The sequence below is a fragment of the Elephas maximus genome, chromosome 7 (assembly GCF_024166365.1).
Source record: "Elephas maximus indicus isolate mEleMax1 chromosome 7, mEleMax1 primary haplotype, whole genome shotgun sequence".
Classification (NCBI taxonomy): domain Eukaryota; kingdom Metazoa; phylum Chordata; class Mammalia; order Proboscidea; family Elephantidae; genus Elephas; species Elephas maximus.
The window spans coordinates 125,805,137-126,073,666 of NC_064825.1; the positions used below are offsets into that span (position 1 = coordinate 125,805,137).

General features: G+C 48.2%; 22 protein-coding genes, 2 long non-coding RNA genes and 11 other non-coding genes across 50 annotated transcripts; 10 read left to right on the forward strand and 25 right to left on the reverse strand.

Moving 5' to 3' along the window:
• Positions 1 to 1,544: 1,544 nt before the first annotated feature.
• Positions 1,545 to 20,678, reverse strand: GANAB (glucosidase II alpha subunit). 2 transcript variants are annotated; one of them, XM_049892243.1, is made up of 25 exons: positions 20,592 to 20,678; positions 17,333 to 17,437; positions 17,068 to 17,176; positions 16,690 to 16,817; positions 10,332 to 10,511; positions 9,813 to 9,878; positions 8,963 to 9,032; positions 8,702 to 8,789; positions 8,518 to 8,614; positions 8,070 to 8,250; positions 7,143 to 7,296; positions 6,702 to 6,937; positions 6,483 to 6,609; positions 6,301 to 6,380; positions 5,902 to 6,045; positions 5,674 to 5,770; positions 5,294 to 5,395; positions 4,874 to 5,117; positions 3,900 to 3,964; positions 3,640 to 3,716; positions 3,447 to 3,521; positions 3,157 to 3,270; positions 2,921 to 3,033; positions 2,658 to 2,758; positions 1,545 to 2,506 (listed from the first exon to the last, which is right to left on the reverse strand). In XM_049892243.1, the coding sequence occupies exons 1-25, from the start codon at positions 20,627 to 20,629 to the stop codon at positions 2,397 to 2,399; spliced, it is 2,901 nt and encodes a 966-aa protein (XP_049748200.1). In that variant the 5' UTR covers positions 20,630 to 20,678; the 3' UTR covers positions 1,545 to 2,396. The 2 variants fall into 2 exon arrangements, with proteins under 2 accessions (XP_049748200.1, XP_049748202.1); XM_049892245.1 differs by lacking the exon at positions 9,813 to 9,878 and having other exon boundaries at positions 1,546 to 2,506.
• Positions 20,679 to 20,870: 192 nt separating this feature from the next.
• On the reverse strand, positions 20,871 to 25,422 carry INTS5 (integrator complex subunit 5). Its single transcript, XM_049892246.1, has 2 exons — positions 25,303 to 25,422; positions 20,871 to 24,037 (listed from the first exon to the last, which is right to left on the reverse strand). The coding sequence occupies exons 1-2, from the start codon at positions 25,380 to 25,382 to the stop codon at positions 21,058 to 21,060; spliced, it is 3,060 nt and encodes a 1,019-aa protein (XP_049748203.1). The 5' UTR covers positions 25,383 to 25,422; the 3' UTR covers positions 20,871 to 21,057.
• Positions 25,423 to 33,142: 7,720 nt separating this feature from the next.
• C7H11orf98 (chromosome 7 C11orf98 homolog) lies at positions 33,143 to 38,883 on the reverse strand. Of its 2 annotated transcripts, XR_007518266.1 has the most exons (5): positions 38,776 to 38,883; positions 38,479 to 38,603; positions 37,455 to 37,552; positions 34,846 to 37,368; positions 33,143 to 33,426 (listed from the first exon to the last, which is right to left on the reverse strand). XR_007518266.1 is itself a non-coding variant. In XM_049892255.1 (4 exons), the coding sequence occupies exons 1-4, from the start codon at positions 38,812 to 38,814 to the stop codon at positions 37,259 to 37,261; spliced, it is 372 nt and encodes a 123-aa protein (XP_049748212.1). In that variant the 5' UTR covers positions 38,815 to 38,883; the 3' UTR covers positions 33,143 to 37,258. The 2 variants fall into 2 exon arrangements, 1 of the variants encoding a protein (XP_049748212.1); XM_049892255.1 differs by having other exon boundaries at positions 33,143 to 37,368.
• Positions 38,884 to 38,970: 87 nt separating this feature from the next.
• On the forward strand, positions 38,971 to 40,472 carry CSKMT (citrate synthase lysine methyltransferase). 2 transcript variants are annotated; one of them, XM_049892253.1, is made up of 3 exons: positions 38,971 to 38,984; positions 39,256 to 39,612; positions 39,800 to 40,472. In XM_049892253.1, exons 2-3 carry the CDS (start codon positions 39,546 to 39,548, stop codon positions 40,453 to 40,455), a joined length of 723 nt encoding a protein of 240 aa, XP_049748210.1. In that variant the 5' UTR covers positions 38,971 to 38,984; positions 39,256 to 39,545; the 3' UTR covers positions 40,456 to 40,472. The 2 variants fall into 2 exon arrangements, with proteins under 2 accessions (XP_049748210.1, XP_049748209.1); XM_049892252.1 differs by having other exon boundaries at positions 38,980 to 39,612.
• LOC126081277 (small nucleolar RNA SNORA57) lies at positions 39,039 to 39,187 on the forward strand. The gene has a single exon (XR_007518324.1). It is a non-coding gene; the product is annotated as a small nucleolar RNA SNORA57 (small nucleolar RNA).
• A 3,325-nt stretch (positions 40,473 to 43,797) lies between the features above and the next one.
• On the forward strand, positions 43,798 to 44,959 carry LOC126080949 (ubiquinol-cytochrome-c reductase complex assembly factor 3). Its single transcript, XM_049892257.1, has 2 exons — positions 43,798 to 43,977; positions 44,070 to 44,959. Exons 1-2 carry the CDS (start codon positions 43,858 to 43,860, stop codon positions 44,223 to 44,225), a joined length of 276 nt encoding a protein of 91 aa, XP_049748214.1. The 5' UTR covers positions 43,798 to 43,857; the 3' UTR covers positions 44,226 to 44,959.
• A 2,834-nt stretch (positions 44,960 to 47,793) lies between these two features.
• UBXN1 (UBX domain protein 1) lies at positions 47,794 to 50,458 on the reverse strand. Its single transcript, XM_049892251.1, has 10 exons — positions 50,359 to 50,458; positions 50,170 to 50,248; positions 49,977 to 50,030; positions 49,781 to 49,887; positions 49,624 to 49,693; positions 49,192 to 49,383; positions 49,045 to 49,096; positions 48,816 to 48,932; positions 48,116 to 48,308; positions 47,794 to 47,951 (listed from the first exon to the last, which is right to left on the reverse strand). The coding sequence occupies exons 2-10, from the start codon at positions 50,226 to 50,228 to the stop codon at positions 47,902 to 47,904; spliced, it is 894 nt and encodes a 297-aa protein (XP_049748208.1). The 5' UTR covers positions 50,229 to 50,248; positions 50,359 to 50,458; the 3' UTR covers positions 47,794 to 47,901.
• Positions 50,459 to 51,989: 1,531 nt separating this feature from the next.
• On the reverse strand, positions 51,990 to 56,053 carry LRRN4CL (LRRN4 C-terminal like). The gene is made up of 2 exons (XM_049892254.1): positions 55,318 to 56,053; positions 51,990 to 54,522 (listed from the first exon to the last, which is right to left on the reverse strand). Exon 2 carries the CDS (start codon positions 54,515 to 54,517, stop codon positions 53,807 to 53,809), a length of 711 nt encoding a protein of 236 aa, XP_049748211.1. The 5' UTR covers positions 54,518 to 54,522; positions 55,318 to 56,053; the 3' UTR covers positions 51,990 to 53,806.
• A 97-nt stretch (positions 56,054 to 56,150) lies between these two features.
• Positions 56,151 to 69,814, reverse strand: BSCL2 (BSCL2 lipid droplet biogenesis associated, seipin). 4 transcript variants are annotated; one of them, XM_049892249.1, is made up of 13 exons: positions 69,710 to 69,814; positions 69,378 to 69,456; positions 67,386 to 67,568; positions 64,529 to 64,845; positions 63,228 to 63,309; positions 60,161 to 60,304; positions 59,068 to 59,202; positions 58,782 to 58,879; positions 57,201 to 57,342; positions 56,994 to 57,054; positions 56,743 to 56,826; positions 56,567 to 56,647; positions 56,151 to 56,434 (listed from the first exon to the last, which is right to left on the reverse strand). In XM_049892249.1, exons 3-13 carry the CDS (start codon positions 67,437 to 67,439, stop codon positions 56,226 to 56,228), a joined length of 1,407 nt encoding a protein of 468 aa, XP_049748206.1. In that variant the 5' UTR covers positions 67,440 to 67,568; positions 69,378 to 69,456; positions 69,710 to 69,814; the 3' UTR covers positions 56,151 to 56,225. The 4 variants fall into 4 exon arrangements, with proteins under 4 accessions (XP_049748206.1, XP_049748204.1, XP_049748205.1 ...); XM_049892247.1 differs by having other exon boundaries at positions 56,151 to 56,440; XM_049892248.1 differs by lacking the exon at positions 69,378 to 69,456 and having other exon boundaries at positions 56,151 to 56,440; positions 69,710 to 69,787.
• On the forward strand, positions 67,928 to 69,339 carry GNG3 (G protein subunit gamma 3). Its single transcript, XM_049892258.1, has 4 exons — positions 67,928 to 68,157; positions 68,563 to 68,662; positions 68,924 to 69,104; positions 69,286 to 69,339. Exons 2-3 carry the CDS (start codon positions 68,564 to 68,566, stop codon positions 69,050 to 69,052), a joined length of 228 nt encoding a protein of 75 aa, XP_049748215.1. The 5' UTR covers positions 67,928 to 68,157; position 68,563; the 3' UTR covers positions 69,053 to 69,104; positions 69,286 to 69,339.
• A 5,226-nt stretch (positions 69,815 to 75,040) lies between the features above and the next one.
• On the reverse strand, positions 75,041 to 84,820 carry HNRNPUL2 (heterogeneous nuclear ribonucleoprotein U like 2). 3 transcript variants are annotated; one of them, XM_049892259.1, is made up of 14 exons: positions 84,238 to 84,820; positions 82,031 to 82,166; positions 81,671 to 81,747; positions 81,324 to 81,463; positions 80,956 to 81,046; positions 80,746 to 80,867; positions 80,271 to 80,534; positions 79,972 to 80,094; positions 79,098 to 79,226; positions 78,369 to 78,537; positions 76,800 to 77,000; positions 75,724 to 75,797; positions 75,355 to 75,462; positions 75,041 to 75,235 (listed from the first exon to the last, which is right to left on the reverse strand). In XM_049892259.1, the coding sequence occupies exons 1-14, from the start codon at positions 84,773 to 84,775 to the stop codon at positions 75,152 to 75,154; spliced, it is 2,256 nt and encodes a 751-aa protein (XP_049748216.1). In that variant the 5' UTR covers positions 84,776 to 84,820; the 3' UTR covers positions 75,041 to 75,151. The 3 variants fall into 3 exon arrangements, with proteins under 3 accessions (XP_049748216.1, XP_049748217.1, XP_049748218.1); XM_049892260.1 differs by having other exon boundaries at positions 80,746 to 80,858; positions 84,238 to 84,818; XM_049892261.1 differs by lacking the exons at positions 75,041 to 75,235; positions 75,724 to 75,797 and having other exon boundaries at positions 75,369 to 75,462.
• Positions 84,821 to 86,421: 1,601 nt separating this feature from the next.
• TTC9C (tetratricopeptide repeat domain 9C) lies at positions 86,422 to 99,549 on the forward strand. The gene is made up of 3 exons (XM_049892262.1): positions 86,422 to 87,038; positions 93,285 to 93,467; positions 95,982 to 99,549. The coding sequence occupies exons 1-3, from the start codon at positions 86,801 to 86,803 to the stop codon at positions 96,074 to 96,076; spliced, it is 516 nt and encodes a 171-aa protein (XP_049748219.1). The 5' UTR covers positions 86,422 to 86,800; the 3' UTR covers positions 96,077 to 99,549.
• Positions 99,550 to 100,309: 760 nt separating this feature from the next.
• Positions 100,310 to 106,236, reverse strand: ZBTB3 (zinc finger and BTB domain containing 3). Of its 5 annotated transcripts, none has more exons than XM_049892266.1 (2): positions 106,144 to 106,236; positions 100,310 to 105,439 (listed from the first exon to the last, which is right to left on the reverse strand). In XM_049892266.1, the coding sequence occupies exon 2, from the start codon at positions 105,397 to 105,399 to the stop codon at positions 103,867 to 103,869; it is 1,533 nt and encodes a 510-aa protein (XP_049748223.1). In that variant the 5' UTR covers positions 105,400 to 105,439; positions 106,144 to 106,236; the 3' UTR covers positions 100,310 to 103,866. The 5 variants fall into 5 exon arrangements, with proteins under 5 accessions (XP_049748223.1, XP_049748222.1, XP_049748220.1 ...); XM_049892265.1 differs by lacking the exon at positions 106,144 to 106,236 and adding an exon at positions 105,898 to 105,921; XM_049892263.1 differs by lacking the exon at positions 106,144 to 106,236 and adding an exon at positions 105,880 to 105,901.
• Positions 106,237 to 110,936: 4,700 nt separating this feature from the next.
• Positions 110,937 to 117,745, reverse strand: LOC126080956 (uncharacterized). The gene is made up of 4 exons (XR_007518267.1): positions 117,268 to 117,745; positions 111,791 to 111,972; positions 111,453 to 111,664; positions 110,937 to 111,136 (listed from the first exon to the last, which is right to left on the reverse strand). It is a non-coding gene; the product is annotated as an uncharacterized LOC126080956 (long non-coding RNA).
• Positions 117,734 to 121,345, forward strand: POLR2G (RNA polymerase II subunit G). The gene is made up of 8 exons (XM_049892268.1): positions 117,734 to 117,832; positions 117,967 to 118,076; positions 119,012 to 119,171; positions 119,913 to 119,963; positions 120,080 to 120,145; positions 120,259 to 120,330; positions 120,531 to 120,564; positions 120,753 to 121,345. Exons 1-8 carry the CDS (start codon positions 117,821 to 117,823, stop codon positions 120,764 to 120,766), a joined length of 519 nt encoding a protein of 172 aa, XP_049748225.1. The 5' UTR covers positions 117,734 to 117,820; the 3' UTR covers positions 120,767 to 121,345.
• Positions 121,346 to 124,580: 3,235 nt separating this feature from the next.
• Positions 124,581 to 137,954, forward strand: TAF6L (TATA-box binding protein associated factor 6 like). 2 transcript variants are annotated; one of them, XM_049892270.1, is made up of 11 exons: positions 124,581 to 124,667; positions 129,046 to 129,205; positions 129,509 to 129,595; positions 130,211 to 130,361; positions 130,515 to 130,565; positions 131,215 to 131,309; positions 133,667 to 133,741; positions 133,883 to 134,103; positions 134,476 to 134,608; positions 136,906 to 137,034; positions 137,168 to 137,954. In XM_049892270.1, exons 2-11 carry the CDS (start codon positions 129,059 to 129,061, stop codon positions 137,942 to 137,944), a joined length of 1,866 nt encoding a protein of 621 aa, XP_049748227.1. In that variant the 5' UTR covers positions 124,581 to 124,667; positions 129,046 to 129,058; the 3' UTR covers positions 137,945 to 137,954. The 2 variants fall into 2 exon arrangements, with proteins under 2 accessions (XP_049748227.1, XP_049748228.1); XM_049892271.1 differs by lacking the exon at positions 124,581 to 124,667 and having other exon boundaries at positions 129,082 to 129,205; positions 129,514 to 129,595.
• A 45-nt stretch (positions 137,955 to 137,999) lies between these two features.
• On the forward strand, positions 138,000 to 140,195 carry TMEM179B (transmembrane protein 179B). The gene is made up of 5 exons (XM_049892275.1): positions 138,000 to 138,120; positions 138,974 to 139,161; positions 139,244 to 139,378; positions 139,547 to 139,625; positions 139,851 to 140,195. The coding sequence occupies exons 1-5, from the start codon at positions 138,025 to 138,027 to the stop codon at positions 140,010 to 140,012; spliced, it is 660 nt and encodes a 219-aa protein (XP_049748232.1). The 5' UTR covers positions 138,000 to 138,024; the 3' UTR covers positions 140,013 to 140,195.
• A 93-nt stretch (positions 140,196 to 140,288) lies between these two features.
• Positions 140,289 to 141,470, reverse strand: TMEM223 (transmembrane protein 223). The gene is made up of 2 exons (XM_049892276.1): positions 141,095 to 141,470; positions 140,289 to 140,730 (listed from the first exon to the last, which is right to left on the reverse strand). The coding sequence occupies exons 1-2, from the start codon at positions 141,372 to 141,374 to the stop codon at positions 140,438 to 140,440; spliced, it is 573 nt and encodes a 190-aa protein (XP_049748233.1). The 5' UTR covers positions 141,375 to 141,470; the 3' UTR covers positions 140,289 to 140,437.
• A 35-nt stretch (positions 141,471 to 141,505) lies between these two features.
• Positions 141,506 to 152,404, reverse strand: NXF1 (nuclear RNA export factor 1). The gene is made up of 21 exons (XM_049892272.1): positions 152,225 to 152,404; positions 149,757 to 149,937; positions 149,393 to 149,546; positions 148,767 to 148,850; positions 148,566 to 148,670; positions 148,363 to 148,443; positions 148,209 to 148,278; positions 147,990 to 148,078; positions 147,763 to 147,870; positions 147,472 to 147,581; positions 145,625 to 145,661; positions 145,221 to 145,289; positions 145,087 to 145,142; positions 144,654 to 144,761; positions 144,477 to 144,535; positions 144,276 to 144,391; positions 144,109 to 144,151; positions 143,445 to 143,517; positions 142,802 to 142,984; positions 141,966 to 142,026; positions 141,506 to 141,848 (listed from the first exon to the last, which is right to left on the reverse strand). Exons 1-21 carry the CDS (start codon positions 152,250 to 152,252, stop codon positions 141,810 to 141,812), a joined length of 1,854 nt encoding a protein of 617 aa, XP_049748229.1. The 5' UTR covers positions 152,253 to 152,404; the 3' UTR covers positions 141,506 to 141,809.
• A 1,823-nt stretch (positions 152,405 to 154,227) lies between these two features.
• Positions 154,228 to 176,618, reverse strand: STX5 (syntaxin 5). Of its 2 annotated transcripts, none has more exons than XM_049892273.1 (11): positions 176,494 to 176,618; positions 175,584 to 175,827; positions 174,520 to 174,590; positions 174,296 to 174,351; positions 174,109 to 174,179; positions 170,936 to 171,052; positions 170,795 to 170,851; positions 170,532 to 170,613; positions 169,686 to 169,792; positions 169,365 to 169,486; positions 154,228 to 154,995 (listed from the first exon to the last, which is right to left on the reverse strand). In XM_049892273.1, exons 2-11 carry the CDS (start codon positions 175,806 to 175,808, stop codon positions 154,836 to 154,838), a joined length of 1,068 nt encoding a protein of 355 aa, XP_049748230.1. In that variant the 5' UTR covers positions 175,809 to 175,827; positions 176,494 to 176,618; the 3' UTR covers positions 154,228 to 154,835. The 2 variants fall into 2 exon arrangements, with proteins under 2 accessions (XP_049748230.1, XP_049748231.1); XM_049892274.1 differs by lacking the exon at positions 176,494 to 176,618 and adding an exon at positions 175,917 to 176,272.
• On the reverse strand, positions 176,498 to 177,345 carry TEX54 (testis expressed 54). Its single transcript, XM_049891850.1, is given in 3 exon segments — positions 176,498 to 176,687; positions 176,943 to 177,196; positions 177,199 to 177,345. Coding segments are annotated over 3 exon segments (591 nt in total).
• Positions 177,346 to 177,508: 163 nt separating this feature from the next.
• On the reverse strand, positions 177,509 to 186,875 carry WDR74 (WD repeat domain 74). The gene is made up of 13 exons (XM_049892278.1): positions 186,801 to 186,875; positions 185,805 to 186,005; positions 183,737 to 184,086; positions 183,548 to 183,654; positions 183,336 to 183,457; positions 181,764 to 181,839; positions 181,496 to 181,642; positions 181,247 to 181,348; positions 179,065 to 179,165; positions 178,918 to 178,973; positions 178,455 to 178,600; positions 178,261 to 178,317; positions 177,509 to 177,723 (listed from the first exon to the last, which is right to left on the reverse strand). The coding sequence occupies exons 3-13, from the start codon at positions 183,798 to 183,800 to the stop codon at positions 177,547 to 177,549; spliced, it is 1,155 nt and encodes a 384-aa protein (XP_049748235.1). The 5' UTR covers positions 183,801 to 184,086; positions 185,805 to 186,005; positions 186,801 to 186,875; the 3' UTR covers positions 177,509 to 177,546.
• Positions 186,445 to 186,635, reverse strand: LOC126081342 (U2 spliceosomal RNA). Its single transcript, XR_007518382.1, has one exon. It is a non-coding gene; the product is annotated as a U2 spliceosomal RNA (small nuclear RNA).
• Positions 186,876 to 191,106: 4,231 nt separating the features above from the next.
• Positions 191,107 to 194,414, reverse strand: LOC126080963 (uncharacterized). 2 transcript variants are annotated; one of them, XR_007518269.1, is made up of 11 exons: positions 194,364 to 194,414; positions 193,979 to 194,033; positions 193,559 to 193,719; positions 193,282 to 193,332; positions 192,911 to 192,943; positions 192,511 to 192,550; positions 192,284 to 192,318; positions 192,033 to 192,070; positions 191,575 to 191,621; positions 191,305 to 191,336; positions 191,107 to 191,214 (listed from the first exon to the last, which is right to left on the reverse strand). It is a non-coding gene; the product is annotated as an uncharacterized LOC126080963 (long non-coding RNA). The 2 variants fall into 2 exon arrangements; XR_007518268.1 differs by having other exon boundaries at positions 192,511 to 192,547; positions 194,364 to 194,413.
• On the reverse strand, positions 191,407 to 191,532 carry LOC126081346 (small nucleolar RNA SNORD22). Its single transcript, XR_007518386.1, has one exon. It is a non-coding gene; the product is annotated as a small nucleolar RNA SNORD22 (small nucleolar RNA).
• Positions 191,806 to 191,873, reverse strand: LOC126081345 (small nucleolar RNA SNORD31). Its single transcript, XR_007518385.1, has one exon. It is a non-coding gene; the product is annotated as a small nucleolar RNA SNORD31 (small nucleolar RNA).
• On the reverse strand, positions 192,146 to 192,215 carry LOC126081344 (small nucleolar RNA SNORD30). The gene has a single exon (XR_007518384.1). It is a non-coding gene; the product is annotated as a small nucleolar RNA SNORD30 (small nucleolar RNA).
• On the reverse strand, positions 192,389 to 192,455 carry LOC126081338 (small nucleolar RNA SNORD29). The gene has a single exon (XR_007518379.1). It is a non-coding gene; the product is annotated as a small nucleolar RNA SNORD29 (small nucleolar RNA).
• On the reverse strand, positions 192,662 to 192,793 carry LOC126081347 (small nucleolar RNA SNORD22). Its single transcript, XR_007518387.1, has one exon. It is a non-coding gene; the product is annotated as a small nucleolar RNA SNORD22 (small nucleolar RNA).
• LOC126081339 (small nucleolar RNA SNORD28) lies at positions 193,013 to 193,088 on the reverse strand. Its single transcript, XR_007518380.1, has one exon. It is a non-coding gene; the product is annotated as a small nucleolar RNA SNORD28 (small nucleolar RNA).
• On the reverse strand, positions 193,402 to 193,474 carry LOC126081341 (small nucleolar RNA SNORD27). Its single transcript, XR_007518381.1, has one exon. It is a non-coding gene; the product is annotated as a small nucleolar RNA SNORD27 (small nucleolar RNA).
• On the reverse strand, positions 193,850 to 193,923 carry LOC126081343 (small nucleolar RNA SNORD26). The gene has a single exon (XR_007518383.1). It is a non-coding gene; the product is annotated as a small nucleolar RNA SNORD26 (small nucleolar RNA).
• Positions 194,415 to 196,527: 2,113 nt separating the features above from the next.
• Positions 196,528 to 196,719, forward strand: LOC126081293 (U2 spliceosomal RNA). The gene has a single exon (XR_007518340.1). It is a non-coding gene; the product is annotated as a U2 spliceosomal RNA (small nuclear RNA).
• A 13,905-nt stretch (positions 196,720 to 210,624) lies between these two features.
• On the forward strand, positions 210,625 to 217,570 carry SLC3A2 (solute carrier family 3 member 2). The gene is made up of 9 exons (XM_049892279.1): positions 210,625 to 211,159; positions 211,606 to 211,779; positions 212,379 to 212,473; positions 215,154 to 215,222; positions 215,326 to 215,384; positions 215,521 to 215,701; positions 215,794 to 215,937; positions 216,883 to 216,966; positions 217,073 to 217,570. The coding sequence occupies exons 1-9, from the start codon at positions 210,736 to 210,738 to the stop codon at positions 217,433 to 217,435; spliced, it is 1,593 nt and encodes a 530-aa protein (XP_049748236.1). The 5' UTR covers positions 210,625 to 210,735; the 3' UTR covers positions 217,436 to 217,570.
• A 27,884-nt stretch (positions 217,571 to 245,454) lies between these two features.
• On the reverse strand, positions 245,455 to 257,683 carry CHRM1 (cholinergic receptor muscarinic 1). Its single transcript, XM_049889853.1, has 3 exons — positions 257,412 to 257,683; positions 256,872 to 256,955; positions 245,455 to 247,112 (listed from the first exon to the last, which is right to left on the reverse strand). Exon 3 carries the CDS (start codon positions 247,034 to 247,036, stop codon positions 245,654 to 245,656), a length of 1,383 nt encoding a protein of 460 aa, XP_049745810.1. The 5' UTR covers positions 247,037 to 247,112; positions 256,872 to 256,955; positions 257,412 to 257,683; the 3' UTR covers positions 245,455 to 245,653.
• Between the last annotated feature and the right edge of the window lie 10,847 nt (positions 257,684 to 268,530).

Here is a 268,530-nt window from a genome sequence, read left to right on the forward strand (position 1 = left end):
GCCAATCTCAGTTGCCTAGCCAATGCTTGTTACAGGAATGAATGAAATCTAGGACCTATCATGTTCCAGGCCTGTGCTCTGGGCATCTCTCATGAAATCATAATTAAGTGGTGGTGTTCCCATTTTATAGATAAGAAACTGAAGCAAAGTATATAAATTGCCTCTGGGCAGCTTTCTTCTGTGTCCTATCTAGGCGTCTGATTCCACGATCCAGTTTCCTCTGCTCATTTTTCACCAGATGACAAGGAGTGGGGATGCCAAGGCAGTAGGCTACCTCCCAGGCAATTAATTGGGAACGCTTCAGCCTGGGAATTCCCAGTTGATAATCTCCTGCCTCCTCATAGGCACAAGCCATCTTAAGAAACTTTCTGTAAAAACGAAAACTATTTCTTGGAAAATATCCGTGTAAGATTGTTGGTCAGTCTACAAAATGGAGGAAACTTTCCTGTCACTACTACAATGGGAAATATTTTTCCGTTTTTTTTTTTAATTGTGCTTTAAGTGAGAGTTTGCAATTCAAGTCAGTTTCTCATACCATATTTTGATGCGCAATTTTTAAGAAGTGCTGCCAGGTAAAGAAAAGCAGCCTTCAGTGCGAGAACATCTGGTCCTAGGATTATTTGTATCCAAGAGGGGCATGATCAGCTCTGCTCACCACTTATTAACCACAGGTACTAGGAGCCCTGGTGGCATCGTGGTTAAGCACTGAGCTACTCACTGAAAAGCTGGCAGTTCCCATCACCTGCTCCTCAGGAGAAAAGACCTAGAGATCTGCTCCCATGAAGAGTAGTTGTTGGGTGCTGTCAAGTGAATTCTGCCTCACAGCGGCCCCATGTGACACAGTACTGCCCCATAGGGTTTTCTAGGTTGCAATCTTTACAGGAACCAATCACCAGTCTTTCTCGCCTGGAGCCACTGGGTGGCTTGTAAGCCGAGTGCTTAACACTGCACCACCAGGGCCTAGGAAACCCTATGGAGCAGTTCCACCCTACCCTACAGGGTCACTAAGAGTGGGAATCAACTTGATGGCACACAACTAAAATCTGATAACCTTGCTGGGCTCCTCTATGAAAATATGAGCATCTAGCAGGCTGAGGAGGGGCCCAGGTGGCACAGTAGTTAAACCAATCAACTGCTCACGGAGAGGTTCGAAACCACCAGTGGCTTCACAGGAGAAAGATGTAGGAGTCTGCTTCCACAAAGATTTACAGCTTCGGAAACCCTGTGGGGTCACTATGAGTCAGAATCAACTGAACAGCAGTGAGTTTGGTTTTTTTTTTTGGTTTAGCAGGCTGAGGAAGGTGTGTGTGTGCTCATTTTGTGAGTCAATGAGGTTTACACTGAAGCCAGATGTCACTGAGCTTCTAGGATCCGTGGCTCAGGCCAGAACCAGAATGCAGATTCCTGACACTATATGGTTTATCTCTTTATTATTGTTTCTCCTTTTATCAAAACTTGTCACAGCTGGGGGCCAAGACGATGTAAAAAATTCCCATGAACATCCCCCCTCATCCCATTAGTCCCCCCACCCCACCCCCACCCAGGGTTTCGGGCCGACCCTGGGCACACATGATCATCTCTCCCCACCCTCAGCCTTCTCCCAGCAATAAATACAGGTGACCGTGATTCAATGAAACCACAATTGATTTCTCCATCTTGAATGCACCCCAAGGGACAAGGAGGGTGCAAAAGAAGTTCAATATCCATCCTCTCTTGAGGAATGGAAACTTCTTTCCCCCAAGGGGCAGGGAAGGGAGAACTGCCCCTGTCAGAACTACAGCAGCTCTAGAAGGAACCAGGGACAGGAAAAGGGGGGGATGAGAGGGAGGAGGATATTCTCCAGCGAACGCACTCCTCTGATCCATTCACCCTTTACCAGGTAAGGGTGGTCCCAGTGTTTCAGTGGGGCATAAAAAGGGGAGGGCTGACAAGGAAGAGGCAGGGGAAAGAAACAAAAGGAGGAAGAACACTCTGATAGGGAGGAAAGGAGAAGGAGAAAAGGGGCCTAAACTCACTGCCTTCATCGTCCAAGAAATGGCATCAACACACAGAGGCATAAGTGAATAGGGTTTGGGGAAGGACACTCAGGGGCCCCCACGGAAGGGAAAGAGGGGAAGCAAGGGACCTGTGGTCCCCAGGCCTTCACAGGTGACATGCTCCAGTTAGAGCAGGATGCTGGGGATGAAGGGAATGGCATGGTGTCAATGGAGTGGGAGAGGTCAGGAGATCCCAAAAGGAGTTAGGAGCCCAGGGACAGCCCTCTCATCCTGCCCAGATGTTGGCAGAATCTGGGTGGTGGGATAAGAAAGGTAAAGTCTAGGGAGGGTCGAACTCCAAGGTAGAAGGAAGAGTAACCATCACAGCACCTCCCTCCCCAACCCGGAACATCTCTTGGGTTATCGCAGGTGAATGATCCAGTCAGAGGCCACACTGACACCAGGCTTGCGCAAGATCAGCACAGAGGTCTCAGGGTCGTGTTGGAAGGACAGGCGGCTTTCAGGAGATCCTGGGGGAGAAAGAACAAGGGCACAGTCAGAGCAGCTGCATGCTCAGTTAGTTGCCCAGCAATCCGCCTTGTTTCCCACAGGCAAAGCCACCCCCGACCCTCTCCCTGCTTCCCCGCTTTCTCCAGCCCCGGGGTCAGCCCACTCACACACCTTTTGTCTGGAGTACCACGGCTGCTGGCTTGCCAGCCCCTATGATCACCACCCGCTCAATCCAGATTGGTGTGTCAAAGTGGCCTTTGGGGTCAGCTGAGCTGGAAGGGCAAAAGCAGATGCCCGTCAGGGGGAATGATGTCAGAGCAGAAGCAAGAGATCAAAGCAAGTTCAGGATGTGAAGAAGAGTCCAGTGAACTGTGAACGTCCTCAAGACCTGGCCCCCTCCAGAGGGTGCCAAAGAAGAACGGCTAGCCCATTACCTGGAAACGAGGGTGTTGCCAGAGAATGAGAATCGACGCAGCAAGAACTCATGGCGAGTCTGATAGCTGAACGTGTGTCCATCATCCAGGTAGAGCTCTCCTTGGGCCGTACCCTGGGGAGAAAGTGGAACAGGTGAAAGCCTGAGCCCAAGAGGGAGCCAGGGGTACAGCCCCACAGAACTGAATCCTAGGAAGGTAAGTAGATGGCTGAGGAGGCTCCCTGCCTGGGAATTCACCTGGGGACTTAGTGCAACGAAGAGAGTGATGGGGTCCTCCTTCATACACTCTGAAGAACGTCGCACTCGCATCCACCGAGGCACGATTGTCCCTCCACGCTGGAACACAGGGATCTAGGGCAAGAGCAATGCTGCGGTGAAGTCACCCCCTTTGTCCAACCTTGGGCCCTCAGTATCTTTTGCTCTCACCCACCTGTGCCCACTTAGGTACTGGACCCCAAAGCTCACATTCTCTCCCCTCTGGAAACCTACAGGCAGATGGAGCTGGCAAAGGGGCCAGGCATACTCACACTGCTTAGAGTCACAGGCAGATACAGAGTCTGGGGACCATGATGCTTCTGGTAGCTGTGGATGTCATACCACACCTGTGGGCACCAGAAGAGAGAAGATACTGGGTCATTCAGTCAGTGCACAGGGGCCCCCATCCTTTTTGCTGCTTTTGGCTTCTACCATCTTTCCCAACCCCACTCTTCCTGAACTTACCTCCCCTTGGCCAGGCAGATAGACCTGCACGCCATGGGCTCCAGCATCGGCTACAGGGTGAACCAGCAACGCATCACCTAAAACACACCAGGACAGAATCAACTCCGAATGGAGAGGATCAGTTCCCAGACCAGGGAATGTCAAGGCACCAGCCTCCCTCTCTCCTCCTTCCCTAGGTATCCACAGACTGATCTCCATAAGTGCTTACTTCTTCTCAGCCCTATCCCAACCGACCACCAGCTGTCTTCCCCATCTCTCACCAAGCAGGAACTGATCATCTATACTGAAGGTGGTCACATCCTGAGGATACTGCACCCACAGGGGTCTAGGAAGAAAGCAAGACAAGAAAGGAAGAAACTTGCTGTTTTGACAGAAGTCAAAGATGTTCCCCCAAGAACGGGCAATAAGAATAGCACAGGGGTCAGACCCAGAAGCTTGCAACCAGACAGCCCAACCGGGTTTCAAACCTCAGCTATACGGTACATCCTTGGCCTAGTCATTTAACTTTCTAACGCACCTTCCTGTCTCCTCTTTTGTCCCCTCTTCAAGCTACTCTGCATAGCTGCCTTCCACTGGCCTCCTCCCACATTGTATCACCCTTCTCTACAAGACCCTCCAAGGATCATGAATGGCGGCTAACATTTACTTTTCTCTCCAACTTCAAATTCTACCTTTCCCTCTCATTCCTTACCCCTGAGACACTCTGGTGGCTTTTTTCTATTCCTTGAACAGACTCATTTCCACGTCAAGATTTTTTGTACTTGCGATCTCCTCTGCTTGGAACATTTTTCTGCTAGGTCACAAAAGTCTACCTCACTTTCAACATTGAGGTCTCAGCTCACATGGTCTTCTTCTCGGAGACCTTTTGTGACCACCTAATGCCATTACCCAGTTTTATTTTCTTCAAAGAGCTTGCCACTGTTTGCAGTTTTCTCATGTATACATTTGTTTACGAGCTTGTCTGTCTTCCTCATTAGAATGTAAGTTCCACAAGGGTAGGATACCCTTGTCTGTCTTCTTTAGGCTCTGGGGACACAGTGATGAATAATGCCTGGCACAGGGTAAGTGCTCCATATAAGTTTACTGCTAAAATTCATCCTCTTTAGTCTCCCCTTCACTATTGACCTTGAAATCAGATTTACAAGGCCCTGGTGAATGAAGAAAGAGGCCCAGAGATGTAGCTGAGTCCCCACTGTGCCAAGCCAGCTCAGCCCATTCCACACAGATGCCTCACCTCATGGTAGGAACCCCTTCGCGATGGGCCTGATAGAAGAGGGTGTACCAGAAGGGCAGCAAGGAATACCGCTGGTTCAAGGCATCTCGGATGATGTCATGGTACTGAGATGGTAAAAGCCACGGCTCTCGCCGCCCAGTGTCCAAGTGGGCATGTGCCCGGAAGAATGGCTGGTAGGCACCCATCTGGTACCAGCGCACGAGAAGCTCTGGCTCCGGGTTTTTGAAGAAGCCGCCCACATCCGCTGGGAGAGGGGAGGAGGAAGCAGGTTGGAAAAGACGGTGAAGGGATGCTGCCTGAGGAGCTTCCCACGGCCCCACCCTGGACTCTCAGCTCTCTGTGTTCGTGCACAGGCCCTGGGCTCTCCACCTTGCCCCCGCCTCCTATCACACCAACACACCAAATGCCTCCCTCTCTCACCTCCACAGAAGGAAAGTCCCACCAGCCCCATGCTGAGACACATAGGGACAGAGATCTTCAAATGGTCCCATTCGGCAGTATTGTCCCCTGTCCACACAGCTCCTGAAGAAGACAAGCGAGAGAGCTTACAAATGGTGGCAGGGCTGACCTCTCTGACCTGTCTCATCTGCTCTGGGGCCCCCAGGACCCTACTGAGTCCCAAGAACATACGAATGGTCCTGGACCTCCCACTCCCTGGCTCTGCTCACAGTGCACAGCTGGGAGGATGCAGCGTACCGCTCTCAGTGGACGGTGGCATGGGTGGATGAACCCAAGGCCCACGGCTCCTCTGATCTGCCCTTCATACCCATCTGCCACAGCTCTAGTATTCCAAGTCTTACCAAGACGCTGGGAGCCAGCGAAGAAAGCCCTGCTTAGGACAAAGGGGCGTTCTACGCCCCCAGAGCGCAGCATCAGCCCATCAGCAGTTGCCATGTGCTGGGTGGGAGAGGGGAGAAGAGGCGTGGTGAGAACCAAAGCTAGCTGTTATCTGCAGCAAGTTCCCTGGCCCTCAGTCTCTGGGCACAGGCTTCCCCCTTTCTGTCAACCCTCCTCTCCCAGGCCCTTACCACGTAGAAGCCATAGATGTTATGCACCTCCCGGTGCTCCCAGCCTCCATAATGCTGGGCATCCTTGAGCATGGTGACCTCGGGGCCGTTGAAGACAGACGGTTCATTCATGTCATTCCAGACAAAGAGGTTGGGAGCTGAGCCCTGGGAACACGAGACAGAAAATGGGAACAGAAGAACAGAGAAGAGGGGGAAGACAAGCGGTGTTAGAGCAGAGAGCTCCCAGGGATCTAAAAAGATGCATTTCTCCACGCTCTAAATCCGGGATCATCGAGACCCCCTGAACATTAGAGACAACCAACCAAAGCATGGTCACCAAGCAGAGTGATGGACTCAGGGAGGCAGGGGGAGAAAGACAGATGCAGGTGGCGCGGAGAATGAGTCCTGGTCCTTCCCTACCTCGTAATTGTCAAAGTTGAACATGTTAGCCCACCAGGCCCTCATCGTGGGATTAGTGAAGTCAGGGTAGGCAGCTGAGCCTGGGAGAGGGTGAGGGTGACTGTTAGCCCTAGGGGCCAAACAGCCATCATCCTACCTCCCCGGTCCCCAACGGCCTCTCCCTGGATTTTGGGCCTGCCTACCTGGCCAGCACCAGCCCTCATAGTCAGAGCCATCCCGAGTTTTAACATACAGCCCCTGGTTCCGCAGCTCCTCATGTACCCGGTAGCCAGAGTCCACCTTGATGTGGGGGTCCACAATGGTCACCAGCTGAGAATAATGCACAGGGGTGGTGAGAGGGCTCCAGGGCTCTCATGCCTCAGCCTCACCCACAGAAGACTGGCCATGCTGCAGCCTCTTACCTTCCGCCTCTTAGAGGCCAATTGCTCGAGCATGGTGAGGGGGTGGGGGAAGCGGCTGGGATCCCAGGTGAAATACCGCTTGCCATCAGCATGTTCAATGTCCAGCCAGATGACATCGCAGGGCAGGTTGTGGTCGTCGAACCCCTGATCCACTTCCAGCACATCCGCCTCGTCCCGGTAGTTCCAGCGGCTCTGGTGGTAGCCGAGGGAGAAGAGCGGGGGCAATGCCTGGGTCCCTGTGGGTTCAGTGAGTGGCGGGGTCACAATGGGGGCTGGGCCCAACCTGGGGTCAGTGAGGACACCCAGAAATGGAGGGAGGCTTGTAAACTAGGAGGAGGCTGAAGGGCTAGACAACAGGTTGGGGCACAGCACTTCTGAAAATGCACAGAGAGCCACCCCTCCCAAGAGGCCTCTGGCTGGCACAGTAGGGACACCACCTACCTGTGAGACTAGCATACTGCCGGAAGACATCAGTGACAGAGGGCCCGAGCAGCAGGAACACGTCAATGATGCCACTCTCCGACATCCAGCGGACATCTGTCTGGGGAGTTTCCCCAGAGCCCTGCAGGTAGTCCAGCATCTTCCCAAACAGGGTCTGTACAGGAGACCCGTGAGAGTTCCGACAGCTGCCCTCTTGTTCCCGACCCAAGTACAAAAGCAGCAATTTCCTCCTCAGAGCCCTCACACAGCTGGTTCCTGGGAGTCATTTCAGCCTGAGGTCAAATGTCACCTCCTCAGTGAAGCTTTGTCTGACCACGCTATCTACAGCAGCCCCACCCCACCCTCACCATGAGATTGTGTCATTTCTTAGTTAGCACTTTGTTGTTGCTACATACCGAGTCAATTCTGACACCTAGTGACCCTAGGGGACAGAGCAGAATGCCTTATAGGGTCTTCTAGGCCATAATCTTTATGGGAGCAGATCGCCAGGTCTTTTCTCCCAAAGGGCAGCTGGTGGATTCGAACCACCGACCCTTTGGTTAGCAGCCGAGCGCTTAACCACTGGACCACTGGGTTCCTTAGTTAGCACTTACTGCCTCTGAAATTATTTTGCCTTTTTTGCTATCTGTCTTGCTCCTATGTCCCCAGCACCTAGAAAAGTGCCTAGCACTTAACACACACTCAATAAGAAATGTACTGAAGAACTGAGGCATCCCTTCAGTCCAGAAAGGAAAGCCTTTCCCTGAGTGTGTGTCTTCTGGGAGTGACTGGGGAACTGAAATGCTGCTCTCTAGGCCCAGGGCCCCTTCCCTCACCCAATCCCCAGGCTACACCCTCGCTTCTTCAAAGCTAATGCCCTCATAGTCACGCGGATCTCCAGGCCTGCAAGACTCCCTCCCTCATTTTTTTGATGCCTTATGCTCTCACCTTCCCTGCAGTGTTGGAGGAGATGTCAACCCAGGTCTCTGCGGCATTGAGCCAGAAGATGCCCAGGTCCCGCTGAGGGTTGTGTGCCAGGAGCACAGGCACAGACCCATAAAGGGCCATGGGGTTGAACAGTTCATACTGGAACACATCCAAATTGTAGAGGCGATATGGCTCCCCACCCCTGCAGGCAGACAGGCAGACCTGGGTTCACGACTGGCCCCAGGCTACAGCACCCACAACCCCAACCCACAGACACAGGTGTGGGCCAAGAACTGGTCCCTTTGTCCTTTCTCAAAGAAGACTTCCCTGGTCACCAAAGGTGATCTAGGCACAGGAAGTGATCCCTACTTGACTAGGGTAGCCAATCTGCACGCACATGCCCCCACAGCCTCTGACTTCTCCTCCCTCCCTCCCTGCCCCCATAGCGTGATGTCACCATGGGACTCACTCAGTGACCTTCAGCCTCAGATTGTCTGCATGCTCGGGGATCCCATATACATGCTCCATTCCTGGCAGAGAGAAGTCCAAACCCACAGACGTAGGCCCTGGAAGCAACGCAAAGGACAAGCTCAAGAGCGCGTACTTGGCAAGGCCTCCCTGCAACCCTGCTCCAGGCTGGCCCAGCCCCTCACCATATGGCTTGCTGTCTGAGTGAGTTTTGAACGTTTCCTCCCAGGCTCCTGGCTCATCTTTCTCTGCCTTTTCCTGGGCCTCCTCTGGCTGTGAAGAGGAAAGAGGACCACTGGCCAGTCATACACCAGTTCTCTCCCACCCTCCTCCCATTTTCTAAATCCCACCCCTAACGGCAAGACTAAACTCAAGTTTCTTGTGGGCCTTCCCCTCCCGCCTCCCAGCCAGCCCTATCCTCCAACCACCTATCCCCTCTGACTTGCCTTGTCACCACCTCCAGGTGTTTCCTCGGGCTGGGCCCCATCGCCCTCAGCTGGGTCTTTTGATCCTTGCCTGGAAGGTAGGAGAGCTGTCTGCTCCAATCCAGAGGGGGCAGGGACGAGGGGCTAGTGGAAGGAGGGATGGGGGAATAGAGAGCCAAGGGTCCAAAGGAACGAAGGCATTGGAGGAAGGGACTAAATGTTAAAGCATGAAGAAGGACCCCCAGTGAGCAGGTGAGTGTGCAAAGGATGGGGAGAGAAATGAGAAAGGGAAATGAGGAGTAAATGCCAATGGGAGGTGCCTTCTGCAGACAGGCCCAAGTCGCCAGCCTCTGCGAGCACCCCAGAAGAGACAAGCAGAATGGTTCAGGGGCCTGGGGATGCCAGTCCTGGCTCTGATGCCTTCACTGAGACTCTGGCTCCAACTGCTCTCTCGGGCCTCAGCTTCCTGGCCTGACATGAGGGTTTTGCAAAGGCGAGCCGGTCATACCAGGGTCTACAAATATGCATAGGGACTCACACAAGAGGTTCTGCCAAAGAATGCTTTCAAGGGCAGCTGGCAAGCAGCTCTACCCAGAGCCTCAGTTGCACCCCAGCTGAGAGCCAGGCAGCCTCTCTACCCCTTGGCAATGCAAGAGGCTCCTTCCGTTCCTTTCAACATTTCATCTTCCTTCTCCCAGGGAGGCTCCCAGCCAGGGGAGCGGGGCCCAAAGGCCCTAACAGCACATAGCTGGGGAATGACAGTGAGCGAAGGGCAGGGTAGGAAGGGATCGGGGCGACTTCCCCTGGGGGCCAGAGCGCAGGGCGGGTGAGGGCAGAGGAACAGATACAGTACCAGTGGCCATGGATTTACCTAGAGAAAAGGTTCTTGATCTTATCCCATATGCTACCGAGCGTGACACTAACTTTATCCGAGAAACTGGGGCAGGAGGAGATGGGTAGGGAAGGGGAAAAGGAGGCACAAAACCAACACAAAAACAGAAACATAAAAGTGAGTTTCAGTCCACAAACTTCCAGAGATGGGGGAGAACAGAAACCAAAAAATATAACAAAAAAAGGAAGAAAATAAATCTGGGAAATGTGATGATGTGAGAAGGGGAAGAGGGAGAGGCAGGACCAGGCAGGCCTCCCAGCGGTGATGTCCAAGATACAGCTCAGGGACAAAAGTGACTGCCTCCTGGTCTGTACAGGAAATGGAGAAAGTGACCCAGGTCTGGTTCCTACCCTCCCTGACAGACAGGTTCTTCCAGCCCCCAACCCCTACCTGGCTGTCTGGCCACCCTGCCTCCTCCCAGGAACCCACTGCCAGATCCCATGACATCCCTAGACTCTTCCATGTAAAGTTCCCTGAAGTGGAAACCGCTGTACTCACGAGACCCTGGGGGCCCTCTGGTGTTCAAAGTGCATGAGTCCTCGAGCATTGACACTGAGCAGCAGGCTGCGATCCTCCAGCAGGTCAAGGCGGAACGGTCGCGCCGTCAAGATGATTTTATAGGGCCCCTCAGCCACCGTTAGCTCCACACTGTTGTCGTCACGGCCAGAGACAGAAAGCCTAGGAAAGTGATGGAAACTTCTCGTTTGAGTCCCAGTGTATCTGTAGATTTACACTTCAAAAGACTCCGGACTACTCTTGGCTCTTTATACTTCCTACCTACACCATACACAAATATCGCCTCCAGGCAGATTATGCCTTCACATTTAGAAATAAAAGCTTGGGAGAAAATATAAATCAGTTTTTTTCTGATTTTAATGTAAGGAAGAACTATTTACACAGATCACAGAAAACACCAACTATAAAGTAACAAATGTATTTGATTATCTTGAAATTAATAATTTCTATTCATCAAAAGACACCTTTAGGGGCATCAAAAATAAGGAAAGTCAACCGATGACTGGCCTGACAGGGAGCGCAACAGAGAACCCCTGAGGGAGCAGGAGAACAGTGGGATGCAGACCCCAAATTCTCATAAAAAGACCAGACTTAATGGTCTGACTGAGACTAGAAGAATCCCAGCGGTCAGGGTCCCCAAACCTTCTGTTGGCCCAGGACAGGAACCATTCCCGAAGACAACTCATCAGACATGGAAGGGACTGGACAATGGGTTGGAGAGAGATGCTGATGAGGAGTGAGCTACTTGTATCAGGTGGACACTTGAGACTGTGTTGGCATCTCCTGGCTGGAGGGGAGATGGGAGGGTTGAGAGGGTTAGAAACTGGCAAAACGGTCACGAAAGGAGAGACTGGAAGGAGGGAGCGGGCTGACTCATTAGGGGGAGAGTAAATGGGAATATGTAGTAAGGTGCATATAAGCTTACAGGTGACAAACTGACTTGATTTGTAAACTTTCACTTAAAGCACAATAAAAATTATTTAAAAAAATAAGAGAAGTCTGAGAAAAGGTCAGAGTCTATAGGAGCCTAGGGAAACATGACAGCTAGATGTCATGTCATATCCTGGATGAGATCGCTTAACAGAAAAAAAAGCTATTAGATAAAAACTAAGAAAAGCTGAATAAAGTATGGACTTTAGTTAATAATAATGCAATAATTCATTCTTGTTGTTGTTGTTAGGTGCCATCAAGTAGGTTCCGACTCACAATAACCCTATGCATAACGGAACAAAACACTGCCTCCTCTTGCACCATCCTCACAACTGTTGCTACGCTTGAGCCCATTGTTGCAGCCACTGTGTCGATCCATCTCATTGAGGGTCTTCCTCTTTTTCACTGACCCTCTACTTTACCAAGTGTGATGTCCTTCTCCAGGGACAGGTCCCTCCTGATAACACTTACAAAGTACATGAAACAAAGTCTTGCCATCCTCCATTCTAAGGAGCATTCTGGCTGTAGTTCTTTCAAGACAGATGTTTGTTCTTCTGGAGGGCCATGGTACATTCGATATTCTTCACCAACACCATAATTCAAAGGCGTCAATTCTTATTCACCTTTTCTTATTCACTGCCCAGCTTTCGCATGCATACGAGGTGACTGAAAACACCATGGCTTGAGTCGGGTGTTCCTTAGTCCTCAAAGTAACATCTTTGCCTTTTAACACTTTAAAGAGGACTTTTGCAGCAAATTTGCCCCATGCAATATGTTGTTTAATATCCTGACAGCTGCTCCCATGGGCACTGATTGTGGATCCAAGTAAAACTAAATCCTTGACAACTGCAATATTTTCTCCATTTATCATGACATTGCTCATTGGTGAGATTTCCTGTTTTCTTTATGTTGAAGTGCAATCCATATTGAAGGCTGTAGTCTTTGATCTTCATCAGTAAGTGCTTCAAATCCTCTTTGCTTTCAGCAAGCAAGGCTGTGTCATCTGCATGTCACAGGCTGTCAGTGAGTCTTCCTTCAATCCTGATGCCACGTTCTGCTTCATACAGTACAGCTTCTTATATTATTTACTTAACCCAGCACACAGACTGAATAAGTATGGTGAAAAGGACACAACCCCAACACACACCTTTCCTGACTTTAAACCACGTAGCATCCCCTTGTCCTGTTCCAACGACTGCCTCTTGCTCTACATACAAGTTCTGCATAAGCACCATTAAGTGCTCTGGAATTCCCATTCTTTGCAATTTTATTCATAAATTATGATCCACAGTCGAATGTCTCTGCATAGTCAAATTAAACACAGAAAAACATCTTTCTGGTATCCTCTGATTTCAGCCAAGATCTATATGACATCAGCAATGATATTCCTCGTTCCACATCCTCTTCTGAATCTAGCTTTAATTTCTGGCAGTTCAATGTACCGCTATCAATGTGCTGCTGCAACTGTTTCTGAATTACCTTCAGCAAAATTTTACTTGCATGTGATATTAATGATATTGTTCAATGATTCCGTCACCCTGTTAGATCACCCTTCTTCAGAATGGGCACAAATATGGATCTCTTTAGTCAACTGGCCAAATAGCTGTCTTTCAAATTTCTTGACATGGACGATTGAGTGCTTCCAGCTTTGCATCCATTTGTTGAAACATCTCAGTTGGTATTCTGTCAACTCCTGCAGCCTTGTTTTTTTTTTTTTTCTGCCAATACCTTCAGTGCAGCTTAGACTTCTTCAACATCATCAGTTCTAAATCATATGCTACCTCCTGAAATGGTTGAGCGCTGACCAAATCTTTTTGGTTCAGTAACTCTGTATATTCCTTCTATCTTCTTTTGATGCTTCCTGTGTCATTCAATATTTTGCCCATAGAATCCTTCAATACTGCAACTCGAAGCTTGAATTTTTTTCTTCAGTTCTTTCAGCTTGAGAAATGCTCTTTTGGTGTTCTTCCCTTTTGGTTTTCTATCTCCAGGTCTTTGTACATTTCACTATAATACTTTATCTTCTCCAGCCACCCTTTGAAATCTATCCAGCTCTTTTACTTCATCGTTTCTTCCGTTTGCTTTAGCTATGCTATGTTTAAGAGCAAATTTCAGAGTCTCTTCTGACATCCATTTTGGTCTTTTCTTTCTTTCCTGTCTTTTTAATGACTTTTTAGTTTCTTCATGTATTATGTCCTTAATGTCACCCCACAACTAGTCGGGTCTTAGGTCATTAGTTTTCAATGCATCAAATCTATTCTTGAGATGCTCTTTAAATTCAAGTATGATATACTCAAGTTTGTACTTTGGGTCTTGTGGACTTTTAAAAATTTTCTTCAGCTTCAACTTGAACTTTTACCTAAGCATTTGATGGTCTGTTCCAGTCAGGCCCTAGACTTGTTCTGACTGATGATATCAAGCTTCTCCATCATCCCTACCCACATATGCAGTCAACTTGATTCCTGTATATTCCACCTGGCAAGGTCCATATGTAGAGTCACCATTTATGTTGTTGAAAAAAGTTATTTGCAGTAAATCATTGGTCTTGCAAAATTTTATCATGCGATCTCCAGCATCTTTTCTGTCACCAAGGCCATGATTTTCCAACTACTGATTCTTCTTTGTTTCCAACTTTCGTATTCCAATCACCAGGAATTATTTAATGCATCTCGATTGCACGTTTGATCAATTTCAGACTGCAGAAGCTGGTAAAAATCTTCAATTTCTTCATCTTTGGTGTATAAACTTGAGTAACAGTGGTATTAACTGGTCCTCCTTGTAGATGTATGGATATTTGGATATTATCCTATCACTGGCAGCACTGTATTTCAGGACAGATCCTGAAATGTTTGGCAAGGGCTGTGACATAGTTCTGCTTCATTCTGTCATTCCCAGCATAGTAGATCATATGATCATGAGACTCATAATGGCCAATACCAGTTCATTTCAGCTTACTAATGCCTAGGGTATCGACCTTTATGTGTCCCATTCCATTTTTGAAGACCTTCAATTTTCCTAGATTAATACTTCATACATTCCATGTTCCGATTATTAACGGATGTTTGCAGCTGTTTCTTCTCATCTTGAGTCATGCCACATCAGCTAATATAAGTTCCGAAAGCTTGACTCCATCCACATCATTAAGGTCGGCTCTACTTTGAGGAAGTAGCTCCTCCCTACTCATATTTTGAGTGCCTTCCAACCTGAGGGGCTCATCTTCCAGTACTATATCAGACAATGTTCCGCTGCTATTCATAAGGTTTTCACTGGCCAGTTTTCTTAGAAGTAGATCACCAGGTCCTTCTTCTAGTCTGTCAGTCTGGAAGCTCTGCTAAAACAGGTGACCCTGCTTGTATTTGAAATACCAGTGGCATAGCTTCTAGCATCACAGCAACACACAAGCCACCACAGAACAACAAACTGAGACAAGTGGTGAAATAATGAAAAAATAACTTATTAGATGTGAAAAATTTACCACAATAATGTTCATAATAGAGGAGACTGGGTGCAGGGTATAGAGGAACTCTGATAAAATTCTCACAACTTTTCTATAAATCAAAAAATACTCTAAAATCAAAAGTTCTTTTTTCCCCCTAAAAAACAGCTTTATAAAAGTAAAAAACAAACTACAATCTGGGAAAAGATATCTACGACATATATAAATTATAAAGAATTACTATCAAGACTATTTAACCAATTATTACAGATGATTAAGGACATCCTAAAAGAAAAACGGCTTAAGCTGTGAACTACCATCATACAAGATGGTAAACTGGAACGACAAATAAACCTACAGAGATGCTCAATCTCACCAAACTGGGAATGACGACCAAGCCAAGACCCCCATGAGCTACCACTGTATACTGATTTTACTTACAAAAATTAAGTCTCACGGTACCAACTGCTGGAGAGGATACGATCAATGAGACCGCTTAAAAATCGCTGGAGGAAGTGTAAACTAATGTGATCACTTTGGCATTAACTCAGAAAGTTGATCAATCATTCCCATATACTACAACACTACAGTTCCTCTCCTAGCTATCACCAAAGAGAAAATCCTACACAGGTACACAGGAGAGATGTACGAGAACATTCATGGCAACAGTTCAGACAGTAAAAGACTGGAACCAACCCAACTGTCTATCAACATGCAAAGGGATAAAAAAGTTGGGGTATATTCAAACAACTTAATATTATTATAAGATATATATATATATTATAGAACAGTAAAAATGAATGGTAGCCAAGTGTATAGAGATCAAAGTTTATTAGTGGTTACCGAGGTAGGCAGAAAGTAGTGGGAAAGAAAGAATGCTTAGAGGACACTGAGCTTCTGTTACCGTAAAAACCCACTGCCATCGAATCGATTCCAACTCACAGTGACCCTATAGACAGAGGAGAACTGCCCTATGGTGTTTCCAAGGCTGTAAATCTTTACAGAAGCAGACTGCCACATCTTTCTATCACGAGCAGCTGGTAGGTTTGAACCGCTGACCTTTCAATTAGCAGTTGAATGCTTTAACCACTGCTACCACCAGGATTCCTGAGCTTCTGTTAAGGGTAATAACATAATTTAGAATGGATAAGGGTGATGACTGAATATGATGAACATACGTATGTCACGAAGTGGACACGTGAAGATTGTTGAAATGTCAAATGTTTTGTTACGTATATATTTACCGCAATAAACAAACAAAAAATGAGCTAGAGATACATGTAAAGAGTTAAATAAAGTTACATAAAAAAAAGGAAATCCCTGAAGACCACATTCACTAAAATACTCTAAAAAATTCAAAAACAAACAAAACCATGTAATCTATTGCTGAGGCTTATATATACTTGCACGTATACACACGATAAGACTATCAAAAACAAGAAAGCAAGGGAATGATAAACTTCAGAATAACAATCACCTCTGGGGGAGTCAGGGGTACAGGATGGTGAGAAGTATATGGCTGGGTTGAGCGGAGGGTTTATAGGTGCTTTTTTTTTATAGTATTATTTTCTAAATTACGTACTTAATAAAGAGCTATACGTGAAACAGCGATGACACTGTGTCACGACCTAAGAGTATGAATAATTCTGTTCTGAATATCTGAGGTAAGAGGGAGGGAGGGAGGGAAAAAAATCAAGGAGATACTGTATTCCTGGAGACCAAGATCTGTGCCTTGTTTATTTCCTGTTGTACTGCCAGCACCTAGCCTGGGCTGGCACAGAAGAGGAACAAACACCTGTGTGCTGAATGAAGATATAGGATGAAAGAGAAAATGAGTCAAACAGGGAAAGAGATGAAGAAAGGATGAGGAGAGTGGCAACACCCTAGTCAGATATTACCCCAATGTGGGAAAGGAAGTCAGCCACCGAGAAAATGTTCACTGGGAAGAACAGGGGCATGGAGACGGAAATTTACCGTGCTGTGGGGGGATCCGCCACCAACACATCTGGCACACGGTATCGGGGCCGTCTGGGCTCCAGCTCATCAATCCGGAAGCGAGTCATGTTCTTCTGAAGCCCCTGGAGCTCCAGCACCAGCAACACCTGTGGGGGCCAGAGGTTTGGATCCGGAGCAAAGAGACAGGCTACGCTACAGAATGACCTCTGAACTCACCCCTTCTTGAGGGATCTCCTCCTCAGAGCCTTTCCCCAAAGGGAACTGAAATCTGAATTCCTCACAAAGTAAAATCCCAATATTAGGCTGGGGCAGGATCCTGGCTACAGGTCTCGCCTTCCCAAATTATTCCTCAACCACTTCCCCACTCCCACAAGACTTTTCTGTGTCTCCCCTGACCTTGGTGACCTCGTTGATCAGATGGACCTTGAGGGCATCAGGACCAAGCTGCAGAGAGTCTAACAAGGCTCGGTATGGAGACAGGCCTGGCCGTATGCTTCGCTGCCGCCTGCGAAGTGGAATGGTTCAAAAGTAAGGTGAGAAGGCACATCCCAGAGTCCCTGGGCCCCTCTTATCACCTGCAATGTACCCAGGTTACTCCACCTGCCACAGACACCTCCCACATTCCTCTACCTGCCATCTCACACTCCCAGAAATATCATACTTGCAGAAGGAACTCTCTTCACAGGTCTTAAAGTTGCTTCTATCCACAGCAAGGGTAATTCCCAGGCAGACCCCTAAGCAAGCCAGTACCAAACCTGGCCAATACCTAAGGAGAAAAAAGGAGAAAGATATAACAGCTAGCACAGGGTCAGGAAGGGCCCCACCTTCAGAGGGAAAGGCCTCTTCCTGCCATAGTCCTAGAAGACAGCTCCGGAAAAAGGGGAGAAAGATGGAGTCCCAACAAACAGCAAAGAATGCAGAGTAGACATGGGGCTAAGGGGCAGCCTTGAGGGGCAGGCTCACTCACACCTTCCCTTCAAAAGACAGAGGAAGTGGACAAAGGATCTTTGGCCTTCAGAGGTCCTCGTATTGATGCTGGTTACATCAGCCTCTCAGAGGAAAGCAGCAGTAACAGCCAGTCCCTGGGGAAGTGGTGGTACCATGTGTGTGGGATAGAAAAACAAAGCAAGCACGGCGTTTCATTGGCAAGGGATCCATAGAGCTATAGAGTTAGAAAGTTAAAGATGCACCCTCAGCTAGCCTGCCAGTCACATTTCCAAGGCATTCTGCTCCTCTGATCTCCACTCTTTTATCTTCAAAAAGATCACCTTAAGTTTGAGAAGAATAACAATGTTGAACCCTAATAGACCTTCAGGGGCCTGGCTACCTGGTTTATAGCCCTACTTCTCAACTCTGCTGCAGTTTCTAAAAGTATCAACTTCTGGCAAGCCCTCTCAAAAATTCTGACTTAATTGGTTGAAGTGAGGCCTGGTCATCAGCATTTTTTAAAAGCTCCCTAAACAATTTTAACGAGCGATCAGGGCTCAGAACCACTTCTTTACTATTTCATTGAATCCTCACAATTACCTCTTTTTCCTTTCTTTCGTTGTTTTCTTGGTGAGTGTAGGGTTGGGTTTTTCCTCCAGATGAGAAAATTGAGGCATAAAAGGATAAATAACTCATCCAAGGTCAAACAGCTAGTAAGAGGTGAGACCGGACTGGAACCCTGCTCTGCCTGACTCCAAGAACCATGTACTTAACTATGATCCGCAATACAGCATACCAACCACTAACAGGTTATACTGGGCTTGCCACACTGAGGACCATCGCCCCAAGAAAGTTATCACAGTCTATCATTTCCCCAACATGCTATCAAATGACAGACGAGGGACTAATAAAAAACAAAAAATAGTTGTCATTGAGTCAACTCCAACCCATGGCAACCTAATGCGTGTCAGAGTAGAACTGTGTTCCGTAGGGTTTCCAATGTCTGATTTCTTGGAAGTAGATCAGCAGGCCTTTCTGAGGAAAATCCAAGACGAGAGTTCTCAAACTTTAGTTTCTCTTAAGAATCACCTGCATGCTCATTAAATGAAGATTCCAGAGCCCCAGGAATCTGCACTATAAATACGCTCTCCCTGTGACTCTGATGTAGGCAGTCCAGAAGCACACTCTGAGAAGGTGCTCCAAACAGGAAAAACAAAAGCAAAAAACAGGTTCCTTCTAAACAACAGAACTTTGCAACCTGCTAATTGGGTAACTAAGAGTAGGATCTACTATACACATTATATCCAGCACCAGCTTCAATATCTGCTTGATAAAAAACAAACCCACTGATACTGACTCAATTTGGACTCAGAGCGACCCCGAAGGACAGAGGAGAACTGCCCCATGGGCCTTCCTAGGCTGTAAATCTTTACAGATGCAGGCTGCCAACATCTTTCTCCTGCAGGGTTGGTGGTGGGTTCGAACCCTTTTGGTTAGGAACCGAGTGCTTAACCACTGCAGCACCAGTGTTCCCTATCCACTTGATAGCGAGCTGTAAAGAAAATCACCAGAATCAGAAAACAGTAAGCCCTCCAGTTCCAGGAGAATATGTAAAGCACATACTCCAGACCATGCCAGACTGAAAAGTTAAGAAAACACTACGCCAAGCAGGAATTGGAAAAAAAAAAAAACCAAACCCACCGCTGTGGAGTCAATTCCAACTCATGGTGACCCTATAGGACAGAGTAAAACCATACAGTTTCCAAGGAGTGCCTGGTGGATTTGAACTGCCGACCTTTTGGTTAGCAGCCGTAGCTCTTAACCATTATGCCACCAGGGTTTCCCAAGCAGATGATAAGCACTAGCAAAACACGAAAAAGGAACGCTACCAAGAAACTCAACAAGCCATGTGGCTTAATCACAGATCCTGAGAAGTGACTGTAGCAAGCATGCAGGGGCACTGAGCCCATGTCCACCTGCCCAAAGCAGCAGTAATTAGAAGTACCATGAGTTAAATACACTATTCGCACAGTCTATAAAATGGGTTTGGAGAGATGCCAATGGGGACAGGACTTCTAAGAAATCCTCCAAATACGACCTGTTGGAAGGCCCTGGGAACTCAGGAATGCCCTGAACACCCCGAGAAAGAGGTGGTCACAAGTAAAAGTCAGGATTGAGCCGCAGGGCAAGTTTATTGCTTCAGATCACAGGCTCCCAGAGAACTGAGTTTATGATCCACATTTTTTTCACTGCTGCTGACACGCCTCTCCCAACCCCAGCGCATCCGTTAGATCCTAGTAAACATTTTGTGATGCTGATGATGTGATTCGAATCTTTTCTTCGGTAATACAAACTCGACAGTGCAGGACCAAACCCTTCGGGTACATGTTGTGTTTCAGCAACATCATCCAGGAAGAGTGTGAACTTACTGGATCCTGCCCCGGCCGTGCCCAACGACCATGGACACCGAACAAGCTAGGACTGGTGTCCACGTGAAGAAGACAAGAGCAGGGCAGGGTCCAGGACACGGCGGATGGGGCTGGGAGGGGTGGGCAAGAAGAGTGGTGCAGACGGAACTGCCAGACACCGGCTGAGGGCCAGCAGGGCAGCCTGCTGCGTTCCCGGAGGCCCGGCGCGTCTCGTCCCCCACCCCAGCGGCCCCGCGCACTGCAGGCAGGAGGCGGCAGCGTTGGCCGCTGTGAGTCGCCAGGAGAGGGCGGCGGCTGCGAGTGGCCATGGCCAGACTCAGCGCACAGCTACGGCCTTCTTGGGCCGCCGGGCTGAAGCGGGGAGTCCTAGAAACAAGGGCTCCCAGAGCCGCGCGGATCTACCGCGGGAAGGCTACGGGCGCCTGAGGCCGCCTTCAGAAGGACAAATGGCCCTCGCGTGGCCGGAGGTGGCAAAGTCTCAGAAGGACAGACAGGAAGGAGAGCTATGGGGCTTAGAGGGGCTGGGGGCGTCCCGGGCGCGCCACCGGATTCCGGGCTCCTCACCGCCTCCTACGCGCCGCCACAGCCGCTACCGCCGCCATCTTGTGCCGGGTTTACTCTTTGACCCCGTCCTCCCTTTCCCCTGCCCGCGTTGAGCCACGTATGTTACCGCCCGCCCCTTCCGGCCTTCTTATTGGCCCGGCCAGAGCACCGCCCCGTGGCTGTCGCATTGGCGGAGTGCGCACTCTAAATGCTGGGCGGAGGGGCGGGGGCGGAGCCTAAACCCGGGGGCGGGGCCATCCAGAGCCAGGCGCGCTGTCTGACTTTGCCCGCTCTAAGTATCAGACAGAGGCGCTGGACTGTTTTTCTCGACTAGACAAACTTTATTTAGAAAAAAAGGTAGAGGAGGAAAAATGTGACAGCGCTATTTGGACCAAGGACGAAGAAGAGACCTCCACCCTTCAGGAGCAATCTAGCCCCTTCTCTCTCTCATTGCTCAACCTCCCTCGGCTCTGGAGCATGAAAAAGGCTACGTCCCCTGCCGAAGGAGGGTGGCCGGTGAAGGCGCCTGGAAACGACCAGAGAAAAGGCCCAAGCGGTCGATGTTGCGGTGCAGGACACTATGCAGCACAGCCAGATGGGGTCCCCCGTCACCCCCACCCTCTCTAGAGAAGTCCCGAATGAAGCGGCCCCGCTCCGACTGGAAAATGAACTTCTGGGGCAAGGGCCCATGCTCCCGGAGGAAGCCCCAGACACTGAGCAGCAACAGGCGCACCTCAAATGGTGCCAGCTGGCTAAATACCTCGTGCATGTTGCCCAGGGCTGGTGGTAGGAGGCTCCCCTCAGCCATGACAGCCACCAGGGTGCAGGATGCCTCCAGCTGCCAGGGGGAGTGGGCTGTATCGGGGTGGCGAGAGGCTTCCCAATGACCCAAGAGTGCAGCCAGCAACCCCCGCAGTAGCACAGAGCAGTAGCACAGGGCTGGGGGAGCAGCTGCCACCAGCTTTAACAGCTCAAAGAGCAGAGGCTGTTCCCGGAAGCGCCGGCCAATGCGGAGATCCCGCTCCACCGTGGCTCGAGCGTGTTCTTCCGGGGGCCAAGCCAGCTCAGCACCAGCTGCATCAGGACACACACTCTCCACCAGGGTCACTGCCACTGCTTTGGCTGCCTCCGGGCTCAGGGTGGGGCCCCCCCAGAAGTCCCCACATTCGGTGCCCCCAGGGGCACTACAGCAGTGCACCAGGAGGCTGAGGAGGCTCTGGGTGTTATAGATAACTTCCTGCTGATTACGTGACTGCACAAACTTGGGAGGTTTTAGGCCACGTCCGATGACTCCAGCATGGAAAACTGACCAAATCCCTCCAGGACCTGGCACAGCTGCAGTGTGCCGTCGATTAGTGTCCAACAGAGAGGCAGAGGCCAAAGGAGCCGAGGCCACTGAGAGAGTCTCATTGTCCTCATCCACTTCCCCTCCAAACAGCTCTGTGTTGCCCCGATGTAAGGCTCCCTCAACCAGCAGCTGCAGGACAGCCTTGAGCCCGGCCGGGGAGGTCTGAGACAGGCGGGTGAGAAGTTGGGTGGCTGAGGCCACGCCTGGGGGCCCGTGCAGCCTCAGGGAGGCAAAGAAGTGATGCACCCCAGCCCTCACCAGGCCCAGGAGTTGGGAGGAGGATAGGGCTTCTGGAGGGAAGGGACAAATGGCCAACAGGGAGGCAGCAGCTTCAGCTACTTCCTCCTCAGGATGTAGCAGGAGAGGAGCCAAGTCAGACAGATGGGCTGAGGCTGACTCCCCAAACCGGGCCCCTAGAGCTGCAGGACCCTCACCACCCTGCTGTTCCCACCCCACCAACAGTGCCAAGTTGCGCAGGAACCGGGCTGTGAAGGGAGGCTGCAAAGTCCCTGCGTGCACCCGAGCCAGGCAGCTTCGGAAGGCCAGGGGCAGGAGGCCAGAGAGACTGACTACCAGCCCTGCATATAACTGGGTGGCCAAGCTCAACTCTTCAGGGCTCCGGGCCCGGCTCAGTAAATGGCCCAAGGCCTCAGGTCCACAGCTAGGCCGGGTGTAGACAGAGAGCAGGCCCAGAAGCTGATGCTGCCATAGGAAGCGCTTCCGTTCCAGTCGTAAGGTCTCTCCACACAGCTCTCCAACATGGTTTCTTAGAGCATCTAAAAATGGCACAGGGCGGGGGGGTGGGGGTGGGCCCAGCACCCCCTCCCCAGGAGACCCTCCTCGATGATGCACCAGTTTTTGCAGGTGCAGCAGCAGCAGCTGGATCAGCCGGTCACAGGCCTCACGCACAGTGTCTGGCACAGCCAGGCCCTGGGTGGTGATGACGGAGGCAGGCATGGCTGTATCCACCAGGAACTGCAGCAGGCGGTAGGCACCTGCCCCAGAAGCCTGGCTCACCAGGTGCACGGCCAGGTTCAGCATGTTGTCCAGTTCTTCCCGGGGGAATCCCTGCAGGTGCTGTTGTAGCTGGCTCAGCACAGCCGGGGGCTTAAGGCAATCTACCAGCTCTCCTGAAACTGTCCCCAGCAAAGCTGGTGACATGACTGCCAGCTGCAATAGGAAGGGAACTGTGGCCTGAAGGGAAGGATCTCCACTCCGGCCCCCAGTCCCCCCTGCCAGGCTATCATGGAACATTCGAAGGAGCTCCCGTCGGATGCTGTCTCCATGGCGGGAGGCCAGGTGCCCTAGGATGCCTACAACTGAGGCAATCTTGGGCACCCGTTTCTCCCCAGGGACGGCAGGAGATCCAGGGAAGGGGTCTGTAGAGGGGGTTTGAGAAGTGCTTCCACCACTCCCAGCAGCGCCACCTCCAGCCCCACTGTGGACACAGAAGTCCTTGAGGCCACAGGAGAGGACTCTGGAGATGATGGTGCCAGGAAAAGAGGAGCCAATGTGTGCTACAACCCAGTCGAAATGAGGGGAATGCTGGACAGAGGTATCCAGCAATGCATCCACACAGGCATCTGGACAGCTGCCAATGAGAGCTGAGAGGCACTGGACATAGATGTCCATTAATGTGCGCGTGGCCCGACAGCCCATCCACAGCTGCAGCAGTTCATTGAGAGAGCCAGTAGCATGGGGCACACGCTGGTGCTGGCCCGAGTAAGTGCTGCTCAGTTGCCCCATGAGGTCAATGGACCACGCACTAATCACAGGCGCCCAGGCCTTTGGGTTGGCCCGGATAAATTCAGACAGCACTTGCTGTACTTCCTGCACCACGTCCTCTAGACCAGGTCCCCCAGCAGGGACATGGGAGGATGGGGGTGGGCGAAGGTGAGGTGGGCCAGCCACAGGGCTTTCATCCAGGGAAGCCAGATGGGCCCGAACACTCTCATCAAAGACACTTCGCAAATGGTCGAGCACAGCAGCCCGAGCAGGTGGCAGAGAGCGGAGCAGGAGAAGACCACAGCGAGCATGTTCCCGGGCTGAGAGCTGGTGGCCCACAACGGGGTCTACGCCGGTAAGAAAAGCCTTGATTTCCTGTGACAGTTCCTGAGCACTATAAAGAAGCAAGAGAAGAATGTTGTAAGATGTTGGGCAAGCTGCGTTCCCTCTCTGAGCCTCGGTTTCTTTCTACATAAGGTAGTGATGTTCACACTAATTGCTGAATAAATCCTAGCTATTTTTCTTTTAATAACAATACCAACATTAGATAACTCAGCATGTGTCAGATACTCTTTTAAGTACTTTATGTATATTATCTCAATCCTACAACAACCCAATAAGAAAGGTACTATTATGATCCCATTTTACAGATCAAGAAACTGAGGTTAAGTAATCAACTATAAGCTCCAAGAGCAGAGGAACTATTTTTTCTGCACTTTTCAACAATGAATGTCCTTATCTTGAGGTACCTCTCACATGGGAAGTTCTCAACGAATATTTGTTGAATTGAATTTGTTGGATTCCTATAACATTGGTTTTAAAAACACCTTTCCACCTTTACCTCACCACCCCCACCCCCCATAAAACAAACACCCCAGAATTCTGCTCTTAATGGAAAGAAAATAGCTTTAACTTACACCTTACTCAGGGCTCTCTTCCTAACACCTGTTTCTTCCCATATTATGCAAGCATTCTAATCACCCTCCACTTAGACTCCACTGCATCAACAACCTTCCCAGGACCCTCAATATGCCTGGGAATCAGGGTGTCCCAGGGCACAGACAAGATAATGCCTTTCAACCCTTCCCCTCCCCAAACATATGTGTTCAGTCCTAAGAGATCCAGAAGCCAATGTTACGAGAGCAGGCAAAACCCTCTTCCTCTAATTGCCTTTTCTGCCAAAAAAGACAGCATCTTCTAGGGGCTGATAGGGCTCTGACAGTGTCATTCCTCTCAGGTTCCTCCAAAGAAACAGGCTAAGGTGAGGGGTGTGTTCCTATTCAAGTGCAATGGTAGGTTTTGGGGCCCAGGTTTTCAGGGCGTTTCCATGAAGTCAGCGCCCTGGGTGCCCTCCGTTCTAAAAGGGGCAGGGCAGCTGGGTTCCTAAGACTTCTCATATCCCCGACTCTTGGGAGAGCAAGGCCGGGATCTGGGGTACCTAGGGTTGGGTTTAGGGGGAGGCAGGACCGAGGTCTTGGGAAAATGGGCCCTGAAGCCCGAAGTTTCTGTGAGGCAGTCCCTAAGGTCTGGGAAGACGCGATCAGGAATCCCTGAGAACCCTGACGGGAGCTCTCGAGGTAGGATCCAGGTCTCTGCGAGAAGGCTGGGGATCGGCGCGGGAGCAGCGTGGCGGGGGAAGATGACAGGAGCTCTGACTACCTGAGCGGCGCGGGACCGTGGGTGGCCGGGGCGGGCCCGGGAGGCCCTGGGGCCCCGGGAGGGTCACACAACGCAGACATCCCGGAGCCCGACCCAACTCCGAGGCGGGAGCAGCGGAGCGCAGTCGGCGCATGCGCACTGACGGGAAGCCCAAAAGGAACCCGCGCCGCGGCCTCCCAGAAAAATTAATCCGGCGATGCGGGTGATCCACAAACATTGGTTCCGCGACGCGTCGGAGTCGGGGAGGAGAGCTGCGGCAATGCCAACGTGAAACCGATAAGCCCTCAGTTCAACCACTATTTTTCCAGACTAACGCTAGTTGCGGCCCATTCACGGTTGAATTTAATTATTTTTCCTAAAGCAAAAAAATACAAGTTGTTCAATCACAAGCTTTTAGAAAGCGAAGCACTAGGAAACATTTGAATTAATAAATTTTGGTAATGTAAAACACCAGTTAAAGAGAGATGGGAAGGGGGAAAGCGGAAAAGAGACTGAAAGAAAGGAGAGAAAATGTATAAAAGGAACGAGGAAGGGAGAGGGAGCCCGAAATAAATTGGGCCAGCCAGACTGACGGTGTCCTCGCAGTCAGGGATAAGTACATCCTTCTACCAGTTTCCATTGTTGAGGCTTTGCTCTCTCCCCAGCCTCCCAGCACAGGGACCTTTCTCTAACTCACATCCCCGTACCTGGCAGAGGAGGCAGCGTGGTAACTATATACTGAGCTATTACTTTCATTAGAGCTCCCACTCAAACCAGTCTACGTAGATTAAGTTCCACTTATTTTACTGACTAGCTGTGTGCTTTACTTACCTCTCTGTACCTGTTTTCTCATCTGGAAACAAGGGTACTAATAGTACAGCTACCACACAGTGTTGTTGTGAAAATTGAAATGAGATAATATGTTCCCTGTATAGCACTTGGGGCAGCCCTAGTGGTGCAGTGGTTAAGAGCTGTGGCTGCTAATCAAATGGTTGGCAGTTTGAATCCACCAGCTGCTCCTTGGAAACCCTGTGGGGCAGTTCTACCCTGTCCTATAGGGTTACTATGATTTGGAATTGACTCAGCTGCAAACGGTTTGGTTTTTGGTTATAACGCTTAGAGCAGTGTCTGCAATGGTAAGCAGTATATGGGCATTAGCCATTTTATTTGTTGAATGAAGACCAGAAAATAAGCTTTTTGACAGCAAGGACTTCTTCCATTATGTTAAAAGCTATATCCTCATCACCTACAACACTGTCTGCCTAGCATGTGGTAGGTTCTCAATAAAGAGCTGTTGAATGAATGAATGAAAGAAAAAGAAAATGGCAGAGACCAGTAAGTTCTGAGGTCTGTACTAACCAGAAGGCTTACTGCTCTCCCTGGAAGTGTGAGTTAAAGTAACACCAGATGGTAGGTATTAAAGACACTTTCATGGTTGTGCTTTGAAAGCTAAATCCACTGAGCTTCTGTTAAGGGTTGTGGAACAATCTGGAAATGGATAATGATGATGGTTGCACATGATGAATGCAATGTCACTGAATTTTGCACGTAAAAAATGTTGAAATAGCATTTTTTGGTCATATCTATCATCGATCTGACAATTAAAAAAAAAAAGCTAAGCCACTAATTATGGCTCTTTATTTGTTCATAAATTTTAGAGCTCAGTCACAAAGTATATCATCTACTACCTACCAGCGAGCACTGTTACAAATTATGTCTCCTGCCTCTAACAGGAAGTGTAAGAGACAATTTCTACTCCTAGCTCTGACTCAAACGTGGATCCAACACTTTCCTTCTTTGGGCCTCAGCTTCCAATCTGTAAAAAGGCTTTTGAACAAGATGAGTTCTTCCAGCTCTAAGACTATCCCGAAGTCCTTGTCCGTAATGTTTTCACATTTTAAGACTCTTCATTTTGGAGTTATGGATTGTTACCAATTGGATTGTGTCCCTCCCAAATATGTGTTGTAAATCTTAATCTCTATCCCTCTGGTTATAATCCCATTTGGGAATGGATTGTCTTTCTTATGTTAGTGAGACTGGATTAGTGTAGGTTGTGTCTTAAGACCCTCTCTTTTAAGATATAGAAGAGATTAAACAAGCAGGCAAGAGAAGCAGAGATGGAGGAAGATAGATGAAAAGCCACATGAAGATCACCCAGGAGCAGAAGCTCCAAAGGCACAAAGACTTTCCTCCAGACCCGACAGAGAGAGAAAGCCTTCTCCTAGAGCTGGCACCCTGAATTTGGACTTCTAGCCTCCCAACTGTGAGAACATAAATTTCTGTTGTTAAAATCACTCACTTGTATTTCTGTTATAGAAGCACTAGTTAACTAAAACAGATAGATCTGGGTTCCTGTCTGCCATTCATTAGTGCAGCACAGTAGATGGCTTTCTTATGGCCTTTCTCACCACGGTCTCATAACTCCTACCAAATGACTGGGTGGGACGATGCAAATAAGGTGCTTGTGGCCCACTAAGGGGATTGGACAGCTTGCTAATAATACAAACAAGGTGCATGGTACCCTTGTGGGGGAGGGACTGTGAAAATAAAGTGTATGAAAGCCTAACGAGGGGATTGGTCAATTTTAGCAACCTGCTAGGCTTAAAATGAGCCATCCAAGAAACAGAAAGGGGGGACCTGACTACCACTAAGAAGAAAAGAGGGGAGCAGAGCATGTCCTTTAGACCTGGATTCCCTGTTGAGAACCTCCTAGACCCAAGAGACAGAGAGAGAAAACTGTAATCTCAAAGACAGTGTTATGGATTGAATTGTGTCCTCCAAAAAATATGTGCCAACTTGGCTGGGCCATGATCCCCAGTATTGTGTGATTGTCCACTTTTGTCATCTGATGTGATTTTCCTATGTGTTGTAAATCTTATATGATGTTAATGAAGTGGGATTAGCTGAAGTTATGTTAAAGAGCCAGGACTCAATCTGCAAGACTAGGTTGTGTCTTAAGTGAATATCTTTTGAGATATAAAAGACAGAAGTGAGCAGAGAATCATGGGGACCTCATACTACCAAGGAAACAAGAGCCAGGAGAATACCACATTCTTCGGACTTAGGGTCCCTGGACTGAGAAGCTCCTTGATTGGAGAAGATAGATGACAAGGACCTTCCCCCAGAGACAACAGCGACAGAAAGCCTTCCCCTGTATCTGGCACCCTGAATTTGGACTTCTAGTATCCTAAGCTGTGAGAGAATAAATATTCTCTTTGCTAAAGCCATCCACTTGTAGTATTCCTGTTACAGCAGCACTAGATGACTAAGACAGATGGCAAGAGACAGTAAGAAGCAGTGGCAGAGAAAAGGCGGTAGCAGAACCAGCGGACCAGCACGAGACAGTACAGGGGGCTTCCCTGCTCACTGAGCAAGTCAGTTACAGTGGGTGTGCTGACCCACAGAGCAAGAGAGCTGAGCGCCTTAAAGCCAAGGCTTACTGACAGAGCGTGGTACCCTGGGCACTTATTGGCTGAACTAAAGAGCTTTGTAACACTTGTCTGAGCAGGGCAGAGGCCTGGCCAAGGGGCCGAGAGGCCCAGGACTAGAGAGAGGCCAAGAGTCAGAGAGAGGCCTGCCTGCAGGCATGGCTGAGAAGAGGCTGTTCTGATTAAAGAAATGTATCCTGAGCTTCCTGAACCTGAATTTTAACCTGTTTGTTACTTCCTCAATAAACCTCATAATCATGAGTACTGTCTGTGAGTTCTGTTGCCATTGCAACAAATTATCAAACTGACCAGAGAAGTAGAATGTGCCCCGGGGGGGGGGGGATGATGGGTGTCAAAATCGGTAAAAAGGGCTGAGGAGAGGAGGTGTGTCTAACCCCTAGTTCATAGGAATCATCTTCAAGCTCCTTCCCCCGTTCCAGTTCATGGGAATCAGCTTCAAGCTCCTCCCCCCATTGTGAAGTTAGAGGAAGTCAGATGCCTCTGCCACACCAGTTTCACAGTTGGTGTCAGAAGCAGGGATCTTTGCAATAGCTCCGCAGTCAGAAGCATGGGATTTTGTAAAAGAAAGAAGGAAGGGGTGGGGGAAGTGAAACTTTTGATTCTTAGATGGTTACTTTGGTTGTTATCTCTAATGACTAAAAGGAAAGTGAGATGTTACGTTACAGCTGAGGGGAGAAAATCCACATCAGGAGTGGCTCAGGGCAAGGGCCAGGGCTGTTAAATGGGATGATGGATAGGGGGCTGAGGTCTTCTGGTTCCACCCAGCCAGAGGCCCAACACCATATGCATATGAGTGGGAAGATAGTCAAGGGGTACAGAAAATGAAACTAGAATGTTTTAAAAAGGATTATATTTATTTGAATGTACTATACATATTGAATGTTTCTCCTAATGTTGTGAAACAGATCTAAATGTATGATAGAAATGAATTTTGGGTATTACAGATTACACAGAGCAAGTAACTCTTTCCATTTTAGCACAGCCAATACTTGATTGGATGTGCTAAAAGGGAAAGTAGAATTTGCCCTAGGGAAACACAGGTTTTTGGTTTAAATGTGATCAAAAACCTAAGCCCCACCCAGAATCCTTCGGAGTCAGGAAATTTGCATTTGAAAAGGCATGCAGAACTACCCAGAGCCGCTGAGAGAACAGAAGATGTGCATTTGAAAGAAGGACTTGCAGAGAAAAAATGATTGTTTTGTTTTCTGAATTTCAAGCAAGCAAGCAGGTTTGCCTTTGGGTGTATCGAGGCAGGAAGAGTCAGTGCCCATCGGAGCTTCCTTCTAGGACTGGAGGTTAAAAGGAGCCAGCAAGTAGACAGCCTGGTATGCTTGCCTTGGGTGGCCACCTGGGTCCACTCAATGAGTGGAAGTAGGGGAAGTGCCGCAATGAAGATATGGGCTGAGTTTGGACATATTCCATTGTCACCCATTGACCTACCCCTTGGGGGCTAAGAACGAGGGAGAGAGAAAGGGCTGGCTGGTCAGAATTGCAGGGATTTGTGTGGGCTCCTGAGTTTATGGGTGATGCCAGCTGACCTAGTCCATGTGGGCTAAGGATTAGAGAGAGAGAGAGAGAAGGGGCTGACTGGTCTGAAGGGCAGGCAGGTGTGTGTGAACTCTCAAGCCCAGCACTGGTACCCATTGTAACCCAGCTTGGATGGCCAGGGATGAGCTGACCAGAAGCTGACCAAATGAAGAGAAAGATGTTCGTCACTGAGAGCTGGTGTAGATTGCTGCAATTTGATGGCTTGCTCTGGAATGGACTTTGCTTATGGATGCAGATGCTCAAAGTTCCAACCAGAAGATTCTTCAAGACCAAGGAACATGCTTGTCTTCTCAGAGTACTGGTTTGATAGACCAAAAGCCTGTTGCCATCAAGTCGATTCTGACTCATAGCGACTTTATAGGACACAGAACTGCCTCATAGCGTTGCCAAGGAGGGGCTGGAGGATTCAAACTGCCAGCCTTTTGGTTAGGAGCCAAATGCTTAACCACTGGCACCACCAAGGCTCCACTAGCTTGATAGCTTAGATAGGGACAGGTGATTTAGAAATTGGGGGGGAGATAAAGGCATGAAGTGGCTGGCTTACACTTTTGTGAGAGTGCTTACACTAAATGAGGTGGACAAGGGAGGATCCCCACTGAATATATTCCTCTTTTCCTGTTGGGTCTGGGGAAAAGAGGGTGGGGGGAGATCCTAATAGGATTGTATGATTCAGTTGTGAGTGTTGTTAATAGGGCTAATTGTGATTGTAAAAACTAATTGTAGAAGGTTTAAGTGTGAGAGTGGAGTAAGGGGAAAGTACTGCTGGACTGGGGTACAGTGGCCGAACCTAAAGTCCCTTGAAGGTTTTGCTATGGTCATAACTTGTGAGGCTCAGAGCAAGAGAATAATCTTCTCTCAGTTAAATTTTATCAGACACCAAAAAGGGTGAAGATGAGAGGAACTTTTGGGGAAACTGACCAGATGAGATGGACACCTGCAGCAGACCCGAATGGCTGGTGCCTGAGTAACCTCACCCTGAGGACTCTGCCCTACTGAAGGACTAATTGTTAATGGCTGTTTTGGACTGGTAAAATGATTGAGACAGGGAAGTTAATCTTTCAAGTATGGAAGGACAATGGCTAGAAGAGCCAGGAGGTTGCCTGCGGTGCAATGAATTACTTAATATGGCCCTTCTAGCCATAATCTTTGTAATTCCTACCAAATGACCGTGTGGATCATAACAAATTATGTATAACATTTCGAGGAATGGAAGAATTCTAAGTAAAAACCTAACTTGTATCGTTCCATATCGCCTTGTATCACTCTCCATCTGGCAGTTCAATGCCTCCTATATTTAGTCCCTCTTTTTGATTATTGCGATCGTTTATCTATTGATTTCCTGTTATGTGTATTATTTTGTTTATTTATTTATTTTTTAGAATTAATCTTAATTTGTTTCTTTTTGTGCTTTCCCTATTTGAGTTGCGTTGATATCAGGACGTTCTGTTTTGCGACCTTGTATTGTGCTGGTACCTGATATTATTGGTCAACAGGCCAAACAATCTCCTTTAGCATTTCTTGCAGTCTTGGTTTAGTTTTTGCAAATTCTCTAAACTTGTGTTTATCTGTAAATATCTTAATTTCGCCTTCATATTTCAGAGAGAGGTTTGCTGGATATATGATCCTTGGTTGGCAGTTTTTCTCCTTCAGTGCTCTGTATACGTCGTCCCATTCCCTTCTTGCCTGCATGGTTTCTGCTGAGTAGTCTGAACTTATTCTTATTGATTCTCCCTTGAAGGAAACCTTTCTTTTCTCCCTGGCTGCTTTTAAAATTTTCTGTTTGTCTTTGGTTTTGGCAAGTTTGATGATAATATGTCTTGGTGTTTTTCTTTTTGGATCAATCTTAAATGGGGTTCGATGAGCATCTTGGATAGATATCCTTTCGTCTTTCATGATGTCAGGGAAGTTTTGTGTCAGTTCTTCAACTATTTTCTCTGTGTTTTCTGTCCCCCCTCCCGGTTCTGGGACTCCAATCACACGCAAGTTATCCTTCTTGATAGAGTCCCACGTGATTCTTAGGGTTTCTTCATTTTTTTTAATTCTTTTATCTGATTTTTTTTCAGCTATGTTGGTGTTGTTTCCCTGGTCCTCCAGAAGTCCCAGTCTACATTCTAATTGCTCGAGTCTGCTCCTCTGACTTTCTATTGCGTTGTCTAATTCTGTAATTTTATTGTTAATCTTTTGGATTTCTACATGCCGTCTCTCTATGGATTCTTGCAACTTATTAATTTTTCCACTATGTTCTTGAATAATCTTTTTGAGTTCTTCAACAGTTTTATCAGTGTGTTCCTTGGCTTTTTCTGCAGTTATCCTAATTTCATTTGTTATATCTTTAAGCATTCCGTAAATTAGTTTTTTATATTCTGTATAATTCCAGGATTGTATCTTCATTTGGGAAAGATTTTGATTCTTTTGTTTGGGGGGTTGGAGAAGCTGTCATGGTCTGTTTCTTTATGCGGTTTGATATGGACTGCTGTCTCCGAGCCATCACTGGGAAACTAGATTTTCCAGGTAATCAGCTAAAAAAAAAATGCAGTCAGATCCCTATCTGAATTCTCCCTCTGGCTCAGGGTATTCGGATGTTAATGGAGCCGCCTGGGGAGGGTGGGGGAGGGATCAGAGAGCTAGGAGTGTAGCACCACAGAATATAGAGCTGATCCCCGCGTTCACGCTCCGCCCCCGTCCGCCAAAATCCCGGCGGGACGGCTCCCCAGCTGGGACGCTACTCTCCCCGCAGAATGGAAGAATTCTAAACACATAATTGTGCTCCTGAGGAACCTGTACATAGATCGAGGCAGTCATTTGAACAGAACAAGGGTATTTTAGTCATCTAGTGCTGCTATAACAAAAATACTGCAAGTGAATGGCTTTAACAAAGAGAAAAATTTATTCTCTCAGTCTAGGCGGTTACAAATCCAAATTCAGGGTGTCAGCTCCAGCAGACAACTTTCTCTCTGTTGGCTCTGGAGGAAGATTCCTTGTCATTGATCTTCCCCGGCTGAGAAGCTTCTGAGCTGCAGGGACCCCAGGTCCAAAGGACGTGCTCTGCTCCTAGTGCTTCTTTCTTGGTGGTATGAGGTCCCCAACTCTCTGCTTGCTTCCTCTTCCTTTTATCTCTTGAGAGATAAAAGGTGGTGCAGGCCATACCCTAGGGAAACTCCCTTTACAGCGGATCTGAGTAAGGGTGGTATTACAACCCTACCCTGATCCTTTCAACATAAAATTACAATCTCAAAATGGAGGACAACCAACCACAGAATACTGGGAATCACGGCCTAACCAAGTTAATACACATATTTTTGGGGAGACATATTTCAAACCACGACAAAGGAAGTACCGCTTGGTTTAAGATCAAGAAAGGTGTGTGTCAGCATTGTATCCTTTCACCATGTTTATTCAATCTGTATGCTGAGCAAATAATCCGAGAAATGGACTATATGAAAAACACAACACCAGGACTGGAAAAAGACTCATTAACAACCTGAGATATGCAAATATATACAAATGTCATGGAGACGGAGTCTGACCTCCTCTAACTTCACTTGTGGGAAGGATAATTAACATCAACAGCCCAAGGCTGATTCCTGTGAAGCAAAGGTCAGACATGCCTTCTGTCTCCACCATCTTTACCAGTTCTGACACCAACTGTACCTCCCGTGGCACTCTTACTTCTCTGCTGGGTTCGATAATTCATTGCAATGGCCACACAGAACTCACACACAATACTCACGATTATGGGGTTGCAGTGTGATGGATTGCGCTTTTCTGTGGCCTTTCTAGCCATGGTTTTGTAATTCCCACCTAAGTGGGACTGTGCAAATAAGGCAATTGTGGCCCACTAAGGGGATTTTTTAATTTTTTTTTTAAGGGGATTGGTCAATTTTGCTTTAAAGAAGAACCACTTCCAGAATAGAGAGAGGATCGCACTACCACCACCAAGGAAGAACAGCCAGGAGTGGTGAGCACATCCTTTTACCCAGGATCCCTGTGCTGAGAAGCTCCTGGAACCAGCAGCCAGAGAGAGAGCTTTTGAAGCAGTGGCAAAGATACAATGGCAGGAGACAGCGTGGTGGGCTTCCATCCCACAGAGTGAGAAAGCTAAGCACTTCTGGGCACTTACTGGCAAAGCTAAAGAGCTCTGTAACACTCTTCCTAGTGTTACAGGGCAGGGCTTCCCAGCTTGGGACTAAGCTTTGCTTAGGTTCTTACCTTCTTCTGACCAAGAATGACCAGGAGAGGCTCAGAGATTCCACAGGAACAAAGGTTTATTAGGGACAGAGTAAAAGCCTCGCAAGGGAGAGAGGGAGAGGGGTTTCCACCTACACTAGCCTCCAGTCTCTCACTGGACAAAGGATTCCCTAGGGCTTATAAAAGCTTTTAGGCAGAGGGTTTGGAGGAGGGAAGCATTATCTTTATTCATTAGATTTGTAGAGATTTCTAGAAGGGAAGAGATTATGAAAGTCAAATACGCTTGCAGTTAAAATTCAAGATGGACTTCCTCGCAGAGGTTGCTGGAACTAAGATGGAGTCTGTCACAAAGGCTGCTGGGATGTCAAACGGGACTTACTCTGAGATGTTGTATATGCATGATGCCTCTGGATCTTGATTCGAGCCCCAGCGAGGGGTCCCTGTTCATGTTTGTCTCATGTGGAACGTCTCTCATAGTCCACGTTGATCTTTACTGCGCATGCTCTGCACCTGGTGAGGCCTTTAAAAAACAGCTCAGGAGGATTATCAGTAATTTATAGTTGGTCAAGCACATAGGGCCGTGAAAAGTAGTCCCTTGTCTAAACACCTAGTTAATCACAAGCAGTTCTTGGGTGCCAGCAGTAAAAGTTATATGGTGATCTGTACTTAGGTTTAGATTTAATTATAGCTGGTCAACCACACAGGGCCTTGAAACTTAGCCCTTATTTAATTCAGCCAGCGAATCTCTTCCCTGTCTCACTAGCAGGGTAGAGGCTGACGGCCAGGAAGAGGCATGCCTGGGAGCACAGCTGAAATGACGCTATCTTGAGGGAAGAACTGAATCCTAAGTGTTCCTGAGCCTGAATTGTAACCTGTTACTTCCCTGATAAACCCCATAGCTGTTGACTATCGTCTATGAGTTCTGTGTGGCCATTGCAATGAATTATTGAACCCAACAGAGATGTAGAGAGTGCCGTGGGAGGGACGATTGGTGTCAAAATTGGTAAAGATGGCAGAGAGAGTAGGCATGTCTGAACTCTACCTTATAGGAATCAGCCTTAGGCTGTTGATTTTGATTCTCCTTCCTCTTTGTGGAGTGAGAAGGTCAGGCTTCACCCCCACGCCATTTCTACAGGGGTTTATTAGGGAAGTAACAGGTTACAATTCAGGTTCAGGAATGCTCAGGACACAGTTCTTCCATCAGGACAGCCTCTTCTCAGCTCTGCTCACAGGCACACCTCTCTCTGGCCCTCAGCCTCTGCCCTGCTCAGGCAATGTTATAAAACTCTTTTAGCTCTGCCTGTAACTGCCCAGAGGCACCTGATTCCGCCAGTAAGCCTCAGTCCAAAGGAACGCAGTTTTCTCACTCTGTGGACTGCGAAGTCCACTGTGCTGTCTCCTGCTGCCATTTCTCTGCCACTGTTTCTTGCTGTCCTCAGTGTTACAGCTCTCTTGATTGCCTGGTTCCAGGAGCTTCTCAGCACATGGATCCCGGGTCCAAAGGTCAGGCTCCGCTCTTGGCTTTCCTTTCTTGTGGCGGTGGGATCCTCTCTCTGCACTGAAATTGGCTCCCTTTTAAGCCTAGAGAGATGGCAAAACTGACCAAACCCCTTGGTGGGCCACAATTACCTTATTTGCAAGGAGTTACAAGACCATCATGAAAAGGGTCATACAAAAGTGATCCATCACACCACAAGATGATACAACCTTATTCGCTGAAAATGAAGATGAAGAAGACTTGAACCATTTGTGATGAAGATCAATGACTATAGTCTTCAGTTTGGATTACACCTCGACATAATGAAAACAAAAATCCTCACAACTGGACCAATAAACATCACGATAAAACATTACGATAGACGGAAAAAAGACTGAAGTTGTCAAGGATTTCATTTTACTTGAATCCACAATCAACACCCATGGAAGCAGCAGTCAAGAAATCAAATGACATAGAGAGTGCCATGGGGAGGAAAGCTGGTGTCAGCATTGGTTTAAAAAAGAAAAAAGTTGCAAAGTGGAGATACGTCTAACCTCTACCTCCTGGGAATCAGCTTTGGGCTGATGGTGATTGTCATTATCCCCTCCGAAGTTAAACAAGTTCTGACGCGACTACTACTCAAACAGCTTCCCAGGGAAGGAAACTAATGCTTTTTGGACATATACTTTGTCCCAGATATCAAGAGAGATTCAGGAAAAAATTACAAACAACAGCTGTATAATGTGCACCACCTGTATCAGGAACACCTACGGAGCTCTTGTTTGAAACAGGCCCTACAATGCATTCCAGCGAAAGAAGCACAGACAAAAATGAGATAAAGTGACTTGCCCGTCCAGGTCATACTGGGGCAGTGCCAGGCCCAGAATGAGGACTCTTACCTCCTCTCTTATCCCTGTAACAATCGGTATTTTTGTCAGAGCTGGGAGATCGGAGTGTCACCCACAAGGGAGACGGAGCCATCACTGAGGCTGGTTTCTTGTTACCTCTGATCAAGCCAGCTCTGTGGATCCTGTTTCCTATTTGTCTTGTTGCTACACTCACCCCTTTTCATTGCCCATCCCCATCCCGACATTTAATCACACATATCTGAGTGACAGCTCTAGGGCTTTATTACAAATGGAACTGACTGCTAGAGAAACCCCTCCCCAATCTTTCTTCTCTACCTTCTTCCCTCCCAGCACCAGGCCATTATGGAAGAGGAACCTGCAGAGTGGAAAAGGACAATGCTTTCTCCAAAGTCCACTGAAACTGGCTCCTGGCTCGAGGAAAACTTTTGGTAGCAGGGGTGAGAAATTTAGATCTTATCTTCAAGGTCTTCCATGTCTACATCCTGAGGCGCTTTTGTCTTCTTTTCACGTTTGGGCTGTGGTTCATTAGTCCTGGATGGCTTGCGGGGGGCTTCCACTGAGCAAAAGAAAAGAGGAAAAGCATTAAAGAACCCAAATGAGTGCAGGCTCCCCTCTCAGTCCAGCTCCCTGCTACAGCCTCACCTTCCATGGCTGCCTTCTCCTTCTGGGCAAGCCGGATCTGCTGGAGGAGTTTTCTGCGCTTCTTCCCTGACAGAGTAACGTTGGCACGTGCACTGGACCTAAAGCCGAAAGCCAAACCAGTTGCCATCGAGTCAGTTCCACTCATGGTGATCCCATGTGTGCAGAGTAGTACTGTACTCCATAGGGTTTTCAAGGCTGTGACCTTTCAGAAGCAGATGGCCAGGCCTTTCTTCCGAGGTACCTCTGAGTGGGTGTGAACCGCCAACCTATCAGTTAGTAGTCAAACCCTTAACTGTGCATCACCCAGGGACTCTGAAGGGTAGGTAGCAGCAAATAAGTCCAGGTTAAACTGAACTGACATAGGCCACAGAAGCAGTTCTGGCTATTGCAAAGGTCTTCGGGTTCAAATCACAAAACTGTTTGGAAATCTGGGTTCTAAGATTGTAACTTAAAGCTTCTCTGATACTTAAGACTTTAACATATTTTATTTAATACTAATCTGAAGAAATACCTCAGGGTTTAAGTAAGTATTAAATAAAATGGATTAAAGTTTAGTGTATAGTAGAAACAATAAATATAATGAAGAAACCAATAGAAAGACATAAAAACTAACTAACGGGGTGGGAACTCTTTCCCAAGACTTAGGGGGCCTTGAAACTTGTATGCAAAATCCTGCGTGTATTTCTGTGAAATTCATCTAACATAACCCTTATGTGTGTACCTTTCCATAAGTAAAAACAAGTTTACTTATAGAAGTCTGTGTGAGCGGACAGTGTTACTTGGGGAGTGGGAGAGTCAAAAGCTTTCCTTAGACTCTCAGTGGGATCAAGGGCCTAAAATAAGGCTGTGAGCTATTATTGTGAGAAGCTAGCAGAGTCTGCGGACAAGCGGAGCCGACGAACGTCCCTTGCACACACCTGAGCGCGCAGGGAAAGCAGGGAGGAGTCAGGTGCTCCGGAGCTCGGCAGGGAGGAGAGAGAAGACTCGGCGGGGAGCATCAGGGGAAAGAGGGAATGGCACTCACGCCCGCTTCTTGAGGTGGTGCCGCGTGATCAGCCCTTCGTCTATCACAGCCCCAACCACCCGGTGCTTCAGTCGCCGCTCCCGGTTCAACACTCGCCGTCGCTTGAACAGCTTCTTCTTCAGCTCCTGCGGGGAAGGAAGGTGCGAGTCACGCGGAGGCCGCGCGCTGCCGGCCGGGATCCCCGCCCCCTTCAATCCCGTATCGGGCGAGAAGCGGCAGCCTGCGGCTTGCTGAAGGGGAGGCAGTCGGGGCCGGGGACGCTTGGGGAAAGCAAATCCGGGGCCCCCACGCAGTCACCGTCCGGGGCCGGTTGATTTTCCCGCCTGGAGCCCCCATTGCTGCACCGCGACGCTCGCTCGGCTCAGCGTTTCCGCTACCCGGCTGCGTCTGCGCAGCGGCCCCGCCCCTCTGCCCACCGACGGCCAATCGCAGCTCGGGGGCGGGTCTCGGGGTTTTATATAAAGGGGCTCGGCGCAGGCGCCGCTCTTTCCAATGGCGGCAAGTTAGTAAGTGGGGGTGTTGACGCGGGCCGGGCGGGGGCGCTGGGCGGGCCCGCGGACCCTCCTTTTCTTGGCGGGGGCCGGGCGTGCGGTCCCGGTCCCCGTTATGTACGGAGGCAGAGGGAGAGGGCTCCGGTCCCCTCGGCGTCATGTCTTCGGTGCCGGCGGCTTCCCGTCTGCTGGTTCTATCCTCAAGCGCTGGGACAAGTGACTCCGAGGCTCAGGTCAGAGCCGAGGCTCTTACCCCGCGTGGTCACGTCTTCTCCTTTGATTTTAGGATTCTGAACGTCATCCCGGAAGCAGAAGCTGTTGTGTCCCCGTACTCTCTCTTGCCGTTGCCACCAATAAAGACTGTTTGCGCCATAGTCGGTCTGTGTCCATTCTTATCCGAGGCTACACAGTTCGGGGCGGCGATAACGCACTCTTCCGCGGCCCGGAATTTGCAGATCTTCCCTTGGACCTCTGACACTTCCCAACCCCACGTCCCTCTACCCCTCCGCCTTTGGTTCTGCTCTCCTGCGGGCCTGCACTTAGCAGAAGGTGCCTGGCCGACCTTGGGATCTCGGGATGTCGGCGGCGCTGTTAAGAACCTCCCACGTGGCGACCCTGGCGGCTGGGACGCGCCGCGCCTTGGGTAGGGAGTGTGGGCAGAACTGGGAGGGCAATGTGGGTTCGTCGTGACCCGGGAGTTTAGTCTCTGGAACTGCAGGTCATAAAACCCCAAGGTATAAATACACCATTTTTGTAGCAATGAGATTAGACTTCGGGCCCCATTAGAATTTGGACGCCGGGTGACAGATAGTCTCCACCCGTGTCCACAGGCTCCCTGGCTGGAAGCTGCCTGGCTGACCGCTGCCTCTGGGATCGGCTCCATGCTCAGCCTCGCGTGGGCAGCGTTCCCACCTTCGACTGGTTCTTTGGATATGAAGAAGCCCAGGGTCTCCTTCTGCCGCTGTTTCAGGAGGCACCGGCTGCCTGTCCGCTGCGGGTGCTGGATGTGGGCTGTGGGACCTCCAGCCTGTGCACAGGTCTCTACACCAAGTGCCCCCACCCTGTGGATGTGCTGGGGGTGGACTTCTCCCCTGTGGCTGTGGCCCATATGAACAGCCTCCTAGAGGGTGGTCAAGGCCAGACCCCCCTTTGCCCTGCACACCCGGCCTCCTGCCTCCACTTCATGCAGGCTGATGCCCAGAACCTGGGGCCAGTAGCTCCCTCCAGCTCTTTTCAGCTGGTGCTGGACAAGGGCACCTGGGATGCTGTTGCTCGGGGTTGTCTGCCTGGGGCTTACCAGCTGCTGGCTGAGTGCCTGAGGGTCCTGAGCCCTGGGGGGACCCTTATTCAGTTTTCAGATGAGGATCCTGATGTGCGGCTACCCTGTTTGGAACAAGGATCCCATGGCTGTACTGTGACTGTGCAGGAGTTTGGCCCTTTCAGGGGGTTCACTTATTTTGCTTACTTGGTTCAAAGCTCTCATTAAAGACCAATTAGTCCTCATCCTAGTGTTTCTGTTGAGGGTTAGAGACGTTTGTGTTTGTGAGTTAGATGGCTGGAAAGTGAGGATTTGGTTCCTGGCTTCCACATTTACTAGGTGGGTACGTGCATTACTGAATATTTCTGTCTCAGTTTAACCAGAAAACACCCCACTGCTTTCGAGTCGATTCCGACTCATAGCGACCCTATAGGACAGAGTAGAACTGCCTCATAGAGTTTCCAAGGAGCGCCTGGCAGATTCGAACTGTCGACCTTTATGGTTAACAGCCATAGCACTTAACTGCTATGCCACCAGGGTTTCCTAAAAGCAGATAGGAACTGAATCCAAATCCCTGCACTGGTTTACTTGTATGACTCAGTGGCCTACCCTCTAATAAACCTCATTTTTTTCTCACCTGTAAAAAGGAAAGTTGTGAGGTGTTGGGTAGAAGGGCTTAATAAACCAGGTGAACTGTTCGAGGGGGAGAACAGTACTTACTCTCAAAGACACTGGGAGGCAGGAGATGGGAAAATTCTGTAAGGCAGCTTCTACAGACAGGAGAGCCTGCTGCCAGGTACCAGACAGGACAGGGGTTGGGAGCTTCCTGACACTCCATGTCCCCAGGAATCCGGGAGGTATCTTGCTCTTCCTGTTCCTGCCCCCAGCTGAGTCCTGGATTAAGGGTTCTTAGGGGAATTCTGGGGTCCAGTGGGCTCCAAGCCCACCCTGGGGGGGGGGGGGTGGGGAGGAGAAGGAAGTTAAAAAGCCCATTAACTGAAAGTGAAAGTTTACAAATCAAGTCAGTCACACAAAAACCCATATACACCTTGCTAACCCATACAAATACACACTCCCAATTACTCTCCCCCAATGAGACAGCTGCTCTCTCCTCCCACTCTCTCTTTTCGTGTCCATTTCACTAGCTTCTAACCCCCTCCACCTCCTCATCTCCCCTCCAGGCAGGAGATGCCAACATAGTCTCAAGTGTCCACCTGATCCAAGAAGCTCACTCCTCACCAGCATGCCTCTCCAACCCATTGTCCAGTCTGATCCCTGTCTGAAGAGTTGGCTTTGGGAATGGTTCCTGTCCTGGGCCAACAGAAGGTCTGGGGGCCATGACCACTGAAGTTCTTCTAGTCTCAGATCATTAAGTCTGGTCTTATGAGAATTTGGGGTCTGCATCCCACTGCTCTCCTGTTCCCTTAGGGGTTCTCTGTTGTGTTCCCTGTCAGGGCAGTCATCGGTTGCTAATACTGAGTTTTTAAAAGATAAAATGAATTTGTTAATTTTTTGTTAATTCAAGAGTCATACAGTGATTATAACATTAAGAGCCTTGGTTATCTCACAAAGGGAAAAGATTTCCCTTTTTGGATTGCTTTGAGAATCAGGAAGTAGGCAAATGCTCCAAAAAAAAAAAAAAGTAGCTTCTGTAACATGGAAACAAGTCTAGAAAGTAGTGGGATTGGGTGTAATCCCCCCCAACAACAAATGTTTTAAAATATTAAAAACATAAGGTGTCCCCAATCCTGATATCAACACTGCTATCCAATGGTCTCCAACTTGGCCAACTGCCTTGTTTTCTCTCCCGCCTCTACATCTATCTTCGCTATGTTTATTGAGCACCTACTGTGTGCCTGACACTGCTGAATGCAAGGGACACAACTGAGTTTTCTATCTCACCCTGCCCACAATACCCAGGCCACAATGACCCCATTGAACTAGCCACTTCCCTCACCTGGCTCTTCATCTTGGTTCTGGAAGAAGGCCTCTGCCTTTTCTTCACCATCAGCAAGTAGCAGTAGCTCCTCCTGGGACCATCGGAGCTCCCCACTCTCTTCACTCACCTCAGAGGCTTCCACCACAATGGAGGGCAGGCGGGGCTTTTGAGACACAACCTGAACGGTGACAGAGGAGGCTTGGGCCAAGTTGGAGGATGAACCAGCAGCAGGGCAGAGGGTGGGGAAGTACTAACCTGAACATCCTGGTGACCTTCAACCCTGGCAATCTCCACTCTGTCCTTAAGAGAGTTGGTCAGCCTGGGACTTTCTGAATTCCTGGAGGAGCCCAGGCTATCTCTAGGCCAAGGCCCATCCTCCTCGCTGCTCTCTGGCATAAGAGCCATTGTGGTGATTCTTAGTTGCAGGGTAGGTCAACTCAGAGTAGACTGCCCCTGCCCAGTGCAGCCCACAGACTGCTTCTTTAATCTTCTTTGGAGCCTGGTCCCTTAATCACTTCTAAGGAGAGGAGGATGACATGCTAGGAGATTATGGGCCTTCTAGTGGAAGGAACAATGCACAAGAAGTGGGACAGGAGATTTATTTCTACTGACTCCCTGAACCAGAAGGGACATTTGGATTAACACCCTGTGAGTGAAGGGTTTTGATAGCAAACTTGGAATATCCTGACTCCTTAGTTCATTGGGTCTCCCAAGCTGGCATATTTGTATTTTATTCAAGGAAAACTTACAATGTGTTTCTATTTTTATTATTGTGCATTAAGTGAAAGTTTACAGAGCAAATTTGTTTCCCTTTCCATAGTTCGTACATAAAGTGTCTGTTTTAAATGTCTTACAAATAAACTTATTTAAATATCCTAAAACTATAAGTACTATTGTTTGCCCCATTTTCAGATGCAGAAACCAAAGCACAGGGAGGGGACTTGCCCAAAGTAACACAGCTAAGAGGCTTTTTCTTCTCCAAACTAAATTTGGTATGTTACACGAAATCCAGAAAAAAGAAAAACCCAGAGTTTTCATGCTTTCAACAACAAAGAAAAAAACCCACAAGGATATACCATGATGGAAAAAGTAACCGTTATTTGTAAATAAAGAAAAATAAAGATAACCCTTTTCCCTATCCAGTACACTTGGCTTTGCGCTTCCGTTCAAGAGTTGAAGGGATTGGAAAAAAAAAAACAAAACTGGAAGTGGGGAGGAGTGTTGTCAATGGATTGATGTGTGTCAGTATCTGATGACTGCTATGTGCTGTAGAGAAAACCCACAAGTAACCGCAGGAAACTACAGAGCACAGCGATCTACTAACTGGGAGATTGTGGAGGGCCCAATACAGAGCAATCGTAAAACCCACAGCAACGATGGAGACACTCTTCCCTCCCAATTCCACTCCTGATTTGATGACGACGGGCCCTGCGCTCAGCCCTTGGTGCCAAGACTTTCTTTTTTTATTTTTTTTTATCGTGGTAACACTGCCTCTTCTTACGCTCAAATCCGTCCGCTAAAACCCAGACGTGTTAGATTCTAAACTTTTGGAGGCTCAGGGCCACTCTAGCCCGCCCCTTCTCTATGGTTGCCTTTATGGGCCGCTCTAGCCTGCGCAGCGGGGAGACCGTGGCTACCTCTCTAGGCTGCGGGAGGATCGAGAGGCTGCCTCGCTGGTGGCGTGGTCCAGCATGGCGGCCGTGCGGAAGGTGCTGACTGTGGGCGTACTGCTGGGCCTGGGAGTTGGCTTCGGTTCCGCGCTTTTTGTCCTCGTGACCCCGGGAGAGCAGAGGACACAGGAGATGCTCAAGGTGGGAGTAACTGGGAGTCCCGAGGTGGCGGCATGCGGGCGGCGAGCCCCGGGTTGGGGGCCGGGACTGCGAACCTCCCTCACTGTCCGCAGGAGATGCCGGGGCAGGACGCGCAGCGCAGGGCCGAGGCAGTCAAGAGCAAGGAGCTTCTGCTGGCTACGCTGCAGGAGGCAGCGGCCACTCAGGAAAACGTGAGCCGGAGGAAGAACTGGATGCACGGCAGTGGCAGCAGTGGGAGGTCGGCATGAGGCCAGACTTGCAGTACCTACCCTCGGGCGCAGGAGTCCGAGGCGGCCTTTTACCTCCGTGGACCCGGCGGGGACCCCGGACTCGGGATGCCGCGCCCAGTCCTCTTTGGGGCCCCAGGAGCTGCCGCTGGGTGAGCACGTCCTCCTCAACCCCTGCACTGCCCTTTAACTTCCGCATCGCGGTCAGGGATGGAGGCCTGGATTGGATGTGGCCAAACGAAGCAACTAGTAAATTACGTTCCCCCATCTAGAGTGCGCTTTATTGCTTGAAGCCTCCAGATACCCAAGTAGCTGTGGGGATCCTGTCTCTGTCTAGGGTGTTTAAAGCGCCGGCCTGCCCTGGCCCATGTGTGAGGCGGAAGCCCAACAGCCGTTGTTGTCCTTAAGTGCCATCCAGTTGGGACTCATAGCAACCCCATGTACTACAACAGGAGGAAACACTGCCCGGTCCTGTGCCATCCTCACAATCTGTTGCCATGTTTGAACCCATTGTTGCAACCACCATGTCAATCCATCTCCCAAGGGTCTTCCTCTCTTTCACTCTCTACCAAGCATGATGTACTTCTCCAGGGACCAGTCCCTGCTGATAACATGTCCAAAGTATGTGAGAGAAATCTTGCCAATCCTTGTTTCTAAGGAACATTCTGGCTGTCCTTTCAAGACAGATTTGTTCGTTCTTATGGTATATTCAGTATTCTTTGCCAACACCATAATTAAAAGGGATGAATTCTTTAGTCTTCCTTATTCATTGTCCAGCTTTTGCGTGCCTGTGAGGCAACTGAAAATACTATGGCTTGGGTCAGGCACACCTTAGTCTTCAAGGTGACATCTTTGCCTTTGAAGGCTTTGAAGAGGTCTTTTGCAGATTGGCTCAGTGCAATGCGTTATTTGATTTCTTGACTCCTGCTTCCATGGGCATTGATTGTGGATCCAAGTAAAACGAAATCCTTGACAATTTCAACAGGAATAACGAACCATATTTTCGAAACACTATCAGGTCATGTGGCCTAAATTTGCACAAACTTCTGGGGATAACCCACTGACATTCTTGAAATCAGAGCCATCCTGAAAAATCTTGTAGCCGGAGACATAGAGAAGATACTCTAGGCTCCTCCTGTCCTGTGAGGCTGCGGAGGGGCACCTAGCACTTACCATGTGCCATGATGGATTTAGAGAGGTTGACTAGCTATTGGGGGGTAGTGAGGGGTATATATATATGTATATATATATATATATAATTTTTTTTTTTTTTGAGTCAGACAGATCTTGGTTCAACTCCTGCAAGTTATAAAACCTCTCCAAGCCTCAGTCCTGATCTATAAAAGGTGGTAACTATGCCTTGGTGGTTGCTGTAAAAGTTAACTTAGAAATACAAAGTGTAGTGCCTGGCACAGATAGCACAAGCACTCAGTAAATGTAGGTCCCCCCCTCCTTAGGGTTTTCACTGTAAGAGTTTCCAATCTCTGTGAATCTACAGGATCTGTTGGAGATGCCACTGAGGGATGAGATAAAGTAGTGAGGTCCCAAGCCCTATACCCAAGTCAATGAAGCCACTCCTCTTTTGGTTATTTTCTATCCTAAGTAAGAATTCAGTTGGAAAAAGGCTGCTTTTATTAAATAAACTGAGAACACTAAATAAAGCTTGGTAGCTGAGCTCAGAGCCCTGGTAGCACAATGGTTAAGAGCTCAGCTGCTAACCAAAAGGTCAGCAGTTAGAATCCACCAGCTACTCCTTGGAAACCCTAGGAGGCAGTTCCACTGTGTCCTGTAGGGTTGCTATGAGCACTGGTGCTATCTCCAGCTGCCAGATGGTGGAGCTGTAAGCAAAATGTTGGAATTGAGTTGACAATAGGTTTGGGTCTGGTTTTGGTTTAGCCCTGAGGTGTAAACCCAGCTATGAGCACTGGTGCTATCTCCAGCTGCCAGATGGTGGAGGTGTAAGCAAAATATACTCGTGCGTGATCTTTCCAGTGTTACTTATGGCCAGCCTGGGAATAAGAAGCAAGACGTTGGCAGCTGTTTAAGGGAGCACTAGAGTCATGTGATGAGCAGCGGTGAGAGGGACTGCCATGGAGAAGTGTGGTTGGAGCCTGAGCCCGAAAGTCAGGGGCTTCCCAGGTGTGTGTTCAGGTTCTACTACTTGCTAGCTGTGTCAATGTGGGCAAGTCATGTGCTTTGGTATCCTAATCTCTTAAATGGGAGACTTGTACCTACACCTGGATAATAGTGCCCTCATATCTGTTATTACATATAAAGCACTCAGTACCTTCTGATGTCATGATGAGGAAAGCACGAGTGTGGTTTATGACTTACTCTTAGAGCACAAGCGATGCACTTACAAAAGTCACCCTAATGCTCCTCTTGACATTTGTAGGGACAGCCACATTTAAAAAAAAAAAATCTCATTTTAGTAGCTAATACTTATTAGGTGCAAGACACATTGCTAAAACACCTTATAGCGGTGTTATTTAATCCTCACAATTCTTAAGAAACAGGTACTATTATCCCCATTTTACTAAAGAAAAAACTAGGATTAAGTCAAGCTGCAAAGCTAGTAAGTGACTGTGGTACAATGAATTACTTAATGTGGCCCTTCTAGCCACAGTCTTTGTGACTCACACGCAGTGATTGAGTGGGACTGTGCAGATAAGGTATATGGAACCTGTGGTGGCTGGGGCTGTGTGTAAACTTGGCTAGGCCATGATTCTCAGTATTGTATGGTTGTCCTCCGTTTTGTGTGTTGTAAATCCTAACCTCTATATGTTAATGAGTCAGGGTTACTATGGGGTATACTTTGAGACACAGCCTTAAGTCCCACATTACTCAAGTCACACCCTTCTCTGGGGTGTGGCGTACATTTAAGGTACATATGTGGGTGCTCCAGTGGGGCTCTTTTTCTTCTGCATCAGGACCCTGCCTCTAGTTTATTACTGCCTAACCTCCAGTTGTTGGTACTTGAGCCAGAGGCCTGCCATCTGACCTGATTTGCCAGCTTCCACAGCATCCTGAGCCAGTACCCTGGGGTGTAACCTGCCGGTTTAGGTTTATCATTCCCTGCAGCTGTGTGGGTCAGGAGAAGCCTACACTTGACCCATGGATTTGGAACTTGCCAGCCTCTACAACTGTGAGCCATTTCCTTGATACAGTTGGTAAGTTCTGTGAGACGCTGTAGAGAATTATGGAACCTAAAGACGGGAGGAGTAGTAGCTGATGTTAAAGATGATGGAGTGGGACAGCAGTTTGGAAAAGTTTGACATTTGGGAAATCTTTAACCTCTGCCTCATAGGTACCAGCTTTGTGCTGATCCTTATATTCACTTAGTGACAAAATCTGGATTTTAAGCGTATGTATATACTGGCTCTCACTCATGGTAACAAAAGGTACCATCCACTATATACTCCCTACTCTCCAGCACCCCCAGCCTCTCCAGCAACTAGCTAATCAGACCAGGGGGAATAAAAACAAGTTTTTTTTTTGTTGGAAACTAAAGATGTGAACAAGGGGCTATTCCAATGCCTTCCCTTTAGCTCCCTCCTCTGCCTCCATTTGTCCATCCCAACCATTCAGGAAGGAGTCAAGCACGTACAGAACTCAGAAGATCTATTTATTAGGAAGAGGATGTCAGTGCTTTATCAAAGATGAAGAGGTCAGAGAGGGATGGTAGGATAAAAGCCCCTCAACTGGGACATTTCTTGGCCACGATGAGGACGGCAGAAGGCACAAGTCCTGAAGACAGAAGAAAACAGGCTTGAGCCACAACGATACCTACTCTTTGCCCCAAAGGTTCCTGGCCTCACATCATCTCCAAAGCTCCTTCTCATCAAATCCCTTCCCTTCCTAGGCATGTCCCTCTACCCCCGAGCGCTCCTTTCTGGTCCTACATGCCATACCCAGTTCCTGCAAAGGCCGTTCCATGTCAGCCTCTGAGAAGGCCCGTCGGGGGAAGCCACTAAGCAACTGCACAGGGTCCTGGCCCCCTCCTGGCTCCTCCCCACGGTGAAGCTCCACATAGAGTCTCACGGCGGCCAGCTGTTCCCTGGCCCGGAACGTCTGGGTCAGTGAGGTCCCATCTGGCAGCCTGACCTAGAAGGTAAGGAAGAGGTACCGTATTGTGGTAGTCAAGACTGAGTGAGGGGCCCCAGTACAGAAAAGCTGAAGTGGGCCCATCCTTCCTAGAGAGATTGAACCAGCGCTATTATTATTTAGAGCACCTAATGACAACCACTTATACTCTGCTTTATTAAATGCTGGAAAAAAAAACTCCCACCTCCCTTACAATTTGAGAAGACAAAGACGAGATTATATAAAAATACGTGAGTAGATATATTACCCGAGTAACTGTGCAATAAACCAAATAAAAGCCATGAACAAGAGTAATTGCTGAGTAAGAGAGCGGTATTATGGATTTAAATAAGACTGGGACAGATGAAATTCGATACCTCCTCTGAGAGGAGAGGAGGTAGGATTTCAAAAGTCATTTACAAAAAAGGGAGAGGTTTGGCAAAAGGAACATAACTGAAAAAAACCCTAAGCCGGGCACCTTACAGACCAAGGAAGGGTCCCAGGAGTGAGAAAGAAATCAGTCAGTACCTGTATGCGACACTGGTCGTACTCCCGCTTGGTGGGAGGCTCCTGGCTGGGAGAGGAGGGAACAGGACCTGGCTCTGTTGCTGATGGGGATGGCTGAGAACCCACAGTACCACCATACTAGAAGACAAAGTAAAACACTCCATTGGGCACTCACCGGCTCAGGAGAAACACATCATATATAAGCCCATCCTTTCCTTCTGAAGCTGGAAGAGGGGATCCAATCGCCCACCTTCTTGGCTCTCTCGGCTTTATCCCTTTCAATCTTTTCTCGAACCCTTTGTCTGGAAGGCAGAAAGGAAGAAAGTAGGTCAGCCACTGACAAAGCAAATTTTGATTTATTTTCTCCCCTCTAATCCAATATCCCGATCACACAGACCTGGCTGCTAACTCTTCAGCCTTTTCCCTCTTCCGCTCCTCAGCAGCCCTGCGCATCTCATCTTCCTGTAGCCGCTGTCGGGCAGCTGACAACTCCTGCCCTTGTCTCCTGCGCTGCCGTTCCCGTTCCAACGCCTCCCGCTCCTCTCTTTCTTCACGTTCCCGTTGCTTCTGGGCCACCAGCTCCATCATCCTGTGTTGCAGCAAGGATAGAGCTCAAGAGAAATGGACGTTGAGTGGGGACGTGAATTTATGACAATTAGCCTGGAAAACAAAATCAGGGAACATCTATCCCAAAATAAGTGAAAAAAACAAAATGGAAACTGCCCAAAAAAAGAGTGGGAAGAGAAAGTTCAAGCTTCTTAGACCAGACTTCTGTACTGGAGAGAGATGGAAGATGACCCCCAGATTGTGAGACTGTGCCTTACTGTACCTTTTAGTCTGTTCCTGTTTCTCCTCTTCACTCAAACTGGGTTTTCCTTCTCCTGCGGTAGACCCGGGTCCTACAAACAAGCCACCAGTATTATTGCCTTCTGTATTTTCCAGGCCCCCCACCCCACAATAACCACAGCTCGTCCTCCAGTCAGGACCTGCAGGGCCACCGTGCTCTGAAGAGGTGGGTTCCCGTCCCAGGACATGTCCAAGGGGAGTCGCTAAAGGTTCGTCCACATCGGGGTCGTCTTCGTGCTCCATCAGCCTGGCAGGGAGGGTCGGGAGACAGGTTGGCGCTGAGGCTGCCCCCTCCGAGCAACCCCCAACCGCTGGCCACCTAGTCGAAGCACTCACCAGTCCATCGCGGCCTCGATGCCCTGGTTCCCCGTGAGGGCCAGAGCCTTCTCCCTGAGAGCAAAAACACCGTGAATAGCGCCGAGGAGCCATGGTGCTGGACAAGCCGGGGCGCAGGGCTGGAGGCCGGACGGGGCTATAGGCCGGGGCGGGTCTGCGCCCTGCCGCGGCCCGGGGCTGGGGGATCCCTTACGCGCGTCCCCTGGGGAAGCCCATCTCGATGAGACTCTCCAGAGCCGTCAGCTCCGCCATGGCGCCGTCGCCGCCGGAGCCTGAGAAGACGAGGAGGAGGGCGGGGGCGGGTCACCGCGGGGCGCCCCTGGCCCGCACGCAAGGCCGCCCCGACGCCGCGGCCCGGGCCCTTGCTCGCTCGCTCGCTCACCGGGCTCTGGGTCCGCCGCGGACACCGACAAGAAGAAAGCCGAGGGGAGGCGGAAGTGCCCGAATCTGTTTGGGTCACGTGGGAGCGGCCGTGGACGGGTGCTGCGGAGAGACAGAAAGCACGTGCCTGGTTTGGCGGCCGGAGCCTAGCGCGGGCGGGGCGGGGCGGGCGGCGCTGGGAGGCGGCGGTGGGGAGGACGGACGACGCGGCCATGAAACCCGTGGGCGGGGTGGGGCCAGTTCCCGGGAGTTAACGCTGCCTCACCCTTTTTAGATATTAAGAGGAATCTGGCCCATTAGCTCAACCATCAGCAGAGTTATTTGGCAGTGTTTATCAGGAGCCGTAGAAATGTGCACACTCTTTGACCCACTCATCCTCTCCGGGGAATTGAGCCATCCTCCGCCCACCTGCCAGAGGGATCTTTGCAAAAAAACAGGATCTGATCCTGTCTTCACCTTCCTGCTTAAAATTTCTCCAGGACACCCCAGTTACCCAGAACAACACTCAAATGCTGATTTGCCTTCCTCCCCCTGTCCCCTTTTTATGTTAGGGCACCTACCTTAGGTGCCTGGCAAGACAGTGTTGTATAAATGTTGATTGTTATTACGCAATTTCACCTCCCACCACTTCAGGGTAACCTGTGTATGTTACAAAACAGAGCCTTCTCCTTCCTCCTGGCCTTTGCATCTGCTAGTCCCTCTGGGGTGCCCTGCCTCTTCTCAGGGCTTCCTTAACTCCCCGTCATTTTTCTGGACTCAACTCAAGGTTTGCTTTCTAAGGGAAGCCTGCTTTGAGCACCCCTCTCTGGTCCCAGCTCTAGTATTTACCCCATTATACATTTTTACCCCTCCTTTGTAGTCTTCGTTGATTGCTTAGCCCTCCACCACTACCCAGGCTGTTAGATCCCTAAAGGTTGTTGTTAGTTGCTCTCAAGCCTACTCTGACGCACGGCGATCTCATATACAACAGAACAAAACACTGCCTGGTCCTGTGGTATCTTCACGCTCCTTGGTATGCTCCAGTCCATTGTTGCCACCTCTGAATGTTCGGAGTGCCTTCAACCTAGGGGGCTCATTTTCAGCCCTGAAGGTGGAGATACGCTTATTGCACAGTGCCTGCTACAAAGTCAAGCTCACTTTGTTTCTTAGGAGGCAGAGCAATAATAAATTACTGATGCTGATAATATATTACCCACTGGAGACTGTTATATGATTAATTCATTTAATCATCATAGCAATCCCTATGATGTATTATTAGTCACAGGAAACAGACACTGAAAGATGAGATAATTTACCTAAGGTCACAAGCTGATAAGTAGGAGAGCCAGCATTTAAACCCAGAAGGTGTTCATTCATTAAACCACTAAACGTTGTTTCTCCGTGGTGGAGAGGAGAGCATCCGCTTTGGCGTTGGGCAGCTTAGGCCCAAATCCTAGCTCGACTCCTTGGTTGTATCTTCAAACCATTTAGAACCTTGGATTTTTCACCTGTGAAATGATTGTAGTGAAGATTGAGAATGCATGTAAAGCACGTCTTTAATAATGAGATAACAGGCTCTGTCATTATTCATAAAGGGATGAATGCTGAAGAAATACAGGAATTAAACTAGAAGGTACAAGTTATTCACTGCAGTGTGATAACAGGTGTATTTTAGAAAACAAATGCATTTTGAATTTATTCTAGAGTCTCTGTAAGAAGCGAATGGTTAAAACTTACGGTGCTGCCTTTTTGACCTACTTTCAGGTAAGTATCCTATAGAAATACTCTCACAAAACATTTGAAGATGCACAAACAAGGATGTTCATGGAAAACCCTGAAGACAACTTAAAGGTTCCGACAAAGAGCAATGGCTAAAGTCAGTTAAGGAGCATCCTCCTACGGAAATGTATGCAGCCATCAACATACCTCGTTTACTGACATGGAACTTTGTCCGTGATATATTGCCTGAAAAAGCAAAATATTTGCATTGCATAGAGAAAGACTTCTCTGCTAAGTGCAATTAGCTCTTGAGGAGAACTGCGACTTTATATTTGCCAATATTCCTTGAAATTTGTATATTTCTTTTATTATGAAAACATGTTATAAGGCCAGTAAAGTTCCCTGGGTGGCACACGACTAATAACCTCAAGGTTGGAGGTTCCAACCAACCCAGCAGCACCGAGGAAAAGAGGAAAAAAGGCCTGGCAATCTGGTTCTGTAAAGATTATAGCTCAAAAAACTATATGAAGCAGTTCTACTCTGTAACACATGGGGTTGCCATGAATTGGAGTCGATTAGATGGCATCAGGTTTGGTTTTTGTTTTTTTAATGCAGCAACGTAAAATAGACTTTTCTGTGCCCAGTTAATTTAAACATAAATTCAAAAGTTTGTGTGTATCACTCTGAAAAATAGATGTGTGGATAGGGGATTGAAAAAAACATGAAAATGGAAATATCTGTCTTTTAAGCTTCCTTTAATGTCGTTAATGATGCACAATAAACACAAGTGGGGGTGGAAAAGGGGGAAATCCCCCCCCTTTTTTTTTTAAACAAGCAGAACAGATGGTAGTTCAGGCAATCCCTCCCTTTTTGCCAATGCATCAGACTTTTATTTCTACCCTTAGACACAGGTGGACTCTGACTCGGATGTGTTCATCCTTAATAACTGAACAAAAAGGCAGAAGGAGAAGGGGGTGGTCTCTGTCCTCAGACTCCCATCCTGCAGAAGCTTATATTCTCAAAGTCCCACTGAGGCCACCCAAAGTGGCAGACCCCTTTTGAGAGTGTAAGACAGAAAGCTGTATAACTACAGCCCAGCAGGCCAAATCTGGTCTGCTGTCTGATTTGTAAAGGCTACAAGCTAAGAATGGTTTTTATATTTTTAAATGGTTACATTTCAAATGGTTATATAAGTACCTACATACTAAAAACGCAAAAAATCCTTGATTTTATCCTCTTCAATGGCAAAGCCTATGTTATTTACTATCTGACCCTTTAAAAAAAATTGCCGACCCCCGTTCTGTTGTCTGGTCCCTGGGTGGCGAAAATGTTTTGCCCTGGACTACTAACTGAAAGGTTGGCAATTCAAATCCACCCCGCTGCGTTTCAGAAGAAGGGCTTGGCTCTGTTTCAGCAAGGTTACTGCCTTGAAAACCCTAGGGGGTGCATTTCTACTCTGAAGCACATGGGGACGCCATAAGTCAACAGGTTTGTTGCTTATTTTTTTTTGGTCTATAGTCTTCCTTCAATCTCAGCCAGAAACAAAGTGACAAGTGTGGGACCTAAGGAAGCTCTCAGACCAGAGAATTGGGCACCTGGGGCCTGCAGCTCAGCGCACAACCTGGTGCTCCGCCATCCAGCTCCAGCGGGTCGCGAGCCAGGCTGCAGAGGCCATCTCCGGCTCCTCCCCTGGGTCTGGGCTGAGCTCCCCAGGTGGGGTTTGGCTTTGCCAGAGAGGCCCCAAGGCCCCTTCAGAGCCCCTCTGCGGCCCGGGCTTGGCGGCGGGGACAGCCCCAGCGCTCCCGTAGGCAGAAGTGCCAGACCAGGGCCGAGCAGCTGAGCAGGGCCAGGCCTGTGCCCACGCCCACGGCCGCATGGACCAAGGTGAGCGGCCTGGGGGGCACGGCAAGCCGGCCGCAGGGCCCGAAGGCAGGAAAGTTGGCCCCCGTGAGGCTCTCCCCGTCGGCCCGGGGCACGCTGCTTTCTCCTGCCTCGTTGGCAGCCACCACACAAACGATGTAAGCCCCCCCAGCCTTCAGTCCCTCCAGTTCTGCTCTTCGGACGGTAGAGTTCAGGGGGGGCCCCTTTTGGGGAGCCCCGCTGCCTTCCCAAAGCAGCAGCCAGTATTGGTGGACGGGGGAGAAGGGAGCACACCAGTGGACCAGCGCCCGGCCCTCCTCGGCCACCACGTGCACTTCTCCTAGGCGAGGTGGGTCTGGTGGCTGGGAGGGGCTGGAGAGTCCAGGGCACAGGCAGGCCGTGGGCCCGGCCCTCTGCAGCTCCTTGCAGGGTACCTGCAGGTGGCGGCAGCGGTCATAGTCACAGGGGACAGGCTGGGAGGGTGGCCTTGGAGTCTCATCTTCCTCCTTTTCCTCAAAGTCTTGAGGAGCCAAGGGCTGAGCTCTGGGAACCAAGGAGAAGGTCACGACCAGGAGCCACAGTAGGCAGGGTGAGCCCAGCATGGAGTCTGGAAGCAATAGGTAAAGCTGTTTAGACTCCACGTCTCCCAGGCCCCATGCCTCAACAAAACTTCCAAAGACGGGGACATAGAACTAGGGGCCATGACAGGAGCCAGAAAAAGGTGGGAATGAGACAAGACGCACTCACTTGTCAGCCAGCTTCTGCACCCAGGCTACATGCTCGGTTTTGGACAAAAAGGAACAAAATACGGTCGGGCATGTGAGAGAGACGGAGACAGAAGTGAGACCAGCAAGGAGTGATGTGCTAGAAACAGTTGATGAATAAACAAAGTGCTGGGGCAAGAAGAGGAGGGGGTGACTGACTCAGCCTAGGGAGGGAGAGGTGGAACGACTCCCAGCTGCCACAAAGAGAAAAGACCTAAGTAAAACAAACATCAGTCGGCGACATATATGAAAACCGAGAAACGAGACACGAGTGAGAAAGAAGAGGTGGAACCAAAGCCAAACCATTGTGGTCAAGTGGATTCTGACTCATAGTGACCCTATAGGACAAGAGCAGAACTGCCCCCATAGGGTTTCCAAGGCAGTAAATCCTTACGGAAGGAGACTGCCACATCTTTCTACCTCAGAGTAACTGGTGGGTTCGAACTGCTGACCTTGCGGTTAGCGGCAGAGTACTTAACCACTGTACCAGGGCTCTTCCAGATATGGAACAGGAGGAAATAAGGACCCCGGACTCCTCACCCCCCACCTGTTACGGGTACCACTCCTGTCCAAGCAGTCCTGATCCTGTCTGTTCACCACCTCCCCTCACCCCTCCCTGGCCCACAGAGGCTTCTCACCAGTAAGACTTTGGAACCAGAGATCAGCAGTCTGTGGGGATCAGGCTGAGGGGTCCACAAGATCGCAGGCTGTACGGCCGGGTTTTGTGTCTTCCGATTTCAATTCTCTCTTGGTTAGAAGCTTTTATACCCTTCAGCTGTGATATCACCACCTAGCCCCCTCCCTCTGACCCCCACCCGGTGAGTGCCTGAGTGCCAAGAGGAGGGCTGGCCCCTTCAGAGTGCCTGAGTCACGGGGCCAGGGAGGGGAAGCCACATGCAGAGGTTTCAGCTGGAGGCCAGGACGCCTGGGTTCTGAAAAGCGAGTGGAATGTGGAAAGCAGCCAGCCAGGAGCCCAAGGCTGGAGTCATGGAAAGGGGTGGGGAGGGGAGCATGAGGTTGAGGGCCACTTGGCTGGTACCAGAGAGGAAAACAGCTGTGGACAGCATGGGGCCCAGCCAGACTACAAAATGCTGTTTCTCTAAAACACCGCATCCATGGCAGTCATTTCCTGCCTTCTGCCTCCCAATGGACAGTCAAAGGGAGGGGTGCTGAGGTCAGAGTGAGTATTCCAGCCCTCCAGAGCTACCCTCCACTATTCCCCTCCCCAGAGAGCGATCAGAGTCACATGGGAAGAGCAAGAAGCGTGACAGGGGTCAGGATAGGTTCTCACTCCGTGGACTGCCTAAGCTCATAAATGCAAACAGATGTGCCTAACGTAGTCCAGGGTCTGGAGGCTTTCCCCGTCGGTAGCCCTTGACAACCTCCTTCAGTCAGGATGGCGGATAAGGGGGTATCTGGGAAACACAAGGCTTTCAAATAACTGCCCTGAATTCATTTCAGAGTCAAGGAAGCAGCTGGCACAAAAATAGTTTATTGGGGGAAAATGGGTTGGGAAAAGTGCTGGAAGGTAAGGAATCTGCCCTCTTCAGGAGCTAGAGCAGGTGGAGCGCTGGCGGAGAGCACCCACAGAGGGCTCCGAGCTGCCCAGAGTCTCCGGGGCACAGACAGAGGCAGGGGCAGGCTCAGAGGCAGGGACAGGCTCAGAGGCAGGGGCAGGCTCAGAGGCAGGGGCAGGCACAGGTGCAGAAGCAGGCAGGTTAGCCTCCATCAGCAGAGCTGCATCTTCCCAGGAGCCTGAACCTTGGACAAGGAGGGAAAAAGAAACCCCCCAACAGGAACTTAGATAACCTGAAGCCCAGTGTTGCTTCCTCTGGGGTTCGGTCTCTTTCTCACTGCACCCAGGTAGAAGTTCAGGGTGCCCCTCACCATCACTGGTCTCAGGCTCCGGCTCTTCCTCTCCACGAGGAGGCTGCTGCTCTGGCTTCTCCTCCTCGGACAGCTGACCCTCTGCAGCCGAAAGGGGATTGCAGAGGTCAGACCCGGAAAAGGCTGAAGGGGAGAGCTAAGGAGTAGGACAGAAGGAACTTGGGGCACCACCATACCTGTGCCTGAGGGGTCCTCGGCGCTCTCACCACCCTCTGGAACATCTGACTGAGTTAGCTCCTCCCGGCCTTGGAGCCCCGCACCTCCGAAGGGGGCAGAGGACAGGGTAGGGCTAGGGTGGCAGTGCCAACTTCACCTCCTCCAGCCCTTCCTTTGACCCTCAGCTCCGTATGTGAGCTTGAAGCCTCATCCTGAGTGAGCACCTGCCCCTCACCCAGCCTAGCCCATCTCCCCCCACCATCACCTTTACCTGGCTGACGGGCGGAGATCTTTCGTTCCTTTCCGGGATTGTCTCTTTTCCGGATGTTAACCTGTGGAGGAGAAACTACTGAGCAGTGAGGGCTGACTTCCCTCCCAGTGAGCAGAGTCGTCATCCCCCAACCCCCAACATGGCCCTGCCCACTTCACAAAGAAGGGTCACAACAGGGGAAGGAAAGGGGTCCCTGCCCCTTGCGACCTGCAAAGAGAGGCGGTGTCGGGGCCAGATGCCCCCCCACACCCACTGCATGTAGCTGAAGAGCACAATGACGCTGAGGAAGGTGAAGTTGCTGGCGACGCCGATGAAGGCACAGGTCATCGGGAAGTTGTACAGCAGGTACCTGAGCCAGAAGCAGAAGAGGGGAGTGGCAGTTACTGGAAAGCAGCAGCCCCCTCCTTTCCCAGAAATAATTTACAGTGCAATTCAAGTGAGTCTGACAAAAGCTAGGCTCTACCTCCCTGCCTTCCACCCAGTTCCCAGAGCCCAGATGTGGAGCTGCTGGGCTACATGAGGTCCTAATTAAACCAAGGACCCGTGGGCGGTTTCAGCATTGCAGGGCCACTGCCAAGGGCCTCAACTGCAGCAGTGCATCAAGTCACCCTAACTCCTGGTGATCCGATGGTTCAAGACAGTGGTTTTCATCTCTGGCTACACATAGCATCCCCTGGGGACAGATTCTGGTTCAGCTGGCCTTGGGTGGTGCCCAGGCATCAGTTTTTTTTTTTTTTAATTGTGATTGTGCAGAAAATTTACATAGCAAATTAGGTTCTCATTTGACAATTTCTATACACATTATTCCGTGACGTTGGTTACACTTTTCACAATTTGCTAGCATTCTCATTATTTCCATTCTGGTTGTTCTGTTTCCATTAATTTAGCTTCCTTGTAACCCTTACCTTCTCATCTTAGGTCTAGGGTAAATGTTGATGGTTAGACTTCATTTAGATGATTGTTTACAGGAGTACAGTACTCATGGGTGATATTATTTATGAGCTGCTCTGTCTTTTGGCTGATAGCTGACCCCCAGGAGTGATCTGAGTTCCAAGTTTAAAGGGTAACCCAGGGCAGTAGTCTCAGAGGTTCCGCTAGTCTCTACCAGTCCAATAAATTTGGCCTTTTTAGAATTTGAGTTTTATTCTACATTTTTTTCCCAGTCTATCCATGCATCGGTATTTTTTGTGTGTGTGTGTGAAAGTTTACACAGCACTTTAGGTTCCCATTTGTCAATTTCCACGCAAGTTGTTCAATGACACTAGTTACACTTATCACAACATGTCAGCATTCTCTCTAATTATGTTCAGTTTGTTCCCTCCCCGGTACTCCAGTTTCCTTGTCTCCTTAATTTCTCATCTTTGAGTAATTACTGATTTCTTGGTCTCGTACTGATTGGTTTTTAAGTAGGGCACCAATCTAATGTGTAATAGCCGTTATTTTGTATACCACTCTGCTATTTCACTAAAAGCTGATCTCGGGATAGGCTCGGTTCTAGGTTTAAAGAGTGTCTCAGAGTGATAGTCTTAGGGACTCCTCTGTTCTCTACTGTTCCAGTTTGTCTTTTTTTTTTTTTTTCCCAGTAAGAATGAGTTCGGTTCTATATTTTTCTCCCATTCTATCTGGGACCAGCTATCGTGACCCCAGTCAGAACGGTCAGTGGCGATAGCAGGGCCAGAGTGGAGAACCTCTGCTCTGTGTAAAACCTGACTCGGTTCAGTAAAACCTGTTACCCCGCCCTCTTCACGTGCAGGCAGCTCGATGACAGTCCACCTCAGTATTCCTCACCTGAGCCCTGTGAAATGGGCGTGGATGCGGAGGTAGGCGCCATACATCTGGACCCGTTTGCTGTGGATCTCAATAACCACTCCGGTTGTTGGCACATACTGCAGGGGGTGACGTGGGCAGCAGCATCAGGCTGAGCTCCTGCCGCTGTCACTCTTACCAGCCCAGCCTGAGGCCGGGTTCTGTGGCTGTCCCCACCCCCACCCCTCAACTGAGCCCTGAGGCTCCTCTGGCAAAATTCTTGGCTAATGGTGAAGGCTGCTTCCTTGTCACCCTTCACCCCTCTCACCGAGTTCTCTCTGTAGTCCGAGTAGAGCTCCACCTCCAGGAGCTGCTTCTGCTCAGCAAAGCCTAACAGCAGGAGGCTAGAGAAGGCCAGCGTGTCAAGCATCTGCAGCAGGTCTGAGCGGTAATGTAGCATCACCTGTCAGGGCCAGGGAGGGAACGGTTGGGGACAGGTGCCCCCAGATTCCCTACCAACACCTCAGCCACCCAAGTGGTTGACCAAGGCTCCTCCCTTACCTTAACCTTCCTACCCTCCCCCCCAATCTCGACCCAACCATTCCAAATGCTTGAGTAACCCCTCTCCCTATCTGACCACATTTCTCTCTTCTAGTACGACAAAGACCTCTCTTCCAAGAAACCTCCTAGGTTAAGCCCAATCCTGCCTCTGCTCTACTCTTCCCCCAAAACAGTTCTGCAGTCTAGTATGGAATCTAAGTCCCAGTGCACATCTGAAGTTTTACTTCACTCCGGGAATTGCTTCATGACGTGTTTCTGTGGACAATTCACGTAAGAAGAGGGTCTAACATTTATTAAAAACCACGGAGCCCAAGTGGCACAGTGGTTAAGAGCTTGGCTGCTAACCAAAAGGTCAGCAGTTCGAATCCCCCAGCTGCTCCTTGGAAATCCTATGGGGCAGTTCTCCTCTGTCCTACAGAGGTGCTATGAGTTGGAATTGACTTGATGGCAGTGGGTTAGGTTAGGTTATGTCCTAATAAGCACTTTGCCTTTCCTCACTGATTCCAAACTACTCTTGCTATGAGACAGCTACTATTATACCCATTTTGTAATACTTTATAACCAAAAGATGAAATCATCTGTCCCTCGACTATAGGGTCTGAGTTAGGACTTGAGCCCAGGGCTGTCTGGCTCTGAGGCCGGGTTTTCAGAGAGCAGCTCTACCCTTTCCCCTAAAGCTGGACGTGCTCATCAGATATCTGCAGTTGTCTGGCAAATGTTGTTGGTTTGGGACTGACTCCTCTTCCCTAACCTAAAACATTTGTGACCTCAGGACCAAGGATGTTTTCTCCTGAGGCCCGACACAGGTTTTCTGACATCTGCCATCATTCTCCACAGCCTGACAGGCGCCGAACACTTACTGAGCGTGAAGAAGTAGAGATGACGCGGCCGCCTCTGGTGTAGCATGAAACGGTGACTAAGAACATGCCCAAATCCTGATTCACAGGGGACTCCGGGAGCTCAAGTTCCAAGGTAATACGATATGGTTGCCCATACATCAGCACCTGCCCAAAGGAACCCCCGTCTCTTTTCAAAAAAAAAAAATTTTTTGATTGCACTGTCCCTGTTCCACCACCCCAATTCTCAATCACGACCCCTTGATTAGCCTAACAGGTCTCTCCATCTCGCTCAGCCCGGGAAGGTGCTGCCCCCTGGTGGTGGCTGAATCCCCCTTTCCCAGGTCTTCAGTAGTCTGTGGGCCCCTCTGCTCCGTTCTGAGAATGGCTGGGTTGCATTTCCCTTTTCCAAAAGCGAACCATCATGGTGGCCCCAACTGGGCCATCTATGACTCAGGCCTCTGCCCAGCCTGTCCTCATTTATACCGTTAATCAACCGAGTGCCAGAACTGTCTCCCTAGCCAGCTCTAGCAGTCAGCATCTCTACAGAGCATCTCTGTGTCATTGAGGCCCCTTATTTTGCTTCCGTCTATTGGCAGAGCCCTGAGGCTCTGTGAGAAGGTTTTGTTCACTAGGATCAACCTCAAGAAGGTTAAAGATTTGCCACCAAACATCTCCTAGTTTCCTCCATTCCTTTAATTCCACTGGTTCTTATATGGCAGCAGAACCCCTCAGGGTGATGTGTAAAAACCACAAGGGTGATGGTAAAGCTTTCGTTTTTTAACCAGAAAGGCAATTGAAAAATACTGCCCTAGCCCAGAGTGGGCCACTTAAAAAATCTGGACACAGCCACAGGAGTGCTTGGAACATTTATCACAAGGACAAAGAGAGAACACCCCTGATCAAGGCCTTTCTTGACAGATTCTGATTTTCAGACTGGACTCCCTCTTGAAAAAATGGATTCTATCGAATTCCTGCCAGATGATTGTGCAGGCTGGACGATTCTAAGCCAGGTGTGTCACTGAACTCTTTGAAACATTAAAATAGGTAATTCTCTGAGCAAGATGCTGGAAAATGAGGGCTGACTGGTAATGGCCACAAGCTTTCTTTTTGGGGTGATAAGATGTTCTAAAATTCATTGTGATGATGGCTGCACAACCCTATGACTGTACTAAAAATGACTGAATTGTACACTTTAAATGGGTGAGCTGCACGGCATGTAAATTTTATCTCAATAAAGATGTTACATATTAAAAAAAAAAAAGAAGATAGCTCTGTTTAAGTACCATCTCGTCTGAGGGGATCCACGGAATCTAATTTCAGAATCTGCTGAGTGAGTCCCTACCTTTGTTCATGTTTATCCCTTCCCCACCATTCCCACACAATATTCACCCTTCCTTAAAAGGTCCACTTTGTGTCTCCCCATTTCTATAAGGTCGGACCACCCCAACCAACACTGATCTCTCTAGTCCTCCACATATTCTTCTGGGATGCAGAATCTGCATATTACACTTTACTACTTTATGCAATGCATAGTTTTCTATCAATCCTGATAGCAGGAAAGACATCTTCCACTTCTAGCAAGGTGTTACAGGTAAGACATGTTTCTTCATTCATCCAAAAGCATTCCCTGTTTCAACCTTCTCTAATTTTCAGGGACGTGGGCTGGATCTCCTCTCTGCCTTCATCCTTCCCTTCCTTCCTCATCTGGCAGCCTTGTATCCCAGGCTGTTGTAGGCTCCCTTCCATGGCTCCCAGTATCATCACTATGATCTCCACAGTGGGCAGCAACACAACTGTATGCCCCATCCCAGGTGCAGACGTACTGTGGCTGTATTTCCAATCCCCTCTCCCAATATGAAGCCCTAGTGGCGCAGTGGTAAAGAGCTCAGCTGCCAGCCAAAAGGTCAACCGTTCAAAATTCACCAGCTGCTCCTTGGAAATTCTGTGGGGCAGTTCTACTCCGTCGTATACGGTCACTATGAGTCAGAACCAACTCGACAGCACCTAACAACAACTCCCAATATAGCCCATTTATTATTATCACTATTATTATTTTTCAATCACAAGAAGCACATTGGATCAATGTCTTTAGAGAACATTCTATAATAATCTCCAAGTTCCAGGACTGCAATGAGAAATCTTTGTCTTGGAATGCCCGATATTCCACTTTGCTACCCTGAAATCTGCCATTTGCGCCCCATTCATCCATCCTGGTGAGATTTTTCTTGATAGTATGTGGCTCCACGGTGGTAAAGAGAAAGATGTCACAGGATACACAGTCACTCCAATTATCAGTATTACCACATAAGGCCAGTCTGAACACCAATCCCAGGGAGCCCCACACTCTATAGTTTACTCATCCCTATACATGAGTGGCCATAATTGCTATCCTGTGTTTTTGATCCTTAAGTCAGTTTCCTCCCAAGTACTCATTTTTGAAAAATAACTTTCAAAATATTTTTACAACTTCTTAAGTTTTACCACTGATTACGTCTAATTATGTTGCTGGCAGACAACTACAAAAAAACTCCAGTCATTAGAAATTATGCTTATCCTCCAAGGTTCAGGGATGTCACCCTTTATCAGAACCTCCACCAGCTTGTCTAGTATAGAAGGGTAAGTTCCCATCCTGCATTTCTCAGGGATCCCTGAGGAATCCTTTTCGTTACAAAGGGCATCTGGTCAGTCTTCTGACACAGTACCCTTTGTAATGACAGGTCACACGTATTTGTTACTAGTTTCATAATTTGACACACAAGCTTTCAAAACTCTTGGGTGGATGCCATCCTATTTCAGTGAAATACCTGATTTATTCATTGAGTTTAAAACACGCTGCACAGTTCATCTAGTGGCTATAACCTGCCTGCAGCAATGTGAGAACTAGAACGTTCCTAACATCATCCCCGGGAAAGACCAACAGACATAACTCATTTATACTTTAATTTCTTCTTCAACCTCCCTTTCCTCAAGAACCTTCTTCCTAGTCTCTAATATTCATCCTTGCTCTCCAGATTTTTCTCAGGTCCTCCTATCTCAAGTCATCAAAGCTACAGGTTTAATGAAACCTCTCTCCAGCTCCCATACTCACCCGATCACGTCCACTCTTAGCCAGGGAGACATTGGCAACAGGGAAGGAGCAGAGTGAGGAGACGGAGGAATCACAGTCGGTCCTAAATGAGAATGGGGAATGATACTCTGCTGTTACAGTACCTGCCTTACCCTCTTACCCTTCTGGCACAGCTCCTTGGCCTCCTAGGGCTCCCTCTAGTCCCCATCCCTTCTCCAGAACAGGCACCCTTCTCTCTATTACAGGGAGATGGAGAATGAATGGAGCCAGGAGACTCAAGACACCACAATGATCCTTTTATTTTCTTCCTGTTACTTGAGTTTTTTTCCTCTCATGAGAGCAGGAATTCTTGGATGGGAATCTATGGACTCCTTGTTGAATAATTTCAAACTGTGGTGTTTCCAGAGAACCACTTACTTAGAGCGCTTGATAAAAATGTAGAGTCCTGGGACCCACCCCCAAAGATTCTAATTCACTATTTCTGGTCTTTTGAGAAAACTCCTCTCCAAGGGGATCTACAGATGTCCTTTACGTGGCTTACAAATTCCCTTAAATTGTAGGCAAAACTGCACACGGGGTTTGTGTGTGTGCATATGTGTATATACACACACATTTCTATGGCATGAAAGGTCATAGCTTTCATATGACACATGCCCCCTAAAAGATTGAGAAGTTTTGCCTTCCTTAGAAAATATAACTCATGACCACAGACTCTCAGACAGGAAAAAAAAATGACTCTGGACCATTGACAATAATCCCTTTACCAGCATTTGTTGATGGTCCTATAACCACTGTTAAGGTAAATATGGTTGGAAAGATTTTGGCAGTCTATAAAATGGGGAGAATCTGCGGGCTCAGGCAATAAGCCTAGTCACCTTGTGCTTCCATAATCTCCATTGTGCAGCAGACTATTGAGGGTGGGGAGGGATTAATGACTGAGGTAAATTGCTGATTTCCTCATACCTGCTAAAGGCCAGTTTAGTTCTGAGATGAACCAAGGGACTGAGTAGCCTCAAAATTCTACACTGAGCCTGAGAGAGGCCTGACGCAACTTAAATAGAACCGACCCTCATAACGACAGTCCGAAAGGTTTTATTCATTTGTTACCAGCATGTAGTAACTAGAGGTAGAACCAAGACCCTAGAGCCCTATGAGTCCAACTTGTCCCAGCCTTGGGCTGTGAAAGGAAAGAAGTCACATAAGCACAGGGCTCAGGTTTCCTCATCTGTACATGAGAGGGATGAATTGAGTAATCTCTAAAGGCCCCTTGCAGCAATCATCTCCCACAAGATTCCTCTACTTGGATAGAAAGCACCTCTCACCTGTAGTGGAAGTGCACAGGGCTGAGGTGGCTGACCGTCGGCATGTAGGAATAGTAGAAGGATCCATATAGGAACACAGACACCCAGAGCAGGAGGAGGATGGTGCAGAGGAGCACTCCAAACTGCAGCAGCAGCTTGCGGGCACGGCCTGCCAAGGCGTAGCCCACCTCCTGGGCCCACAGTAAGGCAGGGACTGGTGGATCATTGACCATGGCAGGGACAGCAGGGGCCCTGGCCCCAGGTTCAGCCCTTGTGTTCCTAGCTCCTCTAGCGCCTGGACGCCACCTCTGGCCATGGGGTGAGGCAGCTGGTGGTTCCTGGAAAAAGACAGAGAGGGAAAAAGAATGGCTCCTCTCCCTGGAGAGGGGGGCACAAAAAGGACAAGTTTTGCTAAACTGGCTTTGAGGAACCAGAGACAGCAAGGCAAAGCAAAGCAAAGCAAACTCATTATTTCACTTGGCCCTTCTTCAGATGGTTGTTTCTCAGCCAATTATCCCTTCGCGATGCTCCCTTCACCCCTAGGGCAGGAGCTCCTCGGCTGAACTCTTCCTCCAACCACTGATCCTGGGACAAGCCACCTTCATATGCATTCATAGCAATAAATAATATACAGAAGGTGAGCACCTTGTAATTCTTAACTTTAAAGTCTGTTTTGTTAGAAATTAATATTGCCGCTCCTGTTCTTTTTTGATTGTTTGCTTGATATATCTTTTTCTATCCTAGTTTGTCTCTAACGTGTGTCTCTTATAGGCAGCATGTAGACGGATTGTGTTTTTTTTAATCCTTTCTGCCACTGCCCTTTATTGGTGCATTTAATCCATTTACATTCAGCGTAATCATGGATAGGTATGAGTTTAGTGCTGTCATTTTGATGTCTTTGTGTGTTGTTGACAGTTTCTTTTTCCCACTTAATTTTTTGTGGTGAGTAGTTTATCTTTATACATTGTCTTTTCCTGTTATTTGTTGTTGTTTTTGTTTCTGCTGACTATTTTTTTCTTATATTTTATTTTGATGAGTAGGATTGTTAAGTCTCCTTTGTGGTTACCTTAACATTTACCCCTAATTTTCTAAGTTTAAACCTAACTTTTATTTCTTTATATCGCCTTGTTTTCCTCTCCATATGAAAGATCTATGACTACATTTCTTAGTCCCTCTTTATTGTTGCAGTGTTGTCTTCTTTTACATAATGACATCACTGTTTCCCTGTTTTGAGCATTTTTTTAAATCTTGATTTATTTTTTGCGATTTCCCTACCCGGGTTGACATCTGATTGCTCTGTCCAGTGTTCTAGTCTTGGGTTCATAGCCGATATTATTGATTTTCTTACCAGAGAACTCTCTCCTTACAATTCTTAGAAAATGCTTTTACACCCACGCCACGCCACTGAACCAAGACACTGAGGTGGATGCACAGAGAGGATGCGCGGCTTGCCTATGGTCGCACAGCCGGACTCAAAACCATCAGCTAAGGGCAGTCACCACCGCCTCCAGAGTTTCTCCTCTCCGACGCGGGGGGACTCGTCTGTCCACTTGGCCCCCGAACCTCGAGCTGCTCCCGCTCCATGGCAGGGCAAGGCTTCCTGCAGCAAGGGCCACTCCTCCGCCAGCCCCCGCTCCGACTCGGCGGCGGGCCAGGGCGAGAAGCCGGGAGCCCCCACCTAACCGCGCCACCATGGAAACAGCCCGCGGGCAGCAGCTCGGACGACTTACCGGCCTCACGCACTACCAAGGCAACCACCCGGGGGGACTTCCGCCTGCCGGGGAAGTCCTGCCCCTTTCCGCCGGCCCGCCTTTGTAGCGCTGGGGGGCGGGGCCTCACGTCAGGGGCGGGGCGGGGCCGGCGCAGGGGGAGGGGCGGGCCGGCGCCGGCGCAGGGGGAGGGGCGGGGCCGGTCTGGGCTGAGGGGCTCTTGCTTCTCGCCCTCCCCGGCACCTCCCTGCGTCGGTTACCCTCGGTTACCGTAACCAACCGGGAAACGCGGCTCCCTCCAGGCCCCGAGATTTGACGGAGGGCATGCTCTGAGCCAGCAGCGTCCCCTCAGCGCACCCCTCGAGGTCGCAATCTCGGCGCTCTGTCCACACCTTACCCACCGGCCATTTAACCCCCGAAACCGAGCCAGGCAGGAGCCAGCGGGCCGGGTTTCACCGCCCACAGCCAGCTCCTCGGACCTGTAGACGTCCAAGGCGGGGCGGATTCGCCCAGAGTGCTGCAGTCTGCGGGAACCTACGCATCATGCGCATTGCGCCAGCGAGCCTGCTGTCCCCTAGTCACCAAAGTGGTGGCATTTCAGCCCCGCATTTTCTCTCTCGGTGTGAACGATGAGTGATCTTCCTCGGAGCCCCCACAGCACATTATCTGGACTAAGCCTTGTCAGGCAGCGTTTCCTATTTCGTATATGTCTCATCGAAAGGGGCCCTGGTGGCGCAGTGGTTAAGCACTCAGCTGCTAACTGAAAAGGTCTACGGTTCGAATCCACTAGCCGCTCTGCAGAGATGTGGCACTCTGCTTGCATAAAGATCACAGCCTTCAAAACCCTATGGGGCGGTTCTACCTTGTCCCATAGGGTCGCTGTGAGTCTGAATCGAATCGTCAGCAATGGGTTTATATGTCCCATCACCCCAGATAAGATCCTTCAGAGGTGGGTGTTTTGTATATCTTTGTATTCTCCGCAGCACCAAGCACAACGCTGCAGGTGTGGGAGGTAATCTGTTCAAAAGGTCCCAAATTCCTCACTCCGATACCTGTCACTCCTCCCCAGGGAGCGCACCAATTTCCACAACCACCCACTGACCCTCGCCACGATGTCCCCCTACACCTTCTCTTTGTCCAATCCTTTGATCTGGTCTCAGCACACCTACCTCTTCTTCTCCGGCTTCTCCCTCTTCTCTCTGGTCTGCCATGTCGTTAGACATCTTCCTCACGTTCCTCCTTTGCCCTGTACCTTCCGCTCGAGTCACTTGTGGCTAGAACGTGAAGTGGTGATCTCGAAGCTAATACCTGTAGTTCGTCACATTTTCCTGGATATGGAGAATAGACGGTTCCTGGGAGAGAAATAAAGATTCAGGTGCTAAATGCTGTGTCAGAGTAGGGGGAGGAGGGGAGAGGGGCTACTGCCCAGCTGATGTCAGATTTTCAAATGAGCAGGGTCCCCTGCAGCCGGCCCACTCCACTGCAGGGCTGTCACAGGCCCAGACCACCCCATTTGAGGGGGGGAGTCGGCCTTTGCCTCCGCTCCCTCCAGCTCCTCTGCGGAAGGCTTTAGCCTGGACTTGGGAATGCCTGCAATGGGGGAGGGGTAGGTAGTGAGACAGTAACGAGTAACGGTGAGGGTGCGCGCAGGGGCTGCTGGCGGCAGCCGTCTCCCCCACTGGCCAGGCAGTTGGTATGCTCCAGGATCTGAACAGCTCCTTCTAGCATCCTTCATCCTTCAGGTACCAGCCATCAGGGCAGATCTTGAGCTGCAGAAACTGACACCAGCCCTAGACGGACCTCTGTCTGGCCTGACCATTCTCAGTGGCCTTCTGCTGCTGCCTCAGATACTTTCAGCTGCAACGCCCGGCAGGGTGGGGCACCCATCAGGCAGGAGGCTTTGACCCTACAGCCTAGGGCTGCCGCTGCCTGTCACCTCAGGTCAGTAGGGAGCAGCCTGCTTCTCTCCCACTGGGGCTCAAGGGGGTAGTTGGGGGGTATCTGACTTCCTTACTAGGGTGGGGTTCTTTCTTTTTGAGAATTTCAGAGCTGGGAACGCAGGTGACTTGAAGAGCTGAAAGGCCTTATATGATTTGTATGTTTAACATCTGTGGCCCAGGCCATGTGGGAATTTAGGGAGCATCTCATCCCACCCTCTCATTTCCTCAGCCACCCTTCAGGGATGAGAAGGATCACTGGAGGAGGGTGGGGATAAAAGGAGACAAAATAACGGGCACCTGACCCTATCCCTGGAAAGGTTGGTGAGGACTGAGCATGGAAGGGGCTTTCAGCTGAAACTGCACAGGGCCTCTTATCTTCCTCTGAGCTGCCCCTCTCTCTCCGCAGGATGAAAGGGGAGACCCCGGTGAACAGCACTATGAGCATTGGGCAAGCTCGCAAGATGGTGGAACAGCTTAAGATTGAAGCCAGTTTGTGCCGGATAAAGGTGGGTGGGACCCTCAATTCCATTAAACTGGTCAGGCCTTGCTGTAGTTTCCCAAACCTGAGGATAAGAGATGCTTTCTTTCCTTGACTCCCTGAGGCCAGGGGAGGAGTCTCAGGCTATGGGTGGAGAGTAGTCCCACACCTTTGTTGGGGGTGAGGGTGAGGAGCCCTAGAAATGGCCAAAGAGAATCCATTTGGGGAAGGAGACTGCAGACCCTTCAGACATGTTTTGGCTAAGAACCCCCTCCTGGCTGTGCCCCAGGTATCCAAGGCAGCAGCAGACTTGATGACTTACTGTGATGCCCATGCCTGTGAGGATCCTCTCATCACCCCCGTGCCCACTTCGGAGAACCCCTTCCGGGAGAAGAAGTTCTTCTGTGCCCTCCTCTGAGCTGCCCTGTCCGTCCTCCTTCACCTTTCCCCTCTCCTGGGCCTTTCCCTAGGTTAGTCACTGTCCTGAGCCCCCTGAGGCTCCCTGCACCCCATCCCTACCCCGTGCCCAACCCTGTGAAGCTATCTGAAGCACAAGGCCCTCCTTCACCTCTCCGTCGATCCCATTTCCTCGCCTCCTGTGGCCGACCCCAAGCACCCGTGACTCGGGGCACCCTTTGCTTAACCCAACAGAAGGGCCCCGTCAGACTCTGCCAGCATCCTGCCAACTTCCCTCCCGGATCCGCTCAGACAATGGCGAGAGGGATGCTTGCTCTCAGTCTCACCTGGAGCTACCGGAAGGGTAAAGTCATTTGAAGAATAAAGTCATCCAGAGTCTCAGAGGCCAGCTCCTGTGTTAGCGTTCTTGGGGGCAGAGAGGATCATCAGTCAATAGATTTGGAGGTGGGTGCGGCAGGTGGGAGGCGTGCCATCCCCAGGGAACAGGGCCAGTCAAACAGGTTAGGTGTTGTCAGAGGTCAGGGACCGGCGGCGTTGGGAGGACAGCGGGCGCGAGCAAGTAGAATTAAGTTACAACAGACACTCAGACTACGGAGAGCATTCATACACACATAACAAGAGGGGTATGAAAGCAAGTACTGTAAAAATGAAAACAGACCGTATGGGGTAGATTTAGGGAGGAACTCGCGAAGGCCATCGCAGACAGGAGGGTCTCCAAGCAATAATACGTAATGGAGAGGAGGGGCTTGGCTCGGGTTACTGCGAAAAGGGCGGGTTTTATTTCTAAGATGGCCGCGCCCACGGCAGGTCCTTTTCCAAGATGGCCGCTGCCCTGTGACTAGTGCCAATATGGCAGCCTTCGTATCCCTGCGTTCACCGTACAGGACTAGACCGCCGTCCCCATTCTTAAAATGGCGGCCCCCAGGCAGCCAGAGTTCCCAGTATGGTCCTTTCCGTGCTCTAGTTTGGTCTCAAAATGGCTGCCTCTGTCGTCGCTAAGTCCATACCCGCTCCCACCCTACTCTGGAGCCTGGACGCCGACGTCTTCCCCATCGAGCTGAAGGCAGAAAGGAAGGTCATAACGAAGGATCCTGGGGCAAGGGGATCCCCGGAAGCACAGCGGGTCAGGCGCTGGGAGGCTGGATCTTGTGAGGGAATCAAGGTTTCTACAGCTTGCCAAGTAGAGGCTCCCTGTAAAAGGGTCACTAAGTATGGGGTCACCGCCTGGTACCTGGAAGGCCCCTTCCTCTTTCAGCCCCGTTCGCCTTGGGGCGCCGTTCTTGGTCGCCTCTATATGCTGGTCTCCCCAGGAACTGGATAAGGCTGAGATTGTTCAGTTTAAGTTTCCTGGTAGAACGGGCTTGATATGCTTTCATTTTCCTCTCAGATTAGGCCGCATCTGTCACAAGCAACGTCCCCACCCCTAGTGTGCCTACCACCCCTTGCAGGGGTCCAGCATGCCCCCTGGCCGAGGGCCAAAACTAAGGCGTAATGTCTTGAGATCATCTCTCCCGGACTGTGAAACTGGGTGGAGGCTGATGAGCCCCAGGATGCCTTTTAAAAGACGTTTCCTTCCAAGGATGAATGTCGCGGAAGTGGGACCAGGCCACGGCAGAGAAGGGGAACCCCAGGCTGCCCACTCATGGATCATCGAGATGCCCTAAATTCGGCGACACATTCTTCCATGGAGCCTTGGCCAGCTCATGTTTTGTGCCTGAGTCATTTGGGGGGCTGCCCTGCAGTAGGAGAGTGACCTGTGTTAGGGACAAGCACATCATCCCCAGCTTCACCACAAACCCCACGCAAAGATGATACAGACCAGAGGAAACCAAAGGAATAAGGAGTGTGTAATTGTTGGCTTCTGCCAGGAGTTGCCTCCTATGGCTGTATTCATGGGCTTCATGGGTAACCAGTAAACTCGGGGCACCTTCGGGAATAGCAGCTTTTCAGCTGCTGTTGCAATTTCAGGGCCCCTTTTTTTTTTTTTTTTAAACTGTCCTGGAGATCATCCAATAAATTCCCTCATCCAAAATACATAAGTAACTTGGCTTCCCTCTTGTGGTGGGGACCTACCTCCATTCTGTACAGTAGCCTGCTTTATTACCTTCTCAAAAAAACCAAAAACCAAACCCATTGCCAACCAGTCGGTTCTGACTCATAGCGCCCCTAAGGCAGAGAGCAGAACAGTCCCATAGGGTTTCCAAGGAACAGATGGTGGCTTCAAACTGGCGACCTTTTGGTTAGCAGCCATAGCTCTTAACCACGCCACCAGGGTTTCCATTTCCTTCTTAGCACTTGTGAAACCTCCAAGAAGGAGGTCTGTTTTAATCTTCCAAACCTTGACAATGTCTGGTACCCAGCAGGAACTCAAAACTTTAATGAATGGGTTGTACTGTATGTACATGCTTAATTAAAAGGCCAGCATGGTACATAGCAGGGACGAAGAACCTTCCCTTTTCCTACTGCATCACAGTGTTGGGCAACATCCAGAAGAGTAAGTGAAAATTTCCACATCAGCTCAGACTTGGTAAAAAGCCAGATGTGCTCAATAAATATTACCGTGATACTAGATTTCTTTTTAAAAGCCTCTGCTCAATTTTTCTGCATACTCAAATTTTCATACTCATCAGCTCTAGTTGAGAGGGAAAGGGGGCTTGGAGGTCACTAGAGACATCACATGAACTATAACCATAAAAAAATAAAAATGGTTTAATTAGCTCCAATACTGAGTGATTTTAAATGTTATACCAAAATCGAGAATAGCCTTTAGAGTACAAAGCTATAAATCCCTAGGATCTGAATCTGTGTCAGGTACAGAACTGGGAGTTGGAGTGGTATCAAGAGCTATACCGCTGCCCCTTCAGAACAGTGGATGCCATGAACCTGTGGCATCCCAGCCTTAATAAGTACTCGGGCATTTAGGAGAAACTGCAATAAGGATCAGTTCAATGCTAGGAAAATAGTGCATTTTTAATTAGTCACCTTCTCATTCTCCAAAGTCACTACAAAATAACCCCAAACATCTTTTGTTGAATGATTGGGCTTTTCATCATAAATGTTAATTACTCATGAATAAACTCATTTGGCTCAATAAATGGAACCTTATGATTAATTTTAAGCATCTAGTGGGTTTTAGTATAGGCCCAGTATACAGAGATCATGAGATATTATCTATTTCCTTCAACTCCAATGAGTCCAACTCTTAGCATAAGCAAGCACTAAACAGACTAACAACCCATGACTGCACCTCCCCAGTGAAGGCCTGGTAGGTAGAAAAGGAAGGGACTGGCAGCCACGCATGAGGAAGGCCATCCTTGGCTGGACCCAGTGCAATTTGAGAAAAAAGCATTAAAAAAAAAAAAAAAAAAATCTATCAGTCCCCCAGTGATACACTCCACCCCAGTCAGTGCAGCCACAGGAGAGGGTGAATTCAATCCAAATGGTTATTTATTCTAAAACTGGAAGCTACTGTGCCTACATTTTCACCAAATGTTGTAATGAGAAGGGGAGAGGGGGGAGGAGTTACAGATGTAAACAATGACACAAGTTACATTTTTTTAAAATGGTAAAACCCTTTTTTACTGGCCACTTCCAAGAATGCTTGACAGGCTTTGCAAAGACATTTACAGGCTTCATGTGTTTTTCTCACAAGCTTTTCCATCTACAACAACTACAACAGACGTCTGATAAAACACTAAATAAGTCTTCTAAGGAAAACAAGGCTAGGGATCCCTCCTGTTACCATAATCCACATTTCCCCCAAAAAACATTTTTTTCCCATAATAAAAAGACAGGCAGAAACAAAACCCAGACATCTACTGTTGTTGCAAGTGATCTCTTGGTCTGAATCAACAAGGATGTGGCAGTTTCACTCTCCACCCACCTAGAAAAACAACTGAGAAAAATAACAAAAACAAAAAACTTTCTAGTGTCAAAAATGAACAGCAAGTACCTCCCACAAAACCCAAAGTGGCCTCAACTTTATCCTCCTGCCTTGGAGGATCCTAGTAGCCCCACCTTGCCATAGCCTATAAAAAGATGCTATTTGTTAGAGGACCAAACATCTGAAAAGGGGTGGCAGCCTCAGCCTCAGGAAACTCAATTTTTGATTCTAATATCATCTTGCCCTAGGGGAATTTCTTTGGGCTCCAGTTTTTACCTCTTTGCCCTGACACTATGAGCAAAGCTTTCTCATACTCCCTTAATAATAACAAAAAGCTAGTGGGTTACAGAAAAATTGATGCCATCACTTCACCCACTGCCACACACAGATTCATTGGACGGCACCACCAGGAAGCAGGAGCCAAGAGGAAGAACATCATTATCAGCAAGCAAATTCATCTCCTGCCAACCTGCCCCCATTCCAGCTGAGGGGTCAGAGGTATCGTGGGGCAGAAGGATGTGTCCTAACAGACAGGGAGACTAGAGGGCCAGGATGAGGACTTGCACGCCTAGAGAAGGGCTGCGTGGCAGTAACAGTGGGATGGGGAGAAGGAGAGAAAATCTCAGCACGAAACTTCGAACAGAGAGCTGCCTGGGTGAGGAACGAAAGGGAAGCATTCTAGTCGCACAACCCCGAGTTTTCTCTCACTAGGAAGTTTACAACATGTGGAGCTTGCTCAGTAAGCTCTTGGCTGACATGACACCAAGCAGGAAGATGAATGAAAACTGAAGCCAAGTACTGAAACTGCATTTCCATATCTCACCCATATTCCTGAACCCAGCAACCTGAAGCTGTTTGTCAAGAACTGGGAGAATGTTGGTAAAGTCACAAGGGAACTATCCTAACTGAAGTCTCACAGCAACTTGGCTAGAGGCCTCTATGGGAGACACACAGGGAAAGCACCCCAGAAGCAATCCTGTCTCAAGAAGTCAGAAGCGGTGCCCCCTTTCATGCACACATTTACACACGCTCACACTCACACCTTCCCGCATTTCAGCAGCCCCACTGAGCTGCCTCCCACCCCCCACCCTCCCCTCTTCCATCTACTCTCTACCTGCGTATCAAAAAACCAGCAGGGCACACGCCCTCCGTACTGTATAAAATAGTTGCTATTCTCAGCACCTGGGCCTGGTAGCCCACACCACAGGATTCACCTATATACATATCCTGCTGCAGTGAAAAGAATCCTGCTGCGTTTCTGTGTGAGCTGAAACCCTGAGAAACGTTCTTTCTCTTGCACTAAGAGGACAGACACTACACCAGAGATGATTTCAGAGACCTCCCACCTGTCTCAACCTTGGAAGACAAAGACTAGAGACTGGCAGGCCACAATCATCAGGCTGAGAGCTGCAATCCCATTCTCTCCCCTGATGTGAAGGATATTCGCTACCGGGTACACAGAAGGACAAGCTATTCTGCTCTGCAATCAAAACAGCCTCCGTGTCTCCTTGGCCCAGGAATCCTATATAATAGAACCACCCAACTGGCAGTCTCTATGCCTTAGCCACAGAACACAAAGGCACTGCAAGTGGAGATAGGGACACTTTGGCCTCCCAGCCCACCAGACCAGATATCCCAAAAGGGAAAGGTCGGTAAAGAAAATACAAACTGTTAGTTGGTGTGAGTGATTGATATGAGCCAATCGTTTATTTTCACTGCCCCGTCACAAGCTCTCCCTCTGTCCCCACTCCTGCCTGCTTCTGCTGTGAAAAAAACCCCCACGCTACCTCCCCGTCCTCCCCACACCACCACATTACTCTCCCTTGCTTGGTTGCCAGTCCAACTGCCTCACAATGTCAGAAGGGCGACATTTTCAGTTTCTTTCCTGTCCACCTGCGGGGTGCGGGCCAGGCAGCCTTAAGTGCTGCTTTCTGCGCAAATGTTTTTTGATTACAAATACCTAACTAGGTTTGAAATGTTTTATAGAATAAGACAATATTCTTTTCAACAAACTTTAAAAAAAATGTACAGTTTTGCTGTTGGTTTCCACCTCCCCCCGCCCCTACCCCGGCTTGCGTACCCTCCCCCACCCACCGCCCCTCCCCGGCAGCTCAGCCCCACCCCAACAGCCCCTGTTTTCCTTGGTTGTATTTTGGCGGGTGCCTGGCACCCCCAGAGATTCAGCTTCATGGCTGATAGGCGACAATGGCAGGGGCTTCACCGATACCCTTGGTAACCGTAGTAGTTCCTGTAGTATCGGTCTCTGTCCTGGGGGTGGTGGTGGTAGTAGTAATTCTGCCACTAGAAGAAAGGGGAAACCCCATCACTTGGAGCCAGAACTGACTAAAGATGGAGAGGCGACACTGATCCCCCTCTGGTCCAGCCTCCTCACCCTCTACCTATCCTAAGAGGATACTTACATCCTGATCGTATTGTCTGCAATAGTCTCTGTATCTGTTGTACTCATAATCTCGCCTGTAGAATCGATCATAGTCCCCTCTGTATCGATCGTAGAAATTACGGTAACCCTGAGAAAACAGAAAGAGAAGGAGCAAAGATTTGTGGGCTTTTTGCATCATACCCCACTGTGACCCCCTCTTAAATGAGATGTATCTTAGCTTGGCGATATAAACAGGTTTAATTTTCCCAGAATAAATTCTTTCAGAGGAACACATTACACGGGCAAAATCCTAAGCCCTAGTAAACAGCCCAAACCACTCTGCTCCCCCAAGCCAGTAGGAATGGCTATCACGGCCCAGAGGGAGGAGCAGAAGGAGAGCTGCACTCACCCCTCTGTTTCCAGACTGCCCCCAGTACTGCTGCCCGTAGGCCCGGTTGTCGTAGCCTCGGCGCTGCCCGCCCACTGGAAGAGAAATGGAGAGCGCGCTCAGACAGCTGGCATGGGGTCCTGGCTCCACGTCTGAGTGGAAATCAAAAAGTTGGAGCCAAAGGCAATTTGGGGAGAATAGAAGGCCTGCTTCCATCAGGCTCACACAATGGTAATTAAAGCACTAGCCGAGACCTTTTAAAAAGTCTGAGAGGGGAGGGCAGAGAATAGAGACATAAGAAAACCAAGCCACCTTGCTTTTGAAGCCCCCCAATTCCTGCAGAACATTTAAGATGGCAAAAGGATACGTGGCAGAGTTAGAAACATGTGTAAAAACTGCCATTCATAGAATCACAGACTTTCAGCCCTGGAAGGGATCTTAGGTATCATATAACCCATACCCATCATTTTACAGAACTGAAACAAACTCTAGATAATAAGGCCCTTGAGGGCCAGTGTTTGTAATCCCAGCACCTAGCGCAGTTGCCTTGCACACAGTAGGCACTCAAAATTTTTACTGACTTACACATGCACATTTTAAAAGGGCAGCGAATTCGCAGAGGGTTTAACTAACAAACTAGATACTTGGAGTAAAAATTCATTCCACAAGTGGCTGCTAACTTGCTTTAACTGAATAATGCATTCACTGTTTGGTCTACACAGTGGGTTTGATCTGATAGAGAAAGCAGCAAGAAAACTTAAGATGAGCATTCAACTTCACTGCACAAATCCTTCGGGCATACTGGAACAGTGAAGTAGGGAAACCACGTGTAAAAATGAAAACAAGACAGATGAGAAGGCTCAAACATTACTTTTCAAGGAAACAAACATATGAAACCACTGCCTTCAGTTGAAGCGTTATGGAGAAAGCAGGAGGATCGGGGATAAAGAGCACAGGAAGCAATATGCTCCATAAAGAAGACACTTCCTCCTTGTCAGTAACTTGACTTGGTTTCCCTGGCCTTCTCCTATGGGTCCTGCTGTACTCAGCACAAAGAAGAGACTGAGGCTGGGGGTTGGCAGGTCCCCAGGACTTACTGTAGCCTTGGCCTCGACTTCGGTTTTGCCGGTTGCGCTTGTTTCGATTGTTTCGGCGGTTTGTCCGCTTCTCAGAGGGGGGCAGCAGCTTCCTTGCCTCCTCCTTGTACTTAGTGACAATGGGCTGAGCTTCCTCCTTCTCCAGCTCTCCGTATGTCACCTCATCCATATAGTCACATTTTTCAGGCAGAGAGAAGTTGGCTATAAGAGTAAGAGAGAAGCTTGTGGGCCTGAAAAGTGCATAGATGGGTAAGATCTCATTATGAAAACTCTATTACAAGAAGAATAAGATTTTCTTAGCCTCACCTACTATTGCACTAAAATGTGCTGGGTTCACACCCACTCACGTGTAAATAAATAATCAAATTAACTCTTTCCACCATTAGTTTTCCCTAAACTGTAACAGCCCCAGGCAAAGGACTATCTGCAAGCTGCAGATTTACGAGTTCTCAAGTAATCCATGATAAATTAGAGTGACCTGGGTTAGTGTTTCTTATCAGGAGAGAAGCAGGTAGCCAGAGGCTAGAAGTAACTGAGAAAGTTGTGGTCTTGGTTAGATAAGATGTTAGGAAATACATTTTTAAAATGAGAAGTTAAGCCTGAAGGCATCTACTCATCTGCACAAGGTGAACAGAAAACAAGAGTACAACGGTCTCATTTACCAGCTGTACTTGATGGGCTGGTACAATTGCCGGTTTCTACATATCAAGTTCAGAGGCTGGGTCCCAGTGGGGTTTGGTTCAACGGGCTCTCATGATCCTTAGATGAATCAATTATTATTCAGTTTTAAGAAACTGAATTCAGAGGCCTGATCATCAGTGATGGACTAGCACAGTTCATTCTGAGTAAACTCAGAGAATTAAGCTCACAGACGCGTAAACCGGCTCCCATGCCTGGGAATTATCAGAGTTCGAAGAGCCAGCAGACAAGAGGACAGGTAGGATGCCAAGAGCTAAAGGCAGCAAGGGGAAAATCACTCTCTAAGAGATAGCTGAAAGCTAGGTTAACCAAGATGGTTAATTCTGCCCCACGTGTACCTTGCTCTAAGGCTTTGTAGTTCATAGAAATATTAGATTTCAGTCAGACACCAAAACCAAAACAAATAAAAACCAAAACAAAAAACAGGCCCAACATGTTACCAGAAAACAAGACGAATCAATGAGATCACTCATTCCCACCACATTTCAATCTGAACTACAATAATCTCCCCCCTCAAGAATATGAATTCCATGAAAGCAGAGCTCTGCTATTCCCCCATGCCTAGGACGGTGCTGAACATACATGAGCATCAACAAAATCCATCAATACTTCCTGAACGAAAAACTGACTCAGTGAGTCTCTTTCCCTTGAGTTCTAATTCTCCCAGAGATCTATCTTAACCTTTTCGATTTCTTATCCAACATGGGTGGAGGAGCTACTGCTTCTCCATTCTCTCTGGAAGTGCTCCTGCCCCTTAAGGTGCTCTCCAGATTTACACTTAAGATGTGGAGAATCACTCCAGGAGCTGAGAGGCCCAATCAGGGGCACGCTGACCAGGGAGGACCCCCGATTTGTAGAATTTTAGCCCACCTTTCATCTCTAGCATTATTGACTCAGGTACATCATCTCCCTCCACCTCCTTCCTCAACTCCAGCCTTTTCTTCCAGTCCTCCTCAGTAGGGACAACCACCACCACTTTCCGAGAGAAGGTCTTGAACAGCAATAGTTTCCGCCGTTGGCCAGAGTTATACACGTTACACTAGAAACAAAGATAAGAATGGACGTTTTAGGGATAACAATTACTAATCAAACTCAACCAAAACCCTTTTTAGGCAAGATGCCAGGTTACAGAACTATATATACACAAGCTCTAATTCTTCCAACTCTACTTGACAACTACTGTTACATTTTACACATCAGGAAAATTGGCTCTTGACATTATTCTTTTGCACATCAGGAACACAGAGGCTCAGAGAAGTGAAGGGACTTGTCCAAGGCCACAAATCTACTAAGTGCTGGAGCCAAGAATTCAACAAGCTCCAACGCTCTTTCCATTGCCCCGTTAACTGTTTCATAGTCTGAGTCTGTACACTCCAGCAAAAACATTAACGAGAGCTATCTCTTATTTAAAAAAAAAAATTACAAACATAACACACAACCAAGTTGGTTAGAATTCGGTGACCTGATTCTATTCCTTAACTCGGTCTCTCTCTACATACGCACTCTACTTTGACAACTTTGCCATATTAAATGTATGCCAAATTTTTCATCTTTGGATCATCTATAAAATCAGGTTTCTTCTGAATGTCTGAACAATACCTGATCAAGAATGAAGTTCCTCTTTGTCCGGGAAGCAATTTGGACCAACTTACTAAGGCACTGGGAGGCTTGCTGAACTAAAAGGTCTCGACTTTTGGGGTCCATCTCTGGTTCTTCAGGCCCCTTCATCTGGTGAGTTTGAGAGGAAGTGAAGAAAAACACAAGAAGTTATGCTGCAAATTAAAGCCCAAAAGTCACTGGTACGTTGTCACCACCCTAAATGCCACCAAAGCTATCACATCTATTCTTTCTTATTCCAGTCTCAATATGGATGTATTACAGATTTTCACCTGCTTTTTGAAACTGGAAAATGCAGCAGAGAGAAACAAATCTATTTTAGAGAAATATTTTAAAAAGACTCATTTTGACTAGAAGGACCCCAGAGGTTGTGGCCCCCGGTCCCCAAACCTTCTGTTAGTCCAAGACAGGAACCATTCCCAAAGCCAACTCTTCAGACAGGGACTAGAAAATGATACTGCTGAGGAGTGAGCTTCTTGGATGAAGCAGAGACATGAGACTACGCGGACAGCTTCTGTCTGGAGGGGACATGAAAAGGCAGCGGGGGACAGATGCTGGCTGAATAGACATGGGAAATACAGGGTGGAGAGAAGGAGTGTGTGTTGTCTCATTCGGGAGAGAGCAACTAGGAGTATACAGCGAGGTGTATATAAGTTTTTGTATGAGAGACTGACTTGATTTGTAAACTTGCACTTAAAGCATGATAAGAACTAAGAAAAAAAAAACAACTCATTTTTCTATCTCTGAGACCCTTGTTCTCAGACACTGCAAAGACTAACTCCACTGGGGACAGGTTGAGTCTCTTGGTACCACCAGAGCAAATACTACAGCTGACTCATCTCCCCCTGCGACTCACCCTCATTTGACTGAGCACAGTCTCAGCTCCCAGAACATTGTATCTTTTCTCAGGGTTTTCTTTTGTGTATTTCCGCGCCCACTGGGTCTTTCCAGATCCAGGGAGTCCCACCATCAAAATCACCTGCAGGTAAACAGAACCATGAATACAAGGAAAAATAAGTGAGGGTTATGTTTATCCAGCCCAGTTCAAGAACATCCTCCCTTGCCCCAGTTCGGCTCTGAGGAGACCTGGGAGAGCGTACCCACCCACCACTGCAGATCGAGAGCCCTACATTCCTGCATTATTGTTTCGCATACCTCGCACTCCTCTATGGTCTTGGGAGAGACTGCAGTGCGCACCCGCTCCTCAACAGGCACAGCGTGGATGAACACAAACTCTTCTGGTGGTGGGAAGAAGGGCTCCTCTTTCTGACCAAAGTTTAATTCTACAACACAATTTTTGCAGAGGACATGGGGTAGGAGGGCCCGGTCGGCCAGGGATTCCTTATTGATCCGGAATGCCACACCAAGGTCTTCTCCATTCTTGGAGAAAGAGAGTTCTACTTCTTCAGTCTCAAAATTCTACAACACAGGACAAGAGCACTTACGGGCTTGCAGGGTTTAAGGGTGATTAAATGTAACAACTTTTTTTGACTCAGGCTGCTGTACAACACCAATAGGCAAGCAATGCAGTAAATGCATAAAAGTCAGCAGCTGATGGGTAGCACAACTGAACCCCCAGTGCCCTCTATCCACTTGCTGATACTGACCCACAACTTTCAGGAGGACTTACCGCAAAGCAGCCAATGACATCATTCTCCCCGAAAGTCTGGCCAAACTCCTCGAACTGTCCATTCTCTGCCTTAAGTCCTCGTCCATCAAACCCATAAGAGAATTCATCCTCACCTAGAAAAACTGACAAATTAGTTTTTAAACCCAAACTCTCCACAGAGTAAGCAAAATGGTAGCAAACATTAATGAAGAAATTTAAGAAATAATTTACCAAGCTGTGGATGGGAAAAATCAACAGACCACCCAACTCGAAGGAGAGAAACCTCTGTGCAGCCTTCTTTCATTGGGAGATTCTGGGTTACCTGGCCAAGTCAGAAAGGAATTCTCAGATACTCTGCCCAACCCAGGAGCAATGTCTGAGTTAGAAAAACAATGTTTCTATAGCGGCTGAAAACTACAAATATCACCACTCAACATCAGAGTAACAACTGTCACTGAACTTATACCAAAGCGATGGGGCTTATTTCTTGGCTAATGATGCCAAGGTAATTGTAAAAAGGATGCTGTCTTCTTCTGCACTAATACAATACCGATGGATAAATTAACATATAAATGGCCTCAATAAAATGTATATACTACCTTGGCCTCAAAGCAGACTTTCCCCTTTGTCACTCCGTAAGTACTCCTTGCTCCAGACCAAAGGGTAGGAAACTTCTCTGAGAAAAGTGGCTGCCCTCCATAGCGGTCTTTGCTCACTTGAAAATGGAGATCCGAGGTATCTGTTAAGAAAGAAGCAATCAGTTTACTCCAGTGCCCAACACTTAAAAGCCACCAACAGGGCCCAAATATACCCAGTTGTCCAGAATGGATACAAAGTCTCCCACATACTCAATATCTTAGAAGTTAAGTTGCAAGCCCTGATGTTACAATCTCCAAAATCACTCTTAGTTGAAAACAACAACCCAATCTGCCTGTTTTATACATACATGTGTCCAGGTTCACAAGAGTTGGATCCTCCTCCTCCTCTTTGGCCTCTTCTTCAGGGGGCGGTGGAGACTTTGAGCTATACACATGAAAGAAAAGCAAATACAATGTAACCACAGCCCTCTTCTTTGAAGAGCATCTGTTTTAAGAGATCAGTGAATATAAAATCCCAGCACACAGCTTTTTTCAACAAATAAGAAAGGGCAACAGGAGCTTTCCAGGGTAGATTCAATCTAAAACTTATGCCTATAAAAACCTATTCCATTTTTTAATCCACCCTCCTTCCAGACTCTCCAATCAACATCAGGTACACCAAAATCAGAGCAGACACTCCCTTCAATGAAAGGGACTGTTTCCCTCACCGGCTGTGGTAAGCCTCCTCTCGGAATTCATAGTAAGCTCGGCCATGTTCATCCTTCTCATCCCGCTGTCTCTTTACCCCCCGCCGCTCACCATCTGAGCCTGCTGGTTTTGACTTTTCACTATCTTGGTCATCTCCTACAAAAACGAGGGAAAGAAAATCAGCAGTTTTTATACTGGAGTGTAGAATTAGCTCAGAACCAACAGAAATTAAAGGGGGGTCTGAGTATCTGTCTAACCAGAATAGCCAGGTTATTCCCACTACAGCCACAAAATCTTTCATTTCCAAAGATCACCTTCCTGCCATTGGCTGGGATTTTATTAAAAAAAAAAAAAAAAGACCAAAAAAAACACTGAACATTACAAGTGAATTAAACAATAGATTAAAACTGGACAATATGTGCATTCTGAATGTATTGGCTTAAATCAGGTCAAACCTGCAGATTTTCCTATCAATGACATAAAAACAAATACCCTCTAAGTCCTAAAAAAAAAAAACTTTTATAGGTTAATCTGCAGTCTGCTTCTGTGAAGATTTCCAGCTTTGGAAATCCCACGGGGGTAGCTCTACATCCTATAGGGTCGCTGTGAGTTGGAATCAACTCAACAGCCGCAGGTTTGGTTTTTTTGTTGTTACAGGTTTACATTCTTGTGAGATCTGTATTTAAGTGATTAGCACATACTTTCCATCACTTCCACAGCTTCACGATACAGAAGCCTCAATTTTTTTTTTTAGAGTTTGTCTTTCCATCTTTAAAACGCACAACCATGGCCTGACTTCTGCAGCAAATGGACTCAGGTGCATGACACAAAGCTGGATTTTCATCATGAAAATTTACTGAAAGTTCCAAGAGCAAGCCGTTAAGTCACAAGAGATCCATAAATAATACTGCACTCTTACTGCACATAATTTGGGGCAGAAAGGTGTTCTCCTATATTTAGCAACATTCTTTACAAGAGGAAAACACTCTGGAATTTTTCCTTAGACTTTTGTATTTTGCAACACTGAGATGGTTTTTTAATAATAATTTCTTTAAAGCTGTCCTTTATCCTCAACATCTTCCTTATCTGCTATTTGGAATAATACAAAAGTTATGTAATGGGATTTTTGTTCCAGGACAGAGGACAAACAATCTGCAAGTTGCATGTGATTGTCACAGAGTGGGTTCCAATTATACCATGAAAATCAGTAGCAACCTAAAAATGTATTATAAAAAGAACTAAGGCAACCCACTTTACAGTAACACTTGGAAACTGCTCCAGGTTGCCTCCCTACTCTGACAGATAGTGTTATGGATCGGCTCTAACTATCCAACCCCTTCAAAAGAAGTGAGAGAGTTCACTATCTCCCTGGGGCAACTCTGCAGTCTCTTCCACAAGGTTACCCGATGGACCCACCAGCACCTCAGTATCATTTCAATTCAGGAAGTCAGGGACTTGAAATGTAAAAGGCTGACACAGGTATACAGCCAGATCTACAAATATGCCCATCCAGCAACTCAATGGGAAAATTAATTTAAAGGTAAGAATACAGGCAAGTAAAAGCTCCAGCCAAGTAAGATTAACTGATTTATCCTAAATATATCAGATTAAGACTTTCTGTTCACTAGTTAACTATTAAACTTGACACCCTCACACTGGAGGCTGTGCCCTGCTGCTAAAACAAGAACAAGGTTAGATTTCCCGATTTACTGTGTGGCTCAACCTCTAGCAATGTGCTTTTCATGGAGCAGACTCTGACGAACTTAGTTTACTGCTCAGTATTTTTTATGACAAAAACGTCAACAGTCAGACAGCCTAAAGACCTAAGCTTCCAACTGTCGGTCTGGCTGTCCCTGTGGCCGTCAATTCCTCAGCATGTTGGAAAAGATAATGAGAACCGCGGGAGGCTGCTCCACAGGTAGCTCACGAGCAGTTCGCGTGCAAAACCACTCACGTCCATAATCACTCACGTCCATTCACTACCACCAACGAAGCAAGTTAAAGCAATCTTTCCCTTGCAGCGAGCGGGGCCACCAGAGGAGACCAAACTGCTCAGAAAGGTGGGCAGGTGCTGAAATCCACCTCCCGGCGAGTTCCACAAATGGCAATGGGAATCTTGCACTTCCAGGCAATAAGAACGACGGGTCCAACCCCACGATGCAGGGCGGGGTACTGGATCGGGGCGCATTCGGCAGTTTGGAGCTGGGCTCCGCTGCCAGCTCCTCACCCTGTTCCTCTGCAGCCTTGTCACCCGGCGCCTCAGATTCCGGAGTCTCGTCCCCGTTCTGCTCCTCGGGCTCGTCTTCCTTCCTCTTGTCAGTGCTTTGCTCTTCGCCACCATTTACCCCACCTGACCCGGCAGTGGCCTCCGCCGCTTGCTCGGAAGCATCGGGGTCGGCCGCGGCCTCTTCGGCTGTCGCCTCCGGGGGCTCCGGCGGCGGCTGCGCGGCCTGGCCCGAAGCCTTAGCAGGAGGTGACTCTTCGTCCTCGTCCTCAAGCAGTGCCTCCTCGTCTTCCTCCTCCTCCTCTTCGTCCTCCTCCTCGTCCCCGCCCGGGCCTCCGCCCGGCGCGGCTACAGGCCGAGGCTCCGCCTTGCAGGCCCCGCCGGGCCCGGACCCGACACCGCCAGCCTCGTCCTCGAGCATCTCGGCGTCCAGCGCCTCCTGCAGCCGCTGCGCCAGATCCACCTTGAGGCCGCGCGAGTCCAGACCCCGTCGCTGCAGCTCCGACCGTAGCTCGGTCACTTTCAGCCGCTTCACCTCCATCGCCGCCGCCGCCTCCTCCGCCTCCCGCCGCCTCCTCCCCTGCGAACCGTCGACCGAGCCCGACCGCGCAGGCGCCGCCGCCGCCGCCCGCCTCCGCCTCCGCCTCACGAGCCAGCCCTGAGCCCGCGCGAGCGAGCGCACGCACGAACGCACGCACGCAGCGAGGGCCGCGCACAGTCTCCACTACGTAGTGTTTGTTTCCCCTTCCTTCTCCCCTCCCACTTTCGGCCCACGCAGGTTCTAACAACGCGATGGGGAGCTGTTTCCCGTCCTGCGCCCCTCGGTTTCCCTACCACGGGCGCGCGCGGAGGATGCCGGATTTCCCCTTCCTCTTCCTCCCGCCCCCTTTCATCGCCTGGGCCAATCGCCGCCGCTGGCTTTACCGCGCAGCCGCACCGGAGGTCAAGACAGGAAAGGCTGGCTGCGGCTCAAGTGCCTCGTAGCACGGAAGCGTGTACACGCCTGGGTGTTCGTAGTTCCAGCCGAGGTTTGTGCGCAACCGCCCGGAGCACCCGTCTTATCTGCCCCTCCCACTCTCTCACCGCCCTTAGTCGCGTTCGACTTCCCGTCCGGCCCCTAGAGTTTGCTTCCTAGTCCCTATTCCCTAGTGACTGCGTGCATAGGATTGTGGAGAGTAAGAACAGCTGTCGTTCTCCACTTGTTTTAAAATATGTTATAAGGGAAGCTGTTGCAACATAAAAGCCTACTAGCAATTGTTTTTCTGCCTAGTAAGGAAAAGAACGCTCCAGAACCATGGAATACGGTATACCCCCAGGGCTCCTCTTAAGGCTTCCACTTCTGCCCAGCAACAGACGCTCCCACCCCGCCTTTCATTTCTCTCATTGGCCGGCTCTAATAGTTATCTGCAGTTATGATTGGACATCTGAGATCGTTCGTATTTTTCCAATTGGCTGAAGTGCCCGGAGTTCCCCCCCGCCAGGTTGGTCCGCCTGGGAGGCTGGAGAGGCGGGGCCGCTTCTGATTGGGCGCCGTGACGCAATACACGCGACCCTTTGGATACTGCACTGTTGGGAGACGTGACCCTTTAGTTTCTGGGCTCCCGTTTGTAAACCCTGGTTCAATACTTCCGGACTTAGGCATTTGCAGAGGGCGGCTCGGTTTGGTGGACTTGCAGCCGAGATACTTATACCACCGCTTTAGTCGCGAGCTGTGGGTTGGGATGCACGGACCTCATTCACATCGGTTCCCCAGCTCACAGCACCAAAACCGAAAAACCAAACCCGTTGCCCGTGGAGTCGATTCCGACTCATAGCGACTCTATAGGACAGAGTAGAACTGCCCCATAGGGTTTTCAAGGAGCGGCTGGTGGATTCGAACTGCTGAGGTTTTGGTTAGCAGCAAAGCTCTTAACCACTGCGCTAGGGACCAAAACAAACAAAAAATCCCGTTGCCATGGAGTCGCTTTGGACTCATCGCGACCCTATAAGGACCGAGTAGAACTGTCCCGGTTACAACTTAGCAGCCAAATTCTTACCCACTGTGCCACCAGGGCTCTACTGCACTATCAGACATCAATAAATATTTGTGGAAAGAAGTGTAAATAAAGGGCTAGAAGGGAGGCAAGCCCTCTAGATGTCTTTCAGCAGTCTCCCAGCCTACCTCCTTCCACTTCCGGGTCACGGGGTGTGTCCAAAAGAAAGAAGGAAGCAAATTCACCGGCGTTCGCACGCCTGCCACGATTCCTTAGGGCCTTTGCTTTTGCAGGGGCGTCTTCACCGCGGAACTACTCCTTTAGGATCCGATTCATCGTTAGCTTTCCTATTCCCACATCCTTTTCCTAATTAGTTCCTGCATTTTTGGAGATTGAAAGTACTGTGGAGAGGAGAGGAAGGGACTGTGGTAGAAACAAGCAAAGCTCACTTAACCTGGGCGGCATCCCGGAGAAGGATAATTTCTTGCCTTCTTAAAGTCGGCTACCAAAATCAATTATTTTGCTCCCATTCCCAGAGCTTCAGTTGCTCTTTCACATACCAATTCCAAAGGAGTACTGAGCGACAAAGAGTTATGGAGAAGCGCCTGCTGGAGGCTCAGCTGTACAAGGAGGAAGGGAACCAGCGCTACCGGGAAGGGAAATACCGAGATGCAGTGAGTAGATACCATCGAGCCCTGCTACAGCTGCGGGGTCTGGACCCAAATCTGCCCTCCCCGATACCTAATCTAGGACCTCAGGGCCCAGCTCTCACATCTGAGCAAGAAAACATGCTGCATACCACGCAGACTGACTGCTACAACAATCTAGCTGGTAAGAGCAGGGCTGAAGGTTGGGTGGAGAGTATCAAGACAAACACAGGAAAACCTGTGAACACAGGAAAATGGCACTGACGTGCTTTTCTACTGTCATCCGGTTATCCTGGCATGAATTGGAATATTATTTCCAATCCGGGGGGTTCTGATTGAGTTTGTATAGAGCAATGCTTCTCAAACTTCACCTAGAGTTTGTTAACACAACTTCTGGGGACCCACCCTCAGAGATTCGAATTTAGTGCTCCGAGGGGGCCTATAAATTTCCATTTCTAACAAGCTCCCAGGTGATGCGGATGGCCATGTAGTTTGAGTAGCCGTGCATTAGGGAGTTTTGCACACTGTAGAGAAAATACTGAACTTATGGTTAGGGTCTTGATTCTTTAAGGGAAATTTAATATGTGGGAAAGAAGCCAGTGCTTCAGCTGGTGAGGTAAGCCATCGATATTTGATGTTTTGGATTGCTTTTCCTAACTTTCTTCCTTATAAATCTGCTGGATGGTAACTTGAATAACTGGTATCTTTGATCTGCAGATGGCCTTGAGTTAAGAGAGCTAGCATCACTCAGATCATTCCACTGAAAGAAGGAGATTTCTTAGGCCAATTCTATGGCAGGTAGATTAACCATAGAGCTAATGAAATTAGCTCAAACATTCTGACAGCCCAAGTCGGGGTCATAGAAATGATTAGAAGTAGTTTGCACACTTCTTAATGGTTATTTCGACGGCAACTAACAATAACAACAGTGGTTGTTTAAAAGAGTAATTTTTTTTTTACGTTAGTACAATACCCATTAGCTATGGTCCTCTGAAAACCTAGCTTTTTTAACAGTATATGTCCGCTAGGAGTGCACTACTCTTTGATTCAAATAATAATAGACTTATAGCTGCTAATGTTTCAATTCCTTCAAGTCCCCAACTGTTTGTTAGATGTTGAGAATATAGTATAATAAAACAAAGATCCCTATGCTCATGGGATCTTGAATATATATTCAAATAAGAGAGATGGACGGGCAATAAACGAAAGAAGTAACATAAGTAATATATTAAATGGTGATTAAAAAAAAAAAAAAAACGTTGCTGTGGACCTGCCTCATAGGGTTTCCAAGGAAGAGCTGGTGATTTCGAATTGTCCACCTTTTGGTTAGCACCCAAGTTCTTAACCAGTGTGCCACCAGGGCTCCAAAGGGTGATAAGTACTGTGAGAAAGAATAAAGTAGAAAATGAGACTCCTGAGAGCCTCAGGCATGGGGGTGTTCACTTCTGTTCTATGTGCCAAGTACTAGTTTATATGTATATGTGTGTGTGTGTGTTTGTGTGTGTATATATGTATATATATATATATAATTTTACTTATTTTGTAGCTTTTGGGATATACAGGCAGAACAAACACGAATTCAGCAGTTTGTACTTGTACCATTTAGAGACGTTGATTACATTCTTCAAGTTATGTAACCATTCTCACCCTGTGTTAATGAATTTTTCCTCCCTTGTTAACATAAATTCACTGCCAGCTAAGGTTCCTGTCAATTTGATCCCATATAGATAGCATAATGCTCAAGGCAGACATTTTTTACTAGTTAGATGATGTTCACTTTTAAAGAGGGTTGTAAGGTAGGACTCATTGAGGTGACATTTATGAAATCCCATGGCAGACACTGTTTAAACACTACACATATGAGGAAATACTCACACAGCTAGTAAGTAGTGGAACTAAAATTAAACCTGGGGAGTCGTAGCCAGAGCTTAATTTCCCATTGCAGACCAATGGACGCTATTGTTGTTACTAGGTGCCGCTGACTCGGTTCCGACTCAGAGACCCTGTGTACAACAGAACAAAAGACTGCCCGGCCCTTCGCCATCCTCACAATCAGTGTTGTGCATGAGCCCCTTGTTGCAGCCACGGTGTCAGTCCATCTCCTTGAGGGTCTTCCTCTTTTTCAGTGACCCTCTACTTTATGAAACATGATGCCCTTCTCCAGGGACTGATCCTTCCTGATAACAAGTCTGAAGTATGTGAGACGTAGGCTTGCCACCCTTGCTTCTAAGAAGCACTCTGGTTGTACTTCTTCCAAGACAGATTCGTTCATTCTTCTGGCAGTCAGTATTATATTCATCATTCTTCACCACCACCATATTTCAAAGATGTCAGTTCTTCGATCTTCCTTATTTGTTGTCCAGGGATGGAAAACACCATGGCTTGAGTCAGGTGCACCTTAGTCTTCAAGGTGACATCTTTGCTCTTTAACACTTTACAGAGCTCTTTTGCAGCACGTTTGCCCCATGGAATGCATCTTTTATTTTTCGTGACTGCTGCTTCCATGGGTGTTGATTGTGGATCCAAGTAAATGAAATCCTTGACAACTTCGATCTTTTCTCCATTTATCATGATGTTGCTTATTGGTCCGGTTGTGAGGGTTTTTGTTTTCTTTATGTTGAGGTGTAATCCACACTGAAGGCTGTGGTCTTTGATCTTCATCAGTAAGTGCTTCATGTCCTCTTTACTTTCAGTAAGCAGGTTTTGTCATCTGCATAACGCAGGTTGTTAATGAGTCTTGCTTCAATCCTGGTGCTCCATTCTTCTTCACAGTCCACCTTCTCAGATGATTTGCTCAGCATACAGGTTGAATAAGTATGGTGAAAGGATACAACCTGACACACACCTTTCCAGACTTTAAGCCACGCAGTATCCCCTTGTTCTGTTCCAACGACTGCGTCTTGATCTATGTACAGGTTCCTCATGAGCACAATTAAGTGTTCTGGGATTTCCATTATTCGAAATGTTATCCATAATTTTTTATCATCTACACAGTCAAATACCTTTGCATAGTCAGTAAAACACAGGTAAACATCTTTCTGGTATCTCTGCTTTCAGCCGAAATCCATCTGACATCAACAATGATATCCCTCATTCCATGTCCTCTTCTGAACCCAGCTCGAATTTCTGGCAGTTCTCTGTCGTTGTACTGCTGCAGCCACTCTTGAATGATCTTCAGCAAAATTTTACTTGCATATTATATTGTTCAATAACTTCCACATTTGGTTGGATCACCTTTCTTTGGAATAGACATAAACATGGATCTCTTCCAGTTGGTTGGCCAGGTAGCTGTCTTCCAGATTTCACGGCATAGACTCGTGAGTACCTCTATCACTGCATCCATTTGTTGAAACATCTCAGTTGGTATTCCGTTAATTCCTGGAGCCTTGTTTTTCACCAATGCCTTCAGTGCAGCTTGGACATATTCCTTTAGTACCATCGGTTCCTGATCATATGCTACCTCCTGAAATGGTTGGACATTGACCAATTCTTTTTGGTATAATGACTCTGTGTATTCCTTCCAACTTCTTTTAATGCTTTCCTGCGCTAATATTTTCCCTGTAGAATCCTTCCATATTGCAACTTGAGGCTTGAATTTTTTTCTTCAGTTCTTCAACTTAAGAAATGCAGAGCATGTTCTTACTTTTTGGTTTTCTATCTCCACGTGTTTGCACGTGTCGTAATACTTGAGCTGCCCTTTGAAATCTTCTGTTCAGCTCTTTTCCATCATCATTTCTTCCTTTTGCTTTAGCTACTCATCGTTCAAGATCAAGTTTCAGAGTCTCTTCTGACATTCATTTTGGTCTTTTCTTTCCTTCCTGTCTTTTTAATGATCTCTTGGTTTCTTCATGTATGATATCCTTGATGTCATTCCACAACTCGTCTAGTCTTCAGTCAATAGTGTTCAACGCATCAGATCTACTTTTGAAATGGTCTTTAAATTCAGATGTGATATACTTAAGGTCATAGTTTGGGTCTTGTGGACTTGTTCCAATTTTCTTCAGTTTCAACTTGAACTTGCGTATGAGCAATTGACAGCCTGTTCTGCACTTGGCCCCTGGCCTTGTTCTGGCTGATGATACTGAACTTTTCCATCATTTCTTTCCACAGATGTAGTCGATTTCGTTCCTTTGTATTCCCATCCATCTGACAAGGTCCATGTGTATAGTCACCACTTATGTTCATGAAAAATGGTATTTGCAGTGAAGAAGTCATTGGTCTTGTAAAATTATATCATGCCATCTCAGGCATAGTTTCTATCACCAAAGCTGTATTTCCCAACTATGGATTCTTTATCTTTGTTTCTAGCTTTTGCATTCCAGTAATTCTTAGTGCATACTGATTGCATGTTCCATCAATTTCAGACTGCAGAAGTTGGTAAAGATCTTCAGTTTCTTCATCTTTGGCCTTAGTGGTTGGTGCATAAATTTGAATAATGGTAGTATTAACTGGTATTCCTTATAGGCTTATGGATACTGTCCTATCACTGACACGTTGCCCTTCAGGATAGATCTTGAAATGTTTTTTGAAGTTGTCTTCAAGTTGTCATTCCCGGCATAGTAGGCCATATGATTGTCTATTTCAAAATGGCCAGTACCCCGACACGTCTCTCAGTTTGTCATACTGTGGGGGCTTGTGTGTTGCTGTGATTCTTGAAGCTATGCCACCAGTATTCAAATACCAGCAGGGTCACCCATGGCGGACAGGTTTCAGCTGAGCTTCCAGACTAAGGCAGACTAGGAAGAAGGACCTGGCAGTCTACTTCTGAAAAAACTTAGCCAGTGAAAACCTTATGAATAGCAGCAGAACATTATCTGATGTAGTGCCAGAAGATGAGCCTGCCAGGTTGAAAGGCACTCAAAATACGACCAAGGAAGAGCTGCCTCCTCAGAGTAGAGTTGACCTTAATTACGTGGATGGAGTCAAGTTTTTGGGGCTTTCATGGACATTATTAGAGAATAGAATATCCAGTGGGGAATTGACCAGAAATCAAGGAAATGAGATGTTCTAGAGATGGTTCCTTGAAAATATCTTTACTTTCCAGGTGGACTTGATCTGTAGAGCCTCTACTTGGGGTGCTTGGTGGGAGCACTTTTCAAAATTAATTTAGTTGTTTAATGTGTATTCTTTCTTGTTTAATCAGCAAGATGCCTGTCTTATTTCTCTTATTTCCTGTTTCTAGCGCAGTGCCTGGCACATAGTCCATACTCAATAACTAGTTATCAAATGAATGAAGCTAGGATGATGAATTAGGTGACCACTGAAGAACTAAGGAGCCCTGCCTGGTGGCATAGTAGTTAAGTGCTTGGCTGTTAACCAAAAGGTCAGCAGTTTGAACCCACCAGCTGCTCTGCAGGAGAAAGGTGTGGCAGTTTGCTTCTGTAAACACTGCGGCCTTGAAACCCTATAGGGTCACTATGAGGCGAAACTGACTCAATGGCAAGGGGTATTGGTTTGGAGAACTAAGTATGAGCTATATGACCACTTGGTGGAGATGTTGTAGAGGAGATGCAAACATAGCCCAGGCACGTTAATATCCTCATCAGCCCTGCGTCTTGGATGTCTCAGCTGCTGTTGTTGATTGCCCTGAGTTGGCCCTGACTCGTGGTGATCTTATGTGTAACAGAACGAAACATTGCTTGGCCCCGTACCATTCTTAGTGATCACTGTTATTTGGGTTCATTGTTGTGGCTGTTGCATCAGTCCATCTCACTGACGACGGTTTCCCTCATTTTCACTGGGCCTCTACCAAACATGATGTCCTTTTGTAGCAACTGGTCTTTACTGATGATGTGTCCAAACTAAGCAAGCCAAGTCTCTCCATCCTTGCTTCTAAGGGACATTTTGGTTATATTTCTTGTATAACTTAATAGTAGTATGCTTAATTCCCACAGTTGTGATATAGGAAATTCATTTCCTTTCTCTTAGAAAGGCAGAACACTGACCTGAACACTTGCCTATTCCAAAGGATTGATGAAAAGATTAAACAATAGTGTTTATTAACCGCAAAGCACAGTGCTTGCTATTTACTTACACAATTAATTGAAGCTATTGTTGTTATCAAAGCTGTCCTACAGGAACTGGTGAAATGGGGGATTCAGGCCAGAGAGCCTTGGGCGGAAGAGACATGATGAAAGAGAGTTTAAAATAAATTTGAAAGTGCATTCTTATTAGTTTCACAGCTGGGCCTAACCCAACACTAGGTTTCTGGTAGGCATTCAGTAGACTGTAAGGTATGAAAACCTTTTCATTCAGTGCTGCATCCCAAGTGCTTGGAAGAGTGTCTGGCATGTGGTAGACACTTAAACATTTGTCGAATGAGTGAATGGTGATGGTATCATATGATGTTTGGTCCTGCTTTCAGCTGGTCAGTAGAATTGACTATAATAAGGCCCTCCTCCCTCTTGTCCCTTTCATTTGGCCCCATTAGCCTGCCTTCTTCAGATGGAGCCAGTGAACTATGAACGAGTAAAGGAATACAGTCAGAAAGTTCTGGAACGACAGCCTGATAATGCTAAGGCGTTGTACCGGGCTGGAGTGGCCTTTTTCCATCTGCAGGACTATGACCAGGCTCGGCACTACCTCCTGGCCGCCATCAATAGACAGCCAAAAGGTGAGAGGGAAGGGGATTGAAGTGGTGAGGACAAAAAAAATTGTCCTGCTGAGGTGTATCTGTGCGAAAAGGGTTTTATTTTATTTTGCTTTTTTCAATGTGTTGAATTTTTTGAACAGGTAATACAATCACAGGGTTCAAAAGGATAAAAAGATGTACAATGAGCAGACCTTCTCCCACCCCTGTGTTCTTGTCTCCACGAGAAAGCAATATTAATTTTGTGTCTATTCTCCAGAAATGTTTAATGTGTATATAGATATATACACACCTGGATATATATATAGGCACATCATATATGTATATACATGGAGTCCCTGGGTGGTGCAAACACTTAACGTGGGCGGCTGCTAACCGGAAGGTTGTAGGTTTGAGTCCACCCAGAGGCACCTTGAAATAAAGTCCTGACAATCTACTTCCGAAAAATCAGCCCCCAAAAATCCTACGGAGCACAGTCCTGCTGTGACACACACGAGTAGCCACGGCTCGTAATCAACTTGACAGCAGTTGGTTTGGTTTTTCGTTTATTTGTGTATATAATTTCCCTCACTTAGTGAAACGGATGTTAAAGGGCTGTTTTTCAAGGGTCAGTTCCTAGCTTTTAGGAACATGACTGGAATAGGATCTAGGTCTGTAAGAATGGCGTGGGGACATCAGACCTTGTCTAACTTCACAAAGCGGGTGGAGAATCCTCAGTGCGAACAGCCCAAAGCTGAGCCCTGTGAGATGGAGGTCAGACGTTATCTCCTCTCTCCAGCCTTGCTACCAATTCAGACACCAGCTGTCCCTCCCACAGTACTCTCTACTTCTATGCTGGGTACCATAATTCCTTGCAGTGGAACTCACAGACAATACCCATGATTATGGGGTTTATTAGGGAAGTAACAGGTTACAATTCAGGATCAGGAATGACTCAGGATACAGCTCTTCGGTCAGGATAGCTTCTGGGCTGTGCTCATAGGTAGGCCTACTCCCTGGCCCTCCGCCTCTCGGACCCACCAACCCCTGCCTTGACCCCTCGGGCCCGGCCTCTGCCTTGCTCAGGCAAATGTTAAAAGCTCTTTAGCTCCACAAATAAGTGCCCAGAGGTACCCTACTCCACCAGTGAGTCTCGGCCCAAAGGCGCTTAGCTCTCTAGCTCTGTGGGTCAGTGAGGCCAGCTCTGCCAACAAGTGCCCATAGGCACCCCACTCCGCCAGCAAGCCTCCTGCCCGAAGGCACTCAGCTTTCTCACTCCATGGGCCAGGAAGCCCACGCTACTGTCTCATGGTTCTGCTGCCTTTGCTGCCAGTGTTTCTCTGCTGCTGCTTCTCACCATTTCTGGTGATATAGCTCTGTCTCCTGGGTCTAGAAGGTTCTCAGTGCAGGGATCCTGGATCCTAAGGATGTGCTCCACCCCTAGCTCTTCTTTCTTGGTGGTAGTGAGCTTCTCCCCTCTGCTCTGGGATTGGCTTTCTTTTAAGCGTCGCAGGATGGCAAACTGACCAACCCCCTCGTTAGGATTCCATGCACTTTATTTGCATGGTCCCATCCCCACAAGGGTGCCATGTACCTTATTTGCATTATTAGAAATCTCTCTAATCCCCTTGATGGGCCACAAGCACCTTATTTGCATAGTCCCACCCAGTCATTTGGTGGGAGTTAAAAGACCGTGGTGAAAAAGTCCATATAAAAGTGATCCATTACACCACAGGGTCCCAGTGAATAAACTTGATAATCCTCATTCTGCCAGCCCTCCAGCTGGCGTCTGGCCTTTGCTTTACCATTTTATCCTTTAGCTAGAGAAAGGGCAGGCTTACTGGAAGGAATCTGAGACTTGGTACTTTGTTTCCAAGGCAAAAAGATACCTTAGAAACAGGTAACAGACAGACGGCTGTGTTGCTTGACTCAACACCGAAAATTGTCTCTCTTTTTGCATTCTAGCTTAGAGCAGCTACTAGATGCTAGAAGCAGATGCCCCCTAAACAAAAGCAATGTGGTAAAATCTCACTAATGTAAATGTATGGAGAAAGTTACTATGAATTAATAAAAATATAAAACATGAATTATTTACTCATGTTTATTACCTTCAAATACATAGATGAGTACCATCTACATGGATAATATCTTTAGAGGCCCAGCTATAATAGCTTTTTCTTCAAACATTCCTTTCATCATAAAATTAGCAACCAGCCTACCTCTTATACACACACAGATTTTAAAAATTCAGTGGTGTTAATGAGATTTACTGCTGCATAGACCTGTTGTCATCGAGTCAATTCTAGCTCATAGTGACCCTATAGAACAGAGTAGAACTGCCCTGTATGGTTTCCAAGGAGTGGCTGGTGGATTCAGACTGCCGACCTTTTGGTTAGCAGCCAGGCTCTTAAGCACTGGGCCACCAGGGCTGCATAGAATAGTTGTGACATATTCAAGTCCTAGAGGGACAGGAAAAAATTGGAGTGTGATAACAGTCCTTCCCTTCCTCAGGGTACAGCTATGATCTGTCTCTAATCGCCTTCTCCATCCTCTTTCAAGATGCCAATGTCCGGCGGTACCTCCAGATGACACAGTCAGAGCTCAGCAGCTACCAGCGAAAAGAGAAGCAGCTCTACCTGGGCATGTTTGGTTAAGAAAGAAGAAAGATGCTTCTTCACTTGAACTTGGGTGGACCATTAAAGATCCATCAAGGGGAAACCTGAGCCTCAGCAAGAGAAATTAACCCCACACCTCTGACCCACGTGGACTTCTGTTGTTTCCAGTTCTGCACAAACTCTTTATGATTTATACAGTCTGTGTCATTTTTTTGTCTCTCCATCTGTGTGTTTATATTGTTTTCAGTACGTTATTCTTGGGGGTTTTTACCTTGGGAAACGTTTTCACCAGAACGTTACCTTTGGAAGTATTTTTACCAGAAAATGCTTATCAGCTATGGGTGGAATTAGCCATACCTGTGGCCTCGATTTTAATAGTAGATGTTGTTAGTGGTACTTACAGAGGAGAAGGGTAGCAGAGGGTGGAATAGTAAGGACAAGTGGAAAGCAGTTCCTTGTTTCGTTTCCTCAGATGCCCAAAGCCAAAGTTACACAGCCACAAATTGGGAGATATATTTTTTTGTGAAACTAAAAATGTATAAATTGGACCCAAATGCATTAAAATGAAATCAGTGAATATAATTAAACCATCGTTGGTTAAATTAATTCCTTATTTTCCTTAATATCTACAGACATTGAGATTCTTTTTTCCCCTACAAAAATGTTTCCTTTTGTTTCTTTTGGTAATTTCTAGTCTTTGCTGTTGCTCATTCTCAAATCATATACTTATTTATTTTTTCCATTAAACTATTGTATCTTAAAACCTCAGAAGTCAAGCATTTAAGTATTTATTTAATAACCCTTCAGACCTGCGGTTCAGCGAATTACTTAATGTGGCCCTTCTAGCCATGGTTTTTGTGACTCACACACAATGGTTGAGGGGGACTATGCAAATAAGGTATATGGAAGCTCTGATGGTTGGGGTTATGTGTCAACTTGGCTAGGCCATAATTCCCAATATTGTATGGTTGTCCTTGTAGGCAGGCGTGACTCAAGTCCCACCCTTACTCAAGTTACACCCTTCCCTTGGGTGTGGCCTGCATCCGAGGTATATATGTGAGTGCCCTGACAGGGCTCTCAAACTCTCTGCATCTGGATCATGCCTCCATTTGTTATCATCTGACCTCCGGTTCACAGGACTTGAGCTAGAGGCCTGCTGTCTGAGCTGCCAGTTCTGGAATTGGCAGGCTTTACAGCCCATCATCTGACCTGATTTGCCAGCTTCCGCAGTCTTGTGAGCCAGTCGTTTGAGTTTGTCAGCCCCTACAGCCACATGGACTGAGAGAAGCCTACACCTCACCCACAACTGTGTGAGCCATTTCCTTGATGCTGTTAGTTCTTTGAGCTGTTGCAGCGAATTATGGACCCCAAAGATGGGAGGGAGAGTACTGAGGGGAGGAGGAGTAGTTGATGGTAGAGATGATGGAGTGGGACAGCAGTTTGGAAAACTTGGATATTTGAGAAGTCTTTATCCTCCGCGTCTTAGGAACCAGCTTTGTCCTGATCCTTATAAAATATTCAGTGACAGAATCAGGATTTGAAGCTTATGCACTGCCTCTTAGTCACACCATCCAATGTGCTGTCTACACTCCAGCACTTTAACCTCCCCAGCAACCAGCTAATCAGACCGAGAGAATAAGAACAAGTCTCTTTGTTGGAAACTAAAGATGCAGACAAGGGGCTGTTCCAAATGCCTTCCCTTTAGCTCCCTCCTCTGCCTCCGTTTGTCCGTCCAAACCGTTCAGGAAGGAGTCAAGCATGTACAGAACTCAAAAGGTCTGTTTATTAGGAAGGGGATGTCAGTGCTTTATCAAAGATGAAGAGGTCAGAGAGGGACGGTAGGATAATGGCCCCTCAAGTGGGACATTTCTTGGCCATGATGAGGATGGCAGAAGGCACAAGTCCTGAAGGTGGAAGAAAACAGGCTTAAGCCACAGGGATTAACCTGTTCTTTGCACCAAAGGGGAGGAGAAATTGTTGATAGAGTGGTACAGCCATTTGGAAAAGTTGGGCTTTTGGGACATCTTTAACTTCTACCTCATAGGAACCAGCTTTGTGCTGATCCTTATATTTAAGACTTTGTGCCAAAAAAACACCCAAGTAAACATTTAAATTTTTAGTAGGTGCATATTTATAGTATGCTCATTTCTCTAAAAAACATGGGAAAGACAGATCAAGTCTTCCAGAAATAATGCCATCATAGAGCAGGATAAAATCATAAATTTATTTTTTACTTATCAGTCTGTATTTTGTAAGACTACAGGTCCTTACAGAGGAGGGAAAGAATGAGGAAGGGCTTTCCTTCCTTAGTGCCTTTTAAGGACAAATGGAACTCTGGATGCCATGTTGGGTGAGGTTGCAGGTCTGGTACAGTCATGGCTCAGTACAAATGTCCATCAACTGGAGCTCCTTTGTCATTCTGTTTACTCTTTGTGGATTATGTCCACAATGTTGTGGGTACTACGCAGTAGGTCACCATGTGTCTGTCAGTTTTTCCTACTGTGCTGTCAAGGATTTCATTTTACCTGGATCCAAAATCAATGCCCATGGAAGCAGCAGTCAAGAAATCAAATGACACATTGCATTGGGCAAATCGGCTGCAAAAGATCTTTTTAAAGTGTTAAAAAGCAAGGTTGTCACTTTAAGGACTAAGGTTCACCTCATCCAAGCTATGATGTTTTCAATTGCCTCATATGCATGGGAAATCTGGACTATATAAATAAGGAAGACTGAAGAACAATCGATTCCGTTGAATTACAGGTGTTGGAGAAGAATATTAAATATACCATGGACTGCCAGAAAAACACAAATCTGTTGTGGGAGAGTGCAGCCAGAATGCTCCTTAGAAGCAAGGATGGCAAGACTTCATCTCATGTACTTTGGACATGTTATCAGAAGGGTTCAGTCCCTGGAGAAGGACATCATGCTTGGTAAAGTAGAAGGTCAGCTAAAGAGGGAGACCCTCAACGAGATGGATTGACACAGTGGCTGCACCAATGGGCTCAAACATGGCAACACTTGTGAGAATGTTGCAGGACTGGGCAGTGTTTGGTCCTGTTGTACATAGGGTCGTTGAGTCGGAATCAACTGAACGGCACCTAACAACAACACAGTAGATGAGACCATATAGCACCACCTCTACCTTTATGAGTGGAGGTAGTAAGTATGTGTTATTAGCTATCATATAAGCACAAAAGAGATTACAGAGGAAAAAAGAAAAACCCTTAGTTTTGGCAAACGTACCTCAATTCTCACTTTACCAGTCACATCTCCCAAAGAGCTGGACCCCTCTTTGTACCTCCCTACACCCTTAAAGAACACAACCATCAGCTTGTGACAAGAAGTTTCTCTACCAAATAAACTTATGCTATCCAAGGACAGAACTAATTATTGTATTCCTTTCCCAAGCTTCTTAAGTTTCTTTTACATCTAGGTTTGTGAACAAAATATCGTGGTTGTGTACTGTTTGCTTTGGGCAAGTTTTGCTTTATGATTTTATTTTGTTTTTATATATAGACTTGATGTTACATAAGCTATCATCTTATGTGTCAGTGAAGAAAAAATAAAATTGATGTTTAAAAACATATTTTACAAATGTATTGCACTCATCCTTTTAATTAGCACTGCTAAGAGAACAAAGTGGTCAGGCTTACATTTCAGTTTTGATTTCTAAGCCCAGCTCCTAATGCAGCTGTTAGCAAAGAGGAAGGTGGACAAAGGCAGGCAGTTTGATGAGGTCTTGAGGCGATCTGGCTACCCCACAACCTGAAGGACAGGTATGGAAATCTCTCTGTGGAAGTTTGAGGAGGGGGAGGCTGCATGCCTTACCAATCCTTAACGTTTTCCACAGAATGTGAAGGTTTTGAATGAAGAGAAAGGATTCGCAATGGATGCAAAGGACAGCCAGCCATTGGCACATTAAGGACAGTTCAGAACAGTGGTTTCCCAAACTCATACCCCCACCTTCAGTTTTGCCAAAACCAGATATTACCTATACTACTATTTAGTCAATATTTTATTGAAAAGATAAGAGTTTTTTTTTAAAGAACCTTTAGATCCAGGAGCATGTTAAATGATGCCAAGGGGATGCAATTAGTGAGATCCAGACTGGGAAACCATTAGACAACCCAGTTTTTTCAACAAATAAATTGGCAGGGGAAAAAAGGAAGGACAACCTATAGACTAAAAGAGGCTTAAGAGAAATGAACAAAATAAATGTATGACTCTAGTTCAGATTCTGATTTGAAAAAAAAAACTTTATGAGACCATCAGGGAAATATGAATAAGAATTATTGACAATTCTGTTGAGTGTAATGGTGGTAATTGGTTTTCTTTTTTTTTTTTAAGTCCTTTTAGAGATGCATACCAAAATTGCTTACTGATGAAATGGGGAGGCAGAACTTTAGAGAACTTTGTCACTTGCCAAACAAAAAATAAAAATAAATGTATTTTACAATAAAAACGTGTTAGTATATGTCCAAGTAAACCGTCTTTGAAAACACTGGCTTCAGAGAAAATTGAAATAAAAGTCCAATGTGAAGGGCCAAAGTGTCTGGGATTGAACAGGCACTAGACACCAGGTGAAGGCATACGCTTAACAAATAGTCAATTAAGAGAAGAAACAAAACACTAAACTAGAAATCTTTCTCTCAAGCTGGAGAAGAATAGGTGGTTGTCTGAAAACTAAGATTATAGCTAACAAGCAAATTCTCAGGGTCACAACTCTTAATACGCTGGGGCCTGGCCCATCTCCCCATAAAAGGGGCCAGATTTGGGCTCAGTATAAAAAACCAGTTGCCACAGAGTTGATTCTAAGTCATGGCAACCCCATTTAACAATTAGGGGTGTCCAACAATGAAACAGTTTTCCTTTCGGGGTACAGAGTTCTTTTTTAAGCAGAGATTTGATAACAACTGGTGAAAGGAGAATCCAGTGTTAGACTGGAGGTCAGATGAGCTGATGATCCCTGAATGCCTGTGGTTCCTGACTTCAGGAATCCATGGATGGGACCAGCAAGAGCAGTGGAAACTACTGATCACACCTCTATTGACTGGCATAAACTGTTCCTACCTTCCAGCAGAGAAAGAAACTGAGGTCACTGTGGACTTAATTGTGCTGATTATTTAATTACTGCTTTAATGATCATGTGAATTTCTAACTGCCATTTCCAATAAAAAAGGCAGCTCGTGCTGGGAACTGAGAGTGAATACTTGCTTTTCTGGAGAATCTCACCAAGCAACAGAGCCTCTTTAGGTAAGTATTGCATATGGCCATGACCTAACCAATAACAAAGGTTACTGTGTTCCCCAGACTATGTAGATGCCGCAGAGAAATTATATACGTTATATACACAGACATTTACTACGTCTTGCTTTTAGGAACTGATGTTCTGAGGCAACCAATTCTTTTTTTTTTTTTTTTTTCCTTTTAATTGAGTTCTAATTCACATACCATAAAATTCACACTTTTAAAAGCAACTGATGCTTACAGGCATTTTGATTTGATCTTACTCCAGGAAGAGTTTAGAAAAGGTGTTCCACTTAGAATAACTCTTCGTGTGTTTCTGTCTTGCCTTGTTTCACCAAGGGCTTAAGGCAATATATTTGCATAAATAAAACTAGAAGCATAAAAAAAAACTAGAAGCCATTTGAAAGGTAATATATTTGCATAAATAAAATGAGAAGCCATCTGAAAGATAAATTAGAAAGTTATTCTGACATAAGGAAAGTGAAAGGCATAGAATTCACTCTTTCAGCAATGAACATGTTAAGAGCTGTCTTTTGCTTTCTACAATGTCCCAGCTAAGGAGCTTTCTTTGGCCAAATCTCTGCTCAGCTGTCTCCTCCCTATAACTTAAAAATAGTAGCTTGCTATTCAGAGTTCACAGTACTGAATATAGCATACCAACCAACCAACCAACCCGTTGCCATTGAGTCAATTCCGACTCATAGCGACCCTAGAGGACAGGGTAGAACCGCCCAATAGGGTTTCCAAGGAGTGGCTGGTGGATTCGAACTGCTGACCTTTTGGCCATCAGGACTCTGATCCAAAAAGGAAAAAAAGGATGCTAAAAATTTACTTGTATTTTTACCTTTCTGTTTTCCTTTCTGCGTTATTTGCACTCAGTTCTTATGTGCCAAGAAGAGAAGGGCTTGGAGGAAGCCTTCTACTCGATCCTAGAGCACCACTCTTCACAAAAGGCTTGAGGCCAGACCCTTCTCTTACATTCCTGGAGCTCTTTTCTTTCCCATCCCACATCGGCATCCCAGGCTCCCATTTCACACCTATGTCTACTGTCGATAACCACCTGTGTGACCTTAGATGAGTAATAACCTCTCTAGGCTGTTGGCCATCACACTTAAAATGAAGGAGTTGGACTAGATGAACTATAAGATCCATCCACCTGTGATTTTGTACCTTACTCTTCCCTAACCAGTTACCGTTGACTCCCAACTCATGGTAACGCCATGTGCATCAGAGTAGAACTGGGCTCCACAGGGTTTTCAATGGCTGATTTTTCAGATCACCAGGCCTTTCTTCCAAGGTGCCCCTGGGTATACTCAAACCCCCAATCTTTTAGTTAGCGGCTGAGCACATTAACCATTTGCACCACCCAGGGACCCCTACTCTTCCCTGTTGCTGTTGCTGTGTGCCTTCAGGTCAATTCCAACTCAGAGCCACCATATACAACAGAATAGAACTGCCCCATAGGGTTTCCTAGGCTGTAAATCTCTATGGGAGCAGATCACCAGGTCTCTTCTCTTGCGAAGTAGCTGGTGGATTTGAACCACAGACATTTCTGTTACCAGCCAAGTGCTTAACCACTGCACCACCAGGGCTCCTTTACTCTTCTGTAAGCACCCATCATTTCCATACCACCATAGGCCCTCAACCTCCTCCCAGAAATATACCACTAGGGGACTTAAGAGTTCTTTGCCTTTCAGTTTCTCATCCTCAAAGACCTCATTTCACGTCTCCAATATGTAGGCAAAAATTTCCAGTTGGAACAGTGAACCAAACGTCTATATGGAAAGCAGAGGTAATAGATCAAGAGAACAAAGCCAAACCCTCCAAAATGACAAAAAAGAAAGCAACTTGCAGTTCTCTGTGAGCTAATGTCAACAAAGTTTAAAACCAGCAGAGCATGCATGGTGTTCGAGTCACAAGCCAGGGTTCAAATCCTGGCTTGCTTCTAACTGACCATAAACAAGTTAACTTTGCTCTTGGAGTCTTAAGTTTCCTTGTCTTTTAAAAAAAGAAGAGAGTGGAGTAATACCTCATACAGTTGTTGAGGATTAAATGAAATGTCTATGAAGTGCCCAACACAGCCCAGCACAAATGAGCTCAACAAACACTAACTACAGTAATAAACCAGAATTGTGTAAGATTCCCCAGTTTGTGTGTTTTTCCTAAGCCTTTACTGCCTTCTGCTTGTCTCACTTTTTTCCTCATAAGCAACCTGACTGCCATCCCCATCCCAAGTACAGATGTCAGCTTCCTGAAAGATCTGGAGAAGAGGAATGAAGGAAATCAGGAGACATGCAGGCTTGTGGAAGAAACCAGCCAACACCAGTTCAAAGAGCCACTTTCACTGTTAGCTTTATGGTCCAGAATGTGGAGTGAGAAGCGGATACACCCCAGGAGAATTCTCAGTGCCCCTGGAGGGATAAGCTCTGCCCCATAAGGTCCTGTTCTCTGGCTGGTCAAAGAGAGACGAAAAAGGTAGGGACCTCCATCCTGTCACCCCAGCAGGAGTGCCCCCAATGTTCTGTGCTGTTCCCTAACACTGGTCAGAGCAGGCCCAGCATTGGTTCATGCTTCCCCAGATGTTAGTTTTTGGGGCCAAGTACAAAATCTCTGGGTGGCCCTCCACCACCACTGCTTTGTCTGTCTGCTGTTGGGGAGCCGGGGAGGGGCTGCCCCCCAAGATGGGGGCCAGCCTCTGGATCCGGTTTGCTGCACTTGGCTAGGTCCTCATTATGGGCCTTGCGGATATGGCGGTAGAGGTCCCCTGACTGTGTGTATCTGCGAAGGCAGTAGCGGCACTCGTAGGGTCGCTCACGCGTGTGCACTGTGGCATGTCGCCGCAGCGTGTAAGAGCAGGAGAAGGTCTTACCACATGTCTTGCAGGTGGGAACATCCTCAGTAAAAACCCCAAAGCTTCCTGGGGCTGCTTCATACTTGGAAGGCAGGTAAAGTGGCTCATGCAGGGCTGGGGGGGCAGGCAAGGGCGAGATCACCAGCCCTCGATGATACTGCCCTGGACCTGGCAGCAGATGGTAGGGCAGGTGAAGGTCTGGGGGCAGGAACTGGTCACTTGGCCCCACCTCCTCCAAAGCCTCTGGCTGGGGAGGCCGCCCTCCAAACACTGCCCCTCCAGGTGGGAACAGTTCCCCAGGACCTCGAGGCCGCTCGTCTGACACATCTGGCTCCTCGTCGGAAATCACAATAGCTTCTACTTTCACCTGGACCAGCTCTGCTTCAGCTGGGGCTGGGGCCTGGGACGGATCTGGGGCTGGCGCTGAGGCTGGAGCTGAGGATGGGGGATAGAAGCCTGGCAGTGGTCCTCCAGAACCCCTTGGTTCTACCACCCTCAGACTCTCAGGACCCACATCAAGGGGAGTCAAAGGCTCCGCTGAAACTGCTGGGAGCCCAGAAGAGAAGTAGTTGGCAGGAATGATCTCTGTGGAGCTACTGGGACTGGCAAGAGTGACATCAGCCACTGGTGGAGGAGGTGCCTGGAGATGTGGTGAGTCAACTTCCATGCCAGGCTGTGTAGTATCAGCGCCACCGGATACTGGCGGCTCATCTGGCAGACGGACAGTAGGTGAAGGAGCAGCAGGGTCTTTCCAGTCCCCTTTGCCCCAGTGGCCTGATGTCTCAGCAGACGTCAACGAAGGCTGGAGGCCATGGGAGGTGCTGGACAAAAACTCCAAACTAGGGGGTTGTGAGTTGGTCTCCTCCTCCTTCTTGGTACTGTCTGCCTCTGCCAGGGCCCGGGCCTGGAGCCGCCACTTACACACCTTGACAATGTCATTCATGTGCAAGTAGCTGGCAGCTGCCAGCACATCCTCCACAGGGGTATCCCCCCACAGGGCCAGCTGGCCGGCATACATAAAGTCCAGAAGCAGCCCAAAGGCTGGTGCCGTGACAATCTCATTGTGGATACACACCAGATCCCTCTTGTCCAGTTCCCGCTCCTTGTAGAAAAGCTGGAAGAAGGGGCTGCAGGAGGCCAGTACGGCCCTGTGGGCCAAGAACTGGGTGCTACCCACCATCACGGTGCAGTCACAAAGGAAACCCTGGGAACGCTGCTCCCGGAGGCTCTGGAGCAGCTGTTGGCTGTGCTCTGGAAACTCCATAGCATCCCGCGAAGGGAAGGGGCCCTAAAAAGGTCCCCACCTGAGAAGAGAGGATAGTGGGTTAGGCCAGGTAACCTCCCCAGCAATCTTAACCTCAGCCTTGAACTACCACATGCCACCCCAAGGCCTCTGGCAACACCTTCCCATCCCCAAGACAGTCGCTTAAGTTACTACCCTTGCTCCTGGGTCACACCCAGTGGTCTCCTATTAGCTCCGCCCCCGGCCTAACCTTAGCAGCACGCCCCGCCTCCCTTCAAATAGCCCCGCCCCGGAAGTTCCTCCCCTGACCAGCCTCCGCTTCCTCGTTGCCCACCCGGTAGCTTCTAAAGGCTCCTCAAACTTGGAGTCTCTTTCGCTCCCAGGCCTGTTCCGGGGATGCGTCTACGCTCAACCCCGGGAACTCCCTCAGCTTCTCCCTCTCGCATTCCAGGGGCTAAGGAGTGCTAGGGTGGGAACTAGCGGAGAAAGCCGATCGCTCACCCACCGCCGCGCACCCACCGTGTGAACTCCGCCCCTTCCCATCTCCTCAGTTTCAATTGGCTCAAATTCGCCCTCCCCCGCCGCGGATTGGCCCACCACCCACTAACCCGCCCCTTCCCTGACCGGAGTCTCCAAGTGGGTGTTCGCGGCCATCGTTCAGGGAGCTAGGCGTCGGATTGGTTAGTGCTCCTGTCCTAAACTTTTCCTCTGTCCCGCCTTCTTTGCCTCAGAGCCCCCCTGGATTGGCTGAGTTTCTCCATCTACCTGAGACTGTAGGAGGGCGGGGACCCGGCTTCAGGGACCAGACGGGCGCCCTCGGGTCGCGGAGCTACGTCTGCAGGTTCACAGGACTTTTGTGCCCGAGCCGACAGCACGTCGCTCTGGCTGCAGGGTGACCGGAAAAAGACGACGAGTTAAGAAACTGGTGTGGGACCCAGTAGGCCAGAGTCCTAAAACCCTAACCGTGGGCAACAGGCACACCTCTCAGAACTGTAGCTGTCTCTTGCTTCCTGAAAAGTGTTCTTATTTTAATTCCTAACACAATAAATATTGTTTATGATTTGGAAGAATGGGCACAGTATATTGAAGCTGAGGCCAGAGTGGCCTGCTTGTCTTTAGTACAAAGATGGAAGGTAGGGAATGTACTGTCCCTAATTTTGGTTAGGTCTGATTGGAGGTTTGACTATACAACAAGGTGTGGTGGCTGAAGGGGTGAGAACTAGGGCACTAGGTTACCCCTCTGGGAACCCTTTTCAACCACATTACTCGAGTCAGAGTAAGAGGCAGCAAAAAAAGAAAGAGGCAGTATTACCCAAAGTGATTCAGCGCAATCGCTATCAAATTCCCAGAAGTGTTTTATGCAGAAATAGAAAAACCCATGCTAAAATTCACACTTCTTGATTTTAAAACTTATTACAAAGCTACAGTAATGAAAAAATGTGGTACTGGCATAGGGGTACACACATAGTCCAAAGGAATAGAGACCTCAGGTGAACCCTCACGTGTATTGTCAATTGATTTACAAGGGTAACGAGACCATTCAATAGATGAAGCAGAATCTTTTCAACAAATGGCGCTGGGGAAACCAGATGTCCACGTGTAAAAGAATCAGCTGGACCCTTGCTTTGCACTGCATGCGTGAATAATAGCTGACATAAGGCTAATTTCCAAAATGTGAACATAACTTATATCCTCACTTTTCCTGGTCAGCATTCTGACACCAGCCACCCACGTGGCACTTTCTTTATCTGACCCTAACCACCTAGAGCTTGGTCTCCACAAGTTGGTACTCTCTCCTTCTAGTCCCTGCCAAATAGGCAAACACCAGCCTTTTGTGTGGGTTTGATAATTTGCTAGAATGAGTCACAGAACTCACAGAGACGATTACCTATACTTAGAGTTACCCATTTATTGTAACCAGAAAGGATACAAGCCAAGAGAGGCAATAGGCAAAGTCTGGAAGAGGTCTTGGCCCTGGGGGCTCCACTGTTCCCAGGGATATGCTGTACCCTCTCCCCTGCGTAGATGCTCCCACCAATCCATGAAAAAACAAACAAACACCCAAACCCTTTGCTGTAGAGTCCATTCTGACTCATAGCAGCCCTCTAGGGCAGAGTAAAACTGCCCCATGGAGTTTCCAAGGCTGTAATCTTTACAGAAGCAGGCTGCCACATCTTTCTCGTATTGAGTGGCTTGTGGGTTCTGACTGCTGACTTTTTAGTTAGCAGCCTAGTGCTTAACCACCGTACCACCAGGGCTCCTTACCAATCCATGAGGCCTCAAAAAAGAGAGCTCCAAGGTCGAGGGCTCGCTAATCTTTGGGACCTCAATGAATATTCATGAATGGAGCCTTAATGCTTGGTTATGAACAATCCCATCAATGAATATGCCTAACTGCATCATGCCCCCCTTCCTTCCTGATTTGAATTCCCCAGCTGTGGGGCCTATGTAGCCCTTACTTGCCTGGCTGTTTCAGAAAGGCCACCTTAATAGCTCATACTATTTTCAGAAACCAGATACAAAAGGCCAAACTTAGTTCTTTGTCCCATGCTCTATATAAAAATTATCTCAAAATGTATCAAGTACCTAAATTTAAGAGCTAAAACTCTTAGAAGGAAACATAGTGGCGAAACTTCATGACAATCGTGTTTGGCAGTAGACTCATAGATAAGACACCAAAAGCACAAGCAACAAAAGACAAAATAGATAAATTGGACTTCATCAAAAATTAAAAGCTTTTGTGCATCAAAAGACACTTTCAAGAGAGTGACGACCTACAGAACGGGAGAAAATATTTGGGAACCATATATCTGAAGTTGTTGTCAGGTGCTGTCGAGTTGGCTCCGACTCATAGTGACCCTATGTACAACAGAACAAAACACTGCCCGGTTCTGCACCATTGTTACGATTGTTGTTATGCTTGAGCCCACTGTTGCAACCACTATGTTGATCCATCTCATTGAGGGTCTTCCTCTTTTTCCCTGACCCTCTACCAAGCATGATGTCCTTCTCCAGGGACTAGTCCCTCCTGATAACATGTCCAAAGTATGTGAGACTGTCAGTTTGTCATACTGTGGGGGCTTTTGTGTTGCTGTGATGCTGGAAGCTATGCCACCGGTATTCAAATACCAGCAGGGTCACCCATGGTGGACAGGTTTCAGCTAGCAGATCAGGAAAAAGGACCTGGCAGTCTACTTCTGAAAAAAGCCTGTGAAAACCTTATATATCTGATAAAAAAAAGGTCTAATATTCAGACTACATAAGGAACTCCTACTACTCAACAACCCAATTAAAAATGGGCAAAGGACTTAAGACATTTCTCCAAAGATATACAAATAGCCAACAAGCACATGAAAAGATGCGCAACATCATTAGTGTAAAAATGGCACGAGGGTGGCATGTGACCCCCTCTTTCTTCACAAAGGGGAAGGAGAATCAAGATAACAGCCCAAGGCTGATTCCTATGAGGCAGAGCTCAGACAAGTCTCTTCTCTCTGCCATCTTTACCAATTCTGACACCAACCATCCCCCCCACAGCACTCTACTTCTCTGCTGGGTTCAATAATTCATTGCAATGGCCACATGAAACTCACAGACAATGCTCACAGTTATGGGATTTATTATGGAAGTACCAGGTAACAATTCATGTTCAAGAACACTCAGGATACAGTTCTTCCATTAGGGCAGTCTCGTCTCAGCTGTGCTCACAGGCATGCCTCTCTGTGGTCCGTGGCTTCTGCCCTGCTCCAGCTAGTGTTACAAAGCTCTTTTAGCTCTGCTGATAAGTGCCCAGAGGCACCCCAATCTGCCAATAGCCTTGGCCTGAAGGCACTCAGCTGTAGCTAGTGGGTCAGCAAACCTAGCTTCACTAAGTGCCGAGAGGCACCCTACTCTTCCAGCAAGCCTTCTGCCCAAAGGCACTCAGCTTTCTCATTCTGTGGCCCAGGAAGCCCACCACATCGTCTCCTGCTACTGGTACCTGCTGCCAGTGTTTCTCTGCAATCACTTCTCACCATCTTCAGTGTTGCAGCGCTCTCTCTTTCTTTCTGTCTCTCAGTTCCAGGAGCTTCTCAGCACAGGATCCCAGGTCCAAAGGATGCACTCTACTCTTGCCCCTTCTTCCTTGGTGGTGGTGAGATCCTCTCTTTGCTCTGGAATTGTCTCTCTTTTAAGCCTACCAGGATGGCAAAACTGACCAATCCCCTTAGTGGCCCACTGTCTTAGTTATCTAGTGCTGCTATAATAGAAATACCATAAGTGGATGGTTTCAACAAACAAGTTTATACTCTCACAGTCTAGTAGAAGTCCAAATTCAGGGTATCACCTCCAAGGGAAGGCTTTCTCTCTGCTGGGTCTGGAGGAAGGTGCTTGTCATCAATCTTCCCCAGGTCTAGGAGCTTCTCAGGAGCAGAGACCCTGGGTCCAAAGGATGTGTGCTGTTCCCAGCTCTGTTTTCTTGCTGGTATGAGGTCCTCCTGTCTTTCTCCTTGCTTCTCTCTTTTATATTTCAAAAGAGATTGGCTTAAGACACAATCTAATCTTGTAGATCTCATCAACATAACTGCTGCTAATCCATCTCATTAACATCATAGTGATACGAATTATAACACATAGAGAAATCACATCAGATAGCAAAATGGTGGACAATCACATAATACTGGGAATCACGGCCTAGCCAAATTGGTACACATATTTTGGGTGACATGATTCTATCCATGACAGCCACAATTACCTAATTTGCATAGTCCCACCCAATCACTTGGGTGGGAGATTCAAGACCCTGATGAGAAAGGCCACACAAAGCGATCCGTCACACCGCAGGCCACCACTGGCTATTCTAGCCATGATTCTTTGATACTTGGAGGATAACTTCCGCCTCCCAATCATTTTACCAGTCCAAAACAGTCATTAATAATTAGTACTGTGGTAGGGCAAAGAGTCCTAAGCTACCAGCCATTTAGGTCTGCTGCAACTGGCCATCTGATTTGGTCAGGTTCTCCAGTAGTTCATCTTCTGGCCTCTGATAAAATTTAACTGAGAGAGATTACTCCCTTGTTCAGAGCCTTAGGAGTTATCAGTATAGCAAAACCTTTAAGGGTCTTTAGGTTCAGCCACTGGACTCATGCCTTCAGCAGTGCCTCCCCCTTAGTCCACTCTTTCACACTCACAGCTTCTACCTTTCAGCTTTTACAATCACAATTAACCCTGTTAACAATCAGCACTCACAACTGAATCGTATAATCCTATTAGCATCTCCCCCCACCCTTTCTTCTTCAGAGCCATCAGGAAAAGAGGAATCTATTCACTGGGGATCCTTCCTTGTCCCCCTCATTTAATGGAAGCACACTCATGAAAGGGTGTAAGCCAGCTACATCATGTCTTTATCTCCCCCTGTTTTAGATAGCGAGTATTTAAATTGCCCATCCTTTATCAAACCAGTACTCCAAGGAGACAAGCATGTTCCTTGGTCTTGAAGAATCTTCTGTTCCATTTAGAACTCTGAGCATCTGCACCCATAAGCTAAGTCCAGTCCGGAGTAAGACATCAAATTGCAGCAATCTACACCAGCTCATGGTGTCCAACATCTTTCTCTTCATTCATCCAGGTTCCTATCAACTCATCCCTAGCCATCCAAGCCAGATAACAATGGGTAGCAGCCTTAGGCTCCAGAGTTCACACGCACCTCCCAGCACTTCAGACAGCCCCTCCTCTCTCTCTTTCTCTCATCTCTAGCTCTTTTGGGCTAGGTCAATGTGTTCTGGCAAAAAAAAAAAAAAAAAGAAAAATCAAGGATGAGCAATGGTGTGGCTAGAAGAGCCATTTTTGTGATGGGACTTTGGGGGATGTAATTTACTAGTGTCAGACCTCATCCACATCCATGAGAAGGGATAAGAATCAAGACCAGCACAAAGCTGATTCCTATGAGGTGGAGGTCAGACACACCTCCACTCTCCAACTTTTTCCCCATTTTTGACATCAGCCAACCCCCTCCCACACACACGGCACACTCGACTTCTCTGCTAGGTTTAATAATTTGTTACAACAGCCACACAGAACTTACAGATCATACTCACGATTATGTGTTTATTAGAGAAGTAACAGGCTACAACTCAGGATCAGGGTCAACTTGGAAGTAACAGAATACAAGTCAGGAGACAGGATACAGTTCTTCAGTCAGGAAAGCTTCCAATCAAGACAGCTCTCAGCTTCTTCTCGGCCGTGCCTTGCAGGCAGATGGCCTTTCTCTTGGCTGTGCCAATAGGCGGGCCTTCTCTTGTCCTCTGCTCTGCTGAGGCAAGTGTTACAGCTCTTTAGCTCTGCCAACAATAGCCCAAAGACACCCCAATCTTTCAAAAAGCCTCCTGCTTGAAGGCTCTCAGCTTTGTCTCACTCCATAGGTTGGCAAACTCACTATATCCACCTTGCGCCATGTCTCCTGGTTCCTGCTGCTCATACTGATGCTGCTGGGCTCTGCTGTGTTTGTCACCATTTATCACTGGCACCAGTGTTACAGCTTTCTCTTGTGTCTAGGAGGTTCTCAGCACAGGAATCCCAGGTCCAAAGGACATGCTGTGCTCCAGGGTCGTCTTCTTTCTTTTTATTGTGGTTTAAGTGGAAGTTTACAATTCAAGTCAGTTTCTCATATAAAAACTTATATATACGTTGTTATGTGACCCTAGTTCCTCTCCCTATAATGTGACAGCACACTCCTCCCCTTCACCCTGTATTCTCATGTCCATTGAACTAGCTCCTATCCCCCTCTGCCTTCTTATCTCGCCTCCGGACAGGAGCTGCCCACATAGTCTCATGTGTCTACTTGACCTAAGAAGCACACTCATCAGTATCATTTTATGTCTTATAGATCAGACTAATCTTTGTCTGAAGAGTTGGCTTCGGGAATGGTTTTCGTTTTGGGCCAACAGAGAGTCTGGGGGCTATGTCCTCTGGGGTCCCTCCAGTCTCAGTCAGACCATTAAGTCTGGCCTTTTTACTAGAATTTGAGTTCTGCACCCCATTTTTCTCCTGTTCCAACAGGGGCTCTCTGTTGTGTTCCCTGTCAGGGCAATTATTGGTAGTAACTGGGCACCATATAGTTCTTCTGGTCTCAGGCTGATGGAGTCTCTGGTTTATGTGGCCCTTTCTATCTCTTGGGCTTATATTTTCCTTGTGTCTTTGGCCCAAGCTCTTCTTGATGGTAGTGATCTCCCCCCTGAGCCTCTGTGGGATTGGCCCTTATGTAAGGCTACTGCTTGTCTATTTCAAGGCATGGTCCTCCCACCAGGTCCAGGAACTGACTAATCGCCTCAGTAGGCCACAGTCATTTAATTTGCACAGTAATTGACCAACTCCCTTCCAAGGTCACTTAATCCTATTGGTGGGTTTATACACTCTATTTACATAGTACACGGACCAATCCCTTTCAAGATTGTGGCCCAGCCAATAATTTTTGGCAGAATTATAAACCCAATGCCAAAAAAAACACAAACCCGTTGCCCTCCAGTTGATTTTGACTCATAGAGACCCTATAGGACAGGGTAGAACTGTCCCATAGGGTTTCCAAGGAGCACCTGGTGGATTTGAACTGCTGACCTTTTGGTTAGCAGCCATGGCTCTTAACCACTACACCATCAGGGTTTCCAACCCAATACCAGAAAGGCCACATATAAGAGAAACCTACTGCACCGCAGGGGAAGGAAATTCAAGAGTTCTGTTTCTGACCATTTAAATCGAGCTTCCCCTTAGTTTACTTGGACTTGTGAGTCTGAAGATCAGCGAAAATGCCAGGGCTGGAGATATATATTGGGAGTGTCATTATCGTATAGATGGTATTTAAAGCCAAAGAACTGAAGGGGAGCCCTCATGAGGAAGGGGGTGGGTGGGGTTGCTAAGCAGTAAGGAGCACAGGCTGTTTGGGAAGCATAAGCAATCATGTTTCTACAGGTTCAGAAGTGATCAGAATGAAGAGGAGGCTGAGGTTGGGCACAAGGACTGTATGCTTGGTACTCTGGGGTGGCTATTATGCTGGACCTAGATATTTTATAAAGATTACAGTTCTCTTAACCAGGTCCTGCTCTGGCACATACTGCTACCTCTGTACAAATTAGAAAAAGACATTTCTTCTGATCCATACAGTCTATTGGCCTAAGCCAAGTGTACACTAGATTTGTGTGCCTCTCACCCCCAAGAAGGAGTCCCTGGGTGATGCAAATGGCTAAGTGCTTGTCTTAGGCTTAGGTTTTCTAGAGAAGCAAAACCAGTGAAGCGTATCTATATATCTATATCTGTATCTATATAGGAAACCCTGGTGGTGTAGTGGTTAAGTGCTATGGCTGCTAATCAACAGGTTGGCAGTTCAAATCTGCCAGGCGCTCCTTGGAAACTCTATGGGGGCAGTTCTATTCTGTCCTATAGGGTCGCTATGAGTTGGAATCGACTTGACAGCACTGGGTTTGGTTTTGGTTTGGGTATCAATATATATGGAGAGAGAGATTTATATCAAGGAAATGGCTTATGTGGCTGTAGAGGTTAGAAAGTCCTAAGTCCATGGGTTAGGCTGGAAGCTTCTCCTGACTCATGTGACTGCAGGGGCTGGCAAACTCAAGATCGGCAGGTCAGACAGCAGGCTGCTGGCTCACAGGCTGCGAAGGCTGATAAATTCCAAGACTGGCAGGTAAACTGCTAGCTCAAGTCCCAAGAACCAGATGTTAGATGAACAGGAGTCAGCTGCGTGATCCAGCATGAGCAAAAGCCAGCGAGCTTTGCCAGAAAGTCTACATATATTGGATGCAGGCCACACCCCCAAGGAAACTCCGTCTCAACTGATTGCTCATAGCAGATCTCATCAAGGAGGTAATTATGTTACATCAGCTCTCATTATGGAGGTGATTACATCATTACATAGTTACCCAACAACATCATAACTGCGAACCACTGAGAATCATGGCCCAGCCAAGTTGACACACAACCTTAACCATCACAGTGCTCAACTACTATCTGAAAGGTTGGTGATTTGAACCCCCCCAGAGGCACTTTGGAAGACAGGCCTGGTAATCTGCTTCTGAAAGGTCACAGTCTTAAAAAACCCTATGGAGTACAGTTCTACTCTGTATACATGGGGTTGCCCTGTGTCAGAATTTACTCTCTGGCAACTAACAACAGTAACACCCCCAGAGGACCTGTTAAACAGTGTACAATTTGGTGGTTTTTCTTCTCAAAACTGGGGTACACGCACCTCCACCCTGAGGGAAACAGAGCCACAGGGTACCATGACACATTTCTCTAGAGTATGATTCAGTCAAATATTTTTTGAATAAAAGCTTTTGTGGGGTGGGGGGGATGTTTAAAACTAGCATCGATAGATTATGTCACGAGAAAATTTGAAATTTAAACTTCATACTTACAGCAGCCTCCTTATAATTCCAAAACTCCTCCCAGGACAAAGTTGAAAAAGTTTTGCTTCTAAGAGTCTGTGTATTAGTAGAAGTTAGAAAAGTATCTACTACTTAGTACTTTAGTGCTAAGTAGGAGCTCTGGTGGCACAATGGTTAAGTGCTCGGCTGCTAACTGAAAGGTCAGCTTTCGAATCCACCAGCAGCTCCTAGGGAGAAAGATGTGGTAGTCTACCCCCAAAGGTTACAGCTTCGGAAACCCTATGGGGCAGTTCTACTCTGTCCTATAGGGTTGCTATGAGTCAGAATCAACTGGACAGCAACGGGTTAAGTGCTAGGCAATATGCTAAAGATTTAATCTTCTCTAATTCCATAATTGTCCTTCTTTCTTATCTCCATCAGACAGAAGAGACTGAGGCTCCACCCAGTTAAGTAACTTGCCCAGGGTCACACAGCTAATAAGAGGCAGAGCTGAGACTGAGATGTGGGTTTATCTATATTCAAAGCAACACCCCTAACCACTCTATAGATTTGTCTTCCTGGAGTCTCCCCAAGGTGGCCCTCATGGTTGTTGGAATAGGACTAGGATTTAGTTGGGTGCAGGATTATTTTAGCTGTTGGAAGATCTGGCAAAACAGAAGGAGGAGCCCAGAACCAGGAAGAAGGGCAGAGGATGTGTAACGAGGGATATCATTGCTGATGTCAGATGGATCTTGGCTGAAAGCAGAGAATACCAGAAAGTTTACTTGTGTTTTATTGACCATGTAAAAGCATTTGACTGTATGGATCATAAATTATGGATAACACTGCGAAGAATGGGAATTCCAGAATGCTTTATTGTGCTCATATGGAACCTGTACATAGACCAAGAGGTAGTCATTCGAGTAGAACAAAGGGACACTGCATGGTTTAAAATCAAGCTGTATGATAAGCAAATAAGCCAAGAAACTGGAGTATATGAAAAAGAATGTGGCATCAGGGTTGGAGAAACACTCACTAACAACCTGCAATATGCACATGACACAACCTTGCCTGGTGAAAGCCAACAGAATGTGAAGCACGTACTGATGAAGACCAAAGACTACAGCTTTCAGTATGGATTACATCTCAACATAAAGAAAACAAAAGTCCTCACAACTGAACCAATAAACAAAATCATGATAAATGGAGAAAAGATTGAAGTTGTCAAGGATTTCATTTTACTTGGATCCACAATCAATGCCCATGGAAACAGCAGTCAAGAAATCAAATGATGTATTGCACTGGGCAAATCTGCTCCAAAAGACCTTTTTCAAAAAAGTGTTAAAAAGCAAAGATGTCATTTCAAGGACTAAGGTGCACCTGGCCCATGCCATGGTATTTTCAATCTCCTCATATGCATGTGAAAACTGGACAATGAATAAGGAAGACGGAAGAAGAATTGATGCCTTTGAATTATGGTGTTGGTGAAAAATATTGACTATACCATGGACTGCCAGAGGAATGAACAAATCTGTCTTGGAAGACGTACAGCCAGAATGCTCATTTGAAACAAGGATGGCGAGGCTTCATCTCACATACTTTGGACATGTTATCAGGAGGTACCAGTCCCTGAAGAAGCACATAACAAAATGGAGGGTCAGTGAAAGAGAGGAATACCCTCAGTGAGATGGATTGACAAAGTGGCTGGAATAATGGGCTGAAACAGCAATGATTTTGAGAATGGTGCAGGACTTGGCAGTGTTTTGCTCTGTTGTACATGGGGTCACTATGAGTTGGAACCTACTCCATGGCACCTAACAACAACGACAGCCCATCACCTAGTTTCCATAATTATCAATATATTGCCAAACTTGATCCATTTATACCTCTACATTTCCTTTTTAATATAACTTATTTATTATGTGTTGCCATTGAGTAGATTCCGACTCATAGCGACCCTGTAGAACAGAGTAAAACTGCCCTATAGGGTTTCCAAGGCTGTAATCTTTAAGGTAGCTGACTGCCCCATCATTCTTCCCAGGAGCTGCTGTTGAGTTCTAGCCGCAGACCTTTCGCTTCGCAGTCAAGCGCTTTAACCCCTGCGCCACCAGACCAGACCAGACCAGACCCAGTGCCGTCGAGTCAATTCCAACTCATAGCGACCCTACAGGACAGAGTAGAACTGCCCCATAGGGTTTCCAAGGAGCGCCTGGGGGATTATTAGTAATTTAAATAATCTAATTTTTAATGATGGCTGCATTTTACTATATGGGATTGCTGTATAGATTAAATAAGAGCTACTAAATGTGAAAGCAATGTTCAAATATTTGCTGAATGAACTCTGCTAAGACGCTTTACTTGCATAGACTTTCACTAATTAACGCATTTAATAATAATAAAAAAAAAAACTTATTGAGCATCTATTACAGGCCAAACCCGCTGCCTTCGGTTGGATTCCGACTCATAGTGACCCTATAGGACAAAGTAGAACTGCCCTTTAGAGTTTCCAAGGATCGGCTGGTGGATTTGAATTGCTTACCTTTTGGTTAGCAGCGGAGCTCTTAACCACTGCGCCACCTGGGCTCCCCCAGGGCTCCCCATTATAGGCAGTAAAAAACCCCAAACCTGTTGTTGTGGGTGGAGTCAATTCCGACTCATAGCGACCCAACAGGACAGAGTAGCACTGCTCCCTAGGGTGTTAAGGAGAGACAGGTGAATCCGAACTGTCGACCTTTTGGTTAGCAGTGGACCTCTTAACTACTGTGCCACCAAGGCTCCTCATTATATGCCAAGCCAAGGCCAGGCACTGTTAATTTATGGAGGTCCGGCAGTTCGTCGTTACGAGTCAGAACCGACTCCACAGCAACGGGCTTTTCGGCTTATGGCCCCTTTTCGGTTGGTGGGCGGGGCGGGGGCGGAGCTTCAGGGATCCTCTCCCCCCCCGCCGACTGCGAAGCCCAATCGGATCCACGGAGTGACCAAGTCCCGCCCACCTCGCCCCGCAGCCCGGAAGCGAGGCTGGGGGGGCAGTGTGTGCGTTTCCGGTGACTCGGGGTGGCCGGTACCACTGCCGTTGGAGACGGAGCTATAAGATGTTCTACCACGTGAGCAGGGCGCGGGGTGGGGGCGTGGATTGGGTCGGGAGGAGGGCCAAGGCTGGGCGCGGGGGGCCCGGGCCGGCTTCTCACCCCGTATCCCCACCGCAGCTTTCTGTGTCACCATCCCACTTTCCCCCCAGATCTCCCTGGAGCACGAGATCTTGCTGCACCCGCGCTACTTCGGCCCCAACCTGCTCAACACGGTGAAGCAGAAGCTGTTCACCGAGGTAGAGGGGACCTGCACGGGGAAGTGAGTGTCCCAACCTTCGCGCCGCCTGATTGCCTCCCGCACTGTGCCCTGTGTTTGTAACCCCTGCTCATCTCCAGCAACGTCCTGCCTCCCACTCTGGAAAGCCCTCTCACCCTCCCAGGCGTCCCAGGCAGTCAGTTGCCTCCTGGTTTGGGTTCACGGCACTCCCTGCAAAGGTGGATAACAGAACTTGCAGAGTTCAGCTGAGATGGGTCATTTATTTCCCAATTTCTTCAGCTGCTGCTGGTTGCCAGGCCCAGTGACTGAGACAGACTGAGGCTGGCTCTCATGGAGCTCACAGTCCAGTCATCCTTCCTGTATCTATTCCCTCTCTGTAATTCTGCAGGTTTTCCCTCCCTCCCATGCCTAGGGACTTGTCATGGCACATGTTTGGCCTCAGTAGATGTTTGTTGAGTGAATGAGTATCCAGAAAAAGCAGAGTGAGAGTTTGGGGGAGGAAGGAGAGGGCTGGAACTTGTCCATCCTTGGGCTCTGCACAGAGGGGCCTCTTAGAAGGTGATGTGAATGAGCTGGGATGGAGCCCAGGGCAGTGGAGTACTTGGGCCTTCATCATGAGAATAATCTCGGGTGCTTCTTGAACATCCAGGTTCCTAAGGCTCAATCTGGGCCCTACAGAATCAAGACTCTCTGGGGGCAGACCTGGGAGTTTAACAAGTCCCTCTCAGGTGATGCTGAGGCATCCCAAAGTTTGAGGTCGGTTGGCTAAAGGACTACATTTTGCTTGGGCATTTATCATGAAATCCAAGAGACTTACAGATTCTGTCCAGTCTTCCCTACTAGTCCTTAATCTCTCTGGGGACAGGGGTGGTGTCTACTTCCACTTTGTGCCCCACCCTTCCCTGGGCTCCATGACCTGTTTGCAGGTGGCTTTGGATGCTCTTCCACACACAGTCCCTTTCTCATCCTCTTTGCAGGTACGGCTTTGTAATTGCTGTCACCACTATTGACAATATTGGTGCTGGTGTGATCCAGCCAGGCCGAGGCTTTGTCCTTTACCCTGTTAAGTACAAGGCCATTGTGTTCCGCCCCTTTAAAGGGGAGGTCGTGGATGCCGTGGTCACTCAGGTCAACAAGGTGAGATCGCGCATTGGGGAGGCAGTGGGCTGGTCCCTCAGAAGATCTGAGTTGGGTGCTGACTCCACTTACACACTCTGTGTCCTTGGCTAAGCCATTTCACTTCTTTTTGCTTCAGTTTTCTCATCCATCAAATGAAATGGCAATCTTACACTGCCTCATTTGGGGGCGTGTGAGTCAATATTAACACTTTATTACAATAGTGGCTTACGTTGATTGAGTAGTTACTGGGGGCTGGTAAAGTGCAAAGCCTTGTCCTGACCCTGTAAGGGAGATGTTTTTATCCACCCACCCCCCCCTTTTTATAGAAGCTGTCTTAGGGAAGCTAAGTGTTCTGGCCAAAGTCACATGACCAGCAAGTGGCAGTTTGGTACATTTCCACCCCAGATATACTGAATCAGAATCTACATTTTAACAAGATCCCCGGGTGATTGTTACATACAACTTCCTGGGAGCTTGTTTAGAAATGCATGTTACCAGCAGGGGTTCGAACCAGACCTAACTGGTTCAAAGCTCTGGTTCAAATCCAGGACTGACAAGGCCCACCCAGGCCTAAGTTCTTTATTACTACACTATATTTGTTTAATTTAAAGTGACAGATTAAAAAAAAGAAATGAAAAGAGATGCTACAATTTAGAATGATTTAAAAACATGAATATTATTAAGAATTAGATAAAGACAGGAACCTTAAGAGACTTTGGGGAACAAAATAAGAAGCAAGACCGCTCATTTCGCTTTTAGGTCGGACTCTTCACAGAAATTGGACCCATGTCCTGCTTCATCTCTCGACATGTAAGTCTAGGCTCTTGGTGGAGGGTGGAGGGGGGTTAAGGAGGAGAGACATCTGTTCATGACTATCTATTGGAGCTTTTGTTTACACTGCTGACCCAGCCTGACCTTCTTTTCAGTCCATCCCATCAGAGATGGAGTTTGATCCTAACTCAAACCCACCGTGTTACAAGACAGTGGATGAGGTGAGTGGGTAGGTAGAGGCCGGTGAAAGAAGAGAGGCAAGAAGGAGCTACCCTGAGGGAGGGTATTGGCCTGGGGGTGGTGGCCGGAGTACACTGTTCTACCCTCTCTCCAGGACATTGTGATTCAGCAGGATGATGAGATCCGTCTGAAGATTGTGGGGACCCGTGTGGACAAGAATGACATAGTGAGTCTCTTGCCTGCCTCCCCGCCTGTACTGGGCAGAGCTGGGAGCTGTTGATTTCTTACCATCCAGAATGCCTGGGGTTTCTGGGCTCTTCTGCCAGGAAGAGAGGATGATGGGTGGGCAGAAGGCCTGGGGCTGGGAGGTAGGGGTGGGCTTTTGCTCTCCTTGGCTTCATTTCCATTTTACCTCCCCTCTTGCAGTTTGCTATTGGCTCCCTGATGGATGATTACCTGGGTAAGTGCCTGAGCTTGCATGCCGGGGCTGTTGCCTGAAAAGGGGTGTGGGGCCTGGGGAGGATATGGGGCTAATGCCTGAGTCACAGACATAGCAGCTTTCATGCTGTGTGCCCCTTCGAATGGGAAGTACACAGATGGGGCCCCCCAAGCTTGGGGCCCACTGATGTGCCTTTCCTGTTTTTACAGGACTTGTGAGCTGAGCACAGGGTCTTCCTACCTTGTTTGGTACTGATTTAGGAGGCGTGACTGTCACACTTTCCGTGTTGTCCAGAGGAGCGGCTGGCTGCTGTGGGGAAAGCAAGGAAGGTTCCTTGTCACCAGAGGACATCTGGGTCTACTTCTGGCTTAGCTGCCACTCCCAGAGTTTTTACTTTGTTTTTGAACCATAAAAGGTCCTTCATTCTCATGTAAGCGTTATCCCCTTCTTTGGTAGGAGCAACCACTCTTTTCGAAAGGCCCTGGGACTAAATGCTCCTTAGCTCCTTTTCTTTGGCCTTATGCTTCAACCAGCCTCAGCTACCCAGGGATCTGACTAGACCATTTGCCAAGGTCAGAAGTTGACCTCATTGAAAGCAAGATGCTAATGTTGGGTTGGCTTTCAGTCAATGATACCATTATTAGAGTCATTCTGAGTCCTAATCTTGTTCCAGAGTGTCCCCCCACCCTTAAAAATACCAAGGGTATAACTGGGAAAGAGAGAAGAGGGGATGGCAGGTAGAGAGGTGACAAGAATAATGACACAGATTTTGGGGTTCTAACACAGCTAGGATGGGTACATAAACGATAGAATTCTTTATTTGCTGGTTGATCATTTGTGAATTCCACTATACTAAACTGAATTGAAGATGTAAAAGGGCTTATCTCTAGTTACTCAACTCTAGTTATGAGTAACAACAAAAATCCATGAAATGACTGCACGATTAGGCAAACACACCCACCCTTTCTCCCACTAGGCCTTTGCAGTGCTATTTGTCCACCTCGGAATGCCCTTGCCCAACTTGCTAGCTGCTAATCTCTCAAATCTCAGTTCAATTGTTCTTGTTGTGCAGCTTTCCCTGACTTCCTTGGGAAGCAGAGCTGTGTGGTAGAAAGCATTGGATTTGGACTGAAACAGATTAGCTGGGTTACCGTATGTTTTCTGATTGTAAAGTAGCCATAAAACCACCTTTGGGTGGTTGCTGGGAGGCTCAGATCATATATGCAAGTGGGTAGCATACAGCCTGGCACATGATAGGCACTCAGCTGTTAATTATTATTATAAAATGCATATAAAAGAGTGATTCTCAGCCAGGGTGATTTTGGCCCTCCCCACCCCGGGGAGGGGGCACATTTGGCAGTGTCTAGAAACATTTTTGGTTGTTACAACTTCGAGGAGGGTGCTAATATCTTCTAGTGGGTAGAGGCCAGAGATGCTAGAAAACATCCTACAGTGCACAGGGCAGCCCCCCCCGCCCCCACAGTAAAGACTTATCTGGCTGCAAATGTCAAATATGCAGAGGTTTAGAAACCTGGATATAAAACATCTGCAGCAGTGTCTGGTATGTGGCGATATGTACTCAAACGTAGTTATTGTCCCCTGCCCTTTACCACCCCTGGGCAGACCGAGGCTCTTCCCTAAACATCCCATTCATACCTCTATAAAAAAAAAAATTTTTTTTTTTATAGTGTGTCACAAAACATGCTGTTGTCATTGCCTTCTCTTTCATTTTTTTCTTTATAATTTTTATTGTGCTTTAAGTGAAAGTTTACAAATCAAGTCAGTCTCTCACGCAAAAACTTTTATACACCTTGCCACATACTCCCAATTACTCTCCCCCTAATGAGACAGCCCGCTCCTTCCCTCCACTCTCTCTTTCCGTGTCCATTCATTTTTTTATTATGTAAAATTTTCTATTTTAAATTTTATTGCGATAATTACGGATTCATAGGTACCCCTTTCATTTTGTATCCCTCGCTCCCAGTTCGGGTAACAGAGGAACATTTCAGTGCTGGATTTGCAATGAATTTTCCAAAGGAAACAATGTTACAGTTGTGGTTGGCACCACTCTGCTGTAGTACCAGTTGATCGTACAGGGTTTGGAGATTTTCCCTAGACCCTAATTATGTTGTGTGTCACTGAGGGTAAAATTCTTCCCAAGTTCTCAAATGGAGCCACCCATTTATAAGTTGTGTAGGGGGTGACCTGGAAGTAACAGCAGGCCTAGAAGGAAGAGACTGATGGACAGAGAGGGGGTCATGGAGCCTGAGTGTAAAGGCACCATGAGGATTTGGGGGTGTGGCACCAAGAAGGTTGGCACAGAGTGGGGAAGGGAGCAGATGGGGCTGCAGATGGTCTCTAGGACTTCTGATCTTTTTAGGTTGGTACTAGAGGAGAATCTGAAAGTTACAGCCTCTTGAAGAGATCAAAGGCTAATAGTAACAGTAGTATGTGCCTGGCATCATGCTAAGCCTTTACAGAATTACCTTATAGAATCTTCACAAAGGTTCCATGAACTAACATGCCTAATGTCACACAGCTAGTGAATAACGGAGTTAGTGATTTTTTTTTTTTTTTTTTTAACTAAAGTCAGTCTGACTCTTGCCAGGCAATGAATGGCTAGCGGGTGAATGGTGGCCATCTTTCCCCCATTTGTGGCCAAATGGGTCTCACTACTACCTTCTCTGGCCCCTGCCTTCACTCATGTTGGGGGCAAATGAGCCCCAGACGGCTTGTACACAGCTTCACAGCGTTTGTCTTCCTCCCTCCATTGCTTCATGCCTCCAAGGTTGCCAATGGCAGTCCATACCAATAACACCTCAGGGAGGAGATCTGTCAACAGCCCAGAGCCTGCTGAGCTGGTCTCAGACCCACGGCCTTAGAGGAGGGCCCTTTCCCCTTTGCCTCCTCTTTATGCACAGGTGGGCAGGCACTCTAGTGTTCAAGCACAGAATACTGAACCCTCACCAAATGTCATTGTGGATGAGACTCAGCAGGGTCACAGTCTCCTCAGTGGTGTTGCCATGGCAATCCCAGCCACATCCATCCGGCCGTCCCTGCTCCGGTCCCAGAAGTTCTTTCGTATGGGCAACAGCGTCTAGCCCTCGAGTGGAGGAAGGAGAGGATGTGGACATTCATGCTCCCCTAAAGAAAGCTCCTTTCTATAATGAATAGCCCGCTGCAAAGGACCCCATCTGGGGTGAACATAAAGGAATCCACTGTCTCCTTTGTGATGTGTGAGGAAGGGAAAGCTCAACCAGCAACTCAGCCAGGTGCTTCCAGACATTTAATCCATAACAACCCCAGCATCATTACCCCATTTTGTAGCTGTGTAAAAAGTGATTGGATAGCCTGCCCAAAGTCAGTGTCAGGGTTTGATCCCAGGTCGGTCTGACTCTAAATACCATCCTTTATTCAGTAAATTTAATACTTGTCAATTAAGAACTGCCCAATCGCTGCTGTCGTAGTCAGAGTTCGGGAAAGATAGTGATTAACGTGTGTGTAAAACAGTCAAGGAATTCTGAGAGGCAGGTGAGGGTTTATACATGGTTCATTGGACAGGAGTGGGGAGGACGAGTTAGGATGCCAAATAAGCAGAGTTCCGGAGTCTGGTGCTGGCATGGGATGTTCGCCTTCTTCCCGCAGAGAACACCTACCCAAGCCTCATCCATCTTTTCACGAATAGGAAGTGGCAAGTGATGTTAGAGAGGTGGGCAAGAAACGAAGCCAGACACCAAAGCCCAAAGCTTCGCTGCAGTCGCGAAAATGCAAGTGCTAGGAAACTCGGGAGCAGGAAATGGTGATGCTTCCGTGGAGAATAGGCTTATTAAATGTACGCCGAAGCGCATACAGCCACTTGCACAACTAGCAAGTGCCGTAGCTCAGGGGCTAGGCGTTTCACCGTCACGTGACCCCGGCGCCCTGGGTCCTTACGGCGCGCTCACAGGGGCCAATCACGTGGCGAGAAGCCGCCTGGAGGGCGGGAACTTCGCACGGTGCCCGCCGATTGGTTGTGCTCATGGAGGGCGGGGCCCGGACACGGAGAGAGGGAATTAGTGTGGAGAACCGGGTGAGTGGGAGCAGCCGCCGTGTCGTAACCCCCTTCGCAGCGCCGGAGCCCTCAGGTGAGCAGCCTCTAACCCGGCCCAGGGGCTCCCCGTTCGCCACGGGGTGCGCACTCATCAGCCTTTGAGCCCGCTCCGCCTGGGGCCCGCCCGCTTCACCCACCACGTGACCCAGGTTCGGTGGCTCCTGACCCTCTTCCTGCCCCCTTCCCCGCCACCTCTAGGTCTGGGATGAGCAAGGCCCGTTGAGGTCAGCTCCCACGCCCCCTCGCTAGTGTGGCTAGTGGCCGAACCTGCGGAGGGCAGGAGGCTTGGTCACAGCCTGCACTTTGTGGGGTCGTAGTTTAATGTGGGCAGGAAGGAGGCCTGGTGGCCCAGTGGTTAAGCATAACCTGCTAACCAAAGGGTTGGCCGCTAGGACCCCTCAGCCGCTCTGTTGGAGAAAGATGTGGCAGCCTGCTTTGTGAAGATAAACCCAAACCAAAAAACCAAACCCGTTGCTGTCAAGTCGATTCCAACTTATAGCAACCCTGTAGGACGGAATAGAACTGCCCCATATGGTTTCCAAGGAACGCCTGGTGGATTTGAACTGCCGACCGTTTGGTTAGCAGCCATAGCTCTTAACCACTACTCCACCAGGGTTTCCTCGTCAAGATTACAGCCTTGGAAACCCTATGGGGCAGTTTTACTCTGTCTTGTAGAGTCGTAATGAGTCGGAATCAACTGGAGGGCAGTGGGTTTGGTTTTAATGTGAGTACGTAACTTCCTCTGCAGCTTTAGCGGGGGCAGGACTTAATGCTCCCATTTTACAGATGGGGGAACTGAAGCTTAACAAGTATCCATTGGCGGTTTAGGGTCACCAAGTGATGGGTCTCCAGCACCAAGACGGCAGATCGGCACCCTGTTCCCCACACCGCCAGCCACTCCTGTTATGGTGTAGTGTGATGATTAGGAACAAGGGTTTGAGCCCTTGCTCTCCACTTACTCAGCGCGCACCAGATGGTCTTGGAGGAGTCATTTAATCTTTCTGAGCTTTGATTTCCTTGGTTGTGAAATGGATACTTAAAAAAAAAAAAGTCACCCATGGTGTCCATTCAAATACGATTCCGACTCATGGCAACCCTGTGTGTGTCAGAGTAGAACTGTGCGTCAGTGTTCCCAGTGGCTGATTTTTCAGTTGTAGATCACCAGACATTTTTTCCACGGTTTCTCTGGGTGGACTCAAACTACCTACTTTTCGGTTAGCAGCCGAGCACTTAACCATTGCGCTACCAGGGCTCCTATAGAAATGAACATAAAATCCTTTGCAATAAGTCCATTCCGATTCATAGCAGCCATATGGGAAAGAATAGAACTGCCCTATAGGGTTTCCGAGGCTATAATCTTCATGGACCCATGGACGCAGCAGTCAAGAAATCAAATGATGTATTGCATGGGTCAAATCTGGTCCAAAAGCCCTCTACAAAGTGTTAAGATGCAAAGATGTCACTTTGAGGAGTAAGGTGTGCCTGACCCAAGTATGGTATTTTGAGTCTCCTCATATGATACAAAAGTTGAACAATGAATAAGGAAGATCAAAGAAGAATTGATGCATTTAAATTATGGTGTTGGTGAAGAATATTGAATATACTGTGGACTGCCAGAAGAACTAACAAATCTGTCTTGGAAGAAGTACAGCCAGAATGTTCCTTAGAAGCGAGGATGGTGAGACTTTGTCTCACATACTTTGGACATGATATCAGGAGGGGCCGGGCTCTGGAGAAGAGCATAATGCTTGGTAAACTAGAAGGCCAGTGAAAAAGAGGAAGACCCTCAGTGAGATGGATTGACACAGAGGCTGCAGCAACAGGTTCCAACGTGGCAATGATTGGGAGGATGACACAGGACCAGGCAGTGTTTTGTTCTGTTGTACATAGGGTTACCCTGAGTCAGAACTGACTTGATGGCATCTAATGGCAACAAATCTTTACGGAAGCAGACTGCTACATCTTTCTCCTGTGGAGTGGCTGGTGGGTTCGAACCGCCGACCTTTTGGTTAGCAGCTGTGTGCTTAACCACTCTGCCATCAGGGCTCCTTCCGAAATGGACATAGTACCCACAGAATACCTACCTCATGGTTAGGATCGAATAGGTAATCTATATAAAGCACTTAATGTTAGTGCCTGAGGCATAGTACAGGCTCAAAAAAAAAAAAAAAAAAAAACAAACAGTTCTTTAGTCGTTCTTGTAGCAAGTGTTCATTGAGGGTGTATCACGCACCGACCCTGTGCTAGATGCTGGGGATGCAAAGGTGAGCAAAGACATTGTCCTTGCCCGCATGCAGCTCACAGTCTAGTGAGGAGGCAGTTGTTAAAAGTTACGCCAAAACGGTCACGAAAGGAGAGACTGGAAGAAGGGAGCGGGCTGACTTCTTAGGGGGAGAGTAAATGGGAGTATGTAGTGAGGTGTATATAAGCTTATATGTGACAGACTGACTTGATTTGTAAACTTTCATTTAAAGCACAATAAAAATTATTAAAAAAAAAAAAAGAGAAAAGTGAACAGAGAGACAAGGGGACCTCATACCACCGAGAAAGTAGCGCCAGGAGCAGAGCTTGTCCTTTGGACCTGAGGTTCCTGTGCTGAGATGCTCCCAGACCAACGGAAGACTGATGCATCACAGGGACCTTCCTTCAGAGTCAACAGAGAGAGCCGGCACCCTGAATTCGGACTTCTAGCCTATTGGACTATGAAAGAATAAACTTCTCTTTGTTAAAGCCAAAAAAAAAAAAAAAAAGTTTTGCCAATTTATCATTACAAACTGGGATGACTGCTCTGAAGGCAAATGGAGCGACAGCGGGGGTCTGGGATGACTTCCTGAGAAAGTGACGTTTGAACTGACATCTGAAGGAGTGGGCGGGAGCTCACTAGACAAAGGAATTGGGGTGGAGGGCACAGAGGAGAGTGTTTCAAGCAGAGGAAATAGAACGCACAATGGTTCTGTGGAAACTAAAGGAGGCTACTGGTGTGAATGCAGACACAAGAGGGAAAGTGGTGAGACATGTTGGAGGAGCAGTCGGCAGCCCCTGCAGGCCTTGGGAGCCATGGTAATGATTTCTTCTTTATTCCAAAAGGCCATGGGGACCAGTGGGAGGAATGCTGCTGAGAAGCCAAGCAGGGTGGCCATTGGATTGAGCAACCTGGAGGTCATTAGTGACCCCAGTGAGCACTGCCAGTGGAATAGTGGGCGTAGCACCCTGAATGGGTCACCTTGCTACCCATGGATCTACCTCCTAAAGTGTGGCACCCATTGTTGGAGTCAGTCATCAGCTGCTGTTTTGGGTGGGTTCTGACTCTGCCATATCCTGTGGACAGATGAGCAGGTCTGTGTTTTCAGGCCTGCAGGCAAACTGGGAAGACCAGACACATGGGCACAACGCCCAGCCACTGCAAGCCTGGGAGCCCCACGTGGCATAGGAGACAGGGAGACCTGAAAAGAGAGATGGGAGTTGTCTTGACAAAGGGGAGGAGGAGAGGACTTGGAGTAGGGTGGGAGACCAGCCTGAGGAGAGCAAGGCCAGAAGACAGCAGAGTGGTCTTACGGGGGGGAAGGGTAAGGTTGAGGAGCTGTGGGATTTGAGGTCAAATGCAGAATGCCGGGCCAGGGAGTTTGGACTTTGTTATTTTTTTTTTTTTAATAATTTTTATTGTGCTTTAAGTGAAAGTTTACAAATCAAGTCAGTCTGTCACATATAAGCTTATATACACCTTATTCCATACTCCCACTTACTCACCCCCTAATGAGTCAGCCCTTCCAGTCTCTCCTTTTGTGACAATTTTGCCAGTTTCTAACCCTCTCTACCCTCCTATCTCCCCTCCAGACAGGAGATGCCAACTGGACTTTGTTTTTATGAGCAATGGGGAAGTATGGAAGGTTTTTTAGCAGGGGACTGTCAGGATAAAAGTGTCTTCATCGAGACTTAGTTGACATTGTTTGTGGCATGGATCAGAAGGAAGAAGAGGGGAGATTTTGTTGATATCTAATGATGGTAACATCTTCCATTTGTGCACTGTTCTGGTCCCTGACTTTCCCATACATCATCTCATTTTATCCTCAGAGCAACCCTGTGAGCTGGGGGCTGAGGGGGCAGTAATTAGTGCCCCTGTTTTACAACTTAGGACACCAGGGCTCAAACTGGTGACGGACTTGGCCAGATGCACATAATAAGTGGTTGGGCAGGGCTGAGACCAGGATCTGCGCACTCTGAGCAAGGCACTTTCCCTAGCACCACTGTCGCCTGTCTGCTGGCCAGTCGGCCTTCTGCTCTGAGCCTCAGTTTTCTCATCTGGGAGTTCTGGAGCAAGAGCAGCAAGACTGGGTTAGAGCGTCTTGAGTCATGCTCCTGGACTCCAAGGGGCGATTGGGGCAGCTTTTCACACTTTCCTTCTCCCTTCCCAGCTCCATCAGGGCCATGTCGGAGCGAGAAGAGCGGCGGTTTGTAGAGATCCCTCGGGAGTCAATCCGGCTCATGGCAGAGAGCACAGGCCTGGAGCTGAGTGACGAGGTGGCTGCCTTGCTTGCGGAGGATGTATGCTACCGCCTCAGAGAGGCCACTCAGGTACATCTCCCCCAGCCCCCGAGACCCCCAACTACCATTGTTCTTTTCCATTACTAATCACTTCTCACACAATTTCTTCAAGTGTTTACTGGCACCTGCTCTGGGTTTGAAGGAGTACATGGTGAGCAAGCCAGAGGCAATCCCTGTCCTTCACAGAGCTCTTCTAGCCGACTGGGCTTCCAACAAACAGTGCTGGCTGGGCATCTTCTCAGTGCTCCTCACAACAGCCCCGCTGGCAAGCAGGCCTACTCCCCCCACCAACCCCCTGTCCCCTAACTCTGGCTTCTGTTCCTCCCCTCCCAGAATAGCTCTCAATTCATGAAGCACACCAAACGGCGGAAGCTGACCGTTGAGGATTTCAACAGGGCCCTCAGATGGAGCAGTGTGGAGGTGAGTGGGGCTGGTGATGCAGCCAGACATGATGACCAGACACACACAACAAGGATGCTCACGGCAGTGGCAGGACAGGTGCCAGGTGCAAGGGTTGTGGGTTCAGAACAGCAGGTGAGGAGGCCACTGGGTTAAGAAGTTAGGGAAGGCTACTTGGAAGAGGTGGGACTTGAGCTGGGCCTTGAAGGGTGGCCAGGGTTAAACTAAGCAGCGAGGAGGAAGATAGGACGTTCTGGGTAAGCGAGGAATCTGAACAAAAGTGTGGGTGTTAGAATGTAGGTATGGCTATCCAGGGGCCGGGAGTTGAGAGAAGGTCATGTTTGGAAGAGAGTAGAGAGCTTTCAGAGCGGGGGAGTATGAATGAGGCACACCAGCAGCACGGGGTGGGGGTGGGGGGAACAGAACACTGTGGATATGTTAGGAGGGACCATGTCCTACACCCAGACCCAATAAGCCTGAATGTGCCAGCCAGATTCCCAGTGACGGCCCTGAGCTGCCACCCCTGGGACCTCTGAACTTCCCTCAAATATGGGCCCCCTGCCCTGGCCAGAAGGGTACCATCCAGGTGCCTGTTCCCTGCCAAGATCCAGGCTGACCTCCATCCTCTCTCCTCAGGCTGTTTGTGGTTACGGATCCCAGGAGGCCCTGCCCCTGCGCCCCGCCAGGGAGGGGGAGCTCTATTTCCCTGAAGACCGCGAGGTGAACCTGGTGGAGCTGGCCCTGGCCACCAACATCCCCAAAGGCTGTGCTGAGACAGCTGTGAGAGGTGGCTGCCTGGGCTGCAAGGGGTGGTGTAGGAGCTGGGTAGTCAGGGGTGGTAGTAGGTTGGCTTGTGCAGGGGGAGAACAAGGCTTGGAGGGGTAGGTGGTGCTACAAGGGGCAAAATGCCAGGCTGAGCCATCTCTCTGCTCTGGTTTAGTTCATGTCTCCTACCTGGATGGCAAAGGGAACCTGGCGCCTCAGGGATCAGGTAAGAGGGAATGTGGGGAAGCCCCTCCTAGGAGGCGACAGTGGTGCCTCTAAGCTTCTGGGTCTGCACCTGGCAGCCATTTACTGACGCCTGCCCTGTACCGGAGGAGCCCTAGCGGCACAGTGGTTAAGCACTCTGCTGCTAACTGAAGGGTCAGTGGTTTGAATCCAACAGTCTCTCCACAAGAGAAAGATGTGGCAACAAGTAACGAGTTTTCCCTGTACCAAGTTCTGAGCAGGCCCTGTCCCTGTCTGGTGGGCTCATATTTGGAGATGGGAGCCCAGACCTGTAACCAATCACAATGCAGGGTGTTGGAGGCCAGGGCAGCAGTCTGGGCAGCAAGCTGGGGTTCCTGAGGGGAGCTATCTCACTTCCAGCATATGCTGAGCTGAGCTTCCCAGGGCATGGGGCTTGTGAACTTGGGGCTTGAGGACTGAGCAGGAACCTGCCTGGCCGAGGTGGGGTGGAGAACCTGCCTATGGAGGGCTGAGCGGGCTGCTCTAAGTAACCAGAGTCGAGAGTCCTGTCTGAATGGGCTCCTTGTGGGTGCATGTGCGGATGCTGAGGGCGGGGTGGGCGGAGCAGGCTGGGGAGGCAGAGTGGGGCCTGGCTGTCCTCCCCTGAGCACTTCTTGCCCACCCTCCTGCAGTGCCCAGTGCTGTGTCTTCGCTAACTGATGACCTTCTTAAATACTATCAGCAAGTGACTCGGGCTGTGCTGGGGGATGACCCGCAGCTGATGAAGGTGAGCAGGTGGCTAGGGTTGGGGCACAGACTCCAACTTTCACATCCCATGAATTCTTTATTTTTTCACTGTACTTTAGATGAAGGTTTACAGAACAAACTAGCTTCTCATTAAACAGTACACATATTGTTTTATGATATTGGTTAACAACCTCATAACATGTTAACACTTGCCCTTCTCAACTTTGGGTTCCCTATTACTAGCTTTCCTGTCCCCTCCTGCCTTCTAGTCCCTGCACTTGGGCTGGTGTGCCCCTTTAGTCTCGTTTTCTTTTATGGGCCTGTCCAATCTTTGGCTGAAGGACGAATCTCAGGAGTGACTTCAGTACTGAGCTAAAAGGGTGTTCGGGGGCCATACTCTTGGGGTTTCTCCAGTCTCTAAGCCTATTAAAAAAAAAAAAAAAAAAAGCCTATACGTCCCACAAATTCTTTTTTTCCACTTTATTTCTACTTTTTTTTAATTTTAATTTTTATTGTGCTTTAAGTGAAAGCTTACAAATTGAGTCAGTCTCTCGTACAAAAATTTATATACACCTTGCTGTATACTCCTAATTGCTCTCCCCCAATGAGACAGCCTGCTTCTTCCCTCCACTCTCTCTTTTTGTGTCCATTCCACCAGCTTCTGACCCCCTCTGCCCTCTTATTTCCCCTCCAGATAGGAGATGCCAACATAGTCTCAAATGAATCCCATGAATTCTTGAAGATGCTTATTTCCTGTCTTCTCTAGACGGACTGACTGATGTTGGGGGGAAGCTGCTCTCAGGTGGGCGTGGTGCTCTGAGGTACCCTCCTGCCAGTCCCGACTCCCCTTCATGTTCCAGCAGGAACCTTTGTTCCTTGAGGAGTGGGCCGCTCAGCAGGGCCATTCGCGGGGCTCAGGTGATCAGGCCCCCCCCCCCCGCCACCTTTGGTCTGGAGCCCGCTCTCTGGGGTTTCTATTGCTCTGGGGCCAAGTGGAGTGTACATTGCAGCCTCTTTGCCTGGACTCTGGAGGGAGAGAAGAGGAAGTAGAGCAGGCCAGGGAGCTGGCACCTTGCCCTGGCATACTCCCACACACCTGCTCACTGGCTCTTAGTCCCTGGGCCTCAGACCAGCCCCTGCTGCTTTAGCTTCTGGCCCCTGGGGCTCCAGCAGGGCCTGCTGGGTGGTTGCCTTGGTCGGTGCAGTGCCCTTTTGCCCAAAGTCACATGAGGGCTCGTTTGGTGGTTTGTCTGATCATGTGGCCTCTCTCTGGTTGAGGGTTTTATATCCTCCACATCTTCATGTGTTTGGCTGCTGCCGTCATTTCCCTTGCAAAAGTATGAATATTACTACTGTACATTCCAGTCTTTGAAATTTGGCTTCTGTTCCCCAGACACAGTGTGGGAACAGGAGGCTGGATGTGGGACCAGGTCAGGACCTGGGAGCTGAGCCCTTCTTCAGTAGCCTGTGGTCTGCTTTCATGGCTGCTAGGCTTGGAATCTTTATCCAGAGGAGTTTGTAGAGCACAGATGGTAGAGATTCAGACCTGAGATGGTTTTACTCATTTACTTATTCTAATATGTTTTTTTCTGCTTATAAAAGTAACACTAAAAACCAAACCAAACCCAATGCCATTGAGTTGATTCCAACTCATAGTGACGCTATAGGACAGAGTAGAACTGCCCCTATGGGGTTTCCAAGGAGTGGCTAGTGGATTTGAATTGCTGACCTTTTAGTTGGCAGCTGAGCTCTTAACCAATGTGCCACCAGGACTCCGGAAAGTAACACGAGTATGGGGTGCTTATAGAAGTTGTTGTTAGCTCCCATTGATTCAGCCTGACTCATGGCAACCCCATGTGTTACAGAGCAGAACTGCTCCATAGGGTTTTCTTGGCTGTAATCTTTATGGAAGCAGATCACCAGGCCTTTCTTCCATGGCACTGTTGGGTGGGTTCCAAACACCAACCCCTACTTTAACAGCGGATTGCAAACTGCTAGCATCGGGCTTCTTTATTATAGGAGTATATACTGTGTATTATAAAAGTATACGAAGTGGAAAGTGAAAGTCTCCTATAGAACCACCCACCCATATTTTTTTTTTCTATTTATAAACTATAATTAGTATAAACCAAAGTGGTATCATACTAAACGTCTGGTTTTACAACTCGTTTTTCTCAGTTAAAAATATACTGGACATTTAGGTCATATTCAGTGTTTTATTATTATAGACAGCGATACGTGTGTGACTTTCTGTAGTATAAATTTACACAATTGCTGGATCAAAGAGTATGAACATTTAAAATTTGAATACATTTAAGTGCTCAGCTGTGCTCCCCCAAAATGTCAGTTTCTGCTTGGGGCTGGTGGTCTCAGTGCAGTCCGGCCCTTCCCTTACAGATTGCTCTCCAGGACCTGCAGACGAACTCCAAGATCGCAGCACTTCTGCCCTATTTTGTTTATGTGGTCAGTGGGGTAAGTGACCAGGCTGGAGCAGGGGAGACAGTTTTGTGGGGCAGAAATAGCCCAGCAGTATGCAGGGCCCATGGCAGGTGCCGTTGGAATGGCTCCCGTCTGCCCCCTCGTGTCCCCTAAGCAACTGTCTTTTACCAACAGGTGAAATCTGTAAGCCATGACCTGGAGCAGCTGCACCGGCTGTTGCAGGTGGCACGGAGCCTGGTTCGGAATCCACACCTCTGCCTGGGGCCCTACGTCCGCTCCCTGGTGGGCAGTGTCCTCTACTGCGTCCTAGAACCACTGGCTGCCTCCATCAACCCCCTGAATGACCACTGGACTCTGCGGGATGGGGCCGCCCTCCTACTCAGCCACATCTTCTGGTAGCACTGGGCCTAGAGCTGAATGAGGGATGGGCTTGCTACAGTGCCGAATGGGTGGGGGTGAGGAGATGGGGTGAAGCCTCTGGCTTTGAGGCTGTACGTTGAGAGGACAGGGAACCTTTTAGTCTCCTCCTGTAACACTTCCCAGCTGCTGTGCCATGGCACACTGGGATCCTACAATTATTACAAATATGCCACGGTATTGGCCCCGTAGCCCTCAGCCCCCAGGCTAGTCACCCCTGGCTGTAGGCAGCCTTGTCCTCTTGGCCCATCGTGCCCCACAAATGCTGTTTTCTCAGCGTGCTGTGATCTGAGCCTAGTTGGGCAGCGCCATGCCTTGTTCTCTTTCCTGACTGCATGCTGCTCCCACAGGACTCACGGGGACCTCGTAAGTGGCCTCTACCAGCAGATCCTGCTCTCCCTGCAGAAGGTCCTGGCAGACCCTGTGCGACCTCTCTGCTCTCACTATGGGGCAGTGGTAGGGCTGCATGCCCTGGGCTGGAAGGTGAGGAGCCCAGCCTTTCTCACAGACAGAGACATAAGGACTCTGTTTTGTAGTTAGAAAAGTAATTTGTGTGTCATTTTGTTTTTTTTTTTTTAAGAAAAAAAACACTCATTATTTATGTGTCTTTTATTACAAAAATGCTATGTGCTTGCTGCCGTCATTTACTGAGATCTTGCCTTAGCTCAGGCCCAGTGATAGCCTGGCTTTCTGTCTGCCTTTTCTGGCAGGTATTTCTATACCCTCCCGTTTTGTGAATTTCCTCACCATTCTATTTTATTGTGTACAAGGAAATGTCCCCTCAATTCCTCTTTTACTGTTTTAAACATGTATAGAGGTTGAATTTTATCAAGTACCTTTTTAACATCTAGAGATGAGCAAATGATTGTATGCCTTGGTTCCTGTTAATACGACAGATTGTATTAATGGGTTTTTCTACTGAACTGTTTTTGCGTAGCTGGAATACATTCTACTTGCTCCTGTTTAATATTTTGATTGGAATTTCACTATTAGATCAGTTTTGGAGAGAATTGATGCCATTATAGTTAAGTCTTCTTGATCACAAATATGTCATCTCTCTCCGTTTTTTTAGGTCTTCACAGGCTGCTTTCATAATTTCCCTTGAAAAGAAACTGCATGCACTTGATTAAATTTATTCCTAGATCCTTGTTATTCTTTGGTGCAGTTGTAATGGTGCCTTCGCAATATGGTGTTTGTTTTTTTTTATATAGAAATGCAGTTGACTTTGGTGTATTGATCTTATATCCAGCAACTTTACTCTCATTTTTAATCATTTATATGTAGATTATTTTGGGTTTTTAATATAGATGATCATATCACATGCAAATAATGATGACTTTATTTCCTTTTCAAATCCTAATGCCTTTCTTTTTACCTTGCTGTTAGGGCCAGTAATGTCTGTTTGCATATGATGATAATGGACATCCTTGTCTTGTTTCCAATTTTAAAAGAAATGCTTATGACCTTTCCCATTTGGATCTTGTTTACTTTTTGTGTTTATAGATACCCTTTCGCAGATTAAGAAAATTACTTTATAGTCTTAATTATCAGGTAGTTTTCCTGCATCTTCTGAAATGATCCTAAGGTTTTTCTGCTTTTATCAGATAACATGATTAATTACATATATGTAGAGAGATTTTCACATGGTAAGCCTCTTTACATTTCTGGGATAAAACTCAACTTGGTTTATTGGTATATTCTTAAAAAAAGGAGTGGGGTTTTTATTGGGGTACATTTTTTATATACTCTCTGACTTTCTAAAATTTTTTAAAAGTGTTTATCTGTTCAGGAGTAAAATCAATCATTAGTTTTCTCTCATGTACTGTCCTTGCCTGGTTTTTGCATCAGGGTTATACTGACCTCCTAGAATAGGGTAGGGGCTGTTTTTGTTTTACATTGATATTTGTGTAAGACTGAGCTGCCTTTTTTCCTTAAATGTCTATAGACCTTTGTAATTTTGGCATGTTTTCTTTGTGGCTAGACTTTTTACTGTTTCAATATCTTTAATGGTTATGGGATTATTTAAGCTTATTTTTTTCTTGAGTCAGCAGTAATATTTTTCTAGGAATTTATCAATTTTGTCAATTTTTAAATGACCTCCTCTGTAAAGTCTTGATTGCTTCCCCCCAAGTTAATCACAGGATTTCAAGTTGTCTAATCAGAATCTAGGTCTAGATGGGTTCAGCTGAGCCCCAGTTTACATCTAAGTGGAGACACTACCCGCTTACTGGTTGCACAGGGTGGCGGTCTGCAAACTGTAAACTGTGTCAGCAGTGGGCATTAGTTACGCCCTCTCAGCTCTTGGCCTGTACATCAGTGACAGTGAGGTCATGTTATTGTGTCTTAGTGCCTCCTTTATTTCCAGTGCTTAGCAAAGACCTGGACATTAAAAAAAAAAAGTTGCTATGGAGTCAATTTTGACTCCATGTGTTGCAGAGTAGAACTGTGCTCCATAGGGCTTGCAGTGGCTGATTTCTTGAAAATAGATCACCAGGCCTTTCTTCCACGGAACCTCTGGGTGGGTTTGAACCACCAGCTTTCAGTTAATAGACAGCACATAACGGTTGTGCCACCCAGGGACTCTCCTTGGACACAGTAGCTTCCAAATAAATAAATACTGGTTGAGTATTCCAAGTAGCCATGGAGGATGGAGTCAGGGAATTTAGCACTGAACCTGGTCCAGGATCAGAGAGAAAAAAGTAAGTCTTTCCTAGGAAAGGATATCTGAGAGGCGATACGCAACACGGAGGTGCTTACTGCATCCCTTTTTTCCCTTCCAGGCAGTAGAACGAGTCCTGTACCCACACCTGTCCACTTACTGGACAAACCTGCAGGCTGTGCTGGATGATTATTCAGTGTCTAACGCCCAAGTCAAAGCAGATGGACACAAAGTCTATGGCGCCATTCTGGTGAGTGCCGGCCCCTTCCAGTACCCCTTTCCTGCATGAGCTCAGCAGCTCAGCTAGCTTACTTTGGAATCCTTGGTGGACCCAGGTTCCTCCTAGTTCTTGCCTATCCTTGTCCCTCCCACTGTTCCTGCAGGTGGCCGTCGAGCGACTGCTGAAGATGAAGGCCCAGGCTGCAGAGTCCCGTAGGGGCGGCCCAGGGGTCAGGGGGTGCCGGCGTCCCGACGACCTGCCCTGGGACAGCCTCCTCCTACAGGAGTCCCCCTCCGGGGGCAGTACCGAGCCAGGCTTTGGGTCTGGCCTCCTGCTGCCGCCAGGGAGCGTGGGGCCGGAGGATCCTTCCCCTTCGGTGACCCTGGCGGACATCTACCGGGAGCTCTACGCCTTCTTTGGTGACAGCCTGGCCACCCGCTTCGGTACAGGCCAGCCTGCGCCCACGGCCCCGCGGCCGCCAGGGGACAAGAAGGAGCCGGCGGCCGCCACGGACTCGGTGCGGAAGATGCCGCAGCTGACCGCCAGCGCCATGGTCAGCCCGCAGGGCGACGACAGCCCCCGGGGCGCAGGCGGCGGCCCCCCGTCGGCCTCCACGACCACCGCCGCCGAGAGCCGGCCGCTGCCGCGCGTGCACCGGGCGCGGGGGGCGCCTCGGCAGCAGGGCCCGGGCGCCGGCACCCGTGACGTCTTCCAGAGGAGCCGCTTCGCCCCGCGCGGCGCCCCGCACTTCCGCTTCATCATCGCCGGGCGGCAGGCGGGGCGGCGCTGCCGCGGGCGCCAGTTCCAGACGGCCTTCCCCGCGCCGCACGGGCCCAGCCCGGCCTCCCGCTACGTGCAGAAGCTGCCCATGATCGGCCGCACCGGCCGCCCGGCCCGCCGCTGGGCGCTCTCGGACTACTCGCTCTACCTGCCGCTCTGAGGCGCGCCCGGAAGTGACGTCTGCGCGCTCGTGCCGCGCCGGATGAGGCGGGGCTTGGGCGGTTGAGTGGCGAGGGCACCATGGCGCTGCCCTGGCCGCAGCGTGTCGAGCTCGCGCTCTTCGCTGCCGCCTTCCTAAGCGGGGCCGTGGCGGCCGCGGCGCTGACCCGGACCCAGGTGCGGCTGCGGGGCGGGGACAACCTTGGGGTCGGGACGGACAGGTGGGGGGCGGCCGCCCCGGAGACGGAGTCTCCTGCGGCCTTGTGGTGGTCTTCCGGGCCGGCCGCGCCCGGCGCGCTGCTTCTCGGCTGTTTACCGCGGAGCCGCGGCGACGCTAATCGAGCTCCGCAGCCCTGCCAGGCCAGGTCATCCTCCGAAGTCGTTTCCTCGTAGAAAGAACCGAGTCCTCAGGAGCGTCTTAGAGCTCCAGGCATAGCTTTTCCCTGGTTCTGGACTAGAAGTCGGCCCAGCCCTTGCGTACGTTCGTTAAATCAGAAACCGATTGTGCTGAGCTGTGGCGAGAAACGTGCCTAGTGTAGTGGAGGTGAACACACTGTCACATGATGGCAACAATGTGTTAAATGACGAAACAGTGATGTAAAAAAGACTCCTCTCAGGCAATCTTGTTAATAAACATGTTGTTATGTATGGGCTCATTTAATCTCTGTGAAGTAGACAGTCTAGTGTCTATTTTACAGATTAGAGAACATCTGAGACAGTAATTACTTGTTGAAGGCTCCACAAGGTCTGGGTTTACTCTAGGATTTCTGCAGAGGGGAGACCAGAACTTGCGAGGTTTCTCTGAAGCTGTTTTCTATGACCACTGCCCACCTCCTGATCCTTCTGGCCACTGCAGGTTTGATTCCCCAGCAGGCCCTCTCTACACCCGCCTGACCCAGAAGCAAAAACGGACACTGCACAGATAATTTCCTAAGATGGCCTTGGCCTAGGTTATCCCTACCACCTGCCATAAAGCCTGCATCCAGAGGTACTGACCTGAAATCCAGGTCTCAGCATTTTTTCTCCACAGGGCTCCTTCAGTGGCCACTGCCCCCTGTATGGTGTGGTGGCCCTGAATGGCTCCTCACTGGCCTTATCCCATCCTTCGGCCCCATCCCTGTGCTACTTTGTGGCTGGGGCCTCTGGCCTCCTTGCCCTCTACTGCCTCTTGCTTCTGCTCTTCTGGGTCTACAGCAGCTGCATCGAAGACTCCTACAGGTGACTGCCCCACTCTGAGGGTCAGGGGTTAAGATGGAAAGAGTCTCATCTCACTTACAAGGCTCTCTCTCTCCCCCCTCAGAGGCCCAATAGGGCTCCGCATTGCGCTGGCCATTTCATCCATAGCCATCTTCCTGGTACTAGTGACCGCCTGTATCCTTCGATTTGGCACCCGATCTCTCTGCAACTCCATCATCTCCTTGAACATTACATCTAGGTAATAGCGGGAGGGAGGCCTGATTGGTGCTAAGTACCTTCCCTCTGCAGAGGGGTTCCTATAACCTCCCTTTTCATCCACCTTCAGCTGCTTTCATTGCCAAGGACAGGTGGGCTTGGGGTTTATTAACCACCCCCCTCCTCATCAACTGTGTCTTTCATCTCACAGCTGCCCAGAAGCCCAGAAAATTTCATGGACACCCCCTGGAACCGCCATGCAGTTTTACTTCAACCTACATAATGCTGAAGTGAGGCCCTGGGATACAAAAGTCCTAGAAATATTGAAGAATACACGGGGAAACAGTCATATAACTGTCTCTAACCAAAATATACTGGGAGTGTGGCTCACCAGAGAGCGGCTGAGGGGAGCTGCGAGAATGTCAGCCTAATACAGCAGAGAAGAGCAGCATGGGGTGGGAAGAGCTGGATTTGAGATGTTTCACTCTTCACACTCCTGCTCTTGTCTCCCACAGACCTCTTCGTGGGTGAGTCTGATATTGTGGTGTGTGGTCTTGGTGGTCCAGGTTGTGCAGTGGAAGTTGGAAGCCGCCCCATACCGGCCTCTGGAGAAGGGGGACCCTGAGTGGAGCTCTGAGACAGATGCCCTCTTTGGGCCCCCCCTTCCCCATTCCTGAGGAGTAACCAGACAGTGCTTCCTGCAGCCAGACTCCGTGCTCAAGTGCCTGCCATCCTCCTGCCCCCTTGCAGCCCCACTCTTGCTGAGGGCCTGTGTTCCCTCCACAAGGGAAACATGACACAGCCACCTCTTGCTCTGTGGCTGTTTTTGTACCAAAATATTATATGACTTTGTGCCTCCATCTTGGTACTGAGTTTTGGGTGTTAGAGCACTGTAGGCAGGTGGGTGGGAGGAAGGCGTGAAGGCTCAACAGACATGGATGAAAACTCAGAGATGCTATCAGCCTCTCTGGGAGAGCCTGGGACAACCACAGCTTTATTCTCTGCTTATGACTCTCACACCCCCTTGCGTGACCCTGGTTGTCACTCTCTCCTTAAGGTTCCGTTTATCCCCCTCTGGGAGGGGTGACCCAAGGTTTCCCGTTTACAAGCTCCTGTAGGCACCCACAGTATTGTCAAAGAGTTGCACATTGGGGAAGTGTCCAGCTTTGTCCAAGAGGAAGTAGAAGCGCCGGCCTTTGACCTTCAGGGGCAACATGGCGGGGACTTCACTCCGGTGAGCCATGCAGGAGACTTGGCTCAGGGGAACAGTGAAATGGGCCCCCAAGCCAAAGGGGGCATGAGTAGTGAGGGTCACCTGCTGCCCTCCAGCCCGCAGCATCACTGAACGCACAGAGCGGAGTGAGAAGAGAAGACCAGCACCAAGCACCAGGATCCCTGCAGGAAGAGCCAAGACTCTGGTGGGAGTTTTCACTGGAGGGTGAGGCCCCGCCCTTCCAGTGCCCCCCTGAAGAAACATAATCGTAACGAGAGGAACCTTTACTGAGCTCCACTTGTACCCCAGAACCTTGTGTCAGTCATCCTAACAACCCTAACGCGGGCCACCCTCGTTTTAAAGGTAACGTGCTCCAGGCGCCAGGCTGCGGAAGGGGCAGCCGCAGCCTAAGGTGTGTAGGTGGTCCTTCCGTGGCGTGGGTGCTCCTTCCGTGGCGTGGGTGCTCCGCGCTCCTCTCCTGGCCTGACAGGGAGGGTCCTGCCCAGCCTCCCGCGTCCCCGGGCCGGGAAGCCAGCCCCGCCTTACCGATGGCGCCGCAGCCGACGGCCAGGCCGTAGCGCCAGAGCGCGGAGCGCAGGTCGGAGCGGCGGGGCTCCGGGGCCTCCGCGGCCGGAGGGCGGAACACGGCGGCCGCGGCCAGGGAGGTCCAGAAGACGCCCTGGCCGGCGCAGAACAGCCCGAGGACTACGAAGAAGCGGCCCCGCTCGTGCTGGAACAGCAGCACGTCCCGGGCCGGGGCGGCGTCACGCAGGGCCCGGCGCGCGAGCGGGAGCCGCAGCGCCGCCCGCAGCCGCCAGGACGCCATGGCCGGCCGGGCCCGCCCCTTCCGGGGCGGGACTTCCTGCGGCGTCCGCCCCGACGCCGGCCACGCACGGGGAGCCGGAGCGCAGCGCCCCGCCCCCGCCGGGAGGACGGGGACAGCAAGCCAGCACCGGACACGGACACAACGTCACTCTTTATCTTAAAAAGTACGGAGGATTCTGGGGTTAAGTACACAAAGCACCTAGGTCCTTCGGGTAGTTTAGTGTCAGTTCTACAAAGTAAGCTTTGGCTTCCTGGCACCACTGAGGCTCAATCTCCCGGAAGTCTTCCAGAAGGCAGGAGAGGAGAGGGATCCAGCAGCCATCCCTCCTTGGTCACAGTCACAAGGTGGCCTCAGGCCGGGGAGGAGGAGACAACGAAGAAGAAGCGACGATATCCGAGGGCTATTTACAGGGGGGCTTCTAGGGAACCGGAGGAATCACTTCATGAATGCCACCTCCGGGATCTTGCCCTCAGCCTGGGGAGAAATGAAAGGTCAGCAGACAGGAAGCCTGTCCCAGCCCCTCGGCTTGCTTGGCCTTCTTTAAGACCCAGAGGTCTCCGTCTTTTTGCCACTGTTATTTCCAAAGGTTACCTTGAGTTGTGTGAAGACCTGTGCAGATCTGGTGTAGTCCCAGTCATTGTCCTGAAGGCACCTGAAGTGGAGGAAGAGCCAAAATACAGTCACTCTAACCTCTTAAGTGCTATTTCAAAATCCACTTTGTAGAAACACTCTCCCCCTTTGCCAACAATTACATTTGAATAAATTTGTTTTGGAAGAAGTACAGCCAGAATGCTTCTCAGAAGTGAGAATGGCGAGACTTCATCTCACGTACTTTGGATATGTTATCAGGAGGGACCAGTCCCTGGAGAACATCGTGCTTGGTAAAGTAGAGAGTCAGTGAAAATGAAGACCATCCTCAATGAGATGGATTGACACGGTAGTTGCCAACAAATGGGCTCAAACAAAGCAACAACTGTGAGGATGGAGCATGACTGGGCAGTGTTTCGTTCTGTTGTACGTGAGATTGCTGAGTCACACTGACTTGATAGAATCTAACAACAATATGTATTCTTACACATTCTTGTACTATTTATAAAAACAAGAAAGTTGTAAAAATACAAATATCAATGGTCCATCAAATTCAAAGAAATATTAAATCGCTGTCAAGAACAAGGTAGTTTTTATACTGCTAGGAAAAAAATGTTTACGGCCTAGGTAAAAAAAAACCAAGTTGCAGAAGAGTATGTAAAAAGGGACTTGGTTTTGTTCATGAAATTTGTTATGCGCATTTATGTGCAAGCCAGTTTTTATGGGCCACCTTTTTTTAAGCAACAAAAATGTTTTGGCTTTTAAAATTTCAGGCTCTTATTATTCACTACCAGCCCTACCTCAGTTTACCCCGATGCCTACACATGCCCAGCACTCACTTCTGGGACCACTCGAGGTTCATGCCAGATTGGGTAGAGAATGCCTGCAACATTTCCTGTTGCTCCGGGGAAAGGGTGGGCACTGGGCTGGAGGAAGGTGTGGGGGCAGGCATGGCGAAAGCTCTCTGGATCTCTTCTGGGCTGGCATTCCGCACAAACAGCTCGTCATTTACGATGCACAGCCTTGGGGACAGAAAAAGCACCTCATAGAGTTGGACAGACCACCTCATCCTCTCATCGTTCCCATTCCCACTGACTCTCAAAACTCAGGTTCCTTCAGTACCTACAAGGTCCCCTTCCCTCCTAGCTGTTACCATTTATCATTTACCCCCACCGACAGACTGGGTTTGGAAGGATTATCTTCTACAACCCAGGGACAGTTTTTAGCCGTCATTTCGTAATAAGCTTTAGCACTCAACACTGTTACACCAATTTACAGATTAGAAAACTTCACCATAGCTGGAGGTGGTGAGGCCAGGATGAAAACTCAAGACAGTCCGACCCCGAGAGAGCTATGGCTCCTCCTAAACCCCATGTTAGCTACCTCCTCTGATTACCCCCTGCCTTTCTGAAATTCTGAAAATATCCCTGAGGACTAATTCCACCGCTAATTGCCACCCCACATGGTAAGCAGAACACTTACCCTGAATTGCTGGCAGGAACAGCAATGAACGTCCGGGTGAAGGCTCGCAAAGAATCCCGAGACTTTCCATCCACTGCAATGGTAGCAAAGGCAGTGACCCCTTAGAGTCGTTCATGCTTTATTTACAAACATCTTCTCGAGTCACGGTCTTATTTCATACAAAGGACCAAAATGGACCAGACAGGGACGATTATGTACTGGGGAGCAGGGGTGGGGTGATGTGCCAGAGGTCAGGGAGGACAACCACAGTAACAACTATTACCACTGACAGGGCCCCTGTGTGCCAGGCCCTGCGTCAAGTACTTCCTAAGTTACACCTCACTGACTCCCCCAGCACCACTGTGAGATGGCTCTTACTAAGCCCCTGTAAAGACTCTGAGGTGCAAAAGAAATGCAACTTGCCAACACACACAACCAGGGCTGGGATGGAAACTCATTCCCACCTGACTCCAAAGACCCATCATGTGTCCTCCTAATCCTCAGGCATTTGTCACATCCCAAACAGGAGAGACAGGCAGAGAGGATAGGCCAAACCAAGACGGTTGACAGGCAGAATGAGGGGAGGTCAGGGAAGAAACAGCAACTGGGAAGCTGAGAGTGCTTAAGGAAGTCTAGCTGGGTGAAGGCCCTCTACAAATTCGGGAAGGAATCAAAGAATCCTTACCTTCCTTGAAGACCCCACTGACGGAAAAACACAGCAACGTGCTCTGCAGAAGTACCATCAATTACAACTTAGGCTTTCCAGCCACAGCCTCAGCCCCTCCACCCCACTTCTTAGCCCTCTCAGCCCCCAATTCTGGGGCTTCTGTCAGGGAAGAAACAGGTGCTTACAGTCTGGGCGCTTATGTCTACCACGAAGGAATTGATGTCATGCTGAGTTCTGGGCAACTCATTGAGGAAGGCAACAACGTTGAGGCGTGTGTGCTTTAGCAGGCGGAACCGCAGGCCTGTGGACCAAGATCAGGAGGCTGAGCTCCACTACCGAGGCCACACCCCTCTGCCCACCCTGCTTGGTTCACATCACACACTTACTAGGGTCTTTAAGTTTCTTCACATTCCTGCTATCCTTGAAGTACTCAGCCAAGTTGCTTCTGGGGGAAAAAGAGGAAAGTAGGCAGTGGTCAGAGCAGTGTGGTTGCTAGCAGGTGCTGGTCTGGATCTGCTGGGAAGCCCTGCAGTTCTGGGCAGGCTCTGGGCTAGGATGCTCACCGGTTAGGATTCTGGGGGGTGAAAGGAATGCTCAGGGAGCAGCAAGCCCCATCGTGGTAGGCATCTAAGAGTCCCTGCCGGTCTCCAGAGTCATAAATTCCATAGTATCTGTGGGGAAAGCAAAAGGACAAGCCTGAGCTCCGCAGTCTGGAGCCACAACCCATTGCCACTGAGTCAATTCTGACTCATAGCGACCCTACAGGGCTGGACAGAGTAGAACTGCCCCATAGGGTTTCCAAAGCTGTAAATCTTTACGGAAGTGGACTGCCACATCTTTCTCCCATGGAGCGGCTGGGGGGTTCAAACTCCCGACCCTTTCACTTAACCACTCTGCTACCAGAGCTCCTTTGAAGTCACAGGGAGACCCAGAAGCTCTCAAGAATGTGCTTGGGCTAGCCCAGCTCTCCCCAGCCTCAGGGCCCTGGATACTTACTGCTGCAGGAAATGCAGGACCAGACTCTTCAGATTCTCCGTTCCAAAATAGCTTCCCTGGAACCAAACAGGTATTAGGAGCATGTAACCAACACTATCCCCACCACAAGTCAGAACTCTGTCCTGGCTTCTCACCTTGCAGGGAGGTAGCATCGTGGGGGCTTCAACATCAAAAGCAATTGGCGGGGGTAACTCATGGCCGTCCTGGGAAGTGAAAATTGACAGCGTAAACCAGAGACAAAAGGCTGGACGAGTAGATGGAAGAGCTAACCGTGGCAGGTCAGAGGTCAACTATAGAAGAGGCAGGGGAAATGCACAGGCAGGACCAATCAGAGTCTTCATCCTAGGGTCCAGAATCACTGATATATGCAGCTTTTGCGTATGGGCATTTTTCTGGGAAGGACTACCACCTTTGTCAGGTGTTCAAAAGGGTCCACATTCCCAAAGTAACGGTCACACAAAAAAGCACGTCAGATGAGACCTTGGATGTGGCAGATGCTGTGCTCGTTAGAAGGAAATTAAAGCAGTTATGGACTCACCAGGCGTAATAACTTGGGGAATCTTTCGCGAATGGCGCTGTCAAGAACGGGACAGAAGTGAGTGATGCTTCAGAGCCACCGTGCCTCCTGGGCTGCTCTAGGAGCAAATATACCAACACCCGAGGGACAGCCCATCCCACCCTGTCCACCCTCCACGCCTCCCTAGCCTCTGAGCTCAGGGGGAAATGGCCCTTGAGCTCCTACCCCACCCTGCCCGGGGCACCCAAAAATGGACTGCCTTGAAGGCTGACTCTCTCTCTCTCTCTCTTTCTGCCTGACCCCGAGTGCCACAGTAGCAGCACCCGCAGCCCAGGCTTTAAGCCCAGGCCCTCCTTCCCCTCCCTGCCCCCTTACCTTCCACCTACTCACCTGTGCAGCCCCGGGAGGAGGGAATGGGGTGGGAGCCCAGGGGCTCCGCTGCCTCACCAGGTGTCCATCAGTTCTGCCAGGTCTGGCCTTGGCCAAAACCAGGACACACCACAGGGATGGCACAAGATGTTGGGGCAGGGAGAGGAGCAAGGCAGGGCTCAGGAAGAGGGGAGCCAAAAGAAGAGAAAGAGGAAAACAGAAAGAGAAGAAAAGCAAGATGGGGCAGGGGCAAGCGAGAGATGGGGAAATAGAGGGAAGCAGAGAGAAAAGGGAAAGAAAAAGCAAAGAGAAAGGGAAAGAACTACAAGGCAAGGAAGCATTTAGAAAAAAGGGAAAAAACAGGGCAAAGGCACCCTGCCACAGCCCTTTCCTTCAGCTGCCCCTTTCCCCATGCTCCAAGGTAGAAACAGGAAACAAATCTTTGCTGTGGCAGGTGGGCAGCTGCTGTTGGCCAGGTCTCTGTCTGCTACCTGGGTCCCGCTCTGAGCTGGGCGCGGGAAACAAAGCAGCCATGGGGGCAGGAGACCTCCCTCAGAAGGGCTTGAGCCCCTGCAAAGTTGGGGGGGGTAAGGGTCTGTGCCCCACCTCTGTCGGCCCCCAAGTTCTCTCCTGATGGCCCCTCTGCGACTGTGCCTGTCTTAGGTTGTTCCTTCCCTGAGGAATCTTACCCGTCTCTGGCTAACCAGCCATCCTCCGGGGCCAATCAGGGTGATATGAGGTGTGATGTGAGGGAGGGGCTGTGCCCCCCGCGAGCGTCAGTTCTGTCTCCTTGGTAGCCTATGCCCCCATGGCCTCCACGCCCAGCAGCTGGCTTGGGATTCCCCCGCCTACTGGCGGGGCCCCGGCTTTGGTCACAGGTCTTGGGGAACCCAGGTTTCTTCTCCAGGGAGGGCCAGCTCACAGCATTTGGCAAGAGACAGAATGCATGGCACCAGCCCCCAGGAGGCCTCAACCTCAGCATGGCCAGGAAAGCCCAGGCAACAGCCTTGGGTATGCAGACAGGAGAAGGGGGGTCCCTCTTGGCACAAAGGCAAGAGGGGCCATCACAGGAGGGAAGGCCCATTTCAGCAGAAAGTCCCAGTAGGGAGGGCTTTCTGAGCCCAGGGATACCAGGCTCTTGGCCACAAGGCAACCCAATATCTGGGGCAGGTACAAGACACTCCCCTGGTCATGCCAGGAAAGGGAGATGCCATCATCTTGGAACAGGGTAGGGAAATTCTAGAAAAGGCTGTGTGCAGGAAGGAAGAAGAAAGGCTGTAGAACCAGGCAAATGGGTAGGCAGGTGAGAAGGAAGGAAAGGAGACCTGGGGGCAAAGCTGGGAGACACGGGCAGGGAGGAGTATGTGATCCTCCCAATGGACAGGTGGTTCCAGCTCAGGGCTGCACATCTCCTGCAGACGGGCACTGGTCAGGGTGCATTAACTCAGCCTCCCAGGGGGTGAAGGTCCCCAGGAGGGGAGACAGAGGCTGCAACTGACCTGATGTAGGTGGACTGGTCTCGGAAGGTGTCGCACAAGGGGTTTCCATCGAGCCACAGCTCTTCTAGCTTCAACGCTTTTACCTTGTCCAACTCCCGCTCGGACTTCAACTGCAGACAGATGGAAGGAAAGAGAGGTGAAGAGACCGGTAAAGAGAGCCAGCAGATCCCTACACCCCAAGTCCCTATGCTCATCTCTAAGACCCATCCCTTGCCTCCCATCATCACCAGGCAAACCCTCTCCACCCTCCTCCCACCTCATTAAAAACACAAGCAGACTCTCAATTTTCACCTCATTTCCAGAGAGGTTTAGGATCTTTAGGTTGGGTGCTTTCTGCACTATGCTAGACAGATCATCCAGCCGGTATAGCTTGTTGTTGCTCAAGTTCAAAGACAATAGCTGTGAGGAGAGAAGAGTTTAAAGGAAGTGCTGCCGGTGTCAGGACTGAGACAAATCTGTCCCCCAGCCCCATCCTACTTCTTCAAGCCAAATACTGGGCCAAAGGCCTCACGCCTTACCTCAGGGATGTTCTCTTCAATGATTCGCAGGGACGCCGCCATACAGCTTCTACGATTCAGGACAACGTCAATGTTCTGGGCGACCAAATCTTCGGGAAGCAGAAAGAAAGGAAACATCACTCTGAAAGGGCTTGTCCAGGCCAGCATCAGCACCAGACATTCTCCCTGGGAGATCCCGTCTGCCTTCACCTAGCTGACAATTAGTGCTATCAACTATACCTGGGTCGGTACGGAGGCCCTTGAGGTCCAGTGCTTGCTGGGAGCCATCATATCTTTTGCTCATGATCAGCTAGAGAGAAAGAGAAAAGGTTCAGCTGTGACTGGGGATGTGTGTGGGGATGGGGTGGAAACACATTGCTCGAGCCTGCCTCACCTTTAGCTGCTCTACTTGTTCTGGCTTCAGCTCGTTCTGCACCGTTTGGGGTGGAGCTGAGGGGTTGATGATGATTGATATCTGCAGGGAAGAAACAAAGGGCAGGGTAAACCCCAGGAAGTCCAAGCCCCAGTGCTAAGACCCAGTCCCTGCCCTGTGCACCAGTCCCCATATCCCGCCAAGCCAGGGCCCTCTACACATACCCTTCGGTTCTCCCGATCCAAAATCTTATAGTTGACAGCCTTCAGTGCAGAGGCGGTGCTGGCATCTTCAACAAAAAATTGGGCCCGTGTGTTCTCATAGTGAAACTGTAAGAAGCAGAAATAGCAGCATTAGACTTAGAGCCCAGACCCCTTCTGCCCTCCAAGGTGCCCCACCAGCCTGAGACTGAGGCCTTATTTCACCTCGACAGGAGTGAAGGGAACACTGCACTTGCTCTGAATCAAGCTCAGCAGCCAGGCCTTGTCGTATTTTCTGCCATAAGGAATCTAAAAAGGAAAAAGAAAAAAAAGAGAACAACAATACGTAACTAAGGTAGAAGAGCAAACCCAACCTAGTGGCTTTTTCAGGCCTTCTGCCAAGCTTTTAAAAGATTTTCTAAGAAGAGGACTAGACATATGCTCATTATTTAAGTTAGATGTGAACCCCTTAACTTGCTTCCTGTCCACTTAAACTTTTTTTGCAAAAGAATAAAAACTTTTGGTTCTAAAAGCTCCAAGATTATCGTTTACACCTTGCCTGCCCCTCTGAGAACTCCAGGGATTCTAATTGAGACAGCCAGGAGTTTCTCTATCTCCCAAGCACAGTTACCATGTTTCCCTGTAGATGGTACCCCCATCCTGCCTGTTCCCTTCTACAGACCAACTTTTTGGTGTTCTACGATACTGATCCTTAGGCAAAACAGACAGATGCCTAGTTGTAAGATAAAGAGCCGAAAAGACTGACTTTATGAAATAAACAGGAAACGCTTTCACTGTGAGCCCAGCCCCCGTCTCCCCTACACCACCTACTTCTTTTCCAAGGTACTCACTGTAATCTTGAACCAGTTCTTCGAGGTCCCATCCTGGCTGGTGCCAGCCGCCCCCCTTTCTGGAGGAGCTCTGTCTCTCCGCACAGTGACGTGGATACGGCCTCGATCGTGCCAATTATCACCGCGACGGTTGGGTCGGGCAGCATAAGGGTTGCTGTGAGGAAAAAAATGTCCGTAAGTGCTAGAAAATTCTTCTCAAAGGCCTCCACACTGTTATCATGGCTAGAGCTGAGGGTGTTCAACCATTAAGCCGATTCTGGCATTTCTCATCCTTCAAAATGGGAAAGAGAAGGGGTATGGACAGTAAGAGAGCTGCAGAATCTGATGGGTCACTAAATTTCAGCCAGACCAACTGGTCACTTACTATCGTACTCGGGGACCATCCTGGGCATCAACCATCGCCACATCGCCATCATCTTCCCCAAGGCGAGAAGACCGAGTACCAGAACCGCCTCTTCCAGAGCGACGGTTCCCCTCGCCATAATTCCAACGGAAAGGACCCCGGCCTTTTCTTCTTCGAGGTAAACTAACACGGTCATCGTGCTCTGGAATCGGAAACAGGAACACAAATTAGTTAGAAACACATCAGTAGTCCAGATACCCTGGTGTGGCAATCACAGTATTTGTCACCCTGTACTACTAGACGAGATACATATAACAGAGGCCACCTCCACACAAACCCCTCTGCCTGTCTAAAGAGCCCTCTCTGAGAGATGGCATCTTCAAGGAAAAATTCTTGGCAAACTGTGTTTAAAAACCAAACTCGTTGCTGCAGAGTCTATTCCAAGTCCTAGCGACCCTATAAGGACAGAACAGAAGTGTCCAATAGAGATTCCAAGGCTGTAAATCTTTACAGCAGCAGACTGCCACATCTTTCTCCCGTGGAGCAGCTGATGGGTTCGAACTGCAAAACTTCTGGTTAGCTGCTGAGTGTTTTAACCACTGCACCACCAGGGAAAACTGTGTAGGGCTTTCGAAAATGACAGCAGAATTTCGTACTACAGAAAGGAGAAGCAGGCTGTGGAAATGTGGGTAATCCAAAAGTATAAGTGGACACAAATCAGACCCCCAAAGTCACTTAAAGTTCCTGCTTTCTCTCAGCCTCCCAGGTCTACTCAGTGTAACCTGATTTCTCTCACACCTCCTAACCTAACCAATCACAATGATGACATCAGCTTTTGGTAAATCGTACTTTTTACCAAATGTCAACCCCAAATATGACCAATTTTAGGGCCACCTTAAAAAATCTCCCTGCTCTCAAACTGCCACTCTGAAGTTTTGTGAATGAGTCCTCCATTTCCTTTGCCTGAAATGCCTTTAGCTGTGGGGACAGCTCCTAGACTCAGGCTCGAGTGGCGGCTCCAGCCTAGGACAGATGCTCAACAAAGGAGCCTGGAATGAGCTCCAGGGACATGATTCTCTGAATCCAGATGTGTAGGAATAGCTTTTAAGAAACGGTCCATGACTCCCCAAGAAGGTCTACCTAACGCCTGGTATCCTCCAACCAAGAAGATCTGCCTAATGCCTAGTATCCTCCGACCAGTGAACCCCAACAAACTGACCCAGGGAAGGAAGAAAAAAAAAAAGAATAACAACAGCAGCTCACATTCACTGCACGTTTTCTCCAGTCTAAACACTATGCTCCAGGAACTTGACTTGAACCATCTCATTTAAGCGCACACACACACACACCTTAGGAGTTAGATACTATTATTACCTTATTACAGATAACGGAAGACAAGGCCTGAGTTTAATTAACTCACTCAAGCTTGGTGCAGCCAAATCAGGATTCAAACCTCGGCTGTCATGCACTCCTAACCACTGTTGGTTGTTAGGTGCCCTCAAGTCAGTTCCGACGCAGCAACCCTAGGTACCACAGAACAAAACACTGCCTGATCCTGCGCCATCCTCACAATCATGGCTACGTTTGAGCCACTGTGTCAATCCACCTTGTTGAGGGTCTCCTCTTTCTGACTGATCCTCTACCAAGCATGATCTCCTTCTCCAGGGACTGATCCCTCCTGATAATGTGACTGAAGTACATGAGATGAACTCTCGCCATTCTTGCTTCTAACGAGCGTTCTGGCTGTACTTCTTCCAAAACAGACTTGTTCGTTCTTCTGGCAGTCCGTGGTATATTCGATATTCTTTGCGAACACCATAATTCAAAGGCCTCGCTTCTTCTTTCATCTTCCTTATTCTTTGCCCAGCTTTCGCATACACATAAGACGTTTGAAAATACCACGGCTTGGGTCAGGCGCACCTTAGTCTTCACAGCGACATCTTTGCTTTTTAACACTTTAAGATGGTCTTTGGCACAGATCTGCCCGATGCAATACGTCGTTTTTGATTCATGAACACTACGCTGGACTAAACCCAGGAGATCAGAATATCGAGGTGGTGTATAGGTGGTCTACGACATTAAGCTCAAACGGCAGGAAGAGGTACGATACCGACTACACGCGGTAGAAAACTGGGCACCACGGCAGCCCAGATACACTGAGTCACATTAAAGGAAGAGTCGGGCCGCCAAACTGAACTGACAGGCATCAACCACCCACAGTTCAAAGGAATCCTGTCACCCCACCCTGAGCCACCCGCTTCGAGCCGCAGGTCCTCACGCCAGGATTCCCGAGTCAACAACCCCGGCGCCCACCTCGAGTGCGGCTGGGGCCTCCCGAGGCCGCCTCGCCCCCGGCCCGCCCGCCCCGCGCCCTTCCCCACGGACGCCGGGCCCCTCGCGGCCTCACGCCCCGGCGCTGAGGCCTAGGCCGGCGCCGCCCACCCCGGCCCCGGATCGCCCCGCTCCGCCGCCCGAGGACCAGCACTCACCGCTGTACGACTTCCCCTCGTCGGCCATGGCGCTGCGACAAGCAGGGACGCTCAGGCGCGGGCCACCAAACGTCCGAACGCCCAGGCACCCAGGCCGAAACACCTCTACGCCCGGCACCGCCGCATTTGCCCGGAGGAGCACGTCGCGCGCCGCCGACGTCCCCAGTTGGTGGGCGGGGCCGCCGGGACTAGCGCAGCGCACTGCGCGTGCGCAAACGGCAGGACGCGGCTGGGGGCGGGGCCGGCTCCGAGGGCTGCGCTTTCGGAGCCCGGAATCCCAGGCCCATTCACCCGCCACCTTCTTCGAACGTCGGCCGGCGCTCCTCCGGCACCTCCGGGGCAGTGGCGGGTTAACCGGTAAGCACGGTATGCACGGGGTTAACTTTGCGTACTAATCTGTAGTGCACAGTTTCATCTGGGGTTCATGTCGAACGCAGGTGAAATTGCGCCCTAGATTGGTAATGAAGCACAGCGAAGCCCGCGAGTACCCTGTTTATTGAGTTAATCCGTCCTGCTCGAGTTAGCGCGGGAGCAGCGAACAGCCCAACGGCCTCGAGGCTGCTCCAGCCCAGGACTCGGAGAGAAATGGGGAAGAAGGGTCGCGCCAAGGGCTTCCGAGGAACTGGAGACCGGACCCCGGAGTGGGATTTCTCTCTCACGGACACCTAGCAGGATCCAGCCATTTGACCAAGTTTTAGCCCATCCCCTTACCAGCAGGGACCTTGAGCCTGGTTTTTCTCACCCATAAAATGTGTTAATAACCACGAAATTGAACACCGGAATCTAATGAGAACACATGAATGAATGACAGCAGGGACCATGACTTAATTCATGCTTTTTTTCCCTCCAACTCCTGGCCCAGTACCATGCCTGGCACACAGCAGGAACTCAAATATTTGTGAAGTAAATTTCCCTTCTAAGCATCCCTCTCCTGGAAGAGTTACCAAGTCAAATGAGGCTGCGTGTATGCCGGGCTTTAGCAAACACTTCACAAATGTCCCCAACCACTATGCACTGTGCTAGGCCCACGTCATATGTCAACTGGGCAGACAACGAAGGTGCAAGCAAGACCACTTGCTTAAGAGAGGCCACAGCCAAAACCAAACTCACCGCTGTGACTCGATTCTGACTCATACTAACCCTACAGGACAGAACTGCCCCATTGGGTTTCCAAGGCTGTCATCTTCACAGAGGCAGACCGCCACATCTTTCTCCTGTGCAACAGCTGGTGGGTTCGAACTGCCGATCTTTCAGTTAGCAGCTGAGTGCTTAACCACTGTGCCGCCAGGGCCCCTTGAAAAGAGGCCAAGGGGCAAGGAATTATTAAAATGCCAGGGTGAAAAAAGCCAGGGGCTCCCCTAGGCCCCAAGGTACTAGGACAGATCCTGAGTAGGATGACTGGAGTCTCTATAGCTCGAGTTTCCTTTGGGATGTCTGAAAGACGGACTCCAGTGATCTCAGAATGGTGTGGTTGTGGGTTCTGGTCAGGAAGGTCAAAGCAGCCTATCAACCTCCCTGGAGGATGGGTATACTGGCAGTTTTCTCCTCTGTTCTTTGACTGGCTTCAATTTGGCGAGGGCTTGGAGAAAACACAGAGCCTCAGCTGGAGCAGGGCATATAGCACTTCATTATTTGGTACTGACAGCAGGCAGAGCTCCTGCCTCAACCAGCTCAGAGAAGAACTGAGGTCAACTGGTTGGAGGATGCAGATGGAATCAGTCCACACACTGTTCGAGATGGTCTCAGAGTTGGCCACCAATCACCCACTCTGGGATCCAGCTCCTCCTTTTGAAAGAAGTTTCATGCTAATGAGGTGCTGTTGCATTTGGTTCTCTGCTCCCTGGAGGCGGCTGTGTGTACAGAGCTCAGAGGCTGCCACAGTCGGCCTTGGGGCCCCTTGGAGCCATCAGCGCAACCCTTTCAGTTTTGGTACTGGGCAGTGGTCTCACCCACTTGCTGCCTAGGCCCTTCGACGCTCCCACCCAGAAATGACAACATGGCTATTGAGGCTGACAGTCTTGCTGTAATTGGGAGAAAATGGGCTGCAGTGCATTTGGCAGATTGAGAGTCACGAGCAGCCATGTTGGGGTTTGTGCAGGCAGCCGAGGGGCTCAGGACCCCCAGCCTCACATGGTGAAGAAAGGAAGAAGAAAGAGGTCAAGTTCTAACCCAGATGGGAAAGTTGGTCCCTGGGACAGTTTCTCTTCCTCTCCTCACTCTCAGGAAGGTGGGGGGAAGGGCATCATTTCCCCTTGCTGCCAAAGTTTCCTTTAGGAGAGGCTGGGGAGGATTTAGAAAAACTCATAGTAGAGACAGCCTCTCCCACTGGCCCCCAGCTGGCCTTTGCTCCCTTCCAGTCACTTCACAGCAGAGTCCAAATCCAGAACCGTGTGTGTTTTGTGGGTTGAGGATGGTGAGGATGGACAGGGTAGCCAGAGGCAAGATGGGGGGGGGGGGGGACGTTGTCAAGGGGCAGTGGCCATTCTTAGCAGTTCCAGGGAAACAGGGCCTTTCTCCCAAGCACCCTGCACAGGCTCAGTGGCAGCACTGGCCACCTGCCTTCCCGGGAGGGCTCCAAACCCCCATGGAGTGCCTTAAGAGTAGAGAGGGCTCAGGCAAGGAAGACCACAAAGATGATGAAGAAGACAATGAGGATGAGGAAGATTTTGACCATGAGCCACCGATTGGAGGTGACTGACTGGAAGTACTTGAGGATCTCTGAGTGGGCGGCCTCAACATCCAGCTGGGCTCCTAGCACGTTCTCGTCGATCCTGGGGACAGGCCGGGAGGAAAGGAAACAGGACACTGGATTAAAAAGAATGCTGTTGAGGTGTATTTATTGACATGGAAAGATGGTCACAATATGTGGGGACAAAAAGGGTTTATATACAATATGATACCTTTTTTTGTATCTATTACGGGGCATAAAAAAGGCTCGGGAGGGCTACATAACCAAGTCTTAGCTCTGGTTTGAAAACCGGCTCTGTACTTATTAGCTTATGACCCTAAGCCAGTCACTTAACCTCATGTCTCATTTTCCTCATCTGCAAAATGAGGGTATCCCACACCCTACCTCTCAGGCTGTTGTCAGTCTAAAATAAATCAACAAATATAAAGTGCCTAATCCATAGTAAAGGTGCCCCAGTGATGCAACGGTTAAGTGCTCAGCTACTAATGAAAAGGTTGGTGGTCAGAACCCACCCAGCAGCTCCACAGGAGAAAAAACTAGCAATCTCCTCTGGTAAAGATCATAGCTCAGAAAACCCTATGGGACAGTCCTGCTCTGTCGTGTGGGGTTGCTATGAATCACAATCAACAACCCATGGGTAAGATCCCTCAAAATGTTAGCTGTAATTTTTGGCTCATCAGTACTTACTCATTTCTGTCTAATAAATATATGCTCATTTATAATAGGGAAAAAAGTTCACAGACCATCAGAGTCAGGAAATCCTGGTTCTGAGTGAGAGAAGAAGAGAAATTTAATGTGGACAGGAAGTCAGGGGATGAGAAAAGGCCTACTGGGAGAACATGTCTCTGAGAATGGAAGTACGAGGTAAGAACTGTAAGGTGTTAATTACGTCAGTGCCAGCAGTTTCAGTTGAAGGGCTTAGGAACAATTTTATAGCAGGCTGAAGCAGAAAAGGGGGATAAGGAAACAGAAAATGTAGACAAGCATATGCAAAAGAAACTGAAACTTGAAAGGATGAAAATTTTCCAATAGACATAGACATCCTTCGGTTTAGAGAATTAGGTGTTCTTACATATAGAGAAGTTCTTAGAGGAAGGGCAATCTCTTGAGAAAGTCCCGAGGAAAATAAAGGATTTCCCAGTCAATCTGCATATGCAATCCTAAAAACCAAATAGAAATCCTTATCTTTGCAAAAGTAGTCCCTGTGAGCGGACACACTTGTGGGCTACAAGTACAAAGAATGTGGTGGAGCCTGGCACTCCTGCTGGGAAGTGAGAGGAGAGGGTGGCCCAGTGGCTGCCAGTTCCCAGTCCTGAGAAGGTGGTCATGAAGACTGTGAGCTAACCTCAGTGTCTCAAACACAGGAGGAGCCTGGATCGTATGTGATTTCCAAATAATGTTGGAGAGGCTAACTAAAGTGTCAGGCTTCCTAGCTTTTGGGTATAATTACATTTCTCAGTGTGGATGCGTTTGTTTTCTTATAACCAAATAAGGTTCATACGGGCAACTACGAATGGCTTTGCTTAACAAAAATGGAAAAGGTTAATAAATGCAACCTGGCATATGAAAGATTTTCTACCAGAGTTCATGAATGAAAACTGATAGACAGGAGTTCGGATGGTGAAAAAATCAGGAATCAGTGGGATATTCAGAGATAGTAGCAGGGGAATTAGAAAAAAAATGAATGGGACAGAAAATATTGCTTGGGAAGGAGAGAGGTGAGCTAAGGAAAACAGAAAGGGGCAAAGTATGCAACGGTAGGAGGATAAACAAATGTTCTATGAAGAGAAAGACACACTGTAGAGGGAAAGAATCAAGCCGTAAGAAGTTGGAGTCTTGGGATCAAATTGACAACAGCAACTCAAAAGATTAGATAGGAACCGTAGGGCACATGAGCTTATGTTAATGAGGGGGGAACAACTCAGAAAAGGAAGGTGACAATGGCTGCACAACTCGAAGAATGTCATCAATGTCACTGAACTGTAACATGCAGAAACTGCTGAACGGGTGTGTACTTTGCTGTGTATGTTCCCAACAACAAAATAAAATTTAGGAGGAAAAAAAAAAACTCCTGTGACAACAAGAGCAGATAAGAATGTTGACACATGACAAAAAACGTAGTCAATGTCACTGAATAACTTATTATTTAAATGGGAACCTAATTTGTTGTGTAAACTCTCACTGAAAACACATTATTAAAAAAAAAAAAACCGTGACTGAAACAGAAAAAAAAAATTGATTGCTTATAGACATGGTGGACATTGCGAAGGCGATGTGCAAACGAGTCACTCTTGGGAAGTAAAGGATAAGGAGTGTACAGGGGTGTGGTTATATTATTCATGGGAGGAAACCAAGGCGCGTGACAGCCATCTGGCTATCTCCCGCCCAATATGTGGACATTTTTGCATGGCTGGCTCTGGCCTGATACCTTTTCCAGAGTGTCCTCAGGTAGGAGGACACAGAGGATGAATGTTAATCTCAGCCAAGAATGGGCAGCCAACTTCCTCTAGGTATTAAAAGCAAATGCAGCAGCAGCTAGAGTTTGGCTGAGCAGAAATGACAGATAATGACACTGATATGAGAGCATGGGAAACCAGAGGACTATAATGTGAGTATGAGAAGTTGAGGAGAAAGAAGAAAAAGGTTGAGCCCAAAAAGGCAATGAGCCCAAGAACTAACTGTAAAGGTCACCTGCCCATGATTAGAAGACCTGGGATTTTAGTTTTCTGAGTTTCTGTTTCCCCCAAATTTTATGATTGGGAGTAAATGGACTCATGTTAAAAATACACAGAAGCTGCTCTGAAGTGGCTCCATATGGCCAGAATGAAGAAATTTCATTGTCATAAAGAATGATGGCAAATGGATTATAATACATTGAATTAAAAAAGCCATGACTTCATAGTGATATATAGAGAAAATACCAGCTAATAAATGTAAAAGGAAATGACAGAATTAGAAAATCACCATTTTGCAATGCACAATCTAACAAGTGATTCCGACAAGGATCACCATGAGCCTGCAGAGCTGGACGTTCACATGGACTCAAAGCATCGCTCCACAGATGACTTAGTCACAGAAAGAGGGAAAATGGGCCTTTCTGACGGAGAAATCTGATGGTTACCACCTTAAAGTGCCCAAACGTGGCATCACCAATAAAGGGATAGTCACACATTAAGTGCCTACAGATGTGATCACCTAGGTTACACAGCCCAAAATAACCTAATCATGAAGACACAATGGACCCATGTACGATGCAGGACTTTCTCTAACTCTACTGTACCGGCCTCTTCAAAAACAAGTCAATGTCATAAAAAGTAAGACAACACCAAAGGTAGACTAAAGAGAAGTAACAACCAAATACAACGCGTGAATCCTGCTGGGTTCTAAATTGAATTTAAAAAAGCTAAAAACATTTTTTAGAACAAAGACATTTGAATATGATCTGAGTACCAGAGAAAAAAACTCATTGTCGTTAGTCGACTCCGACTCATAGCAACCCTACAGGACAGAGCAGAACTGCCCCATAGGGTTCCAAGGAGCGGCTGGTGGATTCGAACTGCTGACCTTTTGGTTAGCAGCCGAGCTCTTTAACTACTGTACCAGCGGGGTTCCTACATACTGTCAGAGAATTGCTCATTTTTTAGGTATGTGTTATGGGCTGAACTGTGTGCCCCAAAAAGATACGTTCATCAAGTCTCAACCTCTGGTACTTGTTGATGTGACCTTGTTGGGAGACAGTCTTGGAGGATGTTATGAGTTAAAATAAGGTCATATCGGAGTAGGGAGGGCCTTAATCTGACATGACTGATTGTCCTTATAAAAAGAGTAGAGACACAGGGAGAGAGCCACAGAGGAAAGATGGCCAAGAGGCACAAAGACTGCAGTGATGCATCTATAAGCTAAGGAACATGAAGAATTGCCAGGAACCAGCAGAAACTAGGAAAAGGGAAGGAGTGATCTTCTCCAAGAGTCTTCAGAGAGAGCATGGCCCTGCCGACGCCCTCGATTTCGGACTTCTGGCCTCCAGAACTGTGAGGCAATAATTTTTTGTCATTTTAAGCCACCCAGTTTGTGGTACGTAGACTAATACAACAATGGTATCGTGGCTGTTAAGGAGAATGCCTTATGCTCAGCAGGGGCATGCTGAGGTAGTCAGGGAGACAACGTTGTAGCGTTTGCATCTTCAAATGATTCAGGAAAAGACAGAGAAAGCAAACATGGTGAAGTGTTAACAGTTGCTGAGTCTAGGCGACTGCAATGTGGGTGTCCATTGTCCTATCCTCCCAACTTTTCTGTTTGAATATTTTCATTTAAAAATTGGAGGGGAAAATTCTCCTAAGACCAGAGTTAACGGTCTGACTGAGACTAGAACGACCCCGGTGGTCATGGCCCCCAGACCTTCTGTTGGCCCAAGAAAGGAAACATTCCCGAAGCCAACTCTTCAGACATGGATTGGACTGGACGATGGGTTGGAGAGGGATGCTGGCGAGGAGTGAGTTTCCTGGATCAGGTGGACACTTGAGACTATGTTGGCATCTCCTGCCTGGAGGGGAGTTGAGAGGGTGGAGGGGGTTAGAACGTGGTGAAATGGACACAAAAAGAGAGAGTGGAGGGAGAAAGCGGGCTGTCTCATTAGGGGGAGAGTAATTGGGAGTGCGTAGCAACGTGTATATGAGTTTTTGTGTGACAGACTGACTTGATTTGTAAACTTGCACGTAAAGCATAATTATAAAAAAAAAATTGGAGAGGAAAAAGAAATGACAAACATTAAATCAACAGTTTTCATACATTCGAATAAAGTAAGAATCACCTGTTGCACTTCTCAAAAATTCAAGTTCCCAGGTCTCACATCCAGAGATTCTAGAGTGAGGCCCAAGAATCTACATACTGAAGAACTCCAGGTTGAATCAGTGGCTTCCAAAGAGGTTGCTCAAACCCAGATCCAAGAAGCATACGTAAGAAAGTCTATCTTAAAATTTTCATCCTTTCGAGAAGGAAAAGTATCCCTATTTGCAGATGATGTGATCTTATACACAGAAAACCCTGAAGAATCCTCAAGAAAACTTCTGCAACTTCTAATAGAAGAGTTCAGCAGAGTATCAGGATACAAGATAAACATACGAAAGTCAGCTGGATTCCTCTACACCAACAAAAAGAACATCGAAGAGGAAATCACCATTCATAGTAGCCCCCAGGAAGATAAAATACTTAGGAATAAATCTTACCAGAGATGTAAAAGACCTATACATACAAAACTACAAGATACTACTGCAAGAAACCAAGAGACCTACATAAGTGGAAAAACATACCTTGCTCAGGGATAGAAAGACTTAACATTGTAAAAATGTCTATTCTACCAAAAGCGATCTATAGATACAATGTAATTCTGATCCAAACTCCAAGGACATTTTTTTATGAGATGGAGAAACAAATCACCAACTTCACATGGAAGGGAAAGAAGCCCTGGATAAGTAAAGCATCACTGAAAAAGAAGAACAAAGTGGGAGGCCTCACTCTACCTGATTTTAGAACCTATTGTACTGCCACAGTAGTCAAAACTGCCTGATACTGGTACAACAACAGATACATAGACCAACGGAAGAGAAATGAGAATCCAGACATAGATCCATCCACATATAAGCAGCTGATATTTGACAAAGATCCAAAGTTAGTTAAACAGGGAAAAGACAGTCTTTTTAACAAATGGTGCTGCCATAACTATATATCCATCTGCAAAAAAATGAAACAAGACCCATACCTCATACCATGCACAAAAACGAACTCAAAATGGATCAAAGATCTAAATATAAAATCTAGAACGATAAAGATCATGGAAGAAAAAAATAAGGACAATGCTAGGAGCCTAATACATGGTATAAACAGTATACAAAACATTACCAACAATGCAGAAGAGAAACCAGATAACTGGAAGCTCCTAAAAATCAAACAGCTATGCTCATCCAAAGACTTCACCAAAAGAGTAAAAAGATTACGTACAGACCGGAAAAAAGATTTTAGCTATGACATTTCCAATCAGTGTCTGATCTCTAAAATCTGCATGATAGTGCAAAAAATAACAAAAAGACAAATAACTTAATTAAAAAATGCGCAAAGTATACGAACAGGCACTTCACCAAAGAAGACATTCAGGTAGCTAACAAATACAGGAGGAAATGCTCATGATCATTAGCCGTTAGAGAAATGCAGATCAAAACTACAATGAGATTCCATCTCACTCCAACAAGGCTGGCATTAATCCAAAAAACACAAAATAATAAATGTTGGGGAGGCTGTGGAGAGATTGGAACACTTCTACATTGCTGGTGGGAATGTAAAATGGTACAACCACCTTGGAAATTGATTTGGCGCTTCCTTAAAAAGCTAGAAATGGAACTACCATATGATCTAGCAATCCCACTCCTTGGAATATATCCTAGAAAAATAAGAGCCTTTACTCGAACAGATATATGCACACCCATGTTCACTGCAACACTGTTTACAACACCAAAAAAGATGGAAGCAACCAAGGTGCCCATCAACGGATGAATGGATAAATAAATTATGGTATATTCACACAATGGAATACTACACATTGATAAAAAACAGTGAGGAATCTGTGAAACATTTCATAACATGGAAGAACCTGGAAGGCATTATGCTGAGTGAAATTAGTCAGTTGCAAAAGGACAAAAATTGTGTTAAGACCACTATTATAAGAACACAAGAAATAGTTTAAAAAGAGAAGAAAATATTCTTTGATAGTTACAAGAGTGGCGGGGGAGGGAAGGAGGGCGAGGCATATTCACTAATTAGATAGTAGACAAGAACTACTTTAGGTGAAGGGAAAGACAACAAACAATACAGGAGAGGCCAGCACAACTGGACTAAACCAAAAGCAAAGAAGCTTCCTAAATAAAACGAATGCTTCGAAGGCCAGTGTAGCAGGGGCAGGTGTCTAGGGACCATGGTTTCAGGGGATATCTAGGTCAACCGGCATAATAAAATCTATTAAGAAAACATTCTGCATCCCACTTTGGTGAGTGGCGTCTGGGGTCTTAAACGCTAGCAAGTGGCGATCTAAGATGCATCAATTGGTCTCAACCCACCTGGAGCAAAGGAGAATGATGAACGCCAAAGACACGAGGTAATCATGAGCCCAAGAGACAGAAAGGGCCACATAAACCAGAGACTACATCAGCCCAAGACCAAAAGAACTAGATGGTGCCCAGCTATAACTGACGACTACCCTGACAGGGAACACAACAGAGAATCCCTGATGGAGCAGGAGAGCAGTGGGATGTGGACCTCAAATTCTTGTAAAAAGACCAGACTTAATGGTCTGACTGAGACTAGAAGAATCCCAGAGATCATGGTCCCCAGACCTTCTGTTAGCCCATGACTGGAACGATTCCCAAAGCCAACTCTTCAGACAGGGATTGGACTGGACTATAAGACAGAAAATCATATTGGTGAGGAGTGAGCTTCTTGGCTTAAGCAGACATACAGGCTACATGGGCAGCTCCTGTCTGGAAAGGAGATTAAAGGCAGAGGGGGACAGAAGCTGGCTGAATGGACATGGGAATACAGCATGCAGAGAAGGAGTGTCCTGTCTCATTAAGGGGAGAGCAACTAGGAGTATATAGCAGAACTGGAAAGTGACGTCTGTTCTTACTGTCTCTGATTCCTCTTCACTCGTTCTCTCTTAAATCCCACTCCACTTAGGCTTTTGCTTCTAGCCCTCCATTGAACCACCGTCAAAGTCACCAACAACATCTACATTTCTGAATCCAATGACTAGTTTTCATTCCTGGAGATTCTGCTTCTGGTAATGGCTGGGCAGCTCCTATTAGACCAACCTCCCATAAATTACAACTATAAACCCCACATGAAATATAAAAAACGACTTCAGTTTAGCAAATTTAGCTGCTTGCCAAAACAAAAATATCAATATTCTTTGGAGAAACATAACAGAATTTAGAATCCCTCTAATGCATCACAGCTATTGCTAGATATTAAAAAAAAAAAAACAAACAAACCCAGGAGACCATGATCCATACTCCAGAAAAGAGGCAAAGAATAGGGACAGACCTCAATATAATCTAGATGTTGGGAATTAGCAGACAGGGGTTTTAAAGTAGCTATTAAAGAAAAATACGCTTGCAGTGATTGGAAAGGTAGTAAATCTCAGTAGAGAAACAAACTATAAAAAAGAAACAAATGGAAATTTTAAAACTGAAAAATACAGTATCTGAAATAAAAAATTCACCAGATAGGCTTAACAGCAGACTGGCAATGACACTGGAAACTTATTGAACTTGGTAGATCAATAGAAATTATCCAAATATCCAGAGGAAAAAAGATTAGGAAAAAAGAACCACCCCAGGGACCTGCAGGGCAATATCAAATGGCATTTCATAAATACATATATATGAAACTTCATGTATTCATGTGAAACATCACAAGGCATTTCATATATACATATAAAAATTATATACACATGTATTTATAAGACCCTCAGAAACCCCGGTGGGTTTTTTTTTTGGTTTGGTTTATAAGATCCTCAGCATGATGGATTGACACAGTGGCTGCAACAACGGGCCAAGCACAACAACCACTGTGAGGATGGCACAGGACTAGGCAGTGTTTCCTTCTGTTGTATATACAGTTGCTGTGAGTTGGAACTTACTTAACAGCCCCTAACAAAACATATGTATGTATATAAGGAAAACTGGGGACCCAGAAGAAGAGATGAAGAAGCAGCAGAAGACACATTTGAAAAAATAATGGTCAAAAATTTCCCAAATTTCGTGAAAGACAAAAATTTACAGTTTCAAGAAGCTCAGAGAAGCCCATGCAGGATAAATTCAAAGAAAACCACATCTAGATACGTCATAGTCAACTGTTGAAAACCAAAGCTAACAAAAAGATCTTGAAATGCTGCCAGAGAAAAACAACACACTGCATAGAACAATTAATTTCCATTAAAAACAATGGAGATCAAAAGACACAGAACTACATAAAGTGTGTAAAAAATAAAACTGTGAACCCAGAGTCCTATATGCAGAGAAAATATCCTTCAAGAAAAAAGATAACGTTGGAAAAATTTGGGAAAGATTAATGGTGATGATGAAACAATACGCTGGACAAAATGAAGGTCACTGAACTGCACATGTGAAAGCTGTAGGAACAACAAACGTTCTGCTACTGATATGCTTACCACAATTAAAAAAAGAATAAAGGTAAAATAAAGAAATTTTCAGATAAAAGAAATCTAAGAGGATTTGTCGTCAGCAGATCTGCACTATAAAAAATGCTTCAGGTTGAAGGGAAGTGGCGCCAGACGGAAACTTGGGTCTTCGGAAAGAAATGAAGAACCGGAAATGGGAGACATGTGAATAAATAGAAATGACTATTCTTTTCCTCCTAATTTCTTTAAAATACATTTAACTTTAAAACAAAAATTGTACTGCACAGGCCAAACTCCGCTCGCTTGCATACCTTGCTGTCTTTGTACCCATGTCTGACAAACCCGGTATAGCTAAGATCGAGAAACTCAATAAATTGAAATTGAAGAAGACAGAAACGCCAAGAGAAAAATTTTCTGCCTTCAAAAGAGATGATCAAACAGGAGAAATATGCAAGAGACCCGTAACGAGGCAGGTGTCGCCAATACGCACTGCTTTCTTATTTTACTACTTTTAGCTGTTTAACTTTGTAAGCTGCAAAGAGGTTGAATCCAGTGTAAATGGCTGTGCTGCCTCTTTTCACATCGAAGAATCACAAACTACTAAGGACAAAGGCCACACCTGCCGCTCGCTCGTTCCCACTGGCCTGTCTTGCTGGCAGAGAAGAAAAAGAACTTGCATGCTGGTAAAGGAAGAAGCTGGCTGGGACGACAGCAAATACACAGACCAAAGGCAAAGCCGCAGACTATGAAACACATTTTAAGAGTGTTTATTTTTTGATTGTTCAAATGATTTTAATTACTGAAACGCACAATTTTGAAATATTCAAATAAAAAGTTTTAAAACCTGAAAAAATTATACTATTGTATTGTTGGATTCATAAAGTATGTAGGTGAAACAAACACAACATTATAAAGGACGGAGGAGAGGACTGAAGGTTCTCCCGTTGTATATGAAGTGGCACTATTTTAACTTTAAGGAGACTGTGGAAGTTAAGGATGCATATTTAATGAACTCAACATAATCTACTTAGATTTTCAGCTCCCATCTGGTTTGACGTATCAGCAAAATGTGTAACAGCTGATCAATCTTTTCTTGACTTATTTTCTTCTCTGGGCTCCTAGGCAGGGCTTCCAACTGGTTCAGCCTAGTTCAGTTATGGCCAATGAAACAAAAGCCCAACAGTGAAGGAACCCAAATTTTTTAGAAATGTGGGTGAAGTGGAAAGATAAGCAGAATGGAGAAAATTACAGGTCAAAGCCCTGGAATGGGAGACTCGGAAGAAGCATAGTGAGGCCTATCAGGAGCCTGATGCAGGAAACTGGATTCTGCCATGCCTGTAGACAGCAACACACATTCAAAGTGGCGTGGTAAGCCACCCTCTTTGAGTCAGGCACGACTGTTTCCAACTCTGCTGGTCAAGAGATTTGGTTGCTATGCAACACGCATGCTGCCCTTGTTTTTTTAAGACAGAGATTAAGTTTCTAGCAGGGCTTTACCCATAATTATTCTTCCATTTCACCCACATTTTAAATTTGGGTCTGTTCTGATTACACTTCATCGACCATTACTGAATCGGTTCAAACCACTTTGAAGCCCTGATCCTAGACACCATACTTGTTAATTTTTTTCCTACCTCATCACTGTGCTCCTTCTCAGTTTCCTCCCAGGACTGAGACTTCAGGCCAAAAACTACCCCACAATTCAGTGCTTATCTCCTTCTTTATACACTCACTCCCTTAGCCAGTGCTATGCATTAAATTGTGCCCCCACAAAATAAATGCTGGAAGCCTAACCTCTATACCTGTGGAGGTAACGTAATGCAATACAATTACGTTACATGTAATGTAATAATCTTCCATAATGTAATCTAATTTAATCTAATCAATCAATCAAAGTCACACCAGCATAGGATACAACGTAAACCTAATCACTTCTGAGTTTTATAAAAGCAGCATAGACATCGAGACATACGTGCACACACAGAGGAAGACATATCTGACCCCATGTGAGGATCACCTACAAGCCAAGGAACCAACAAACACCTGGGGACTACAGCAGAGAAGGAATCAATACCGCCAAAACCCTAATCTGGACTTTTAGCCTCCAAAAAATAAAATAAATTTCTGTTCTTTAAAGCCACCCACTTATGGTGCTTGTATAACAGCTCACAGTCCAATTCCATCCACATTTGCATCTCCGGCTCAGACCTGTTTCTTAAACCCCACATATCCATCTGCCTGTTGGACATCTTCTCTGAGATGTCTAACGGACAACAGACTACCTCTTGATGGACGGTGTCCAACGACAACCTTATCTGCCCCCAGACCTCCTCTACCCCAAGTAGCCATCCCTATTTCCAACGAAGGCCACAAATACTCTCAGTTGCTCACATCAAAAACCTGGGGTTATCAACTTCTCTTTTCCTCTCACACCGTATATATGGAGCCCATCAATTAATTGATGCTGCTGCCTCTACCTTCAAGATATATCCAGAATCCCACTGCTACCACCTTGGTCCCAGCCACCACCAACTCTTGTCTACATTGCTGCAAAGGTCTCTGGACTGTTCTATCCTAGCCCCCATAATCTGTGCTCAATAAAGCAACCAGAATGACCGTTTTAAAACTGAAGTCAGATCATGTCACCCTTTGGACAAAACCCCGCAATGGTTCCCCATGTCACTCAATAAAAGTCAAAGCCTCAAAATGGCCTTAAAATGCCCCACATGACCTGGTCCTTCATTTCCCAAGACCCCACCTTGTACTACTCTTTCCCTCACCTCTGCTCATCCCCAGCCATACTGGCCTCTTTGCTGTCCTTGAACTCATCAGATACATTCCTGTCTTAAGGCATTTAACACTGGTTTTTTCCTTTGCTTAGTATCCTCTTTCCCTAGATATCTACAGGGTAACTCCCTTAGCTCCCTGCAAGTCTTGGTCAGATGCCATCTTCTTACTAGGGCCTACCTTAACCATCCGTGGTGAAACAAGCTCCTTTATGTGGCCTTTCACCTTGGTTCTTTGGAAAAACAGCTTGAGAGAGTTTTTTCCCCTAAGCCCTGAGAAGTTACCTTTGCCCTAATTTTCTACCCCGGTTTGTTTAGGCCAGGTTGATTGACATTTCTTGGGTAGGCCGTAAACAGTTTGTAGTTTGATACTTTTTGTCTTGTCCTGGGCCTACAGCCCACCCTGTGATTGGTATGCACCTTGCAGGGACTGGCCAACAGACTATGCAAATGAAGTACCTGTGGCCTATGGAGAGGGGATTGGTCAGTTTGTGACCACCCCCCCCCGCCCCGCCATGCCTTGAAATTGACAAGGAGTTGTGTACATATGCAGCCAATCCCACAGAGATTTTTCAGACAGAAGAAGCAGGAAGACAGAAGCAAAAAGAAAAGAGAAAAGCAGCAGAGGGAGAGGAGGCAAGGAACCTCCTGAAAGAGCAGTAACACCAGTTAAGGGCTGTTAACTCTGAAGATAGTGACAGGCTTGGGAGGGGCATAGCAGCAGTTGGTGGTGACAGACAGCAGGTACAAGGGTAGACTGTCCTGAGGGGGCCAAGAAGAGCTGGTCCTCAGGGGGCTGAGAGGAAGCCTGCACAGCCAAGAGGAGCTGAGAGAGCTGTCCCGCACTGAAGAAGGGAGACTTTGCCTACATGCTTCCTGGTCCTGATCCCGAGTTGTAGCGTGCTGATCCTGATCCCTACTTGTACTCTGTTCCTTAATAAACTCCTTAACTGCAAGTACAAGTCTGGGAGTTCTGAGACGCTGCAGTGGACTGCCAAACCCGAACGGGGGAGGGAAGAGTGCTGAGTGGTGGGAGAGTGGCTGGTGTCAGAGATGGAGTGGTATAGCCACTTGGAGAATGTAAAAATCTGGAATTGGCTTTGTGCTGATTCTCGTATTTGTAGTTATTTGTACAGGGGCCAAGAGGAACTGAGAGGAGGCCTGCAATGAAGAAAGGAGACTTTGCCTACATGCTTCCTGGTCCTGACCTTGAGCTGTAGAGCCTGTTGATCCTCAACAGTAAGTACGGTCTGGGAGTTGTATGTGGCCACTGCAATGAATTACTGAACGCAGAACAGAAGTAGGAGTGCTGTGTGGAGCATGGCTGGTATCAGAATTGGTAAAAAGGTCGGAGAGTGTCTGACTTGCACCTCACAGGGATCTGCCTTGGGCTGATCTTGACTTGCTTTATCCCCCGTGAAGTTAGACAGGTTCTGACACTACTACCAGCACTACCCATTTACACCATTCTAGTTAAAATTACAACTTGCCCCTCCAAACCTGGTCCTCCTGGTTAGATTACCACACTCGATTTTTATTTATAGCATTTACCACTTTTTTTTTCACTACTTTTTTTTTTCATTTATCACTTTTTATATATTGTTAAATATCTAGATGATTTATTTACTCATTATGCTTATTTTTAATTATCTATTCGCCTACTAAAATGTAAGTTCCACCCGGACAGAGATCTTTGTCTCTTTCATTACTGCTGTATCCTCATGACCGTCAGAAAGCTAAGTGCTACAGAAAAGGACCAGATAAAAACGTCTCTTGCGGTAGCAGGGGCCCCAGAGGAGTGAGGCCCTCCCATTGGTGGGACAGATGCTCTCACTTACTGGTTCCAAAGTCTTACATGCCCTGGCCCCTGCCTACCACCCTCCAGTCTCGTCCTATACCTCTCTATTCCTATTCACTACTTTCCAGCCAAACTGGCCGTCATTCTTGAATACAGCAAGACTGGCCCACCTTAGGTCTTTGCTCTAGCTGTCCCTACTGCCTAGAATACTTTCTCTCTTCTTCACATGGTTGGATCCCTCTCGTCATTCAGATCTCTGCTTAAATGTCATGTCTTCTTCAGTGTGGCTTTCCCTGACACCCAATCCAATGAACCTACTTAGTCACTTTCTTAATATGCCATTCTACGAGCAACCCTTACGACTACCTAAGATTTTCTTGTTTGTCAATTCTTTTTAATGGCTGTCCCTTCCCAGTTCCATACGTACACTACAAAAACAGTGTATGAGATAGACACCTTACTGTTCCATTCACTGCTGCCAGTACATGAAATAGACACCTTACTGTTCCATTCACTGCTGTATCCCCAGTACCTACAACAGTGCCTGACATGGAGGACATGCTCAATAAAAATTTGTCAAGTGGATATAGCAGCTGAAGCTGCTTCTGGGAACCTTAAGGATGCAAAGCCACAGGTAAGAGAAGGCTTCTCTGTCTGGAGCAAGAGATAGAGTGTCTCACCTCTGAATGGTTTCCTCCTGTTCCTTAACCATGTGTGCCAATTGCTGAAAGATGCTGCCCAGCTCAACAATTGTAGACTCAATGTTCTGCATGGTGTCTGCTCGACTCTGGATATAGGAATCCTTCAGGAGAGGGAGAGAGCACAAGAGCACTGTGAGCTTCTCCAGGATAGGGCCTGGGTCTTTAGGACCCTCCCAGCTTGCCATTCTGCCCATAACACACTTCAAACACTCGCTTGTGAACCATAGAGGAGGAAAGACGAGCTGTCATCCTCCTTTTGGGAGAGATGAGCAACTCTTGCCCAGTTCAGACCCTAGGTACCTGCTCGTCAATGAGCTGCAGCTGCTGGCTAGTCCGAGAGTCTGCCATATCAATGGCCACATCCCCAGAGGCACGGGACTCCGCTCCCAAAACCACAGCACCACCCGCTGGAAGGAAGAAAGAAGACAGGGCACATCTTAGTGGTTAAAAGTAGGTTCAGAGCCCGCATGCTCTGGATTTGAGGCCCAGCTCTCCCACTTACTAGCCTTGTGACCCTGGACAAGTCATTGAACCTCTGTGAGCCTCAGTTTCCTCACCTGTAAAATGGGGATAATAACAGCTGCTTTCTCAAAGGGTGGTTATGAAAATCAAATAAGATAATATGAGTAAAGTGAGTATGCGTACCAAAGGCATTAGGTACTATTATTTTTCTAAGGAGCCCTGGTGGCACAGTAGTTAAGCACTTGGCTGCAAACTGAAAGGTTGGCGGTTCAAACTCACCAGCCGCTTTGTGGGAGAAAGATGTGGCAGTCCGCTTCTGTAAGATTTACAGCCTTCGAAAGCCTAGGGAGCAGTTCTGCTCTGTCCTATAGCATCGCTATGAGTCGGAATAGACTTCATAGCATTGGATTTAATTTTTGGTTTTGGTATTGTTGTTCTGAAACATCACTAAGTTCACTCCCAAAGGTGAGAATGTGAGAGACAAAGTATGGATCACAAATCTCAGCAATCATGTTTGACTCTGAGAGATAAAGCCTAATGAATTCTACGCTGCAGGAATTCAGCAACTTCCTTGCCCCTCCATTTACCTACCAACACCTGCCTTTAGAGGGTGCCATCACAACCAGAATAACTAACTAGGCTTTACCCTCTCAGGGCTGTCCCAATTTATTGCTTGTGACTTACCCAGGTGGTTGGGGGCAAGGGTCAGAGCTGACACAGGTGCCCGAGAGAACTGTTCCCGCCGGCTCTTCTGCTGCTTCAGATTCTAGGGTTGGGGAAGAAATGCAAAAAGGTCCTGAGGGCTGGGGAAAGCGGCCATGTTAAAGAGATCCTTCTTGCTGGCCCCATAACCCTGTTGCCCTCACTCGTCCATGGGCCCTCCTTCCCATTTCCTTCTTGGGCCCTTACCCCCAGATTCCTACCCCTCCTACATAGATTCTTCTTACCTCTGTCCTCACTTCTAAAACCGATTTGAAGTCATTGGACATGGAGGCCAATTTGGACTAGAAAAAAAGAAGAAAAGGTCAGCCAGAGAAAAGAACACCTTCCTCCCCTCTGCCTCCCTCACTCTTCCCCCCAGGTCTCACCTGCAAAGAGACCACGATGGTGTTGGAATGGGTCTGCAAGTGTCGGCCACTCTGGCTGCCCTTGGCCCTCACAAAATCCTGAAGCTGGGCAATTTGTTTGTTAAGGCTATTGATGTCCTGGGAAAAGAGACAATAAAAAAATAATAATTATCAAGCAGACTGTTCCCAGCCATCATCTTTCCACATGGACATCTCTGGCAGGGAGGGCAGGGTAGAAGTTACCAACAGGAGTTAGGGTATCTCCTTCAGACCAGAGGGCCTGTTGGGACTTCCCAACTAGAATGCTCTAGAGTTTGCTCTAACTCAGTCCCTGCAGAGAAGGGCCAGAAAGAGGAGAAATATGGCCTCAGTCACTTTCAAACGACTGACTTGTTTACTCCAACACCGTGAGGTCATGCTCATGGCCAATTTCTTACAAGGCCAATCTTGGACCCAGAGCATGCTGACCAACAAGGCACCTGGAGCCTACCCAGGAAAGGGAAAGAATATCTAGTATTTTCTATGGTTTCCCAAAGACATCAACAAAGTGCTTTTTATACACGGAATTCCTTTTAAAAATTACTATTGCAAAAGAGTAAAAGCTGTGACTTGCCCAAGGTCACCCACAATGAGTTAGTATCATGGTCAGCCTTCCTATGCCAGACCAAATGTATATTTCCCACTCCCAATCAGGTCTCAGATGTCATTTCTTCAGCCAGGCTATCCTAAACCACCTCATCTAAAGTAGTCCCTAGTCCAAGTAACTCACCTTTATTTACGTCTTCCATATGATTTATTACTATCTGAAATTATTTTTTCTGTTTACGCATATAGTATCTATCTCACCAAATCAGAAAGTTCTTTCAGGGCAAGGACCACATCTATCTTGTTCACTGCTGAATCCCCAATACCAGGTAGCCAAAAGGCACTCAATCATGTGAGGAATTGAAAAAAATAAATCCTCACAACAGCCCTATTAAGTAGGTACTACTATTATCCTCTTTTTACTGATAAAGAAACTGAGGTTCAGAGTAGTTGGCTAGCTTAACCAAGGTAAACAAGGGATCTGAACTCAGGTTTGTCTGAATCCAGTGGGCTGGTTCTTATATGCCTATGCAGTAACACCTCAAGAGTTAAGAGGACCCTCTTCTACAAGCTCAGCACCTCCTGAATGCATCTGCTCTTGGGCCTCTGCCATAATCATCTTTGTACTGGATAATCATAGCAGCCCCTCCCTAGCTTCTCTGCCCCATCCATGTTCCAGGTCACACTCTCCTCCTAAAAAGACTCCCTCTGTAGCCCATCGCATTCAGGGCGATTCCACACTCCTTAGCAAGGCCGACAATGCTCTTCATAACCAGCCTTCAACCTACTTTTCCAGCCTCACCTCCTGACATTGACTCAGTAAATACTGAGTGCCCTCTGTATGTTGTGGTCAGGGTCCATCATGTTGGTTCTGACTCACAGCAACTTTGTGTATGATGGAATAGGACACTGCCCAGTCCTGCACCCTCACAATTGTTGCCATGTTTGAACCCATTGTTACAGCCACTGTGTCAATCCATCTCATTGAGGGTCTTTCTCTTTTTTGCTCATCCTCTACCAAGCATGATGTCCTTCTCCAGAGACTGGTCCCTCTTTATAACGTGTCCAAAGTACATGAGACGAAGTCTCGCCATCCTCCCTTCTAAGGAGCATTCTGGCTTTATTTCTCCCAAGACAAATTTGTTCATTCTTCCGGCAGTCCATAGTATATTCAATATTCTTTGCCAATACCATAATTCAAAGACATCAATTCTTTACTGGTTGTATTTATTCATTATCCACCCCCTGGCATGCATATGAGATGACTAAAAATACCATGGCTTGGGTCAGGTACTCCTTAGTTCTCAAAGAACATCTTTGCTTTTTAACACTTTAAAGAGGTCTTTTGCAGCAGATTTGCCCAATGCAATAAGATGACATTTGATTTCTTGACTGCTGCTTCCATGGGCATTGATTGTGGATCCAAGATGAGATCCTTGACAACTTTAATATTCTCTCCATGTATCATGTTGTTGCTTATTGGTCCAGTTGTGAGGTCTCTTGTTTACGTCGAAATGTAATCCATATTGTAGGCTGTGATCTTTGATTTTCATCAGTCAAGTGCTTCAAGTCCTCTTCACTTTCAGCAAGCAATATTGCGTTGTCTGCATACTGCAGGTTGTTAACGAGTCTTTCTCCAATCTTGATGCCATATTCTTCATCGTATAGCCCAGCTTCTCGTATTACTTGCTCAGCATATAGACTGAATAAGTATGGTGAAAGAATACAACCCTAACATGCACCTTTCCTAATTTTAAACCACGCAGTATGCCCTTATTCTGTTTGAACAACTGCCTCTTGGTCTATACACAGGTTCCATGTGAGCACAAGTGTTCTGGAATTCCCATTCTATATGTCAGACACTGTTACATGGACACTTAGGATTGATCTTTGAAAAAGCAGGAAGGAAAATCCCTGTTCTTAGGGTACTTATGTTTTCATTTTCTTTCTTTGTTGGGTGTGGTTGAGATAGGTGGGATGGAACAAAACCAAATGATAAACAATAAGCATAATAAACAACGTCATTACAGAGAATGTTAGAACGGAAAAAGAAAATAAGAGCAGGGCAAGGGAGCCAGAGTTTGGGGCGCTGGAGTATTAAACAGCATAAGGGCAGGCATTCGTGAGCAGATAACGTCTGAGCAAAAACTGGAAGGCATGTCTTATTCCTGAACTTTCCCTTTTTAAGCCATGCCTCTGTATACACAGTTTTCTCTGTCTGGAATGTCCTTCCACTGCTGCTACACAAGACTTGAAACCAGTTCAGATTTCATCTCTGCTATAAAATCCTTCCCAGCACCCCCAACGGGTCTCACTGATCTTTTTGTAAGCTCTTTTCTGTACCACTTGACTCCTACTCACTGTAAGTATGGGTTCATGGGGCTGGATACCTCTTCTAGACAATAAGCCTGAATAAGGAATAAGGAATCTTGTCTCATGTTTTTGTCACCAGTGCCCAGCATAATCCTTTGTACCTTGTAGGTTATCCAAAAGTATCTACTGGCTCAATGGATGAGTAGGATGCTTGGGGCTGGCTCTAGAAACTTGCTCTGGGCTTCCACAGCAATGGAAAATGATGGAAGTGATCTGACCGATGGCTAGTAGCTCACCTGTTTGATGATGTATGTCAGCTCCTCGATTTCCACTGCTTTATCATCAAAGAGGGACTTGCGCTTTGCCACTGCAGGGACAAGTGAGAACCCACAACAGGTGAGGTCAGAAACAGGACTCAGAGTAAGGCTCCCCAATGTCTTTGGTTCATTGCCCCACCACAAAAGGGTCCCCCAAAACACTCACAGATTGTCAGCTTCTCCAGCTTGGCAAATGTGTTGCTGAGATCTTTCCCAATGCGCCTGCAAATGAGCATTAGTGAGAGCACTGTAAGAAAGGGCAGGAGAGTGCCTATTCCCGCATCAGCTCCAGCACAGCCAATCCCAGTCCTCACAGCCAAGCCTATCAAAGGCAAGCCCACTTCTGCTCAGACACAAGAGCGTACCACCACACCGCTTCTCTCGACTCACTTGGCCATGAGGGTGAATTCACTGCGCTGCCGGACAGCACGCAGAGCTGGCTTGTTCGTTTGGATTCCATTCTGAAAAGCAATGTCAGGAGGTGACAACTTTAGCTCTCCCTTCCTCATTTCCAGACTTTACTGCTCCTCAGATGCCCACTAAACTCCTTCTAGTGATGAGCTCCTTAATCAGATAGCCTAGATTTACCAGCAGTAGTAGTTTAAGAGCTCAGATTAAAGACAAGTAGATCTGGGTTCAAAGCTTGACTCTCACTTATTAGCTGAGAGACTTAAACCATTTTGAGTCTTTGTTTCCTCTACTCTAAAAGGAAAACAATTCACCTATCTCCTATTATTGTTACTGAAACTAAATGACAAAAAAGCTGTAAAGTATTTTAGACAAATATTGAGCATATTATAAATACTAAACTGGTAGCTGGTACTGCCATTCTATTCTCAGAATCAAAAGAGAAGTATAACTAGAAGGTTTGGAGATCATGTGGATGAGCAGCTATTAGCAAGAGCTGAACACGAAATATACTTAAAAATAGTTACCCAGATCCCACTTGGATTTAGGAATCTGGACTTAGACAAACGAATTTGCCTTTTAAAAGACACTCTAAAGCAATTCTGACAAAAATCACTGATCTAGAAAACTTCTCTCATTTTAATGACAGAAAAACTGAGGTCCAAATAGTAATTAACTTCCTCACGGTCACAAAACAAACTTCTGTTAGAACTACGTGGGAACCAGAATTCAAGGTGCATGCCTCCCAGCTAAAGCGTATTGCTAGAGCCTGTTACTTATCCAAATCAAATACAGTGCAGCCACCTCTGGCCCTGAGGGATTCCTCCCAGAACAACAGCCCTACCCTCAGGGGGTTCTTCACAGAAGTCAAGGTCCTTGCCTCCAGTTAGCTAACCTGCATCTTCTCTGCTGCTTAGTAGATCCCACAGCCCCACACATGAGCCTGCCATAAGGATCCCCCAAGAACTACTTCAGCAAACAGTGCTGCAGCCCACTTCCCCACCGACTACGGCTCACCTCTCGCCTTTCCCACTCCAGGTCCTTACCTGACGGCTCTGCAGGGACTTGCAAGCAGACAGGAACTCTTGGGTCCGGTCCCGGCAGGACATGGCGTCGGGAGGGGGAGGGACTAGGGCCACTGGGGGGGGCAGAGGGGCGATGTCGCTGCTGCCACTGCCAGCAGTTGCAGGGGACAGGACCTGTGTCTTTGAGAGACCCAGGTAGACACCCTGATCCGTGTTCTTAGATCCGTAGCGTTTCCGCGGGATCATTGAGACGCATAACCTCGGACTGTTGTGGAGGGCAGAGTGTCATTCCCCAGGCAGCCTCCATCCCCACAAGTTCCCCCCGACCAGCAAATCCTCCGGCCCTTTCTGCACCTGGCACGGACTTTCGCGCCCAAGGCCGGCCCGCAGAGGGAAGGCCCCGCTTCCTTCCCGGCTCAAGTTGTCCCCTCCTCAGACCCTTCTTCCAACTTGGCTCGGTCGGCCAGGGCGCGGGCCTGGGGCCCTGAGCGCAGCCAGGGCCAGAGCCACGTCCCGTGGCCCTGAGGCTACAGCTCGGCAGGTGCAGCTGCCCCAGGCCTTAACTGGGCCGTCCCGTACCCCTGGGCTCCTTAAACTCCTCAGGGGGAAACGGTGACGGACTTCCTGACCGGGACACACTTCGGTGGGCGGAGGGGGGAATCTCTAAGTGTTTATTTGAAACAGGAAGTCCCACCCCCCGCCCAAGTTCCGCCTCCTGGAGGATTGCAACCACTGATTAGCTAATATCGACGTCTTTCTCAACAGGAACGTTCCTGATTGGACGGTCAAGCATTCGCTCACCGCCCCCCCCCCCGGGCCGGCAAGACTTGCCGGCTCGTCCCCTGTTCCCCTCCCCCCCGTCGCCGCCCCCAGAGAGCCGCTGTCCCGGAGCTGACACGGCGACCGGACCCCCTCTTAAAGCGAATCCTACCTCCTCACTGCCGCCGGCCGCCGCTGCCTATGCCACAGTCTCCTGGGCCGTCACTGCCTCCTCCCCGAGAGCAGAAGCCGCCGAAACCCGGCCAAAGATTGGAAGCCGCCACGTCACCCACACGTAACCCCGCCCCTGGTGACGACAGCGCGGCGCCACGCTTTTCCAAGCCCGGCGACCCGGCAGACACGCCCCTGCCCGAGCGTAGGCGTGACCTCACCGTCCCATTGGCTAGGCCGATACCGTGACCCCGCCCCAGAGGAGGGAGCCCTTGAGCACCGGGGGGCTAGGCCAACCTTAGGGTAGGAGTCTTAAAGAGCCCGCAGCCCCAGTGGTGCCGTCGCCCGGTGCTCCGAAAGTGGCAGTGGAGAGTAAGCGCTCGCGCAAGTCCGCGTTAGAAATTTTATTCTCTGGAGGCTGGGGCGAACTGAGAGCAGGTCTGGGGTCACCCCTTTTCTGACTCCTCCTGGATCCTCTCCGGGGCGTTCTCCGCCTTCTGACTCCCCGGCTTTTGACTCTGGCCTGAATGCTTCTTGTTCGACCGTGAGGAGCCCCGACGGCTGAACAGGGATAGCCGCCGCCACAGCACAGTGATCAGAAGGCTTTCGCTCGACTTGCGATTCCGGCGGCTCGGGGCGTCCGTGGCATCAGTCCCTTCGGTGCCTAGGGGGTCCACGAGGCCGCTGAGCTTTGCTTTACCATCCCCTGTCCAACCTCCCTGGCCATACCGCTGGGGCAGCCTCCTCTCCCGCGCCCGTGCCTGTCCCCCTCTTCTGCATCTCTGCTCCCACCTTCCACGGAGTCGGCCTCCCTGGTGGCCTCATCGGAGTCCTTGTCTTGGCAGCAGCCCATGGCCCCCCGCGGCCCGCACTCCGTGCCAGCCCCGCCAGCCCACCCGCCCGCCCCGCGGGCCCTTCGCCGGCTTTTGTGACGTCAGAAATCGTGCCGCCCCAGCTCTCCTATCCCAAGCCACTTCTTCCCTTTCTCCCATCACAAAAGGCTCAGGTCATGGCGGGTGCTGGGATGTTTATTTACAAAGTGGGTACAGGGTTTTCAGGGACTGGTGGATCTAGGTCTCTTCTTTCTTTGCCTGGCTTGTTGGGCCCCTTGGCTCTGCTTGAAATTAGGGAGCTTCCGCTTTGCAGCCGCCTCCAAGGAAGCCCAAAGTTCATCCGTCTCTGTGTCTTCTGGGGACACCCTGTCGGGTTCTTCAGGCTCTTGGGGCTCATCCTGGTGAACGGGAGGAAAGCTGAAGAATCAGGGGCAAAGTAACAGACCCACAAGGAGGCCCTAAGCCAAAACTAAACCCATTCCAACCAGTTGATTGCAGTTCATACCGACCCCAGAGGACAGAGCAGAACTGCCATAGGCTTTCCAAGGCTGTAATCTTTACAGTAGATTGCCACACGTTTCTCCTGAGGAGTGGCTGGTGGGTTTGAACCACTGAACTTTTGGTTAGCAGCGCAGTGCTTAATCACTGTGCCACCAAGGCTCCTCTGTGGAAGCCCTAGTGGGAAGATAATCCCACCACCACCATCATCTTTATTTTCTGCACCCGGGACACCAATTCGGTCCATGCTTTTAGACATGTCACTCTTGGCAATAACTTTGTCAGGGCTGACTATTAAAACCTGTCAGAGAAATGAAATAATCTGGCAGGCAAGTGGACAGCTCCAGATCTGGGTTCCAGCTGCCACTTTTTTCTCTCTGAGGGAAATCCTCACATACATGCCCTTTGCTCTCACATTCCCAGATCCAGTAGCTCACCTCCCAGTTGTCCCTGCCCGACAGAAGGAGGCAATTCAGCCGAGACTTGAGATAAACCTGCAAAAGATGAGGGGACTTAAGGAGCCCAGGCATGCTGAAGTAGATGGAAAAATGAATGGGGGCACAGGTGCCAGTGGGCTCCAGGAACTGTGAACTAGGCAGAACGGGCAAGGCTCAAAGGTTCGGGCTCTCACCTTATGCTCCAGACCCCGTGGGTTCCGTATCCTGTGCACCCTCAAGACTCTATCCAGGCCGCAGGAGGCTAACAGGGGCTTTGAAGGGTGGCACTGCAACGCTCGGACACTGCCTGCCAGCCCCTTTAGACAGCCTAGGAGGCGCCCTGGGGACAGCAGGGGTATCAGTGTTAGCTGGCCAGCCAACAACCACGTATTGTTTGCTGTTCTGATCACTTTACATCTCAACATTTAGTCCTCAATGTAACTCAGAGACAGGAATTACCAGTAATATCTCCATGTTACACGTGAGGAAACTGAGGCACAGAGAGTTGAAGTAATTTGGCAAGGCCAGCAGCTTTTGGTGAAAACAGGATTTGAACCCAGGCAATGTGGCACCTGAACAGAGCTAACAACCACTCCATTGCATTGCCTCAGAAGGAATTCTGCCTTCTTCCCCACCCTCACCCTCTAGTCCACTTACCTTGCCGAAGGTCAATTTCTGCCAGCTGCCCATGCGTGTTCCCCACAATCACCGAACTGAAGAGACCAGAAGCAAGTGCGTCAGCAGGAACCTCCCGGAGCCGTCCCTGAGCCCCCGCCACCCACCTTTACCCCTCCAGGCACTTACTTGCCCTCAGGAGTGAGGGTCATGGCTGTCAGCGGATATTCTCCATAGGTGGCCTCAAGGACTGGCCGGCGCTGGGGGGAGGCTGGATCATAGACACGGACCTGGAGGAAGACTGAGTCATCATAAGAGTACCCTCAGCCCGCACACCCTCCTTGGGCTTCTCCACATCTTCCTGTGCTGTTTGTTTATGACCCAGTCTCAGACCAACCTGTGAGGTGGGCAGGTGTGGTGAAATAAGTTCCTTTATGTGGCCTTTTGCCTTGGTTCTTAGGAAAAACAGCTTGAGATTTTTCCACTAAGCCCTGAGGGGTTACCTTTGCCCTGGTTTTCTACCTAAGGGTTTGCTACTTCTGTCCATGTTGACTAACATTTCCTGGGTAAACTGTAAACGGCTTGGTTTGATACTTCTTGTCTGGTCCTGGGCTGTAGCCTATCCTGTGATAGGTATGCACCTTGTAAGGACTGATCAATATACTATGCAAATCAAGTGACTACAGACTATGCAAATCAAATGACTATGGTCCACAAAGGGGATTGGTTAGTCTGTGGCCCTGCCGGGAGGGCCATACCTTGAAACTGATAAGGAGTTTGCTTATATAAGTGGCCAAACCCACAGAGGTTTCAGAAGGGAGAAAAGACAAGACAGGCAAGAGAGAAGCAGCAGACAGGAGGCGAGGAACCTCCTAAAAGAGCTGTAACACAGGTGAAGGCCTGTAACACTGAAGGCATCAAGAAGCCCAGAAGGGGTCTTGCGACACAGCCAGTGGCAACAGGCCCAGGTTGGCCCTGGGGGAGAGTTGAAAATGACAGCAGAAACCTTCAGCTAGGAATGCAGCTAAGCTGAACAAAGCTTTTACACTGGCTATAAGCTGGATCAGTTAGCAGCAGAGAGGCTGACAGCAGGGTGGCCAAAGGCAAAGAGGCGTGCATGGCTGAGGGGGCGTGTATGGCAGAGAGAAGGGCCTGCTTGCTTGCATGGCCAAGAGGCGCCGGGAGCTATTTACACTGAAGAAGGGAGTGATGTGCCTTCCACCTCAGGGGCGTCTTTTAGACTTTGCTTACATGCTTCCGGATCCTGATCCTAAGTTGCAGCCTGTTGATTCTGATATCCTGTTACTTCCTTAGTAAACCACTTAACTGTAAGTATGGCCTGAGTTGTGTGGCTGTTCCAATGACTTACGGAACCCCGCAGAGAAGCAGAGTGCGCCATGGGGGCAAGAGGGGATGCGGTTGGCTGGTGTCGGAAATGGTAAAGAAGTTGGAGAGGGGGGTATGTTTGACCTCCACCTCATAGGAATCAGCTTTGGGCTGATGGTGATTCTGTCTCCTCCTCCTGAAGTTAGAGGACTTCAGGCGCTACTAGAACATTTTTTTAGCAGGATTGTGAAAACTGAGGTACAAGCTTACTTAGAAGCATAAATGGACAGGGCTGAGGGACAGGTCCCCTAGGTTGGGGAATAGGGCAGCACTGCCACGGTCAGCATTGCATGCCCTCCCTGCAATCTGCCCATGTAGGGGGAGGAGGATGGAAAAGCAAGTCAGTTCAATTGTCAGAAGGTGCTGAATTCCAAGCAGAGAAATTCAGCCTGAACAAGGGAGGAGAGAGGAAGCCCTCCTGTGGGTTTTGAGCAGAGGCATATCACCAAGATTAGACTTCAAATATGCAGGAGTGAAGGAAACAGGGCAAAAAACAGTGGCCCAGCCCTGTCTGGGTCTTAGGACTTCAAATGAAATAACTGTCATGTTCCCCAGTCCAGCCCTTCATGTACAGCTGAGGCCAGAGATGGGAAGAGGGCCTGGGCCCCAATGCAAACGAGAGGCAGCATCAGAACCCAGAACCTAGTTCTCTACACTGCCAGCCCAATGTCCTCTCATGACACCTGCAGCCTATGGGTCCCACTGTGAAGAGGAACTCCCTTCTCCTCTCCTTTATTCCAGTAGGAAGGAAAGGAATAGCCATAGTTCAGGAAACTCCATCCCAGAAGGTAGTATGGGAAGGTCACTGGCTCAGTGGTGCGGCTGAGAAGGCTGGGGAAGAGCTCTCTCTTATAAGACCTCAGGGATAGAAAAAGGCTCCTGAGAAGGGCAGCTGTGCCAAGTCAAGAGAGCCAGCCTCCACAGGGAGGGTGTTTCTCTAGGAGGCTGCTTAAGCCCAGGAGGAAGTTGGGGTGGGGTGTCTCACCTGGTGGTACCCTGTACAGGTAACAAGCTTCTGTGACTCAGGGAGGAACTGTATGTCCTGTTCCCAGATGGGAACCCGCAAGTCAAGCCAGTCATTCCGCACCTGGTGGAATGGGTAGTTGGAGGACATGCTTGTGGGGGACTCAGTGTGCCCCTTCATTACCCCCTAAAGTCTATCTGGCCTCGGACTCAGTCAGTGACCTCAGCATCCCTGGTACTAGGACCCAGCCCCTCCCCACCCATCACTCACGTTCTTGGCCCTGAACACAGGTTCCTCAGACCCCTGCAGGTCCCATATCTTCAACGCATTCTCCTTCCCACCAGTGGCAACCACATGGGGGTGTGCTGGGTCTTGGCGCATCTTACATACTCCGGGGCCCACCTTCAGCTCCAGGAGCTGCCAAGAATTCGAGATGAAGAGTCAGTCTCAGAGACCCCAAGCCTCCCTCCCCCAAAGCCCTAATCAGGCTCCTACCCCAACCCCACATTCTCCAACCATCAGGTCAGGGGAGGCTCACTGGGTCGGAGGACGCCTCTTTGTCATTGTCACACCAGACTCGAAGAATCCCAGAGTCCACACATGTGATGAGGTTGCTGCAGGTAGAGGGAGGATGGAGTTGGTGGAAAAAAAAGGAAAAGTCTTCTAGCTCGGACCCTAGCCAACCTACTCCCAAATTCACATTAGGAGGGAGACTCCCTTCCACCAGCCCAGCTCCAAAGAAAGCCTCTGGGTAATGTCTGGGTAGGGCTTGACAGCTTCCACTTTGCTTGTCTCTTACCTCCTATGATTTTCTCAACAGAGTGAGGGTTTACTAGTTTTATATGCGAGGAGACTGAAGCTCTGAGAAATTGCAATATTTGCCTGCTCAGCTATAAATGTCAGAACCAGAACTGGAAATCAAGTCTGTGATCCTCCAAAGCAGAGTGCTTCTGCTAGTCCACAGCTACGTCTCAGGGCACCTGGGCCTGCTGATCCTTCTGACTCTCAAATCAATTACCAGCAATCAGGATCAGTAGCTCTGAAAGGACTAACACGAGGCTGGTTTGGATTTAGGGTTCGGCCAAAGTCAAACACCAGTTTCTCTCAAGTTCCTTGTTCTGGGTCCCAGGCACTAAAATCAGTTTCTTCTTTAAAGAATCCCTCCTATAAAGTCCAAATAAATCTGTTTCAAGGTTCTGTACAGCCTGTGCCTATGCTCTTTCTCACATCTGCCCCCCCCACCCCAGTTCAGGCTCTCAGGCAACACTCTCCCAACAGCTCTCTCTCCAGTCCATCCTTCACACTACTACAGGTTCATAGTTCTGACCACAGCCCTTCCCGCTCAAAAGCCTTCAACACCTCCCCACCACGTATGAAAGTACAAATCTCTCAACTTGGCACTTAAAGCCCTTTGCATCTAATCTCGATCTACCTTGCCCACTCTATGAAAATGCTTCCTCGGCTTCAATCCCCAAATGCTATTTATCGTCCCTGAGATGGACCCTGTAGCCTGCGACCAATCTTTGTCTCTCCTCAGTCAGTACCCTCTTTCTAGAATACCCTCACCTCCTTCTCCATCTGTCAACATCCTACCCATCCTTCAAGGCCCAGTTCAAATGTCCCACACCCCATAGAGCCCTTCCAGGCCTCATCGATCAGAATTAACACTACCAAACCTATGCAGCCTAAAATAACCTGTTTCATCATTCTCAGAAGCCTGGATGAGTAACCTAATCACAAACACCTTCCTAACCTTTACTTTAGGACCCTCACCACCTTGTTGGTGGTGGTCAGTATCGGTTTAAAAACATGCTCAAAACAATTAAATGACTTGCTCGGGATCACCTGAAAAGTTATGGTGGAGCCAGAAAGAAAACCCAAGAAGATGCAAGTTCTATGAGGACAGAACTGCGTGTCTGGTTTACCTGCGGTCCCTGCACTTTGCCCAGTGTCTGGAACTCAGTACATATTCAACAAAGGCTTGTTAAAGGAATAAATGAGCAAAGGCACGATTCCAGGTCTCTGTCACTCAGCAGGCCCGTGTCACATAAGGCCGTCCTGAGGGAGCCTCAACACTCTCCCAAGCGTTCAGCGAGGGGATCGGTCTTACCCGTCGGCCTGGGCGAGGCCCCGAAACGTGCCCTCCCCGCCGGGGCAGTGCCTCTGGCCCTGGAATATGCCCTCCTCAGTGCTGAAGTGCTTCACCGTCCCGTCCGCGCAACCCACCAGTACCTGGGGGAGCAGAGGAGGACAGAATAGCGAGGAGGGCGAGGGTGCCGCGTCCCCGGTCCCCCAGCTCCGGCTCGGTTCCCGACCGCTCACCTGGGTCTCGCCGCTCGAGCCCCAGCACAGGACGCTCACCGCCTCCTCGCGTCGCGGCTGTCCAGTAGCCGTGAAGTTCGCCGCCTGTTTGCGCTGAAGGTTCACCCCTGCGGGACGCGGGCGTCAGGTGCGCCGGGGTCGCGAGAGGGCGACCCCCCGCACCCCCCGACGCTCGGCCCCGCCACCTACCTTTCAGGATCCCTGTTTCGGTGCCAACCCACACGTGGTTCCAGCGCGCAGCGGCAGCCGCCATGACATTTCTCAGGGGCCCCCGGCCTGTACTTCCGGCGCGGTGTTTGCGTCACCAGTGGGCGCCGCGTCCGGTCCAGACAAATGCAGGTTACGGGAGTTTAAAGAGCCGGAAATGTGTTGATCCCCTACCCGCTCCAGCTTGTTTTGCTTTTTACGAAATTAAAATCAAAAGATGCTTGTTTACGGGAATCTGAAAAGTAACTTTTTTTTTCTTTGCACTTGGAGTGGACCTTGCATCTGTCGAGTCAGCGCTAATCTGTCTCCTTGCTCTGCATTGTGTAATTAAGCTGTTAGACGAAAAAAGAAGCTACTTCAGAAACTATCCACCTCATCCCATCTACCCCTTACTGTTTGTACCCTGGTGGCGCAGTGGTGCGTGGCTTCATCCTCGAGTGTAAAACACGCGAGCCAAACGAAGAAAAACCCGGCGATCTGAAACAAGCTCTGTTTTGGGAGGTGGGGTGGGGCCTCGTTTTTATTTCCTTGTACTGAGGCTTGGTGATGAGAAAGTAAAAATCTGCACGGTGAACAGAAATGAATATTTCTCCTGTTCAGTTAAAAATCGAGCCATTAATTTGGCTGAATTTGAGATAACGTTGGGCATCCCTCACGGCTGTTTAATTTCAAAGTAGTACCAGATCTATATTAAGTGTCTTGGATAAAATGAGTATTACAAGAAATGAAATACCCATAAACGTTGGAAGACACTAATTGAGACTCAAACCAAAAAACAAACAAAAACCCAAATCCATTTCCGTCGAGTCGATTGCGACTCAGCGATCCTATGGCGCAGAATGGAACTGCCCCCAAGGCTTACTGGGATCCCTTGTTAGGTGCAGTCCAGTCGCTCCCGACTCAGAGTAACCCTGTGTACAAGCTCTATTCTTCCCCGGCTACAACCTTTTGGTTAGCAGTCGAGCTGCTTAACCGCTTCGCCACCAGGGCTTCTTAAAAGAACCCTAGTTTATTATCAGCTTGTAAATTAGAGCCCCTCTCTCACTCAGTAAACCAAAGTGAACTCAACCAGAGAAAACAATTCTTCAAAGTACCCAATGAATTAGCTTTCTCCACTTTTTATAATCCCTTTCTCCAAATTATACACTTCTTACTTAGCCAATTGCTTAGAATTTCTTTGTTCACCTTACTAATCACTTAAAATTTCTTTGTTACAGAATTTCATTGACTGTCTATAAAGCCTTTTCTCTCCTTCCTAATGGGGAATTTGGCACTAATTGGGCCAGGTTCCTTCCGCTAGCATAAATATTCACTTAATAAACATTTGTGTAAAGGACTCTACTATTTTCATTTAAACACTCCCAAAGATAAGCTGCTGCTGTAAAATTGCATAACGACTCCTCTTTGAGTGACTACGGATTTCTTACTGAGAAATTTTGTTCTCTAAAATCATAGACTATCAGAAGCTATGCCGTTTGAAATTATGTCATTAAAAAATATCTGTGATGGGAAGTTTGGCAACTATTATCGGTGATGGTTGCACAACATAGTTCATGTAATCGATATCACTAAATTGTACCGAAAAATATTGAATCGGCAAATATGTTAAATATGTTTTTACAACAATTTAAAGAAAACATTCCACTCTTGCCTGGAGGATCTAAATCCTTTTGACACAGAGAAGTGGCCTTAATTTCCAAGTCAGCTGCAGAACTTCTGATAAGGGTTTTCTGAGCACAACATTCTACATTCAGCCGGGGCTGCACTTCGCAGTCCAGACCCAATGTTGACCCTTTTGCACACAGCGCTAGGTTGCATTGAGCCTATCAACATTGCTTTACTTAAAACTAAACTCCCTCCTTCCCTAAAATCCTATCTTTCCTTTGTTTTGGTTCCTTTTTGTGCAGTGTCCCTGGTCAGGAAGACACCTGGCCTCTTGGGCTGATTTGGATAGATGACTGGCCTCCCCGTTTCACCTAGGTTAAAACTGAGCTAAACAAAAACGAATGGACTAAGTAGTTTCTGCCCCCTATACCGAAACGAAACAAACCTGTTGCCGTGCAGTTAATTCCGACTCATGGCGACCCTCCAGGACGGAGTAGAACTGCCCCATTGGGTTTCCAAGGCTTCGATGTTTACGGAAGCGGATTCCCACATCATTCTTCCCCGGATGAGCAGCTGGTGGTTTCAAACCGCCGACCTTTTGGTTAGCAGCCGAGAGCTTAGCTAGCGTGCCACCAGGCCACCGTTCCTAAAAGTACAGTAATACCAAGTCCACATACAAAGATTGTTAAATACTGACTCTGCGCGCAACACAACGAAACACCGGCTGGTCTTCCGCCACTTTCACAATGATAAACAACAGTGTCAAGTATTCCACCTTCCGTTCCGAAAGCTCCCACGGTAAACTGACCTAGTGGAAAAAGTCAGATAAAACTGACAGGAAAAACGCCAGCCTTCTTTGTTTCACCTTCAGCTAGTTAAAACCCACAAACACTCCTCTTAAAAAAAAAACCTATAAAACTATAACGCCCGACAAAAAAAACTAACAGCAAAAACATTGGTTTCTGGAGTTAATCACGTAAAAGCACGCTTTTCCCAATAAACTTTCAATCATCGTTACTAAAACAAACATTGTTATAAATATAATAACTTTTCGTCTGCTTTTTCATAACCATAGTTCCCCCCGGGGGGGGTGCACCGTTCCTGGAAGTACTGCAATACCAGGTCGATGCGTGGAGTGGACGGAGCAAGCTCCTATTCCATCTCCCAGCTCCAAAAATCCATTTAATATATTGTCCTCGGATAGAGGACGTATCAGATATTAAACTGATAAGAACAGATACTACACTTGATCTTAGCCAAAAGGCCGAGAAGCGATAACGACTTCATCCCGGCCCAGCTGGCCTCACCCTCACTCCTCCTTTTACAGTTATGGTGGCTGTCGTAATGTAATTATTAGACTCTTTTCGAATAAGTAACATTTCTCAAGACAGATTTTTCATTACTGTTACTTAGTAATAGTGGTAGACTTTTGAAAACAAACCTTAAATTGGAGTGTTAACCGCGTTGCTTGCGTGCTCACGTGGCATGGTTCAGAGTCAGTTTTGCATAAATCCGCCCCTCTGCTCTCTCGCTCCCTCGCTCGCTCTCTTTTTTTTAATTCTTGGGATTGGCCCACGCACAACACGTGATTTCGATCCCCGTATGGTGTCACTTTCTCCCGAGTTGTGGCCTTAGACTCCCAGCCTAGTTTTTATCGCCGCCGACTTGGTGCGGCCTGTGACCGCGTCCCTCTCCCGGGAGAGCATTTGGAGCGGCCGCGGGGCGGTTAGAGCACAGGCTTTGGAGTCCGAAGAATTGGCTGGGATCCCTGCTCTGCCAGCTCCTTTCTGATCCTATTTCCCTGGGCACCCTGGGACTCTGAGTTCCCTGCAGCACCTGTCCCCTGACTTACCTTAGTGTCCACCTCATCCCATCTGCCCCTTCCTGCTTGTATCCTGGTGGCCCAGTGGTTAAGCAGAGACGGTTGTTCCGGGGCTTGGGGGAGGGAGGGTGGCCAAATACAGCGGCTGTTTTACAGGCGCAAAGCAAAGCCCGGCTCTGTGAAAGGGCTAAATATCAGACCCTGGCTGGGAAGGACTGGAGGTCTCGTTTCCTTGGAAACTGTTAGTACAAATGCGAAATGTGATGTTTGAAGCCCCGTCTCAAATAAAAATCCGGATTTAGGAAGGAGAGACTTTATTCGAAAGGAGTATTTGTGAAAGCAGCAAGAGGAGAGAAACAATTACAACAGGGAGGACACTGACCGTAGTGCAAGTCTCCTTAGGAAAAGTGTTTTTTTGTTTTAGTTTTTTTTAATACCTATTGAACCCGCTGCTGAGGAGTCGCTTCTGCCTCATAGTAACTCTAAAGCACAAGAGTAGAACTTCCCTATAGGGTTTCCAGTCTTTACAGAAGCGAACTGCCACGTCTTTCTCCCGCGGAGCGGCTGGTCGGTTTGAATCGCTGACCTTTGGGTTAGCAACTGAGCGCTTTAACTACTGTGCCACCAGGGTTCCTTTCTTGTCGACAGCAGTAAACAAGACTAAGGAGTCACTGGATGGTGCAAATGCTTAACGTGTTTGACTGCTACTAACCAAAAGGTGACTTGAGTCCACCCCCCAGGCACCATGGAAGAAAGACCTGGCGACCTACTTCCCGAAAAATCAGCCATTGAAACCCCCTGCAACGCAGTTCTACTCTGACACACATGGAGTCACCGTGTGTCAGAATGGACTAGAGGGCAACTGGTAAACAAGGCTAAAAAAAACTGGATGTGGGAAAAGTGGAGTCAGACACTTTACCCTGAGGCCAGACTATTCTCTGGAGGGCCTCTTAGGGAGTAGTCGCATGCTGGCCAAAGTCCAGGGATCTGGGGGAAGTTTGGTCAACAAGCACGTTGTTCTGACTGATCAATAGGATGAACGGTTAAATCATTTATGAAGCAAAGAATGGGAGTTTGGGGGATCTGTGTCTGGCCCTGTCATAGGTAAACAACAGGGGCATCTGTGAGTCTTCTCTAAGTCCTGTGGAGGAAGGGTGGTTCTTTGCCCTAAGCCTTTCCCAGAACACAAAAGGTAGGGGGATTGTTAATAATCCCTGTAAAATCTGACACGTACCCCTATAACTGAAGCTCTGCACCTGAGTTGGAAATAGTGGCCGCATCTCTGTATCAGAATGACACACATGGCTGACAGCCTTCAGGCAAGAGCAGGGTGTTCCATTGTCCCTGATGTGATTCCAAACACCAACGTTTCTGATAGTCCCCTATTTTAGAGAACAGGTTTCTCAGCACTTTGTCCCTGGTGTTAATGATCAAAAACAGTTTCTACAAATTTTCATGTTAGCCCAGAGCTTCCAGGGAGGCATCCGATTAAGGGGTGTAGTAGGCAGAATAAAAGTCCCCCAAAGATGTCCAACGTCCAAATCCTTGGACCCTGTGAATATGCTACCTTTTATGGCAAAAGGGACTTCGCAAATATGATTAAATTAAAGATTTTGAGATGGGCAGATTATCCTGGAGTACTTGGTGGGCCCAGAATGATCACGAAGGGAGAGAGGAGAATCAGTGTCAGAGTGATGCTGCCTGACAAAGACTCGGCTGGGCGGGCTACTGGTGGCTTTGAAGATGGAAGGGCGCTACTAGCCAAAGAATGTGGACGGCCTCCATGAACCGCAAACGGATCCTCTCCTAGAAGCTCCAGAAAGGAATGCAGCCCTGCGGACGCCTTGATCTTAGCCCAGTGAGACCCACTGTGTAAGTCTATCACCAGAATTGTAAGAGAATAAATTTGTTTTGTTTTAAGCCACTAAGTTTGTATATGTGCAAAGCAGCAAGAAACTAACACAGGGAGCAAAAGCAAATTCATTGCTGCGGGTGGGGCAGCTGCCCTGTGAATTGTACAGTGTTTAGCAGCATCCTCGGCCTTTACCCACTAGTTATCAGTGGCAACCTCCCTTCTCCCCCAGTTGTGACAACCAAACACATTTTCAGATATTGTTAAACGTCCCTTGTTTGAGAGCCACTGCACTGTGTCAAATAATCTTATTTGTTGGCTGGCAAACCCTGGTGCCCGAGTGGTCAGCTGCTAACCAAAAGGTCAGCAGTTCAAACCCGCCAGGCGCTCCTTGGAAGCTGCTAACCAAAGGGTCAGCAGTTCAAACCCGCCAGGCGCTCCTTGGAAACTCCATGGGTCAGTTCTACTCTGTCCTATAGGGCCGCTACGAGTTGGAATCGACCCGATAGCACTGGGTTTGGTTTTTGGGTTTTTTCCTTTAGAATGTAACCAGACAGCAGTCAATCAAGACAAAAAAAAAGGCCTTGGGATGTCTGCTGATTACATGGCTAGGTTTGTGACACAGCAGCTTGGAGGGTGCTGGTGCCACTTACAGAGGTGGAGAGACTGGGGGTGCAGACTTGGGGGGCAGGGCACAAAATGAAGGTCCTGGAGTCTGATTGGACACCAAGTGGGGAGGTCCAGTGAACACTTGGCTGTAGCTGGAACTCAAGGAAAAGGTGCAGGCTGGAGATACCAGCCTGTTATCAGTGTAAACGAAATGTGAGCAGGCAAGTCTCAGTCATTCTGGTTTATGCCTCCTCCCCAGCCCCCCATCCCAATCTCTCCACATTATCCCAGGCTACTTTATTCTACCTTAGTTTAATAAGTAGTCCCTAGTCTGACTCAGAATCGACTCGAAGGCGCTGGGTTTTTTAGTCTGGGGTTAAGGAGCTCTGGTGGTGCAGCAGCCAAGTGCTCAGCCAACAGGTTGGCGGTTGGAACTCACCCACATCCCCAACAAAGACCTGAAAGTCTGCTCTCCCTGACTACCCATAAAAACCAACCCACAGCAACCCCGTAGGAGAGAAAACAGCCATTTCCGAGGCTGTACAGCTTTACAGAAGCAGGCTGCCACATTATCCTTCTGCAGAGAGGCTAGTGGGCTGGAGCCGTCAACCTCTCCCTGAAGTGCTTAACTACTGCACCACCAGATAAACTAAACCCACTGCCTTTAAGGCAACCCTGACGAGCAACTCTATAGAATATCCCGTGAAGATTATAGCCTAGAAAACCCTATTGGGCAGTTCTCAGTGTACCTAAGACCTGAATACTGACTTGAAGTAGCGGCCTCACCTTCTAAAACCTGTGGCCTTGTCTAGTAGTTAACCCCCAGGGACTTTTGGGTAACCATTTCCCCTATTCCCTCTGCGATAGTGGACAATGCACATACAAGTCTGTTCTCTGCAGACGGTTTGGCACTTGCCTGCCAAGACCGGTGCAATGAGCTAATGCATGATGGCTGCCAACTCATGGTGACCTCAGCTGTAGAGCAGATCTTCTGGAAAAGCTTACTTACCTGCTGCAACTACTTCATCTTAGTCCCCACCTGACTTCTCTGAGATTTTAAATGTGCTTCTCTGGAGGTGAACTACTAAGTATGGTGTTTGAGTGACTCCACTTCCTTAAATTAATGCTCAGATATAATAGTGTATGCCTACCAAGATGAACTTTTAGTCCAAGTATGTTTGAACTTAAGATGCCCTACAAACTGGAGTTACTTAAGTGGACACAGAATTCACTGGCGATAGTTGATGTGCGCGAAAAAAGGGCGACCGTGTACTTAGGCTTGGATGACGATCAGCAACGTTAAGATGGCTAGTGTGTGTGAGGCTGAGTGTTCTTCCCTGAACTATGCAATGTGGCGGCATTAGGCAAATTGTCAAACTAAGCTGGGCAGATCCCATGACAGCAAACTCTCAGGGCTCATTTTATTTGCCAGGCTAGACCCATGGAAACACAAAAACCACTCAAGGTCCACTGAAAGAAAAAAAAAAATAACAGGCTTTATTTAGAGGCAGCAGACAAACTAAAATGACTGCACGCATACCAATTTCAACGTAACATCCAAGACTTTGGTTCCTGCAGAGGAAAGAAGAAAAACGTTAAAAGGGCTGCGTCCAGGTACTTTTTTGTTCATAGTCCGAACAAACGTTTGAACAAAACACCTACCACTTAAATGCACCTTGTTCTTTTCCTGAGACCTGAAAAAATGAACAACTGATTTTCAGTAGGTGGACACTCCGCCCCAGCCCAGCTACAGAAATCCCCTTGATCCCTCAGACTGTTCCTTCTGGAACAAGTTCTCCTCCTCTCCCCCAGCCAGCCCCAGTGGGTTCACCTTTACAGGCTCTGGGACCAGGACAGGAGGTAAGACGTGTACATGTTTCTTCATCGGGATCTGAATTTTACTTAGCCCTGCTGAAGCGCATGTTTACTCACCTCTAACCCCAGACTGGGGCTGAATAGATACACAGCTTCTAGTCTCCCTGAAAAAGATTAAGAGATGATGAATTAAGTTTCTCAATCATCCCAAGACTTCCTGTTGCTTAAAGGAAAAGCACCCTCGTATACGCTGTATAGGTGTTCAATACCTACAGAGATTACCAGCTTGTCCACAGTAAAACCCACTTAACTTGCTATTGTTAGGACTTGTCACTGGCATGGCAGGCTCACAGCTCAGAAATACCTTTCAGTCACAGTGATCAGACTGGGGCGGTATTCAACTCATCACTGGTGATCAGGCAGTTGCCAGTAAAACTCTGGACTAGACTGGCAGTCTTGGTACAGCTACCCAAGCACAGATGTTTTATATTAAGGTTTGAACGGGCAACCTTTCAACTAGCAGCTGAGCATTTTAACAACGGAGCCACCAGGGCTCCTTTATGCAAAACACTTACCTCAAATCACTGCTAGGGCACCAGGCAAGATGATGCACCTACAACAAACAAGACTCAGTCAGCAATGCACCCACTCTCAGTTAAAGTGTTCTTGCCCAACCCCTTATTCCCTGAAAAATCAGATTTCCGAGTCTCAACAGCAAGTTATCAGCCGAACGAGATTCCATGTAAGTCATCATTTAGGAGAGCCTGAGAAAGCACCTTTCCCCACCCTATATGCCACATGCACATACCGTATTTAAATTACTTACTTTTCAGCCAATGAGGAGCTCATTGCCAGCAGTACCTAGAGAAAGGACGAGGCCGTGGGTGAAAAAAATCCTTACACACAGTAGCCCCCCGTCATGTCTTCTCCAGTTTCTCAGGTGTTCAAATGTTTTCATTGTGTAAGTCATAGTGAGCTAGTTTAATTCATCACAGAAACTGCCTACTAGGTGGCATTAAGTCATGCGACAAAAAAAGAAAAAACCCAACTCACCTTTCAGCTCTGGAGTCCTTTCCCTGGTATCCATGTGCTGCTTTTAAATCAGAAAATCACTGTTATCATGGCAGTATCCAAAACACAGAAAAGCTATTTATAATTAATGGGTATGCAAAGAAAAACTAAGGAAATTCTGTAAGCACTTGGTGTATCTCAGACAGTTCCTTATGGAAAAAGTTCTCATTCTCCCTCCCAGTTAGCCCCAGTGGGTTCACCATTACTGGTTCTGGGGTGAGAGAACAAGGAGCCTAAAACAAGATATTTGTTTTCCTCACTGGTAACGCCAACAACAACAACCACAAAAAAGCCACTGGATGATGGGTGGCAGTCTACGTTGCATCAAGCCAAAGGCTTACATGGGCATGTGCTGTTATGAAAAGTATCACAAACAGCTTACCTAAGACAGATGAATATAGCCTCATCCAACCACCTAGGAAAGAATAAGTTTTTTTAATTTTTTTAAATTAAGGCAGAACAAAATTTTTTCAGCACCAGCAACTGCCATCAGAACTCTAACATGCTATTAACTGTCATACCTCAGAGAGCATCAGCATTATCAATTCAAATCATTTGACAGTGACACGTGCATGGAGAAGTGAGTATACCCTCCCCAAAACTGTATTGCTGTCCCTCTCCCCAGGAAATTATTCCATAAAGAGCAAGCCAGAAAGAGCAAAAAAGCAACGATTACAATGCTCAGCCATTTACTCTCCTGGTTCAGGGTCACACTGGGGAGATGACACCCCAAGTCCCCACTTGGACAATTACCTGCATTCACTCCGGGAGGCACCTGAATTCATCAGGATCTGTGATGAGATGCTGGAGACAGGAAAGTGGTGTTACAATGTACCTAAGACCCATTTAAAAACCTTTGAGTACTCTGGTCCACTTCTCAGCAGGAAGGTGACATCACCTGTTATATTCAGCCATATGCTTGTCATTTTTAACTTCATCATGGATAGTGACCAGTGCACTTTGAACTCACAAATGAAATTCCATTGTATTCCATCTCTCCCCTTAATGACATAAACCATTAGATACCCACCTGAAAGATCACCGTAATGCTGGATTTAAAGAACAGCACCAGGAGACTGCTGTAGGTGAACTACCACATGCTCTTTCAGGCCCAGTTATATTTAATCTTTTGTACAAGGGTCTGTCTTGTCCCATTATCCAGCCAGTAAGCTCTACTGAGCTGAACCACACCTGAAAAAATGAAACACATCCTTCACTGAGCTATATACCCTGAAAATACCAACCACCTTATATCAACAAATTAACACGCCAAAAAATAAAACTCCAAAAAAAAAAAAACCAGACATTTGCTGCAGGTGGTGCTATTCAGAATTTTAAAGTCTTCTCCACTAATCCTTCAGAAAGAGAGAGTTCAACAAGTAATCATCCTCATAGCACTTATACCATCAACAATGGAAGACAGACTCAGAACACAGGCACAATCACTTACTCCAACAAACGGAGGTCTCTTCAAGGTTCTCAAACGTTCAAAAACACGCCTCTTCCTGCAGACAATAAAACGTTAGGTTAACAGTGGGTATTTAGCAACCCCTTCTTTCTGGAGAAGACGGCGTGGGACATCGGCTGTCCGGGGCCCTGTATCCTCAGAGTTAATTATCCTCACAAAGCTCAGTACAGGTCTGTGAGAAGATCCTCATCACAGGGAGGGCCGCGAGCATGTCCTGCCATCACCATTTTGTCCTTAACAAAGCCCCGCCGTGCCGCGGCCACGTGCGAGACTACCGCTAATCCGCCACCCACTCTCCCAGATATTCAATGCAGAGCCAAGGCCCAAGACGCGCCACGCGATCAACAAAACGGCCACAACTACAAACCTTACGGAAAACCGTGCAAAAAAGGAGAAAGAAAACGCTGAGCAAGACCCTTAAATACCACCTCGCACAGGCTCACGGGATTTGGGGCGGGACTATGAACTGCGCACGCGTATAAAGAGAGGGCGTGCGAGCCCGGGGAGTTGTGGGTAGGAACGTCCGGGGCGGGGGCGGGCCCAGAGCGCACCTCCTCGAATTGGGGCGGGGAAAAGGCGCGCATGCGTCCTAGGGTAGCGCGCAGGTGCACACAGCGGTGGGGACAGCCCACGCCCACTCCTAGAATGACTGGAACGTGAGGCCGTTCCGACTCTGGGCTGAAGCTCGACCTGGGCCGCATCCACCTGTCTCTCGCATCCTGTCCTGTGAGGCCCCCTTTCCGCCACACATCCGCCACTCTTGTGGAGAGTCTGCCCCCATGGATCCCCAACCTCTGCCTCCTGAGCCCTCGGCCGGCGTCGTCGCGGCTCCACGCCCGCTTCCCGGCGCGCATTCCGGGCCTCCTGACCAGTGTCCCAGCGCGGGGGGCGACTCAGGTACTGGGCCGGCCTGGGCGCGGGGTGAGGCCGTTTCGGGAAAGTGAGTCGGGACATAAGTGCTCCACGTTGTCTTGGACAAGGTCTGATTTCCTGACTGGGCATCGCTGTCCTGACGTCTGGAGCTTTTTAAGCACACCATATGAATTAATTACTTTAATCCTCAAAATCTTCGCCAACACCACAGTTCAAAGGCATCAGTTCTTCTTCGGTCTTCCTTACTCACTGTCCAGCTTTCACATGCATATGTTAGAAGATAGAAACGGTAGCTACTCGATTTTATAGACGAGGTAATTTACGTGTAAAGAGGCTAACCCATTAATATAGCCAATAAGACCCCTGCTTCCCTGGAGTTACCTTACCACCACTCCCTCCTTCCCCATCACAATAAAATCCCTGAGATCCAAGATAAAAAACCAAACCCGTTGCGGTCAAGTCTGTTCTGACTCATAGTGACCCTACGGGACAGAGTAGAACTGCCCCATAGGGTTTCCAAGGAGCGGCTGGTGGATTCGAACTGTCGACCTTTTGGCTAGCAGCGGAACTCTTAACCACTAGCCACCAGAGGTCCGAGATCATATCTGTGCAAATCACTACTGTAACCCTATTTACTAAAAATACAAGATAGAAAGTAGGACTCATATTTACCAAAAAAAAACAAAAACCCCAAACCAGTTGCCATCCAGGATACTCCAACTCATAGTGACCTCATGTGTGCAGGGTAGAACTGCTCCACAGGGTTTTTAAGGCTGTGATCTTTCAGAAGCAGATCACCAGGCCTTTATTCCTGGGTTCGAACCACCAAACTTTAGGTCAAGCTCTTGAATGCTTGTGAGAACTAGGGGCATTCAAAATCAGACTTGATGTTGTCAAGTCATTTTTGACTCAAAAAAAAAAAAAAATGCCTTTTGCTTTTGAGTTGATTCCGACTCATAGCGACCCTATAGGACAGAGAACTGTTCCATAGGGTTTCCAAGGAGCACCTGGTGGATTCAAACTGCCGACCTTTGGGTTAGCAGCTGTAGCTCTTAACCAGTACGCCTCCAGGGTTTCCTTTTGACTCATGGCAACCCATTTTTTACAGAGTAGAACTGCTCCATAGGGTTTTTCTTGGCTGTAATCGCTACAGAAGCAGATCTCCAGGCCTTTCTGCCGTGGTGCCCCTGGGTGGGTTTGCACTACCAGCCTTTAGGTTAGTAGTCATACACTTAACTGTTTGCGACACCCAGAGACATCCAAACCACCATGTGTTTATTAATTTATATAAGTTTTTAAATGATCTTTTCGCAATTCATTGACCCGTAATGGGCTCGCACTTCGGTCTGGAGAGCAAGCTCATGGAGCAACCCTGACCCCTTCTGGCAGTAAGAGGCACTGTCTCGCCTAATGGAGCAGGAAGGATACAAATGGAAGCTGGGGGAGATATTCACCTCTGTGGAGAAAAGTGCCCAATTTCATGACAGTTTCTTGGGTTGTGAAGGAGTGTTACATTCGGGAGCTCTCCCAGAGAAGGACTAACCTAATCTTTGGGGAGCTGAGGATTTGGGAGATTGTAAGGGCAAGTTTACATGCTGTTTTTGTGAACTGAGTGAAGAAGGGATGGGAAGGGCTGACCAGGAGTTGATACGGGTAGTATCACTTCTCGGCCTTTTGACTAAGATCACGTGTGGTATTTGTTCTTTTCAACTTAATATTGGATATGGCCTCTAATCAGGACAGTGGATTCAACTGATTTTTGAAACACCGAGAATGAATAATAGGAGCTTGCGCCATCCACCCCACGCATCAGCCTGGTATGCGGTGCTTCCAGGAATGGTGCACTCTTCTGGGAATATTTAGTTGTTAGGTTTAACCTTGGTAAACTGTGTCTCTTTTGGAAAGATGAACATGATAAGTTGTGGGAACCAGATTAGTAAAAGATTTGATTATGGACCTACAAGAGATAGTGGAAACCATATGAAACATGGCCAGAACTAGGCTGATGAACATATCTATGATTCCAACAACTAGTTGTTATTTTAGTAACTGTTCATATAATCGCAGAATTAATGGAGCCCTGGTGTCACAATGGTTTAGCACTCAGCTGCTAACCAAAAGGTCAGTGGTTTGAACCCATCAGCTGCTCTGTGGGAGAAAAGACCTGGGGATCTGCTCCCGTAAAGATTACAGCCTAGGAAACCCTATGAGGCAGTTCTACTCTGTCCTATTAGGTCGCTATGAGTTGGAATGGACTTGACGGCACACCACAACAACTGCAGATTAAAGCAGCGGTCACCAAACTTTCTTGATTATGTCTCCTATCAGTTAAAAAAGATAGAATACCCTAATGTATGAAGATTTTAAAAGTAAATTATACTCTATATACGTAATCCAGAGAGGGAATAGCACAAGTTGCAAAGACCCTGTGGCCTGAGAGACCTCTTCAAGGAACCAAAAGATGGCCATTGTGTTGGGAGCGCAAAGTGAGGTGTGAGTGGGGCAATAAGTTTTGAAATATGGGGTTGGGGCAAACCTCTCAGTACCTTGTTGATCATGTTAAGTTTATAAAAACAGGCAATCAATTGAAAGATTTTAAGAGGGTGGTGCTATGATCAAATTTTTATTAGAAAAACTCATGTAGTATAGCGGATGATAGAAGGGGAACCTGATAGTCTAAGTTCAAGCAAGATTTGGACACGTCATAACTTAATGGTCTAATTCAGTTTTTCTGGTATTCAAGAAGATTTCATAGCTCTCAGGGGACATCTACCTCAACTGGTATAACATACTTTATGAAGAAAATGTTCTGCACAACCTTGGTGAGTAGCGTCTGGGGTCTTAAAAGATTGCGAGTGGCCATCTGAGATACTCCACTGGTCCCACCCTGTATGGAGCAAGGGAGAATGAAGAAAACAAAAGACACAAGGGAAAGATTGATCCAAGGAACTAACGGACCACAACTACCATAGCCTCCACCAGACTAAGTCCAGCACAACTAGTTGGTACCCGGCTACCACTACTGACTGTTCTGATAAGGATTGTAATAGAGGGCCCTGAACAGAGCTGGAGAAAAATGTAGAACAAAATTCTAACTCACAAAAAAAAGACCAGACTTACTGGTTTGACAGAGACTGGAGAAACCGTGAGAGTCGGGCCCTTGGACACCCTTTTAACTCATTACTGAAGTCACTCCGTAGGTTCACCCTTCCGCCAAAGCTTAGACAGGCCCATAAAACAAAACGAGACTAAAGAGGCACACCAACCCAGGAGCAAAATGAGAAGGCAGGAGGGGATGGTAAAGCTGGTAATGGGGAACCAAAGTTTGAGAAGGGGAGAGTGTTCTAACTTTGTGTGATTGGCAACCAGTATCACACAACTTGTATTAATTGTTTGAGAAACTTAATTTGCTCTTTAAAACTTTATCTAAAGCACAATTAAAAAAAAAAAAAAGATTTCATGGCTCCAACATCCATGGTTTCTGCATCAATCCATTTGCTACCTGTCCATTTTATGAGGCAGGAGTGGAAATTCTGAACATAGGAGCAAGAACTAGAACATTTCTGGTCTGAGACTTGGAGCCATTTTCAACGGGTTTAGAGAATTGTGTGATAGTGGGCAGTGGTAGTTTCTGTTTTTCTTTAAATGGAGATATTGTAATTATGTTAATAAGGCGACAGGGCTGATACTAGCAGTGAAAATAGAGGATGGGAAGAGCTAAGAACAGAGAAAGTTGCCCAAGTGCTTCTGACCTAGAAAACTGGAGAAATGAAGATGTCACTGATTGAACTGTCGTACTCGAAGTGGGGGAGGATGGTAGGGAGCCATAGAGACTGCAAGATGACAAGAATAATTTTGGATAGTTAAAAGTATAGAACTGATTGAATGTGAGCAATTAGGGCTGAAAATTTAGGTTTGCGACCCATTTAAATAGATTTGAGAGGAAATGGGCTCCTTGAGGGACTCATGGCATACAGAGAGAAGCAAATGTCCAATGCAGTAAGATTTGAAAAATAAATTAGAAGCGTATGGTTTAGAAAGGAAAAAATAGGGCTGTCATTGATTGTAGATAACATGATCACTTACGTAGAAACTCCCCAAAAACTACAGACAAATTATTAGAAATAATAGAAGACTTTAGCAAGGTAGCTGGATACAAGATTTGATATGCAAATGTCAGTTGCTACTAGGAAACAATTAAAGAGATGTTACCATTTAATAATAGTTTCAGAAACACTCAGATCCCTAGAAATAAATCTAATAAGTTGTGCAAGACCCCTACAGGGAAACGTACAGAACTTTACTAAGTGGTATTAAAGAATACATAAATATATGGAGCCCACCCAGTGGTACCACAAGAAAAGGCTTGGCAATCTGCTTTCTTTAAGGTTACAGCCAAGAAAACCCTATGGAGCAGTTCTACTCTGTAACGTGGAGTTGCCATGAGTCAGAATTGACGGGCAACTAACAACACATATGTGGAGAGGTATATCACACGCATACACAGAAAGACTTAGTATCACGAGGTTGTTAGTTCTTCCAGAATCGACACTTAAACTCAATGCATTTCTACTAACAGTCCTGACGCTTTTTTCTGAAACTTGTTAAGGTATTTCTAAAACTTAAATGAAACGTAAAGGGCAAAAAATAGCAGGGATGAGGGACTTGTCCTACTAGATATAAAACATCATGAAATTGTGATCATTAAGACAGTGTGGTATAGTGCAGGGATAAACAGAAATTGACTAATGGAATAGAATAGAAAACCCAGGAAATTCCATGCACATATGCAACTTTGTTGTATGATAGTGGGGATGTCAGGTCAACAGGGAAAGGAAAAAAATGGTTATCCATTTGGAAAAAAGATGAGGTTGGCCCTCTACCTTGCCACGTATAAAGATTAAGTTTGGGTAGATTAAGGACTTAAATATCAAAAACAAAATCAAAATTCTTTTAGAAGAGTATATAGATGACCCCTAGACACTCTTTTAGCTCAGTAATGAAGTCACTCCTGAGTTCAACCTTCAGACAAAGATTAGACAGGCCCATAAGACAAAATGAGACTAAAGGGGAGAAATGCAACCAGCCATCTCTTAGGAGAAGAGAAATTTAAATGCACCATCTGAAAGTCTCTGGGACACAAATAAACTGAACAGAATGACCACCACTGTAGCAAGCTATTCTTGCTGATGCAACCAAGTATTAAAAAAGAAACTATTATCAAGGATGTTCCTGGCTCACCTAGTATACTTACTGCCCTAGCCTTCGAATCAGCCATTTCCCGTGCAGGATGGTATTAGAAACCAAGATATGGGTGCTGGCTGACTCTCAGGTGTGCTTTGATGAATGAAAGTTATCAATCAAATAATGTATTAATTTATGACACCATAAAAGCATAGCAACAACAAAAAAATAAATTGGACTTCATTAAAATTAAAAATTTTTGTGCATCAAAGGGCACTAATAAGAGAGTGGAAAGACAACCCACAGAATGGGAGAAAACATTTGGTATTCATACATCTATCTAATAAGGGTTTAATATCAGAATATATCAAAAAATGGGCAAAAGACACTTTGGAGAGCGGTGTCTGGGGTCTTAAAAGCTAGTATGTGGCCATCTAACATGCAACAATTGGTCTCAACCCACCTAGACCAAAGGAGAATGAAGAACACCAAAGAGACAAGGTAATTATGAGCCCAAGAGACGGAAAGGGCCACATAAACCAGAGGGTACATCAGCCTGAGACCAGAAGAACTAGATGGTGCCTGGCTACAACTGATGGCTGCCCTGACAGGGAACACAACAGAGAACCCCTGAGAGAACAGGAGAGCAGTGGGATGCTGACCTCAAATTCTCATAAAAAGACCAGACTTCATGGTCTGACTGAGACTAGAAGGACCCTGGAGGTCATGGTCCCCAGACCTTCTGTTAGCCCAAGACAGGAACCATTCCCAAAGTCAACTCTTCAGACAGAGCTGGACTATAGGATAGAAAATGACACCGGTGAGGAGCGAGCTTCTTAGCTCAAGTAGACACATGAGACTATGTGGGCATCTCCTGTCTGGAAGGGAGATGAGAAGGCAGAGGGGGTCAGAAGCTGGCTGAATGGACACAAAAATAGAGGGTGGAGAGGAGTGTGCTGTCTCATTAGGGGGAGAGCAACTAGGAGTATATAGCAAAGTGTATATAAATTTTTGTATGAGAGACTGACTTGATTTGTAAACTTTCACTTAAAGCACAATAAAAATTGAACAAACAAACAAAAGTCTATATCAGACCAAAAGGTCAGTAATTACTCTAAAGCAAAGAAGAGAAAATAAGGGGGCAAGGAAACTAGAGTACTGGAAATGGAACAAACAAAATACGATGAAAGAGAATGTTGACTTATTGTGAAAAATGTAATTAATGTCACTGAACAAAGTGTATAGAAATTGTCAAATGGGAACCTAATTTACTCTGTAAACTTTCACTGAAAACATAATATTCAAAATAAAAAAATGGGCAAAAGAATAGATATTTCTCCAAAGAATATACACGAATGGCCAATAAGAGCATGAAAAGATGCTCAATATCATTAATTAAGGAAATGCAAATCAAAACCCCAATTAAAAAAAAAACCTCAAAGAGATATCACCTTGCATCCACTAGGGTGACTATTATCAGAAAATAACAGGTGCCATTAGAGAAATGCAAATTAAAAGTACAATGAGATTCCATCTCACCCCAACAAGGCTGGCATTAATCCAAAAAACACAAAATAATAAATGTTGGAGAGGCTGTGGAGAGATTGGAACACTTCTACACTGCTGGTGGGAATGTCAAATGGTACAACCACTTTGGAAATCCATTTGGCGCTTCTTTAAAAAGCTAGAAATAGAACTACCATACGATCCAGCAATCCCACTCCTTGGAATATATCCTAGAGAAATAAGAGCCTTTACACGAACAGATATATGCACACCCATGTTCACTGCAGCACTGTTTACAACAGCAAAAAGATGGAAGCAACCAGGGTGCCCATCAACGGATGAATGGATAAATAAATTATGGTATATTCACACAATGGAATACTATGCATCGATAAAGAACAGTGAGGAATCTGTGAAACATTTCATAACATGGAGGAACCTGGAAGGCCTTATGCTGAGTGAAATTAGTCAGTTGCAAAAGGACAAAAATTGTATAAGACCACTATCATAGAAAAAAAAATTTTTTTTTTTTAAGAACTCGAAAAATAGTTTAAACGGAGAAGAAAATATTCTTCGATGGTTATGAGAGGTGGGAGGGAGGGAGGGTGGGAGAGGGATATTCACTAATTAGATAGTAGATAAGAACTACTTTCGGTGACGGCAAAGACAACACACAATACAGGTGAGGTCAGCACAACTGGATTAAACCAAAAGCGAAGAAGTTTCCTGAATAAACTGAATGCTTCGAAGGCCAGCGTAGCAGGGGCGGTGGTTTGGGGACCGTGGTTTCAGGGGACATCTAAATCAATTGGCATAATAAAATCTATTAAGAAAACATTCTGCATCCCACTTTGGAGAGTGGTGCCTGGGGTCTTAAACGCTAGCAAGCAGCCATCTAAGATGCATCAATTGGTCTCAATCCACCCGGATCAAAGGAGAATGAAGAACACCAAGGATACAAGGTAATTATGAGCCCAAGAGATAGAAAGGGCCACATAAACCAGAGACTACATCAGCTTGAGACCAGCTAGATGGTGCCTGGCTACAACCGATGACTGCCCTGACAGGGAACACAACAGAGAACCCCTGAGGGAGCAGGAGAGCAGTGGGATGCAGACCCCAAATTCTCGTAAGACCAGACTTAATGGTCTGACTGAGACTGGAAGGACACCAGTGATCATGGCCCCCAAACCTTCTGTTGGCCCAGGACAGGAACCACTCCCAAAGCCAACTCTTCAGACAGGGATTGGACTGGACAATGGGTTGGAGAGGGATGCTGGTGAGGAGTGAGCTTCTTGGGTCAGGTGGACACTTGAGACTATGTTGGCATCTCCTCCCTGGAGGGGAGCTGAGAGGGTAGAGGGGGTTAGAAGCTGCCAAAATGGACACAAAAAGAGAGAGTGGAGGGAGAAAGCAGACTGTCTCATTAGGGGGAGAGTAATTGGGAGTATGTAGCAAGGTGTATATAAGTTTTTGTGTGAGAGACTGACTTGATCTGTAAACTTTCACTTAAAACACAATACAAATTAAAAAAAAAGTAACAGGTGTTGGTGAGGATGTGGAGAAATTGGAACCCTCATGCACTGTTGTTGTTGTTAGGTGCCATTGAGTCAGTTCCAACTCATAGCCACTCCACGTACCACAGAATAAAACACTGCCAGGTCCTGCGCCATGCTCACAATCGTTATGCTTGAGCCCACTGTTGCAGCCACTGTGTCAATCCGTCTTGTTGAGGGTCTTCCTCATTTTCGCTGATCCTCTACTTTACCAAGCATGATGTCCTTCAGGGACTGATCCTTCCTTCCTGACAACACGTCCAAAGTATGTAAGACACAGTCTCTCCATCTTTGCTAAGGACCATTCTGGTTGTACTTCTTCCAAGACAGGTTTGTTCGTCCTTTTGGCAGTCCGTGGTATATTCAGTATTCTTCGCCAACACCACAATTCAAAGGCTTCAATTCTTCAGTCTTCCTTATTCATTGTCCAGCTTTCGCATGCATATGAGGCAACTGAAGATACCATGGCTTGGGTCAGGCTCACCTTAGTCTTCAAGGTGATGAGACAGGGTTAACTGTGCTGGCTGAATAGCACAGCTGTGAAAAGATTATCATCTGGAAGTTGGGTAAACGGGAACCACATCCTGTCAACATGAGGTAACGTTAGAACATTACTACTACTTCCCTCTTAGTGCTTTTCTAGTCCTTTCCCCCTTTACAGGCTCTGCATGAGCAGAAGAACAAAGTGTGACTGCTGTCTGACCTTCCTTGGCCCACGATGGGCAATGTAGTGCAGAAGATCAGTGCGCCTGTGCTATATCCCATAATAAGTGATACCAAGGGCTGCCGAGAGGACTCCATCTGGAATATCAGTGGGTTCATCTTGGATTCCAGGTGCACGGGCAGCCTAATTAATATGCACTGCTATTCCTAGATGAACCCACCCTTCAAAGAAACCCACTGAATATTTTTTGCTCTACTGTCCCTGTTACCGGAATAAAGTTCTTGCCTCTCACTGGTCAAGAATGAGCAGGTAAGGCACGTAGTTTTCCACACAAGCAAAGCTTTATTGAAGAGGCTTGCAAGCAGAGGGGAGGGGGGCCTAGAGCCACGCTTACCCTCATCTCACAGAACAAAAGACAGGCCTGAGTTTTTAAAGGGTCTCTAGTGGGGTGGGGGGGGGGAGTGGTGGGGGGGTGTTGTCCTGGAGGCCTCTGGGATGCGTAGCAGGACTTATGGGGCGTCACGCCTGCACAGTCTCCTGCTCTCTGGGTTCGATTCCCTGGCTGGGGCTGTAGCCCCTCACTACCCCTGGTAGAAGGTCACACAGCAGTCACAGGTGGATGTTCTGCATGTGTCCCTGGGCCTGGTTTTCTCCAGCTGCTTCTGAAAAGCAACTTTAAAGAAGTTTGCCAGCTATTTTTAGAAACCCTGGCCCATTGTTCTGGGAAATGGCTTTGTTTCTGTGCCCTGGCCTATTGTTACTTTGTTTGCAGATTTGGGGGCCCCTCTGTTCCTTGTCTAAGTCTCTAGGTTCCACACTCAACCCCCTATTACTTCCTTATAATATAGTCTATTTTTCTCTTACTCGTTTCTCCTCTAACCACACCAGTCTCTTCGCTATTTTTCAAACAGGCACCCTCCGATCTCGGGGCCTTTGCTCCCTGTCTTATCCCCACTGAACCCGAGTCAGTCTTTTGGAGCACCATGAACCCCCACTGACTCCTTTTACTTGTCACAAGTAAGATAAACCTGTTAGAGCTGAACCCAAAATTGTCTTCTCTGTGTATTCTTACAAGAGAAAGACAAGGACTCGTTGAGTCCAGAAGGCCTCCATGCCCTCGTTGGTAACAGTTACATCTTTGCTTTTCAACACTTTGAAGAGGCCTTTTGCAGCAGATTTGCCCAACACAATGCATCTTCTGATTTCTTGACTGCTGCTTCCATGGCTGTTGATTGTGGATCCAAGTAAAATGAAATCCTTGACAACTTCAATCTTTTCTCTGTTTATCATGATGTTGCTTATTGGTCCAGTTGTGAGAATTTTTGTTTTCTTCATGTTGAGGTGTAATTCATACTGAAGGCTGTGGTCTTCGACCTTCATCAGTAAGTGCTTCAAGTCCTCTTCACTTTCAGCAAGGAAGGTTGTGTCATCTGTGTAATGCAGGTTGTTAATATGTCTTCCTCCAATCCTGATGCCCCGTTCTTCTTCATATAGTCCAGCTTCTTGGATTATCTGCTCAGCATACAGAATGAATAAGTATGGTGAAAGGATACAACTCTGATGCACACCTTCCCTGACTTTAAACCATGCAGTATCTCCTTGTTCTGTCTGAACAAGTGCCTCTTGATCTATGTACAGGTTCCTCATGAGCACAATTAAGTGTTCTGGAATTCTCATTCTTCACGATGTTACCCATAATTTGTTATGATCCACACAGTCCAATGCCTTTGCATAGTCAATAAAACCAGGTAAACGTCTTTCCGGTATTCTCTGCTTTCAGCCAGGATCCATCTGACATCAGAAATGATATACTTGGTTCCATGTCCTCTTCTGAATCTGGCCTGGATTTCTGGCAGTTCCCTCTCAATATACTGCTGCAGCTGCTTTTGAATGATCTTCAGCAAAATTTTACTTGCGTGTGATATTAATCATATTGTTCCTAGATTCATACTTCATATATTCCACGTTCTGATTATTAATGGATGTTTGCAACTCTTCTCATTTTGAGTCGTGCCACATCAGCAGGTCCTGAAAGCTTGACTCCATCCACATCATTAAGGTCTACTCTACTTTCAGGAGGCAGCTTTTCCCCAGCCATCTCTTGAGTGCCTTCCAACCTGAGAGGCTCATCTTCTGGCACTATATCAGACAATGTTCTGCTGCTATTCATAAGGTTTTCACTGGGTAATTCTTTTCAGAAGTAAACCACCGGGTCCTTCTTCCTAGTCTGTCTTAGCCCGGAAGCTCAGCTGAAACCTGTCTGCTATGGGTGACCCTACTGGTATCCAAACACTGGTATATAGCTTCCAGCATCACTGCAACACCCAAACCCCCACAGCACGACAAACTGATAGATATGTGGGGGCACGCATTGTTAGTGGGAATGTAAAACCGTGCAGTTGCTATAAAAAAGTTTGATGGTTCCTCAAAAAGTTACAGAATTACCATATGACCCAGCAATTCCACTTCTAGATAGATACACCCAAGAGACTTGAAAGCAGGGACTCAAACAGCATTTGTACACCAGTGTTCATTGCAACATTATTCACAAACAGCCAAAAGGTAGAAACAACCCAAGTGTCCATCAACAGAGTAATAGATAAACAAAACGTAGTATAGCCATACAATAGAGTATTATTCAACCATAAAGACATATGAAGTTCTGATACATGCTACAACATGGATGCACCTTGAAAACACTATACAGAGTGAAATTAGTCAGACACAAAAGACACATATTACATGATCCCACTTACAGGAAATATCTAGAACAGGCAAATGCATAGAGACAGAAGGTTATTAGTAGTAACCAGGGGCTGGGGGATGGGGATTTACTGCTTAAGGAGTACTAAGTTTCTCTTTGGGCTGATGAAAAACCCTTGGGAATGGATAGCAGTGATGGTTTGCATGACATGTTGAATGTAATTAACCCCATTGATTGTACATTTAAAAATAGTTAAAATAGCAAATTTTTTGTTATCTATATTTGACCACAATAACTTTTTTTAAGTAGTAATCTTTTATAGTCCACATTTTTTTGTGTGTGTCTTGTTTAAGAAATCTTTTCTTTGAGGTCTAAAAGACATTCATCTGTATGTATACATATAGATATGCATATAAATATATATTTTTTATTGAACTTTAGATGAAAGTTTACAGAACAAATTAGCTTCTCATTAAACAGTACACATATTGCTTTATGACACTGGTTAACAACTCCACGACATGTCAACACTCTCCCTTCTCAACCTTGGGTTCCCTATCACCAGCTTTTCCATCCCTCCTGCCGCCCTCCCCCTCACATTCCTCACCCTTCACTTAGACAACCCTAGCAGTTCTCTGCTTTAGCGGTCGGTCTTCCTCCTGCGGGATTCTTGGTAACTACATTATTCTAACATGGTTTTCTCAAATGACAGCTGCCAAGTGAGTCCCTTTGGTTGGGGTCCGCCTCCTCTGCTTTCATCTCAGCCGCACTTTGACTTCCAAATGCTGAATTTCAAATGGTTGAAATCCTCAGGGCTTCTTGGCTGTCTGTTATTTTAGAGACAGAGCCTGGATGCTTTGTTTCTGGGTCCCTGGAATCATGCCTTGGGCTCTCTGGCAGAGTTGCAGAGTCTGTTGGACAGAGACAGTGTGACCATTCTTCTCTCTTGTCTCCCTCTCATCTTCACTCTGGATTTGGAGATTTTTTTTATCTGCCAGTAAAAATACCTTGGGGGCGGGTGGAGGTGGGGTGGATGGGTAACTTCCCTATCTTTTGGCTAAGATCAGGTAGTCCTCATCTCCTGGGAAGCACGTGATAGGGATTTTTGCAACAGGGAGTTAGAAAGGAGCTTTCTTTGTACACTTGGCCCTCTGCCTTGCAGGGCCCCATGCTGTCTGCCCGCCTGAGTGGAGAACACTCAGACTCATGACCTCATGTGGTCTTTTTTGACTGCTGAACTGCATTTTTTTTTTTTCCTGCTTTGCCACAGCCTTCTCTTGAAGGCAAAAGTCTTCTTGACAAATTATATACTTTGCATGTCCTATAGTAAATACTCAGTTTTATATTTGTCAGCACACAGTGTCAAATCTGAGGCTATCTAGTCACTGTCTGGCCTCTGTCTCCACTCATTCTCCGCTGCTGTCCTGTTTTTCCCTTCCCCCCAAACTTACAATTTTATTTCGGCTGACCAGTTATAAGCTTTGGTGTGCATAAACACCTTTATCTTGATACAGTGTTGTTTAAATTCCTGTTCATTTTTATTCCTTTAGCTTACCATGCTACTACTGCTGTTTCTAAGAAGGGAAATATTTGGGTTTGATTTATGTAGTTCATCCACTCCTTTACCAGACACTGATAAAGTGCCTATTGTATGCTCCCACTGAGCAGGCAGCTTCATTGACAGCTAGCCCATGGTCCCTGCCACTTGTCTTGAAGTGCAAACAGATACCCAGACAGGAAATGTAATAAACAAACGGGGCATGAGTTGTAGCAGAGATGGCCACACTGGAGGAAAAGTAATTCTGTCGGGGGAGTTGGGAAAGGCTGTAATTTAAGCTAGGTCTGGAAGAAGTAGGAGTTTACGAGGTAGAGTGGCAGAACAGGAAAGGCAAAACAGCAGAGGGAATGGCCTGTACAAAGATGCAGAGGTCTGAGAAAGCCTGATGTGTTCTGAAACTGGTAGATGTTCGAAGGCTGATATAGCTGGAACAGAAGGTGTGCTGTGTGAGAAGCTTTGGGGGGCAGGTAAGTTGTTAGCTTTATTACTAGATGTAGAAGGAATTGGCTTCATCCATCTGGAGCCATGGGGGGCTGTGAGTGAGATGTCATGTTCTTAGGGAGTGTTATGTGGGTCCATCTCAAGGAGAGCTTCTGACCCCACAGTTCTCAGTTTTCAGCAGTGAGTCTTCATGCTGGGGACAAAGTCTGTCCAGAGGCTCTGGTTGGCACTACTATCTGGCATGCCCAGGGTACCTTGGACCTTTTATCATCTTTGAGCACTCGTCAGAACCCCAGTCTCTACCACTTGCCTGCCTTCCCCTAGGAGTTGGTTCTAACTTCCCTGGGGTAGGGGTGGAGTATGGGCTTTGGGAGGTTGAAAGGGGCTGAGCCTCTTCACACCCTTGGCCCTTCTTTGGCACCCCTTTCCATCTACCATTAGGATCTTGGCTTTTGCTTTCTCCCAAATACACAGCCATCCTGGCTTCCAGCCCAGGTAGAGGAAGAAAGAACTTATTTCCTTCAGCTCTTCTCTGAAAATAACTCAGCTGGCACTGCTCAGGAACAAAAAGTTCCTGAGAATGTTGGCACATCACGGTGTTCATGTCTGGTGAGTCCCTACTGTGAACCTGTCTCTCTCCCACTTCCCATCTATCCAAGGACCTTTGTGACATGAATTTGGGAGATCTTCAAGGCCTCTGCAGAGCGTGCCCTCTCCAAGGCCTGGCATAGTGAAGTGACGGGGAGGTAGAGGACCCTGGCATCCTGGGGTGGTGGGTGTTAGGGGCTATTGAGTCAGCTCCGACTTGTGGCAGTTTTACATATAACAGAATGAAATGTTGCCTGGTCCTGCCCCATCCTGATGATTATTGGTATGTTTGAATCCATTACTGGGGCTTTTATGTAATGCCTTCCAACCTAGGGGGCTCTTCCAGCACTATATTGGACAATATTCTGTTGTGATCCATAAGGTTTTCATTGGCTAATTTTCGGAAGTAGATTGGCAGGCCTTTATTCCTAGTCTGTCCTAGTATGGAAGCTGCGCTCTCTGAAACTTGTTCACCATGGTGACCCTGCTGTCTTTGACATACCGGTGGTATAGCTTCCAGCATCATAGCAACGCGCAAACCACCCCAGAGACAGATGGGTGGTGGGCATCCTGGAGGAGTTTGGGATAATTTGTGGGAGGCCTTGCAAAGTGGGGGAAGAGTCATCTAGGAAAATGATGGATGCCTCTAGCTGAGGCCCACCTCTGGAACCTTGGCTACAGTCCCAGTCATCCCAGGTTGTCCATCACTCTTTTCTGGATGTCTGATTCCTAGTTGCCTGATATCCTGGCACCAGAAAGTGGGTGTAGGGTAGGGTAAGAAGTGGGGGTGTCAGTCTCAACTGTCCTGCCCAGACAAATTAATCTTAAAACATCATGGGGAAGACTGGGTTAGAGAATTCAATAAATTTGATGATCAGAGTCCTGTAGTAGGCACTCAGTAAATATTTGTTGCGTTATGAATTAGTTGAACTAAAATTTGAGTCTTGAAGGACGAGAGGGAGTAAGCCCTGCAGAGAAGCTAAGACCTAGTGCCAAGTACCAGAGGCCCAGAGAGGCAGGCTGGTGGGGGAAAAAGGCAGAAGTTGGGTCTGCCTGGCTCAGGGAGCGCTAGTAGCTGTGACAAATCGGAAAGCCCAGGAGGTGGCTTGGGTCTGGGGCAAAAAGGGGATGGTTTGGGGTAAGTCACCAGTCTTAGGAGTGGGCGAGGGCCTTGCTCTGCCGGTGCTGGGTTCCCCCACCCCCACCCTGACTTCCTGGCAGCCGAGGGACCCGCGGGGGTGGGGCGGACAAGTCACAGACTCCGCCTACTTAAAGGTGGCTCCAAGCCCGTGGCTCTTCTCAGCCATCCCAGCATCTCGGTGAAGTTGCCTAAGGGGCAGGTAACAAGTCGGAGATGGAGGATGGAGAATGCCGCATATTCCTCCCTATTTGTATTCGCAGGCGTGTTCCCACCATTGTTCCCCGTGTGGCACTCTCGCTGTCCTCCGGAACGAGGCTTCCCGAGCTTCCTCCTTAAGGGGCGGGCTGGCTCGGCCGGGGCGGAGCTCCCCTGGCTAATTTCCCGAGCGCGTTGCCCTGTTTCAGTCCTTGTAGCGGAAGCGGCTGAGTGCAGTAGTCCGGGGACCTGTCTGGGATCGGAAGGTCGGGGACTTCTCCGGCACTACCGGAGCGCAGGCTGCTTTTGTCCCAGGTTCCGCGGGCACAATGAACCACGACACCGAGGTGGACATGAAGGAGGTGGAGCTGAACGAGGTGGAGACTGAGAAGCAGCCGATGAACGCGGCGTCGGGGGCAGCCGTGGCCGTGGTGATGGCTGGCGGCGCCGAGAAGAACGGTCTGGTGAAGATCAAGGTGGCTGACGACGAGGCGGAGGCGGCCAAGTTCACGGGCCTGTCTAAGGAGGAGCTGCTGAAGGTGGCGGGCAGCCCCGGCTGGGTGCGCACCCGCTGGGCACTGCTGGTGCTTTTTTGGCTTGGCTGGCTGGGCATGTTGGCAGGCGCCGTGGTCATCATCGTGCAGGCACCACGCTGCCGCCAGCTGCCCACGCAGAGGTGGTGGCACAAGGGTGCGCTCTACCGCATCGGTGACCTTCAGGCCTTCCAGCCCGGCGAGGCGGGCAACCTAGCTGGTGAGGACGCGCCCCTCTCCTGTATATACCCCACCCTCCGGCCTCTGGTTTATACCCCACCCTCCGGCCTCTGGTTTAAGCCTCCTTTGGTTTTATCCCTAAACCCCACTTCTGCGTCTGGTGTCATTCCTCCCACCTTTGGTTTCCTCTGGGCAGACTACTCCGGTTCACCCTCCTTTCTACCCTTCTCAGGGTCTTGGAAGACTACCAGTGTCATAATCCCTTTCAGCTTTGAGGAAAAACTGTCGTTCTCCAACCCTCTTTCTCGATTGTGGCTGACTCATCATCCTCCCCTCCCTCTTGGCCCCAGGAGGCAGTCACAGCCGGTTTCAGAAGCAGAGCGCAAGGCTCCTTATTCTTACATCAGCTTCACTGAGTCTCGTGATGCAGTCTAAACCTATTCCGTCTTTGGACAGGATAGAGGAAACAGGTACCTCTTGTTTCAGGCCTGACTGAGCATCTGGATTACCTAAGCACCCTGAAGGTGAAGGGCATTGTGCTGGGCCCAGTTCACAACAACCAGAAGGATGATTTGGCTGGGACCAACTTGCAGGAAATTGACCCTACTTTTGGCTCCAAGGAAGATTTTGAAAGTCTCCTGCATTCGGCCAAAAAAAAGAGTAGGTACCTGGGGTTCACGAGGAAACAGCTAGAAAGCCTGGCCTTCTGGCCAGAGGACAGGCAGGATAAAATTTTTGTCTGATAGTCTCTATGTTCTCAGGGCTGGAACCAGGGAACTGTGTTAGATTGAAAGATGGATTTCTCAAGGGATTCGGGACTTTCTACTTGGCTGGACATTGAGCTGATCATTTAATTTTGGGGTTTCAGTGCCCTTATTTGCAGAATGTAAGGATTTTTTTTTTTTTAACTAGATTAATGGTTCTTAAGTTTGTAAAGTAGTGGAATCTTTTTTAAAAAATCCCAAATGAAATACTGCCTCACAACTCTTTATAGAGAAAAGTGTTTAGAAAGGGTTTATTTGGGAATGGGAACCCCGGGACCCCACAGCTCAGCCTTCTCTAACATCTGCACTACAGGATCTTAAGACCCTTGGTTGGTCACATCTGTGTTTCAAAGGAATGGGTTTTGTCAGGGTTCAAATCCAAGCTTTTATACCTGGTAATGCATAGGAAACATTCAGCAGAATTGTGTGTGTTATTTTTTCCTTTCCCTTCACTCAGAGTCTTTCTCACAACTGCCTCTTCCTCCATTGTTCCAGGCATCCAGGTCATTCTGGACCTCACTCCCAACTATAGGGGCCAGAACTCGTGGTTTCTCCCTACTGAGGTTGGCACTGTGGCCACCAAGATGAAGGTGAGTGTGTTGGGCTTGATGGCAGACGGGAGCCAGATGCTGGGGTCGTCTTGGTCCTTTCTCAGGAAGCCTCGTACACTTAGTCCCAGGTCCTGCTGAGGGGCCCCTTGCCTCTTGGAGCCAAGCAGGATTGCCTCCTCCCTCAGCAGGAAGGATAGGCCAGCAGTCTCCCCATTTTTTCTTGTTCCTTTTCGGACTACTCAGTTTTCTTGTTTCTCTGACTTTGTGGGTGACAGTGCCAGGAAGGGAATATCTCAGATGTGAGTCTGGAAGTTTGACTTTCCTTCCTTTGGGGAAAGGAAGCACTTTCTGTGTGGGAATTCTGCCCTGATTGATTTCTCAGTTCTTGTTTGATGTGTCTTGGGTGGAACTCAGTGTGAAATTGTAAGTACTGGGGCTTCCTGTGTATCTGGGACTGTGCCAAGTATTTTATATACATTTTTCAATCTCCTGTATAACCATGGGCAGTATCCGCCATTATTCTTAATGTGTAAACAAGGAAGCTAAGGTTCAGAGGGGCCTGGTGTGCCCAAGGTCTCTCAGCTAGTAAAGGCTTTGAAGTCCCAAGTAATCTACTTCTCAAGTCTCCCTTACCTTAAGGTGTAGGCTCAAACTCTACTCAACAGGCTGGGAATGGGGCTTTGAACACGGCTCCAGCTCCTGATGCCTGGGTTCTAGGGCACTGACCAGTTCAGAATGGGTAGAACAGACATGGAGGCAGACTCTGACACTTTCTGGCTACTGTGATTTTGACCTTGGATTTCCAGCATTTGGGTAGGACCCTTGGGGTTATCTAGTTTAGCCCTAGCCAATGGTTCGAAGATCCTTTACAAGTTACTGATAAGGGAATGTTTTCAGATGGCATGTTGTGTGGGGTGGTAGCCTCAGATGAAGATGGAGGAGACGGTACATGGAGCAGTGAGAGAAAGGGAAGAAAAGGTACAGTGGAGGTGGGGTTCCATGGTGTGTGCCAGAGAGATGCCAGGTCTTCAGGCCTGGGCCTGTTCTGCAGAGCTGGCTTCCTCTTTTCAAACCTTCGTCTGAACTGCCTTAGGGCTGTGTTTCTAATTTCAATCTTTCATCCTTGGCCTGTTGGGTCAGGTTCTTTTACTCACACTCTCCCCAGGAAAATATAGTTGGAAAATATAGTTGTCTTGTCGTCCTGAGACTGACATTTTGGATCCTGTCTTAGTTCCTTAGTGCTGCTGTAATACAATACCATATGTGGGTAACTTTAAAGAGCAGAAATTAATTTTGTCCCAGTTCTGGAGATTAAAAGTCCAAGTCAGTGTTTATTTTTTCTGTGAGCCTCTCTCCTACTTATGGTGTCTATCAGTGATCCTTGGCGTTTAGCATTTTTTTGCTTGTACACAATCCTCTCATGTCTTTTCCTCTGTGAGCGTGTGTGTTTATTCAGGTCTTCTTATTCCGGCGACCACCACCAACTGCTCTGACAGGGATCACAATAGAGGATCCTGGACAGAGCTGGAGAAAAATGTAGAATAAAATTCTAACTCACATGTACACACACACACACAAAAGACCAGACTCACTGGTCTGACAGAGATTGGCAAAACCCTGAGAATATGGTCCCCAGACTCCCTTTTAATTCAGTAGTGAAGTCACTCCTGAGGTTCACCCTTCAGCCAAAGATTAGACAGGCCCATAAAACAACATAAGACTAAATGGGCACCGCAGCCAAGGGGCAAGGATGAGAAGGTAGCGGGTACAGGAAAGCTGGCAGTGGGGAACCCAGGGTCAAGAAGGGGAAAGTATTGACTTGGTGTGGCAACCAGTATCCCAAAACAGTATGTGTGTTAGTGACTTCATGAGAAACTAATTAGCTCTGTAAACCCTCATCCAAAATATAATAGAAGCAAAAAAACTCAGAAGTGTGATTAGGTTTAGGTTTAGGACCCACCCATGCTGGCATGACTTCAACTGATTGATTGTATTATATTATATTATCTGGCATTATGAAAGGAAATCTGCTCTGCCCAGCACTAGCTGACTTAATCACATGTAACTATTCCATGACAGCAGTTAGACTAGGGTTTGGTCAAACAACTGGAACCTATAGCCTCGCTAAGTTCACACATAAAATTAACCATCACAGGTCCTGCCCCTGCTGCTCACTGGACATGCTTCCTCACTTCTCTGAGCCTCATGCCTCATTTCTAAAATGGGTATACTACTATTTCACGTAACTTGTAAAGGGTCTTCGAACCATTGACTAGCGCTAAACTGGATAACCCCAAGGGTCCTACTCAAATGCTGGAAATCCAAGGTCAAAATCACAGTAGCCAGAAAGTGTCAGAGTCTGCCTCCACGTCTGTTCTACCCATTCTGAACTGCTAAATGCTACGTGAGTTATCTGCATGAATGTACCTTTTCTCTTGGGGTTTTTTGTAGCTGTCAAAGATGTGATTTGCCAGAGGGAGGAATAGAGAAGTAAAATGCATTTAGCACTAAGAGAATCAATGGGAGATTTAGAGTTGGAGGGAACCAAAGGCTAAGCCTTTTTAATAGAGGTGGGGGAAATGAGACCCAGGCCAGTAGTGACTGTCTCCAGGTTATGGGGGGCGTCCACAAGGAGTGTGAAGTTGAGTATGACCTGGAGTCTTGTAAGCCTTTGCATCAGGGCATTGATATCTTTCTTCTATTCTTTCACACCTTCTAGGATGCTCTGCGGTTTTGGTTGCAGGCTGGTGTGGATGGGTTCCAGGTTCGGGATGTGGAAAATCTGACGGTGAGCTTCCTTTCTCCGTGGGAGGCAGAGCCTGGGTGAGACCAGAGGGGCCCCAAGGGCCTGGTAGTGTTCCTGCTCCTTGACTTGGCCATTTTTCTTTTAGGATGCATCTTCATTCTTGGCTGAGTGGCAGAACATTACCCAGGGCTTCAGTGAAGATAGGTGGGTGTCAGGGCCCCCTTCCCAACTCAGCTTCATTGTGGGAACCCGTCAGTGGAACACTAGGCCCCGGGAATGGGTGGTTTCTAGCCCAGAGAACCTTCTTCACCAACCTTGACCCCTGCCCTGCCCTCTGCAGGCTCTTGATTGCAGGGACTGACTCCTCCGACCTTCAGCAGATCCTGAAGTTGCTGGACTCCACCAAGGACCTGTTGTTGACTAGCCCATACTTGTCAAGCCCAGGCTCTACTAAAGAGCATACAAAACTCCTGGTCACCCAATATTTGAATGCTACTGGCAATCACTGGTGCAGCTGGAGTGTGAGTACCATGGTGGCGGGAGGGGGACCTTTTGGACGAAAGGGTGTTAGGAGATAGAGGCTGTGGGCTCACCAGTGTTTCTGTCCCTGCAGTTGTCTCAGGTTGGTCTCCTGACTTCGTTTGTGCCGGCTTCCCTTCTCCGACTCTACCAGCTGCTGTTCTTCACCCTGCCAGGGACCCCCATTTTTAGCTACGGAGATGAGATCGGCCTGGAGGCGGCTGCTGTTCCTGGACAGGTACTGCTTGCTGCCCACCCAGCACAGTAGATGAGTTCGTGTTCACCCATCATGATGATGGTTCTGCAGATGGGACAGACAGACATGAGCCTTGAGGTGAACTGTGTTTGATTCCTAGTCACCTGCCTAGTCAGTTCCGTGTGGCCTTGGGCAAGTTATTTCACCTTTCTGAGTTGTGATAATATCTTCTGGGAGACTACATTTTTGGCAGGGTGGTTAGGATTAAATGAGGGCAGATTTTTAAATTCACTGTGGCACCTGACAGGTTCTCAGTATGGTAGCCTGCATTCATTCATTCATTCATTTGACAGTGGGTACTCTTTTTTTTTAATTCTTCTAGGCTCTGTACCCTCCAGAGCTCATAGTTTAGTGAGGGAGCCAGGTGAGTAAGTGGATAAGAACGTGGCAGTGAGTACTGGCTAGGGTAATACACTCACTTAGCTTTAGCCAGGCGATTGGAGGTTGACAGCTGAGCTGGTATTTGTAGGAGCAGTCATTAGTCATTTCACAAATTCTGGGTAATGCCTATATGCCAACCACCAGCGAAACAGCAATGTACAAAAGAGCTGGAGGTGCTGGAATTAGATAATAAGCAAATATAATAAAGATGCCAGGTACTGGTAAATGCTGTGTAAAGGAAAGCAGGGTAGGGGCGAAGAGAACAGAGAATAGGACTGACTTTGCCTGGAGTGGCCATAGGAAACCTGATGAGACAACAGAGCAGGGACCTGACGGAAGTGAGGGTGATAAGTGGGTGGCTGTCTGGGAGAAGAGCCCTCCAGGCTGAGGGGATAGTATGTGCAAGAATCTTGAGGTGGAAGCCCAGCTCGTTTGTCCAGTACAAATTATTCAGGCACATGTGGGGAGGGTGTGCATTGAGCAGGGTGGGAGTGGAAGGAGAGCAGCTCCCAGGCCTTACCCAAGTCCTGCTTTCACTGCTTCCAGCCTACGGAGGCCCCAGTCATGCTGTGGGACGAATCCAGCCTCCCCAACACCTCTGGGTCAGTAAGCACCAACATGACTGTGAAGGTAAGGGTTTGGGCAGGGCCTGGCCAGCAGAGGGCGGGCAGGTGGCTTGTAGGAGCCTGCACCCACAGGAGCCCCCCTCTTCCTGCTTTGTCTTCATCATTCGCAGGGCCAGGATGGAAACCCTGGTTCCCTCCTCTCCCTGTTCCGGCGGCTGAGTGACCTGCGGGGCAAGGAGCGCTCCTTGCTGCATGGGGACTTCCACGCACTCTCCTCGGGGCCTGGCCTCTTCTCCTATGTCCGTCAGTGGGACCAGAATGAACGGTTCCTGGTATTGCTCAACTTTGGGGACCTGAGAGTTCCAGCCAAGTTGGGTACTGCCAGCCTCCCTGACAGTGCCAGCCTACCAGCCACGGCTGAGCTCCTGCTCAGCACCGAGCCAGGCCGGAAGGAGGGCGTCTTCCTTGAGCTGCAACAACTGAACCTAGAGCCCAGTGAGGGGCTGCTGTTCCGCTTCCCCTATGTGGCCTGACAGCCAGCCTGATGAGGACCCCTTTCTCCTTCCTTCCCGGGCCCTCTTTTTTTTTTTATTGTCACAGATGATAAATGATCCTCAAAGTAGTAAGGTGTTTTCTGGCTTCAAATAAAAGTCACCCTTGCTTGGTGAGGTGTTGTATTCTTCTCCCCTTTGCCTCTCTGGACCTGTCCCACAGTGGACCTACCAGAGGGTTTCATACTGGTGTCTGCCTGGAGTGGAAAGGGCCTGCCAAGGTCCTAAGAGCGAGAATGTGTCAGGGTTAGGACAAGGGTCTACACCTCCTCCCTCAGGCTGGGCCAGGTTGCTTGCCTGGAGGTCTTGGATCTCACTGCTGCTTTCATCTCTCTCTCAGTAGCGGTCTCCAGCCGAGAGTGGTCAGTTTTCCTGTTTTTGCAGACTTGGCCTTTCAGGGAGAAAGAGTAAAAGTGGCATGGTCTGGGCTTCTAAAATGTACCAGAGGTCGTTCATTCCACAAAACTGTATTGAGCACTCAAGATGTGCTTGCAACTGTTCCAGGTCCTGGGTTATCCTACCTCCTTATTTTAGTGGGGAGACCTCCAGGTCCTACCTCCTTATTCTAGTGAGATGGACAAGAAATACGATGAATGAAATATATAGTGTGGTGGATGTGGTAATAGTCCTCAAAGAGGAAAAGTCGAGCAGGGAAAGGAGGGTTGGGTATTTGGGGGTGGAGAGGGTTTGAGATGGGGACTAGAAGAGGCTGACTCCACAGAGAGTTGACATTGAGTAAACCAAAAACCAAACCCATTGCCATCACGTTGATTCCAATTCATAGTGACTCTATAGGACAGAGTAGAACTGCTCTATAGGGTTTCCAAGGAGCCTCTGGTGGATTCGAACTGCTGACCTTTTGGTTAAGCAGATGTAGCTGTTAACCGCTACGCCACCAGGGTTTCCTGATGTTGAATAAGAAGACCTGAAATGAGGGAGTTGTTAACAAGGCCGATGTATGGGGAAAGCTTTCCAGTGCAAGGGCTCTGGGTGGGAGCTTGTGAGGAATGAGCACAGGAAAGGAGGGTTGATACAATGCACTAGAACCAGACCTCGCCTACATCCACAAGGAGGAATGAGGATCAAGATCAGCCCAAAGCTGGTTCCTGTGAGGCAGAGGTCCAACATACTTCTGCTCTCCAACCTTTTCACCATTCTTGACACCAGCTGTCCTCCCTGTGGCATTCTCTAGTTGTCTTTTGGGTTTGTTAATTTGCATTGGTCACACAGAATTCACCGACTGTACTCACGATTATGTGGTTTATTAGGGAAATAACAGGCTACGACTCGGAATCTGGATCAACGTGGAAGTAACAGGTTACCTACAGTTCTTCAATCAGGGCAGCTTCCAACTAAGACAGCTCTCAGCTATGCCCTGCAGGCAGCCAGGCCTCAGCTGGGCCCCTCTTGGCCTCTGCCCTGCTTAGGCAGGTGTTACAAAACTCTTTTCGCTCTGCTGATAAATGTCTGAGGTGCCCTACTCTGCCAGCAAGCAAGCCTCCTGCCCAAAGGCACTCAGCTTTCTTGCTCCATGGACCAGGAAGCCCATCACACTGTCTCCTGCTGGTGTCCCCTGCCGCTGTTTCTTTGCCGCCACTTCTCACTGTCTTCAGTGTTAGGGCTCTCTCTGTCTCTTGGTTCCAGGAGCTTCTCAACGCAGGGTTCCCATGTCCAAAGGAAGCGCTCTGCTTCTGGATGTTCTTCCTTGGTGGAAGTGAGATCCTCTCTCTGTTCTGGAATTGGCTCTCTTTCAAGCCTAGCGGGATGGCAAAAAACTGACTAATCCCCTTGGTGGGCCACAATTACCTTATTTGCACAGTCACACTTGATCACTTGAGTGGGAGTTACAAGACATGGCTACATAAAAGAGATCCATCGCAGTACAAGACCACAGTATGAAGAACACTGATCTCCAAGCACAAGCTTCTCTTCCTGTGGGCTGGGGCTTAGGTTGGGCCTGAGCATCTGAGGATGTCCTTGTGTAGGGGACAGATTAAGAGATTAAAAAAAAAACAAAAAAACCCAAAACCCATTGTCATTGAGTTGATTCTGATTCATGTCAACCCCATGTGTTACACAGTAGAACTGAGCTATAGGATCTTTTTTTTTTAAATAATATTGTATTTTTGGTGACAATTTATAAGCAAATTTGGTTCCTGTTTAACAATTACTACACAAATTGTTCTTTGACATTGGTTACATTTTTCACAACGTGTTAACATGCTCATTAATTCCATTCTGGATGTTTCACTTCCAGTACTCTGGTTTTTCTGTCTCCTTACCCTTTCATCTTTGCTTTAGAGTAATTGTTGACCATTTGGTCTCAACACAGGTGATTTTTTGAAGGTGTGCAGTACACACTGGTAGTATTCTTTATTTTATGAGCAAGTCTGTTATCTAGCTAAAAGGTGGCCTCAAAGGGTAGTTTCAGTACAAGGTTTATGGGGCATCTCAGGGCGATAGTCTGGGGGAAATCCTCTAGTCTCAACGGTCCAGTGAGTCTGGACTTTTTAAGAATTTGAGCTCTGTTTCATATTTTTCTCCCCTTCTATCAGGATCCATCTATTGGCATTGATCAGAACGGTCGTTAGTGGTAGCCAGGCACCGTCTGTTTCTGGTCTCGGTAGATGAGACCGCAGAGTAGATTGTTAGTCCTGTAGACTAGTTTATCCTCTGAGTCTTTAGTTTCGTTCTTTTTCTTTTTTTCCAGATGAGATCGATAGTTGTATCTTAGGTGGCTGCTTGAAAACTTTTAAGACCCAGGCAATACTCACCTAACTAGGGCTTCGTGGGTTTCTTGGCTGTAATCTTAATGGAAGAAGATCACCAAGCCTTCTGTGGCTCCACTGGGTGGATTTGAACTGCCAACCTTTCAGTAGGTCACCAAGTGCAAACCATTCGTGCCACTAGGGCTCCTTATTAAGAGATTTGTTGTTGCTAGGTGCTGCCGAGCTGGTTCTGACTCAGCGACCCTGTGAACAACAGAATGAAATACTGCCTGGTCCCGCACCATTCTCATGATCATTGTTGTGCTTGAGCCCATTGTCGCAGCCGCTGTGTCCACCTAGTTGAGGGTCTTCCTTTTTTCCCCTAACCTTCTACTTTATCAAGCGTGATGTCTTTCTCCAGGGCCTGGTCCCTCCTGATAACATGTCCAAAGTATGTGAGACTAAGTCTCGCCATCCTTGCTTCTAAGGAGCTTTCTGGCTGCACTTCTGCCAAGACAGATTTGTTCATTCTTCTGGCAGTCCATAGTGCATTCAATATTCTTTGCCAACACTGTAATTCAAGTGCATCAATTTTTCTTAGGTCTTCCTTATTCATTGTCCAACTTTTGCATGCATATAAGGTGATTGAAAACACCATGGCGTGGTGTTTTTAAAGTGACATCTTGGTTTTGAACACTTTAAAGAGGTCTTTTGCAGCAGATTTGCCTGGTACAATGCATTTTTGGATTTCTTGACTTCTGCTTCCATGGATGTTGATTGTATATCCAAGTAAAATGAAATCTTTGACACTTTCAATATTTTCTCCGTTTGTCATGATGTTGCTTATTGGTCCAGTTGTATTTTTGTTTTCTTTTTTTTTTATGTTGAGGTATAATCCCTACTGAAAACTGTGGTCTTTGATCTTTATCAGTAAGTGCTTCCAGTCCTCTTTGCTTTCAGTAAGCAAGGTTGTGTCATCTGCGTAATGCAGGTTGTCAGTAAGTCTTCCTCCAATCCTGGTGTTCCATTCTTCTTCATACTCGAGTAAGTATAAAGAAAGGATACAACCCTGTCACACACCTTTTCTGATTATCAAGAGATTAGGAGGCCCAAATTGAAGCCCAGTCCTTTGCTCACCTTTGTTTACCTTGCTCTGCAACTGGGCCTGAGGATGGTGGAGAGGACTCCATGCCACATACCTTGAGGTATTTTGCCTACCGTTTCCAAGAAGACACCCAACCAGCTGGGCCTTGGCTCCCCTCTGCCTAGGCTTTCCCTTTTCCCTCCTGGCAGCACCCCCTCCATCTGACTTGTCTATTCTGGCCTCCTTTCCAGAGGGTCTCTGCCCCTCTCCCTCATGTCCTTTCCTAGAGCCCAGCTCCACCGTCCCTTTTCTCCCCTTCCTCTGCCACCTGGCCTCCTCTTCTTAACCATTATTTTTATCATGGTATTGCTACAGTTGGAGCCTCATCATGATTTTGTGCTTTGTGATATACTGTAGACTTTCGCCTCAAAAAAATTTTTTTTACTGTGCTTTAGATGAAGGTTTACAGGGTGTCTTCATTATCTAGTGCTGCTGTAACAGAAATACCACAAGTGGATGGCTTTAACAAACAGATATTTATTCTCTCACAGTCAAGTAGGCTAGAAGTCCAAATTCAGGGTCCCAGTTCCAGGGGAAGGCTTTCTTCTCTCTGTTGACTCTGGAGGAAGGTCCTCGTCATCAATCTTCCTGTAGTCTAGTAGCTTCTCTGTCTGTGTAGGAACCTCGGGTCCAAAGGACACACTCTGCTCCCCGTGCTGCTTTCTTGGTGGTATGAGGTCCCGCTGTCTCTCTACGTACTTCTCTCTTTTATATCTCAAAAGATATTGGCTTAAGATACTAACCTTAAAGATCTCATCAATAGAACTGCCCCTAATCCATTTTATTAACACCATAGTGATAGGATTTACAACACATAGGAAAATCCCCTCAAATGACAAAACGGTAGACAATTACACAATACTGGGAATCATGGCCTAACCAAGTTGATGTATATTTTGGGGGGACACAGTTCAATCCATGACACAGAGCCAATTAGTTTCTCATTAAATAATACATTAAGCATATTGTTTTGCGGTATTGGTTGCCAACCCCATGACATGTCAACACTCTCACCTTCTTGACCTTGGGTTCGCCATTACCAGCTTTCCTGTCCCCTCCTGCCTTCTCATCCTTGCCCCTGGGTTGGTGTGCCCATTTAGTTTTGTTTTATTTTATGGGCTGTGTAATCTTTGGCTGAAGGATGAACCTCAGGACTGACTTCAGTACTGAGCTATAATTGTGTCTGGGAGACATACTGTTGGGGTTTCTGCAGTCTCTGTCAGACCAGTAAGTCTGATCTTTTTTTGTGAGTTAGAATTTTGTTCTACATTTTTCTCCAGCTCTGTCTGGGACCCTCTATTGTGATCACTATCAGAGCAGTCAGTGGTGGTAGCTGGGCACCATCTAGTTGTACTGGACTCAGTCTGATGGAGGCTGTGGTAGTTGTGGTCCATTAGTTCTTTGGACTAATCTTTCCCTGTGTCTTTGATTTCCTTCATTCTCCCTTGTACTAGCTGGGGTAAGACCAGTGGTGTGTCTTAGATGGCTGCTCACAAGCTTTTAAGACCCCAGATGCTACTCACCAAACTTTCACGTTTTTTTTTAAGTCACCGTGACATACTTATGAGGACTGTGGGAACTTTGCTTTACAGATGAAGCTGAGGGCTCACAGAAGCAAAAGGCCTTCCTGAACACAACAGTGGAGTTGCCATTTGGACCTAGGACTTACCACCACGGTCAAGCCCTGTGTCCCAGGGACTGTCTTCCCCCTCGGCCCCTGGCCAATAACCTGCCCTCAGGTTGAGGAGGAGGCTGACATCTCTATCAACCTGAGTCATTCTTCAAGTGCCAGCCAGTGTGCTACATGTTGGGGACATAAAGGGGACTCAGATCCTGCCCTACTGTTCTGGGCTTCACTGACGGGGCGTGGAAGCAGGTGTGTAAATAATGGCAGCCCTGAGATAAAGGCTGGGGTGCAGCAGGGAAACAGGCCGGGTGGAGAGAGAGGAAGTGTTTAACCCAGGAGAGGACAGGAAAGGCTTCTTGGGGCTTTCACTTAAGCTGAGATTGAAGCTTCAGAAGACACATGGCACACTTACACTCACTTAGGGAACATTATGAATAAAGGGTTGCTCGGGTAGAGAATACTACATACAACAGCTCAGTTGAGAAAGAATAGTGAGCTTAAAGAACCATAAGTAGTACAGACAGCATGGTTTGGGACAACTAGGGGAGTGGTGAGAGCTAAGCAGAGGCTGAAGCCGGAAGGGCTTTGAAAGCCACACTCAAGGAAGCTGTATTTTGCCCTGTATGTAGGTTAGTGGTTCCGAAGCTGATTATGGGAGTCCCTGAGTAGGGCAAACAGTTAAGTGCTCAGCTGCTAATCTAAAGGTTGGCAGCTCAAGTCTACCCAGAGGTTCCTTGAAAGAAAGGCCTGGCAACCTACTTCCAAAAAATCAGTCATTGAAAACACTATGGAGCACCGCTCTACTCTGACACACATAGGGTCTCCACGAGTCAGAATCGACAGCAACTGGTTAACCTGGTTATGCAGAATCCTCTGGAAAAATTTCTCCTATTCAACATCGCTGGATCAGAATCCAAGGGGGTGACCCTGGGGGTCTGTTTTTAACCAACTTCCCCAAGTGATCTCACTGCACTTTGGGAATTACTAGGTCAGTGTTTCCCAAACTTGCTTAATTATGTCCAAGGACACTGATTAGAAAGGTCCTGAATTTTTCTCCTGGAGGTTCTGATTCAGAGGGTCTGGGGTAGGACACCAGAATCTACGTAACAAGTTCAGGTAAGACTGAGGAAGAAATACTGTTCTTGCTGATGGGGAAACCACTGGAGTGACATGGCCAGGTTTGAATTCCAGGAAGCTTGCACTGGCTCTGCTGTTGTGGAAGAAGTTGAGGGTGGGTGACATTGAAGCAAAGCAGCCAGTCAGGCTGTTGGAACAGCCCAGTAAGATTTGGAAGTTGAGGCAGGGGCTATGGTTGGAGAGAAGGGCATGGCTTGGAGAGAAGTTTTGAGAGAAAGTCCAGGATTTTGTGATTGTCCAGGTGAGAATGACTCCATGTGGATGTGCTGTGTTTAGGTGCCCTTGGACTTGAAGGTGGAGGTTTCTAGCAGGAGAGGGTCTATAATTCAGCAGAGGTGGCCATCTGGGAGCTCTCAGGATGGAGGTGGGGGTACACGCCATGTGTGTGAGTGATGCCCTGGGGAGCACGTGGCATGAGCAAGGTAGAAGGGTGAGGTCGGCGCCCTGAGGACTGGCGACATTTACAGGGCAGGCTGTGGAGGAAAGACCCAAGAAAAAGGAAATAAAAGAGAAGAGGGCCCTGGGGGTAAGGCTGAGAAGGCAGGAAGAAGAATCCAGGTCAGTGTCAGAGCAGAGCCATACCAGGTGACCATCAGATGTGGTGCAGGGATCACTGGTGGTCTTCTCCAGAGCACTTCCAGGGAAGGGTGGAGAAAGAGATTTTTCTAATTTTCAAGGTGGGAGGGATTTGTATGGGAGGGGTATTTTCTAGATAGCATCAGAGTTCCTGGTTTTCTTAAGCAGCAAAATAATTTACTGGAAGGCCATCAGGAGCTGCCAGGAGGAGGTGGGATCAAACTTGGAAAATGGGCAGGAAACAAGCACCAAGAAGCAGGAAGTGCAACTGTTGCTGAACTGGAACAGCTGGAGATGTCGCCAACTGGGGGATGGACTGCCAAGACCTGTGGGGTTGGGCACAAAGGCATGCTGCACAAAGAGGGGTAGTGAGGTGGATGGGTGCCGAAATTCATAGTGGGCTCCACTTGTATTGACCCTGAATCTGAGGACAAAGGAATTACCTTGTTCTTCTCACAAAGGCACAGCCCACTTGCCAAGTCAGGAGCCTGTGTCTTGGGTCTGCTCTGGGGGCTGGGGGGAAGCTCTCTTTTCTGATTCATACAAAGGTGCTGTTTCAGTTAGCAGGTTGTTGTTGTTAGGTGCCTTCGAGTCGGTTCCAACTCATAGCAACCCCATGTACAACAGAATGAAACGCTGCCCAGTCCTACGCCATCTTCACAATTGTAGCTATGCTTGAGCCCATTGTTGCAGCCACTGTGTCAATCCATCTCATTGAAGGTCTTCTTTCTTGCTGACCCTCTACCAAGCATGATGTCCTTCTCCAGGGATTGATGATCCCTCCTGACAACATTTCCAAAGTATGTGAGATGCAGTCTCCCCAACCCTGCTTCCAAGGAGCATTCTGTTTGTACTTCTCCCAAGACAGATTTCTTCATTCCTTTGGCAGTCCATGATATATTCAGTATTCTTCGCCAGCACCACAATTCAAAGGCATTAATTCTTCTTCAGTCTTCCTTACTCATTGTCCAGCTTTTGCATGCATATGAGGCGATTGCAAACACCATGGCTTGGGTCAGGCGCACCTTAGTCCATAAGGTGACATCTTTGCTTTTTAACACATTAAAAAGATTTCCTGCAGCCAATTTGTCCAGTGCACTTTGTCTTTTGATTTCTTGACTGCTGCTTCCATGGGTGTTGATTGTGGATCCAAGGAAAAAGAAATCCTTGACAACCTCAACCTTTTCTCCATTTATTATGATGTTGCTTATTGGTCCAGGTGTGAGGATTTTTGTTTTCTTTATGTTGGGGTGTAATCTATACTAAAGACTGCAGTCTTTGACATTCACCAATAAGTGCTTCAAGTCCTCTTCACTTTCAGCGAGCAAAATTGTGTCATCTGCATAACACAGGTTGTTAATAAGTCTTCCTCCAATCCTGATGTCCCATTCTTCATCATATAGTCCAGCTTCTCGGATTATTTGTTTAGCATACAGATTGAATAGTTATGGTGAAAGGATACAACCCTGATGCACGCCTTTCCCGACTTAAGGCCATTTAGTATCCCCTTGTAGTATGGCCCTACAAATATAGAAGAGTCAAGAGTGATTTTAAGGTTTTTGGTCTGCGCACCTAGAAGATTAGATTGCCATTTATTGAGATGGGGAAGACTACAGGAGGAGAGTCTTTGAAAGAAGAAATAGGCAGCTTAGTTTGGGCCATGATGCATTTGAAGTCTATTAGACATCTGTTGTTGGCTGAATTGTGTCCCCCAAAAGGAATGTTCAAGTCCTAACCCCTGTACCTGTGAATGTGACCTTATTTGGAAATAGGGTCTTTGCAGATGTAATCAAGTTAAGATGAGGTCATACTGGATTAGGGGGGTTCTTAATCCAGTGACTGGTATCCTTATAAGAAGCAGGAAATTTAGACACAGAGGAGACACAGAGAGCAGAACGCTGTGTAAAGATGGAGAAGAGATTGGAGGGACGCATCTACAAACCAAGGAATGCCAAGGATTGCTGACAATCACCAGAAGCTAGGGGAAAAGCATGGAACAGATCCTTTCCTAGATTTCAGACTTCTGGCCTCCAGAACTGTGAGAGACTAAATTTTTGTTGTTTTAAGCCACCAGGTTGTGGTACAGATAGTCCCCGACTTAGAATGGGGCTCCATTCCAACAACTGTGTTGTAAGTCGGTTCTGATGTAAGTCAAATGCCTCATTTTTTAAGTTTTCATTCTTATTGCCTTTTATTATCAGTATTTTTATAAATCCAATCTTTGGGGGTTGACATGAGAATGATAACATCAGCAAATTACATGCTGCAACATTTTATATAGTACATATTACTAAAGATAAGATTAAAAAAACAAAAAAAGATTGTCATCATAATTTGAATATGTTGTAAGTCATGGACTACCTGTACTTTGTTAAGACAGCCCTAAGAAAGTAATACAACATCTAAATGGAAATGTCAAGACACTACCTGGACATGCTGCTCTGGTATTCATGGAGACGCCTGGGCTGGAGATGTGAATTTGAGGATAATGCAAACAGATGGTATTTAAAACCCTGAGACTATAGGCGTGACCAGGGGATTGAGTGTAGAGGGAAGGGAAGAAGACTACGATCAAGCCCTACAGAGACAGGAGACAGGAGGAGGAGACAGTGAGGTAAGAGGATGTGATGTTGGAGGCCAAGCGAGGAGGAAGGGGCTGACTCTGTCAAATGCTGGTAAGGGGTCAAGTAAGAAGACAGGATTGGCCATGGGGTTTAGCAGCATGGAAGTCTTTGGTGACCCTGACAATATCAGGTTTGGTTGAATAGTAGGGGCAAAAGCTCGACTGGAGGGTGTTTTTAAAAAAGGGATTGAAGGGGTTAAAACAAAAGTAATATTAAGCCAATAATAGAAATTGATTGAAGTTTATTTAATATACGATTTTGCAAACCAAGGCATCATTTCTGACAAGACAGTCAAAAATGTCCCAAAGAAGAAAAATGTTTCACAGATTCTTATACTCCAGCTTATCGCTAGTAATTATACACTGTCATGGAAATAGGAGTTTCTATGTCAGTTTGTTGTACTGTGGGGGCTTGCATGTTGCTGGGATGATGGAAGCTATGTCACCGTATTTAAATACCAGCAGGGTCACTCATGGCAGACAGGTTTCAGCTGAACTTCCAGACTAAGACAGACTAGGAAGAGGACCTGGTAGTCTACTCCTGAAAAGAATTAGCTAGTGACAACCTCATGAACAGCAGCAGAATACTGCCTGATAAGGTGCCAGAAGATGAGCCCCTCTGTGAGGCACTCAAAACATGACTGGGGAATAGCTCCGTCCTCAATGTAGAGTTGACCTTAATGACGTGGATGGAGGTTAGTTCTGGGGACCTTCATTTGCTGACGTGGCATGACTCAAAATGAGAAGAAACAGCCACAAACATCCACTAATAATCAGAACCTGGAACGTACGAAGTATGAATCTAGGAAAATTGGAAATTGTAAAAAATGAAATGGAAGGCATAACATTGATATCCTAGGCATTAGTGAGCTGAAATGGACTGGTATTGGCCATTTTGAATTGGACAGTCATATGGTCTACTAGGCCAGGAATGATAACTTGAAGAAGAATGGAGTTGCATTCGTCATCAAAAAGAACATTTCAAGATCCACCCTGAAGTACAACTCTATCGGTAACAGGATAATATCCATACACCTACAAGGAAGACCAGCTAATAGGATTATTATTCAAATTTACGCACAAACCACTAAGGCCAAAGATGAAGAAATTGAAGATTTTTGCCAACTTCTGCAGTCCGAAATTGATCAAACATGCAATCAGGATGCGTTGATAATTACTGGTGATTGGAACTCTAAAGTTGGCAACAAAAAAGGATTGGTAGTTGGAAAACATAGCCTTGGTGATAGAAATGATGCTGGAGATTGCATGATAGAATTTTAAAAGACCAACGACGTTTTCATTTCAAATACCTTTTTTCAACAACATAAATGGTGGCTATACACTTGGACCTCACCAGATGAATACACAGGAATCAAATCGACTACATCTGTGGAAAGAGATGATGGAAAAACTCAGTGTCATCAGTCAGAACAAGACTAGGTGCCGAATGTGAAACACACCATCAGTTGCTCATAGGCAAGTTCAAGTTGAAGCTGAAGAAAATTAGAACAAGTCCAGGAGAGCCAAAGTATGACCTTGAGTATATCCCATCTGAATTTAGAGACCATCTCAAGAATAGATTTGAACACTAATGACTGAAGACCAGATAAGCTGTGGAATTACATCAAGGACATCATACAGGAAGAAAGGAAGAGGTCATTAAAAAGACAGGAAAGAAAGAAAAGACCAAAATGGGTATCACAAGAGACTCTGAAACTTTCTCTTGAACATAGAGGAGCTAAAGCAAACAGAAGAAATGATGAAGTAAAAGAGCTAAACAGAAGATTTCAAAGGGCGGCTCGAGAAGACAAAGTAAAATATTATAATGGCATGTGCAAAGACCTGGAATTACAAAACCAGAACAGAAGAACACACTTGGCATTTCTCAAGCTGAAAGAATAGAAGAAAAATTCAAGCCTCCAGTTGTAATACTGAAGGATTCTATGAGGAAAAGATCAAATGACACAGGAAGCATCAAAAGAAGACGGAGGGAATACACAGAGTCACTATACCAAAAAGAATTGGTTAATGTTCAACCATTTCAGGAGGTAGCATATGATCAAGAGGAAGAGGTCCAAGCTGTACTGAAGGCACTGACGAAAAACAAGGGTCCAGGAATTGACCAGCTACCAACTGAGATGTATCAACAAATGGATACAGTGCTGAAAGAGCTCGTTTGTCTATGCAAAGAAATTTGGAAGACAGCTACCTGGTCAACTGACTGGAAGAGATCCATATTTATGCCTAATTCCAAAGAAAGGTGATCCAACCAAATGTGGAAATTGTCAAACAATATCATTAATATGACACGTGAGTAAAATTTTGCTGAAGATCATTCAAAAGTGCTTACGGTAGCACATCAACAGGGAACTGCCAGAAATTCAAGCTGGATTCAGAAGAGGACGCGGAATAAGGGATATCATTGATGATGTCAGATGGATCTTGGCTGAAAGCAGAGAATACCAGAAGGATGTTTACCTGTGTTTTAATGACTATGTAAAGGCATTAGACTATGTGGATCATAACAAATTATGGATAACATTGCGAAAATTGGGAATTCCAGAACACTTAACTGTGCTCATGAGGAACCTATACATAGAATCGAGAGGCAGTCATTTTAATAGAAGAAGGGGATACTGGTAGGTTTAAAGTCAGAAAAGGTGTGTGTGAGGGTTGTATCCTTTCACCATACCTATTCAATCCATATGCTGAGCAAATAATCCAAGAAGCTAGACTATATGAAGAAGGATTAGAAAAAGGCTCATTATCAACCTGCGTTATGCAGATGACATAACTTTGCTTGCTGAAAGTGAAGAGGACTTGAAGCACTTACTGATGAATCAAAGACCATAGCCTTTAGTATGCATTACACCTCAACATGAAGAAAACAAAAATCCTCACAACTGGACTAATAAGCAACATTATAATAAATGGAGAAAAGAGTTGAAGTTGTCAAGGATTTCATTTTACTTGGATCCACAATCAACAGCCACGGAAGCAGCAGTCAAGAAATCAAAAGACACATTACATTAGGCAAATCTGCTGCAAAAGACCTCTTTAAAGTGTTGAAAAGCAAGGATGGCACTTTGAAGACTGGGGTGCACCTGATCCAAGCCATGGCGTTTTCAGTCACCTCATATGCATGTGAAAACTGGACAATGAATAAGGAAGACTGAAGAAGAATTGACACATTTGCATTTTGGTATTGATGAAGATTACTGAATATACCACGGACTGCCAGGGAACTAACAAATCTGTCCTGGAAGAAGTATAGCCAGAATGTTCCTTAAAAGGATGGCAAGACTTCGTCTCACATAGTGTGGACATGTTCTTAGGAGAGATCAGTCCCCGGAGAAGGACATCATGTCTGGTAAAGTACAAGGTCAGTGCAAAAAAGGAAGACACTCAACAAGACAAATTGGCACAGTGGCTATAACAAAGGGCTCGAGCATAACAAGAATTATGAGGATGGCGTAGGACCAGGCAGTGCTTCGTTCTGTTGTACGTAGGGTCACTATGAGTTGGAACTGACTCAATGGCACCTAACAACAACAACAACAACAGAAACAGGGCCAGAATAGTGTTTACATAGTAACTCATGGGCACGCAGCATTTTCTTTTTTTACTTTTTATTTCATTTTTATTGTTTTTGTAAAAGCTACATAAGCAAAACATAGAAATATTAAAACAATGGGAACCCCGTTTTGCTATTCCTTCGTCAATTTCAGTTCCTTTTTCAAAGTCAACCAGTATTAATAATTTTTTGTAGTCTTTTTTTTAATTTGCTATTGTTGTTAAGAATACACACAGCAAAACATACACCAATTCAGCACTTTCTACATGACAGAGACATTGATTACATTCTTTGAGTCCTGCAACCATTCTCACCTTCCCTCCTGACTCGTTCCTTCCCCATTAACAAACTCACTGCCCCCCAAGGTTCTTATCTAATCTTTCAAGTTGCTTTTGTCACTTTAATTCTATAGCAATAAATCTTAAAAGAACATAATGCTCAAGGAAGACCTTTTTTACTAGTTAAGCCAAACTATTGTTTGGTTTTAAGAAGACTTCACGGGATATTTTTTGGTTTAAGGTTTAAAGACTATCTCAGGGCGATAGTTTCAGGGGTTCATCCAGCTTCCCTGGCTCCAGAAAGTCTGGAGTCTATGGGAATTTAAAAGTCTGTTCTACATTTCCCCCCCTTTGATCAGGAGTCTTCTATAGAATTCTTTATCAAAATGTTCAGAAATGGTAGCTGGGCACCATCTACTTCTTCCGATCTCATGGCAAATGAGGCAGTTGTTTATGGCGGCAATTAGCCACACGTTCCATTTCATATTTCTATTCTTGACTTTCCCTTTTCCCCTGTTGTTCCAGGCAAATAGAGATTAATTTTCATGACTTGGATGGTTGCCTGCAAGCTTTTAAGACCCCAGGCACTACACAAGGAAGTAGGAGGTAGCATGGAAGCGGTAAACACGTTATTAGGTCGATTAATTGGGATGTCCTGTGAAACCATGACCCTAAACCTCCAAACCAAGAAACCAAATCCCATGAGATTTTTATAAGCAGCCTCAGCAGCTACTCTTTCTTTTTTCCTTTTTTGTGATTGTTGGAAATATGTCTACCACACTTTCGCCAATTCAACTTTTCACAGGTGTACAACTTATTGACAACACAACAGTTGGCTGTGCAACCCTGCCCTTAATCAATGGGATTTTTCTATCACCATTAACCCCCCTTCTGCCCCATTCTCCTGTCCCTGGTAACCACTAAAAACATTTGGTCCCTATACATTTGCCTTTTATCGTCTTTTTGTGTAAGTGAGGTCATACAATATTTGTCCCTGACATGCGACATTTTCGGAAAAACATTTATCCCAACGATTCAGATAATTGCTGATTGACCCTAAAATACAGCTTTTAATCTCACCTTTGGAGTTGCTGTTTGTGGAAAGCAGGTCTGCACACAGGTAATTCTATGAATGAACACAATGCCCAAGGCAAAACCTTCTTTACTAATTAAACTAGACTATTATTTGACTTATATAAAAAAAAATTATTTTTATATTATTTGACTTAAAGATGGCTTTCAGGAAACCAGTTTGCTCAAGGTTTAAGGCTTAAAGATTATCTCAGGGCGATAGTTTGAGTGGGTCATTTCAACCTCATAGTCCCAGAAGTTCTGGGTATCACAAGAATTAAACTTTTGTCTGTTCTTCAGAGGAGAAAATTTGGAGTCAGTGACTATACCCATTGCTGTCGAGTCAATTTCGGCTCATAGCAACCCTATACGACAGAGTAGAGCTGCCCCATAAGGTTTCCAAGGCTGTACTCTTTACAGGAGCAGACTGCCACATCTTTCCCCCATGAAGCCGCTGGTGGGTTTGAACTGCCAACCTTTCAGTTAGCAGCCAAGAGCTTAACCACTGCATCACTAGGGCTGACTATAGACAGTGTTGCTGTAAAGGAAGGGAAAATAATGGGGCAACTCCTGAAGAAAAAAGGGGGTCAACAGACCTTTACATTTTTTTTTTTTTAAGCATGGGAGAAATAACAGTATGTTATGTTCAGTGGCACAGTGGTTAAGTGTTCGGCTATTAACCAAAAGGCCGGCAGTTTGAATCTACCAGTCACTCTTTGGAAACCCTGTGGGGCAGTTCTACTCTGTCTTATAGTGTCACTGTGAGTCAGAATCAACTCGACAGCAATTTTTTTTTTTAGAGGGGGAAATTGATGATGCAGGAGAGAGGAGACTTGTTGGATGGATAATGCCTCTGAGATGGGGAGAGGAGATGGGATCCACTGGGAGAGGGAGAGGAAGGGGGTTGGCCTTTGTTGGTAGCATGGCCAGGTCAGGCAGAGGGGCAGGCGGAATATAGGAGTATAGATTTGATGGGTGGGCATGGTGGTGGGAGCTTGTCGGTTTTCTCCAGTGATTGCTTTTATTTTTTTCAGTGAAATAGGAAACAAAATCATCAGCTAAGGGTGAGGACTGAGACTGCCCAAGTGTTGAAGGAGAGAGGAGAAAGTATGTCTAGACATCCAGGACCTTCCTATTCATAGGGTCTGTCTGGGGACTAGTAGCAACTATACCACCTACTTGTTAGAAATGCAGAATTTCAGACCTACCCCAGACCTTGGAAACCCTGGTAGCATAGCGGTTAAGTTCTACGGCTGCTAACTTTTGAATCCACCAGGCTCTCCTTGGAAACTCTGTGGGGCAGTTCTACTCTGTCCTATAGCGTCACTATGAGTCACTATGAGTTGGAATCGACTCGATGGCAACCGGTTTGGTTTTTTGGTTTACCCCAGACCTATTGAATCAGAATCTGTATTTTCACACAATCCCAGGTGATTCATAGGCACTCAAGTCTGACAAGCCCTGATCCAGGAGAGTGGGAGGGTGACTGTTTGAGAGAAATGTTGATTGACTGCCGGGCTGCAAGAACAGCCTGCTCAGACCTGTCTTTGTTTAACTTGGTGCCGGCTCATGGAATTCCTGTGCTTGGCCTTGAAAACCCCGGGTCCTTTTAACTGGTGCCGAGAAAAAAAAATCTCAGTATGATAAGAAGGAAAAAATATTCCCTCTTCCTCTGCAGCTGCAGAAATAAATGCAGATACTTCTTTGCATCATAAAACCACCCTTGCAAATGTTATTTCTAACAAGGGAGTCTTGTCAGACAATCCCATTTAACAGGCTGTTGCTGTGTCCTGTGGAAGGAACCTTTAACTCTTAAAAAGCTTGTGATTCTGATTGCTTGTCTTCCTTAATAATGTGTTGCCCGGGCAATAATATTTAAACCCACATCTCTGTTTTCTGGGAGGTAGAAATACCTGTGAATTTTCTTTGTTCAGCCCGAAGTGGAGCACTGGCAGATTTCTCTTCTCCCACGCGCAGGAGATAAACTTGCTGATGCATGATTTCTTCTTTCAACAAAGAATTTGAGAGCCTGGTCTCATCTGTATCAACAGGCAGAGGCAAGGCCACCTGTTGTGAGCAAGGAGGGTAGGGGGCAGGAGGAGAGAGGGGAACGCTGAGAACAAACACCTTTGATAATAAAGCAAAGGAGCTGACTGAGGACAAGTCCGAACCCGAACCCGTTGCCATCGAGTCTAGTCGAGTCCTACTCGTAGCAACCCTATAAGGCAGAGTAGAACTGCCCCATAGGTTCCAAGGGGGGGCTAGTGGATTCAAACTGCTGACCTTTTGGTTAGCAGCCTTAGCGCTTAACCACTGCACCACCAGGGCTCCCAAAGAAGGCTAAAGGGCACCAAGAAGGCCCATTGGCTGAGGTTAGGAACCCCATATTTGTTCTGGTGCCCATCAGCAAGGCAGTGGGGATTTTTCTCCGGCAGTGCTGGACTGCCTGTGCACAGGATCAGGGAAGGTGGGGTTGATCCAGGCTGGTGAATCTGTGGGTGAAAGCAAGGGGGTGAAGGAGCCAGTGGACTGTGGACGTTATCAGTAGCATTTGCATTCACATTAACGTTAGTGACGAGGAATTGCATGGTCCAGGCTGTTCAGGGAAGGAAGGGTGATGGCAGCGGGTAGGGGACTGAAAGATCCGGAGAAAAGCACAGAGCCTGGAGGAAGAGGAGGAGGCCCGGGAGGTGAGGGTAGAAGATACTGGAGCCTGAGCCCTCAAACAGAGAGCAGCTGAGGACCCTGGGTGTGGCTGAAATGAGGTCAAGGGTCAGGGAAAGAGCGATCTAACACTGAAGTGAGGTCAAGGGTCAGTGCTGAAGAAATCTAACACTGGGGCTGCTGAGTTTAATGGGACACCAACCAGGATGGCACAAGGGATAAGAGGAAGAAAGAGCACGGGTCTCAGAATCGACTGGGGATGGGACCTTGCTCCACCCCTGCCTACAACCCTTAATCTCAGTTCCCTAATCTGTGAATCTGGAACAATAATTTCCACCTGGAGGGATTTTCAAGCTTCAAAGAGAATTCCCCTAGATGTTAGAGTGAAGGAAGGCTAACAGAAGTCAGAGAAGCCAATGGACTTCCTGCCTGGGTCCCAGCATCCCAGGTGGCAAAAATATAAGATAATGATTATTTATTGTCTAGTGCGTCACAGACAATGCGCCAGGTGCTTTCTTAATCCTGATCAGAGATCCTCTGATTCCGAGGGGCCGTGGTCCGAAGCGTGCATCCCACAGGCTTGGCTGGGCAGAGGCAAAAGAGCAGGAGAAAGGGAAAGTAAAGAGAGGGTGGGGAAAGGAAACCAATTATTTTTGAGTGTTTAACACATGGCAGAGGGCACTGGTGGTAGAATTCGTGCTTTCTATGCAGAACAGCCAACTTCATTCCCATCTTTCAGTGGAGGCTTGTGTGTTGCTATGAGGCTGAACAGGTTTCATCCGAGCTTCCAGACTAAGACTAGGAAGAAAGGCCTGGCAATCGACATCTGAAAAAATCAGCCCACAAAAACCCTATGGATCTCAACAGTCCGATCCTGGTGAGCATGAGGTTGCCATTGTAACCCAATTAGGGTTCTTGTCCTGTCCTATTAGCGGATCGAAAGAAGACGGATGCCACACCACCAGTTGTAAGGGAAACAGAAAGTGGAAACTTATTGTTTGAGCAGAGAAGGCACAACTCGGGGTCTAGCGACCATATGGCCACGTGCTCACTATCTGAGGGGGTTGGGGAGCTTTTTATTTCCAATGGCCTCTGGGGGGTTGGGTTTGGTTCCGGGGAGTGTCTGCCCTTAGCTCTCCCATGCCCACATTTGGAGGTCCGGCTGTTGAATCTGGTCAGTCATGTTTAGGTCCCAGGACAGACTGAGGACATAGCACTTCAGGCCCTGCGCATGAGCCAAAATCATGGTTCGCGCACGCGCAGGACTCTGGCACCAAATTCAAACCGGTTGTGGCCGCAGGATGGTCGGGCCAAACCGCAGTTAGAAGCTGTGGCTTGGTGGGCTGCGGGGTCGGGGGGAGAGGCAGTGAGGGGGGAGTCTTGGGAGAGGCTTCACCATGAGTCAGGGACTGGCCGACTTGATGGCAGCTAACAACATATGAAAGCCCAGCGTGATTATCCCCCTTTTATAGAAGAAGAAACTGAGGCTTGAGATAATTGATTTGTCCAAGTTCACAAACCCTGGCTACCATACTCTTGCCATACTCCATGGCATCGTCAGTGGGGGTCTGGGAAAAAAGATAGGAGGAAGGAGGGGGTGGGGAACCGGGCATCAGAGAGTTTTGAGTTAGGAAAGGTATATGCTGATTGGTGAAGGCGCCCAGGATCTGGCGCACTTTTCCAAAGGTACATTGTGGGGTAGTAATTTTGCCCTGTGGGAATTCCACATTGGGTGATGAGAAGAGGAAACTGGAGGTCCTGGTGGCTTAGTTACTGCCTAAATCGAGCACTCAGATGAGAAGCCCCAGAGCTGCAGGTGCCTTCGTGCCCTCCATCGGTGGTCACAGGGTGGCTCTCTGTAGTGACAACCCCAAAGAACACTTCCTGGGAGCCTGGGGCCTCCGTACTGGGCACCGTCCTGTACCCAATCTCCTTAATCCTCTCAGTGACTCCATGCGTGGTCCAGTGGCTTTCAAGCTCCTTGTACCATATTCTACCATTAGAAATAGTTTACATCACAACCTGGTGCATGCATACCTGTATATGCTTTGTATAGACGGGAACGAAAGTTTCAAAAAGCGCTACTTGCCTCGTTATGTGCCACACCCTGTTGTTTTCAAATCTAAACTATTTCATTAAAAAAAAAAGTGCTGATCATGACTGCAATTTCATGACTCAACAGTGGCGCCATGACCTATGTTTTAAAAACCTGTCTTAGACTGTGAGGGTCTCTAGAGCAGAGACCGTGTCCTAGTCAATGCTACATTCTCAACCTCTGGAACAGAGTGCTGTTGTTGTTGGGTGCTGTCAAGTCAATTCCAACTCATAGTGGCACCGTGTGGCAGAGTACAACTGCCCGATGGGGTTTTCTTGGCTGTAATCTTTACAGAAGCAGATTACCAGGTCTTTCTTCCATAGAGCTACTGGGTGGGTTTGAACTACCAACCTTTCAGTTAGCAGCTGAGCGCTTAACTTTTGTACCACCAGGTCTCCTTGGAACAGTGTGGGGATCAATAAATATTCAGCTGAACTCCCTTTGAGGCAGGTACAGCAGCTCCATTTTCCCAGTAAGGAAATGAAGCCTCAGCTCTCCGAATAACTTGCTTAACATCACCCAGCTCGTAAGTGGAGGAGTCCGTGTTGAACTAAAACCTTTATCTGGCTTTGGACTCAGTTCACGCTGGCTTCCTGGCCTGATCCTGCTGCTATCAGACTGGCTCCAAGTGAACACCCCTATTGCCCAAGGATGAATCCCCCTGGGTATTTCCTTAGCAGAGGTCTCTCTCCAGGTAACCAAACACTTTAAGGGCTAATAGAAGGCCATAGGAAGTGCAGTGGGATGACACTACAGAGGAGGGTGTTTTTGTTGTTAGGTGTCATGGAGTCAGTTCTGATTCATAGTGACCCTATGTACAACAGAACAGAACACTACTGGGTCCTGCGCCATCTTCACAATCGTTGCTATGCTTCAGTCCATTGCTGCAGCCATGGGGTCAGTCCATCTCGTTGAGAGTCTTCTTTTTCGATGACCCTCCACTTTACCAAACATGATGGCCTTCTCCAGGGACTGGTCCCTCCTGATAACATGTCCAAAGTACGTGAGATGAAGTCTTACCATCCTCCCTTCTAAGGAGATCTCTAGCTGTACTTCTTCCAAGACAAATTTGTTCGTTCTTCTGGCAGTCCATCATATATTCAATATTCTTTGCCAACACCATAATTCAAAAGTCTCAATCCTTCTTTGGTCTTTCTTATTCATTGTCCAGTTTTCACATGCGTATAAGTTGGCTGAAAATACCATACCGTGGCTTGGGTCAGGCACACCTCAGTCCTCAAAGTGACATCTTTTCTTTTGAACACTCGAAAGAGGTCTTTTGCAGTACATTTGCCCAAGGCAATATGTCATTGGATTTCGTGACTGCTGCTTCTATGGGCATTAACTGTGGAGTCAAGTAAAATGAGATCCAGGACCAGTTTAGAATTTTCTCTGTTTGTCATGATGTTGCTTATTGGTCCAGTTGTGAGTATTTTTGTTTTCTTTATGCTAATGTGTAATCCATACTGAAGGCTGTGGTCTTTGATCTTCGTCAGTAAGTGCTTCGAGTCCTCTTGAGATAGAGCCAGTGTAAACTAGTGGCATCAGAAACCGTCTAACTTCAGGGGGAGACAGGAGAATCAAGGTCAGCCCAAAGGTGATTCCTATGAGGTAGAGGTCAGACACAGCTCCACTCTCCAACAATTTTATCAGTTCTGACACCAGCTGTCCCTCCCACAGCACTGTGTACTTCTCTGCTGGGTTTGATAATTCCTTGCAATGGTCACACAGAGCACACAGACCATACTTACAGCTATGGGTTTATTAGGGAGTTAATAGGCTACAGTTTAGGATCAGGATCAACCTGGAAGTAACAGGATATAGGATACAGTTTGTCAGGCAGGATAGCTTCCAACCAGAACAGCTCTCAGCTCCTTCTTGGCTGTGCCTGGAGGCAGGCTGTGCTTCTTGGCCAGGCTAGCCTCCTCTCGGCCTCTGTCCTGCTCGGGCAAGTTTTACAGTTCTTTAGCTCTGCAGACAAGTGCCCAGAGGCACCCCACTCCGCCAGCAAGCCTCCTGCCCAAAGGTGCTCAGATCTCTCGCTCTGTGAACCAGGAAGCCCACCCCAGCCAGTGCAGTCCAGAAGTGTTACTAAGCTATGGCAGGTAGGGCACGTGCCTTGGGTGCCAGTTGAGGAGGGGTGCTGATGAGCAGTTTCTATTGGCCATCGAAGTTTCCATTGCCAGCTGTGAGAGATCATTCAACAATTTAAAACTAATTGCCATACGCAGTACATTCCTTAGATAGGCCCCTGCACCAGTCTACTGGTTTCTGCAGTCTTGTGCCACTGCCACACCATCTCTTGCCATCTTAAGTGTTACAGCTCTCTCTCTCCTGGGTCTAGGAGGTTCTCAGTGCTGGAACTCTGGGTCCAAAGGACATACTCAGCCCCAGTTTCTTCTTCTTGATAGTAATGAGGTTCCCCTTAACCTCTGTGAGTTTAGCCCTTTTATAAGCCTACTCCTCCCACCAAGACCACCAACTGACCAATCCCCACAGTAGGCCAGTCACCGAATTTGCATAGTAATTGACCAGTCCTCACAAGGGTTTTACATACCTTCTTTGCATAGTAAACTGTCCAATCCCTGCAAGGGTTATAGGCACCTTATTTGCATAGTAAACTGTTCAATACCTTTGCAAGATTGTGCCCTAGCAAATCATCTTGGCAGAACTACAAAGCCAGGGCCAGCAGGTCACATATAAAGAGAAACATGTTGCACTGTAGATAGCCAAGAAAAGACATGGGCCATCCTCTCCAGGACCTTAGGGCTGGCCCAATTGCGTACAACCTGTCCAAGGTGGGCCTTCCGGGAAGGCTGCTGGAGCAGGAGTGGACTGAGCATGGGCCCATCTCTGCTTAAACTGCTTCTGCTATGTGCAAGCCTTTATGATCGTCAGTCATTTCCCTACTCTCCTTCCCACCAAAAAAAAACCTAAAACAATTGCCATTGATCCAATTCCTACTCAAGGCGACCCCGTGCATTACAGAGTAGAAGTGAGCCCCATACTTTTTTTTTTTGGCTATAATCTTTGCGGAAGCAGGTCCCTAGGTCTTTCTTCTGTGGCGCTGCTGGGAGGGTTCAAACAAGCGACCTTTTCTGGTTAGTATTCAAGTGCAAACTGTTTGCACCACCCAGGGACCTTGTCTCATCCCCACAGAGCTCCACATATCCCCTCCCTCCACTGCCCTGGGGACCTCCTCCCAGACTTTCCACCTGCCCTCTGCCAGTCTGCTCTGTGATCCCCCAGTGCCTGGCGTCCCAGCCTCCTCTCTGACTGGCTTCTCCACCTCCGAAAATCTGCTGTCCTCAGAGGATGTCCTGCAGCTCTCTCAGGTGGGGGCTGTTTGTCCTCTCTGCATCTTGAAGGAAGCGTAGGAGTCTTTCAGGTGGAAAAGTAGGGCAAGAATATTCCAAGCAGAGGAATGGGAAAGAGTCAAAGCGTGGAGTGCCTTGGGGCCCGTGTGAAGGCCAGAATTTCAGAGGCTGGGATCAGGGTCTTTAGGGAAAGAGGAAGCTGGAGAAGTAAATAGGGCTGAATGTGAAGGCTTTTAAATAAAGGCTAAGGAGCTGACATTTTTATCTTAAGCTATTGACCAGTTGTCAACAAGGAATTGACAGCATCAGATCTGTGTTTTGGCCAAATCGCTCTGGGTGTGGCATGGAGAATAGATGAGAGCAGGACTAATTAAGGCAGAGGTTAGCAAACTATGTCCACGGGCTTGTTTTTGTGAGAACCGTGAGCTAAGAATAAATTTTATGTTTTTAAATGGCTGAAAAAAAAATCAAGAGAGGAAGAATATTTTGCAACAAGTGAAAATTATATGAAATTCGAGTCTCAGTGAAATTCAAATGCAGTTTTATTGGAGCACAATCACGCTCATTCACTTATGCATAGTTTTAGCCATCTAGTGCTGCTATAACAGAAATACCACAAGTGGAAGGCTTTAACAGAATGAAATTTATTTCCTCACATTTAAGTAGGCTAAAAGTCCAAATTCAGGGTGTCAGCTCCAGGGGAAGTTTTTCTCTCTCTGTCAGCCTTCTTATCAGTCTTCCCCCGGACTAGGAGCTTCTCCACGCGGGGACCCCAGGTTGAAAGGATGTGCTCTGCTCCCAGCACTGATTTCTTGGTGGTCCCCCTGTCTCTCTCTCTGCTCTCTTCTCTCTTTTATATCTCAAGAGAGATTGCCTCAAAATACAATCTAATCCTGTAGACTGAGTTCTGCCTCACTAACACAACTACCACCCAACCTCCCTCGTTAACATCACAGCAGCGGGATTTACAACATATGGGAAAATCTCACAATATCGGGAATCCTGGCCCAGCCAAATTGATACACACATTTTTTGGGGTGGGGGTGGGGGGACAGAATTCAATCCATGACATGTATCTATGGCTGCTTTTGCACTGTCATGACAGGGTTGAGTAGTGACGACAGGGACTGTATGGTACATAAAGGCCTACATAATATCCTTGATTTTGCCTCTTGGTCCACAGAGTCTAAAATATTTACTATCTGGCCCTTCACAGAAAAAAGCTTACTAACTTCTGAATTAAGGGATTATTTTAGCATTTCAGGCAAGAGGCCTGCACTAGGATAGTGGTCGTGGGGATGGAGAAAACTGGACACATTTGGGAACTCTCCAGAGGTAGACTGGGCACAGGCAATGCAAAGGGGGTGTCTAGGTTGATTTCTAGCTTCTGGCTTCAGCAACTGTGAACGGCAGTGCCAGCCAGGCCAGGAGAACAAAGAGGAAGAGTGGAACGTGGAATGGGATGGGGGGAGAGGACATTGAGGGAAGACAGAAAACTGTTTCCAGGCCTGTTTTGTGTGATCCTCTGCTTCCTGGAGTTATGCAGTGTTTGTGTGTTATCAAAGATGCTAAAAACAAAGATGTCAAAAGCAATAACCTCAGCCTTTTTAGATCCTGAGGCTGGCGTGAGCCACCTGGGCATTCAAAAAGCTTTCACGCTCTATGGGCAAGCAGGCACCTGTCTGAATTTCCAGTTAGGTCAGCATGTGGTCTGTGAAATCCCAGACAGCCTCCAAAGAATGAAACCTAGGATTCCAAAGACCTGAGGGGGCACTGGAAGAAGTTGGAGTGGTCTCCAGCTGCCAAGTCTTCCCCTTATCCATTCCCTAGTTCTCTGATAAGGTTGGCATGCTGGTCAGGAAGGTAGCACCTGTCTCTGCAGGTAGGCAAGGGTTTGCAGTCATAGCCAAGTGAGCTGATCCTTCCGGGGATTTGGATGTCTGCTGAGGTTTGGGGGCAGGAGCCAAAGTGGCCAAGACGCCTACTCCACCATGTGTCCCGTGATCCTGTTCTCTGGGCAGCAGGCCCAGAGCCTGGCTTCTTGGCAAGGCTATTTCCTTGATTGCCGGCAGATGGTGCTAAAGTGATGCGGCAGGAATGGTGTGGGTGCACCCGTGCGTGCGTGCGTGTGTGTCTGTGTGTGAGTGAGGAGCGGGGAGAGAGAGAGAGATGGACAGACAGACGGACATAGGATTAGAGAGGATTCCTGCTCCAGGCCTGCTCCAACCTTCTGGGAGTGGTAGGGGAAAGAGGTGGCCTTCACGCAGCCGTCTCGTTTTTTCCCTACTTCCTGCTCAGCACGAAAAGGCCCTTGTTCCTGGGGCCAAGAAGGACTCCCTCAGGGTGGAAAGGAGTGTGGTATTTGGGGTGGACTGATGCCATGGCAAGCCACCCCTCTCCCTTCCGGCTCATGCCACTTCCTCCATCGTCTGGCAGTTGGGCCTGCAGGATCTTGGCTCAGAGGCTTCCAGGGCACAGCCCCCATCTCTGGGAAGTCCCTCTGGACCACATACCCTCTCCCGCAGAACATCACTCCCAATACTCCTTTCTCCAAGCCATGTCATGGGTGTTCACAGTTTCCTCACCTTGGGGTTGGGGGCTGGGACTCTGGGCGGCTCTTCAAAGCCTAACCTGGAGGTGTAAGAAAAGAACTGGGCCTGATGCCAGACCTGGTTTCTGGTCTTTACCTGTGAGCAGCCTCGTTCAGTGAAGACACTGATCATAGAACCAATGAGGTGTTTCCCCTCTAGTTTAATCCTCTTAACTCCTCTGCAAGGGTATCATTCCCCTTTCAAAGATGGCGAGACTGAGAATAACAAGCAGGCCTAAGGTTGTTTGGCAAGGGGTACGGACAGGTAGGACCTATGCCTGGGACAAGGGAAAAGTGTGGACTGGTAGCCCCTGTCCTGATCTCAATACTCAGCTTTGACCTCCACTCCTGGCAGGAGAGGCCAGCTTAGTCTGCCTTCTAAGCTCCTGCTCTTCCAACCCCACTGGGCTTCCTCGGTTCTTCCTCCTCCCGGGACCTCATCCCAATGCCTCCAACACAGGGCAGGGCATTTACCCCTGAAGAGGGCTCAGGGATGTAAGGGGGCAGTGGCAAAGGAAGGTCCCTCTCAGGCACTTCACCCAGGAAGCCATGCAGCTGGGAGAGCGGTGTGGGGTTTGTGTCCTAGAGCCGTTTCCACGGTGGTGCTGTGCTTCCTGCCAGCTCCTGGCCAGCCTGTCTACCTCGTCGGTGACCAAGTAGGGGTGCTGGAAGCTTCCTTCCCTAAGGCTTCTGGGAGTCCCAACAGCTGTGTGTGGAGTTAATCCTTAAGCCCTCCTTTTGTAAGGATTTGGCCCCACCCAGGACCTCATCCCTGTAGGCTAACGGTTCTCAAACTTTAGCCACAGAAGAATCACCTGGAGGGGTTGAAAAAAAGATGGCTGGTCTCCACCCCCAGGGTGTCTGGTTCAGTAAGTCTGGGGAGACCCTGAGAATTTACATCTTTAACAAGTTCCCAGGTGATACTGATGCTACTGGTTGGGATCACATTTTGAGAATCACTGCTCCAGGTTATGGGTTAACCTCTCTCAGATTACCTTGCTTTAAGGCTTTGGGACCTCCTCTGCAATGAAATGCCTCATAGTAACCTGGCCTGAGGGTCACCTTGATGGAGTACTTAGGCTGAGAATACCCCAGGCCCCTGTCCCCCCTCCTCCCCAGTCCAGGGATAAGGAGGTTGCGAATTGCCTTGAAGCCTGGCTGTTGTTTTGTGGGTAACCCAGAAGTCACCCTGGGTCTCTGGGCCTTAGTCTCCCCATCTGTAAATGGGGCTTTGGAGAAGTTCTGTTCTCCCTGGGTGTGATGTTCCAGAGTAGCCATGTTGGTGGGAACCAACAGAAAACACGCAAGGATTTCGACTTGTGTGCAGAATAGAACTGCTCCATAGGGTATTCATGGCTGTGGCCTTTTGGAAGCAGAACGCCAAGCCTTTCTTCCAAGGTGCCTCTGGCTGTTTGCACTGCCAGCCTTTTCAGTTAGTAGCCGAGCACTTAACTGTTTGGACCACCAGGTTATGGACAGGGTCAGTCTATTTCTCCTAGTCACCTTCCAGATGCCAGGTGCTGCCTGCTACAGCCCTACTCACCTGAGCCAAGGACCCCGGGCTGCTGAGCCCAAAGGCTTCCGTAGATCCAGCCATTCAGTGCTCCCCCGACCCCAGACTGGAAGCACCCTCATGGCAGCGGCCCACAGACCAGGGTACTTGATCCTTCCCTGCCCCATCCTGCCCTGGCCTGTGACCAGGGCCTCAAGCCAGCACAGGAAGGAAGGCCCCTTAGCACCTGCTGGTTATGTGGCTTTATTCACAGACTCAGCACTTGCTGAGGATGGAAGAAAAGAACACTTGGGGCCAGGCTGGGCCTGGAGATAAGGGTGGCTGGGAGGTCATGCATGGTTGGGATCGGGGCACTCACAGGAGAGAACCTGCTGGCTGGGCCAGGCCTGTGGGAGGCGGGCCAGGAAGTAGGTAGCATGCGGGAGGCCTGGCTGGATTTGCATGGAGCAGGTCCATCCAGGTGGAGGCTGTGAGCCAGGGAGGGAGGACTGAGGGGTTCTCTGGGGCAGGGGGTATGGGTGTGGGACTAGACAGCAGGCATCCTGCCTCACTCCCAGGAAAATGATACGGTGGAGTGGTCTGGGTGCCTGGAGCCTGGTCCTGCTGCTGCCCCAGAACTCCGTGTGTGACTAGCCAAGCTGGTCCCCTCTGGTGTCATTGACCGGCTGATGTTTGGACATGTTGTCTCCAGGATGACCCACACAGGGATGCTCTGGCGACAATTGTAGGGAGGCTGAACAACCCTGGACAGAATGCCTAGGGCCTGGTGGGCGGGCTCTGCCGGCTCAGGGAAGGAGGGAGGAAAGCCAAGCTTTCCGTTCTCAGAGGTTGGTGTCAGTTCCCCGCTGAGGCCTCTAGGGGGAGCCATCTTCCACTGCAATCTGGGCCAGCCACTGTGCCAAGGACCATTGTAATATTAAACCTTTTTTCTCCTGGTCCACCCTACTGGCTCCGGTCTTCCTGCCTAAATACAAACATGGAATCCAAAGCCCGGATCCTCCTCCCAGGCCTTCTTCCTGGTGGAGAGTCCATTCCCACCCAGCAGGGAACAGAAAAACCAATTCCCCGAGTTCTACTTCCTGCCTGGGAATAGCAAAGTTTGCAAAGTTGGCAGGATCTCTCTGGGTGGTCCAGGAAGGTGACCCAGGGGCCTGGGGAGCCTAGTGAGGCCTGAGCCAGCCTAGTGAGGCCTGAGCCAGCCGTGGGGCTGAGGCACAGCCCCCGCCTGCTCTCCAAAGGCCTCTCCCAGGGACTGGGGTGAAGGAGTGCAGGTGAGGGGACCATCAGCATTGGCGGGAGGGGGTGCGGTGCACAGAACCAGGGCGCTTGGGGATCTTGCGCCAGCGACGTTTGTCCCAGCGGCAGAGCAGCAGCAGGCGGAAGGTGTCCCGGAAGGCTTTGTTGCAGAGTGCATAGCACATGGGGTTGATGGTGCTGTTGACGTAGCACAGCCAGTAACCCAGCTCCCACAGGGTCTCAGGAACACAGTCCTTGCAGAAGGTGGACACCAGCACCATGATGTTGTATGGTGTCCAGGTGAGGATGAAGGCCAACAGGATGGCACTCAGGGTCCGAGCCGCCTTCTTCTCCTTGACCAGTGAGAAGGTCTTCCGCTTGGCCAGCTGCTCCTTCCCACGGGGCTTTGGGCCCTTGCCAGCTCGCTCCCGCCCCTTCCGGGTGGGCCTCTTGACTGTATTTGGGGAGCTCCGGGGGGGCTGCTTGGCGGGGGCCTGTGCCTCAGGGTCCACCATGGGCATCTTGATCACCACCTCGGAGCCGGTCTCCTCACCCTCGGAGGACGTGAGGGACTCCATGGAGCCTTCGTCCTCCTCCTCTTCCTCCTTCCAGCTGTAGGCCTGCAGCAGCCGGGGGGTCCGGCAGCAGCGGCAGCAGCGCCCTGAAGGGGTCTCAGGGGAGCCCTCTGCCCCTGGCTGGGACCGCTCTGAGCTGCTGCTGCTGCCGCCTCCCTTGCCTGGTGTCTCCGAGCCCTGCAGGGCTGCCAGCTCCCGTGCTCGGTTCTCGGTCTCCCGGTAGATGCGCCAGTAGAGCGTGCACATGACCGTGACCGGGAGGTAGAAGGCAGCCATGGCTGTGCCGAAGGTGATGATGGGCTGGGAGAGAAACTGGATGTAGCACTGCCCGGCCAGCACTGTCCGCTCACCCACCAGGTACTGCCAGAAGAGGATGGCTGGGGCCCAGAGGACGAAGGAAACCAGCCAGGCCAGGCCGATCATGAGGGCCGCCCGGCGGGGCGTGCGCTTTGCACGGTAGCTCAGGGGCCGCGTCACGGAGAAGTATCGGTCAAAGCTGATAAGCAGCAGGTTCATGACAGAGGCATTGCTGGCCACATAGTCCAGGGCCAGCCAGAGGTCGCAGGCTAGCGTGCCCAGAGCCCAGTGGCCCATGAGCAGGTAGGTGGTGTAGAGGTTCATGGAGAAGGTGCCGATGATGAGGTCGGCACAGGCCAGGCTCAGCAGGAAGTAGTTGTTGACCGTCTTGAGCTCTGTGTTGACCTTGAAGGAGATGAGCACCAGCAGGTTGCCTGTCACCGTGGCCAGTGACAGGAGGCCAGTGGTGATCCCAATGAAGGCCACTTGCCATGGACCCTTTCCCGGTGCCAGGACAGTGATGTTGGGGCTGACGGCGGGCGGGGCTGAGGTGTTCATGGCGGCTGGGTGGGGCTGGGCAGGCAGTCCCTTCCTCTAGGCGCACTACAAGGCTTCCTCAGGGGGAAGTCATCACCTGGAAAGAGAGGACATGGTGTTGGCTGGGCCAGCTGGATGTCTCTGATAGTCCCGAGGGGAAGGTGCTAGAACACAGCCCCTGTCTGCTCAGAGGTAAAGGCCAAATAGCCTCACACTCCCTTATAGGCGTACTCGCACAGTCATTTATAATGCATACGCCCAGCTGAATGGGTTTGCCAGCAGTGTGGGGAGGCTTTGGGATCCAGGGATCTGAGTCCTCAGTCCCACTCCACCATTCAGATGCTGAGCCTCGGTTTTCTCATCTGGGAAATGGCAACTGTTTCCTATCCTGCTTGACTCATGGGGCAGGCATTGGGAGACACTTCCTATCCGGTACCGCCACATTTCCAAAGCATTTCACTCAGCTACCTTCCTTTATAAAGCCCTCATTTACTCAGTAATTACTGGATGCCAGACACAGTGCTAAGCACTTACTTAAATTATTTAATTTAACTGTGGTAACATCCCTAAAGGGAGCCCTGGTAGTGCAGTGGTTAAAGCGATTGACTGCTAACAGAAAGGTCTGGGGTTCAAAACCACCAGCCACTTCGTGGGAGAAAGATGTGGCAGTCTGCTTCTATAAGGATTTACAGCCTTGGAAACACTATGGGGTTGCTATGATTTGGAATCAATTCGACGGCAGTGGGTTTTTAGTGGGTTTAACATCCCTAGGGAGGAGTCCTGGTGGTACAGCAGTTAAATACTCCACTGTTAACTGAAATGTCGACAGTTTGAACCCACCAGCCTCTTCGTGAAGAAAGATGTGGCAGTCGGCTTCTGTGAAGATTTACAGCCTTAAAATCCTGTGGGGCAGTTCTACTTTGTTCTATAGGGTCGCTATGAGTCAGAATCAATTTGGCTCGATGGCAACCTTTTTTTTTTTTTTTTTTTTAACATCCTTAGGGAGGGACCGCGTGGGAGCAAATGGTTTATGCGTTACTACTAACATAAAGGTTGGCAGTTCAAACTTACCCAGCAGTGCCACGGAAAAAAGTCTTGGCAATCTGCTTCAGTAAGATTATCCTATGGGGCAATTCTACTCTGTAACACATAGGGTTGCTATGAGTTGGAATCGACTTGACAGCAGTGGGTTAACATCCCTAGAGAGGGACCCCGGGTGGTGCAAACAGTTTGCATTCAACTACTAACCTAACTTACTCTACCTAGTGAAGCCACGAAGAAAGGCCTGGCAATCTGCTTCCACAAAGATTACAGCTAAGAAAACCATATACAGCCCACAGGTTTACTCTATAACACATGGGGTCGCCATGAGACAGAGCTGACCCAATGGCAATGAGTTTGGTTTTTTAACATCCCTAGAAGGAAGGACTGGTATTATCCCCATTTCAGTATGAGGCAACTGTGGCTCAGAGCAGCTACAAGGCTTGGCCACAGCCACACAGGTAGTGAGTATGATTAGAACCCCGTTCTCTCTGTCACCTCCCTGAGTATGTGCAGCCCCAGTGGGATTCTTCCATCAAATGGGGAGAGGTGGGAAGGCAGGGAAGCACTCGAGAGAAGACAAGGGAAAGAGATGGGAGCAGAGGGGTGCTGTGTGTGTGTGCGTATGTGTGCTTTTCTGTGCATGTGTGTCGGGGGGGGGGTGGCCTGAGGCTGGGTCAGCCCCGTCTGAGGGCAGCAGGAATGTGGTGCTGGGCCCAGACAGTTGCCTGGTGGTAAGAAGGTCTGGAGTAAAAGCAGGCAGCCGGGATGGGGGCCTCAGCTCCCAGCTAAGTGGGTCTGGCCCCAGATGGGGCGTGGGAGGTCTCCCTCCCTCTCCCCACTCTGTTCCTGGGCCCCAGATAAGTTGGGGGCAGCCAGGAGAACGGGAAGATTCCCCCAACTGTTTTTGGAACTGAATCTGGCCCGGGCACTGAAGGTGGGCCAAGAGGAGGGCCAGGATCCTTAGTGACCTTCGCCATAGCCAAGGTGAAGTGAGGTTCAAGGACGGGGGTCCATGTCAGCTCAGCCACGGCCTTGCTGTGTGCTTTGGCTAGTCCCTTCTGGTCCTGGGCCTCAGGCGTCCACCTGTCCACTGGAGAGACTGGAGGTCCCCCCACCTGCCATGACCTTTAGGGGCTTTATTAATGGAAAAATTTCAGGGGAGAGATGTGGGGTGAGGGCCCAGAAGCCCTGGTGTTTCTCTGGGACCCGGTGTATGCGAGAGGCCAGAGTGCTGTGCCTGTGAGCGTGTCTCTCTGCATGTGATAGATGGCCTTGGTGTCGTGTGGCTGCGAGGGTGTGTGGCATGGAACATGGCTGAGAGCATCTCCAGGCCTTGTGGTGAACTGTTGGTGCCTGTTAGTGACTCTGGGGGTGGAGCATTCAGTGTGTGACAGAATGCATCTGAGACAGGTGCGTGTGAGGGTATATGTGTAATGCCACAGGTAAGGAACCCAGGTTTGGCAGCCAGACTGTCTGGACTTAAATCTGGCTGCACCATTTACCTGGGCGTATGACCTCAGGTAGAGCTGTAACTCTGTGTACCTCAGTTTGCTCAGCTGAAAAATGGGGATAATACTTGTGCCGTTGAGTTGATTCTGACTCATAGTGACCCATGTGACAGAGTAGAACTGCCTCATACGGTTTCCTAGGCTGTAATCTTTAGAGGAGCAGACTGCCAGGCCTTTTCTCCTGCAGAGTGGCTGGAGGGCTCAAACTACCTGCTGACCACAGTTAACCACTGCACCACCAGGGCTCCTTGACGATAATACTAGTCCTTAGCTAATGCATCGGGGAGCCCTGGTGGCACAGTGGTTAAGAGCTCGGCTGCTCACCAAAAGGTTGGCAGTTCAAATCCACCAGCTGTTCCCTGGAAACCCTGTGGGACAGTTCTACTCTGTCCTACAGGGTCACTACATGTTGGAAGCGACTTATGGTACCTAACCACAACGAGCTAATGCATCAAGTAGTTGTCATGAGGATTAAACAAGTCAATGAACACAAAGTGCTTAGAACAGCCCATGGCACATGGAAAGCACTGTTATTAGGTGCTGTTGAGTAGATTTTCGACTCATTTTGACTTCATGTGACAGAGTAGAACTGCCCCATAGGGTTTCCTAGGCTGTAATCTTTATGGGAGCAGATCACCAGGTCCTTCTCCTGTGGTGCTAATGACTGGGTTTGAGCTACCAACCTTTTGGTTAGCAGCCGAATGCTTCAGCAGGGCCCCTTATGGTAAGCGCTAAGCTCTTAGTACGTACAGCAGTGGGGGCTCTCTCCTACCTATGGGCATCCACTTCTTTGATTAAAAATCTCTAACACCTCAACAATAAATAATAATAATCACGATCACTGCCATTATTTAGTGCTCCTTGAGTGCCAGGCACTGCCGAAGCGCTTCTACGCATTATCGCATTTAATCTAGGGATTGCTACTATCTCTGTTTTATAAGTGGTGCAAACAGTTGATGCGACTGAAAGGTTAGAGGTTCAAGTCCACCCAGAATCGCCTAGGAAGAAAGGCCTGGTGATTTACTTCTGAAAATTCAGCCACTGAAAACCTTATGCAGCACATATCTACTCTGATGCCCAGGGGTCGCCATGAATTGGAATTGACTCGATGGCAACTGGTTTTTGGTTCCATTTTACAGATGAGGAAACGGAGGCTGAGAAAAGTGAGGGAATTTGCTCAAGATCACACAGGTAAGGCAGGAACCAGGGTTCGAGGCCAAGCACTTTAGGCCACAGTTTGCCAATTTGATTTTTAAAAGTATGATTTATCTTGATTAACTGAGTTTTGTTGTACCCTCTCTGTAAACCAAAGTCAGGTGTTAGGCTGGAGGCTGGGATCAGGCTGCTCTGCCAGGACGTTCCCTGGTGAGACCTCTGGTGAACACCACCCTTGACAGTCTGCCCTGTACAACTCTGTCCATTTAACCTTCTGAGCTCAGTTCTGCTTAATGTCCACTGCACCAAGGGAAAAGCTGAGGTCCAGAAAAAAGGGAGAGACGGGATCAGCTAGCCCAAGGTCTCCTGGCTCCTAGGCTGAAGCTACGGACCCTCCCCCAGGTGCCTTGGAGCAGCCCTGTAGCCCTCAGCATGCCCTGAGCCCTGGGCAAAGACTGGGAAGAGAGTCAGAGAAGAGGAGCTTGAGAGTCTTGAGAGGCCGCACCCTCTCTGGTTGCAGGGGCCTCCCAGATGCCCAGACGTGGTGCAGCCCTCAGAGCATGGCTCAGCATGCCACTACCGTACTGCGTGGTTACACCACAGCGGGGCTAGGACTAGGGGGAGGCACTTGCTTTGCGTGCAAAATTTAAGGGGGTGCCCAAAAGCTCAGTATTCAAGATAAATCATATTTTAATGTAATATTTTTTAAAAGAAAAATTAATGCAAAAAACCCACGATGAACACAATTTTAAAGAAAGTCAGGATCCAACCCTGCATTTTGACCCTGCCTTACCCCAATCCTGGCCTTGGTTCCAATGAAATCTTATTTACACAAGCAGCCAGCTGGCCTGCGGGGCTGTAGTTTGCTGGGATATCTTGATTATGGAGTTTTTTTTTTAAATTTATTTATTGTACTTTAGATGAAGTTTTATAGAACAAACTAGTTTCTCTTCAAACAGTTAGTACATACATTGTTCTATGACACTGGTTAACAACCCCATGACATGTCAACACTCTCCCTTCTCAACCCTGGGTTCCCTATTACCAGCTTTCCTGTTCCTCCCTGCCTTCCAGTCCCTGCCCCAGGGCTGGTGTGCCACTTTAGTCTTGTTTTGTTCCATGGGCCTGTTCGATCTTCGGCTGAAGGGAAAACTTCATGAGTGACCTAATTACTGAGCTGAAACGGTGTCCGGGGGCCATATTCTCATGGTTTCTCCAGTCTCTGTCAGGCTAGCAAGTCTGGTCTTTCTTTTTGAGTTAGAATTCTGTCCTACATTTTTCTTCAGCTCTGTCCAGGACCCTCTACTGTGATTGCTGACGATGGTTTTTTTTTTTTTTTTTGTGTGTGTGTGTGTGTGCCTCCCTTAAGCCTTGCTCCTGAGGCAAGAGCCTCACTTGCCTTACCCTACTCCCAGCATTGTGGGCCTCGGCCCTGGGTTTAAATCTCAGCGCTGTCTCTTTCTACCTTGCTGACTGTCAGCAATCGCTTACCCCTTCATTCTCCTGCTGCCCCTCACCCCCAGCCGATGGGGATGACAGTGGTCAAAGTACCTGGCACTGAAACAGACCCTTAGTTTAAAGGCCTCTCTTGTTAGTCTGGAGCCCTGGTGACGCAGTGGTTAACTGTTTGGCTGCTCATCAAAAGGCTGGCAGTTCGAATCCACCAGCCACTCCTTGGAAATCCTATGGGGCAGATCTACTCTGTCCTTGGAGTCACTGTGAGTCAAAATCGGGTTTGTTTTTTTCTTTTGGTTCTTAGTCCTGACTTCTTATTCTGCTGCATGGCTCTGCCACCTCTTGCCACACCCTTTCCCCTATGGACCCTAGGCACAGCCCCTCTCATCAGCACAGTGAAGAAGTTGGACCAGTCTGGCATCTGGGGAGATTTTACAGAGTCCTGAAACCAACATCTCAAGAAGCCAAACAGAAAGGGCCGGTGTCCCCTAGGGGAGACTGAGAGGCTGAAGGGTCACTTGGATTCCTTACTCTGGGCTGGAATGAGATTAACTCAGGGTGGGCACTTGGCAACCTCTGCCCACCACAAGCTCTTGCTGGCAGCTAGCCATAGGTTTGAAGAATTAAAAAAATGCTTCCGGAACTGGGGGACCTGTGAGGAGAAGAAACCTGACGGATTACTTCTTGGAGGTGGAGGTGAGGAGGCTGGCAGTCCCTTGCCTTGATGGCTGGAAGTCCCTCCAAGTCTCCCATTTCAAGAGCCATGTTGATAACCATCATCATGAATCACCTGCTGCATGCCAGGCACCTTACGTCCATTATTATCTCCCTTAATCCACAGGACACCCCAAAGGGAGGTTCTTATCTCTATTTTATAGCTGAGGATACTGAGGCTCAGGGGGTTAAGGGACTTGGTGATGGCCTCATAGGAAGTAGTGGGGTTGGGATTCAGACCTGGACCTGTAGGCTCCAAGGTCTTCATTCTTTCCACTTGGCTGACCTCTCCTTGAGGAAGAGAGAAGGCCCCCATCTGGGATGGCTGGGTTGGTGGGGAAGGCAAAGGGGTGGTCATATGGGGGAATTGGAGCCTGACTCTTGCCATCACCTGGACCTTCTGACACCCTTTGACACAGCTGGAGAATGGACCCTTTAATGATTCTGACTTTCCTCTCCAATTAGAAGTGGGGTTCCTCACCTCTGTTTTTTTTCTCTTGGACGGTGAAAGAGCTCAGGAGAAGGTGTCTGGACACCTGCTCTAGTCCTTGCTATGTGACCTTGGGCAAGTCTTTTTAACTCTTGATAGGGACAGTCCTCTGCCTGTTCAAGTCTACCGATGATGGTTCAAAGCAAGATGATGGTTGTGAAAGAATGTGCCTTCCTAAGATTGTGATTGATTGCCCTGAGAAGACGATCCCTGGGCTGAGAGTCAGGGTGCCAGGGTTCAGCTGTGGCTCTAGAATTTCTACAAAGGAGGGGCTTAGGGTCAGCCATCTGGTTGAAAGTGGGGCTGAAAGCTATTGCTGCAGAGCACATCTGTGAGGTCTAGAAAATATCCATGGGGGTCAGGGCGCTGGTCAGTGGGGACTGCAGTGCACGAGATGAGACCCCCAAGGCAGTCTCCATCACTGGGTTCAAGTCCTGTCTCCACTATTGTCTTGCTGTGTGACCTTGGACAAGTCACTATCCTGACTTGGTAAACTTCTATGGGATGAGGGTGAACTCTTAGAATGAGTGTGTGTGTGTGTGCATTGCTGAGTGAAAAGAGGAAATGGTGGGGGTGAGTCTACAGCTTTGTGGAGCTAGGTTGGGACTCACCTTCTGAGAGTGTTGTGTCTGGGGTACAGGAAAGTGGCAAGGAAGGGAAGAGATGCTTTTTTGCCCTGGACTGTGGCCTCCTGATTAGCCTTTAATAATGATATGAGTATTATTATAGCAACTGCTATTTACCGACTGCTTACTACATGCAGACTTGGTTCTGTGCACTTCCATACCCATTACAACTCCTGGTGAGGTAGGTTCTATTATTATCCCCAATTTGCAAAACGGGCAACTGAGGCTTTAAGACATTAAGGACACATAGCCCATCAGTGATTCGACCGGGATTTGGACCCAGGCAGCCTGGCTCCAGAGACCAACTGCTAAAACCCTTACTCAAAGCATTTCTTGTGGGGATGGAGGGTTCATCAGCCTCCTGGTCCACCTCGACTAGCTTGGCCAAACCCTAGTTTGAACCCGTCAACAGTGAGAAATTGGTCCTTTCTTTAGAATCTGGTGTGTGTGTGTGTGTGTGTGTGTGTGTGTGTGTGTGACAGTGTCTGTTGTCTATCTGTGTAATATGTAACGACAGGGCTGTGGGGAGGGGGACACAGTTTTGGGGCTGAGACTCCCTCCTTCACGGCTTCATGTCAGTGCTCAGCACACAGTAGTTGCTCAGTGAATATTTATGAAATAAAAATATGAATGTCTACATGGGTCCTTCTGCTTGACTTCAGGCCCCGGGGGGCATCAGGACCAGCTCCAGAGCACGGCCCAGAGGCCCCTCTGCTCCCTCCAGCTCCTGCGTCTCCTCGTCTTGCCTAGCTAGAGCAAGGAGGAAGACAGCCAAGAGTATCCTCATCAAAATGGGCCAAGGAAACTGTCTCTTCAGCTGCCAGGAAGCTAAGCAGGGTGACAGGACAGGCACCTGTCAGTGTGGGGGAAGGAGAAAGTCAGTCTGGGCTCAAAGGGTTAAGGGATGAGGTCAGAGCCTCCAGTGTAACAGGCCAGACTGTTGACCGACAGCGCCCTGGACCAATCCCCAGGGACTGGGGATCTGGCTGGCAGAGGAAGGGGGAGGGGAGGGAGAGAGATAGAGGAGGCAGGGAGAGAGAGGTGGGGAGAAGGGTGCCCACTAGGGTTTCTTGAACCTTAACAAGGAGCGGAAAAGGGAAGGCAAAGAGTGAGACTGTGCTGGGAAAGAGATTCAAGGGGAGGGGTGCAGCCATGTTGTGATTTGGGGTCTGGAAGCTGACAGAACCCTGACTGGGGAGAAGGGGCAATACTGGGGAGAAGTAGGTGTGCAGAGTAGCTGTGGGGCTGGGGCACCTGGGACCTCACCTGTGCAGTGAGGAGGGCACTCTTTCTGGCCTGGTTTCCTGACCAGATCGTTCTGCTGGGGTCTTAACCCAGAGACCAGACTGCCAGGGGTGCTCTCACCCCCCTGGGCTGACTTTTCTCTGAAGGGCTCTTTACCTATTCCAGGTGCATAAAATTTCCACCCCTGATACCTGGCCTTAGGAACAAGGGAGTAAACAAATACAGTTCATCACTTTTTTAGGCTCCACAGTCACCACTGGGAGTGCCCACCGGCTTTGTGGCTTTGCGGAGGGCGGCAGCCATCAGTTAAATGCTGTATCAATGCATTGCTGAGTTGGCATCAGCTCTAGAACCACTGCCAAATCTCCTCATTGTTGAGGGACCTTAACTAGTTGATAGACTTCAGCCAGGCCATGCCAGAGCCCACCAGAGCAGGCTGGGCCCTAGACCTTGCCCTGCCAGTGTGGCATCAGAGTGCTTGCCCCCTCACCCTCTACTCTGTGTGCCCCCTGCTCTTGGCTCCTCATGCTCCCCTCCCCATTTCCTTTCTTCTCTCTCCTCCCTCCCCCATCCTTCTCCGCATCACCATGGCACCACAGCAGAGCAGAAACCCAACGCGATTCACCCACCTCTCCCGACTCACAGAGCTCGCTTGGCTTGCTGCTCCCCCTGTTCCCCTCCCCCATCATGCTGTTCAGAGAGGTGGGAGCACAGCTGCACTGAGGGAGAGGAGAATGGGGTCCAAATCCAAATGGACCCCTAAATATCCCCTTCGTGACCATGAGCAGCAGGTCCCTTCCCCAGCCTTAGTCTCTCCCATCTGTACAATAGGGAGTCTTTTCCAGGTCTGGCCAGACCTCTGCCTAGCCCCCTCCTGATGCTCTGGACTCCTCTTTGCCCTTTTGGGATGCAGCTCTCAGAGCTACAGCTCCCGGCTGCCCAGCTGGGAAGCCAAGCCTCACGCTCTCTGCAGTTCCATTTCACTCTCTCCTCTCCTGCCTGCCGTATCTCATCGGAGATCTGCGATCAGAGGAGGCATGCCTAGTGGCTGAGGTCAAGGAGCAGAGAACTCTCATCTGACGGCTCAGTAAGCAGCTGATTACCCAGGGACAGGAGACTGTCCGGCTGCAGCAGGCAGCCTGGCTCCTTCCGGCCAGTTGGGCAGGTGGCCTTGAGTCAGCCTGGGTGGAGCTGCAGGTGTGTTTTGTGGGAAGAGGCGAACCCCTCTCCACTGGCATTGTTAACACCTAAACAGCACTTGTCTGAACGACCCAAAGAAAGCCGACTGCCCCCTTCCCAGCTACCAGTCCAGGAGCTGGCAACCCTGCAAGAATCAGCGTTCCTGGCCCCCAGCCTGCACCTTCATTGTGGAGTCTGGGGGCACTGGGATGGGCATTTGGCATGGATGCCCATTAGTATCCATGTATTACCTGGACACAGGACCTAGAGCTGCCCTGTGGAAGCCCAAGATACTTTGGACATAGGGAGGACCCTCTGGGTCCCTGCACATGCCAGGGCCACGTTCCCTGGCTGGTGTGGCTGTCCATGTGCCCATTTGTCCCCAGAGAGCCCTGGGGCTCTTGGCCTGGACTCATGCTGGCTCCTGGCCTGACACCCACCTTGTCATCCCGCTTGTCCGTCTGGCCAGCAGCCTGGTTCAGTCCATCCTGGGGGTGCTGCAGGTAGGTGGGATTCAGGGTGTCCTGAGGGAGGAGAGGAGGAGGTTCTGGGGCTGGCTCCCCAATTTAGAAGGGTCAGTCTCCCATGGGATGCTGGTAGCCAGGGCTGTCTCCTGGCCCCCAGCCCCTCCCACGCTGCCCTCTGGGGTGATGGGTGCTCTGGCTGCTGCGTTGCAGCCTAATACCCTTCTGGGGTCCAGGTCCAGTTTCCCAAGGGGATCTCCATCTCCTCTGCCAGCTAAGCCCCAGAAAAACATCAGACTTATCCATTCAAAGCTAGGAGACGGGGTGTCTGGAGCATCCAATGTCCAATGGTACAGAGACCCCTTGGCCTCTAGACTCCTCCCTGGCCCCCTCCTCTCTCTCAGGTCCACCCCCATTTCCTTCTAGTCCTGGTTCCTGCCCTGCCCCCCTGGAAGACCCTTTTTCTCCTGCCCCCACCTCAGTGAGCCCTGCCCAAGTCCTTCCAAATCTACTCACCATGGGACCGAAGAGGGGTCCGTAGGGTCCTCAGCCCCACTGCCTCCCCAGGGGCCGGTAACGTCTCCAGGGACCCAAACACCTGGCTCCCGGGGGGAGCTGCGCCCTGTGCTGGCAGCAGGAGAGGCACAGCCAGTGATTGGCATGTCCCACCCCCTGGCACGCCAGCCTGGGGGGGGTGGAGGGAGGAAGGCAAAGAGAGGGAGGGAGAGAAGGGAGAAAAGAAAGGGAGGGGGAGCTGGAGGGAAGCCTCAGGCGGTATCTGGGGTTGGACTGGGTCCTGGAGTGTGCCCCCTTCTCCACCAGGGCACCCAATTTGAGCCCCAAGAGGGAGGGGGCAGGACATGAGGAAGGCGAACCCAGGGAGGCTAAAAGTCCAGGATGGGAGAGAAGGCGGATACCGGGAGACAAACACCCACACCCACTGCACACAGACCTGGCGGCACACACACACACACACCCTCACAAAGGCACACTCTGTCTCCCCCAGCCCCCTCCCCACCCAAACTCAGACCCCCCACCTGCATGCACCATGCCCCACCACACATGCCTGGTATTCACATGCCTGCTTCCCTCAAACACGCCCTCCCCCTGCACATGCCCACGCGCCCACCCACCCACCCAGCCACACACCCTGCTCTTTCTCCCTGCTGCAAAGAAGCTAGATTCCTTCTGTTTGGAAATGACACATTGGGCCTCACGTGAGAGGCTCTAACTTGGAACAGACCCAGAGGACTGGCAAGCCCTCCCGGAGGCTGAGCGGGATATGCCCGCGTGCTGGGCAGTGAGCTCTGGGTCTGGCCGCTGCAGAGCCAGGGTCTGACTGTAGATGTGTGTCTGGTCTGGTCTGCGGGTACGCGCAGGGGGCCATGTGCCTGCTCCCTGGGTGAGGGCCTGGCACGCGTGTGTCCTTGTGCACTCACGTCAACACGCAGCCTGTGTAAATGCAGGGGTGACCCCATCGGTCTGGAGCCAGGACGCGTGTGTACATGTGTGTCTGTATTTGGTGTATGTCTGTATTTGGCGTGTGTCTGAGTGTTGCCCAACTGTGGCACTTGCTAATTCTGACAAGGGAGGCAGAGCCTCTACCTCCCTGCCTGCTCCACCTCCAGCTTCCACTTGTAAGACAGACAGACAGGCAGACAGACAGCTCTCCTCCCAGCTTGTCAAACTCTGTCTCCCCTGACTCCCACTCAGGGCTCACAGGTGTGTGTACCTGGGAAGTGACAAACTTGCCCTTCCTCCCAACCTCCCTCACCCAGCACCATCCCTCCCTCCCCCCAGGCTGTTTTAGATTTCTGTGTTGAGTTTCCCCAGATATAGAACCCCTGGGAAGCCCTTTGCCATAGAGACCTGGGTTCTGCCCCACCCTCCCCTGGCCCCAGAGACCTCCTGCAGAGCTGACCTCGCAGGAGAGGTGAGGAGGCCACAGGGGCTGCCTGCTGGGGCTGCTGTGTTCTTTGTCCCACTGCGAAAGACTGGGATCACCAATTATCCCCATTATATAGATGAGAAAACTGAAGAGCAAAGGTGTGAAAACGTAATTGGCGGGGAAGCGTTTGGCCTTGGGTTGCTTGGATCTAAGCCGAGAGCTCTGGAGTTTGGAGCAAGGGGTTAGGGCCGACGCCTTCCTTCCCCCTGCCGGTTTCCCCCACCAAGGCCCCGCCCTCCGCAAGGCTGATGCCTGAGGGTGACCTGGAACTTGCTCGCCCCAGAGCCCAGTTGCCAATGGAGCCAGGCAGAGCAGAAACTAGAGCCGCTGGGCTTGGCCAGCAGCCATCGGGAGCCAGTAGTGGGCACACGTGGCAGGTCCATGTGGGGCCACTGCTGCTCCTAAAAGCCAGCTGGGGCTTGAGCAAGTACCCAGGCTCCTCCCTTCTGAATGAGGGGGTTACTTCAGCTTGGAAAAGAATCTGCAACTCCCCTCTCTCCAGGGTTACCTGGCGGGTCAGGGCTGGGTCCGAACTCCACTGGTCCCTGCCAGTGGGCGGGGACTCGCGCTGCCCCCTGCTGGGCTGTCTTGGTTTGTGGCTGTGGCTGTGTACGCGGTTGGGCTGCTTGTACTTGTGCGCGTACACGTGGCTGAGTGTGGGGGCGTTAGGCCTCCACACTCAACATCCATTTCCGAGTCTGATTCAGGCTCCCTTCTTGCCCCCCTCCCCCATCTTCTTGGTCCCTTTTCTCCTCTCCCACCGCCTCTGCACACGTCCCTTTAGAAATAAAAACACTTATTTTGTGGGCGGGAAAGGAGGGTGTCCAGCTTTCCCCTACCTCCTCCCGAGTGCCCCCCACTGTCCCAAGAGGCTTCCTTTTCAAGTCCAGAGGCAGAGGGATGACCCCCGCCCCCGCACTATATGCCTCCTCTCGGTTCTCCCCCAGACTTGGCGAGGTCCCCTTTCCAGATGGGGAAACTGAGGCAGTCGGGGAAAAGGGAGGGAGGATCGGGAGAAGCTCTCCCGCTCTGCTTGCTCGCCGCCCCCGCACCCGAGCCCGATTTAGCCGCAGGGAGGCTGGGAACATTGTCTTTATTTTAAGCCGCCGAGTGCGGCACGAACGCGGCTGCTCGCGACAAAGGGCTTTGCAAAGCGGCGGCAGGCGGCGCACGTGGGGTCCGGCCCCGCCCCCGCGAGCCTCACGTCGACCCCGCGAGGCCTGGCCTGACCCCCGCTGTCCCCCACGTCTCCCTGTCCAGGAGCGGGCGCGGGACTCCTGGGTCCGGACCTCCACCGGTTGCTATTTTTAGTTGCTTGGTGGAAGAGTCACTCCTCCAGGCCACTGGAAGGAAGAGGGGACGCGAGGTCGCCCTGGGTGGCTCGGTCAGGAGAGAGGCTGCCTTGGGTGCGAATCTACCTCCACCTCTGCCCAGCTAAACACCCCGGGGCTGGTTAGTGGCCCGCTCTAGATTTCAGTTTCCTCCTAAATGACACGGGAGGGTAGCAATACTTTCCGGGCCGGGCGGTTTGACGTTTAGTCGTGCTCGTGCAGTGCAGGTTAAACCTGGCACGGGGGGCGTCTGCCCCACCGCGGTATGCTAAAAGTGAGAGGTATTGTTATTTATACCACGTATTGAGCACTTACTACGTGCCAGGCGCTGCGTTTAGCTCTACATTCGTTAACTCGTTTGCTTCTCATAACAACTCTGAAAGGGAGGTTGTTTTTATTCTTCCCACTTTACGGACGCTGGGTGAGCTTCCATGGGGCCTCATAGAGGGTGCGGTCAGTGTGCTTGGGGCCACCCTGGGGTTGGGGACAGAATGGGGGGTGTGTAGGCTGCAGTCCCAGGGACAGCAGAGACCTGTGGGACAGCGTTTTTAAAAGATCTTATTAAGTGTGCTCCTGCTGTGCACTCGCAGCCCCTCCGTTTAAACCCTCATCCTGTACTGAACCCATGTCAGAGGCTCAAACCCAGCTACTTAGTGCTGCTTCCCCTGTCCTTGGAGAAGGAGGTCAGGGTGCAGGTCTGCCTTTCTCGCCCCCCACTTGGCCGCTTGATCCTCCGCGCTCGGGAAGGGGTTTGGGGCAGAGGTCTCCCCCGCCGTGGGAGGCGACTTCCATTCGGCGCCCGGGAGGGAGGCAGCGTGTGGGCCTGAGGGCGTCCCTCCTAGACCCCCACTCCCACCCATTGCTTTAGCCTCTCAGCTCCGCCGTCCCGGCGGGGACATCGGGATTCTTTTCCAGATTTCCGAGGACAAGCTGAAGTCCAGGGCGGGACTGCGGATAGAGCAGGGCCGGGGGTGGGGTGGGGGGGGCAGGGTACCGGCCGTCCGGAGGGAAGGGGCGGAAGCGGCTACAACAAAGGCAGTCTCTTGGGACAGGAAATCGAGTTTTCTTTTGAGGCTGGTTGTGGCGTTGAGGCCGCGTAGACACAAGCCCCCTTCACGTACCGGTCGCCTCACCTCTTCGCCTCCACTCAGTGCTGGGCGCCTCGGGACAGGGGAACGCCAGGCAGCACATCGCTCTCCCGCCCGGCTCCAAGTCCTCCCAAACCGATGTCCCTCCCGCCCTTCTAAGCCTCGTGGTCAGCTCACAAACAAGGGTTTGTGGCGTCCCCGGAGCGCGGCGCCTCTTGTGTTTCCCCAGTGCGGCCTGGGACTTGGCGGAGCGCTCCCTGGTGCTGGGAGCAGACGGGCGCCCGGGCGAGCGAGGACTGGGGTGCGCTGAACCGAGGTCACGCATCCTGGCAGAGTCTGGGCCTCTCCATCGGGCTGGACCTGGGGAGAAGCTGCGTTCCCCTAAAATGTCCCTAAGCATTCTCTGTACTCGCTTATGGGGGGACAGGGCCTCGGAGCCCAGGTCACTTAGCTGCCGTCTGGGAGTTGGGCGCACGGTGGACTTGCGGCCCAGATGGAGGAAGGGGAAGCCTTACTCCGCGCTTTGAAGGCCCAGCCTCCCCCTCAACCAGCCAAAAGCGCCGACTCTTGCTTGGCATGGTCGTTGTTGACCGCCCCCCCCAACCCCCGCCGCTGCTTCCCACCCGCCACAGTGTATCCGCGCAGGGCCAGACTAGATCCGATTGGGGACTGCCGGCGAGTGCGGCGCTTCGGGCTGGGGTAGGGACCCTGAGGTCCAGGTCCCCAAAGTTTCTCCCCACTCTCCGCAGCCGGTTCCGCTTTCGGAGGCAGGGCCAATTTCGGGTCCCCTGCCCCCGGCCCCACGAAAGTTGCTTTCTTCCCACGCCCTCTCTTCCCCCATCCTCGTGGACGTGCTCGTCTTGTTCTCGGGTCCCCACCGAGGCGGAGAGCGAACCTGCCCACGCTGGCGAGGAGTGGAAAGGAGCCGGAATCGAGGCAAAGCCCTCGGTCTCCTACCCACCTCTTCGCGAGACCCTTCCCCAGCGCAGGCTCGAAGCCTTAGCTCCCAGTGGTCCTTGGCTTTGGTGCCTCCCGCGCTCTGCACCTCCCGCCGCGCCCCCTAGCGGCCCGTGAGGTCGACGCCTGGGCCTGGGATGTCTTGGGCCCAGCGCCCATTTTCCTTCTCAGGAGAGGGGTATCAGTGCTCATCCTCCTTCATGCCCTACTGAGGCTCAGAGAGGTTAGTTAACTCCCTCTGCTCTCTTGACTGCTTCACAGTTTGTAGGTTTTGGCCCCGGCTTGCAGCCTAACTGCAACTAACCTTTGGGTCGTCTATAAAACGCAGAGGCATCCCCAGAAATTACTAAGCTAGCCCTTCATTCTGCAGTCTCATTTATTTAGCAAATATATAGCATCAAGTATGTGTCAGCAATGTTTTTAGTGCTTTACATGTTCTAACTCATATAATCTTTGTAATAACATGACCAGGGTGTTGCAAATGGTTTGCACTGGGCTGCTAACCTAAAGGTTGATGGTTGGAGCCCACCCAGCAGCACCTCAGAAGAAAGGCCTGGAGACCTTTATAAAGATGAAAACCCAACAAAACCGAACCCATTGCCTTCGAGTCCATTCCAATTCATAGCGACCCTGTAGGACAGAGTAGAACTGCCCATAGGGTTTCCAATGAGTGGCTGGCTGGTGGAGTCAAACTGCCAACCTTTTGTTTAGCAGCCTTAGCTCTTAACTATAAAGATTGCAGCCAAGAAAACCCTACGGAGCACAGTTCTACTCTGTAACACATGCAACTGCCATAAGTTGGAATCCATCTGAAGGCAACTTTTTTTTTTTTTTTTTTAAATAGAGTGAAGAGGTAGGCAGAATTATCCCCATTTTATCCATGAGGAAGCTGAGGCCTGAGAGGTTCAGTAACCTGTCCAAGATCACACAGCTAATAGGTGCCACAGCTAGGCCAGTTGACTCTCTATCATCGCTTTTAGCCTAAAGGTCCCCCAAATGCGAGTGCATCCACACCATTTTCCGTCCCCCAACCCCAGTTCCCCGGCCTGTGGGCTCAATCGACCGACCGTTTGCCGGGCCTGGCCGGCGCTGGCCTCGCGGCCCCCCTTCCTCGCCCCCTTGGCGCCTCCCCAGCAGCGAAGGGCGCACGACCGGGCAGGGATTGATGAAGATGAAGGACCTCGGAGACCGCCTGTTTACTCCGCGGCCTGCACACTCTGTGATTAATGGACCACAATCTCGTTAGGGCCCGAGCTCCCCGGCTGGAGGCCGGGGAGGGGGAGGGGCCTGCAGGCCAGAGCCTCCATTCCCTGGGGCATGTTGGGGGCTTGCAAGAAGCTGGAGCCCAGTCTGCGGGGTTAGGCGCCTGTGGACCTGAGGGGCAAGGGACCAATTCTGCTTGCTATTCTTGGCCCCCCCCTCCCCCGGCCCCGCACCTTCTTCCACGGAGGCTCACGGAGGGCAGGGCTGGGCTGCATCTCAGTGTTGGGCCTTGTCTAAGGAAGGAAGCCTTTTCATGAAGGCATACCTCCCAAAATGAAATGCTGGGATTGCTAGCAGGGAGGTGGGGAGCCAGGCTGAGTCTGTCTGGGTACCGGACGGTGGGAGGCGGGCCTGCGTGGGCCCCTATCCTCCTCACTTCTGAGGTATTTCTCTGAGGTGTGTGAGCCTCCCTCTGAGCACAGGACCAGCCCACTTCAGCTTTCCTGCCACCATTGGTCAGTGGGGTGACTCTGAAAAGCACCCATGGTGGGGGAAGGACATGAATGTGAGGTGCACCCTGGTGCTAACCCTCCTCATGGGGACCTTTTGCTCCCTCACCTTGCACTGGAGACTAGGCCTCTTGAGTTTTCAGCCAGTAGCCACTGATTTAAAAACCACACAGTGCAGTTCATAGCACATCCTACTTCCTTCAGATTGGTAATGCAGCCCCATCCTAAGGGAACAATCTGGAGTCTATGTCCAGCACTGTGCTCAATACTGGGGTGGGGACAACAGAAACCAGAGCCCCGAAACCATGGTGTTTATGACCTAGTTGGAAAGAGAAGATGATAACCAGGGAAAGGTATCGGGGCAGATCAGAGCCCATGAACTTCCTGGGAATAGGAAAAGAAGGTGAAGAAAGGTAGAGTGATAGTGGGAGCTGGCCAGGGGGGAGGAGCAGGCCTGGCCAGGGTCCAGAGGTTGTGTAGCATGTCAGGGCACCAGGCTGCTTGAGTCCAGCTGGAGGTCCAGTCTAGAACTGTGTGGAGAGGAGTCATGGCCTCTCTCTCAGGCTCAGTCTCTCAGCCTGTCTGCTGTTGGCTGCTGCTGAGTCAGCCCCAACTCACGGTGACCCCTTGCACAATGGGATTGGATTATTGTGATCCATAGGGTTTTCAGTGGCTGATTTTCAGAAGTAGATTGCCAGACCTTTCTTCCTAGTATGTCTTAGTCTGCAAGCTCCGCTGAAATCTGTTCAGTATTACAGCAACAGGCAAGCTTCCACTGACAGACAGGTGGTGCCTGTGCCATAAGGAGTATTGGCTGGGAATCGAAACTGGGTCTTCAGCGTGGAAGAGAGAATTCTACCACTGAACCATCAGTGCCCTCCAGCCTCAGTCTACCCACTTATGAATGGGGTGGGGATGGAGGCCAAGATATACTAGATGAACCCAAAGGGCTCTCCCAGCTTTGATGTTCTCTGAAGATGGGACACGTGAGGTTTGACTCAATTCTCTTTCCTGGCTGTGTGACCTTGGGCCTTTCCCCTTTCTGAGCTTCAATTTTCCAGGAAGTAAAACAGAAGATTGGGCTAGTTCAGATTTCCCCAAAGTCTATTTTGCAGGATGTGTTTGTTTGTTGTTGTTAGGTGCCACTGACTCATAGCAACCCTATGTACAACAGTATGAAGCACTGCCCAGTCCTGCACCATCCTCACAATCCTTGTTATGCTTGAGCCTGTTGTTACAGCCACTGTGTCAATCCATCTCGTTGAGGGTCTTCCTATTTTTTGCTGACCCTCCACATTACCAAGCATGATGTCCTTCTCCAGGGACTGATCCCTCCTGATAACATGTCCAAAGTATGTGAGACGAAGTCTTGCCATCCTTGCTTCAAATGAGCATTCTGGATGTACTTCTTCCAAGACAGATTTGTTTGATCTTCTGGCAGTCCATGGTATATATGTTCACAATTCCAAGGCGTCAATTGTTCCTCAATCTTCCTTATTCATTGTCCAGCTTTCACATGCATGTGAGGCAACTGAGAACACCATGGCTTGGGTCAGGCGCACCTTAGTCCTTATAGTGACATCTTTGCTTTTTAACACTTTAAAGAGGTCTTCTGCAGCAGACTTACCCAATGCATGTGTCTTTTGATTTCTTGACAGCTGCTTTCATGGGCATTGATTGTGGATCCAAGTAAAATGAAAACCTTGACAACTTCAATCTTTTCTCTGTTTACCATGATGTTCCTTATTGGTCCAGTTGTGAGGATTTTTGTTTTCTTTATGTTGAGGTATAATCCATACTGAAGGCTGTGGTCTTGGATCTTCATCAGTAGGTACTCCAAGTCCTCTTCACTTTCAGCAAGGAAGGTTGTGACATCCGCATATCTCAGGTTGTTAATGAGTCATCCTAAATCCTGATGCCTCATTCTTCTTCATATAGTCCAGCTTCTCAGATTATTTGCTCAGCATACAGATTGAATAAATATGGTGAAAGGATACAGCCCTGACACACATCTTTCTTGACTTTAAACCGTACATTATCTCCTTATTCTGTTTGAATGATTGCCTTTTGGTCTAAGTACAGGTTCCTCACGGGCACGATTAAGTCTTCTGGAATTCCCGTTCTTCACGATGTTATCCATAAGTTGTTATGATCCCCACAGTCGAGTGCCTTTGCATAGTCAATAAAACACAGATAAACATCTTTCTGGTATTCTCTGCTTTCAGCCAAGATCCTTCTGACATCCGCAATGTTATTCCTTGTTCCACGTTCTCTTCCGAATCTGGCTTGACTTTCTGGCAGTTGCCTGTTGATGTACTGCTGTAACCACTTTTGAATGATCTTCAGCAAAATTTTACTTGTGTGTGATATTAATGATATTGTTCAATAATTCCTGCATTCTGTTGGATCAGTTTTCTCCACAACGGGTACATATATGGTTCTTTTCCAATTGGTTGGCCAGGTAGCCGTCTTCCAAATTTCTTGGCATAGATGAGTGAGCACCTCCAGCGCTGTATCCGTTTGTGGAATCATCTCAGTTGGTATTCTGTCAATTCCTGGAGCCTTGTTTTTTGCCAGTGCCTTCAGTGCACCTTGGACCTCTTCCTTCAGTGCCATCGGTTCTTGATAGTATGCTACCTCTTGAAATGGTTGAATGTTGAGCAGTTCTTTTTGGTGCAGTGATTCTGTGTATTCCTATCATCTTCTTTGGATGCTTCCTGCACCATTTAGTATTTTCCCCATAGAATCCTTCAATATTGCAACTCGAGGCTTGAGTTTTCTCTTCAGTTCTTTCAGCTTGAGAAATCGAGACATTTTGGTTTTCTATCTCCAGGTCTTTGCACATTTCATTATAATACTTTACTTTGTCTTCTTGAACAGCCCTTTGAAATCTTCTGTTCAGCTCTTTTACTTCATCAATTCTTCCTTTTGCTTTAGCTACTCTATTTTCAAGAGCAAGTTTCAGAGTCTCTTCTGATATCCATTTTGGTCTTTTCTTTCCTGTCTTTTTAGTGACCTCTTACTTTCTTCATGTATGATGTCCTTGATGTCATTCCATAACTCATCTGGTCTTTGGTCATTAGCGTTCAATGTGTCAAATCTACACTTGAGATGGTGTCTAAAGTCAGGTGGGATACACACAGGGTCGTATTTTGGCTCTCGTGGACTAGTTCTAATTTTCTTCAGCTTCAACTTGAACTTGCACATGAGCAATTGATGGTCTTTTCCACAGTTGGCCCCTGGCCTTGTTCTGACTGATGATATTGAGCTTTTCCATTGTGTCTTTTCACAGATCTAAGTGATTTGATTCCTGTGCATTCCATCTGGTTAGGTCCAGATGTACAGTTGCCATTTATGTTGCTGAAAACAGGTATTTGCAATGAAGAAGTTGTCGGTCCTGCAAAATTCTATCATGAGATGTCTGGCGCTGTTTCTGTCACGAAGGCCGTATTTTCCAACTACCGATCCTTTTTCTTTGTTGGAAAACTTTTGCATTCCAATTGCCAGTAATTATCAACGGGTCTTGATTGCATGTTTGATCACTTTCAGACTGCAGAAGTTGGTAAAAATCCTTAATTTCTTCATCATTTGCCTTAATGGTTTGTGTGTAAATGTGAATAATAGACCTGTTAACTGGTCTTCCTTGTAGGTGTATGGATATTACCCTATCACTGACAGCATTGTATTTCAGGATAGATCTTGAAATGTTCTTTTTGATGATGAATGTGACACCATTCCTCGTCAATTTGTCATTCCTGGCATAGTAGACCATATGATTGTCCATTTAAAATGGCCAATACCAGCCCATTTCAGCTCTCTACGGTTGCTAACCAAAGGGTTGGCAGTTCGAATCCGCCAGGCGCTCTTTGGAAACTCTATGGGGCAGTTCTACTCCGTCCTTTAGGGTCGCTATGAGTGGAATTGACTCGAGGGCACTGGGTTTTCGGGGTAATGCCTAGGATATCAGTCTTAGTATTCCACTTCATTTTCGATGACTCCCAGTTTTCCTAAATTCATAATTTGTACATTTCATGTTCTGATTATTAATGGATGTTTGCAGCTGTTTCTTGCATTTTGAGTTGTTCCACATCAGCCAGTGACGGTCCCGAAAGTTTAACTCCATCCACATCATTAAGGTGGACTCTACTTTGAGGAGGTAGGTATTTCCCAGTCATATTTTGGGTGCCTTCCAACCTGAGGGGCTCCTCTTCCCGTACTATATCAGACAGTATTCTGCTGCTATCCATAAGGCTTTCACTGGCTTGTTCTTTTCAGAAGTAGATCGCTGGGTCTTTCTTCCTAGTCTGTATTAGTCTGGAAACTCAGCTGAAACCTGTCCACCAAGGGTAACTGTGCTGGTATTTGAAATACTGGTGGCAAAGCTTCCAGTATCATAGCAACACAGAAGCCACCACAGTATGACAAACTGACAGACAAACTGACTGTGGGGTGTTAGTGTTAATTAAAAGAATAAAAGTCTCCATAATAAAACAGGAAATTACTTTGGGTTTTTCTACTGCAGGAACCTATCAGAATCTTTAAATGTGAATGTGCACTGAGAGCCTCCGAGAGGCAGGGAGAGCACGCAGCATTTCCCAA

Bases quoted from the DNA above. Each gene is read 5' to 3' on its own strand.
- WDR74 (XM_049892278.1), bottom strand. From the start codon at position 183,800: ATGGCGGCTGCCGCTGCGCGCTGGAACCACGTGTGGGTTGGCACCGAA. The intron at 181,840-183,335 runs GTAAGACCGATC...CTCTACCTGCAG, and splicing joins GGCCTCGCCCAGGCCGACGG to CAACCTCATCACATGTGTGG. The intron at 178,974-179,064 runs GTAAGTGCCTGG...TGGTCTCTTCAG, and splicing joins ACCCTCACTCCTGAGGGCAA to TTCGGTGATTGTGGGGAACA.
- ZBTB3 (XM_049892266.1), bottom strand. From the start codon at position 105,399: ATGGAGTTTCCAGAGCACAGCCAACAGCTGCTCCAGAGCCTCCGGGAG.
- GANAB (XM_049892243.1), bottom strand. From the start codon at position 20,629: ATGGCGGCGGTAGCGGCTGTGGCGGCGCGTAGGAGGCG. The intron at 7,297-8,069 runs GTGAGAGCATAA...TCTCCTGTACAG, and splicing joins CCTCCAACACTGCAGGGAAG to ACCCTGTTTGGGAAGATGCT. The intron at 3,522-3,639 runs GTAAGTTCAGGA...TGGTGCCCACAG, and splicing joins ATCTGCCTGGCCAAGGGGAG to GTGTGGTATGACATCCACAG.
- C7H11orf98 (XM_049892255.1), bottom strand. From the start codon at position 38,814: ATGGGGGCTCCAGGCGGGAAAATCAACCGGCCCCGGACG. The intron at 38,604-38,775 runs GTGACTGCGTGG...CCTTCCCCGCAG, and splicing joins AAATCAACCGGCCCCGGACG to GAGCTGAAGAAGAAGCTGTT. The intron at 37,369-37,454 runs GTGAGGCTGTAG...TCTTTTGCTCAG, and splicing joins GGAGAAGGCAGCCATGGAAG to TGGAAGCCCCCCGCAAGCCA.
- TMEM223 (XM_049892276.1), bottom strand. From the start codon at position 141,374: ATGGCGTCCTGGCGGCTGCGGGCGGCGCTGCGGCTCCCGCTCGCGCGC. The intron at 140,731-141,094 runs GTAAGGCGGGGC...CTCTTCCTGCAG, and splicing joins CGTCGGCTGCGGCGCCATCG to GGATCCTGGTGCTTGGTGCT.
- INTS5 (XM_049892246.1), bottom strand. From the start codon at position 25,382: ATGTCTGCGTTGTGTGACCCTCCCGGGGCCCCAGGGCCTCCCGGGCCC. The intron at 24,038-25,302 runs GTAGTCAGAGCT...GCTTCTTTATAG, and splicing joins CACGGTCCCGCGCCGCTCAG to TGCTCAGGAACTGTCACAGG.
- BSCL2 (XM_049892247.1), bottom strand. From the start codon at position 67,439: ATGTCTAACGACATGGCAGACCAGAGAGAAGAGGGAGAAGCCGGAGAA. The intron at 58,880-59,067 runs GTGAGAGGGGTG...CACCCCCTGCAG, and splicing joins CGGACTACAGAGAGAACTCG to TATGTGCCAACAACCGGAGT. The intron at 57,055-57,200 runs GTCGCAAGGGGC...TCTCCTCCACAG, and splicing joins GACACCGCCTCTCTTTGCAG to GTTAACATCCGGAAAAGAGA.
- TMEM179B (XM_049892275.1), top strand. From the start codon at position 138,025: ATGGCGCTGCCCTGGCCGCAGCGTGTCGAGCTCGCGCTCTTCGCTGCC. The intron at 139,379-139,546 runs GTAATAGCGGGA...TTCATCTCACAG, and splicing joins TCCTTGAACATTACATCTAG to CTGCCCAGAAGCCCAGAAAA. The intron at 139,626-139,850 runs GTGAGGCCCTGG...TGTCTCCCACAG, and splicing joins TCAACCTACATAATGCTGAA to ACCTCTTCGTGGGTGAGTCT.
- CSKMT (XM_049892253.1), top strand. From the start codon at position 39,546: ATGTCGGCGGCGCTGTTAAGAACCTCCCACGTGGCGACCCTGGCGGCT. The intron at 39,613-39,799 runs GTAGGGAGTGTG...CCGTGTCCACAG, and splicing joins TGGGACGCGCCGCGCCTTGG to GCTCCCTGGCTGGAAGCTGC.
- CHRM1 (XM_049889853.1), bottom strand. From the start codon at position 247,036: ATGAACACCTCAGCCCCGCCCGCCGTCAGCCCCAACATCACTGTCCTG.
- NXF1 (XM_049892272.1), bottom strand. From the start codon at position 152,252: ATGGCCGACGAGGGGAAGTCGTACAGCG. The intron at 144,152-144,275 runs GTAAGCACCTGT...GTACTTCTGCAG, and splicing joins TAGACATAAGCGCCCAGACT to AGCACGTTGCTGTGTTTTTC. The intron at 141,849-141,965 runs GTAACCTTTGGA...ATTTCTCCCCAG, and splicing joins AGGTCTTCACACAACTCAAG to GCTGAGGGCAAGATCCCGGA.
- TAF6L (XM_049892270.1), top strand. From the start codon at position 129,059: ATGTCGGAGCGAGAAGAGCGGCGGTTTGTAGAGATCCCTCGGGAGTCA. The intron at 129,206-129,508 runs GTACATCTCCCC...CTCCCCTCCCAG, and splicing joins GCCTCAGAGAGGCCACTCAG to AATAGCTCTCAATTCATGAA. The intron at 134,104-134,475 runs GTAGCACTGGGC...CTGCTCCCACAG, and splicing joins CTACTCAGCCACATCTTCTG to GACTCACGGGGACCTCGTAA.
- POLR2G (XM_049892268.1), top strand. The intron at 118,077-119,011 runs GTGAGTGTCCCA...TCCTCTTTGCAG, and splicing joins GAGGGGACCTGCACGGGGAA to GTACGGCTTTGTAATTGCTG. The intron at 119,172-119,912 runs GTGAGATCGCGC...TTTCGCTTTTAG, and splicing joins TGGTCACTCAGGTCAACAAG to GTCGGACTCTTCACAGAAAT.
- TTC9C (XM_049892262.1), top strand. From the start codon at position 86,801: ATGGAGAAGCGCCTGCTGGAGGCTCAGCTGTACAAGGAGGAAGGGAAC. The intron at 87,039-93,284 runs GTAAGAGCAGGG...TGGCCCCATTAG, and splicing joins CTGCTACAACAATCTAGCTG to CCTGCCTTCTTCAGATGGAG. The intron at 93,468-95,981 runs GTGAGAGGGAAG...TCCTCTTTCAAG, and splicing joins CATCAATAGACAGCCAAAAG to ATGCCAATGTCCGGCGGTAC.
- UBXN1 (XM_049892251.1), bottom strand. From the start codon at position 50,228: ATGGCGGAGCTGACGGCTCTGGAGAGTCTCATCGAGATGGGCTTCCCC. The intron at 49,888-49,976 runs GTGAGTGCTTCG...CCTCCCTGCCAG, and splicing joins ATCGAGGCCGCGATGGACTG to GCTGATGGAGCACGAAGACG. The intron at 47,952-48,115 runs GTATGGCATGTA...TTCTGTCTTCAG, and splicing joins ACGGCCTTTGCAGGAACTGG to GACTTGTGCCTTCTGCCGTC.
- STX5 (XM_049892273.1), bottom strand. From the start codon at position 175,808: ATGATCCCGCGGAAACGCTACGGATCTAAGAACACGGATCAGGGTGTC. The intron at 174,591-175,583 runs GTAAGGACCTGG...ATTGCTTTTCAG, and splicing joins AGTCCCTGCAGAGCCGTCAG to AATGGAATCCAAACGAACAA. The intron at 171,053-174,108 runs GTGAGCTACTAG...CTCTTTTCCCAG, and splicing joins TGACATACATCATCAAACAG to GACATCAATAGCCTTAACAA.
- HNRNPUL2 (XM_049892259.1), bottom strand. From the start codon at position 84,775: ATGGAGGTGAAGCGGCTGAAAGTGACCGAGCTACGGTCGGAGCTGCAG. The intron at 77,001-78,368 runs GTGGGCTAAAAT...TTACTCTTATAG, and splicing joins AATAATGCTAGAGATGAAAG to CCAACTTCTCTCTGCCTGAA. The intron at 75,236-75,354 runs GTAAGTATCCTC...CCTTTCTTCTAG, and splicing joins GCAGACAATACGATCAGGAT to TGGCAGAATTACTACTACCA.
- SLC3A2 (XM_049892279.1), top strand. From the start codon at position 210,736: ATGAACCACGACACCGAGGTGGACATGAAGGAGGTGGAGCTGAACGAG. The intron at 211,780-212,378 runs GTAGGTACCTGG...CCATTGTTCCAG, and splicing joins GCATTCGGCCAAAAAAAAGA to GCATCCAGGTCATTCTGGAC. The intron at 216,967-217,072 runs GTAAGGGTTTGG...CATCATTCGCAG, and splicing joins GCACCAACATGACTGTGAAG to GGCCAGGATGGAAACCCTGG.
- GNG3 (XM_049892258.1), top strand. From the start codon at position 68,564: ATGAAAGGGGAGACCCCGGTGAACAGCACTATGAGCATTGGGCAAGCT. The intron at 68,663-68,923 runs GTGGGTGGGACC...GCTGTGCCCCAG, and splicing joins CCAGTTTGTGCCGGATAAAG to GTATCCAAGGCAGCAGCAGA.
- LOC126080949 (XM_049892257.1), top strand. From the start codon at position 43,858: ATGGCGGCCGTGCGGAAGGTGCTGACTGTGGGCGTACTGCTGGGCCTG. The intron at 43,978-44,069 runs GTGGGAGTAACT...CACTGTCCGCAG, and splicing joins GGACACAGGAGATGCTCAAG to GAGATGCCGGGGCAGGACGC.
- LRRN4CL (XM_049892254.1), bottom strand. From the start codon at position 54,517: ATGCTGGGCTCACCCTGCCTACTGTGGCTCCTGGTCGTGACCTTCTCC.